The 222,236-nt window shown below is 43.0% G+C and overlaps 1 protein-coding gene across 1 annotated transcript; it reads right to left on the bottom strand.

Annotated features, from left to right (window-relative positions):
• Window positions 1–9,152: 9,152 nt before the first annotated feature.
• On the bottom strand, window positions 9,153–167,268 carry CPXM1 (carboxypeptidase X, M14 family member 1). The gene is made up of 14 exons (XM_030190934.1): window positions 166,832–167,268; window positions 135,578–135,688; window positions 112,715–112,824; window positions 111,672–111,811; window positions 94,574–94,658; window positions 62,081–62,231; window positions 57,371–57,456; window positions 52,301–52,424; window positions 50,168–50,364; window positions 41,413–41,592; window positions 37,742–38,039; window positions 36,139–36,278; window positions 19,546–19,648; window positions 9,153–10,247 (listed from the first exon to the last, which is right to left on the bottom strand). Exons 1-14 carry the CDS (start codon window positions 167,154–167,156, stop codon window positions 9,982–9,984), a joined length of 2,316 nt encoding a protein of 771 aa, XP_030046794.1. The 5' UTR covers window positions 167,157–167,268; the 3' UTR covers window positions 9,153–9,981.
• Window positions 167,269–222,236: the final 54,968 nt, after the last annotated feature.

Genomic DNA, 222,236 nt, shown 5'->3' with positions numbered 1-222,236 from the left:
GGCATGTTTTTTTTTTTTTGCTATTTTTGTTATATAATCTTTCCTAGCTGTGTGTTTGTATATAGATGAGTCCTGTTACATTTATTCCCATGTTTAATTGCCTTTTTGATGTGCTGACATCACAAAATTTGAAATGTCAAGGTTCCGGGGCTCCATTACAAGCAGCAAACATAGCTGATAGGAAGCCCATGTTACAACCTGTACAGTCTATGAAGGAGTCAGACATGGCAAGGCTATGGTAGACAATTTGTAAAACTGGATTTCAGGGGTTTATAGTTTGCATTGATAGTTTGCTGATGATCTATGACTTCCAGATTGGTAAACCTGAATATCAAGTGAGATTCCCGTGTGCCTTTAAAATAAGGCAAGATCATCTGTAGTTATTTTTTGGCAAAATTTGGCATCTTGGGTGCTGTAAAAGCAACCCATCAGCCGAGTTTGCTTGGGATAATGTGGGATATAAAGGTCAGATAAATAAGACAATAAATAATAAAATCCCTTATCCTTCACATTTTAAGGCACTGCCTATCCAAGTGGAACACCTTTAGACTTTTTACAGATGGATCATGCATAGGCACCCACAACCTACAATACAGACAACACCACTCCCACAACTCACAAACCATTCACACGCCCCATACACAGCATGACTATCCAAAACATTAAACAATGGCACAAACAACCTACTAACCACAGTCACTACCAACAGAAAGAAAAGAAAGGACACAACAAACCCATACATCAAGAAGACAGCTGATAAAAATCATCACCACCTCAAACCCAACTGAACACCACCAAAAAATACAAATAGGATACATTAATGCCAGATCGGCAGTCAATAAAACCGCTACACTAATGGACTGGATTACAGCTGACCATCTCGACTTCCTACTTATCAGCGAAACCTGGATTCATGACCCCAAAGATCCAATAATCTCAGAGCTCTGTCCTCCAGGATACAAAATCACCCACTGGACAAGAATAGGAAAAAGAGGAGGAGGCATAGCAATAATCTACAAATCTCAATTCACAGTCACAACAACAGCAGAATCTATTCTTCCACAACTCGAAATAGCCTCTGTTAGAATCAACCACCCCAACCTATGTGATCAACTAAACCTAATTCTATTCTACAGACCCCCGGGCAAATGGCAAGACTCACAAACACACTTTCTGGATTTCATATCAAACACCTGTGTTTCCACCCAAAATCTTCTCATAGTAGGAGACATCAATCTCCATCTTGAAGACACTAACTCAAGCAATGTACGAGAATGCAAAGACTTCCTCCAACTATGGGAGCGCCACTGGCCAATCACACAACCCACTCATAAAAAAGGACATACATTAGACATCATCACTCACAAACTCTCATCAGAACCAAATATTTCACTAATAGACACAAAATGGACAGCCAAGCCATGGTCCGACCATTACAGTGCAAACATGTCCCTCCACTGGAGAACAAAAAAGACACAACAAAAACAGAAACAACAAACATATTACGAGAGGCAAAATAGACCCACTAACATTCTGGCAACAATTCTATACTGACGAATGGACAACACCTACAGACTCACCCCAATTTCTTCAAGAATGGGAGAACAGATGCAGAACAACACTAGACAATATAGCACCACTTCAAACCAGAACCTCACACAGGAAAAACTCATAAAACTCACTACCATGGTTTAATGAAGAACTGAAAGAACTAAAAACACAGGTCAGAAGACTAGAAAGAGCATGGAGCAAGAAAAAAGATGAAAACACACTTAAAAACTGGAAACAACTACAAAGAAAATACAAATACTCTATCAGACAAACTAAAAGAATGTATTACAAAACCAAAATAGGACCAAATTACAAGGATACACACAAACTCTTCACGCTCGTAAATAATATCCTAAACACCACCACGGTTACATCCAACAACACAGATACCCCAGCAGCAACCAACCTTGCAAATTACTTCAAAGAAAAAATCATAAAGCTCCGACTCATGATACCTACTAATGCAACGGACTACCAAATATCCTTGAATGTCTAGACCCAAAATCCGAGGAATACCCAGCAGATCTCATCAAATGAACTCTCACATTGGCTCAGGAAGTACGCCAAATCGCAATGCAAACTAGACATCTGCCCTAATAATCTAATCAGATCCGCAACCAAACATTTCAAAACAGACCTCACGAACCACGTAAACTACAGACTTCAGAATGGGCTCTTCCCCACGGATAAGGGAAGCATCCTACTTACTCCGTTACCAAAAGATGCTAAGAAAAGCACAATGGACCTAACCAACTACCGCCCAGTAGCATCTATCCCACTTACAACTAAACTCATGGAAGGCATAGTGACGAAACAACTCACTGAATACCTAAATAAACACTCAATCAGGATTTCGATCAAATCACAGCACCAAAACTGTTTTAGTATCCGCAATGAACTCATTTAAACAAACAATTGCAACTGGTAACAACATACTCCTCCTACAATTCGACATGTCCAGTGCCTTTGACATGGTCAATCATGAAATACTATTACATATACTAGAATACTTCAGAATAGGCGGCACAGTTCTCAAATGGTTCAAAGGATTCCTGACCACAAGATCATACCAAGTAACAACGAACGCAGATAGATCACCCCCATGGACACCTGAATGTGGAGTTCCGCAAGGATCCCCCCTCTCGCCAACCTTATTCAACCTGATGATGATACCTTTAGCCAAACTTCTAGCCAATCAAAACCTCCACCCCCACATATATGCAGATGACGTCACAATCTACATCTCGTTCAAACATGATCTAAGTGAAATCACCAACGAGATCAACCAAAGCCTCCAAATAATGCACACCTGGGCAGATGCATTCCAACTAAAACTAAATGCAGAAAAAACACAATGCCTTGTACTCACATCACAACATAACACAAAACACTTCTCTACCATAACAACACCATACTGTTCTCTCCTGGTCTCAAAAAACTTAAAAATTCTTGGAGTCACCATTGATCGAAACCTCACTCTCGATGACCACGTGAAAAACAGGACGAAAAAGATGTTCTACTCCATGTGGAAACTTAAAAGAGTAAAACCTTTCTTCCCGAGATACATCTTCCAGACCCTGGTACAGTCAATGGTAATAAGTCATCTGGACTACTGCAACGCACTATACGCAGGCTGCAAAGAACAGACTATCAAAAAACTACAAACTGCCCAGAATACAGCCGCCAGACTCATATTTGGAAAAACTAAATATGAAAGAGCAAAACCCTTGAGAGAGAAGCTTCACTGGCTCCCACTTATAGAAAAGCATTATGTTCAAGATCTGCACGATTGTACACAAAATCATTCACACAGACGCCCCAATCTACATGCTAAACCTTGTAGACTTGCCTCCAAGAAACGCCACAAGATCATCCCGCAAATTTCTCGACCTGCACTTCCCCAGTTGTAAAGGACTAAAGTACAAGCAGATGCATGCGACCACATTCTTGTACTTGGGCACGCAAGTGTGGAATGCACTGCCTACAGACCTAAGAACAATCGGCGAAACAACTATCTTTCGCAAATCTCTTAAGACATATCTCTTCAGCAAGGCATACAATGAGAACTAATAGCCACAATAATCCACCCGTCAATCCACTCAGTTAAGATAACTCATCTACTATAGCTACCTAAATCACTCCTCTCCTTCTTCTTTTACCCTCATTTAACCTCTACACAACATTAAATGTATATGTCACCTTGCAATGACAATGTTAACAAAACTATGTAAGCCACATTGAGCCTGCAAATAGGTGGGATAATGTGGGATACAAATGCAATAAATAAATAAAATAAAATAAATAATAAGTGCTTGCTATTGTTTTAATGGGCATTTGGTATGTTTTGGGTGACTCAATATAGCTCACACTACTCAAAAAAAGGGGAAGGAAGTGAAATTCAAAATAAACAAACAAACAAGAAATCCTCACACTTATCTGAAAAACAACATTTTAAGCTGATATACATAAGGGTGGCTCAATATAACTGCAAGATTTAGCAGTTGTATATGATACTTTGAGAGAATACGGAACTATTAATCCATTGTCTTTCAATCAGATCTGCAACAAATCCAGATCCCTCGACGAAGCTCAGGTGAAACAGGAACCTGTCGGGGTCCGGTGAAGATAGAAAAATATTCAGATAAGTGTTTGATTGCCCTTCAGTATAAGAGTGATGCAAATAACAGGACTGCGTTCCTAACCGTTGAAAATTTGAAAAAGTATTGAAAAAAGAAAAAATCGATATAATGTTACAAAACAAAGTAAAACGTTTTACTGTACCACCCTATTTGGACATTGAGGTGGTTGGGGGTTTAAGTCAGTGATTACATACAGTCACGGATGCTTTAAAGGTCCCGAGAAAACCCTAGTTCATAAGCACGTTGACATTATGAGACTTTGCCTCTCTCACTGAATGTGCAGTCCGCAGTGGCATATATAACTGTGGTTTGATTGTTTGTGTTCAAGTTAGTTACTTATTTGAAGTAGAAGCCAAACATTTTTTGAAGTAATTGCAATTAACCATTGGCCAGTTCAGCATCACACTATTAGCAGCCAAGTTCATACAAAGTTAATTATGTTCAGTGGAAAATGCATCTGTTGGCTCAGGCTGCTTGCTATGTGAATATTCACTCACTGTTTCATTATTGCTACCAAGTATTACATATTAAGGGGATTTGTTTTAATTCATTTTAACAGTCCTTACATGCACATGGTTTTGCTTTCTAAACACAAAGGCTTCCTATGATAGCAGTGTGCATATTTGAATTAGTTTTTCTGTACAAGTTTGCTTGATTTGTCTTTATTTGAAATAAAAATATGTTTAAAACACATCTTGTCAACAAGGGGCGGGGCTAGATGGGACCAGGGGGGTAGGGCCCATCAAACTGGTCTGCACAGGCCCCCCGCAATTGCTAAGACTGGCCCTGCCACCCCACTCCAGCTCCACCCCACTTTAGCCTCTTCAAAAATCGGAATCACCAATCACTTATGCCTAGGCAAGATTTTAATTCTCCCCTATCTCTCGGCCCTTCAGCCTTACACTGACGACATCAAAACCTGGTTATGCCTCTGAAGCAGTTAACATAGTAACATAGTAAATGACGACAGATAAAGACCTGTACGGTCCATCCAGTCTGCCCAAGAAGATAAACTCATTTTACATAGTATCTGATACTTTATATGTATACCCGAGTTTGTTTTGTCCTTGCCTTTCTCAGGACACAGACCTTAGAAGTCTGCCCAGTACTGTTCTTGTACTAAGTTCTGAAGCTAACTTTAAAGCCCTTAAAATTTACACTCCAGCCCATCCCTATCTATTCAGTCACGATCAGGGCGTAGACCGTAGAAGTCTGCCTAGCTCCCGTTTTGTTTCCAATTACCGGCGTCGCCACCCAGTCTCCGCTAAGATTCCACAGAACCATTCCTTCTAAACAGGATTCCTTTGTGCTTATCCCACACATGTTTGAATTCCATTACCGTTTTCATCCCCACCACCTCCCGCGGGAGGGCATTCCACATATTCACCACCCTCTCCATGAAAAAATACTTCTTGACATTAGTCCTGAGTCTGCCCCCCATCAACCTCAATTCATGACCTCTAGGTCTACCGCCTTCCCGTCTCCGGAAAAGGTTCGTTTGTGGATTAATACCTTTCAAATATTTGAACATCTGTATCATATCACCCCTGTTTCTCCTTTCCTCCAAGGTATACATGTTCAGGTCAGCAAGACTCTCCTCGTACGGTTTGCAACGCAAATCCCATACCATTTTCGTAGCTTTTCTTTGCACCGCTTCCAGTCTTTTTACATCTTTACCCTAGATGTGTCAGGATTCAGACCCTTTTTGAGGTAGCCACATGTTCTTTCAGCTACTTACCTACAGTATATTGTGTGTCTGGAAAGCAGGTGATGGAGCAAAGTCAGTGCAGTACTTTATTCTGGGGGTTGTAAAATGGGAACTTATAGTGTGCACAGGAGAGAGAAAACCTCAGAGTAAAAGATTCCTCAACAGTGTCGCAGAGGATTGAAAGCCTTTCGAAGGCAACAGCATAAAGAAAAAGTCCACCTTAAATCAGGGGAACTAGAAGGCCCATGCAATCAAATAATGTGTGCACAAAATGAAACACAGTATTCACAAGGTAAAATTCCAAAGGTTTATTATTACTGTTTGATTACATCGATGTCACTTGACTAGCAAGGACAGAAGAATGCCAGCATTTTTTAGGTTGTATTTTGGGGCTGAGTCACTAAACATCACACTAAAATCAGCATTCACAACTGGTTCACTTATCTAATAATAGTGATAACGTGCCCACAGTAAATGGCCTATACTAAATAAAGGTTTGCAGGTCTGGCATTTTCACTTTGTTTAGCTTCCCTGTATAATTTATGGGATTTCTCATTTTGTTCTATTTTTTCTTTGTCATTTCGAGGCAATATCAGAATAGTGTATACTGTTGAAGAATAGGGTGCACTATCTGAACAGTAGTGTGTTCTATTGAAGAATAATGTGTATTGACAACACAGGAAAAAACACACTGAAATGTCATTGTTTTTCTTGTCATTTCAGGTTAAAAATAATACGAAACAAGGGAGAAGTTGTTGACATTACCTATGTAGTTTCAAACAAATGCACACCCTTAATGCTAAAAGGGAACCTTTTGCTGCAAACATGCTGTACAATTAAACTCCCCTGCATTGATCAGGTCAGAGAACAAGGGCAGACCCGATTAGCACAGAAAATTCCTCCATTGCTTACCCTGACAGAAAAAAACACACACTCCCTGATTGTTGTAAGTCTGATCATCTTGCTTCCCCCATCTCCCCATGTCAGCCAAGACACCCCTGGATTCCTTTTATCTTGGAGTGCCCTGGTCTTTGATGACAGGAAGGATTGTCAATGCCAATCCTTTATGGCCCCACCAGTGCTGCACTCCAAACAGTGCTGCTCAGTGATATTTCCCAGTGCATTAAAGTGTGGAAATTTGTTTCTGAGAACCATCCATGATAAATGATAGCAGCTGTTAGTGACTCAGCCCCTTTAAGGACTCTGCATGAAAAAGTAACTCATTACTGTATGTTGAGTCCAGAGGTTTTAATCCCTTAGAGATAAGTGATTAGCACAATGCAGGTTCTAACCAGTTCCAGACTGCAAGAACAAATAGTATCCACCAGTTACTATGTTTAGAATACAAAATGGCCAAAGACAGTGTCTCATCAATAAAGGGGGAACTTTTCAATAAATATAGCAGTAGCAAGCTCTCTTTAAGTTATTCCTGTGCTTTCTGATGAATACACAGTGGAGCAGACATCAGATCACGGGAGTTAGCCAGGCTGCCTGCTGCAATTGGTGTTGAGCCCGGATATTCAATGCTGGGCTGTTTCCGGTGACCGGCATTGAATATCCAGGACTGGATATCCAAAAACTGAGCTCCTAAATTTATGCTTCTAAGTTAGCCTCCTAAATCTGTTTGCCTACATTTATGAGCTTGATAATATGAGCCTAGTACTGAAAATCAGTGCTGTGCTCCTAACTTCTTTTTCCCAAGCTTAAATCCACCCCTGTTGCCACCCACTTTTTATTAAAGAGAAGTAAAATTTATACTGCAGCTAAATAAAAAGACCCCTTTGAGAGTTGTGCTCATAAAATGGCCTCTTTGAAAATGTACTAGGGTTGAGTGCATTACATTTTACTCAAAATTTCACTAAACTCTTTAAATTTAAAGTTTAGTGAAATTTTGAGTAAAATGTAATGCACTCAACCCTAGTACATTTTCAAAGAGGCCAATTTATGAGCACAACTCTCAAAGGGGTCTTTTTATTTAGCTGCAGTATAAAGTGGTCATAGTGTGCCCTTATGCAGGTCTTTCCGGTGTGCTAAGGCCATTTGTACCACAGCAGTAAAATGGCTGGTCTTCTTCAGAATTAATGGCCATGCACTAATATTGCCATTAGTGTGCAGCCATTTATAGAAATTAGTGCATGAGCATTAGTGTGCAGCCATTAATAGAAATTAGTGCATGAGCACTTACCACCAGCCATTTTGTGAGCAGTAAGGGCTCGTGCAGTAATCCTGTGCTAATCAGTTAGTGCATGGTCAGACCCTTGTGCAAAAAAAACAAAAAAATTAGCGCACGGGTGGTGTGAACAGATTAGGACAGTGGTTCCCAAACCTGATCCTGGAGACACCCTACCTAGTCAGTTATTTGAGATATCCACAATGAATATTCATGAGAGAGATTTGCATGCAGTGAAGGCCACTTTCACTACAGTCACAGCGTTTTTATGAGACACTGATACCAGAATCTAGCTTGTTATGTTTTAACAGTTACACCAGCCAGGCTATTTTTGGAATTTTATATCAGCTGGTGACCCACTGCCCCTGACGCAGCCATTTTATACTGGTGAAACATGGCCATGTTGGGCATTTTATGTTAAATTTCTGGGTGCTTTTAATCTATTAATAAAGGCAGTTTTTTTTTTTTACAAGGTCTGCCTTGGAAACAGAGACATAGAAACAGATTGCTAATGTACAGAGTACTCTGATTAATGCATCCAGGTTTGGAGGCTGCAGCTATGGCAAGATATAGGCAAAATGAGGCAGTTCAGAGGGATGGCTTTTAAAAAGGTGCAGAATCTGCACCCTGAGCCCTCTGAGCAGTATACTCTGGTAGAGAGGCACAATCCGAAAGACAATTGTCTCAACAGTTTAAATAATACACAAGTGCCAAGCATTTTATGGTGGAGATGAAGGGGTCATAATGTGAGTAAAGGCAGGTAGACTGTAGAAGAATGGACAATATTTCTACATTAACATAGATGATGGATGCATGCAGTGGCGTAGGAAGGGGGGCGGGAGGGGCGGTCTGCTCCGGGTGCATGCCGTTGGGGGGTGTTGGCTCCGCTGGTTCCCCGCTCCCTCTGCCCCGGAACAGGTTACTTCCTGTTTTGAGGCAGAGAGAGCAGGGAACCAACGACGCCGACGCAGGTCCCAGCGACGTACACTCGGGGCGGACCGCGCGCGACTGGTAAGAATGCACTCCGGGGGGGGGGGATCCGCACCGAGGTGGGGGGGGGTGCGCCATGCTGCACCCGGGGGGGGGGGGGGGGTGTGCAGCGGTGAACCGCCCCGGATGGCAGCCGCCCTCGCTACGGCACTGGATGCATGGAACACCTTTCCAGTGGTAGTGCTGGAACCAAAGCAATAAAAGAATTCAAGAAAACCTGAAATAAGCACCGAGAACCTTTAAAACTGGAAGAGCAGAAGAAACTTAGCAATTGTGTAGGATCTTTGTCAATGGGTAACCTAGATGGATCTGAAAGTCTCTATTTGCTGTCAATTTCTAAGGTTCTAAGCATAACTATACAGCATGCGGGCCATTCTAAAATGGGGAACTGGATAGGAATCTATTCTAAAAAGGAAAATATGTGCATATTTTCTTTTATATTGGCATAACTGGGTATATATGTACATATGCGGATGGGCATGCGCATTTGACCAGCCATAGAGCTGGTGTAAATGCTTGCGCCTAAATGCCAGAGATATGCAACTAACTTATAGTATTCTATAAGTTATGTATGTAAGTGTGAATTCCGCCCAGACTCTGCCTGTGTGTACACGCGCCTGCCATACATGCATTATATATTTATTGCATTTGTATCTCACATTTTCCCACCTCTTTGCAGGCTCATATAAGATATGCACATATTTACAGAATAGCGTTTAGGAGGATTTTTGGAATTTACATGTGTATTGTGCAGATACGTGGGTATATGCTGGTAATCTAATCATTTATGTTCATCCTTGGCATCCATTTTGTAGAATTGCACCCAGTCCCTCCTAATGTGTTTTTCACTAGAACTAAACACCTGCATATATTAACAATAGCTCAACTCTGAGAAGTCTGTTTCTCTCATGGCATCTGCCCTTCTATTGCTCAGATTGACTTTTGGATCTCAGTTTCCGATTCCTGAGGTGTCGTAGGCGCAGAATCAGGTCTTTGGGGATCTTGCCACCTTTTGACAGTATTTCCCGCAGGCGCTGTTTTGGTGTTTTGGTGATGTAAAAGTCACAGATTGTGGCATGGTTTTCATAGGTGACATAACAGAACTTGGTGGCTGGATGGTAGCCTTCAGCTTTGACAGTGACTTCATATTCTCCTGGATTCAAGAGGCGCCAGTAATCTCCGTCAAATGCTGTGAGAAAAATGAACACAGACAGGGTTTGAAAGCATTCACTCAACAGTGTTAAAAAGCTTAGCACTTTAATTAACCCAGCTTCTCCAAATGGCATTCTTAAAAGAAGTTGATATAAAATATAACCTGGTTTAGCATCTGTACTAGATTCTTCTATGGGAGTAATTAAACTACTTTATAAAGCTTATTCCAGCTTCCATCTCCCAGGCATTTGATGAGTGAGGAGTAAATAAACTATCCACAGTAAGGCAACCCCTATGGGTACTTTTAACATCTAGGATCTGCTGGAATAATCACAGCAAAACTATTTAGCTTATTTTCAAAACAGATCGCCGCCCATCTTCCAACACAAATCGGGAGATGGGTGTCGATCTCCTGAATCTGGCCAAATCGTCGCGGGGCCGGTGAAAGTTCAAAGGGGGCGTGTCAGCATGGTAGCGAAGGCGGGACGGGGACGTGCGTTGAGATGGCCGGCTTCGCCCAATAATGGAAAAAAGAAAGCTGGACATCACGAGAATTAGGTCCGCTTTATTTGGACCCTTTTTTTTCAGGTCCAAGTCCCTAAAAAGGGCCCCAACTGACCAGATGACCACCGGAGGGAATCGGGGATGACCTCCCCTGACTCCCCCAGTGGTCACTAACCCCCTCCCACCCTCAAAACAACAACTTTAAAAACTTTTTTTGCCAGCCTGTATGCCAGCCTCAAATGTCATACCCAGCTCCCAGACAGCAATATGCAGGTCCCTGGAGCAGTTTGTAGTGGGTGCAGTGCACTTCAGGCAGGAGGACCCAGGCCCCCCCCCCACCTGTTCCACTTGTGGTGGTAAATGGGAGCCCTCCAACCCCCCCCCCCCAAACCCACTGTACCCACATGTAGGTGCCCCCCTTCAGCCCTTAGGGTTATGGTAATGCTGTAGAGTTGTGGCCAGTGGGTTTTGGGGGGCTCAGCACTCAAGGGAAGGGTGCTATGCACCTGGAAGCTAATTGTTTTATTTTTTAAAAGTGCCCCCTAGGGTGCCCGGTTGGTGTCCTGGCATGTCAGGGGGGCCAGTGCACTAGAAATGCTGGCTCCTCCCACGCCCAAATGCCTTACATTTCGCCTGGAAACTGGAGCCGGCCATCTCAAACCCGGCGAGCGATTTGGCCGGCACCAAGCATATTTCGAAAATATGCTTGGTTCCGCCCCTTCGCGGAGCCGGCCCTGAACATGGCCGGCCATTGATTTGGCTGGCGCCGTTCGATTATGCCCCTCTATATGACTAGGCAAAGAGTAAACAGCTTTTATTCATTTTTGACAAAAGAAAAATATCTTTACAAATCTGCTTTTTGTATGGTTACTTTTAAAAGGAAACATGTTTACATACTTGCCTTCCTTTACCCAATCCCACCCTGGAACTTTTACCCATAAAGGTGGTGGGTGGTAACCAAAGAGTCCATTTCTGTGGGGAAAAAGTGAGGATACTAACCTGTAGTATAGCTTCTCTTTAGACAGCAGGATAAATCTACCATACACAATTGATGTCATGGTGATGGAACCAGGTTGGATTGTTCTCCTAAAGCCCAGAATAGTATAGATAAGCTCTCTGAGCATGTGCAAGTGATCTGTCCTGTGTGACTGTAGCTCCTCCTTTCAATCTATTTCAAAGCTTAGGCTTAGTGGGAGGACTGTATGGCCGATTTATCCTGCTTTCCAAGGAGAACCTATGTTACAGGTAAATAACCTCATTTCTCCCTAGACAAGCTAGTTAGAATCCATGGGTGGCTCCCAGGCTGAGGGTGCCATGGAAGATGGTGCTTTTAATGGAGATGAATAACCCTCGCTACCCAGGAATACCTACTGTGATAGGTTGAAGCAACTTAAATAAACAGGTCTTGGGCAATGATTCAAGGAAGAGACAGATGGCTCTGAGTTATTAGATTCAATAAGTGGACTCTGGATCACCACAGCTGCAACCCTTATTTTTTGGATTGTGAAAAGCCAAGTAGAAGATTCTTCTGTTTTCAAAGTGGCATTTACGGAGTTTGTCCATTTGCGTTTTCCATTATATATTCTTGGAAGCATACTTATGACATTCAGCATGCTCTAATTGAATGACATTTACAGGCTTTGCTGAGAGCAGATAAGTGTGATGATTGAATAGTAATAGCTCATCCACTTGTTGGCTTTGCTTCACACCTCTGAGCAATTAAAATTATTTTTAAATTATATTTAATATTAATTAGTCTCTTTTTTTGTTCTTTTGCTAAAAGTTCTTAAGGTAACATGCTCAGGCAATATCTACTATCGATTGATAGCCCTCAAATATACACATAGTTTTAAAGTATTTCTCTACAGTCCTGTTTTGAAGTAAGGGACTTCCTAAAAGAAGTCATGGGTGGTTTTGACAATAGGCAACCCAATTATAGAAAACCAGGTACGATGGCAGTGCAGAATAACTGTTACAATGGAACCAGTTCTACTGAAGATGGTATCATTAGTTTATTGTATACTCTGAGTGTGGGGATTAATATGGAGGTCCCATTAGATGGAATAAGCTTTAGAAAGTTGCTACTGATGATGCTTTGTAGGACTTCTTAACTTCTATCAAGTCAACTATCATACTTGCATGAATACTCAAAAGTTATTTCCTAGAAAGAAAACATAACAGTGGTGCAAAGCAGAATAGAGCAAGAGGATTGCAAAGAAGTCCGGGATGTGAATAGTAGCATAGGAACATACTAAAATATGGCAGATAAAAAAACCCCCTATGGTCCATCTAGTCTGCTCAGTAAGGTGATTAGTTGAATCTTCTGTTCCATGCAGGTTACACCCAGGTCTGGTCTATGGGATGACCCAGTGAGGCACTGGCCGGGGGCGCCCAAGCTTATGAGAATCAAAAGGCTGGCTATGTGTTTGTTTCTGCCAAAGGCAAAAACATGCACTTACTGTCTCTCGTTACTGGACGATCACAGCCATTGGCTCCTATGTTTTGGGGATTTGAAACTGCAAGACCAACTCAAGCTTACAAAGCTGAATTGCAGTGCAGATGTGGGAGATATGCTATTTCAGAGGCAGGTTTACATACAGTAAGGCAAGATGAATAGGTACCAGAATCCCAATAGAGTTGCCAGCTGGCTGGTTTTCAGCCAGCCTGGCCAGATTTTGAATGACCTGGCTAGCTGCTCGAGCTTTCCCTCTGCTGCATCCTGCCTCTTCTGATGCAACTTCCTGTGAGCAGGATGCAGCAGAGAAAAGGCTCCAAAGCCAGTGGAAGCAGTGTGTCTTCCTTGCTGCCAGCAATTTACCATGTTTGAAGGACCGTGGATCAGAGGAGATAAGGGAGAGATGTCAGATGTGGGAGGTGGGGGAGATGCCAAACACATGGGGCGGGAGGAGAGAGGGAGATGCCAGATATTTGGAGTGGGAGAGAGAGATGGCAATGTTATGGAATACGGATGAGAGATAGAGATGCCAGACCTATGGAGTGGGAGGGGGGAGATGGCAGACCCATAGAATGGGGATGGGGGGGGGGGGAGAGATGCCAGCCTTGGGGGGGGGGGGGGGGGGGTAGAGAAAACAAGTTCTCCTATTACTAACATCTAAAAAAAATTCTTGGTCTCACATTTTACTATATTGACTATTTTTTCTTTCATTTGCATCTTTGCTTTCCAGACTTCTTTACCAGCTTTTCTTTGTTTTTCCAGATATTGTTGCCTGTTTTCCTCTTTCTGCGATCTCTTATTATTTATGAATGCTAATCTCTTTTTCCTTTCCTATTCAGCCACTACTTTTGAGAATCAAAGTGGCCTTCTTTTTCTCTTACTTTTATAAGTACATAAGTAATGCCACACTGGGAAAGACCAAGGGTCCATCGAGCCCAGCATCCTGTCCACGACAGCGGCCAATCCAGGCCAAGGGCGCCTGGCAAGCTTCCCAAACGTACAAACATTCTATACATGTTATTCCTGGAATTGTGGATTTTTCCCAAGTCCATTTAGTAGTGGTTTATGGACTTGTCCTTTAGGAAACCGTCTAACCCCTTTTTAAACTCTGCTAAGCTAACCACCTTTACCACGTTCTCCGGCAACGAATTTCAGAGTTTAATTATGCGTTGGGTGAAGAAACTTTTTCTCCGATTTGTTTTAAATTTACTACACTGTAGTTTCATCACATGCCCCCTAGTCCTAGTATTTTTGGAAAGCGTGAACAGACGCTTCACATCCACCTGTTCCATTCCACTCATTATTTTATGTACCTCTATCATGTCTCTCCTCAGCCGTCTCTTCTCCAAGCTGAAAAGCCCTAGCCTCCTTAGTCTTTCTTCATAGGGAAGTTGTCCCATCCCCGCTATCATTTTAGTCGCCCTTCGCTGCACCTTTTCCAATTCTACTGTATCTTTCTTGAGGTGCGGCGACCAGAATTGAACACAATACTCAAGGTGCGGTCGCACCATGGAGCGAAAAAATGGCATTATAACATCCTCACACCTGTTTTCCATACTTTTCCTAATAATACCCAACATTCTATTCACTTTCCTAGCTGCAGCAGCAAACTGAGAAGAAGGTTTCAGTGTATTATCGACGATGACATCCAGATCCCTTTCTTGGTCCGTAACTCCTAGCGTGGAACCTTGCATGACATAGCTATAATTCGGGTTCTTTTTTCCCACATGCATCACCTTGCACTTGCTCACATTAAACGTCATCTGCCATTTAGCCACCCAGTCTCCCAGTCTCGTAAGGTCCTCTTGTAATTTTTCACAATCCTGTCGCGAGTTAATGACGTTGAATAACTTTGTGTCATCAGCAAATTTAATTACCTCGCTAGTTACTCCCATCTCTAAATCATTTATAAATATATTAAAAAGCAGCAGTCCTAGCACAGACCCCTGAGGAACCCCACTAACTACCCTTCTCCATTTTATTTATTTTCCTTACAAAAAGGTTTGTTGCTCTTAAAATAGGAACCAGTTCCTTGCTATGGATCACGGGATATGCAGAGTTGAACATTTCTATATGAAATATATATGAAATCTTTTTATTTTTGGCTGTGCACTGGTAGGTGAACACTAGCTGCTACAATAAGATATCACATCATCTTTCTATATTGACTATTTGGCGATGTTTCTATCTGCCATACTCAAATACTAAGACAGGATATAGCCATCTTGTTGGTCCATTTGAAAGTGGTTAATTATTATTAAACACAAACAACCCTCCCCCCCAACAACAACAAATAAAAACAAACCCATACATTTGGAATCAGAGGCTAGACTTTAAACTTTGACTATCCTCTTCCAGGAAGTCTGTGATTGGAAAGACTAGACTAATGCTGAAAGCGGCAGGGCTGTAAGCCAAAAGTAGGATACTAAAAATAGAAACTGATTAGGTCCCTGGAGCAAGGTGAGATCACCATTTCCTGCTGCTGGTTCTGTGCTATAAGACTTCTGGAGGAGTGGCCTAGTGGTTAGGGTGGTGGACTTTGGTCCTGGGGAACTGAGTTCAATTCCCAGCACAGGCAGCTCCTTGTGACTCTGGGCAAGTCACTTAACCCTCCATTGCCTGCCACACTGAGCCTGCCATGAGTGGGAAAAGCATGGGGTACAAATGTAACAAAAAAAAAAAAATGCTAAGTGCTTTCTTTGCAGGCTATAATGTCTGTTGTTGTTGCCTCTTCTTTATCTTGACTATTAGAAGCATTAATAGCCACAATGAACCTGTTTGATTAATAATCAACATTTATTACTAAGTTTCTTTTATTGTCAGCATAAATTCACCGGGGCTTTTTTAATAGTTTTAGAAAGAGCAGGGAGGATAGTGGTTGATAAGTTTGGGCAGGAATATGTGGCTGTAACCCAGGACCATGCATCTTCTGTGGGATCATGATACAAAATATCTGCTTGCTGGAGCCATAGCTACTCAAAAAAGTGCTTGTTTTGGCACCACTGAGTAAGGCTACTCCAAAAGAAATTTAGCATGGTAACCAGTAATGCAGTGGTTTGAAGTGTCTGCTGGCCTTCTTGCATAATCGTAATTGGGAGTTCCTGGTGCCTGAGTCATTATCATTAGGCAATGGAATTGATGAACATGGAGCTATTTCACTGTTTGAGGCTATTTCAGTGCCTGAAACTTGAAAAGGCAAACACAGGCATAAAATAAGGAAGACTGTAATGCCTGAGCTAAGCCCAGAGGGTCCTTGTTGCTGACACCTTTTACAGTCTGTTCAATGTGGCCCTTTGGGAGGAGAGAGGCAGGCTTCATTGCAGTTCTTTGGGTTCCATGGGTGTCAGAGAGTGATCCGTTAGCCGATTCTATCATGTATGTCAAAGAAGGACAGCATTTTACCATTTCACTTTTGTTCTCACAGTGATATGACACTGGGATAAGGTTTTTCAAGTCTCAGATTTAGAAGATTTAATGGGACTAGCATGAGGTTACAGGGATTTTCACCTCAAATCCTGGATATGGCTGCTAAAATGATATTCAAATCAGTATTCAAAGGGACTTGTGTGTTTAGTGGATCTAATTAAAGCAAATTTTAGAGGACCTCATAAGTGGAACCTGTGCAGAGTGCTAGATTCAACTCTGGCCACCTTGTTTGGCAGACTGGATGGCCATACAGATCTTTATCTGCCAACATTTACTATGTTACTAAGAGGGGCATTTTCGAAAGAAACGTCCAAGTTGCGATTTGGACGTCCTTGCAAAATGGCAAAATCCAGGGGTGGGGAAACCCATATTTTCGAAACAAGATGGACGTCCATCTTTCATTTCGAAAATACCATCAGAGACGTCCAAATCCTTAAATTTGAACGTCCTTAGACATGGACGTTTCTGACTTTCGGCGATTTTCGAAACCAAAGACGTCCATGTCAAAAATGTCCAAATGCAAGCCATTTGGGCATGGGAGGAGTCAGCATTTGTAGTGCACTGGTCCCCCTGACATGCCAGGACACCAACTGGGCACCCTAGGGGGCACTGCAGTGGACTTCATAAAATGCTCCCAGGAACATAACTCCCTTACCTTGTGTGCTGAGCCCCCCAAACCCCACTACCCACAACTGTACACCACTACCATAGCCCTTACGGGTGAAGGGGGGCACCTATATATGGGTACAGTGGGTTTGTGGTGGGTTTTGGAGCGCTCGCTGTTTCCTCCACAAGTGTAACAGGTAGGGGGGGTATGGGCCTGGGTCCGCCTGTCTGAAGTGCACTTTAGTACCCACTAAAACTGCTCCTGGGACCTGCATGCACTGTCATGGACCCGAGTATGACATCTGAGGCTGGCACAACATATTTTTAAAGATGTTTTTTGAGGGGGGGGGGTTAGTGACCACTGGGGGAGTAACGGGAGGTCATGTGGTCATTTCAGGCACCTTTTTGTGCCTTATTCAAAAACACGTCCGGGTGAAAACGTCCAAGTGTTCATCAGGGACGTCCTTGTTTATTTCGATTATGGGTCAAAGACGTCCAAGTGTTAGGCACGCCCAAGTCCCACCTTCGCTATGCCTCCAACACGCCCCCTTGAACTTTGGACGTCCTTGCGATGGACTGCAGTTGAAGACATCCAAAATCGGGTTTCGATTATACCGATTTGGACATCCCTGGGAGAAGGACGTCCATCTTCTGACTTATGTCAAAAGATGGACGTTCTCTTTCGAAAATGAGCCCATAAGTGTTATATCCATTGATTTTCAGCAGCACTATCTCTCTAACTGCTGAGGTACTATAAGGATACTGCCAGGGTGAAGTTAGGTTGGAGCAACTAGCTATAACTATATGGCAATATTCAGCTGCTATCTGTATAGCTAATTTAGGAAGAAAAAAGGCTGTCCTAAATTAAATCACTTGGCAATATATATGGGGATAATTTTTGAAAGAGTTTTTTGTATGCAAAAGATTTTTTATATATGTAAAATTTACAAGTGTAAAGGTGTACCCGATGCAAAGAAGGTGTGAACTTTATGCAACCTGTGTGTAGGCATATTCAAGTCAATAGGGAACAAATGCTGCTATCACCCAAAGACTGTTTGCTGGTCTACATTTATCTTATTGCTGCTTCCTAATACAGTGTAAAGTGCTGCATGTAGAAGGTAATGAAAGCCATTAGGCTATGGAGAAGAAGCTGGTTTTGAAATGTTTCTAAAAGACTGATTGTGAAGATAAAGCATCAAGGGTGAGGAAAGTTGGTTTCATATGTAGGTGACTAGGAGGGAAAAGGAGGGGTAGAAAGGGAAGCAGCACACAGAGGGCTAGATTTAGTAAATGGCGCCGAAAAAAATGATGTTCAATGCTGTTCTATAATGGGCGCTCAAACATAAGCACCCATTATGGAATTTATTTATTTGGATTTTGCTCACACCTTTTTCAGTAGTAGCTCAAGGTGAGTTACATTCAGGTACACTGGATATTTCTCTATTGCAGGAGGGCTCACAATCTAAGATTGTACCTGAGGCAATGGAGGGTTAAGTGACTTGCCCAAGGTCACAAGGAGCAGCAGTGGGGATTTGAACTGGCCACTTGATGTCAAGACTGGTGCTCTAACCACTAGGCCACTTCTCCACTCCAAACAAGTGCTGATTTCAGTGCCCAAATTTGGGTGCCAGGTCTTATGCCTCCTGAAATCAGATGTAATCTTGGCGCACATCCCTATAATTCTGTAACACTGCATGCAAATTTTAGGAGTGCCCCTGACCCGCCCATACACCTTGTATGGCCACACCCCCTTTTGAGTTGCTCACTATGGGATTTCAGCGCACAATGTTATAGAATAGCGACTAGCAAGATGTGTGTGCAAAACCAAATTGGTGCCTGTTAGCACCCAATTATTAACACCAATTGGACCATTAGCCAGTTCAGTTGGGCACACATCTTGGATCAGTGCTCAAATATTGGCGCCCAATTTTGGCCGCCATATATGTGGAGGAGTGGCCTGGTGGTTGGGGTGGTGGACTCTGGTCCTGGGGAACTGAGTTCGATTCCCACTTCAGGCACAGGCAGCTTCTTGTGACTCTGGGCAAGTCAATTAACCCTCTGTTGCCCCAGGTACAAATAAGTACCTGTATATGTAAGCCGCATTGAGCCTGCCATGAGTGGGAAAGTGCGGGGTACAAATGTAACCGAGGGACAATTCATATAGGTAAGGTCCCATACCCCACAACCTACCACAAAAGCTGGCACCCACTCAACCCCAAAAACTCATGAGTATGAAGACTACGTTTCTCTTCTCACTGCTGCCAGTTCCATGTCTTCTGGTGGTACTTGGTTCACTATTTAAAGTAAAATATGACTTATTATCGTCCCTTTTAACTTGAGGTACCTGTTCTGATATCGTGGTTGATGTCCTCCACTGATATGATGGCATCAGCAATTCCTTGATTAGTATCTTTGTCTCGGACCACTCCTTTAATGCCACGGTGAACCTGTAGGACAAATAATATGAATGCTCTTACATATGCAGTATTGGATGTTGCATGAAATAGAAGAGAAATCAGAAAGCATGAACAATGAAGCAGGAAGTCATAGCCTCTGCTAGAAAATGCCAGTGATTCAGTTTGTGCTCTGGTTCTTCTGGCCCAAGACATAGACAAAATAGAAATGACAAGTCAGCAAGCCATAGAGCTTCACCTTGCTTTTGAGGCCATGGAAGGATACTAACCAGCTTATTTTTGAAAGAGATCGCCAGCCATCTTCCGACACAAATCGGGAGATGGACGGCCATCTCCTGAACCCGACCAAATCGGTATAATAGAAAGCCGATTGTGGCCGGCGCCAACTGCTTTCCGTCACAGAGCCGGCGAAACTTCAAGGAGGCGTTTCGGCAGGGTACAGAAGGCAGGACGGGGGCATGGTTACGAGATGGCTGGCTTCGCCTGATAATGGAAAAAATATGGCTGGCTCTGATGAATATTTCACCAGCTTCACTTGGTCCATTTATTTTTACGACCAAGCCTCAAAAAAGTGCCGCAATTGACCAGATGAACACCGGAGGGAATCGGGGATCACCTCCCCTTACTCCCCCAGTGGTCACCAACCCCTTCCCACCCCCCAAAAAGATTTTTTACACATTTTTTTTACCAGCCTCTATGCCAGCCTCAAATGTCATACCCAGCTCCCTGACAGCAGTATGCAGGTACCTGGAGCAGTTTTTTGTGGGTGCAGTGCACTTCAGGCAGGTGGACCCAGGCCCATACCCCCCACCTGTTACACTTGTGGTGATATATGTGAACCCTCTAACCCCCCCCAAAACCCACTGTACCCACATGTAGGTGCCCCCCTTCACCCCTTAGGGCTATGGTAGTGGTCTAGAGTTGTGGGGAGTGGGATTTGGGGAGCTCAGCACCCAAGGGAAGGGAGCTATGCACCCGGGAGCAATTTTTTTTTTTTTTTAATTTTTAGAAGTGCCCCCTAGGGTGCCCGGTTGGTGTCCTGGCATGTCAAGGGGACCAGTGCACTACAAATGCTGGCTCCTCCCATGACCAAATACCTTGCATTTTGCCGGGTTCGAGATGGCCGGGCCCGGTTTCCATTATGGCCGAAAACCGAAGCCGGCCATCTCTAAACCCGGCGATCTCAACATTTGACCTAAATGTTGAGATTTAGCCGGCCCCAACCGTATTATCGAAAGAAAAGATGGCCGGCCATCTTTTTCGATAATATGGTTTGCTCCGCCCCTTTGCGGAGCCGGCCCCGAGGATGGCCAGCCATCTATTTGGCCGGCGCCGTTCAAATATACTACTACTACTACTTAACATTTTTAGAGCGCTACTAGGGTTACGCAGCACTGTACAGTTTAACAAAGAAGGACAGTCCCTGCTCGAAGGAAATGACAGGGTGTCTGGAGGAAGCTAAGAGTAGGCAACTCTTAATCTGGTTCTAGGGACCCTAATCTGGGTTAACAAGAACATTTTATTCACAATTATCATTGTATTCCACAAACATTTTGGGATTCAGTGAAAATTTGTTGAGGCCTGAATAAAATGGTCGTCAAAGTCTGAAAATACCTCGCAGATACATGAATCAAGTGAGTTCGACTTCCAATTTAATGTAAAAGTTAAAGGCCTTGACATTTCTCTGCCAATTTTAAACCTTTCTACTTGAGGAGAAAATTGTTCATGCCTCCAGGTGGGACCAATGAGAATGAACTCTGCAATTCTGTTTTTCAAAAGAAAATGATGTCATATTTGGCCCTCATTGTTGCTGTTTAAGTCTGTTCTGTGATTATAAGTGCCCATCACTGAACATGTGCAATGCCATTGACTGGTGTAAAAGGAGCACTGATGAGCTGCTCACTTTGTGACACTAATAACAATTAATTGGTTGGAAAGGGGGGGGGGGGGGGGGGGGGGGGGGGGGATATATTCTGCTACCAGAAAAGTGCTAGAAATCTCTAAAACAAAGACCTCAACATTGTACTTCAGTAGGATGTGTCTTGGAAAATCAGGGGCAAAGTTATTAATATGGGCTACCATTAAAAATGTGTTATTTTACTCCTAACTCATGCTATTTTAGCACAGATCCCATTTTATGCAATGAGGCCTAGTTACTAATAACGAGGGTTAACAGCAAAATGGCATATGTTAACGGTAGCCCACATTTAACTTCTCACCTTGTTTGAAAGATTGTTTAGCTCGCTCTGCACTGCCTCCACTAGCCACTCTGCACGGATCCCTTAGTATTACCTCCTCCAGAGCAGGCAGGGACTAGGCAAAACTTGCCACAAGTGTATCAAGTTAGTGCAGTACAAAAGGAACTACCTACAACTTGTTTGTTGACCTTTATTTCTTTGTATTGCAGTAGATTAATACAGTGACTGCACTACTGTATTCAAGTTGGATGTCTCTAAAACTGAGGAAATGTGAATTGGGGGAAGGGTCCCCCATAGAATATAAATATTTGGTTGGATAATATTCCATGGCTGCACAGGTAAAGGATACCGGAGTGTGACTTGGGCTCTTCTTTAAATTTTGTGTTGCCAGGGCTCTGCTATGAATCAGTTGTTTTCGTACTTCTTCACATATTACGACAACGGCAGCCTTGCCAGTGCAATTCTCCAGCAGGATGCCTGGTAGGAGCTATTCTGTAAAGGAATGGTGCTTATGTTCCTTTATTGAACACTGGCACAACTGGGTATATACCGTGTTTCCCTGAAAATAGGACCTACCCCGAAAATAAGACCTACCGGGGTTTTCCTGCAAATTTAAAATATAAGACATCCCCCCAAAAGTAAGACCTACCAAACCTTTTTTTAAGCAGGGCCGCCGAGAGCCACCCGAGGTCGCCCCCCCACCCAAGGTCGATGGGCCCCCCCCCCTCCTTCGCTCCCGGAACTAACCTGAAGCTCCTTTCACCTTCGCAAGTTCGGATTCGAAGCAGCAGCGCAGCAGGGCAGACCTCTCCTTCCTTCTATGTCCCGCCCTCGCCTGACGTTACGTTACATCAGGCGAGGGCGGGACACGGAAGGAAGGAGAGGTCTGCCCTGCTGCGCTGCTGCTTCGAATCCGAATCCGAACTTGCGAAGGTGAAAGGAGCTTCAGGTTAGTTCCGGGAGCGACGGAGGGGGGGCCCAGCGACCTCGGGTGGGGGGGGGGGGGGGGGGCGACCGATGTTTCCCAGAAAATAAGACATCCCCCCAAAAATAAGACCTAGCGCGTTTTGGGGAGGAAAAATAAATATAAGACAGTGTCTTATTTTCGGGGAAACACGGTACGTGCCTAAAAGTTAAGCATGAGCACTTATGCCAACCATAGAGCTGGTATAAATGCTCAAATGTCATTATTTTGTAACATACGTGGAGGGGCATAATCGAACACGAACGCCCATCTCCATGGGCGTCTATGTCCAAGAACGGGTACGTGAAGGGGTGGGACAGACCGTGTTTTAGAAAAAAATGGGCGTCTATCTTCCGCTTCAAAAATACCGTTTGTACGGACCAAAATGCCATGGATTTAGTCGTTTCCGAGCTGGGCGTTTGCTTTTTTTAGCGATAATGGAAACTAAAAACGCCCAGCTCGGAAACGTCCCAGTCCAAGCCATTTGGTTGTGGGAGGGGCCAGGATTCGTAGTACACTTGCCCCCCTGACATGCCAGGACACCAACTGGACACCCTAGAGGTCAGGGCGGTGGATTTCAGAAACAGCTCCCACATGCATAGGTCCCTTGCCATGGGTGCTGAGCCCCCAACCCCCCTCCCCCAAAACCCACTACCCACAAATGTACAACACTACCATAGCTCTTAGGGTTGAAGGGGGCACCTACATGTGGGTACAGTGGGTTTTGGAGGCCTCCCATTTACCAGCACAAGTGTTACAGGTAGGGGGGATGGGCCTGGGTCCGCCTGCCTGAAGTGCACTGCGGTACCCACTAAAAGTGCTCCAGGGACCTGCATACATGCAGGCCTCTAGGACTTGTTGCTGCTGTATAACATTGGCACAGCAATTGACACCTGAAGACTAATGTCTCCGAAAACGTCCTTTATTGGAATAAGCACGTTTACTCACAGTTAACTGCAGACCAGAGGTTGTGCCCCACTGGCAACGAGTCTCCCTGGTACTGAGATGAGCAGTAGGTCAGAGCTGGCAGAATGGTGTACAATGCCCTCTTTCAGCAACATTCAAGGTAAGAACTAAGTTCTGTAACGTGGCTAACACATGAACGGGATCTAAAACTGTCTTACAAAAATGGCCACTACCTCATGGACTACCGGAAACAAAACAGGGCACACTCTGACCCAGTAAGCAGAGGGAAAAGCACCATGGGAGTAGAGCCTACCAACTACCAACATCGTGAGCATGTAACACAAGCTAGTGGAATCACGGAGCCCAATACCCTACACCCACCACAATGCATTGCTGATGTGACTCTGCAGTGCCCTTAACAGAAAAGGTGTCACACTCACCTGAGACCCACATCAGAACCAGGGAAAGGCTGTCAGAGGATAGAACACATTCTGCTGTCATGGAGGTGGGTATGGCATTTGAGGCTGGCATACAGGCTGGGAAAAAAAGTTTGTAAAGTGGTTTTTTTTTGGTGGGAGAGGGTTAGTGAAAAAAGGGTCCAAATAAAGCGGTCCAAATTCTCGTTAATAACGCCCTTCTTGTTTCGATTATCAGCTAAAGATGCCCATCTCTCCTCGGCCGATAACCACGCCCCAGTCCTGCCTTTGCCACGCCTCCAACACTCCCCCATCAACTTTGTTCGTTCCTGCGACGGAGTGCAGTTGAAGACGACCAAAATTGGCTTTTGATTATACCGATTTGTTCGCCCACGGGAGAAAGACGCCCATCTCCCGATTTGGGTCGAAATATGGGCGTCTTTCTCTTTTGAAAATAAGCTGGATAGTAACATAGTAGATGACGGCAGAGAACGACCCGCACGGTCCATCCAGTCTGCCCAAGAAGATAAACTCATATGTGCTACTTTATGTGTATACCTGACCTTGATTTGTATCTGACATTTTCAGGGCACAGATCGTAGAAGTCTGCCCCGCCTCCCACCACCGGCTCTGCCACCCAATCTCCGCTAAGCTTTGTGTGTAACTTACGAGAATTCTGAAAGTTATATATGCAATTTTGAGCCCCACATATGTAATTTTGAGCCCCACTCATGCTTTGTGCATGTGTACACCTCTTTGCGAATACAGACTATTGCATTTAGTTGCTTTTTATAGTATAGCACTTAGGTAAGTCAGGGGTGGGGGGAGTGGGATAGGTCAGAGGAGCCTCTGGAACAGGCAGTGTATAGACGTTGCTGTGCTGCCACTGCTCTCTAAGGAACTTTGAAGGTACAGGGGGAGGGGCAGGGGAGCGATGTTGGGACCTGGGGGGGGGGGGGGGTGGAAGTGCAGAGAGAGAGAGAACAAAATTGGAACCCGGGGAGGGATGGGATGGAGGAGCAGAGAGACAGCAATGATGGAACCTGGGGGGGGGGGGAGCAGAGAGAGAGATGTTAGACGAGGGGGGGAAGAGGTTGGATTTGAGGAGATGAGGGGGGGGCAGGGGGGCAAAGAGTGTGCAATGTTGTGATGGGGGAGTTGGTTGAGGAGAGGGACAGATATTGAACCTGGGGGCAGAAGGGAGGGATGTAAGAGGGTGCGATGTTGGACCTGGGGGGGAGCAGAGTGAAAAAACAATGTTGGGACTTGGGGGTGGTGGTAAGGGAGGAGAAATAGAGAGCGATGTTGGATCTTTGGGAGGAGAGAGGGAGAGATGTTGGACCAGGGGGGCAGAGGGAAGGGAGGGAAAGAGGTTGGACAAGGGTTTGGGGGGGCGGGAGAGATGTTGAACCCAGGGGGGCAGAGGGGAGGGAGGTATAAGGGTGAGATGTTGGACCCGGGGGGGTGGGGGTGGGGGAGGAGGAGAGATGTCAGACTAGGGGCCAGAGGAGAGGGAGGGAGAGATGTTGGACTCGAAATGGGGAAGAGGGGAGGGAGGAAAGGTGGACACAGGGCAGAGATAAGATGCTGGCAGGAATCTTTTAATCTTGTGATTAATCATGGTTAAAAATTTTAATTGAAATGCAGCCCTAATTTATTTATGTAGCACAAGTGGAAAAGACCATCAGGGAGTGCTGGGAAGAATGTTCGTGGTTGGGCTGGCAGAACTTGGTTCAGTTTCCCTCTCTGCTGCACAGGTCCCCAGATATTACCTAAGGTAAAGGGTAAAGGGCCATGGATGTGATATACTGCTTCTCTGTGGTACAATCAAAGTGGTTTACATATATGCAGACACTTTCTCTTTCCCTAGTGGGCTCACAATCTAAGTTTTGTACCTGGGGCAATGGAGGGTTAAGTGACTTGCCCAGGATCACAACGATCCACAGAGAGAACTGAATCCACTGCATTAACCATTAGGCTACTGTGTCCAGAGGGGTCTTGACACAATGCTGCTCAGTGTCAACTGCACCATATCTCATAATGTAACGGTATCAGTTTATTACTGAAATATGTAGCATGATATAAGTTTAATTCTCAGAGTTATTGGTTTTGCTGGATCAGATCCAAATCATATAAAATATACAGCTGCAAAGACTTTACTTCCCCCCTCTCCACTGGAAAACTACTAGCCTGGGTGGTTACCTAAGCCCATCAACACCTATCCAAAGAATCAATCACAGAGGCTACAGCAACAAAAGACAGTGAAACTCCACCTATTACTCAGACTCAGAAGCCCATCTATCAGACAAAAGAAGCTCAATCATCTATCAGACAAATGGACGCCAGGACATCTGCAGAAAGAAGGACTTATAATGTGGTCATGTGAACAGACTACATTAACCATAATGCCTTGCAAAATATCCAAGACATGCACACACCATGCTTCTCTGCTAACATTATAAAAGGCCTGGAAACAGCCCAGCTTGCCCTCTTGGAACCTCCTCCTCTTGGGACCTGCTGCTCTCTTGGGATCTGCTGATGCCTCCTGTCCTCAACATGTGCTCATCAATCAGCCGGACCACAGCATGCTTGTAACAAGGACTTGTAAGTTGATCTAGCTGCTACTTTGTTCTATTTTTATGCACAGATTACCTGTAAAGATTCCTCTTAATACCTACCTCTCGTGTGCAATTGTATATTAAATCAATCTTTTTGAAGCTAAAAATATGGTCTCTTTGTGTTCTGAATATATATATACTTAATATATTTAATTTATTGCAATTATCACCTTTGGTGATTGGTGGAGAAATTAATATCCTAAACTTATAAATACAGCGCTTGCTCTTAAATTATAAACAGTAGCGAGTTGCTCTCGAGCTATTTTCCCCAAAATAACTCATTTCTTCCAACATATTAATTGCTGGAGAAGTGGGTAGAATTTCTTGTAACATATTAATTTGTGGAGAATACGGGCAGGTATTCTGTGCAAATAGAATGAGATAGCACTGTTCTTAAATTATATTTTTGTATTTTGCTGCTTTATAGAGAACTGAGTATCAGGTTTCATTAATTAAATTTCCGATTGATAAATTGATAAGGTTTTCAGGGCACTACTTGAGATGTTGCGCGTAATGGACATTTGGTCCCTGCCAGCGTGCCAATACTTAAGTACTTACGCAATTATGTACCTTATGTACTGTATAACAAAAATTTTAGGCATGCTCTGGCATAAAATAAAAACTAATTTTGCGGATAATTCTGAGGAAGACATACACACAGAGAAACACACTATTCTAGGTGTACATAACCCCACTGTGCTTAAGCGATGCATAGAATCCTCGGGCCCCAATCCATGGACCCCTAGCGTAGTGGAGGACATTAGTAGCATCTCTGATATGGAGAGCAAATTCGAAAAATATTGCAATTTATATTCAATTAAGGAAGGGAGCAAGAGAATTTCTGCATGCACTTGGTTAATGTGGGCCATGTGTGAGAAAGCCTTAAAAGAGCATGCAGAATTGAACGATAAATTACTAGCTAAAGAGAAAGAATGCAAGCAGGTAGGCACAGAAAAGGATTTCCTGATCACAATGAATAGGTGCTTAAATTATCAATTGGACTCTTCTAGGCAGCAGATAGAACATCAGCAAGCTCAGGAAAATCAAATGAAAAACCATATTTTAGCTTTAGAAATGCAAGCAAATCAGGTCCCAGGCCTAAAACAACTAACCAGAGAGATAATACTGCAGACGTCCCCTATAGGTGAGAATAACACTGAAAAAATACAGGATTCTCATGTGCAGATATCAGCTATCTCAGGCCTTCCATGTGCCCCTCCAAATACAGCCACAGCCATGCCTGTTTCAGCCGTGTTAAAAGTATCTGAGGCTAGACAGCTACCGGGTGGACTCATCCAGACGATCAGTTCCCAGCCCCTCTCACAGACAGATATAGAAGTGATAGCCAGACAAATAGGCAAGATAGACCCTGACAAGTTCCCCCAAGCTTGCGTGGCATTATGGAAATTAGAACAGGAAGGGAGGATTGATACAGAGGAATTAATTAAAGTGATCCGTCTCTGTATCAAACCTGAATTTGCAGAACAGATGGAGGGAGCTATTCAATTGGCAAGACAAAGGGGTTTCTCTTTGCTAAATTTGGCAATCGCTGCGAGTGTGTCCTTTGGCATGAGAACGTTCAAGATCTTAAATACATATGTCCAGCAGGGCAAAAATGAGGGTATTGAAGATTATGTAAGGAGGGCAATTATTTTACTAATTATGACAGGGGAAGTGGAAGGAAGAGATTCCAGAAGGCAGATCCCAGGAGATCTACTAGATGTAAAAGTAGATGATGAGAGGTTGAGAGAGATTTGTCAGGGCATGCATCCTACTATTGCAAGAGCTCTCTGTTCTTGGGCCCCAGGTGAGCCTGCCTCTGCTAGGGATTTGTGCTTGAAGGCCAAAAATGTACAAAGGTATCAGCCTTATGCAGTACATCCAGTGGCGGCAGCTGTACCCACTTTATACCCTGATCTAGCTCCATACCAAGAGCAGGCCTCCCAGGCCCCCTCACGGCATCCAGCTCCCCAACCCAAGAATGCACCACCTGGGCTGCATTCTGACCGAAGCTCCCATAAAGGTAAACCTTTAAGAAAAAAATCCGCTCCTCTATATGTAGATAATGAAACTCGCAGGCAAGCGGTTAGCATTTTAAAAACTCATGGTGAGAACATGGCATACTGGGACCAACAACCCCTTGATGTTCTTACCGCGCGGGTGCTGCAGGTTCTCTCAGGAAACAGGGAAGAGCCCCCCTCTGAAAAGGAAGAAGCCATAGCCGCCTGTCTGTCACTAACACACATGGTAGCCCCATCAGCCCCTCCATTAGAAGCCTAGGATAAGGGGTCCGGCCTGAATCGGAGGGATGCGCAGTGGACCCCACTCTGCAAACTGCAGTGAGACCCAGGGGGCAGACCTCTGATGTGGGTTGGACAAGGACACAGGAAAGTTTTGGCATTAGTGGACACTGGTGCCGCCGTAACACTCACTAGCTTTATACCTGCAGGATCACATCCCATAGGGCCAATAAATCTGTCCACCTTTGCAGGAGACACGAAAAGGGGGTACCAATATGGAGATGTACAGTTTAAAATAGGAGATGATACATTTCATACCACAGTAGTGCAGTGCCCTGACACATCCACTGAAGTGATAGTAGGCTCTGATTTTCTACACAAAAACAACATGGTAGTGGATCTATGTAATCAGATACTATGGAAATGCCCTCACTATGAGTGGCAGAAACAAATTGATCCGTATTATAAACCAAAGTGGCAGAAAATAGCAGGGATAATGCCAGAAGCAGAGCAGAGCAGGTGGAAAGAACTTTTCCCAGACCTCTGGACCACTAGTGCCACTGATTGTGGGAAAATAAAATCCTCTGTGAAAGTTAAGGGAGAATCTGTACCACCACAGAAACAGTATCCCTATCCTAGGGAAGCAATCCCTGCACTTCAGGGTGTTATATCAGATCTCATGAAACAGGGAGTAATTAGAGAAACCCAATCTCCTTTCAACTCAGCTCTTTGGCCTGTAAAGAAGGCTGATGGCATAAACTGGCGCCTCACAGTGGACTACCGAAAGATTAACAAAGGTACACAAACTATAGCCCCTATTGTTGCCTCTGCACTAGATATCTTAAGCTCCATCACCCCAGAGAGTAAGTGGTTTTCTGTAATAGACTTGGCAAACTGCTTCTTTGCTATTCAGCTTCATCCAGAAAGCCAAGACAGATTCGCATTTACATTTCAGGACAAGCAATACACATTCACCCGCCTTCCTCAAGGGTTTCATAATTCCCCTACCCTGTGCCACCTCCATGTTACACAGATGCTAGAAAAGTTGGGGGTCCAGGATAGAAAATATGTTCATTCATATGTAGATGACATTTTGATTGTGGGTTCCGACAGAGAGGAAGTTCAGGGTCGCACAGAAAGAGTCCTTGCTTTAATTCAGGAAACAGGTTTCAAGGTGAATCTGGGTAAAGCTCAATTGGTCCAACAGTCAGTTCAGTATCTAGGGACCATAGTGGGAAATGATGGGAGGCAAGCTGATACCCGTAAGGTACGTGCCTTGCTGGAAGCACCAGCTCCCCACGATGTCCATTCCTTGCGAGTCCTGTTAGGGGGGTTCAACTTCCTCCGCTCCTATATTTATCAATACTCTGATATTGCAAGCCCCCTGTATAGGCTCCTGAAAAAGAAAAGTCACTGGGAATGGACTGAAGAGCATGAGAGAGCACTGTCTAGATTGAAAACTGCTGCAGCACAGGCTCCAGCACTAATATATCCAGACCCTGCTAAAAGCTTCACCATCAAGTTAGCCACAACTGAGACTGCTTTAGCTGCGGTCCTTCTCCAGCGTAATCAACAGGGAAAACTTTGCCCTGTGGCATATGAATCACGTAAACTGACTGATGTGGAGAGCAGGTACACTGAATGTGAAAGAGAATGTCTAGCTGCTGTTTGGGCAGTTCAGACATTCCAGCATCTCTGTGGAGAGGCCCAAATCTCTATTTGCTCAGGTCACACTCCCCTCAAGTATATAATTTCAGGTGCCCTTACTGGCTCACACATTTCAAACACAAGACTAGCACAATGGACCCTAGTTTTAATGAACAAAAGGGTTCAATTTGAAATCCAGAAAAGTCCAAGCCTTTTAGCCCATGCACTGATTGAAACTGGGTCCAATCACTCTTGCCCTTATCAAGAGAATCTGCAATCTCCCCTGCAATGTCCCTCAGCGCCCCCTGTAGAGGAGGCTAAGACTTTAGTACCACCTAGAAGCATTTGGTTTACGGATGGGTCCTCCTTTTGGGACAAAGGTATACGATATACTCAGTACGCAGCCCTCAGCATAGACCAGGAAGTCCTAAAAGGTAAATCTGATAGTCATTCCTCAGCTCAGAACGCAGAAGTATTAGCTGTCCAGGCTGTATTGACTCACACATGTCCACATATAGACACTAATGTATCTCACGAGTGCCTCATAACGCACCCTTTAATGATATACAGCGATAGTGATTATGTAGTACAAGCCTGTTTAGGGTGGCTGAGTCAGTGGTCTCGTAATGATTTCTGCACTGCTGATGGCAAGCCCTTGCAGCAAGGACAATTGTGGAAATGGATTGGGAATTGGTTACAGTGTCATCCAGGTAAATTAATGATACGTCATGTTAAATCACACCAGGACCCCCACCATTCCCTTGAAGCTTCTTTTAACCATCAGGTAGACATGTTGGCTTCTCAGATTTCTGCTGTCACTAGATCTGGTAAAGATACTTCTGAGCATATACCAGATCAAATATTTAGACAAGAGCTGATTTGTTTAGCCCACTCATATTTGCATGAGGGAGTAGAAGGAACTCTCAGTCGCCTTAAAGCCATGGCATCATGGCCAGGAATGAGAAAGGAAGTGGAGGATTGGGTAGGCGGCTGCCTACAATGTGCACAAGTTAAAGCAGGACAGACTAAACCAACACCACTTTTACATCAGAGAAGGGTAGGACCCTGGCACCGGTTACAAATTGATTTCATAGACAATTTACCAGTGACCAGAGAGGGATACAAATACCTTCTAGTTATTGTTGATGCTTTTAGTGGCTGGGTGGAAGCATTTCCTTGTAAAAATCATACTGCACAGACTGCTGCTAATAAACTGTTCTCTGAGGTAATTTGCAGGTTTGGCACTCCTCAAATCATCGACTCAGATCGTGGACCAGCATTTGTGGGTGAGATTTTCACAGTCCTGTTACAAGCCCTAAATATAAAACACAAGCTTCATGTTCCATATCACCCACAGAGTTCTGGGCAGGTAGAGAGAATGAACAGGACCATAAAAGAGGCCCTCAGAAAGGTTGTAAATTCAACAGGCAAAGATTGGGCTCAGAAATTGCCTTTGATACTAGCATCCATACGCAGTACATCCCGCCTGAATTCACATGTAACCCCTTATCAGATACTGTTCGGACACACTATGCCACTCCTAATTTCTAGTGACTATATCAATCAGGACCCAAATGATGATGAGACAGACCCTACTTTTGTACAATATATCAAACAACTAGTAGAGGATAAAACCACTCTGCAAGCCAGAGTCACTCAAGCCCTGGAGAAAGCAGCTCAATCTAAAAGTCTACATTCCGCTATCAGCCCCCTCTTTGAAGTAGGTTCTCAGGTAATGTACCGTAAGCTCTTCAAGGGAAAACGGGACCATGCCCTCTCTGCAGGTTGGAATGGCCCTTATACAGTATCCAACCGTATATCCCCAGTGGTATATCAGATCAGCTTTCCACAGGGAAAGACAAAATGGGTACACATATCTCAGCTAAAGAAGTACACCTGATTGTTTTTCCAAATAACACTAGGTGTCCCGAGCACTCATGTGGGCTTCTGCGGTGACAGGAATATAGAAAAAGTTTTTGCAATGGCCCTTTGTAACACTGATAAGAATTAAAGATGTAGCTTCTATTGTTCTTTTAATTTTAAATGTAGCTTTATTGTTCTCTTGATTTAAAATGTAGCTTCTATTGTTCTTTTAATTAAAAAATATAGCTTCTATTGTTCTTTTGAACATTTAAGATTTAGTAATGTCTCTTTGCAATAAGTCAGATTTAAAATGTCTCTCTGTGATAGCTTCTGTTGTAATTTGTTTTTGATATAATATTGTATAAAGTTTAGAAATGTCTTTTTTCTGATGAGTGACTCCCACTGGAGTTGAAACTAAAATACTGGGTAAGAAGTTTTAAAAATGCCTCCTTATAATAGGTAACTCCCGCTGGAGCTGAAACTTAATATTGTGCTTTAATGTGAATTAACAAGATATGCTTACCTTTATAGAGAAGAAACTAAAGCCTAAGCTATATTCAGCTTGTATGCCGTGATCTAAGACCCTGAGAAGGAACTGTGAACCAAGAGAGGGAACCCCTACCAGAACCGGAGAGCCATGTGACCTGCTAAATTAATGTATAATGTGTTTTTCTGTCTTTTTCAGAGTTCGAGTGTAAATCTAAGATTAAATCTAAGATTTTATGGTGCTAGGAATTAATGCATACATGGCTATCTCGATGCCTGTTCTACTTATGAGATAGTGCGCCTTTCTAATTACTATTAATATTTGCTAATTTTTGCTTATTGTATGCATAAGAAATAATTCTAAAAGAATGAAACTGCTTTGGCAATCCAAGATGGATGCCGCGTACGTTGCTTTTGTGTTCTACTTGCAGGTTAAGCTCAATCCTGGATCTGGAAGGGACGATCGGAGACCTAAAGGCCTAATAGAGTTCTTTGTTTGTTTGTCATGTGGTCTCCATGTTTATATGTTTGTTTTATGTTATGGGGTACACAAGAAACTATAAGCAGACATTAGTAGACCCTCCCTACTAACAGTCCCTCCATTAGTTCACATTGTCTAAGAAAGAAAAAAAAAAAAGAGACCATTTTCACTGGCAGACGAGCTATAGGAAAGAAAACCATGTTCACTATTATTGATATATTCACATGTGTATATTTGAAATTATGAACAAAGGTTTCTCTTTACATGATCTATCAGGTACAATCAGTACAGGGAATGTTTCTGACCTTTTTAGTTTATTCTACATTACAGCCAGGACGCACACAATGTTTCTCCCTGGAATGAAATATTGGCTGTGTGCAAAGCAAAATTAACATATCTTTTCTAAAATCTTCACAACATTAAACACATGAGTATTGTCTATTAAAGTGCAACATTAAACACTGCTAAAGCAGATAAATATGGTAACCTTTTACCACACTCATTACCCATAAAAGGTTTCTCTCTGAAAAATAAAAAGTTTCTCTCTGAAAGGTAGTTCATGGCACTATACCATGACTCTGTTTTTTTTTAATTTGGTCAATGATTAAGTAAATATTATTGCATAGGATTGATAGGAATAATTGTTTTGTGTGTAATAGTAGCCTAGGAAATTATTATAATTGCATACATATGTCTTTCTTGTTTCTAATGAAACAGTAGTATAATAGCTCCACATTTACACTCTTGCTTATCACTGCTGTGAATACCTCAGTTAGCCTCTGAAATAGAGAATATAGGGAAACATTCACAGTGTTAGGAAACATTCATAGAATATTTTTCCTTGGAATGTCAAACGCTGAAAATATGACTGAATAGATTGTTCCACCCCATTGCGGTGGTAAATTGGTCAATTGCGCACTCTCATGCTATTGATTTGGCTAGCATACTGGGTAAGATATCCTGTGGCATAAACTTGGGAGCAGCCTATGCCCCTGAGCAGGTGACACAAAAAGAGGTGGTCTCTGGAAATAGAGCAAAATGACGCTTGTGTGGCTGAAGTCATATAAAGTGTACTTGCAATCCTATTTTAAACCAGAGCAAAGCCATACTCTGCCACCTGACTGAATGGAAGTCTAATGAAACTGACCACAGAAAACTTAACCCTAGCTACCTAAATGTAAGTCATGAGCAAACAAAGTAATAATGATGAGTCTTTTTGCTTATAACAGTCATATCCCAGCTAAGGACATATTCCAAGATTCATAGTGATGTGACATAGTAGATGACGGCAGGAAAAATACCTGCACGGTCCAGTCTGTTCAATGTCCATTATTAAAAGATTCACCTCTCCCAATACACATGCCCATGTAAACAGTTCAGTACCTTTGCTATTGTTCTTTTGAAATTATGCTACTGTACTAAGTTAGAGTTGTTTTTTTTTAATTTTAGCTTTTATAGTTCATTTTATGGCTCCTCATTCCAATATATTAAAAATTTATTTTCACTCGGAGCCAAGAGAGGGAATGTAACGGTATCAGTTTATTACTGAAATATGTAGCATGATATAAGTTTAATTCTCAGAGTTATTGGTTTTGCTGGATCAGATCCAAATCATATAAAATATACAGCTGCAAAGACTTTACTTCCCCCCTCTCCACTGGAAAACTACTAGCCTGGGTGGTTACCTAAGCCCATCAACACCTATCCAAAGAATCAATCACAGAGGCTACAGCAACAAAAGACAGTGAAACTCCACCTAGTACTCAGACTCAGAAGCCCATCTATCAGACAAAAGAAGCTCAATCATCTATCAGACAAATGGACGCCAGGACATCTGCAGAAAGAAGGACTTATAATGTGGTCATGTGAACAGACTACATTAACCATAATGCCTTGCAAAATATCCAAGACATGCACACACCATGCTTCTCTGCTAACATTATAAAAGGCCTGGAAACAGCCCAGCTTGCCCTCTTGGAACCTCCTCCTCTTGGGACCTGCTGCTCTCTTGGGATCTGCTGATGCCTCCTGTCCTCAACATGTGCTCATCAATCAGCCGGACCACAGCATGCTTGTAACAAGGACTTGTAAGTTGATCTAGCTGCTACTTTGTTCTATTTTTATGCACAGATTACCTGTAAAGATTCCTCTTAATACCTACCTCTCGTGTGCAATTGTATATTAAATCAATCTTTTTGAAGCTAAAAATATGGTCTCTTTGTGTTCTGAATATATATATACTTAATATATTTAATTTATTGCAATTATCACCTTTGGTGATTGGTGGAGAAATTAATATCCTAAACTTATAAATACAGCGCTTGCTCTTAAATTATAAACAGTAGCGAGTTGCTCTCGAGCTATTTTCCCCAAAATAACTCATTTCTTCCAACATATTAATTGCTGGAGAAGTGGGTAGAATTTCTTGTAACAATATGGCTAATGCGGCCTGGCCTTTCCACTAGCCACTCTGCACAGGTCCCTTAGAATTACCCCCTTTATAACAGGCAAGGACCAGGCTTCCCACATGCTGTGCTGATCACTCACTCTAGTGCCCTTGCTGTTTGTTGTCTGCAGCCTGCATACAATGCTACACATGGGCCACACGTGCAGATTGTTCCACAGATAGATTTGGTCCAGCTGAAATTTTATATGATGTCGATTGAGTCAGAAGAGATGGCGGAGAAAAGCATGCATGATTTACCTGTTCCATGTAGACCAGAAGCGATTCCTTGTTGTTATCCCACTCCATGGGGAGTTCTATCTCATGGGGAAATTTATCACATGAGAGCTCCACAGTTATCTCAAAGCAGTTAGTGTGCAGGTAACTAAAGTCATTCATACCTATATTAAAACGAAAAGGAGAGAAGAAGTGAGTTTATTTTCTTCCGTTATCTTTTCCATTCATAATTGTCTTCATTAAGTGTCATTGTCAGTGTGAAGGATGGCAACTACAGTGCACACGTTTTCTATGTAAAGGGTCATGGATCTGATATCGCTTTTCTATGGTACAACCAAAGCAGTTTACATATTATATACAGGTACTTACTCTGTCTTTAGTGGGTTCACAATCTAAGATTTTGTACCTGGAGCAATGGAGGGTTAAGTGACTTAGCCAAGGGTCACAAGGAGCCACAGTGGGAATTAATTCCAGTTCCTCAGGTTCTCAGCCCACTACGCTATTAGGCTACTCCTCCACTTAATTTTCCTCTTTGTTTCACTTATCTATTTTTTTTCAAATCTAGCCCAGAACTAGGAGATTTTTAACTTTGTTTTCCCCTTTCTTTTCCATTCATCCTCTCCTTTGAGGTCTCTTTTTTACTCTTCATTCTTCTCCCATCAGAAATTTATCTTGTGTAGTCTTCAGTAAGGAGAATTTAGGCCTTACCTGCTAATTTGCTTTCCTTTAGTCCCTCTGGGCTGGTTCAGACTGATGGGTTATGCCCACCTACCAGCAGGTGGAGACTGAGAACTTCTGGGTTCTGAGAGAATCTATATATAGCCTGTGCAGGTGCTTGAGAGCCAGAAGTTTTATAACAAAGCAGAAATACTAAACTCCAAACTGTCCACCTCAATGCTTTGCTTCCTATAAGTAACCCCCAGCCACCACAGGTGACCTACTGGAACATGCAGTCTGCTCAAGAAAGTAGGATAAACAATGTTCTTGTTGTTCCATTTGTTTTTCCTTTTTTGGAATAAATTCAACCCAGCAACACAGCATAACTAATGATCGTACTGGACAATATACAATCTACATTCACTTCGACCCTCATGGTGCCTGATACACACCTACCTCATTAAACCACAATATAACCTGTATTTGCTATCAACTGAATTGGCGAACGCCATTACGGTACTATGTAAGCCACATTGAGCCTGCAAATAGGTGGGAAAATGTGGGGTACAAATGTAACAAATAAATAAATAAAACATGAATTTAGTCGATCCAAAGAAAAAGGTATCACCATATATTCTTTTTAAAATTTGTATTTCTTTACCTTTACAGTGGACAAATGCAGGAACCACAATACTTTAGCCACTGTTCTCAGCTGTGCAACCTGCTCTGCTACTAACTTTGTGAAGACAATGTAGCGCCTTGTACCTAAGTTTACTTAATGGTCTGTAACTGGAGGATACTAATAAATGTCTCTCCTTTTGTCTTCTCTGTAGATTCCGTTCTGAGATAGGCAGATAGAAATACATACCTCTCTACCCCAGCATTGATTGCATATCTGTTTCTAAAAAGCTTGCAGTCCTGTTGGATGAATGCTACTATAATGAATCAAACTGGTGTCTTTTTAACTTACTGCCAGCCACTGTGTGCCAGTCTGCACCATTGATGATGTTGCCCCCTTTCATGAAGTTTTCGGTGTGGCACACTCGGCGCTCATCATCTACCATGGCCCTGTTGGTAGACGCATATGCCGTGGCCAGCCAGCGGAAGACAGCATCATCGGCTGTTGGCGTCAACTCTTTCGCTTTCCAGTAAGAGCGGGTCATGTCGAAAGGATACGTAACCACCAGTTCCCCTCCGTGCAGGTTGGCGCTCAGGACAAAGGGAATCTTTTGCATCCAGTCTATCACAGCCCGAGTCTCAGGGGCGACCTGAAGCAGAAAAGGAGAGAGTGTGGGTCAGATCGCAGTGGAGGGCAATTGTACCCATCAGATCAACATGACCTTTAACTCTGTAACTTCAGGGCATAATCTGTCAAAAGAGCCCTGTGGAGGAAAAAAACATGTTCAGACATTACTCTAGTGATGTGAATTGATAGAACAAGTAGGTCTCATGTAGTTATGATGTTTTTAATTCTTCAGTGGTAGATTTCGGTATAGTTTTGCCAGTGCATTAGATAATAAATAGAAATAAAACAAAAATATATATCTTTTTTATTGGACTAATACATTTTTTGATTAGCTTTCAAAGGGCAATACCTTCTTCTTCAGATCAGAAAGTCATATGAGTTGGAGTTAACCACGGTAGAATTCAGTGCACTTTATGGAAATAACAATTTACATGCACTGCGTTACAGCATATGCTTAGCAAGTTCTGTGTGTAAATCGTAACTAATGCCAATTAGTGCTGATAATTGCTTGTTAACATCTGATTAACTGTACTAATTAGCTAGTTAACCAATTAAGTTATGTGCACTGTTATAGAATACGCTTCGGTTTCTGTGCGGAATTTCAGGCTCCATATATAGAATCTGAGGGTTAGTTATCAGCATACTGCTTCTTGTGCCTAATTTTGGCAACCTTTATAGAATTATCCTCTTACCCCCAGTTTCTAAATATAGTGCTCAAGATTGTCTGCGCAAGTCTGGACATACGTCCAATGCGTGCGTGCAGTTTAATTGAGTAACAAGCCAATTTGCACTAACTGGGCACTAACAATCAGTTATTGGCGTTAATTGGCAACAATTTCATTTTACACGTGCATCTTGCTAAGCACTAATCAGTAAAGATGCATGGTAAATCTTTTAGTGCACAATCGAAAAAGGGGCGTGGCCATGGGAGGAGCATGGGCGGGTCAGAGGCATCCACTTAAGATGCGCGCAGTATTATAGAATTCAGGGGATCTGTGCCTAATTTACACACAAGGATTTACACCAGGTTTCAGCTAGTGTAAATTCTTCACACTAAAATTTGGGCATAGACCCTGACACAATGCGTTATTCTATAAATCCTTGTGACTCTGGACAAGTCACTTAACCCTCCATTGCCCCTGGTACAAAATAAGTACCTGAATATATGTAAACCGCTTTGAATGTAGTTGCAAAAACCTCAGAAAGGCTGTATATCAAGTCCCATTTCCCTTTCCCTATTTGAGATTCTACATGGAATGTTGCTACTATTGGAGATTCTAGATGGAATGTTGCTACTATTGAGATTCTGTTGCTACTATTTGAGATTCTACATGGCAGGGGCGTAGCTACGGGTGGGCCTGGATGGGCCCAGGCCCACCCAGTTTAGCTTCAGGCCTGCCCACCCAGAGGCAGAGTCCGTGTCTACCCTCTCCCACCGCTGCCGCAGCCCGCAGCACTTCATTTAATGCTGTCGGTGCTGCTGTTGCACCTCACAATCTCCCACCCCCGCGGCGGCGCTTACACTTCACTATGGCGCTGCCTGACAGAAACTCTACAGATGCGGCACTGACGGACGTCCTGCTCCGGGGCCTTCCCTCTGCTGCGATGATGTAACTTCCTGCTTACGGAGGCGGGACGCGGAAGGCCCCGGAGCAAGACGTCCGTCAGTGCCGCATCTGTAGAGTTGCTGTCAGGCAGCACCATAGTGAAGTGTAAGCGCCGCCGCGGGGGTGGGAGATTGTGAGGTGCAACAGCAGCGCGGACAGCATGATTAAACCTGGAAGGGTTTCCTCTCACTTACAAAACATGACAAAACCGGCAGTTGAATTTAAAAGAGTGACAGGAAATCCTCTCAACAAAACCTTCTATGCCACCCTGGACTGGATGCCTTCGGGGGCAGGAAACTTTCTCTGCAGTGCCCAGGTAAAATTATATATATTATAAAATGGTAGTGGGCTTCTGGGTGGGGGTGGGCTCTGCAGTGCTCAGGCAAAAAAAAAAAAACCTTTTTTTGGGCACCTGGGTGGGGATGGGGGATTGTGAAGGGCAAGGCTGATGCCATGCTAAAAGGAGGGATATGGGAGTTAGGATTGGGCAGAGCTGATCCCGGGCTAGAGGGAAGGATGTGGAGGTAAGGAAGGGCTGATGCCAGACTAGAGGGAGAGATGGAGGGTGGAGGGAAGGGCAGGGCTGATGCTGGGCTAGAGGGAGGTTATTATTTAGTATTATCCCAAGAAATACTACTCATACCTATATACATAGTGCCCACCCATATTAGCTCTGGGCCCACCCAAAATGTCAGGTCTGGCTACGCTACTGCTACATGGAATGTTGCTACTATTTGAGATTCTGTTGCTACTGTTTGAGATTCTACATGGAATGTTGCTATTCCACTAGCAACATTCCATGTAGAAGCCTGCCCTTGCAGATCAGCAATGCGGCTGTGCAGGCTTCTGTTTCTGTGAGTCTGACCCACAGAAACAGAAGCCTGCGCTGCTGCATTGCTGATCTGCAAGGGCAGGCTTCTGCATGGAATGTTTCTAGTGTAGGAGTAGCCTAGTGGTTAGTGCAGTGGCCTTTGATCCTGGGGAACTGAGTTCAATTCCCACTGCAGCTCCTTGTGACTCTGGCCAAGTTACTTAACCCTCCATTGCCCCAGGTACAAAATAAGTACCTGAATATATGTAAACCACTTTGAATGTAGGTGCAAAAACCTCAGAAAGGCGGTATATCAAGTCCCATTTCCCCCTAAATGGTGCCCAACTTGCAGCACCATTTATAGAATAGCACTCAGCACACATTTTTTTTGCTGCTCAAATTTCAGCGCCATTTACAGAATCAACGGTGTCTTCTACTAAGCTGCAGTAGCGTTCTTAGCTCGCGGTAGAAATCAATTGGCGATAAACGCCAAGACGTCTTAGCATTTACTGCCAGCTGATTTCTACCACGAGCTAAAAACGCTACCTCTGCATAGTAAAAGCCCCCCCCCCCAGTCATTACTATGCAATCTGTCATCTTTACTATGTAATCATGTATCATGAATGCATTTGTGGTCATATACAGATTTTCATACTTATGTTATGATTAGCCCTTTAACAGGTGTCCTTGAAGAGTGTTGTGATACAGCTGTGAATTCAGTGGATTATCCCCAATCAGTCCTTGTGTAACATTCTTGCATTTGAAAAATGAGTAGGACAAAGAGGGCACCTTTTTCTGTTTGTTAACTTATAAGTGAATTCTAATACTGCCGTAAGCTGCCTTAAGTATTATTTGGAAAGGACACTGAAGATGCTGTTTTTCCTAATCCTCCAAGTGCAGCCCAAGTATGCAGGGTAAGGACAACCAACACATATGCAAGTTTACATTTTATGAATGAGAATTCAATTCTGACTGACCGTTGCGTTGGGGTGGGTGTAATATTCTGGGATGGGAATGTAGTGGTTGGGGAATTTGTCCGGGATCAATTCATTATCTTCAGCGTCCCACAGCGGGGTGTTCAGATCTGCAAAGTTGTGATTCAGATCAAGGCCAAAGTAGGTCCAGCGGCCAATAGCCCATCCTGACAGCTCTGAACCCTGGAGGGAGAAAAAAAAATGCAAAGAGAAAGAAGATGTCTCTGTTTTCTTCCTATTGTCTTAGGGGCCCTTTTACTAAGCTGCGGTAAAACGTGACCTGCGCTAGTGTGGGCACGTGAAATTGGCACGCACTGGGCCATTTTTTTTACTGCAGCGGGTAAAAAGACCTTTTTTAAATAGGGCAGTAAGGCGTGAAGAGTTTTTTTTTGTCCAGATGTCTCAGAAGGACGATGCTGCTACATCCTGTGGGTTTTTTATTTCAGGATGGGATACAATTGCAGGTGGAGTCAGACGCACGGCTATTTTTGGCAAAGTTGCTACTTTTGGCTAGAAAGGTCATTCTTGTCCAATGGCGACTGTGCAGAGTACCTTAATTAACAATGTGGCGGTTACTGTTGTTTGATATGGCACTCTTTGAGCGTAAGTTAGTGGGCAACAGACCTGAATCTCAATGGAACCGCTTCCAGGATGTTTGGGAACCGTATTGGGCTATGCTTTCACACAAGGAGCGTAGCCTGCTCTTGAATGCATAAGGGAGTAGGGTCATTGGGTTATCTAAAATAGTAAGTGGTAATTGTGTGTGCTGACGTTTATGGGCTTAAAAAGTACCCTGTGTACACATAAAGCCCACACCCACGGTTCAATAATGCTTCAATACAGCCACTCTGAATTCTCATCCCCTGTAATCTCACCACACTCATACTTCTACTCACAGAAAATGTATACCATATGCTTTCTTGTTGATATGTACTGCCCCTTTTAGTTTCCCGTTGTTCCCCCAATGTTTCACTGCTCTTTTCCATTGTTATATTCCTTAATGATACTCTGAGTTTGTCTCGCATAACTCCTCACAATGTAATCCATAACCGAGTAGTAACAAATTGTATTTCTATCACTCACAACTTACTGTAAGCCACACTGAGCCCGCAAAAAGGTGGGAAAATGTGGGATACAAATGCAATAAAATAGTGTGTTTGACCTGATGCGTTTAGCTTCTTTCTATGTTTAATATGCCTTCCTCTTGTGGTTGGGGGAGGGGGAGGGACAGTGGGGGATATACATGAAAAATGTGATGGAGGTCTGATATGTTTAGGCTAAATGCTGGATATTGGCATCTGTTAGGTATAAATAATGGTTATGTGGTATGAGAGATACAATGACTAACGATTTTTGCTGGTTTGTCTATTGATATGGACAGTGTTTTCTTTTTCTTTGTAATGATGACAACTCCAAATAAAGATGATGTTAAAAAATAGGGCAGTAAATGGCCATGCAGTAAAATTAAAAGTAGTGCGTGGCTATTTACTGCCTGAGCCCTTAACACCACCTATCCGAGCGTTTGCCCTATCGTTGCTTAGTAAAAGGACCGTTAATTTTTCTCTTACCGCATACTGAAATCTTCTCATATTTCTGCTTGTCTCTCTTTTTCTCACTGTCTTTTTCTGAACTGACTGTTGCCCTTTTACATCACTCCACTATCTTTTTTTCCTTTCCTTGTCTATCCAGTTCTCTCCCTTTCTTCTCATTTACCTGCGACATATTCAATATGGCCTTGTATTCTTTTTTATTTTCCACATATTTTATATATATGAATATGTACTCATCACAATATGCTTTCCATCTCTGAAAATGGGTCTTACAAGCTCAGGTACACAGGGCCCTTTTACTAAAAAGCGCTAAGGGCCAAATTCTATATATGGTGCCTGAAAAAGCGTCGCTGGAAAAACCACATGATTAGCGCTATTCTATAAAGTATGCCTAAAGTTAGGCGTACTTTGTGGAATATGCGCATGCGCCGTTCTTGTGCCTAAAATTTAGGCACACCCATTTAGGCCACCTGAAACCAGGCCAGCATCTAAGTTAGGCGCAGATTGGGTGTATTCCATAATAGTGTGCATAGTTTTTAGGAACGCCCACAACCCACCCACAACCACACCTCCTTTTCATCTGTGCATATTAGAATTTACGTGCACCGCGTTATAGAATATGCCTATAAGGTTGTGCGCATACATTCTAATTAAAGCCAATTAGTGCTGCTAATTGATTGTTAAGTACCAATTATTGGCATTGATTGGCTTGTTAATCAATTAAGTTGTGCGTGCAATTTGACTGCATGGCCAAATTAGTGCGCACAACTTAACGCACCATATATAGAATTTGGGGGTAAGTCCTTAACGTGAGGTTAGTAAGCAAGAACAGTCCAATTGGCTTTGTGCTAGTTTGGATCTTAGTGCGCAGTAATCCATGTTTTATTTAGTTTTAAAAATCGAATCAAGTAATTTAAGGGTACATCACACAGAAGCTCCTTTAATATATCATTAGAGCATAGCCTGAGGATCTGTGATTTGTGGTATTATTTAATTTGCAGAAGAAACGGCGAGGGAATACATCCGCTTTGCTTGAACTGAAGGAGCAGTGCTTTATTTTTCTGTGGGACACAGTTTCACCTAAAGGATTGAATAAAGATGTTGATTGGGGTGGATCCAGTGAGATATAGTTTAAAACCGCATGCCGGGGCGCTTCAATACGCATGCATCGACGTTTTCAGCTGGCTGATGCCATGCTGAATGAAGCACTTGCTGTTGAATCCTTAGCCCATTGTGAGCTGTTACAATATTGAAGAATTTTGTTTACAAGGTATTGTTGGAGTTTTGTTAATATTTTATAGAAGGGGGAGGGATTTATAGTGAGTATTATGCATGTATGATGGTTTGTTTAATTTTATAGTCTCAACCCCTGATGACCCTTAGTGAAACATGGCACCGTGTCAGGTTTAGAGCAATGAAGATGTTATAAATGATGGACTGTTCATTAACTTGGCTGGCTGCAAGTGAACATCAGACATTTTGTATCTGTCCGTTGGGAGATAATATTTTCACGAGTGAGGACTTGCATATAGTTATACGTGGGTGGAGTATGCAGAAACAGTGATATACTGTATGACTATATATGGAACTATTCTATTGCAAGATAAATGATTCTGCCTCTCAACAGAACATATTGGTAGTAAATGTAGAAAAAAAGGTCAATCAATAGAACGAGACTGGTATGTTAGGCAGGATATTTCTGTTCCTTACTTTTTTTATTGTACAAGTAGAAATAGGGAAGCTGAACATTGTCCAAACAGAGAGGGCTATCCATGGTATCCACAGCCGGTGAAGCATACGGATTTTCGGAAAAACGTTTAAAAACGGCATCAATTTTGGAATCAGAAGAGGTCTTCCTGCCCATACCATCGGTCAACTGCAGAACCCTCGAAGAACCTCACCTAGTCTTAATCAACAATTTGCCACTTTTGCTGCTAAGTAATAAAATTGGTATTTATAATAGGCTAATCACTTAACAGCCTTTCAATGCAGGAAAATATTAAGAACCATTTGAGAGGCTAAAAGTGCTATTTTAGTAGCAATGGACTTCCGAATGCCCAATGCAATCCTACCCTTGTCACCTGCTTCTGCAGACGCAAAATTTCCTTGTCCTTTATTTTCTTCTGATGAGCAGCATATGCTATGATCTCTCCCCTGAGCACCATCTTAGCCATGTCCCAGAAGAGAAGGGGTTGTGTCGCATGGGCTATATTGTTCACTGTGTATTCATTCTGTTTTTCTACCAAAAAAGAATGAAATGAATGGTCCCAACAAAGCTCAATGGGGAATTACCATCTAAACTCCCTGCTGTCAAAAGTAGCAAGGTCCAAGGACACTCAAACCAACACATGGTCAGAAATGCCATATGGGCCAATCTCTGATGTAAAAAGAGATTTGAAAACCAGGATGTAATCGATTCTTGACTGAGTAGAATGAGCTTGAGAAAGGTGGGTATAGTCCCTTTCTCCCATGTGAAATAAACGCCAAGAATCAGAGACAGCCCCCTGGACGGGTGAATCCCTAAATCCCTTTAAGGTAAGAATGATCCAGAGTGGGGTCATGGATTGTATTGAAATCCCCTCCCCCAATAATAATAATATCATGGTGGACCTGAGGTAAGAGAGCATTGATTAGACTAGGAAAAAATACCTTATCATACGAATTGGTGTATAAACATTACATAAAATCACAGGGTGTTTGTCAAGAGTTACTCTGGCCAATACAAAGCTGCCCTCCAGACCCCGAATTACAGAGTGGATTTGTACATCCAGGGACTGCCTAAACAAAATTAGAACCGCCATGGAGCCTACACACCACCGCTGAAACTTTTGATGTTCTTCGGAAGAGAGATGGGTTTCTTGTAACATTGTTATATCAATTTTATGTCTATTAAGAAACTGTAATATCTTTTGCCTCTTAATGGGGGATGTCACCCCCCCTACATTCCAAGAGGACAGTTTAAGAGGGCTCATTTATCCAAGTTCCTCATATAAATGAGAAGAGAATAAAACGAATGTAGTAGGAGCGGTCTCCCAGCTCTCGACTGCCCCACACAAGACCAAACATGTGCCTGACAAAAAATTGGCCTCGTCCTCGTCCTGTAAGAAAGAAAAAAAACCTCATAAACAACAAGGGAGACAGTGATGAAAACCAAGAAAATAAAGCAGTTTCGAAGAGCTCCACCCGGCAAAAGAAATCTGAAGATGACAAAATCCGCAGAGCACTGGCTCAAAGATCAAAGTAGAAAATGCAGACGACACAAGCTGTTGCCGGCAACAGAGCTGCTGGCCTGCAGTATGAAGACCAAATGACGCACATAGCAGGGTCTGATCGCCACACTTCAGCAGGGTGATGAGGGCGACAGGTGGGCCACCAACTTAGCCCCCTCTGAATCAGAGTCAAAAATCTTTAAAGTAACATTGTGGGAAATCCGGAGCTTCACAGGATGAGCCAAAGTAAACTGGATCTGCTGCTGAATGAGTTTTTTACAGATAGGTGCAAAAGCCTTCTGTACTGTCGAAACAGCAGCTGAGTAATATTGGAAATGGAGAACAGTCGAACCCTCGTTCTCCAGTATTTTACCTCCTCTAAGCGCCTGAAGAATGTCCATTTTATGGTTTAAGGTTAACCATATGTGGCTTTAACCAAACGTTGTCCCAAACCCATTGTCCCAAACGTTGGGCCCTCTCAATCTGCAGGGGGTGTGTGTTCTGCACGAGTTGAAGTGAGTCTGCAAGCCATTTTCCCAGGAAGATCTGCAAATTCTTATCAGGTAACGTTTCTGCAAAACCCACCTGAAGCCTCTGACCCTCCAAGACTCGCACCGTGTCCTCCACATCACTGACCCTCTGCTGCATCACCTGGACATCTTTAGTAAGACTAGTAAAGTTATTTTCCATCTGATTTAGCTTATCCATTACGCATTGGAATTGTTTCCACATGGCAGATTCCATCGCTGTGCTCACCTCCGCTAAAATTTCCGCTGCCCACTCAGAGCTGGGAGACAGAGAAGATGACACACTCTTATCTGCCTTTTTGGTGTCTGTTGTGCGGACCTTCTCCCATTCATTTTTGGCAGGTTTCAAAGCCATCAAGCTGCCAGAACGATTTTCGGTGTGTGGAGATGGGTTAGGGACTCGTCTAGAAGTCAATAAGAGACTGATGCTGCTGGTTAAGTGCAGATTAGACTGGGGAGAGCAGGAGCCTTCAGACTTCTACCCTCACGCCACCATTCCCAAATCAGAAGTCCCTCTAAGTATGTTTTTTTTTACCATTCTCCTCATTTTATCATAGTCTCCTTTTTGAAAGTTAAATGCTAACGTATTTGATTTGCTCTGTGTAATTACTCCAGAGATTATATAAAATCTGATCATGTTATTATCACTGTTATCCAGTAGCCCCAGCACCATTACTTCCTGTAGCAGACCATGTGCTCCACTAAGGACTAGATCTAGAATTGTTCCCCCTCATGTTGGTTCCTGAACCAGCTGCTCTGTAAAGCAGTCCTTGATTTCATCAAGGAATTTTACCCCCCTAGCATGCCCTGATGTTACATTTACCCAGTCAATATTGGGCTAATTAAAATCACAGTAATCCAAAAATAATTCTACAATTAATTATGAGTGTTCAAGGGTAGATGGAAATCAATTGAAAAAAGGTGGAGAAAAAAAAGACCTCAGTGAAAACCGGATACACCTCTTAGTAAAGGACACACCTTTTAATTAGAGAGGGAACCTCTTAATCATTAGTCTTTTTAAAAAAAACTCCACGTTATTAACTTTCATATTTATCATACCATCTCACCCTTATAAACATTCATGTAGGGCGGACACGCAATGCTTCATATCAAAAAAAGTCCAATTGTATAAAAATTACTTATCTTGGACGGTGGTTGTTTCCGTCTATACACCTTCACGAAGTATTTTCTTCTATTTCTCTTTAACTTATATTATCCTTTAATGAATCCCGACAGGAAAACCCTGTTTCGCCACTGTCCGGCTGCCTCAGGGGAAAATATGTTAGTTCAACACCTCCAAGATCAATTGACTCGCCAGCATACTGTCCTCTGGCCTCTATATAGAATGGCGGTCGGCGTTTTTGTTAGACCTTCCAGATTAAATACACAGCGTGTGACGTCATTCCGTTCTTCTGACGTATATTCATAAGAACGCTTTCCATTCGATGGATATATTTAAACCTCTCGGTATGACAGTTTGTAATGTGAAAATCCATCTCTGCTCCTTTCTTCGCAGCACATTTCTGATATCCCCCTTTCTCTCCGTAACTTGAATCTGCTCTAATACCATGCATTTCAACTCTGAAAAGTCATGCTGTTTATCTACACAATGAGTCACCATAGGTTCATGCATTTTATGTGACTGTATACAATGTCTGTGTTCAATAAGTCGAGTCTTCAGAGCCCGTGAAGTCTGCCCCACATAATTTAATCCGCACGGGCAAGTGATAACATATATCACATTTCTAGTCGTGCAGTTAGTGATAGCATGGCAAGCATATACCTTTCCGGTATTCTGATCAATAAATTCTTTCGTTGTCTTCATGTTCACACAAACCGAACATTTCCCACAGCTACTGTGCATACCTTCATAAGTGTGACTAAGACTCACCCATTATTATTGTGTTACCCAGTTTGTTAGCCCCCCTAATTTCTGATAACATTTCTACATCTGTCTGTTTATCCTGGCCAGGTGGACAGTAGCCTATCAGTATCCTTTCCCCCTTTATACATGGAATCTCTATCCATAGGGATTCCAAGTTGTATTTTGTGTCCTACAGAATTTTTAGTCTATTCGATTCAAGGCCCTCCTTAACATATAATGCTACCCCTCGACCAATTCAATCCACCCTATCACTGCAATATAATTTGTACCCTAGTATGACAGTGTCCCATTGGTTATCTTCCTTCCACCAGGTCTCAAAGATGCCTATTATATCCATATTTTCATTCTAACTCTCATGTTATTTCTTAGGCTTCTGGTATTTGCATACAGACATTTCAAACAATCCCCCCTGTTTACTAAGCCATATGGCAACACCGACACAGCCCATTCAAAGCGAATGGGCTGTGTTGACATTAGCACACCACCAGCTGCTAGAGCGACTTAGTAAACAGGGGGGAATGTTTGTGGTTCCTATTTACAACTTTCTCAGCAGTTGATAGGGATAATTTGCAATTTTTTTAAATCTGTGTGCTCTGTATTTAAAGACACCTGATCTACTATGGTCTCTATTGCAACCTTGCTCTTGAGATGCCCTATCTTCCCTGTTTTGGTGATATCTTTTAAAGATACCTTGTTCCGAACCATGACCTTTTGAGCGATTGTCAGCCTTCTCCCATTTTCTAGTTTAAAGTTCCTTTATCTCCTTTTAAATGTTGATGCCAGCAGCCTGGAAAGAACCAATGAACGGATGTAGGCAATCACAACAAAGGCAACCATTTCAATTCATCATTCAATCCCCTTGGGTGTAAAGTTTCTTTTTTTGTTTTTAAATTTTTTTTTACAATATGTTACAAATGAACAAAATACAATGCATACATAATAGGAAATCAAAATAACACACAAATGTCACAATAGTCCACTTCAAGGAGAGAACAGCTAGAGAAAACCGAGAGTAACATAGCTTAAACAAAAAAAGTAGAGATTACAGGCTTCCATTACTTAGAACCCTTTCTTTTAATTAATCCCTCCCACAATTTAGCTCATATTCTATTCATACTAGGTATTAGGATTGTCAGAAAGAAAATTTTCTAGATGTGAAGGGTCAGGGAAAACATAATAATTACTATTATAGGTAACTAAACATTTACAAGGGAACTTGCGGGAAAGAGTTGCCCCTACAGCTAACACCTTAGGTTTCAACTGCAGAAAAGCCTTTACTTTTAACTGAGTTGGTTTAGCTACATTGGGAAACATGGGTGTAAAGTTTTTAATGTAAAAATCCAAAAGTGGTCCATAAAGTAGCCAGGAAGAGCTCATCCCTCTTAGAACAATTCATGGCCATAAAGACCTCAATTTGATCATCCCCCTGCCCTTCACCACTGGGTGACCTTGACCAAAGTCACTTGTTCCCATCCAAATTTAGATTTATAAATTCTGTACAGAAAGGACATTGATTTATCTACAACGGAACAGACAGTACTGAATCAACAACATATTTAGAAAATCCAGGAAAGACATTGTGCCTACCAGTTTGTAGGCCTGCTCATATCCATCCGGGTTCATGGAAGGCAGCAGGTGTATGCGGGTCTCTGTTACCAGCCGCACAATACGTGGGTTTCCTTTATTGTATTCCTGGCACATATACTGCATCAGGTTGAGTAGCAGCTCCCGGCCCACCACCTCATTCCCGTGCATCCCTGCCACGTACCGGAACTCTGGCTCACCTGCAACACGGGACCAGAAACAGTTAAAGAGGGGAGGCAACGAAGCAAGAACCTGGAAGAAGGCTTAACAAAAATTCTGTCTTCTCAGTAGGATGAAACATTTCAAAAGAACCCATAGCAAATAGCAACGATCGCTGCTGAAACTTTTACTATTAAGACACTGGTACACACGGCTATTTTAGAGCACAAATCTTGGAGAATGACATTAACCCCCAAATACTATAAAGGTAGCTCAAATTAGGGCACCCAAATTTGCATGCGATCCTGGGATGCACACACAGCCTAACTGATTAACGAGCCAATTAACATCAATAATTTATTTATTTGTTGCATTTGTATCTCACATTTTCCCACCTCTTTGCAGGCTCAATGTGGCTTACATTATGCCGTAATGGCGATCGCCATTTCCGGAATGAGAAATACAAAGTAGTATTACATTGATGTCCCATTTTCATTACCTTTCAAAATAAGTCTTTTTTCTACTTTACTAACATCACTATTGACACAATACAATCACTATCATATTTCTTGTCATAGTGCTTTTTAAGTTGGATATGTCCTCTTATCTTTTTAATTTACTTTTATAATTACATATATATTTCTTCAAGTTATTGATACACTGGTGACACTATGGTGTATGCACATCTTAGAAATGGTCATTATGCATGTTTACAGTATATATGTATTGGTTCCTTTATACGTTTTTAATGCTTTCTATTGTTATTTGTTTTAATACATGATTTATAATTATATTTATGTTTTAATATAGACCCCTGACGAAAAAACACGGCCCGTGTCGGGTCAATGATATATGACGTACAATTAAAGATATTGCCCCACTTGTGAAGTCACTGATGCTGGACCTATTGCTTCTCTTTTCTCCATGGCACCAGTAAGTGTGTTTAAAATTTTTTCCCCTGTTTATTTACAGAAAATAAGGGAAAAACTTATACCTGAGTCACTCACGGCAAATTCTTCACCTTGTTCTCTTCTCTAACTCTACAAGCTCTGTTTTGTTCTACCTCTCCTTCTTTCTGAATCCTTCCTTTTATCGCTCCCTGCTCTGGCTTGCTTAACTAATGAGATCTTTATGGGCCTAGGGGGCCCTGCCCTCCCTTCTCTAAGAGACTCCTCCTCCAGAACCCCTATGCCTCTTGGGAGTTGTAGTTTCTCCTTAGATCCATCTTTCCCTTGTTCTGGAAGTATTTTCTTCTTCCTTTCTTCTCCCATTTCCAAGGGGTTCTTATGTGTCTTTGAAGGATGGAATGTGAATTTCATCCCAGTGCCTATTATAAATACTTCCTATGAAGACAATTTTCTACCCACTTTGCTGGAAAGTCCATGAGTCTTTTTTTACTCACTTCTCTTACTGAGAATTCTCATGACCCTGGGCAAATCACTTCATCCTCCATTGTCTCAGGTGCTATACTCAGGACTATACTTAATTAGCCTGTGATAATGTTTTAACACATGTTATTACACCTTAAAATGTGTTACTACAATTTAATTGTGTTATTTCATGCAAAACCCATTATTGTCAAAATTGGACTGATTCACTATTAACTCACATTAACTGTAAAGTACTGTGCTTTAATGCATTAACGGGTCAGTAAATTAATCCTTCGATTGTAAGCCTTTTAGGAATGAGAAATATCTACTGTAATTCACCTTGATCTCAGGGTTCAAAGGTGAGTCATTTAAATATGAAACTCAAAGCCAGAAAGTCAGTTGTACCATTGGAGAGACAATTGTACCAATGAAAGGGCTATACAATTAGGAGAATTACCAGCACAGAGAATGATGAATCAGCTATGACCAAGGTTTTTGACAAAATCAGAGAAAACCAGAAGAATGAAGTCAGTAGTGATAAAGCCATGATGTTGTTAGCTAGTGGACCCACTTGATATAATCTTCAGAGTGTGGGAAACAAGCTCACCTAATTCATGCTGTCCTGGATTGTCAGAGATCTCCATGACATACATTTTCAGACCTAGGTAGCTCTTGCCAATGTTGTACACTCGTGTAATGTTGGGACATTCCTCATTCACCACCTTCATCAGCTGTAGAATGGAAGACAGAAAGCTTAGGGAGCTGAAAGTTACAATATCACATCCTAGGAGGAAATTGGGTACAATTTAGGAATGCCCAATTAACAAAATAGGAATAAGAACTGATTATAATCCCAGCATTTTTGCTTCTGTTAGTAAATGTTTAGTTGTGTGCTAGTCCAAAGCATCAGCAGATGTTCTCCTCTTCATCCTACAATTGACACAACTTATGCTGTGCATTTTTACTGTTGCATTGCATACTACTGTCCCAGTGGCTTTTGGATGTACTATACCTGACCCCTGGTCATTGTAATAGTTTTGGGTCAGTCTGCTTTTTTTTTTTTAATGCCTATCTATATGCATTCCAGGAGGTCCTTGGTTATGTTCTGCAAGTGTCTAATTCCAAATGCAATACAGTGCTGTCCAACTAGAACAGGAGTTCTGAATCTAGTCCTCGGGACACACTCAGGTTTCTAGGATTTCCACAATGAATATGCATGAGATAGGTTCGTATAAAATGGAGGTAGTGCATGCAAATTTATCTCATGCATATTCATTGTGGGTGTCCTGAAAATCTGACTGGCTAGGTGTGTCCCGAGGACTGGATTCAGAACCCCTGTTCTAGTGGATAGCACTGTATTGCCTCTGGAATTAAAATTGAGAACCCCTGCAGTAGGATCATATGGGCAACTTTGGTCATGGACAGCTGCAGGGAGCTTCAGTTTTGTAAACTGAATTACCCACATCACAAAATGTTTTGTGTTGAGACTATTTAGTATATAATTAGTCTTCTACCCAGTTCCTCTAATGGTGCTGGACAAATTATGTCATGGTAACAAAGTAGATGACAGCAGATAAAGACATGTATGGTCCATCCTGTCTGCCCAACAAGATAAATTTATAGTATAAGGTATGATATGATGCTACATATGCATGCTTGATCTTGATTTGTCCTTGCCATTTTCAGGGCACAGACCATAGAAGTCTGCCTGGCACTGTCCTTGTTCTCTAGTTACTGAAGCTGAATCTGTCCAGCCATGATCAGGGCACAGACCGTAGAAGTCTTCCCAGCACTAGCTTTGCTTCCCAATTATTGGTGTTGCCATCTCATCACCGTTAAGCTTATTTGGTTCCACGACTTCTATACATGATTCCGTTGTGCTTTTATCCCATGCATTTTTGAATTCCGTTACTGTTTTCATCTCCACTACTGACTATAACGACATTGCTTTGTTAAATTCTATAATCACAGACATGAGTGTATAAGAGAAATCAAGGTATGCATGCTAGTGTGTAAGGGAGACTAGGCGATCACCGAAGGTGGCATCTTCTGGAGGGCAGAAAATAACAGCTGCAATCAAGACAAAAGCAATAGATCCTGAAAGCCGCACAAAGTCAAAGAACCATCAGCAAGTACTTTTTACCTGCAGAGGGAGTGGACAGTTTTCAAAATAGCCCATTTACCTGGATAAATGGCTTCTGGAAATTGTCCTCATTATGCATACATATATGAGTACAAAACAAAAGGGGTCCTGTAAATGCAGAAAATTACCATTTGGTAAGTGCAAGGAGGACTGTTGGAATCATTCCCCAGCATGCTCTCATACAACTGCTACACAGAAATGTACTTAAATGCATGGTAAGGGACATTGCAGACAGCACAGAGCCAGTTACCACTCGCTACTAGGAGGCGATAAGTGCTTCCATGTTATCTGCAAGGGTGGTTGTTAGTGTTTGGTCAGATACTTGCACTAACTCAATGACCAGTCCATGCCCATTTCCCATCCCATAACAGGAAATGCAGTTTAGTGTGTGAATTAGTGTGTACTATCATTCCAGCACAGTAATGGTTAATGTGGCCATGCGCTAACAGTTACTGTGCCCCAAATCACACACGAAAGAGGTAAATGCACACCTATTAAGTAAGGTTATTTTATGAGTGTAAAGACAAGTAGCGTAAGTGGCAGGCACGGACATTTACACTAGAGATATAAGCACTGTTCCCTCTAAGCTGAGTGGGAGTCCTCCACCTACAGTCCTGCCAGAGGGGGGGCGCTGTTTCACTATCCCATTTTCAATAGTGAGAGACATAAGTACATAAGTAATGCCACACTGGGAAAGACCAAGGGTCCATCGAGCCCAGCATCCTGTCCATGACAGCGGCCAATCCAGGCCAAGGGCACCTGGCGAGCTTCCCAAACGTACAAACATTCTATACATGTTATTTCCTGGAACTGTGGATTTTTCCCAAGTCCATTTAGTAGTGGTTTATGGACTTGTCCTTTAGGAAACCGTCTAACCCCTTTTTAAACTCTGCTAAGCTAACCGCCTTCACCACGTTCTCCGGCAACGAATTCCAGAGTTTAATTATGCAGGACTCCAGAGAACCTGCCTGTTCCTAGCGATTGAAAACATGATATTGAAGCACCACTTCCCACACTGGTAGCAATGCAGCTGAAGGACTCCTGCTCAGCTTAGAGCAGGGGTGCTCAACCCAGCCCTCGGGACACACCCAGCCAGTCGGTTTTCAGGATACCCACAATGAATATGCATGAGATAGATTTGCATATAATATAGGATGGGCATGCAATTTTATCTCATGCATATTCATTGTGGATATACTGAAAACCTGACTGGCTAGGACAGGGTTGAGAACCCCTGGCTTAAAGAGAGCAGTGGGTATAAACATCTAAACCATTATTTTTCAAGTACGTGCATAAATGATAGGATTTTATAATCTACCTATTTACTTGCACATTCTGCCCACATTCTGCCCAAAGTCCACTCCTCTGTATGCCCACTGGAACAGTACACACCATTTATGTGCATATGTAGCCACAGCCATGTGTAAATGACTAAAATACACCACACACCACCTTACAAAACTACCCTCTAACTGCTTAACACACGTTAGTAAAAAGCCCCAAAGATTAATAGTAAGTATATGCAAGGCCAAAAAAGTTTGTTTCAGTTTGGTTTTGGAATATTTAGACATTTTCTTGATTTTTGGGTATGGTTTTCACTTCCTTTTATACATTTGAGCCCTCATTTTAGAAACATCCCCACATAACAGTTTATATGTAGGCAATCGTAGAAAGCTACTGTTTACACACGGGGATCCTACCATGTCTAGGGAGTAAGGGGGCATGGTTAGGGTGGGCTGAAAACACTGATGTTTATTCCCCCTAACCTTAAGTAACCCACAGAATTTGCTTTGTTTGCTCAGACAAATACTGGGTGTTAACCCTAAGCATGTTAACAGAGCCAGGCTGAACTCCTCTCATCTCACATATCCAAAACAGAGCAAAAATTCCAAGAGAAGAAAGCAGGAAACAGAAGATGGAAATTAGAATTGGACCACAGCAGAATGGTAATAATCCCTTTATTGAAGAAACCTGATGCGGCCATATTTTGGCCTATGCCTGCATCAGGGATATAAGCAGACATCCAAAAAAGCGATCATTTCAAACCTTTCCAATTTCTGTGAGATGCATTTTGTCAATACATTTTGGTGCATCTCACAGTTAGCTTTATTGTTTTTTTCTGTGGTTGTAAATGTCATAAGAAATCGAGGCGCCTTTTTACCAAGCTGTGGGAAAAAGGGCCCTGCGCTTGCGGTGGGGGCCGTCTTTCCTGCACACCAGGGCCCTTTTTTACCGCAGCAGGTAAAAAAGCCACCAGCACACATGGCTAAGCGGTAAGAGAACTCTTACTGCATGTCCATGTGATGGGGAGCCCTTACCGCTACCCATTCAGGTGGCGATAAGGGCTCCCGTGCTAATCCAGCAGTAAACGGGCAGAGTGCAGCGATGCCCAATTACCGCCGGTAATCAATAGAAATCAAACAAAATAAAACATGGAAAAGAAAATAAGATGATACCTTTTTTTATTGGACATAACTTAATACATTTCTTGATTAGCTTTCGAAGGTTGCCCTTCTTTCCGATCTGACGAAGAAGGGCAACCTTCGAAAGCTAACCAAGAAATGTATTAAGTTATGTCCAATAAAAAAAGGTATCATCTTATTTTCTTTTCCATATTTTCTTTTTCCTCCGGAAACGGTACATGCTCAGGGCGGGACTACCACTGGCAGCTGCGTTGGCCTGGTGGCAGCCCCAAAAGAGCGAGTGGTAAGCCCGTGTTGGACTTGCTGACGCTCTATAAAAGGGCCCTTGAATGAACACACACAAACTGGAACTTTTTGAAATTAACTAAGGGATCCTTTTTCTAAGCTGCACTAAAAAGTGACCTGTACTATTACTAACATGTGAGTTTCCCATGCTCTGAGACCACTTTTAGCGCAGCAGTAAAATGACTGAATTTTCTATTTCCCCTATTAATTTCCATGTGCTAATTTCCCAATTTACTAGGTGATAGGGACTCCCACACTAACCATATGCTAACTGGTTAGTGCATGGCGATGCAGCTGCACCGGTTAGTGCTGGGCATGCCTACTCTTGGCCCCAAACATGCCCCCAGCACTAAAAAATCTTTTTTACAACATGGGTACTGCACACCGAACACAAAACTACCACTGGATGCCTGAGTGTGCCCGTGGTAGTGGATTTTACCACGCAGGAAGTATGCCTACCGCTGCTTAGTAAAAGGGCCCCTGAGTTTTTTTTGGATGCTCATTAATACGCTCAATGGAAGCGTAAGCCAAAATATGGTCACATCAGGTTTCTTCAATAAAGGGTTTGTTACCATACTGTTGAGGTCCGAGTCTACGTTCCAATTTTTGTGTTTCCTCCTTTCTCATCTCTGCGTGTGGTCATTGTAGAGCTGGGCTGAGGCATATGGAAAGAACCACGCGAGGAGGCTTAGACTGCTACTGCCTCTGCGGCATATATTTGATGGTTAAATGGGGTGCTTTAGGGTGCTGGAAATCCAGTCCAGAATTTTACACCAGTACCAGTATCTCAAAAACTGTACCAAAACGACCCGATCTGGTCAGTTACCTTTCTCATCTCCTTGTAGTCGTGATGCTTGAACTCCAGTTTATCAGTTGGCTGTTGCTCATGTTCCAAAAAGATATTATTGGGGTCTGTATGGGAAGAGAGACGCAGGATGAGGCATTTCAGGATAACAAATAGAAAGAGAAATGCAGAGAATAAGCAAAAAACAGCATCAGCCTGAAAGCAAGGGAGAATCTGGGGAAAGTGGAGGAACACAAATGTTTGTTCAGAGTGGTGGTTCGCAGTTATACTCTTCCGATGTTATCAACCTTCTTAAAAATACACCCACTGATATTTAAAGCTATTTATCCAGTTGGACATGGCCGCATATCAGCGCCTAACTGGTAATATTCAGTGGGAGATAACCAGTTATGAGCCCTGAATGTTAACGGTTAACGCCTAGAGCATAACTGGCCATATCGCGTGACTTATCCAGTTAGGTGTCGATATTAGGCACCTAACCGGATAAGTTTAGTGGTAAAATAGGACCACATAAATAGCTATCCTATCTTTGGGACCCTTTTACAGAGCGGCAGTAAGCCCAACCTGGACTTACTGCTCGCTATTCCAGGACTACTGCTGACTAATTGGGTATCACCATATGCTGCCTGGCTACCGTGGGAGCCCTTATTGCCACCTCAGTGGGTGGCGGTAAGGGTTCCCTGCCGCATGGCCACGTGGTAAGAGTTTTCTTATTGCATGGCCATTTTGTTTTTGGGGCTTTTTACCCGCTGAGGTAAAAAGGGTCTTGGGACACGGGAAAAATGGCCCCTGCTGCTACCGCAGGGCTCTTTTTCCTGCAGCTTGGTAGAAGAACCCCTTTGACTGCTAAAAAATTAACTGGTTAACGCTGAACATCGACATAACTGGTTTTTAGTAGGGTAATCATATTTTGTCCCCCAAAAAGGAGGACACATGCCCCGCCCCACCACACACCCGCCCCCTTTCACACATGCCCTGCCCCTTTTATGCCCTCGCTCCGCCCCCTGTCACATTTCCCCTCCCCCCTGTCACACACCCCGTCACCCCCCTTCCCCGTCACCCCCTACCTTACTACTGCCCTGGTGGTCTAGTGACCTCTTCGGGGCAGGAAAGAGCCCCCTCTTTCCTGCCCGGAGCGCTGCCCTGCATGCATCCTTCCTGTTGGCGATCTCGGCGACGATTCAAAATGGCTGCCGAGAGTTGAAGTGACCGACTTCAACTCTCGGCAGCCATTTTGAATCGGCGCCGAGATCGCCAACAGGAAGGATGCATGCAGGGCAGCGCTCCGGGCAGGAAAGAGGGGGCTCTTTCCTGCCCCGAAGGCAGAAGAGCTCACTAGACCACCAAGGCAGTAGTAACTAAGGGGAGGGGAGGCTAGCAATCTGCCCGTTTGTCCGGATTTCTGGACAAACGGGCAGGCTGGTGGGCAGGCCGTCCTGGACGGCCTGCCCACCAGCCTGCCTGTTTGTCCAGAAATCCGGACAAACGGGCAGATTGGCAAAATCTGCCCGGTTGCCCGGACATGTCCTCAAAAAGAGGACATGTCCGGGTAAATCCGGACATATGGTAACCCTAGTTTTTAGTGGTTAAAACCCTCCTAGATAGTCAATGTCGGTCCCTGGAAACAGCATTGAATATCCGGGTTTAATATTGGTGGTGCACAGCAAAAGCACTGCCTGTTGAATATAGGGCCCACAGAGGTTTATTTTCAGTCCTGTTTAGCTAGACCTGTAGTGTCACTAGCAATCTATAAGTAATATTATAGCGCCATCTTCTGGATGGGACAGGAACAGCCAATTTAGCAAAGTGCCAATTTAAGCAAATTGATGGATCAGCTGCTAAAATAACGCAGATGCGAATTGTTTCTGATTCTCTGTGCTGCTTCCTAACAAATTATTAAAATGTCTCAGTGCTATATTTTCTTGTACATGCTATGTTTTACTGTGTGTGCACATCTTCACGATCTGCGCGCGCATGCGCTTGAACGCAACTTAAAAGGAACACTACTGTGGATACTTGCACCCTGAACCTGGAAGCAAATTTTGCAAGGAAAACAGCGGACAGAAAAACAACTGTCAGACATACTGTGAAGAGGCTTTTCTGCACATACTGTGCAGTTGGAAAGTGTGCAGAGGAAAAGCAGGAAGAGCCAGGCACAGTGATTTCAGAATGAAATCCCTGGAAACACTTCTTCCAAGAAGAAACAAAACAGCGAAGATGACTAACAAAAAAAATATATATATATTAAAAACATCAAAATTTAAAATTAGTCATAAAATATGTATTTAAAAGATAAATCCATCAAAATCAAAAATTACATAAAAAAGACGACACTTTGGATGTAAAAATGAAGAATCAACTTTATTAGCCAAACTGTAGCAGAGAGAAAGGGACTCGACACAACTGTTTTTCGGCCGTACTGGCCTGCGTCAGGAGTCTTCTCTGCCGTATGTTGATTATTAATTCTATCCAAATGTAAAAACAATATATGTGTCTTACCAATAAATTGAAGCTATAGCGCTCAATTGTACTCGAAACGAAGTTGAGCGGAGAAGATCGGAGCAGCGTCTTTTTTATGTAATTTTTGATTTTGATGGATTTATCTTTTAAATACATATTTTATGACTAATTTTAAATTTTGACGTTTTTAATATATATTTTTTATTTTTATTTTTATATTTTTTTTGTTTTTTGTTTTTTGTTTTGTTAGTCATCTTCGCTGTTTTGTTTCTTGTTGATTTCCTTTCGAAGACTGGTTTCTTCTGTTTTTTGTACTACTGTATAACACTTCTTCCAACCCATTCCCCCTCACCCCCCAAGTGATGTCCACTTTTTCCATGGGAAAAATTACACATTCTGTCAGTAATGTGCACAGTTTTACCTGTGGAGGGCCAAAGTCATTTCTTAAACTTGGGCTTTCTGTGATTGAACCTCTGTTTACCTGCAGAAATTCCTTTGAAAATATTCAAAGAAAGCTGAGCCCCTAAATTTTTGTCCCTAAGTTAGGCTCCTAAATTTATGCCCAATTTTCAGATGAAAAGTCATTTTAATTTTGGAGCTTAAAAGTTATGCTCATAAATGTAGGCCTGCCATTCATTTGCCTAGATTTATGAGCTTAATTTATAAGCCTGGTTCTGCACCACCCAGACTCCATCTATGTGTATGTCTACCTGTAAAATGTGTGATACTCTATAAGATATTTGCATAGCTACAGAAACATGCTTACACAAAATTTGGGCATTTATGCATGCATGAAACATAGAAATACAGGGCCTGAGATTCAAAACTATTTATGTTGCCAGGAACATCTCCTGGTTTTAGCACCTAACTGCAGATATTCAGCGGGAGATAACCAGTTTTCTTCACCCAACACATAATTAAACTCTGGAATTCGTTGCCGGAGAATGTGGTGAAGGCGGTTAGCTTAGCAGAGTTTAAAAAGGGGTTAGACAGTTTCCTAAAGGACAAGTCCATAAACCACTACTAAATGGACTTGGGAAAAATCCACAATTCCAGGAATAACATGTATAGAATGTTTGTATGTTTGGGAAGCTTGCCAGGTGCCCTTGGCCTGGATTGGCCGCTGTTGTGGACAGGATGCTGGGCTCGATGGACCCTTGGTCTTTTCCTAGTGTGGCATTACTTATGTACTTAGTTATCTATAGAATAGCGCTTAAACTGTTTTTTTTCCAGCACATATTTTTTAGGCATGATTTATAGAATTCACCCCTAACTGTGCATTATTGTTTGGGGGGGGGGGGGGGAAGGTGTGGCACGGGTGGTGAATAGGCGTGGAGCGTTATCCAGCTAACATGCACTGATTAGCGTTCGCTAACTGGATAATGCAGACTTAACATGGGAGCACTTACCGCCTACTAAGTGGAGGTGGTAAGTGATCCAGCGTTAATTCTTTTTAGGCCCCACGTGCTAATGGAAAAATTAGTGCAGGACCAAAAAACCCCCTAATAATCCACCGAGTTAAATCTGGGCTTAGCGCGCAGGAAAGCCCAGAGTTAAAACGCTTTAACCTTAGATTTTAACGTGTTTTAGTAAAATGGCCCCAATATTTGTCTTTTATTCTTCAGATTGGTGCGTCACAAGATCTGCTAAAGAATATAAGAATCTGGAGAGATCTCTTAAATGGATGGGGTAATACAATTATACATACCCCATCAAAGAATTGATTCGTTATCATTTGAGATGCTGCACATATAATAAAGTTTAATTTATGAATTTATGAGTACAGTTTTTTGACTATGGGCCCTGTTTACTAAGCTGCACTAGAGACGCGCTAGCGTTTTTAGTGCACGTTAACTATGTAGTAGTCCATAATATTCCTATGGACACCTAAAAGGTTAGCGTGTGCTAAAAACGCTGGGACACCTTAGTAAACAGGGCCCTATATGTGAAAAATTCATCCATACCTATATTTTGTGAGACGTTTTCAAGAATTGGTATGTTGTAATTTTGCAAAATGTACTGATTTATACTTAACTAATCGTCTGGCAGTATGATATTTGATGAATTGTTGCTTATTTGTTTTGTAGTTTATGTGCCCCTGATGTAGACTTATGGCAAAACACAGCCATTTATTTTAATATTCTTACTTTTATTTATTTATATAATAAACTATTTATCAGTATATTTGGATTTTATCCTTTTTCATTTTTTGTTCTACTTATCAGTTTTCAGTGAGTCACAACACAAGGCAGTGCAATAAACTTGTTTTACCTGGTAGCGGGCATCCCAGGATCTCTGCCCTCAGGCAAATAGTCCCATTATCAAACCAGGTCTGTGGATTGATTCGGATGTATCGTGCAATCATTGGCGTGGGCAAGGCATTAAACACAGGAGTCTCAGGGTCTGTGTTTCCATTAAATATCTGAAGGAAAGAAATGCAATAGTGTTAACAGCAACTAACCATCCAAAAATGGAATGGAAAAAAAAAAAGGCACTGTGGGTCTCATCTATTCAGATCGGGGGTTCTCAACCCAGTTTTCAGGACATACCCTACCAGTCAGGTTTTCAGGATACCCACAATAAATATGCATGAGGTAAATTTGCATGCACTACCTCCATTGTATGCAAATCTATCTTATGCATATTCATTGTGGATATCTTGAAAATTTGACAGGCTGAGTGTCTTTTCAAGGACTTTGTTGAGAACCCCTGGTCTCGATCCAGCATACTATAATAAAAATGAGGTGGATATTCAAACTGGTATATCAAGTTAACTTTAACCAGGACACTCAAAAATTTGGGGGGGGGGGGGGGGGGGGGGGGGGGGAAAGGAGGAGGTTATCAAGGTGCCCTACAAGGTGAGCTTTTACCACAGGATTCAGCAACCTGTGGTATCTCACTACTGCAGGCAGCATAACATTGACATTCGCACCTCAGTCAGTCCATTTATCACACAACTCCTTATATATCTAAATAACACAATAACACTTTCTTTGGAATAAAATTTGGCTGCAGCTTTATTCACCATAAATCAATATTTAAACAACTCAACTCCACTTAACCTCTTCTTAGTAACATATAAATCTTTTAGCACCAGGTTAACGTCCCAGAGCGGTTTACTAGTGATAAGCCATTCGGTAATGAAACTGGCTCTCACTTTCCCCACATTACCCCCTTCTACCCCTGTGACTTACGGTGCCATCAAGCCACATCTTACTTGTGGCGGTTCCGCCCCCCCCCCCCGAGTTCTTTTTCATTCCAATATATTTCACAATATTCATTTAATTGCCTCTGGTGACTCTTTAACCCCTCCAACAGGCACCCTCTTAAAAGCTGCTACCAATCCCCCTAACTAATTTCCACCCTGTCCCCCTCTCTCTTTCTAACTACCCCCAACCTCTTCCCCACAGCACCCACCTCACCAAAGACGTCGGGCGGGGTGGGAAGGGTTATTAAAACTCACCCCTATCCACCCTCACCCTCTCCTACCTACCTACCAGTGTTGCCAGGTGGAAAATTTTTTTCCCACCCAATCCAGTGTAAAAACAGCCCAAAACCCGCCCAAACTTAAACCCCGCCCATGACACCCCCACCCCCGCGTCATCACCCCCGCCCCCGCCGTCATCAACCCCACCCCTGCCGTCACCGGCCCCGCCTCCCCTGTCATCGGCCCCGCCTCCCACATCATCGGCCCGCCTCCCCCGTCATCGGCCCCGCCCAAAACGTCACTAACCCCGCCCCCTGCGGCCGAAAAAACCGCCCGAAAAACCGCGGAAAAGAAAAAAAAGAAGCCCAAAAAACTGCGACCCGCCGCGGGCAAAAATTTCCCGCAGCGGGTCGCGGAAAACCGCCCAATTGGGCGGGAAAACCGTCCACCTGGCAACACTGCTACCTACCCAATACCTTTTTAAGCGCCAAAACTCTCTATCCTATCCTTCTCCCACTTCAACCAATCCTCATCCTTTTCTTTTAACCAATCCCTTTCCTTAATTTCTGTTGCTATCCTACTTGTCCTTATCCTGCAAATGCCCATAACCTTTCCTCCTCCCATCCTTCCCTTACTACAACCCCCTCCCATCTTATACTTCACTGACTTTCAGCCTCAGTCAATGTTATTACCCCCACACAGCTTAAACTGTGAGGGTTTCCTTATTCTAGTAGCGGCCCAAAAGCATTGGACTACCAAGCCATGGCACAATACTCCCTCCTGTGAATTCCAGACTATATCCCTCCACAATCTGGTCCCCTGATCCAAATCCTGCCCCCTTTTCAAGATACCTCCCCCCCCCCTCCATGGAAATGGGTTTTTGAATATTGTCCACCCTTACACACAGATAAAAAGTATATGTATATGCCAACAAGACACATACTTTACCCCCAGGGTTTTGGTGTGTTCCTGGGCTGGATTATGTCAGAAATGCAAGTACTCACGTAGACTTTAATAGTCTTGCATAAAGTAAACTCAACTTTAAAAGTAGTAAAATAAAACAGAAAAACAAGAAAATAAAATGATACCTTTTTTGTTAGAGTAACGGGTGCTTTTACTAAGCTGCTGCATAAAATGGCCATAGCACACTCTTGCACAGGTTTTTCCCACATGCTAAGGCTATGAGGCGGGTGGTGGTGGCGGCGGGGCAGCGTGTGGGAATTGCTGCAGTTGCCAGGTTTGGAACGTCACCGTGACAAGGTAAAACACCTGGGGGGGGGGGGGGGGTGGCATGCAAGCTCTGCCTCAGGCAGCATCTTGCCTTGGGCCAACCCTGCCTAGAATACACACCAACTAGTGGAGGAGTAGCCTAGTGGTTAGAGCACCAGTCTTGATATCCAGAGAGGTGGTTGGTTCTTCAAATCCCACTGCTGCTCTTTGTGATCTTGGGCAAGTCACTTAACCCTCTATTGCCTCAGGTACAAAATTAGATTGTGAGCCCTCCAGGGACAGAGACATACCTAGTGTACCTGAATGTAACTCACCTTGAGCCATTACTGAAAAAGGTGTGAGCAAATCCAAATAAATAAAAATATACTTTTTTTGTGAAAATAGCTGCTTCATAGCATTTAATAAGAATTGGTAAAGGTTTTTGTGAACCAAATAAAATTTGAAGTTAGCATTGAGATTGGTAATATATTTAAAAATTTTTTACAAAGAAGAATAAATTTTCTAAAATCTTTTTGGAAATAAATTAAAAGTTGAAGTAATTGTTTCAAGCAAGGTTTTTATGACCAGTGATGAACACCACGCCCCCAGTTAAAGCTGCTGAAAATTGAAAGTAAGCGGTCGGGCGTTTTGAGGTCTTTTCCTTGCCTTTTAGAAATATTTTATAAAAATTAAACATTATATTTCCATATAAGTTTTACTGGATTCCTCTTCATCTGTTTGGTGACCTTATGCTTTGGAGTCCTTTATGGTGTGATCCTCCTAACATTGTCTACTTACAAGTACTAATATTGACATATACGTGCAGCCATTAAAAAAATTAATTAGTGTGTGTGCACTTACCGACACCTATTTTGTAGGTGGTAAGGGCTCACACGCTAATCCTGTGCTAACCAGGGTGCGTGCGGTAATATAACTACACTGCATAGTGCAGGGATGCCCATTTTCTGCCCCAGACACACCCCCTCCAACAAAAACAGAGAAATATTTTTTAGTGCACAGTTTGTGGAACTTCCCATAGGATGCCTGAGCGCGTCCTGCGGGATGCCAATTTAAGCTACGGTAAGAACGTGCTAACACTTATCGCAGTATAGTAAAAGGGCTCCTTAGTACATTTTTTTTTACAGGTTTCGAAGGCCAGAACCTTTTTTTCTTACAGCACAGGAAGAATATTTTGTCTTTTGAAAGCTAGTAAAAAAAAAAAAATGTATTCAGTTGGTCCAGTGAAAAAAGATATATCATAATCTTTGAAAAATGTTATTTCTATTTGCTATCTTTAATCATCAGACTTTTGTGCATATTTTTACCTTGAAAAAATGCTCACAATAATAGCCAGTGCAAATCTGTGCAGGTATTGCTTTACTGTGGGACAATAATCAAAGCAAATCTACCCCCACAGTACTGCTTTTGATTATGATAGACCACCCTGCGGGTAGAAACCAGCCAGGGAGTTCGCAGAAATGTGGCCCGTTGAATTAATGAACTGTTTATGAACAAAGCCATACATGTGCAGTGTAGGGGACCTGAATGTAGAATCCGCATAGGTTACAGGAATCACTTGTTCAGACAGTATCACTTATTTTAAAAGGTGGGGGAGGGGGGGGGGCTGAGTACTTCACACCCTCTACCAGTGACTTAGTCTGTTTTCCAGCAGGATGTCTGAAACAGTTCAGTCTCACATATGGCAGTGCACCATACCACTGTTATTGCTAATACTTCTGGCTCAAGCAACAGATGCTTGTGGGGAAGAAGCAACCACGCTGACTAAGCCTTAACATGATACAGCTCAGACAGAGAACTGACATGAGAACAGTAAATGTTGCATAAAAGGGACAAGCTTTCCTTTGTTTTCCTGTCATTTTCCAGTGTAGAAATTTTACATTCATTTTCAAATGTTTTAAATTACTGACATCATTATTTCAAAGCAAGAAACTGACACTCGTCTCTCTTCCTAGGAAGTAGGCACACATGAAATCACTTTCCAGACACAGTCCTCGTTTGGTTCACAAGTTTAAAAGGGATCTTGTTGGCTACAGGAATTTTCTTTCTTTTTCTTTTTCACCATCAGCTAGAATTTCTGTAGCCCCCCTGAGTTAGAGGACTTTGCTAAAGCTCAGCGCATTAATGCACGTGTAAAAGAAAAAAAAAAGTCCTCCCTGATGCAGTAAGCAAATAAAATGCAAATGGGATGTGCACTAATGCAAATGCACCAATGTGGGAAAGCACAAGGGAAGCATGAGCACATGGGGTTGCTATATTATGGTGCACAAGACAACTGTATTGGCAATCGAGCTACATGCACATAGATCCAAACATATGCTAGGATGCTATTATGTTGAAACTCAATCATCTATATATATAAAACTCACCCTCAACGTTCTATTGTCTGCTGACGTCACTGAAGCCAGTTTGTATGTTCGAAGCTCTGAAGCCACGAAAATCACAGTCTGTGGGCCCCGCCCTCGCGTCAAACATTATGACGTTGAGGGCGGAGCAGATTCTCACCTCCAACGATCTACTCAGGTCACAAACTCTGGATTTCCACACTGTAGCTCTGCTCTTCCCTCGCGTCAAAACGCGATGACGTCGAGGGCGGGGCACGAAAACCGCCACCCACACAGAGCTACAACGGAAACAGCAGCGGTGCACGCCACGAACCAGGTAAAACCGCGACGAGCCATGCAGCCATGAAACCCTTGCTAGGGCCCGTTTCATTGCGCTCAGAAACGGGCCTTTGTTTACTAGCAGTTTCATAATAAATCATTCAAAAACCTTTCCCTCAGACTTCAGCAGTGCCACTTAGTGCTCAAACTTCTCATAGCAGTAAGCTTTATGCCCCAACTTCTTCATTGGTCTGGTAATAACGTGACTTACACATGCTTTAATAACTTTAAATTTTAAAATTTTAAGAAAATTTATCTTAATAAAATTTCTCATGGCTAGGGGGGAATATATGGCCAACAAGTTTCACCTACCAGCTTTCTCAAGGCACACACTCAGTGATGCCAAACACCTCTCTATACCCCAGCCACTTCCTGGAACAGACCAATGAAAAAGTTGGGGTGTAAAGCTTAGGGCTATGAGAAGTTGGAGCCCTAAGTAGCACCGCTGAGGTCTGTGGAAAAGCTATTTGAATGATTTATTATGAAATTTTGATTGAGTCTCAAGGTGATGACAGGGTTGGTGAATTGGACATCTTGAGAGTGAGATTGTTTGCCATAGGAGAAGATTGCAGAATGCTATTATGTGTATATTATATACAGAATGGGATTCCAAAACATGTACAGATGTATGCACATGCAAGTCGAAGTGCCAATACATAATTTTTGCAAATACCAATTTTGTCAACAGGGGCGGCCTGACCGTTGTATCGCTCCATGGTGCGACCGCACCTGGAGTATTGTGTTCAGTACTGGTCTCCGTATCTCAAAAAAGATATAGTAGAATTGGAAAAGGTACAGCGAAGGGCGACGAAAATGATAGTGGGGATGGGACGACTTTCCTATGAAGAGAGGCTGAGAAGGCTAGGGCTTTTTAGCTTGGAGAAGAGACGGCTGAGGGGAGATATGATAGAAGTGTATAAAATAATGAGTGGAATGGATCGGGTGGATGTGAAGCGACTGTTCACGCTATCCAAAAATACTAGGACTAGAGGGCATGAGTTGAAGCTACAGTGTGGTAAATTTAAAACGAATCGGAGAAAATTTTTCTTCACCCAACGTGTAATTAGACTCTGGAATTCGTTGCCGGAGAACGTGGTACGGGCGGTTAGCTTGACGGAGTTTAAAAAGGGGTTAGATAGATTCCTAAAGGACAAGTCCATAGACCGCTATTAAATGGACTTGGAAAAATTCCGCATTTTTAGGTATAACTTGTCTGGAATGTTTTTACGTTTGGGGAGCGTGCCAGGTGCCCTTGACCTGGATTGGCCACTGTCGGTGACAGGATGCTGGGCTAGATGGACCTTTGGTCTTTCCCAGTATGGCACTACTTATGTACTTATGTACTTATGAGGTGGGGGGCCTCAGGTGGCACTCTTTGGGGAGTGGCATCTCCCCTTTCCTTCCTCTTCCCCTTTTGCGGCATTTACCTGTTGTTTCATCATGTTCCAAAGCTGGCGACGGCAGCGATTCCCATTCGCTGCCTTGCTGACGGCACCCATCTCTTCCTTTTACTGCAGCCGCCTTTCTGATGTAAATTCCTGCTGTCGCCACCGGCTTTTGGAACGTGACGAAACGAAAAGGTAAATACCACAAACGGGGCGGAGGAAGGAACAGGGGCAGCATCTTGCCCCTGGAGGGGGCGGCATCTTATCTCTGCCTCAGGCAGCATCTTGCCTTGGGCTGCACCTGTTTGTCAACAGTCAAGCATCTCTTTGTTCCAGCACTGCACACCTCCCCGCTCTTCAAGGAAGCCAGAAAAAGTTGTGGCATAAAGGGAGAGATTCTATACATGGTACCTCAAAAATATCGGTGTGGAAATCAGTGCTAAGTGTATTTTATCAGCGGCACCTAGATTTAGGTGTGGTATATAGAATATGCTTAGTTGATATCTCAGTGCCTAAAACTATGCACCTCTATTTACACTAACGAAAGCATGGCGTAAATCCCAGCACATAGATTTAGGCGCAGTAGGCCATGTTCTCTAACTATGCATGTAAATTTTGGAACGTCCATGAAACACACCCTTTTCCCTGCCTATAACCACGCCCCTTTTTGCCTGCACGCATTAGAAGTTAGGTGCACTGCATTACAGAATGCGCTTAGCGAGTTGTGCACGCAAAATTCTAATTATTGCCAATTGGTTCTCATTATTGCTGGCTGTTATCAATGCTGATTAGCTTGTTACGTCAATTAAATTGTGTGCGTTGTTATAGAATATGCTTGGATTTTGGCGCGGATATCTAGGCATGCTATATAGAATCCAGGGGAAAATCCTCCCCGGCACTGACTGCAGAAGAATGAGCTAACCCTTTACTCCTCCTCAGAGCTTGTGTTAAAACCCCCCAGCATTACGGAATTGTGTGCTCAGCCTTGGGTCTTCTGTACACTTCTCTCATCTACACTGAATATCTAATATCTTCATTATTAGCAGGAATTTGAATGTACTATGTGCTGATGTCTACCTGAGACTTTGCACACAGTTTAAGCTTATGCTCAAAAATCCATTATTCATTTTGTCCCACAAAAAAGTGCACTTAAGCCAAACTAACCTGTATGCAAAGCCTAACGCAGTTTATTGCATTAGCTCCCCTGTCTCTCTGAATGTCTAACCAGGGCTGGCTTAACCACTAGGCAGACTAGGTAGTCACCCAGGACCTTTCCTAGATTAAATTTGGTTCCTCTATCAAGATGACCCTATGGTGAATGAAGTTTGTCTAGCAGGTTATAAAATACTACACATGCATCGTTCTAATCATAGAGGGGGTGGGCTGGCAGTGATCTATAAAGAATTTTTATCTGTTTCTCTATGTAATTCCTTTCATTCCTCCAAGTTAGAGATTTTTTCCTTTATGGTGGAAGATTCGTCTTTATGTGAAACATTGAAATGTATTCTATTTTATCACCCTCCATGTAATCGGTCTAATGTGGAGTCTGGTTTTTTATGAGTTTGTGACAAATGAAGTTTTAAATACTAAATTTTGTCTTTTAATAGGTGATATTAATTTACATCTGGATCAAGCGAAGGATAGTGCCAATTTTTCACTATTTTTGTCAAACCCGATTGCTGTACCATGCACGAGAAAGGTAATCAATTAGACCTAATCTCTTTTTTAAAAGTTCCATCGATGTTTTGGCAAATCAAAAATTTGGAATTGGAGCCCCGTAATCTGGTCCGACCATTCAAAATTAGAATTTATGTTATATTGGAAACTTCTGTCTCAGAAAGTTAAAACTAAGGAGTTCAAGCAAGTTTGTTATTCCAGACGAAAGACTGATGGTGCAACCTTTTGGAAAAATTTAGATGGCTCCTTGTATCAAGATAATAGTGATCCTGCTATTCTGTGGGATCATTGAAATAGGAGTGTGGTGTGGTGTTACACACTGTTGCCCCTTTGAAAAAAAAAAAAAGAATTAAAGAAAAGAGAACTATTTATTGGTGTAATGAGAAACTACTTTTATTAAAAAGATCCTGCAGACAATTGAAACATATTTGGTTCAATGGTAATTTACTTAAGGATTTTTTCTGATCTTTTAAAGCGTAATATCTTCTTAAAGGGAAATGGGACTTGATATACTGCCTTTCTGAGGTTTTTGCAACTACATTCAAAGCGGTTTACATATATTCAGGTACTTATTTTGTACCAGGGGCAATGGAGGGTTAAGTGACTTGCCCAGAGTCACAAGGAGCTGCAGTGGGAATTGAACTCAGTTCCCCAGGATCAAAGTCCACTGCACTAACCACTAGGCTACTCCTCTACATAAACTCAAATAATTAGATAGTATAACTTGGCAAGGCAGTAAACACCAGAAGTCTCTTATCTTTTTCTGAAATTTACTTTTATTGAATAAATGTAGCTCATTTACTCACAGTTAATAGATTCTCAGGACTGGAGTTACTGCCCCAAGGCAAGAGACTTTGCAGTTCTGAGAGCAGTATCGGAGGGTGGAGATGGAAATTTGCAGAAAAGGAAGCTTTATGGTGGTGAGAGAGCTGTCAAGTGAATGAAGGTGGTTCAGAGATGGGATGCTGATCTGTGCAATATCTTGAGAGAAAGAATGAACAAGGCAAAAAGACAAGTTCTCTGCAGGCGAAGAGAAACATGTGCATCCAGAGACAAGACACAGACTGTCTGGGCTCGTGGAGATAGAGAGACCAAGAAGAGCCCACAAGACCAGAAGAGTGAGATAAAGGGACCAATATGGAGAGAGCCTGAGACCAAGTAGCAGAGGTGGTCATAGAAAGCAGTCCTTGATTAGAGGGACAGGTCATACCTTTACTGACCCACCAGGACAAAGACAGTACAGATGATCAGGGAATGACTCCAGGTAGACAAAAGAATCAAGCTCAGCTCAGAAAGGGAGGAGGCCTTTGCAGGAGAGCAGATCACTAGTAACGAACTTTATACAAACAAGCAAGGGTGGCTGTAGTACATGTGAGATTACATTATACACAGTGCATTGCTTATATATCATTGCAGGAAGTGACGGTAGCAGTAAAAATCCTTAGACGTCAGAATAACATTAAAGGCATTAAACACATTTTAGGGCTACACTATAAAAAACAGTATAAGGCTGCCAGGGGCAGAAAAAAGATAAGCAGATTTGGAGAGAACAAATTAACATCTATAAAAAATTGCTGAAATCTTCTAAAAACAATACTATTCTAATTTCCCTGCTTCACTTGTCTTCTAGATTGTAAGCTCTTTGAGCAGGGACTGTCCCTCTATGTAAATTGTACAGCGCTGCGTAACCCTAGTAGCGCTGTAGAAATGTTAAGTAGTAGTAGTAGTAGTACTAAGCCATGCGGCAATGCCAACACAGTCCAAAGTGAATGGGCTGTGTTGGCAATAGCGCAGAGCAGCTGCTAGTGCGGATTAGTAAACAGGGGGGTAAATTAGTAGATTCAGAAGGCATGAATAGAAGGATGTTTTTTAATATAGTTGATAAGTTGTTAGATATAGAGAAAGTCTCAAAAGGAAATTAAACCATCAGCTCAGGAATCAGCAGAATTTTTTGAATCTAAGATAGTCAAAATATATTCGACTTTACCTATGGATAAGGTTATGGATTATTCTATCTCTTTGATGTCAGCAAATTCGAGTGTTCCTGGTGATAGTACATGGACATTTTTTAGGGGGATGGACTTAGAAGAAACTAGAAGGCTACTGTTGTAATATTCATTTTCTCAATGTTCCCTAGACATTTGTCCTTCATATCTTTTTAAATCTTCCTCAGAAACGTTTCTAACATGGTTGATGACCTGGCTTAATTTTTGTTGTGCACAGGGGCACTATCCCAGCTATCTAGGTCACATTATCTTAACTCCAATCTTGAAAAATTCTTCTGGGCCAAAATCCCAGGTCTGCAATTATAGACCAGTAACGTTGATTCCTCTGTTTGCTAAAATCCTGTAGGGTTTGGTTACACAGCAATTTGTGGAATATTTAAATCAGCATAAAATACTTTCATCTTCTCAATCAGGATTTAGGAAGGATTTCAGTATGAAAACAGCTTTATGTGCCCTGGTATCTGAAACAAAATATTGGATCAGTAGGGGTATCCAAGTGCTGCTGATTCAATTTGATCTGTCAGCAGCGTTTGATGTAATTGACTATGAACTGATTATATGGTTACTAGATGTACTAGGTCTATCAGGCTCAGTGTTAAAGTGGTTCAAGGGGGTTTTAACTTTAGATTCTATCAGGTTAAAATGAACAATGAGCTGTCAGCTCCGTGGGCTCCAAGATGTGTTGTCCCCCAGGGATTTCCGTTATCACTCATTATTTTCAATATAGTGATGTCATCTCTTGGTAAAATCTTGAATATTAATCCAGTGAAAATGTCTCAGTGGTAAAAATGTCTCTGACGAGGAGCCCAACATGTAAGAGAGCCTAGTGGAGTGCGGGAAAAGTAAAAAAACTTAAAAGCCACGCATGAAAATATAAATGGAAGAGGAGAGATATTGGCCCCATACGAGGAACTTACACAGTGTAAGCAAGTCACAACAAACTGTAATTGTGATGAAAAAAAAAATGTCAAAAATGCAAGCTGTGGGGAAAAATTAAACGTATTTACTCTGCTCTGTGGCAAAAAAAAAAATGTACTGAGCAGTTCTGGTGTGATAATGGTAGGTGGGAAGAGGAACACCTGTGCGATAGACTGCTTTCAAAAGCTTCTAGAAGAACATTGGGGAGTGCTTGCCGCACCAGGCTCCATCAGACGACATGTCTCATCAGTTTGCATATTATATTCTGCTTATCCTTGGAGAATCATTGACCCTAGCTTTCCTCCTCCTTACTTCAGCATCCGTCCCTGTGCCTACCTTTCCTGCATATGTCCTCCTCTCTCTTCTCACTCTCCAACAGTTACCTCTTTTCCCCAATCTCCCTTCAACATCTGCCAGTGCTGGCCCCTTTGTCTCAGCCCCAGCATCAGCATCCTTCTAATCTCAACATTAATTCTATTCCAGTCCCAGCCCCCGCTCCCCAGCTCAGCATCAGCCCCGTCCCATCAGTCCCCTTCCAGGGACAGTTCCCCAAGCTTCAGCCCCATTCCAGCCCAATCTCAATCTTTCCCCTGTCCCTGCCCCATTCATTATTCCTTTATACTGCAGCAGGATCTTTTTCCTTCACTTTTGCCACTGTGTTCCTCTTCTGCCAACTTTGCTGCTAGCACCGAGGTGTGCCTGTTCTCATTTTTATAATCTGCTGTGGTGCTGGCACCAAGACTGGCAGAAGAAGGGTATAGTGGCAGGAGTGATATAAGAAACTCCTACCTCTGGGAAGGAAAAGCCAGTGAGGCAGGCTTTGGACACTTTAGACTTCCATAACCTGAGCCAATGCTCACAATGAACGTTAAAAATGAATATTAATGCACCATCGTAATCCAGCTTAGTAAATAGGCCTCTTTGTAAGCTTGCATGCTTTCTGATTTTTTTCCTCTTACCTCTTGTTTGAATGGTTCTTGCCCTGTTTTATATTGTAGTTTCTAATTTCATTTTAGCCTGTTCACCTCTTTGGCTTGCTTGCCAGAAAAAGCAGTACAGAAAGTTCAATTAAACTAGACTAAATTTACTTGAAATCTCTTAAATCTGACCCTTAATATCAAATGCTACACCTGATAAATTGTGTGTCCCGAAAAAGCTGTGGAGGAAACAGGCTTCAGGTTTAGCACCTAACAGGTCACCAAAATTATCAGTCCCTCAAGAGCAGTCTTGATTTTCTTGAGAACTAAAACTAATAGCGGAATGACTCAACTTCCTTCTCATGTTCTTGGCTTGGTCTCAAAAGATAATAAGAAACAGTCCCTTTCTGATTGCTACAGAATCATAAATTCACAAACTGGAGAAACAAATAAACATAATGTCAGTGCAACCTGAAAAATCCATACAAAGGGAAAAAGGGTGCCAGGCTTTCCCCCTGCCTTGACAGTGTGGCAGGACATTTTCATGGCTGTCGCAGCAACAGGGATTTTCAAGGAATACAGTTCAGTGGTTAAGAGTATATTAATTTACAGTTGTAAGTTGGAAAAAGTAGATCATGCCAAAGAAACCTAAAGGGAGGCACACTGGCAAAACATTTTGCTTTTCGGCGACATTGGCTCATGCTGAAGTGAGCAAGTCCTAGTGGTTTTAACCAGGTCCTATGCAGCCATGCTCCCAGGTTGCCTTACCTGCCCATTCAGGGAGAAATTCAATAAATGCCACCCAAAATTAAGTGCTGGGATGATCTGCGCTAAGCTAGTATTCTGCAGTGGCGTACCAAGGGTGAGGCAGTGTGTGTGGGGGGTGGGGGGTGGGGCGGTCCACCCTGGGTGCACGTTGCAAGTGGGTGCAGGGAACAGCTGCACAGCTGTCGGCTCTGCTGGGTCCCTGCTACCAACAGTCACACCCCCAAGAGGTAAGAGCGATGCATTTGGAGGGGTAGAGGTGATGTGCTGGGGGGTGTTGTGATTTGCGGGGTGGTGGGTGATTTGCTGGGGGGGGGGGGGGGTTGATACTCTGGAAGGGTGATGCGCCGGGGGAGGGGGTGCAGCGGCGATCCGGCCCAGATGTCAGTTGACCTAGGAACACCACTGGCATTCTATTAAGGGTGCACGGAATGATCTTTACAAGCTTAGTGCACATTTTGCTCCTAACTTTGGGAGTGAGCATTTCTGCCTGCTCCACTATGCTGGGACCTTCATAAGAGCTGGTGGCCTGACTATCTGGTCAGATGGCAATATTCAATGACAGTGCCTGGACATGGGCCGGAATTGAATTTTGGTGGTCAGCATTTAAAAAGCCACTGACTGCCGCCAGCTGAATATTGATCAGATTATGTTTTCTTTGACTCTGAACAGTTAAAAGTTTTTCTACAAGAGAAAAGAGTAATTGATGCAGTGGTTTCTGATGATGATTTTGGAGCAGTGAAATGTAGTAGCCATGCTGTGTTAAGCCTTTCTTCAGTAATCTTGTTTCTTTCTTTATTTTAAGATTATCTGTCTATTATAGAGATCCTTTTACTGAGGTGCACTAACAGATTTAGGTCACACTAAATGATAAGACACCCTTTAAGGGGTAGATTCTATATATGGCACCTAAAAAATTTGTGCAGAAAAATAATACACCTAGGCGTATTCTGTAAAGTATGCCTAAATTTTGTAGCATAGGCTTAAATTTGCACGTGGGATATAGAATAATACCGAGCACCTCTCCATGTGACCAAATGTAGTCACAGCCATTTACACCATATTTTACTTGGCGTAAAGCCGAGCATCTCTCCACATCACCAAATGTATTTGCGGCCATTTACTTTTATTTGACGTAAATCCCGATGCCTAATACCCACAAGTGAGCCTTCTCTGGAGTAGCCCCCACACTCTGGAATGCATTGGCTGAAAGGCTCCGCTTAACACAAAACTACCTCTACTTCAGGAAGCAGGTGAAAGCTTGGCTCTTCAACCAAATCTTTAACGGAAGAAGTAAGTAACTTGTTAGTCTCACACACACACACACACACACACACGCACGCACGCACGCACGCACGCACGCACGCACGCACGCACGCACACACACACACACACACACACACACACACACACACACACACACACACACACACACACACTGACGCGGGCGGGACATGTTTATCTACTCCTACCCTAGCTGAGATAATATTTAACCATCTCTCTGACCTCACGTGCAACTTTCTTCAGATCAATCACCTTACTTTCTAATTCTTTCTACTTTCTTACTCATCTATATGTTACAACTTTGCCTTACCCTTCACTGCCAATTATAATGTTCAAGTACATATTGTGTTGTCATTGCAAGTAGTATACCATGCCATACTTTGTATTGTTGTTCGAATATTTTTACTACTTTAATTGCTTCCTGTTCATGTTTGATCTATTCTTACTGTACACCGCCTTGAGTGAATTCCTTTAAAAAGGTGGTAAATAAATCCTAATAAATAAATAAATATGTGCAGATCAGGTGTATTCTAGAAGAACGTGCATAGATTTTAGAAATGCCCGTGGCCCTCCTATGGCCACACCCCCTTTTCAACTATGTGACTTAGAATTTACTCGTACCATGTTACAGAATACATTAGTGAGTTCTGCACATAAATCTTTATTAATGCCAACTAATGATGATAATTGCTTGTTAACATCCAAAACAGCACTGATTAGCTAGCATGTGCTAATCGTTAGTGCATGCTAAATCTGTTAGCATGCCTTAGTAAAAGGACCCCATAATCTTTATTTCTCATTCTGCCCCATTAAATGTTGTGATTTAAGAAGGTATTAATATTCTAGATTTAAATTTTTGTCTTTGTGTTTTAATTTTTCCTGTTAAAAATATTTATTGGAGAGTATCTTTATACTGTATTTCTATAATAAAGGCTGTCCTTATGTTTGCAGTTTAAAGTTTCAATAAAGAAATTAAAAAAAAATAGATAATGGGACCGTATATTAAGTGGGTCTATGTTAAAAGATATTAAGGCCATATATTTAGTGATTCTATGTAAATGGATAAGGGGGCTATGTTTTCAGTTGTTCTATGTAAATAGATAATAGGTCTGTATATTCAGTTGTTGTGTGTAAGTGGATAGGGCCACTGAATATCAGGCATAAAAATAAGCAGTTAAATCATCTACTTACCAAGGGGGCAGACCCACTCAGCAGGAGATAAAGGGCCCACCCCCAGCCCACTCCACTCTGCCCCCAGCCCCACCCACCCCACCCATTTTTCTGCCCCACCTTGCCCTTTGCTCTGCCCACAACTCCACCCATCTCAACCCACTGGTCCACCCCAGCACAGCTGATTTGTGGCCAGAGCCCAGCACCCAGTGGGAAAAGGAGTGGTCTCTCCATCCAGAGGCAGCAGGAAAGACCTTCATAAAAAGTCATCTCCAACTGCCGTGGGATCAGCAGCAGCATGATATGGTGCATTATGAAGGCGTTTCCTGCTGCCAGTGGACGAGGAGGCCACTCAGTGGGAGATCCCAGCTTCTCAGCAGGAGATGACCTGTAAAAGTGGGAGATGACTTGTAAAAGTGGGTGCCAAATCTTTGAATATTGACTCCCCTAAGTTTGGGCTGGCTCAGTGGCAGTGTTGCATGCTGCCACATAGAAAATACCCAGTCTGATCCCTGAGTTGTATCTTCCACTCCCCGTGTTGGCCAGGGCTAGGGATGTGATGGTACCACTAGCAGTCAGGTGGTGCCAATTTAGAAGAGGCAGCCATGGAGGCAGGAGTGAGTAGAGATTACTCCTGCCCCCATTACCCTCCTGGACCCCTTAGATAAGCAGGAGGAGGGAGGGAATGGAGGTGGGTCTGGCTCTCAGATTTTTTTTGTTATGTTTTAAAGAGCAGGGCTTCAGTGGGGAGAGTTTTAAAAAATCATATGTGTCCCATTTCAGACTGGGAAAACTGTGGCACTATTTTATTTATTTGTTAAAATTTATCATCTTTTTGAAGAAATTTAGAAAGGAAGCATAGAGCAAGAAAAAAAAATCAAACATAGGTAATAGACAATTACAGCTGTAAAAGTATTCAAATAACAGTACATAGTGTAGTATAGTATACTTCTTAAATTGTCAACACAATACACAATAAAACATTTGAACAGACAAAATAGAAGCTGATATCCAGCTGGTGGGAGGCAGCCCACGTAAGTGCCATAGTTGGCACTGATCCTGGATATTCAATGCTGGGCCATTTCTGGCGACTGGCATTGAATATCTGTTTTTTTCTTGGCCGGCACTAACTTAACTGGCTAAGCAAATATTCATCGCTGGCCGGTTAATTAATAGTGGGCAAAGATAGGACTGCTATTTACGCAGTCCAATTTGCCCAATAAACTTAGCCGGTCAATGCTGAATATTGCCGGTTATCACGCGATATAGTCCGTTAACTTTTCAGTGCTAACCACGAATATTCAGAGGAGATACCCAGCTATCTCCCACTGAATAGTAATGGTTAGCCGTCTAAATGCTATTTAACCAGTCAGGAGCTGTTCCTAACCGGTTATATAACACTGAATATCGGGGGGGGGGGGGGGGGGGGGGGGGGGGGGGAATAGAGTGTAACCAAAGGTGGAACACGTAAACAGGTAAGACAGAGTGACGGGGTAGAAAATAAGGGGACTAATTTAAAGAGACTTCCATGTGGTCAGAAAGGTACATGAATATAATGTTAGCTACGGTAGGAGTGGATAAGTAAGTCCTGTGCAGTTAGCGTTAGTTCTTGCATTTGTGCGACCAGCAAGTTAATTGCTTCTTCAATTAAAGGGTTAGGAGAAGAGCCAAAGCTTTCACTTGCTTCCTGAAGTAGAGATAGTCTTGTGTTGAGCAAAGACTTTCAGGGAATAAATTCCAGAGTGTGGGGGCTACTCCGGAGAAGGCTCGCTGGTGAGTATCACATTGTATGTTGTCCTTTGGCAGTGTGTGATTAGAGATACTCCTTGGGAGGACTTTAGCAACCTTGGAGGTGTATAGAAAGAGAGATCCTGTTCTTCAAGTACCCTGGCCCATTTCATGTAAAGAAGATTAAGCATAGAGTTTTAAATTTAGCCCTGTATTATACTGGTGGCCAGTGAAACTTTTGCAGAAATGGTCTGATGTGGTCACATTGCTTACAACCTTCTATCAGTCTTGCTGCAGCATTTTGAATTCACTGGAGCTGGTGCAAACCCTATGTAGTCAGACTTGCGTACAGTGCAATACAGTAATCAAGTCTTGATGTTATTATGGCATGAACCACTGTTGACAAACTTGCTTTCTCAATGTATGGAGAGAGGCAACATAGTTGTTGCAAATGATATTATAAACAGCTCTTGAAGGTTGCTTGGATTTGGCATAAGATCATCATGAATCCTTTTAGTAACTACTGATGGCCTGCACTGGGGCTGAAGAATGTGAATTGCCAGACCAGTTGCTCACTAGAATTGAAAGCTCCTGGGGAGTCCAGGGGGGCTCTCAAATGGATGATCAGGGCCTTTCACACTGTAATTCTGCCATGCAAAAGGGTTTTCTGGATCACTGGGGAAAATAACTAGTATTTTTTTCTTTGCAAAAAAGTGCCCATGAAGTTTTTTTTGTGTGCTGGTTTTTGCAGAACCCTGAATTAATGAGCTGCTTTGCATGATTTTGCATGACAGCAGCTCATTAATGAGAACTTTCAATAAACTTTCATGTGAAATGGGCTTTGTGCAAAAGTTTACTCCTGGGAAGGATAGTTTTGTAAAGTGACTTGGGAACTCTGATTCAGAGCATGACATTTTTGGTTTAAATTTTTAAGCTTTAAGATATGCCTTATACTTCCTTGCATTTTATAAGAACATTTCCTTGTTTTGTTAGAATGATGCAGATTTTGCAAGATGTTGTTTATCTTCAAGAGAATTGTGAAATAATGCTGAATATACCAAGTTTGTACAACAGAATGTTGTTTTTCACTCCCTTCCTAAACTGTGAGTGTAATCATTTGTTCACATATGAAGACAGTTTTATTTTCTCTTGTGAAATATATTTCATTTTACGCAGTATAGGATCACTTGACCCTTATCGTCAGCTAATTAAAAACACATGTTTGAATAAGAATTGAAAAAACAAATCCAGAATAATTGCCTTATATATATCTAATCTATTAAATGCGGCTTTTTAATTACAACAGTATAATACTGTTTCTTTTTCACTGTTTTCTCTATCCGGCTTCTCACCTTCCTAAAGGTTTCTTTCTCTGGTAGTTCTAGAAATTGATTCTACAAAAAGCTACACTTTCCCCCTAATTCTACGGAAGTTGCTAAAACTTGCGTGTGCAATTTAATTGAATAATGTGCTTTAGTGCCAATATTTGGCTTTTTAACAAGCAATTATTGGCACTAATTAGATTTAATTGGGATATATGCAACTAAATTTAGACTCAGGATCCGTGCGCAAATTTTACATGTGGCTTCAAAAAGGGGGCATGAAGATGGGAGGGTCATGGGCGGAATGGGGCATTACTAAAATGAACACATACACCGTGATTCAGTTGGTGCAAATGACTGTGGCTAAAGTTAAGCCTGATTCCCAGGCATAAGCGCTATTCTACAAACCACGCCTAATATAAGCATAGCTTCTAGAACAGCGCTTTTGTGGCACTCATTTTTTTCAGTGCCATGTATAGGATTCACCTCTGAGTGTCAATTTGCTAATGGCGCTTCGGCGCACTTCAAGTGTTCTAGAAAACAAGTGTGCGGCAGCATTGGAGCATCAAAATATAGGCGTGACCACTAGTGCCACCTCAATGACAGGTGTAAGTGGGTGTGTCTAAGCATGCCTTGCCAGGCATGCAACTTATAATATTCTAGAAGTCGTGTGTGTCGCTAGGCAAAATGACCATGACATGACCATGTTCTGCCTATAGTAATGCCCCTTCCATGAAGTGAGTGCTAAGGAACTTAAGAGCACATTTTATAGAATGGCAACTAGTGCTTATGAGTCTAGCTAGGAGTGGCCTAGTGGTTAGGGTGGTGGACTTTGGTCCTGAGGAACTGAGTTCAATTCCCACTTCAGACACAGGCAACTCCTTGTGACTCTGGGCAAGTCACTTCACCCTTTATTGCCCCATGTAAGCAGCATTGAGCCTGCCATGAGTGGGAAAGTGCAGGGTACAAATGTAACAAAAAACAATTATGGGCACCAATCACATGGTTAAATGCTATTATTCTCTTTATATGTCTGCATTATTGGTGACTAACCTTACAGAATTGTCCTTTATGTGTTCTTCAAACTCTGGTTTATGTTTCTCTCCAAGGAGATAATTTATAAAGGAAAGGGAAATGGGACTTGATATACCGCCTTTCTGAGGTTTTTGCAACTACATTCAAAGCGGTTTACATATATTCAGGTACTTATTTTGTACCAGGGGCAATGGAGGGTTGAGTGACTTGCCCAGAGTCACAAGGAGCTGCAGTGGGAATCAAACTCAGTTCCCCAGGATCAAAGTCCACTGCACTAACCACTAGGCTACTCCTCCACTTAACTTAATGAAACTTAATGAAAGAAGGCTCATGTTCACAATGGGTACAGGTGCTCTAAATGAGCACTTCTATAACCTAGGTGCTCATACTTAAGCATGCATTAGGCATGTAAATGTTTAGATTACTAGCATTTAGTATGTATGTGCACACTTAAGTGTGTAAATGCTAATATGGTATCTACGTGCTGTTCTGCATGTAAGGGTAAAACAGTTGACACTGATCCCCTACTGGACAATGTACAGTATAGATGTATAAATAATGGCACTAAGGAGATGCTTAGAACTCCGGTGCTGAAGGGAACACCCCCGGAAAACACCAGCTGGAACACCGAGTCGGAATTACTGACCAATGCTCAACGCTAACAGCATGCAAATTATATATACGCTGTTAGTGTTGAGCGTTAGTCGATAAAGGCATCGGAATATTCCTGGCGCATGCCTATAAGAGCTGTGTTTTAGGCGCAACTCTTGTGAGCATACCCAGTGAATGGGCACTGCAAATGCTGGCCTCAAGCGGGAAGGGGAGGAGGATCGAAGTGAACAGAAGTGTGATCTCTGGATTGCAGAGTTTTATTTTTACAACCGCCTCAGGGTGAGGTGTGCTGTCCTCTCAGATATCTTACTGGCTGGTGGGATAGAGAGGGCTGTAAAAGTCACCCTGCCAAACTTATCGACTTACCAACTAGAAACTTCATCGAATCATCAAGAACGTTTCTAAACCTACATTACCCAAACTGTAAAGGACTAAAATACAAATCAACATATGCATCCAGCTTTTCCTACATTTGCACCCAGCTCTGGAACGCCTTACCTAGAAACATTAGAACTGCGAACACCCATCTAAAATTTCAAAAAGACTTCAAGACTCACCTGTTCCAGAAAGCCTACCCAGCAGACCCGAACTAATTCATGAACAATGCATCACATCTTTTGATCTAAGAAATGAACAATACCCCTTCCACATAATCCTATTACTTCAAATTGTATGAATGTAACCACTCCAGTTATAATTAAGTGTACTTCTACCCTTATCCTACTCTGTATTGCTCACTAGAAGCTGTAGTCCCATCCCCGGAGACTTATCAGCCTCATTGGGATTACTTCTCTATATGCTACTATATATTCGTCCCAGAGTTGTATTCTCTTTTCCGGAACCTTATCAGCTTTCTTGCACCTACTGTTACTCTATTTTCCACTCTGTATATATTCCCAGAGTTGGTACTCTCCTCTCCGGAACCTGTAAGCCACATTGAGCCTACTGCTATGCGGGAAAATGTGGGATACAAATGTAATAAATAAATAAATAAAAATTAAAACCTACCAACAGCTGTTGGTAGGTTTTAGTCAGTATGGCAGGGGTTTTCCCATGCGCTGCTTCTCTGAGCATTACACAGAATTGCTAATGAGCCCATTTTAATATTAGCAAACTCATTAGCATAGGACTTTTGGTCACTGTTTCCATGCACAGTAAAGCAGTGCCTGAAAACCTCTGTGCATTAGCCACACAACAACATTTCATTCTCACTGGCTAAAACTAGTCTAAATGAAATATTACAAGCCTAATTTGTTTTGAGCATCTGTCCCTCAATCTAAGAGGCGACACATCTAATAGCAAGGTTCCAGAATTCAGAATTCCCACTATTATTCACTGATAAGCCACAAGGACCACACATAGCAAATAGAAAAAAGGTTTACTATTTACAAAAGAAGTACAAAACAAAGTGTAAACAGTTTAGAATTTAAAAGTCCAGGATACAAATAGGTAGAATGATAAAACGAACAGAAGGCAAATGGAATAACACACACTCTTTATGGCAAAAACAACCTAAAGTACCAAGACTGATCACATCCCTTAGAATAAAAGGTATACAACCTCAGTCTGTTGAAATCAGGTTGGCTGTTCAAGTAGGCAGCTGGCATGAAGGCACACTGTGATAATCTTCTTCTTCTCATATGATGTAGTGTTCATATTCTTGCTGTTCCGGATGGGTGCTCTCTTGTGACTTTTACAGATGAATCTTTTATGCAAGTCCTTATCAGAAGTGGCCTTCAAGTCCTGATATTATCATGATAGGTGATTGGTCCATGCACTGTTACTGTAGTTATGGAAGACCACATGTAAGTCTTTGAGGTCATTTCGGACATTTCCCCAGTTCCGGGTTCCAAGCAATCTAGAGCTGACTAAGCAATTGTCCTTGCCCAAGGTTACTGCATGCCTCTGGATTGAGCCAGATGTGTCATAGGATAGACAGTGCCAAGGTCACAGTCCAGAGTCTTTCTTATATGCAAAGTAAGTATTTTAGCACAGAGCACAATGCAGTCTGATGACATCACAAGCCTGCATAGCAGATTGGAAATAAACTAAAGTTCGTGATACACTGAAGATATCATGGTGGTGGAGTGGCAGCGGGGGTTGTCCCCCATATGCAAATAGTGTGTATTTGCAAGGGGATGTATAGAAGGGCAGAGTATGGGTGGGACATAGGTGAGGATCCCAGTTAAGCGTGTAGCATACAGAATACTGTAAATAATGTGTGTTCCTGCTGCACTTAGCTGCTCGCACTTATACCATGAGAGTGCCTAAATGTTTGGCATATTAATACCCAGTTACATGAGTATTTTATATTGGAAAGTGGGTCTTTATTTTCCATTATACAATAGACTCATACCACGCACCCTCTGGGTGCTTAGTTTATAAGATTTCTCCCTTAATGTCTTGGAAAGATCAATACACCACACCAGCATTTGATTCTCATCTTCAACATAAGAATAGACAAACTGGGTCAGACCAATGGTCCATCTAGCTCAGTATCCTGCTTCCAACAAAGGCCAATCCAGGTCACAACATTCCTCCCTAAAACAGTTGAGCTGTTTTTATAATCCTGTGGTACCATTTGGGCAGAGCTCACGGTTGCTTGAGTAGGCAGAGCTTGGCATGCACACCCCTGACCCTTTAGGCCATGCTGAACAGGGAGAACGACTAACCTTCAAGGTATTATTGTTTGGATGATTTTCTTCATACTCATGCGCCCCCTCCTATCAAGCAGCAGGCAAGCACATTCACACTTCAAAAAGGTAACTGTCCGTCTGAATGGCTGTTCAAACAAAAAGGGACCTCTACTGAACACTTCCTTTAAAGCAAGTACAAAGGGAATATAGATGAAAGCACAGTCCTTGCTTCTCTTCCATTTCCTCTGTAGCTCCAACTCTCCACACCACAGAAGGTAAGATGCCTCATCTTCTCAGGTCCAGGTTATTTCTGGTGACCAGCACTGAATATCCAGTTTATTTTTGGCTGGTTAAAAGATAACCAGCTAAATCAATATTCAGACTTAGCTAGCTATCTTTAAACTGGCCAAAGATATCCCACCTTTTCACGCAGCCAAATATGACCGCTAAACCAGCTTTAAAAATAGGCCAATAGCTGGTTTATCAGGCGATATAACCGGCTATCTGCTAGCCGCTAAGAGGAATTTCTCATGATTTCCACCACTTTTGGACTGTCACGAAATGCCTAGCCACCCGCCTAGGGTTACCCCGCAGCCACTTAGAGGGTCTATCCCCAGCACAGCTCAGGTCTGCCTGCACCTGCCACTTGTGCTCTACACTAGCACCCTCCTCCCACCGACTGAGTCACAACCGCCTCTGGGCGAGTCTCCCGCTCTCCAATTATCCCCAGTGATTTCCAGGTTACTGGAGCCACACTCCTAGTGGCCCCACAGTTCCCAGAAAGCACTCACTCACCCAATACACAAACCACCAGGATTCTTTATCAGCTCAGACAGAGAGGCAATAAACTAAATATTGTTTATTGTCTTTTAAAAAGAAATCGAACAGTGGAACAAAATAGTGCAATTAGCAAACAATAAGAGGTAACTGAAATATGGATCAATTATAACACTAACTAAACATTTGCATACTTCCGAGAAAGTACCTGGGAGATAAGGACATATATAGCTGTTCACAAGTTATCAAATATAACTGTTTTTTTTTTTTTTTACAGGGCTTTAGCAAAGATCTCTTTCTCTCTCTCTTCTCCCGGGTTGAAACTGAAGCAACAGCCAGTACTACTAGGTAATTTCAAACTCCAGGCCAATCAGAGCCCAGTCAACAAGTTTTAAAAGTATACTGCTCACAGTACTGTAGATTCACTTCTTCACTAAACTAAAAGAGGGTGTGCACTTTTCTATAACAGCTTTAACATAAAACATGCACCACCTGCTGGCTGAACTAGAGAAATGCACTTCAAGGTTTAATAAAGGCAGTTTTACAGGTTTAAAACAAACTGGGGTCCTTTTACTAAGCTGTGGTAAAAAGTGGCCTGCTGTAGTGCAGGTGCAGGTTTTGGGCGCGCGCAGAATTATTTTTCAGTGTGCCTGTAAAAAAGGCCTCTTTTTTTCCCCCCGAAAATGGACATGTAGCAAAATCAAAATTGCCATGCGTCCATTTTGGGTCTCAGACCTTACCGCCAGCCATAGATCTAGCGGTAAAGAATTTGGGTGGTAATGATCTGCGCGTGTCCGCTATGCACGCCAGAAAATAAAAAAATATTTTCCAGACACGTGCCAAAAATGAAATTACCGCAAGAGCCATGTGGTAGTAAAGCAGTAAGTCCATTTTGGCGCACGTTGGGCACGCGTAGAGGCTTACATGGCTTAGTAAAAGAGGCCTACAGTTTCTTCACATGGACCAAGAATTATTTGTTTTATATTTTGAATATATCAAACATCACTTTATCCCTAGGGCGCTGAGAATTCAAAAAGCTCCCGGCATGTTTACTGACCGGGAACCTTTTCTATATACATGTGGGTGCCAATATTGAACAAGTGTTCCTTAGACATTATGATGCTTATAGTAGAGACTATTCAGGATGTTACTAATGAGGTCATATTGCAGGCTGAACAACTATATACGGGTTTTATATGTTTTAAAACACATTTTGTATGCATGACATCAGAACGCATATAAGTTAGGATGTCACACCATGCTTATTTTCACTGAATACACAAGAGACTGATCCTAGAGCATGTAAGTACTTAAGATTATTTTATGGTTGACACCCTATTTTAAGACTCCTTTTAGTTTTGAATGGCTTTTTAATGTTGATGGATTTTTTTTATCTCTATATTTTTAGTGTTTGCTACGTTGTAACTGCAGCACCAGCCAGGCTGATTTTGAAGTTTAACATTAGCTGGGTAAGCCTCTCAGTATGTTTAACTTTTTGTATAATGGTTTAGTCATTCAGATATTTAGTTTTAATATGGAATTATATGTTGAAGGTTTTATCCTGAGAGTTCCTCCTTTTTGTTTGTTTTCAGTTATTTACTCATTTTTATGAAACAATACAGAATGATTTTAAATTTTGTATTTGCAGTCACTTACTGTCCCCGATGCAGCCAGTCATTTTGGCAAAACATGGTCATGTCTGGCTTTTTATGTTGAACATCTGGGAGCTTTTATTTATCAACTAGTAAAAAAGGCCCGTTTCTGTATGAAAGGAAACGGGAGCTAGCAAGGTTTTCCTCCCCCCCTCGCTCTCGCCCTCGCTCTTTCCCTGTGTCCCATCCAAGTCCCACGGCCCCCTGTCCTCCCTCCGAGGTCCAGTCCCCCCTCCCTCCCCCCATCCCAGAGTGCTCCTCCTCCGTCCTGTGTCATTGGCAATGTAAGGTTCCTCAGCATGACACAGTATGCGTGTGTGTGTGTGTATTTCCATGACTCCCTCCCTCCCTCCCTCCCTTGTGGGCGGGACCAGAGTCACAGCTCACAGCGAACAGAAGGGAAGGCAGCAGCCTCGCTGAGCCTGCTCGCTCTTCAATGCTTCCAGGCCAGTGACGTCAGTGTTATCTACTGCATGAAGCAGACCACCTCCGGCGGAAGCCACGGTCCCAGGCAGCTTCAGAACATTGGGGGAGAGAATTATTATATAGGAGAAAGACTGTTTTTTTTATAAGGTCTGCCTTTTCGTTTTATCTTTACTTATGATATCTACACTTAATTTTTTCCACATAAGCCTGCAAAAAGGTGGGAAAATGTGGGATACAAATGCAACAAATAATAATAATAATAATAATAATAATAATAATAATAATAATAAATAAAGGCCTTTTCTTTGTGTTATATCAGGTCATATATAAGTAGTCAGTATTAGATAGTAGAAAGGTAATATACTTTCATATCACACATCTGAGTGTTTTTCATATCATATTATATATGCTTGTTGGTAGCAACACTTGTTTCAGCATTTATATCAATGCTTTTAAATAATTACACACTAACCCTGGGATTCCATATATCACGCCTTAATTTCCGTGCGGAAATTGAAGCTTATTCTATAAAAGTGCACATAACTTAATTGGTTAACTCAGGGGCGTAGCTATGTGGGGCCACGGGGGCATGGGCCCCCACAGATTACGCCCTGGCCCCCTCTACATTTGACCCCCCCACTGCCGCCACCGCCGCATCAGGTACCTTGTTTGCTGGCAGGGGTCCCCAATCCCCGCCAGCCAAAGAGTTTTCTTCAGCGCCGGTCGATTCCGGCGCCTTCGTTGTGGGATCATCTGTTTCTGACGCCTTACGTCCTGCACCGTGCATGTAGCCCCGTGCAGGACACAAGGCATCAGAAACAGATGATACTACAACGAAGGCACGAGAGTCAACCGGCGCTGAAGAAGACTCTTTGGCTGGCGGGGATAGGGGACCCCTGCCAGCAAACAAGGTACCTGATGTGGCGGCGGGGTGGTGGGGTTTTTTTTTTGCGGATGCAGCAGGGGGGTCCAAAGTGGTGGTGGCAGGGGGGGGGGGGTTGGCGGCAGCGAGCGGGGGTTGTCGGCTAAACAGTGCCCCCCCACCTCGGGCTCTGGCCTCCCTCCCTTTGAGGTCTGGCTACGCCCCTGGGTTAACTAGCTAATCAGCGCTGTCAGTTGGATGTTAACAAGCAATTATCAGCACTAATTGACATTAATTAGGATTTACGCACACATCTCGCTAAGTGTATTCTGTAATGTGGTGCACTTAAATTCTAAGTTGCATAGTTGAAAAGGCAGTGTGGCCATGGGCATTTCTAAAATCTATGCACTTTGTTACAGAATACACCTGCTCTGCGCCTAATTTAGGTGTCAGGATTTACGCAAGTAAAACATGGCGTAAATGGCTATAACAAAATTTGGTCGCATGGAGAGGCGCTCAGTGTATTCTATAAACTGTGCAGAAATCTAAGCCTATTCTATAAAACATAGGTGTGCTTCAGAGAATAAGCTTAGGCGTATTTTTTCCCCATGTGGAATTTTCATATATAGAATCTAGCCCTAATTGCTTCATTGCAATGTGTTATTTTATAGACAATGTTATATGTTCTAAGTGATGCATTCATCTTAAGTTTTATACTTATCTAGTATAGTGTTCTTATTTGATATGATAAAAGATAAGGTTTTCTCCATTTTTATGGTTCTACTTACACTACATATACACCTAGTATAGAGCAGTTTATCGATATCTTAAAGGTTAGACCACATACTACTATTTTTTGTGTCACTTTCATTTTGTTTGCATTGTCATAATACATATAAGGTTAAGTTACTTAGATTGTAAGCTCCTTCGAGCAGGGACTGTCCTCTGTGTTAAATTGTACAGCGCTGCGTAACCCTGGTAGCGCTTTATAAATGTTAAGTAGTAGTAGTAGTAGTTACTACATTTCAATGACATTTACTGTCATACTAGTGCAAATAAACTTCGTAGGTTATTTTTCCATAAATAGGTTTTTCCTACACATAACTTAGTATTGTTAATAGTTTCACTTCCAATACTTACACTATTGATATTTTATTGCACCTGTACTGCTATATGAAGACATTACACATTTCCTTTGTTGCTAGTGTTTACTGCAATGTTATTTCATATAGAGGGGCATAATCGAAAGAGGCGCCCAAGTTTTCCTCAGGACGTCCTTGCAGGATGCCCCGGCAAAGGGGCGGGGAAACCTGTATTATCGAAACAAGATGGGCGTCCATATTTTGTTTCGATAATATGGTCAGGGACGCCCAAATCTTGACATTTAGGTCATCCCTAGAGATGGTCGTCCTTAGACTTGGTCGTTTCTGATTTTCGGCGATAATGAAAACTAAGGATGCCCATCTCAGAAATGACCAAATGCAAGCCCTTTGGTCGTCGGAGGAGCCAGCATTCGTAGTGCACTGGTCCCCCTGACATGCCAGGACACCAATCAGGCACCCTAGGGGGCACTGCAGTGGACTAACTGATGCACTAACTGAACGGAAAAAGCCCTTCCCTTACTGATCCCTTAGCGATTCAGAAAGGAACGGGCAAGCATGAAGGAAATCGCATGCAAATGAGCTGCTCACTGTTAGCTCATTTGCACACGATTTGCTTCCTAAGGAGGGGAAGCCAGTGCAGAGCAGCCAAGCATTATGTGTGGCTACTCTGCGCATGCCAAAGATGGCTTCATACATGCAGACAAGCTACGTGTATAATAGCCGTCTACAACCTTAGAAAAATACAAGTCCAGGTGAAGTCGTCCAAAGGTCTTTTTTTTTGAGTATGGGTGAAGGACGTCCTTTGCTATGCCTCCGTCCCTGCAATGACAGCAGTTGAGGACGTCCAAAATGTGGATGTTTCTGTGAGAAGGATGTCCATGCCTTTGCTATGCCCCTGACAACCCTTTTATTTATTTGGATTTTGGATCACAGGTAACAGCAGTGGGATTTGAACTGGCCATCTCTGGATTGCAAGACCAGTGCTCTAACCACTAGGTCACTCCTCCACTCCACTCCACTCCATTCCACTCCACTCCCTTGAAATTTGGCCATCCCTGTGGGGAGGGGCAGTTCAGGACATCCAAAATGTTTGAAAGAAGGACGTCCACGCCTTCGCTATGCCTCCACTGACACACATATACCTCCCCCCCCCCCCCAGGGACCTGCATACTGCTGTGATGGACCTGAGTATGACATTTCAGGCTCGCAAAAAAAGTTTTTAAAGTTGTTTTTTTGGGTGGGAGGTGGTTAGTGACCACTGGGGGAGTCAAGGGAGGTCATCCCTGATTCCCTCTGGTGGTCATCTGGTCAGTTTGGGCACCTTTTTGAGGCTTGGTTGTAAGAACAAATGGACCAAGTTCAGTCGCCCAAGTGCTCCTCAGGTACACCCTTCTTTTTTCCATTATCGCTCGAGGACACCCATCTGTTAGGCACGCCCCAGTCCAGCCTTCGGTATGCCTCCGACACGCCCCCGGGAACTTTGGTCGTCCCCGCAACGGGAAGCATTTGGGGACACCCAAAATTGGCTTTCGATTATGCCGATTTGGGCGACCCTGAGAGAAGGACGCCCATCTCCCGATTTGTGTTGAAAGATGGACGCCCTTCTCTTTTGAAAATAAGCCTGATTATTCCATTGTTTCATCATTGTACACGGAGAGATACCTGCCTATATGATAAATATTATTTGCTTATCAGCTAGAAATGCTGGCCCAGGATCTAAATGCTTTTAACTCTTTATTATCCAGATCCATCCAGGGCAGTGTATAAGAAATTTTTATCAAACTCATTTGCATATCAAGTGGCCAGTAATTGGAATAAGCTACCTATAGAAATTAGAGCTCAAAATAACTATGTTTTTCGTAAGTTGTTGAAGAGCTTTTTATTTAGAAAATATCTGGGTGTAAATCAGTAATTTAATATGTCATTGCTATATCTCTTACTCTGGCTTGTAATGTTCCTGAGGTTTGCCCAGTTTTTTTTTTTCAATTATGTAAGCCACAGCCACACTGAATTTTGATGATATGTGAGGGATATAAATATAATGTAATAATAATATCCTCAAAAAGCATAAAATATGCAGTTTGCTAACAAAATGGCTAACAAAGACTGGGGGGGGGGGGGGGGGGGCTACAAACACTCAAAATTTAAATAAACAAGGCCTCAAAGCTCAGAAAACATCAGTCTGACCAAATGTGTCAGTTTTCCCAAAGGAATTTCCATATATTATCACTAGCCTCAATAAATCATGAAACTCCAGAAAAAAAAGAAAAGGAGAAAAATAGCTAAACCAACACAGTCTGTTTTAGTCATCAAAAAGCAAAAATTTCCACATCAAATCCCCATTAGTCCTAATAAATACCACTGATAATTCACCAAGGGTGATAGTGCTCTGGGCCCCCAGGGCAGTGAGGGTCATTGGGCCCCCTGGGGCACCGCTGCCTCCCCCCGCACCCCACACACTACCTTGAAGGACCCTGGTGCCCTGCTGCTCTACCCAGTGCCGCTACATTTTCAAAATGGCTGCTGAGACTTCTTGCGGTAGCCTCAAGGGTCTCAGCAGTCTCATGAAACTGCCGCAGGGAAGTCTCAGCAGCCATTTTGAAAATGTAGCGGCACTGGGTAGAGTAGTGGCAGCAGGCAGGAAAGAGTGGGGATTCCTGCTCCTGAAGAGGCCACTAGATCACCATGACCCTTTAAAGTGGGAACGGGGGGGGGGGGGTTTAGTTTGACAGGGGGAGAGCCTCTGCACCCTCAGGCACTGCCCAGTTGCCCGTATGGCCAGTCCGCCCCCATAATTCATGAATTATATCAAAATACAGTTCCACAGATACTTAGCTTGACTGAAGAGGCATCCTGACCCCATACTGGATCATCAAAACTACTACTGCTCCGGTGCATAAGATTACTCTCCTCCAGTGCTGTAATGCATAAACATGTTCCAGCTATCCAAAACCTTGACAAAGGCCACTTGTTTTGTGAACCCGCTGTTTCAGGAGGTGGAACCAGGATTCAAAAAAATTGTCCAAAATGGCCACCGGCTTTTATAACAAACACTCACAGGAACAACCAATCACAGACTGGCCAATTCTTACAGGTGTAGTATTCAATAAAAGGCTTGCCACTCCACAGCCATATTCAAACCCATAGGTTCAACAGTGTTAAGAGAAAAGATCCAGCATTGCTCTTGCAGTAGGGCTGATTTGGTGCACACTACCCATGCGGTAGCCCTACCATGCCTTTGTAAAAGGACCCCTTAGTATCTTTTAGAGCTTTGTTACTGCTTGCCTCAGAGCAAGCTGGGAGGAGCAGAATTCCCCCTCCCTCTGATTGCTCTCTGTGAGAGAATTGGAAAGAGGTGGTAGCTATGCTAAGGTCTTAGATCCAACATGTAGAGGACTTGAACTCTCCATGTTGAGGTAGTAAACTACTGCTTGTTTTTTCCTCTCAGAGTAGTAAGCCATAGAGATTTTTTACCTATGCGGCTGCTGTAAGGCTGTGGGATTATCAGTGCTGCTGCTCAGAGCCGTGCCTAGGGTCTTTGGTGCCCCCCTGCAGACTATCAGTTGGCGCCCCCCCCCCCCCCCGTGTGGCACAAGATGCAAAGGAAATAGGAGCTGAAAGATGGAGTGCATCTTTGTGGGATTGCTCCATCCATGCCCAGCATTTCTTCTCTCTCCCTTCCCCTCCATCCATGTGCATCTCCTTCCCTTCCCTCCCCTCCATCCATGTCCAACAATTCTCCTCTCTCCCCTCCATGTCCACCAATTTCTCCTCTCTCCCTGGGCCCTGTCCTCCCATCCATGTCCATCCTTGTCCCTCTCTGCCCTTCCCTCCTCCATCCATATCCAGCAATTCTCCCCTCTCCCCTCCCCTCTATTTCCAGCAATTTCTCCTCTCCCTGGGTCCTCCCCTCCCATCCATGTCCCTCTCTACCCTTCCCTTACCTCAGCTCTGCACCGCCCTGGGGGCTTTAAATCTTTTACCTCCGATGGTCGTAGCAGCTGAGCAGCGTCAGTGAAAGCGCTGCTGACGTCTCCAGCCTTCCCTTCGCGCTCGCTTGTTCGTTCCCTCAGTGTCCCGCCTTCTTCTGATGCCATTTCCTTGCGAGGGCGGGACACTGGGGGAACCAACGAGCGCGAAGGGAAGGCTGGAGATGTCGGCAGCGCTTTCACTGACGCTGCTCAGCTGCTGTGACCATCGGAGGTAAAAGATTTAAAGCCCCCTGGGCGGCATGGAGCTGAGGTAAGCGGCGAGGGTAAGAACTGCGGCGGTGCCCCCCAGAGGTCGGCGCCCCCTGCGGTGCTTACCCCGCTTACTGTGTTGGCACAAACCTGCTGCTGCTGCTGCCTTTTCTTTAGTCCTGTGTTTTAGTATTCAAACTGCCAGGCACTGACAGTTTCTCCTCTCAAAGAGAGGGGCTAATCACAGACACAGAGTCACTCTATATGTATAGAATCCCTAATCCATTGCAACACAACTGTAAGTAATTTGTTTTATCTTGGCATCAACTGGATTAAATAAAGAATGGGATTAAAGGTTGGAGTCAATTCTTGGTAACTAGCAGCCCCAGGTTTAAGTCTATTGAATAGTATACGCCAAGCTCCATCTCTGGCCGTCTTCAAATCTAAGCTAAAAGCCCACCTTTTTGATGCAGCTTTTAACTCCTGACCTTATTCACTTGCTCAGAACCCTTATTTTATCATCCTCACTTTAATACTCCCTTATCTTTTGTTTGTCCTGTTTGTCTGTCCGAATTAGATTGTAAGCTCTGTCGAGCAGGGACTGTCTCTTCATGTTCAAGTGTACAGCGCTGCGTACATCTAGAAATGATAAGTAGTAGTAGTAGTAGTAGTAGTAGTATACAACTCTGAATTTAGGAACATACTCAGTACATAACACTGAGTTGAGTTCAGAAGATAAATTATGATCAATATCTCCCTTGGGCAGGCAAATCTTAAGAAAGCATTGCTGAATTCAGTTGTGCCAATGAATTATCAGCCTATTCCAAAGTGTCACGTGTTGGTAAGCTATTTGAGCAGACTCTCCTCTCTCAATTGTTTGATTTCCTTGACAAAGACCATATTCCTGCATCCCTCTCAGTATGGCTAGATTTCATTTTCTCTCGATATTATAATATTGTGTGATGCACTAGAGATTCCTATTTGAACTTACCGCCTGCTCAGTTCCATTCATGCTTTCTCGCCAGGTATGAGTGTCATTGCTGACCTGGATTTTGAAAGATGTTACCCAGTCATCTCTGTGGAAAAAATAGAAGCATGAAGGATCTGTCATTAGTGCCACTCAAAAGATCCAGGTGTTCATGTCAGCAGTCAGATCACAGTATTTTTACCACAGTGCACTGCTAATAAATCTCCTGCTTTCTCTCTTCCATTACATTAAAACACTTTCAGTTGAGGAGGTGTTCCAAAAATGAATTCATTTACTGAAGTGTAATTTCACTTACAGCTCCTTGTAGAGTAATAATAATTTTGTTTTTTAAAAACAGATCTAAAGACATAAAAGAATGTTTTGACAGCGCATGTACAAATTGTTATGCCAATAAGGTTTCTTGAATATGAATCAAAGTATTTAAAAAAAATCCAAGAAAAGGAAAAACATGCTACATATCCATTTCATGTGCAAACAAGTAGATATGAGAAATAGATAAAGGAGAAAATTTGTGGACAGTTTTCAAAATGAACTTTTGTGGGCACAAGCCTTTCACCCATGCACATTCGCTGTCTTAAAATTGCCCACCTTATTTCGACTAAAACCTGCACATTATTTCACAGTGAATATGTGTTCAGCCTCATTGAGAAGAGGCAGTTCTGGAAGCTTATTTAGGATGTGGGCTGAAAAGTAAATGTGTAGATTTCATCTATGTGCATACTTTTCAAGTAAAGTTCTGCAGATGTCAAGGGTTGTGTGCATGTTGTATTCATGCCAAGTTTCACTCTTGATCATGAGCTAGTCTTATTTTAGTTATTTAAAAAATCCTATATGACATACTATTTCCAAATCAAGGTGGCTAGATTATAGTAATTATGACTTATGGGCCTGGGTGGACATGTCCTTAAACGGGCCGATTCATTCTTGATGAACAGGACACATTGAGGGGCATAATCGAACGCCCCGCCCATGTTTTCCTGAGGATGTCCTCGCAGGACGTCCCGGCGAAGGGGTGGGGAAACCCGTATTATCAAAAAAAGATGGGTGCCCACTTTTCATTTCGATAATCTGGTCGGGGACGCCCAAATCTCAACATTTAGGTGGACCTTAGAGATGGTCATCCCCGGTTTTCGGTGATAATGGAAACTGAGGACGCCCATCTCAGAAACGACCAAATGCAAGCCCTTTGGTCATGGGAGGAGCCAGCATTTATAGTGCACTAGTCCCACTTACATGCCAGGACACCAACCGGGCACCCTAGGGGGCACTGCAGTGGACTTCAGAAATTGCTCCCTGGTGCATAGCTCCCTTACCTTGGTGCTGAGCCCCCCAAACTGCCCCCCAAAACCCACTCCCCACAACTGTACAACACTACCATAGCCCTAAGGGATGAAGGTACAGTGGGTTTTTGGTGGGTTTTGAAGGACTCACATTTACCACCTTAAGTGTAACAGGTAGGGGAGATTGGCCTGGGTCCGTCTGCCTGAAGTGCACTGCACCCTCTAAAACTGCTTCAGGAACCTGCATACTGCTGGGTATGACATTTGAGGCTGGCATAGAGGCTGGCAAAAATATTTAAATTTTTTTTATGGTGGGAGGGGGTTAGTGACCACTGGGGGAGTAAGAGGAGGTCATCCCCGATTCCCTCTGGTGGTCATCTGGTCAGTTCGGGCACCTTTTGAGGCTTGGTCGCAAGAAAAAATGGACCAAGTTAGGTCGGCCAAGTGCTCGTCGGGGACGCCCTTCTTTTTTCCATTATCGGCCAAGGACACCCATGTGTTAAGCATGCCCCAGTCCCGCTTTTGCTATGCTTCTGACACACCCCCAGGAACTTTGGTCATCCCCGTGACGGAAAGCAGTTGGGGATGCTCAAAATCGGCTTTCGATTATGCCGATTTGGGCGACCCTGGGAGAAGGACGCCCATCTCCCGATTTGTGTCAAAAGATGGGTGCCCTTCTGTTTCGAAAATAAGCCTGCTTTCTCTCTTCCATTACATTAAAACACTTTCAGTTGAGGAGGTGTTCCAAAAATGAATTCATTTACTGAAGTGCTTTCACTGCTTATCACCCTCTCCTCCCCTCCCCTCCCCTCCCCACAAAGATCCTGCTAGACTATGGAATGCTTTGAAGTCCCCATACACATCTCCTACCCACCCTGCTAGACCATCTATGAGGGACTGATATATACACTGTCAGCTAACACATTTGCTTATTTCTGATCTGATGAAGAAGGGCAACCTTCAAAAGCTAATCAAGAAATGTATTAAGTTATGTCCAATAAAAAAGGTATAATCTTATTTTCTTTTTCATGTTTTAATTTTGTTTGATTTCTATTGATTACCTTTAAGAGTGGACTAACACAGCTAACACACCTCTTTATAGAAAATAAGCCTGATAGTGTTTCTTGGAACTGTCAGTGCTCCAATTCCCATCCTTTGCAGCCAGATCCCCAATCTTAACATCTTATTTAGCCAATTTAGCATACTTTATCCAGCTCTTTAGACTGGTTTTTCATCCTTTTGCTGATGATCATGGCTTATTTGGATAAAATCATTGGCTGGAAGTGCATAATCTGAATTTATGCCTGTCATCAGGAACTGATTGGTTATTCAGCACAAACAGCACTTGAATCCAGCTATGTCTGAAGCAGCGTGGGGTGAACATCTCCTTAAAAGATTCAGTCACTGGTATAGGGGTAAATTCTGTTTCCCAAATTTGTGTGGCTGCCCAGATATTTGCAGTAATAAGGGGGTCTATTTTATACTTTACACAAACCCTCCCCCCCCAGCCTTGGTGGCTTTTGGTGAAAACTCTTGTTATAGTTACTAAAAACCAATTGACTGGATTACTAGAATTCCCTGCATTAGGGGCTTCCAAATTGAAAGCTTAGGAGACCAGATTTTATTGTGCCAAGACTGACAGTAGGCAAGACAAAGTAGACCAGTCCTAGTCAAAATGTATTGGCTTTCAGTTTGCTGCAGAGTTACACTTCTCAGCTTGTTCCATAAATGCCTGAATTTCACTGGACTGAAATACCTGGTTGATTTGCTGAAGAGATATGAGCCATGAAGGATATTGAGATAATCTCAGCAGACATTATTCACAACCCCATCGTTGGTGGCTATGGAGCTGGGTTTCCATGTGGCATTCAGCCTTTTCTTGTGCAGTTCCAGAAATGTGGAACTCTGTTCCTTTGAGTCTCCATATAAATAGAAACTACTTAAGTTTTCATTTAAAAATAAAGTAAAACAAAACATAAAACCCTACAATCTTGGCTTTTTGAGTAAGAATTCAACTAATTTTCCACACTTTAATTTCATTCTTAATTATGATTGGACTGTCCTTCTGAAGACCAGATTAGACTGGGGATTTATTTATTATGACATTGGTATTCCGAATTCAGGTTCAATGTGGCTTACAATCAGTGGTGTGCTGGAGCAGGCTCTCACAGGCTCTCGAGAGCTGTTTGTTAAGTTTTTAAGAATTTTGGCAGCCGGTTCTCCATGGCTACTTTAACAAATGGATCCCAAAATGTGGGCTTGGGCCCCTCCTGAATTCTCTTTTACTTTGCTGGCGAGAGAGAGCCCCCTGTTAACAATTTACCAGCATACCCCTGCATTCAACTATAAGCAGGTACTACCTCTGTCCCTAGAGGGCTCAGAATCTTGGTTTTTGTACCTGAGACAATGGAGGGTTAAGTGACTTGGTCAGGGTCACAGAGAGCTGCAGTGGGAATTGAACCCAGGGTACTGGGATCAAAGTCTGTTGCACTAACCATTAAGCCACTCCTCCTACATGTTTTTTTTTTGTTACATTTGTATCCTGCACTTTCCCACTCATGGCAGGCTCAATGCGGCTTACATGGGGCAATGGAGGGTTAAGTGACTTGCCCAGTGTCACAAGGAGCTGCCTGTGCCTGAAGTGGGAATTGAACTCAGTTCCTCAGGTACCTAGGACCAAAGTCCACCACCCTAACCACTAGGCCACTCCTCCACTCATTTTAATGACTTTAAAGAAGGATGTGTAGTTGCTTTGTGTGTGTGTGTGTGTGTGTGTGTGGGGGGGGGGGGGTGGGAGTGGATGAGAATGTAAACAGAAGTGCCAACTTTTTTGAATGATTGGGGGTGCCAAACACTTCACAAATTAGTCCTTTGTGGAACAGTGAAGGAGCTCGCTCAACACTGGGGTGCTCAGCACCCACAGAGCTCCTCTGTAAAACATTTGATATTTTTTTTGACCTGTGTATTTTTATATTGAATGCTTTGTGTTAGTTTTAAATTGTTGCCTGCTTTGAGACTTCTGGCTTAATGCGAGTTGTCAAAACTAATGAAATTAAATAAATGAATACATTTTTAAAAAGTGTTGTTTTCACTATGAAAATCGGTGCAAAGATCAGGGGTAAAAAGTATATATGGACTTTGCTCTAATATGGGCAGTTTGAAAATTGATCCCTCAAAGTGAATGCAGACAGATGAAACTACATCTGGTATCATACGGAGTCTACAGAGTAGAAACTCAAATCAGGTTATTACACAGACAGTACTTCTGCCACAAAGGATGTGAGATTTCTAACTCTGGATAAGTACTGCCAAAAAAATGAAGACTGATCCAAAGTAGTGTGAAATTGAACTATGGGTCCTGTTTACTAAGGTGCACTAGTGTTTTTAGTGCATGCTAAAAATTAGTGTGTGCTAATGCTAGAGACATAGGAATATATGGGTGTCTCTAGCGTTAGCGTGTGCTAATTTTTAGCGCTCACTAAAAATGCTAGCGTGTCTACAGCATGCCTTAGTAACCAGGGCCCTTGTAATTCAGGCTGCTGAAAACCACCAGACATCCCTTTCAATATATTTAGTCCTAATTTTGTTTTTAGGTATGAATAGATAGACAATAAAAACAAAAAATTCCTACAGCTTTGAAAGAGGTTTCTGCAAGCCAGATGCAAGATCAGCGGGATCCTGAGAGGAGGGACACACACTCCTTTATTGTTAAACATGAAATAGCTCTTTGATTTTATGACTGACCAAACTGCATTTTAGAATTTAACATGACAGCTGGCATTCATTGAATTTCATCGGATAATTCTTGCAGCTGTGACCTAAAATATTCTCATAGGGGCTCAACTAAACTTGAACATACTACTAGGATTTCAATACAGCTAAATATCTTGTAGGCTATGACTTTTGTCACTGGTGTTTTGGAAGCTTTAGTGATCTATACTTCTATTTTATTCATAATATTTTCACCCTGCTATAGTAGCTGCCAAGAAAAAAAGAACATTTTTAGTCTTTTTCTAATGACATTTGTGCCTGTTGAAATAATACTGAGAGCATATTATAGGAATAGATGCACAAATGATTGCTGTGTTGAAATGAATGGAGTGCAGTATCGGCAGATTATGTCAAGAGTACAGCACTCCTAGTGCTTATGGAAACTGAACATTTAGGGAGAAAAGTCCACATCCAGGAGGCGCCTCCAAAAAAGAAATTTTTACAAACAGTCGAAATCCTTAGTCTCTTTCGATCTCTTTCTCGACAGCCATAGAATTCTCACTGTTTCATTGCTTCTTCAGGAGAGGATATGCATAAAACACCAATAGCTTCCGCATAAAAATTTGTAAAAATTTCTTTTTTGGAGGTGCCTCCCAGATGTGGACTTTTCTCCCGGGTTTGAACCTAAGTGCTCCAGTTTTTTTGTTAGAATTATTTTTACATCTAGTCCCCTTGCTCTCACTTTTGGTATTCTTCCATATTTACCACTACATTTATGAGCTGCATTGATGTTAAGTGTGTATACAGTCCTTTTGAATACTGATTTTTTACTGCACTATCCTCTGTTCTTTACTACAGATTGTTTAAGTTATTTCACTCTGTAGGTTTTTCGGAGGGAGTGCTTTGTCCATGATAAAAGTCTTATTAGGTGTGTCCACTGAGTTGGTACCCTTGGCTATTGAGGCCTCTTTTTTAAATCAATATAGATTTATTGACTTAACACAGTTAACCCATACAGCTAATTAGAGCAATTTTGATTAGTTTCTTATATGTAAACACAATACACAATAAAACATTTTAATAGACATCATAAGATGTAAACAAAGATGGAACATATAGATAAGACAGAGTAACAGGAATAAGAAAATAAGGGACTAATTTAAAGAAAGTTGCAAATGAGGTCTGAAAGGTGCTTGAACATTATCTTAGCTAGGGTAGGAGTGGATAAACATGTTCTGCTATAGTATGTGCAGCTGGTGTCATTCCTTGTGTGTGTGTGGCAAGTTAGTTACTTCTCCTATTAAAGGCCTGGTTGAAGAGCCAAGCTTTCACCTGCTTCCTGAAGTAGAGATAGTGTTTGGAATGCACTCCCTGAAAGGTTTTGCTTAACAGGACTATGGGGGTACTCCAGAGAAGGTCGTTTGTGGGTATCACATTGAGTGATGTCCAGTGCATTTTATCTAGCAAAAAAGGTGCTTGTACTCAAATGCAGGGCCACCCTTCAGGGGTGGGGTGAACTCTGAGGGACCCCCCCCCCACAATAGCCAGGCCCCCTGCAACCAGTCACAGAATCTATGACAAGGCAGAATTGTTGTGTAGAGCCTGAGCTCTTTCATTAAAACTTGGGGATCATGGGTCAATTTTAGCAGACAATAGAAAAGGTGCCGGTACTCAGTACCCCCAAGTACCCCCTTAAAAAAGCCCTGGTGATGTCCTTTGGAGAGGGTGTGGTTAGGGATTCTCCTTGGGAGGATCTTAGTGACCTTGGAAGTGTGTAGAAGGAGATCCTGTTCTTCAGGTACTCTGGGCCATTTCCTTTAAGTGCCTTGAAGATCAAGCAGAGATTTTTTAATATGGCCCTGTATTGTACTGGTTGCCAGTGACGTTTTTGCAAAAATGGTGTGATGTGGTCACATCACTTGTAACCTTCTAGTAGTCTTGCTGCAGCATTCTGAATCAACTGGAACTGCTGCAGACCCTTTGTAGTCAGACCAGTGTAGAGTGCATTATAATAATCAGTCTTGATGTTATCATGGTATGTACAACTGAGACAAGATTTACCTTTTCAATGTAAGGAGAGAGGCAGCAAAGTTTTTGCAAGTGATAGGAGCTGCTCTTGAAGGTTGCTTGGATTTGGGGGATCAGAGTAAGTGTTGAATCGAGCTGTATTCCAAGGTTCCTGAATTGTGATTTGAAGGGAAGTTCGTATTTCCCAAAAGAGATTTTCATATCAGATATACGCCCACTTATGTTAGGGGCCCATAGAAGCTTGGTCTTACTTGGGTTCAGTCAAAGTTTGTTGTTTTAAGCCCATTCTTGAATTGATGTGAGACAGGCAGTCAGTTTATTCAGGGATGTGGATACGTCAGGTTCAGTGGGTATGAGTAGCTGCACATCATCTGCGTAAATGTAGAACTGAGTGTCAATTGACCGAATCAGCCCGGCTAGTGGCTTGAGGCAGATATTGAACAGAATAGGTGACAGTATTGATCCCTGTGGTACCCCACAGTTCAGTGCTCATGGTGGTGATGAGGTGCTGTTGAACACTATGGACTGTTGTCTGTCTGATAGGTTCTGTCTGTCTGTCTGATAATTCCATCCATTTAGTGGTTTTGTTGTTAGTATCTTCTTCTCATCTCTCCCTATCATATTAGATTGTACGCTGTTCTGACATTCATTTGATGAGTGGGACAGAAAGTGCTGAATAAACTTGAATTTGACCTTGAGAGAGTGAGCACTCTGCACTGGGTGTTGAGAGCAGAAGTACACAGTTGCTCACTCCTTGTGGGATCAGTGCTTGCCTGAAGTTGGGTAGAGCAGTGTTTCTAGAGGACATGTTAGTCTCTTGGAACCTGGGACTGTGTCCAATATAGGGCAAACAGAAAGGCAACAAGGGGGTAAACACCTGAGAATGAAACATTTTGTATTGAACTGTGGTCAAAGAACATAGGTTGGATAGGTATAAAAAGGTGTGATACATGGCCATCTTTTACGTTGATTTCAAATGCACATTAGGATATGTGAATATGTTACTTGATTTAGTAACACATGGGTCAATATTCAGAGCTGGCAGGCATGGCATTTAAAAACATAGTCAGAGTTGCTGAATACTGGGCCAGCAGAGTTTTAGTAGCCATGTTAGACCAAACTGAAAACTATCAAAAGATTATACGTGATTTGTTGAGAACATGCAGGCCCCTTCTGTGTTACATCTACCACAAGAACTGACAGTATGTGGTTTTGAAAACTATGTGCATCATCATCTTTGGATAATTTCCATGCTGAGCACACAAAGAGTTCAATCAATTTAATCAGATTGAGTCAGTTTTACTATGGCGTAAGGCTGATTAAAAATTACAAAACAAAATAACTGAGGTAGATTTGGATTTCAGCAGATATTCATAGAAATCAAACAAAATAAAACATGGAAAAGAAAATAAGGTGATACCTTTTTTATTGGACATAACTTAATACATTTCTTGATTAGCTTTCGAAGGTTGCCCTTCTTCGTCAGATCGGAAATAAGCAAATGTGCTAGCTGACAGTGTATATAAGTGAAAACATTCAAGCATTACTATGACAGTCTGACAGGGTGGGAGGATGGGGGTGGGTCGGAGGTATGCATGGGGACATCAAAGCATATCATTGATATTCTAACAGGATGGGTGTGGATAGGTGAGGGGTGGGGTGATCAACAGAGACATACAGCTTTATGGTTTATAATGGGCTAGGAACCCCAGATCCTTGTTAAGTCCTTTCTGTTGGGTGTTAAAATATTCAATCATTCTGACTTCAAAGGTCTTACGTTCTTGTATGGTTTTAAAGTTACCTTTCAGGATTCTCACTGTGAAGTCACTGGTACAGATATTCACAGATGCTAATTGTTCAAAACATTTCAAGATTTTAATGCTCAAAGAATCAAATACGATAACACTGTTTTAATATATGTGCAAATTTGTGAAGATCAGAATACGAGAAATATGGACGTTTTCCTAGATGAGCTATGATTGGCTTTAAGTTATCCGGGATTTATAGTACTTGAAATAATCCGGTTTGATTGCGAAGATTTAAAACCCCCTTCCCTCCTTACCTCAAGATTCAAAATAAGCTTGGTTTGTATCTAAACCACCTTTCCCATTCAAAGGTAAAGAGGAAGAGTGGCCAGACCAAAAACTAAAATTCAGTAATGCGCACAAAGGTGTGGGCATTAGGTGGCCCCAGTAAAAGGAAGAACTCGTAGGAATATCTTAAGCATCCATAATATGGGTGCCAACTGTTTCCAGAAGGAAATATACAGTGGGGGAAATAAGTATTTGATCCCTTGCTGATTTTGTAAGTTTGCCCACTGACAAAGACATGAGCAGCCCATAATTGAAGGGTAGGTTATTGGTAACAGTGAGAGATAGCACATCACAAATTAAATCCGGAAAATCACATTGTGGAAAGTATATGAATTTATTTGCATTCTGCAGAGGGAAATAAGTATTTGATCCCCCACCAACCAGTAAGAGATCTGGCCCCTACAGACCAGGTAGATGCTCCAAATCAACTCGTTACCTGCATGACAGACAGCTGTCGGCAATGGTCACCTGTATGAAAGACACCTGTCCACAGACTCAGTGAATCAGTCAGACTCTAACCTCTACAAAATGGCCAAGAGCAAGGAGCTGTCTAAGGATGTCAGGGACAAGATCATACACCTGCACAAGGCTGGAATGGGCTACAAAACCATCAGTAAGACGCTGGGCGAGAAGGAGACAACTGTTGGTGCCATAGTAAGAAAATGGAAGAAGTACAAAATGACTGTCAATCGACAAAGATCTGGGGCTCCACGCAAAATCTCACCTCGTGGGGTATCCTTGATCATGAGGAAGGTTAGAAATCAGCCTACAACTACAAGGGGGGAACTTGTCAATGATCTCAAGGCAGCTGGGACCACTGTCACCACGAAAACCATTGGTAACACATTACGACATAACGGATTGCAATCCTGCAGTGCCCGCAAGGTCCCCCTGCTCCGGAAGGCACATGTGATGGCCCGTCTGAAGTTTGCCAGTGAACACCTGGATGATGCCGAGAGTGATTGGGAGAAGGTGCTGTGGTCAGATGAGACAAAAATTGAGCTCTTTGGCATGAACTCAACTCGCCGTGTTTGGAGGAAGAGAAATGCTGCCTATGACCCAAAGAACACCGTCCCCACTGTCAAGCATGGAGGTGGAAATGTTATGTTTTGGGGGTGTTTCTCTGCTAAGGGCACAGGACTACTTCACCGCATCAATGGGAGAATGGATGGGGCCATGTACCGTACAATTCTGAGTGACAACCTCCTTCCCTCCGCCAGGGCCTTAAAAATGGGTCGTGGCTGGGTCTTCCAGCACGACAATGACCCAAAACATACAGCCAAGGCAACAAAGGAGTGGCTCAGGAAGAAGCACATTAGGGTCATGGAGTGGCCTAGCCAGTCACCAGACCTTAATCCCATTGAAAACTTATGGAGGGAGCTGAAGCTGCGAGTTGCCAAGCGACAGCCCAGAACTCTTAATGATTTAGAGATGATCTGCAAAGAGGAGTGGACCAAAATTCCTCCTGACATGTGTGCAAACCTCATCATCAACTACAGAAGACGTCTGACCGCTGTGCTTGCCAACAAGGGTTTTGCCACCAAGTATTAGGTCTTGTTTGCCAGAGGGATTAAATACTTATTTCCCTCTGCAGAATGCAAATAAATTCATATACTTTCCACAATGTGATTTTCCGGATTTAATTTGTGATGTGCTATCTCTCACTGTTACCAATAACCTACCCTTCAATTATGGGCTGCTCATGTCTTTGTCAGTGGGCAAACTTACAAAATCAGCAAGGGATCAAATACTTATTTCCCCCACTGTATACAGTAGCTGCCTAAGAAAGATATAGGAGGTGAAAAAAGGTGACTAATAATGATGGTAGCAGATCAAGTGATACCTCCTTTTGGTAGGAGTCCCAATTTGTATCTATGGTTAAAGGGTCTTTTCATAATTATGTACGCTGTGTTATCTTCGGCCATATGTGAAACAGGAAATTTGTCACACTAGTTCACACTTTTATATTACTATAAATTATGTAATTGCAATCTGCCAAGAAAGTCAATTAGGAGGGGAAGTTACCAAGAATTTCTTATTAATTTAGTAAGAAATTACATAATTTATATTAATATAGTATTACTATAGTAATACTAATCAATCTGCCAAGAAAGTCAATTAAGAGGGGAAGTTACCAAGCTGTGGTGAAATATGGCATTTTACTGAAGCCTAGTTTACAGTGTGAGTCACTGCCCTGTGATAACTCAGTACTGCAGGTTAGTAATTCCCACAGTAAATGAATAATGCAATTTGTGATCAACTTCACATGCTGTGTTATTCTGATCCCACAGATCATTAGGCTGATAATGTGCGACTCTTCTCCTGAGGAGTGTTTTTTAAAGGTACTGTATAAATAGCAGCATTCCTCCACAAACAGACACCCTCCCCCCCCAACATCCCACCGGCACCTTTCCAAATATTACTCCAAGGACACATGACCCTCCACTCCCCCTTCGCCCCCCTTCCCAGGCCTACCTGAAGCAATCCCTGGTGGTCCAGTGGAATGGGGTAGGAATGAACTACAGTCGCTGCTACCCCATGTCGATCTAGGATCCAATTAGCACCTGTGAACCCTAGCAGTAATCTCATGCTACTACGGTTAGGGGATTAAGCTGCTGTATAAGGGCAAAAGACTTTGAGCTCGATATTCAACCGATGGCGATCAGCGTTTTGCTGACTGCTGGTGACGTTTAACCCAGAAATTCAATGGTGGGCCATGTCTGCGCACTGGCATTGAATTTCTGGTTTCCTGAGCTGGCTAACACTTAACTGGTTAAGTGCGATAACCGGTTATGTGGTAGCCAGCTCAGGAAACTGGTTAAGTGCCAGTCAGGTTTTCAGGATATCCACATTGAATATTCATGAGAGAGATTTGCATACCAAGGAGGCAGTACATGTAAAACTCTCTCTCATAAATATTCATTGTGGATATCCAGAAAACCTGACTGACTGGGGTGCCTCCAGGACCAGGTTTGGGAACCAGTGGTTTAGCGTGTGCTAAAAATGCTAGCGTGCCTTTATAAAAGGACCGCAAAGATAGCACTGATTTATATGTGGTCCAATTTATGCAGTTAACCTGGCTGCTTAAATGCTGAATATCAGCACTTAACCGGTGTGATAGTCACATCCAGGATAGTTGGGTTAAGGCAGTTTCAGTTTGAAATACAAGTCCCAGAAGGCATTGCAGGCAAGGAGCCAGGGGGTGAGATGAAGAACACGGACTGGACTCCTAGCTGCAATCGGGGAAGACATGTGTGTAAGCTGGCAGGATGTGTAGAGTGGCTGCCACTAGGGGGAAAGAGAGAAAGGAAACCCTGTGTGCAGGAGCTCCTCATTAGTCTAATGCTTAACTCAGCTGGTATGGGTGTGGGGGAAGCTAGTGGAAGGAGAATGATTGGTTGTGAGAGCAGAAGCCAGGGATTGATTAGACAGGTGGGAAGGAGTCCCAGAGGAGTTCAGTTCAGGAGGAGAGAAGAAGTGAGAGAGAAGCAGTTGCAGGGAAAATCCCTTGGGTGTGAGAAGTCCCTAAAGTATTGAAACTCCTGAAGGTAAAGGCTGCTTTGTGATTTAACTGGGATGATGAACTGAATGAACTGTTTGCCTTGGGAATTGAACTACTGTTTACTGTGCACTGGATAAAGAGCCCAGACTGAAGCTGACTGTGAGCCTGTACTGAATCCTGGTAGGAGCTGGCAGCCTACTGCTTAAAGGGGACTATTTGCCACACACTTTCAGGTGGCTTACATGTGCTTTAAGATTGAAGGTGAATGCTGCTGTTGGAACCGTGTATCAGGTCTACTAGAAACCTGCATGGAATAAAAGCCTTAAGATTGAAGTTGCTGGTGGACATTTGTTTCTTGATTGTACCGGGAGCGCTCTCCCTGGTGACACCGGCCAATTACTGACTCCACCCTCAGAATTAAAATTAGCAGTTAGCCACAAACAGGCGATTTAACCAGTCAGGAGCTGTTTCTGGCCGATTAAATCACTTTGAATATCAACCCCTTTGTATCTTATTATTATGAAGTCTGTGGTGACTTACATTACTGTGTGTTACAGTAAAATAATGTACAATTTAGAATGTGCAGTTCCAGATTAAGAGCCTTGTTTACTAAGGTGCGTTAGCGTTTTTAACGTGCCTTCAATTAGTGCGTGCTAACTATGTAGGCGCATATAGGGATATTGTAGGTGCATACATGGTTAACACGGGTACATGGTTAATACACGTTAAAAATGCTAATGTGCCTATAACACGGCTTAGTAAACAGGGCCCTAAATGCGCAACTGGATTATTGATCCCATGGGACCCTGGGATTTTCTAGTTTAATAGAGAGATTCCAGGCTATCGCAAATCACAGATTTTCCCGGTTGAACATTTTTTAAACGTGGTCAAACTGACTCTGGCGTCAGCCTGGAAGAAACCGGGTGTCCCATCTATGACTCAATGGCATGATGGAGAAATTAACAGCTGAACACTGCCACAATGGTAGAGGTGGAAAAGGTTTGGGGATCTTTACAAAATGCTAACTTTCTTTAAGAGCTGGATGTCTTGTTTTTGCTTGACGTCCTCTTTTTTTTATTTTATAAAGTTTATTCCCTCCCTCCATTTTCTCTTTTTTTCTTTCTGTTTTGTCTTTCAGTTTGTTAGTATTGTTGCTGGGGATTTTTCTTCCTTCTTAAAGCTTTGCAAATATGGGGTTACTGTAGCTTTGTAACGAGTACTTGCCTGACTTGTAGATATTTTTATTAAGATGTCTTTCTTGCTATTTGTTGTTACTCATGGTTCTATTAATAAACCCTTTTTAAATACAAAAATGCACTATTTTGCTGTATAACACATGTTAACAAGCAAATTTTGTGCATTATTCCCTTAATGCAAGTTAGTAATTTAACTACTCCCCTAAATGTCTAAAACAATTTTATTTAAACATATTTATTAGTAGCCCACTTTTCAGAGAGAATACAACATGACATACAATATAGCTCGTAGAAACTTATAAATAAACAAAGGAGAGAACTTAATAAAAGGTGATCTGTTACCATACCTTGATACACCACAGGATTCAACAACGTGCAGCATAAGTTGCTGAATCCTGTGGTAAAATGATAATGCTGTTTACAAGACTACTGCTAGGGGCACCATTTTGATGACAGTAACAGACTAAGCAGGAGTGACTGGGAATTGCTCCTGCCCGAAGACCCTGGACCACCAATGTTTTAAATGGTAGCCCATTCAGGGGGCTCTGGAGCCTTTTGAGGGGGTAGGGGGTTCTGGACGGGGTGAGGGGCTTGAACCAAGGGAGGGGTCTGGAGCCAGTTTGGAGGCTTGAGCTGGGGGGGATGGGGGTGTGGGGAGGGCTTGAGCCAGAGGGGTTGCTCTGCTGACCTGGGAACATTGGGTCACAGCTTTACAGCCCAATGCTCCCAGGTGGTATAATAGCTGGAGTTATTTTACTGTGATTTATGGGCCATAACACAATATGTGGTGTGCACCCAGTGTAAACTGGAAGTTGCATTAGGGTTTTTACATAGCAATGAATTGCTTTACATGCATTTGCATGTTTTGCATCCCTTTACTATGTAACTAGTGGCAACATACAGTATATATTGCCATTGTAAAATACGTTGTTGCGTTCGGGCCATTTAAGTCACGTTCGGGACCTTTTAATCACGTTAAGGGGAACATAATGTGACTTAAAGCCCTAAAGTAGCTTGATAACTTTTCCCCTAAATAGAACAATACGACACACAAAGAATATGGCAGTGAGACTCTTGAATGGTTTTAGTTCACTACATTGGCTGCCAAATGAGGCCTGTCTGAAATATAAGATTCTTTGATGGTTGTTTAAGGTGTGAATGAATAGGCCCCTAGACTACCTGTGTTCCCTATTTGCCAGGGCTGGACCATGGTGCCCTGAGCCAACTTTTGGTTTGGCACCCTCCCATTGGCATGCCCTCAATCAGGCAATCCTCCCCCCCAGCTTACCATTAAAGTCAATTTCCCTTTCCTGAATATTGATAGCATTTCACCTAATACTACCTGCATCAACCCCTGTATCTTCCCTCTGCCACGCTCCTTTAGAAACAGGAAGTTATGTCAAAGGAGAGGCTGGGGTACAGCAGAAGGAAGACGCTGGGGCTGATGCAGGTAGTGTTAGATGAAACACTGTGTTTGGGAGGGGAAACTGCTTTTAAAACTAGATGGGGGAAGGTGGCCTGAGACAGAAAGAGGAAGGGGGTTGCTGGCTCTTCTTTTTCATCTGCACACACAACACTGCCATGTAAGCTCTGGGTAACATCATAGGCCTAGGTAGTTGGTGCCCTTTATCTCTGGCGCTCTGGGCCAATGCATCACCTGGTCCATAGGTTAAGTAGGCCCATTTGGAGGTTATATTGAAAATCCCCCTCCATGTCTCAGAATTAAAGTGAATTGCAACCCCTACAAACTGACATTCATCACAACTCCCTCATTCTATCATTATCATATTCAGTCCACAGTTGTTTCCTGAGCTCCGTCCCTTTCAAAGATAGTGGGTCTGACGTCGGGCCTCTTACTTTTGCATTGCTGCAGACAGGAACATTCATTATTCCCAGCTGAAGCAATGCAAATTTAAATTTGTCACACCATTCACTAACATACAATATTAAGTGACAGCATGTTAGTGAGCGATGTGGTAAAATAGTGCATTTTACCACAACTTAATAACTAGAGTCTAAAGTTGAAAATTGTTGGGTCAATATTCAGCCGCTGTGGTCAGTGTTCTTTTTAAATATTGGCCATAGCAGTAAAGAAATATCCAGATTTTCAGCATCACTATCCGGAGCGCAAGTGGTGCTAAATATCTGGATAGAGCAGATGTACTATCAATTATGGAAGGTCAGACCAGATAAAGTGTAAAAATGTCATTGCCTATAGGAAATGTACCCTAGGTGAAGTTGTAAAAGAGTGTTTGTTGGCAAGGAAAGTCACTGAGCAGGACCCACAGTGAATTACATCAAGCAGTTAAAGTGCAAGGATTTTAGCCTTCCTAGGCACACTTCAGCCTTGTACTCCCCACCTCTGAATTAACCATCCCTCTCAGAACAGTCTGGGAACCTCTCTATAACAGAAATTTCACCAAGCACAAGTCTCAGCCTCTTGTCTGACATTGCGGCCTGGATGTCCCACCAACATCTGAAACTGAACACGGCCAAGACTGAGCTTCTTATCTTCCCCCTAAACCCACCTTTCCTCTTCTCCCATTCTCCGTATCTCCTTGGCTTGTAAACCTTGGAGTCATCTTTGACTCGTCTCTCTCTTTCTTTGCACATTTCCAACAAACTGCTACACCCTGTTCTTTCTTTCTCTATAACATCAAAATTTGTTCCTTCCTTTCCGAACACACTACTAAAGCCCTTATCCATCCCCTCCTGTTTAGACTTGCGCTTCACAGGGCTCCCCTTAAACCATCTCTCTCCCCTTCAATCTGTTCAAAGTTCTGCTGCAAGACTTCTCTTCTGCCAGTGTCACTACACTCATATAATCTCCCTTTTCAAGTCATTCCATTGGCTCCCTGTCTATTTCCGAATACAGTTCAAACTTCTCTTACTGACGTACAAATGCAATTGATCTGCAGCTCCTCAGTATCTCTCCTCTCTTATCTCTCCCTATACCTCTTCCCAGGAACTTCATCCATCATGTATGTCACTTTCATCTATATCCTTCTCTTCCACCAAAAAAAGAGCTGAGGTGGCTGAGAAGAAGGCAGGACAACCTAGAGATATCACTAATCAAAACTTTATTGAAGAACTGACCCAACTTGGCTCGGTTTCAGCAATGACACCTGCAGCTCTTGTAAAATCGCCTGACTATTGCTGCACACTAGTCTTTCATTCTTCCACAATGGTGTTGTGTGCAACGATATTCGGGCGATTTTATAAGATCAGTGCTTCAAAGGAATCAAAATATGTCTGTCTCCTCTCTGCAAAATTTATAGCAGCGGAACTTACGTCCATATTGAATTCTTGCCCTGCAAGATAACCCCTGTGAATTTGGTAAGTCTTTTCGCATCGATTTCAAGCCACTGGTTTTTGTCTTCCTCTCCAGCACACCAGCCACCATCAAAGAAATCGTCATCATAGATTCCAGACTAGCAAAAAGAATAAACCAAGTGTTAGTCTTCAGAAAATCAAATGGTTTTCAGATGCAGTTTTAGTGGGTGAGAACTGAGAACCCAGTAACAAATCTGCCTCCTATTTGGCTCTTTTCAGTAACATCAAAGGCCAAAGCCACTATGGCTTGTCTCAGTTCTCAGTCTGTGGAATAAGGTCCAAAGATGGAAGGTCTGTTAAAACTGAGAGGGGCTACAATGATGTTAAACATCTTAGCTCCTTTAGGTAACCTTAAAAAAAAAAGAAAGAAAGAAAGGGAAAAAAAAACCTTTTTGAGTGAATTGCAGGCACAGAGAAGCAGATACAGCAGGAAGGATAGTCCTATAGCTTAAGAAATTGTCCAATGTCCTGCTTTTCAATCTGGCAATAAATGGTAAAAGAAATTCAGATGAATTTAATGCAAGACACAAATGCAGAGTTCTAGGTTTTTAAAAAGGGGTTGCAGGTGAAGTAATGAGTCATCGTGCCCCTATTTCTCCCCCTCCCATCACTTGTTTTGGTCTTTTTTCTCCTCCCAGGTTTTTCTCTCTCTCTCTCCTACCCCTGACTTCTCTCCATCTGCCCCACTTTTCTCCATATCTTTGTCCTCAGGTTTTTATGCATCTTCCCCATCCCTCACATTTTCCACCTGCTCTCTCTCATTACTCTCTAACTATGTCCCTCAGGATTTTCTCCTTTTTCCCCACTTCTCCTTCAGCTACCCCTTTCTCTTCTATCCTCCTATAACTCATCTCCATATTTGCGCCCCTCCCCCAAACTTTCTGTTCATATCCTCTTCCCCTGCCAGGGTCCCCTTCATGTCTCCCACTCTCATGAACTCCTATGAGTTCCCCCCCTCCACCCCATTTGAACAGATTCCTCTATGCACATGGCTTTTATACCTGTATGTTGAGACGTCCCCGGTGGGCACCCAATCCATAGCGTTTAGTGCTGGAAGCTCGTAACTGGTAATCTGTCACTCTCAGAGACTCCAAACCAAGTGGAGGGCATTCTTTTAAAAAAGAAAGAGAAACGGAAAAATGGTCTTAGTTGATATCTTTCCTGCATTGCTTTTGCAGTCCTCCATAAGCGCAACTACCTCTCATCGGGAGGTCATCATGCATAGCCTCCACTGTTTTTCCTGCGCTCCTTCTCTACATTGGCCAAGTATTGACACTGTGGTGACCTCCTCTGGCAGAGTGCATGATGCAGCTGTGTTTATCTCCCTTCCCAATGTCTTCATCTGATCTTGGTTGTTACTGTACGAGCTGTACTTGGCTGTCATACTTGGAATCCTGCCAGCAGCTGCAAATGCAGTTTCAGCAGTAATTCTAGCCCAGAATGCAGGAGTTGGAAACTAAATCCAAGTACCTTGCTTAGATTTAGCAGCTCTGAACAAAAACCACTGAAGAGCTGGACTGAAGAAAAGGTAAACTTTTTTATGTTGCACATCGTCCTGCTGCTAAAAAAAAAAAAAAAAAATGCCCACGTGCAGCAGAAACTTCTCTGATTGCTCTGTAGCTCTTCCCTATTTTTCTAAGGGAAAAGTGACTTTGGTGAACTCTGCCAAACAGAACCAAAGTGGACAAAGAGAAATGTGCAGGCCAGTTTTCAAGAGGAGCTGTAGGTTTACAGGTGGCCAGGAAATGTGTAAATGGAATATTCATGGATTTTCAGCTGCTGTGGGCTGAAAATCCATTTAACTGCTTCACCACCCAAAGTTAGGGGCCTACTGTATAGAATGCAAAGAGAAAGAGAGTTTCATAAAAAAGATGCAATCACTGTAAATGAAGATCATGGTGAATTCTATGAGGAGATAGAACACTTTGCAGGGTGTAGATCTCACTTGTAAGTACTGTAGTGGCTTGCTGATATTGCTATTTACACACATATATAACAAATGTATGTAAATGCCCCTATTGACAAGCGGATATGTTTCTAAAATAATGACCTTACTGGCACTGATTCATTTAAACACCACAGCTGGCATATAAATATTGATCCCTATATTTTCCAGAGTGCTCTGTTTCAAAACACCAGGGCTTTTCCCAGCTGGTATACACTGGCATGCAGTACTGCCAGCCAAAAATGACCCACACCATAGAAGCAGCAAAGCTCATGGCTGGAAGATTCAAAGGAGTGAAGGCAGAGGAGCAGCACTGTAAGGAGGCCTGTGGTAAGAGAATCAGCAGGACAATCCCCAGCATTTACCTAATTCAGTCTGAGCTGCACTCCTTTGCTGGGTTGAAGCAGCCCACAGCAGTTCTTTGGCTTTTATTTCCGGTGTGCCCCAGTGCACAAAAAGTGAAAGCAGACGTGTCACAGGCTGCTGACATGCGGGGGAAGGAGGCAGCTCAGATTGAATTAGGTAAAAATGCTAGGCCTTTACACTCTCACTTTTTCTGCCATGCTGGATAGGGGTGGTGCTTGACTGTTGGGGAAATGAGGGAAGGAGAGATGTTTGACTGTTGGAGGGGAAGAGGAGAGAGGAGATGCTTGACTGTTGTGAGGGATAGAGGTGGGGGAAGGATAGGGTTACCATATGGCTCCAGAAAAAGGAGGACGGATTGAGCCAGCCGGGTTTTACTTCCATTGCTTTCAATGGAAATAATTGAGCCAGCCGGGTTTTACTTCCATTGCTTTCAAAGCAATGGAAGTAAAACCCGGCTGGCTCAATCCGTCCTCCTTTTTCTGGAGCCATATGGTAACCCTAGGGAGGGAGAATGGGAGGACACTAGACCATTGGGGGGGAAAGAAGAGATAGGGATTTGATTGATTTGATTTATTAATAATTAATCGCCTTTCGTCACAAGGATAACAAGATGATATAAAGACAGTGACAGGGAGAAATGGGAGGGGAAGCTGGAGACACAAGGCTATTGGATTCGGTGGGAACCATCTGAATCAGGGTAAGTGGAAAAAGCCAACTTGAATAAGTGAGTATTCAAAAGAGCCTTAAATTTAGAGTAGGAGCATTCTAAGCAAATTGGGGCTGGTAGAGAGTTCCAAAAGGAAGGAGCTAGGTGGAAGAAGGCATGAGAACGAGTGGAGTCAAGGTGAGCCTCTTTTAGAGATGGAATTTGGGGGTAATTGTCATGAAGCGAACGAAGGAGTCTGGGCGGAGTGTATGAGATCAAAGCAGAATAGAGGCAGGATGGGAGACCTGAAAAGAAAACGTTGTGAGACAACATTAGAATTCTGTAATGGATATGGGAAGTGATAGGTAACCAGAGCTCAGTTAAAAGCAGTCAGATCTGGATCAGAGGTAGAAGTTTCAAAAAGAGATGGATGTCATCCACATAACAAAAAGTGTGAATACTCAGAGTTTGAACCAGCAGTGTAAGCAGACTAAGGAAGATATTAAAAAGGAGAAGGGCCAAGAGAACAGTTAGTGAGACATGAGGAGAACCAAGAAAAAACGGTGCCAGAAATACCAGAGGCATGAAGTCTAGATAGGAGGAGATGCTGAACTTTTAGAGAAGAGATGCTGAACTGTAGTGCAGTGGTGAGAGTGAGAGAGATAGAAAGGATTGATGCTGGGCAGGGTGGAAATGTGGGAGAAGCCATGGGGGAGAGGAGTGGGGAGGGAGAGAGAGGAATGGTTAGGCAGAAAAGAAAGAAGTGGCAGAAAGAGATGAAAGGGAAAGATCAATGCCAAAGACATGAAAGGAAGGAATGGACAAAGAAGTTTTTTGGGGTTTCTGAGGAAGCTGAAATGAATTTGTACTTTCTTAGAATTTGATCAGTTTAAATTAATGTTTCAGGCACTTGTACTCTCACAGTTAGCTTATTGTAATATGCAGTATTTATTTCTTTATTTTAAAATTTTCTAGCCTACACTATTGACCAGTTCTAGGCAGATTACAAGAGAAAACATACATAGTAAAAACAAACATATAAACAAGAAAAAAATATATAATACCAACAACTTCCTCAGAGAACAAAAGAGCATACTACAGGATATGCAGCTAATAGCATTCATCATAGCACCACAGGGAAGAGCGTATCAGTTAAAAGTTTACTAAACAAATAAGCTTTTAATTGTTTTCTAAAGTGTACATAGTTTTTAATACAGCAAATTTCATAATGAAGTGAGTTCCACACAGGGATGGGCCAGCTACATAAAATACTGAGGCACAATATTCTTCCCATATGATGGAATAAAGGGACATCGAATAGGAGTTTCTTTGCACAAGTAAGTAGGCAAACTGGGCCTACTGAAATCTGAAATCTGATTTCAGCGCCAATTTTTTAGACGCCATATATAGAATCTCCTCCTATGCGTTTAATTGCCAGCCTTTGACATGGCATAAATGCTTGTGCATCAACTTAGGAATGAAACTGCGGATATACGCTAATATTCCACAATAGCACTTCCAAACGGAACTGCTGTTACAAAATTTGTGCTTAGCATGCATCATCCCGGTGCCTAAAGTTTGACACTCTTTCTTGATTCTACGCCCATATGTGTAATTTGGTAGCCTTATCTGGTAGAAGCAGGGTTTGTCCACTTAGGCCTCTATGACGCTTCATTTTCCAAACCCCAAGGAGGCGAAATACAAAACAATGTTAACTGCAACTTTTTCACATCAAGCATCTATGGGTTGCCGGTGAAAATTCACCTTGTAACTAATTATACACTATTTTGTAAACCGCTCAAAACATTCTTGTTTTAAAACTAGGTATTCCTGGAATCGTGAGGTTCAGGTTTTGATTGTGAGAGAATGTTAATTCCTGGGTAGGCTTAGTTATCTTATTTGTTAAAATGCATTAAACAATTACAGGTATATTTTATTTATTTATGTGTTTATTTATTGGGATTTATTAGCCGCCTTTATGAAGAGATTCACCCAAGGTGGTGTACAGCAAGTACAGTTTAACATAAAACGTACAATTTTGTTAACGGCATAACAATAGTAAAATAACCAAGAATAAACAAATACATTAAATGAGGTAAACTTGAAAACAGCAAATTGAAACATAATAATAGAACTATATAAGCATTTAGGGCTGGATTCAGTAAATGGTGCCCAACGTTAGGCACTAGAAAGATTTGCGCTAAAGTCATGTTCCAAAAAGGCTGTTCTGTGCAAAGCGTTTTTTTAAATAGAGTATCGCTTAGAGCGGATTCCTGTGCCCATCTTTGGGTATGAGGACCTAAGCCTGCTGAAACCTGGTGTAAATCATGGTGCCCAACTAATGGCATACAAATATTTTATAACATTGCACCTAATTTATGGAAATATCCTGACCCGCCCATGCCTCTCCCATGGCCACACCCTCTTTTGAGTTCTGCACAATGAAATTTAGGTATGGATGTTATAGAATAGCAACTAGATGCCAATTAACTCCAATTATTGATTGTTGACACCTCATTAATTTGCATGTGCATCTGGCCTGCGTGCCCAAAATTTGGCACCCAACTTTGGGTGATCTTTTTAGAATCTGGGGGTCAATGTAATGTAATGAACATAGGAGGAGAGAGGAGACATGGCAAATGGACAGCAGACCTTGGCAAGAATTAGGTGAAGACAGAAAGGAAACCAGAAATGAGAGACTGTGATCAACAAGAGTGTGAAAAAAAAATGCCCAGTGAATAAAGATAGAAAGAATTTTATTTTTAAACTTTGGGAAATGTGCATCTCTGATTTTATATTTTGCGCAATGTGAGAGGAAATGCAGTTCTGTTTCCATTTCTCTAGTATTGCACTGCTTGCAGCGCGACTTATTGGGGGTTTCAGTTAAATGTTTTTCTGTGCCTTGTTCTGTGATGAGGGCCTGGCTTGTTTTGCTTGTGTGACTGAGGTATGACATTCTGCTACTGTTACTTGCTCTAGAGTCTGGTTTCATGGGGTTTCCAGTTCAGTTTTTTGTAACGCATTTTGATTTGCATTTGCATCACCTATTTTGTACGTGGTGACTGGTGAGGCTGTATCCATGTTCTGCCAATGTGTAGTTTCTATGTAGAGAATCCAGTTTGTTCTCTTCTCAGAATAAGAAGTGTGTTGGTGTTCTAGGGACTGGTGTAATATTTACAGTGCTGCCTCTTTTAATATGCTCTGTGGCAGGTAACAGGTTTGTGGCTGCTATGAGGATGTGGCTACTATGATGGCGGAGCTATGGGTTGTCATCCTGCCCCCTAAGGTTGGCCTTGTAAGAGTACTGGCATCTTTTTTCCTAGAACAAAAGCACTGCAAAATGTTATTCTGTTGGAGTACAGTACACAGATATTTGTGGCATTGTAAATTGATTACACTTCTGCCCTGAGTTACATCCTGAAGTGTTTTAGGGTTTTTGCCTGGCACTTTCTTCCTGTTCTTTCAGGTTTCCAGCTCAATTGAAACTCGTATCTTCTGGGGCTTCAGTGCAAAGAACCTTCATTTGTAGCTTCTCATGGTTTTTTCCTTTCTTAACTCTCTCCCAGTCTACTTCATCCATCCACAGCTTTCTCTGTCTCAAGAGTGGTGGTACCCTTACATCCTGTGTCTGACCCTGCTGGATGACAGATACTTCCTCCCCACAGGGGCTTTGCTTGCTGTCTCCAGCCACAACAAAGCTCAAGGAGCAGAAGCTAGACTTAGGAATCAAAACCAGATTTCCTGCATGACAATGGGCAGTACTGTCACTGAGCCATGGGTTTTCTCATATTCTTCCTGTTTCTCTCATTATTGGTCCTTTTCTGATCCAGGCCACTCAGTCTGTCTCATTTTCTTCTACTGTGGGGTATGGTGCAATTGAAACAGATGTTCTTAGATTACCCTTCATCCAGCTTTAGTGCAGCTGTAAATTCAGGGTATTGTTGAGGGCAAAAGTCCTACAGTGCCTGCCTTTTGCATCCTAACAGGCATTTGTCTTCTACAGCTCATATAAATACAAGAAAGACGGAATAATAATAAACTTCCTTTATTGTTTTTGAAAACAGTCCACAAAGTCCTACTTCAACAACAACACGTCCTGCCGAATTGTTTGTGACTGTTCAGCATCCCTTGCATTTTTCTCGCATAGGCACATTAGATCCTATACCTCAGCACAGGAGTTTGCAAATTATTTTCAATCTAAAGTATCATCTGAATAAGTACAAACTTTTCGTATATGAATCTCAGGATCCTGATATTGACCAAGTAAGAATCTGGAATCAATTTAACGTGGTTGAAGTCAGTGACATTAAGAAAGTCATTATGAGACTGAATGCAACTTTTGTCCTTTAGATCTTATCTCAGTTGCTTCTTTCAATTAGAGACACTGTCAGGCTCATTTTCAAAAGAGACAGAGATTCAAAAAGTGACATAAGTCAGCATTTGGATGTTTAGCTCACAGAAATGTGTACAGCACTGCATATGTCTAGTAGCGCTATAGAAATGATAAGTAGTAAATCAGTAATATTGAAACCTCTTTTTGGACATCTTTCTCTGAAGTCCATCAGAAGGATGTCCAAATCTCAAGGGGGCATGCCAGGGGCATGTTCAAGGCGGGACTTGGGAGTTCCTAAGACATGGATGTCTTTCAGCAATAATGGAACAAAACAAAGATGTGCAAGATGTTTTGAGCTAGACCAGTTTGTATAGCAAATAGCTGCAGTGGGAATTGAACCCACTTCCCTAAGTTCAAAGTCTGCTGTACTAGCCATTAAGCTACTCATCTACTCCACACAAGAGGTGCCCTAAATGACCAGATGACCACTGGAGGAACTCAGGGATCACCTCCCCTTACACCCCCAGTGGTCACTATCCTCTTCCCACCCCCAAAAATGTGATTAAAAATAATATTTGCCAGCCTCTATGTCAGCCTCAGATGTTATACTCAGGTCAATTAGAATTGCATGCAGGTCCCTGGAGTAGTCTAGTAATGGTGCAGTGCACTGCAGATAAGTGGACCCAGGCTTCTACCTCCCCCTACCTGTTACACTTGTGGAGAAAACTGTGAGCCCTCCAAAACCCACCAGAAACCCACTGTACCCACATATTGGTGCTCCCTTCAACTGTAAGGGCTATGGTAGTGGTGTACAGTTGGGAGCAGTGGGTTTTGGGGGGCTCAGCAGACAAGGTAAGGGAGCAATGGTGAGATGTGTACCTGGGAGCATTTTATAAAGTCCACTGCAGTGCCCCCAAGGAGACCCTATTGCTTTCCTGGGATGTCACTTTTCCACTATTCTACCTGATGCCAAGCTTTCTATTTTTTTTTTATAACATCTGAGCCTTGTGTCTATTGTTTATCATTAGATTTGGGCTTTGAATTCACGTCTATAGATGAAAAGGAGGTCTTATTACATGTATCTAAATACCAGAGTGTTATTTTTCCATATTTCATAGCAAGAGTGTACATTCCCTAATTACCTGTCCCAATGCAACTGAAGCTTTTACCTCCTCAATGCATGTAAATGGTTTCATCCCTGTGTGGATTCTCTGATGCTGTGTGAGGCTTTCTTTCCAACCAAAGCTTTTACCACACTCAGGACATGTAAATGGTTTCAGTCCTGTGTGTATTCTCTGGTGCATTGTGAGGGTTACCTTCTGACCAAAGCTTTTACCAGACTCTATACCTGCAAATGGTTTCTCTCCCATGTGGACTTTCTGATGCACTTTGAGATTTACATTACAACCAAAGCTTTTACCACACTTAGAACATGTGAATGGTTTCACTTTATTGTGGATTTTCTTGTGTATTTTGTACGTTTTGCATTTGGATGTATTTGTTTGAAAATGGACCAAAAAATAAAACATCCAAATCACAAAACATTTTTCCGAACAGCATTTTCAAAAGGAAAAGATAAGACTTTTTATTGTAGAAAATGACCTAAAAACGTCCAAATTCAGACTTAGATGTCATATCCAAAGATACCCCTTGTGCATTTGACTTGCCCAAAGTCACAAGGAACAGCAGTGGGAATTGGACCCATGTTGCCAGGATCAAAGCCCGCTGCATTAACCATTAAGCCACTCCTCCTCTGTTTTGGACGCCTTGCATTTGGATGTCATTTGTTTGAAAATGAACCCAAAAAAAGGATGTCCAAATCACAAAGCGTCCAAATCACAGGACGTCCATAGTATTTTCAAACACAAAAGATAGACGTCCATCTTTTTTGAAAATGACCTTCTTTCCTGTTCGGAATTTGGACGTCTTTGTAAAACGTCCAAATTCTGATTTAGATGTTTCTTTCAAAAATGCCCCTCCATGTAACTTTTGGTTGCCCAGTGAGCATCAAGGCAGGTTATTAAAAGGATATTAGAGCTAGTGGTTAAAGGTCAGGACTCGGACTAGTAAAAGAAAGAAGGTTGGCTAGCTCTTTAATCCACACTTTGGGTAACAATTCCAAACTATGTAGAGTTTACTCAGCTTGGACTTCAGATAACTGGTGTTGCTTCACAGTAACTATTTCCAGGAAAGTTTATACCAGCAAATATATGTAAGTAAAACAGATATAAATGTAGAGGGGCATTTTTGAATCAATGTCCATGTCAGAATTGAGACATCCCACTCATAATGTCTATCTCAAGGCCATTTTCAAACAGGAAAAATGTTGGGGGTTTCCTGTTCGATAATACATGAAAATATCCTAAATGAACAGTCATTTTCCAAAATAAAATGTCCAAGTTATGAATGCCAAAAAAACAGGGAGAAGGACGACTGTCTGGCAGCATTTGTACACAGATGTCCCTGCAGAGCAGAGGGGCAGCCTAGTGGTCAGTGCAGTGGACTTTAATCAAGGGCAGTCAGGTTCATATTCCACTGAAACTCTTATTTTAAATAGTGAGCCCTCCAGAGACAGGGAAATATCTATCGTTCTTGAATGTGAACCACCTCAGGCTTACAGGTCTTTAATATTTTGATTGAGTAGGTATATCTCTGGTTCTGGAGGGCTCACAATTTAAAGGTACAAAAAGAGAGTTGAAGCAGAATTTGAACCTGGGTTCTTTGGTTTACAGTCCACTACACTGACCACTAGGCTGCCCTTGAGACCTGCTTGCTGCCGTGTTCAGAACGCTCACAATATCTGATGTTGTCAGGGAGCCTAGTTTTCCCTTTCAGGGATGAGGGAGGGGACAGTAACTACTGGGAGATTGAGGAGGGGTCATGCCTTAATCCCTCCAGGTGTCAGCTACTTAATCAGGGCACTTTTTATATCCTGGATGTGATTGAAACAGGTCTAACTTAGGACATCTTTTCTTTTTAAACTTGAATGTGTGTGTAGTTGGACATCCTAAACTTGGGCCCTCCCTAGTCCTCCCTAAACACATTTCCTTTCTGTTTGGATGAACTGCAGTGTAGGACATCCAGATTCAGCCTTTGTAACTGAGCCCCTGTAATTAGGCACCCAGGTAGGAGTTTATTCTATAAAAGAAAAGTGTCTACACTCCTTTATAAACTACGAGCCTAACTGGGAATACAACACTGTTTTTGAGCATAAATTAGTTTTGATCCATAAGTGAACATAAGAACATAAGAATAGCCATATGGGTCAGACCAATGGTCCATCTAGCCCAATACAGGTCACAAGTACCTGGCAGAATCCCAAATAGCAGCAACATTCCATGCTACCAATCTCAGGGCAAATAGTGGTATGGGGCAAGGTTGATTTGGTTTTTAGATTTTAGATATACTAACCTACCTGGATTGTTTAAATGCTGTAGGTTGAATGATTGAGTAAATAATATGTGTACAGACTGATCCATAATCTTAATGGGATTTTCACTTGTGGGTTAGTTCTATAAGCTTTCTGGTAAATCATTATTTCACAGGTCAAAATCTAGACTTTGTGGTCAGTGTTCCTTTTATTCGCTGTGGCATTTAAAGATAACACCTTAATGTTTATCGCCACCTAGTGTCCAGATGTTGGTGTGGAGTATCTGGTTATAGCAATGGTTGCCAGCACCATCCGGATACTGCCAGTATTCTGCACTGGGATCTGATAAGCTATCCGGGTACAAAAGGCTGTCCGGATACTGATGCTGAACATTGCCAGTATCCCAATTAATTTTGCATCCACCCTCAGGCCGACCTGGTGCTATGCAGATGGGTCAGGAGAGGACTATGGGGATCCCAATAACTGAGCTGAAAATCCAGGTATGTCTTTGATCACTGTGACTCATCTGATTAGCAGGAGCTGCTACCCGGAGAAGTAACTTTGAATATCGAGACCTCAGATTCTAATTTTTATACAGATATACCTGTCTTCCAAATTTGTTTGCTATAAATTGAATGGTTCAGCAAATAATGTGTACTCAGACAGATTATGCAAACCCATACGTGATCTTTAGGAAAAAATGCTGAAAAGAATCACTGTTTCATACAGATTTGCTGTAACACTAGCCATACTGTTGCCTGTGTTCTCAGTTCAGTCAATGCCTAGAAACAGTTTTCTGAGACATATTATGAGATTAGAGGTGACACCTGGAATTTGGTCAATGAAAAACTCAAGTTTTCCCCATCAGGCTCAGCTGACCTAAACCCTTAAGAAAAAAAAAAGCAGAAATACTGGATTCATTAAAGGGTGCTATGCTGGTGTACAATGCATCATTGTGCTCTATGCTCATTTCACAGCTTGAAGTCTTGCAAATTAAGGTTTGTCAGCATTTTACTACCTCATGAACCTCTGTTAATGGCTCTTTATATTTCATGTTACCAATGGGACCTTTCTCTGTCCAGTACTGATTCAAATCAAAGGTTAAAAGCAGTTCCTTCCATGCTAGAGCAGTGCTTCCCCTCGGGAAGAATCAGAGTTCTTCCTTCTCTTTCTGTTTATCTTTATTTAGGTTAGGGTGGTATGAGGAAATGAAGAGGAACACAGGGAATTGTAGGAAAGATTTTAAAGTGTGGTAAAACTTACAATGTTGTGAAGCATGATTTTTGCATAGGTCATACAGGTAGGGAAAGGACATGTGCAAGGGATGGAACTGTTTATAAAATACGTATTTGGACACAAAGGAATGCATGTGTATTGTGCAGCCCATCCAGTGGGAACAACCCTTTCCAAAAATGCACGTTTGGAAAAAAGTACAGCATGATTCAGGGTCCACATGTGTAAATGTCACCATTTACACATGAAATGGTGGATTTTGCAATTTATATGTCACACCCCTCACCTTTTCTCTGTGGTCTCCAGCAGCATTCCATGCCAAGAAGAATCTATTTATTTTCGGGAAACCTAGCACTTCCTTTATAGCCCTGCAAGAGGGCGCTGGCTGATGACATCACTTTCTGTCTTGTTACATGTAAGGAAGTTCCTGACTCCCTGCCTGTGCCTTTGAAACAGGTCTCCTGGAGTTGTCTAATGTGTGTTATAGCCTTATTCCAGTTTGTCTCCTGTTCTTGCCTGTGTTTTGTTCTAGTCCTGCTCCTGCTACATGTTCCAGCCTTGTTCCTACCCTGCTTCCTGCCTTGCTCCAGCCCTGTCTACAAGTTCCAGTCCTGTCTTCAAGCTCTAATCTTGTTCTCAATCCAGCCTTTCTTGGGTGTCTTGCCTGCTGCCAGTTATGGCCTAGCTAGCCCTCAGGTTGGCTAGATAGTGTCAACTCAGCTGCGATAAGCACCCCAGGAAGTTGACGCCGATTGTCCCTTGACAAAGCGATTAAGCGAAACAGGTCCTGTCAGGACATTAAAGGCTCCTGGATGCTCTATAATATACATGCAGATACGTGTTGAAGTTTTGGACTATATAATATATTTTTGGCGACATATAGAAATCGTCCACTGAATATACAGGGGTTACCCAATTACTTACAAATTGAAAGAATCACTTATAAATTGAAAAAGTTTTATATCAGCAGAAAAAATATATAAAAATCAACAAGGATGGTACGGGGTTGTCAATGATTAAAAGTCGTCACTGAAATTAGGCACAAGAAATATGCTCATAAACGCAGCCTAATGTGACTGTATGAGACTTCCCCGATATCCATAATAAAGTACTTGGGTGCACTCCTTACTACTTTAAGCATTTTTTGGTTGTATCCCAGAAATAAGCAGTGGATTTTCCCCAAGTCAATTTAATAATGGTCTATGGTCTTTTCCTTTAGGAAGCCATCCAGACCCTTTTTAAACTCCGCTAAGCGAACCGCCTTTACCACATTCTCTGGCAACGAATTCCAGAGTTTAATTACACATTGAGTGAAGAAAAAGTTTCTCCAATTCGTATTAAATTTACTACTTTGTAGCTTCATCGCATGCCCCCTAGTCCTAGTATTTTTGGAAACAGTAAACAAACGATTCACATCTACCTGTTCCACTCCATTCATTATTTTATAGATATTAAAGTTATAAAACTAAATAGATGTTTCTATATTTTACAGACAGGAGATCCTGACAAATCAGAGCAGGACGTCTTAGCTTATCATGGCTCCCACAAATTCTGCAGATAACTTTCAGTCCACACACAATTATCAGTGCTGTTTCCCTTCAATAATTACTGCTGACCTGTAGCATTTCAGAAGACTCTGCTTCACTTTTTTTCAGTGAAGTACAGAGTTTTACAGGCCAGGGAGGGTAGGAAAAGGACTATCCTTCTGCAATTTGAGGAAAACGGGAAGCTCCCACCACAGAGTACTCAAGCATTCCACCAGATGTTTCATTTCAGACACAGTATTGTGCTGATTTAAGCTATTGTCTCTGAACACACAGTCTAAATGCAACTTCTTTCCCAACCTTTTCTTTATTTCCCCTAGTTATCATTTATATAATGTTCACTTAAATAAACCTAAACTTCCTAGTCCTAATCTTACCCAATGTTGTCTTTTAATCCATTTAAGTTTACATAATAATGGCCTGGCTGATTTTCAGCCAGTGGCAGTCAGCACATTTTTTAAACACTGACTGCCATGGGCAGATTTAGCCTCGGATATTCAGTGCTGGGCCATGTCCAGGCACCCGGCATTGAATAACTGGGGCTAAATGAATGTAAGGAAGTGTGCTGCCGCGGCTAAGAAAGCGTACAGAATGTTGAGTATTATTAGGAAAGGGATGGAAAACAAACACGAGGATGTTATAATGCCGTTGTATCGCTCCATGATGCGACCGCACCTCGAGTATTGTGTCCAATTCTGGTCTTTATATCTCAAAAAAGATATAAAGGAATTAGAAAAGGTGCAGAGAAGGGTGACGAAAATGATAAAGGGGCTGGAACGACTTCCCTATGAGGAAAGGCTGAGAAGGTTAGGGCTCTTCAGCTTGGAGAAAAGGCGGCTGAGGGGTGATATGATAGAAGTCTACAAGATAATGAGAGGAGTAGAGCGGACAGAGATGTGAAGCGTTTGTTTACACTTTCAAACAACAACAAAACCAGGGGACACAAGATGAAGCTAGAATATGGTAGATTTAAAACAAATAGGAGAAAGTTTTTCTTTACTCAGCGTGTAGTTAGACTCTGGAACTCGTTGCCGGAGAATGTAGTGACAGCAGCTGGTCTTACGGAATTTAAAGGGGGTTTGGACAGAGGGAAAAGTCCATTGAACATTATTAATTTTTTTTTTTTTGGGGGGGGGGGGGTTGCCGGGTTCTTGAGGCCTAGATTGGCCGCTGTCGGAGACGGGATGCTGGGCTTGATGGACCCTTGGTCTTTTCCCAGTGTGGCGGTGCTTATGTACTTATGTACTTTTGCAAATCCTAGCCGACATTCAGCCAGAACCCACATAAGACACTTAGGTTGACACAGCTGAATATTGACCACAGCTGAATATTGACCAGGACCGACATAAGGTGCTCTTTGCTCCTGAGAATTACCTCTCACTCCCCCGTGACCCTGATCCTCCCCTCTCACCCTGCTGATATTTAAAGATCGACTGAAGCCCCCCTGCTCACCCTGCTGTTACTTAAGGGCTGATTGAGGCCCCCTGCCCACCTCCATGGGCGTCCCTGGGCCTACTGGTGGTCCAGTAGGGTCCGACAGGAGCCCTTCATGGTAGCCAGTATAAAATGGCTGCCACTACCTCTAGAAGAAGCCTTGTGGTTCTCGAGGCACAAGACTTACGCCTGCTGAAACCTGGTATAAATCCTGGTGTGCAAGTTGGGCACTTAAGCCTGGTATTAGAACACTGTGCCAAAATGCGTCTCAATGCATGGTTGTGACGATGGTGCAGTGATGAGGGATTTAGATTTGTTAGGAACTGGGCAAAATTCTGGGGTACAGGGAGCCTGTTCCGAAAGGATGGGCCCCACCTTAACCAGGAGGGAACCAGGCTGCTGGAATCAACATTTTAAAAGGAGACAGAGCAGCTTTTAAACTAGAAATTGTGGGAAGGCTGACAGTGACTCAAAAGTGCATGAATCGGAACAAGGTACTTTTAAAAGATACCACCAAAACAAGGAAGGTAGGGCATCCTAATAGCAAGGTTGCAATTGAAACCATTGTAGACAAGGTGTTTTTAAATAAAAAGCAGACAGATTTTCAAGATTGCAAATTAACTCTGTCAACTGCTGAGCAAGTTGTGAACAGGAACAACAAACATTGTTTGAAATGTTTATATGCAAATGCCAGAAGCCTAAGAAATAAGATGGGAGAGTTAGAATATATTGCACTAAATGAAAAGATAGATATAATGGGCAATTCAGAGACCTGGTGAAAGGAAGATAACTAGTGGAACACTGTCATACCAGGGTGGATTGAATTGGTGGAGGGGTAGCATTATATGTTAAGGAAGGCCTTGAATCAAATAGACTAAAAATTCTGCAGGACATGAAACACATCTTAGAATCCCTATGGATAGAAGTTCCATGTGTAAAGGGGAAAAGGATAGTGATAGGAGTGTACTATTGTCCACCTGGCCAGGATAATAAACAGATGTAGAAATGTTATCAGAAATTAGGGAGGTTAACAAACTGAGGAACACAATAATAATGGGTGATTTCAGTTACCCTGATATTGACTGGGTAAATGTAACATCAATGCATGCTAGGCAGGTAAAATTCCTTTATGGAGCAGCCGATTCAGGAACCAACAAGAGGGGGAAAAATTCTAGACCTAGTCTAGTGGAGTGCATGATGTGGTACAGTACGTAATGGTGCTGGGGCCGCTTGATAACAGTGATCATAATATGATCAAATTTGATATCAGCTCTGGAGTAAGTACACACAGGAAATCCAATATGTTAGCATTTAGCTTTCTAAAAGAAGACCATGATAAAATGAGAAGAACAGTCAACCCCCCCACCCCCCGAAAAAAAAAAAACGTAGAGAAGCAGCTGCAAAGGTCAAAAATTTACATCAGGCATGAATGTTGTTCAAAAATACCATCCTGGAAGCACAAACCAGACATATGCCATGTATTAAAAAAGAAGGAAGGAAGGAAGGAAGGGCAAACGACAGCCGGCATGGTTAAAAAGTGAGGTGAAGGAAGCTATTAGAGCTAAAAGAAAATCCTTCAGAAAATGGAAGAAGGATCTGACTGAAATTAATAGGAAACAGCATAAGGAATAGCAGGTCAAAACAAAAAGAGACTTTGAAAAGAAGATTGTGTTGGGGCAAAAACATAGAATAACTTTTTTAGGTATATTAGAAGCAAGAAGCCAACAAAAGAATCAGTTGGACTGCTAAATGACTGAGGGATAAAAGAGGTAATCAGAGAAGACAAAACCATACTGGAGAGATTAAATGAATTCTTTGTTTTGGTGCCAGAAATTGTATTCAATGTTGACAAGTCAGAGAAACTGAAACAAATCTCGGTAAACATGGAAGATGTAATGGAGCAATGTGACAAAATGAAGAGTAGCAAATCACCTAGACCAGATGGTACACATCCCAGAGTACTGACAGAATTAAAAAATGAACTTGCAGAGCTATTGTTAGTAATATGTAATTTATCTTTAAAATCAAGCATGGTACCAGAAGATTGGAGAGTGACCAATGTAATGCCGATTTTTAAAAGGGTTCCAGAGATGATCTAGGAAATTATAGACAGTTGAGCCTGACGTCGGTGCCAGGCAAAATGGTAAAGATTATTATAAAGAACAAAATTACAGAGCACATACATAAGCACAGATTAATGAGACAAAGCCAACATGGATTTAGTCAAGGAAAATCTTGCCTCACCAACCTACTACATTTCTTTGAAGAGCTGAATAAGCATGTGGATAAAGGTGAGTTGGTTGATATTGTTTATCTGGATTTTCAAAAGGCATTTGACAAAGTACCTCATGAAGGACTCCTGAGGAAATTAGAAAGTCATGGGATAGGAAGCAATGTCCTATTGTGGATTAAAAAGTGGTTAAAAGATAGAAAACAGAGAGTAGGTTAAATGGTCAGTTTTCTCAATAGAGAAGGGTAGATAGCAGGGGTCCCCAGAGGTCTGTGCTGAAACCACTGTTTTTTAACATATTTATAAATAATCTAGAGATGGGAATAACTAGTGAGGTAATTAAATTTGCTGATGACACAAAGTTATTCAAAGTTGTTAAATTGCAAAAGGATTGTGAAAAATTGCAAGAGAACCTTACGAGACTGGAAGACTGGGCATCCAAATGGCAGATGACTTTTAATGTGAGCAAATGCAAAGTGATGTATGTGGGAAAGAGGAACCTAAACCATAGTTACGTGATGTAAGGATCCACATTAGGAGTCACTGCCCAGGAAAAGGATCTAGGTTTCATCGTTCATGATACGTTGAAACCCTCTGCTCAATGTGCAGCAGCAGCTAAGAAAGCAAATAGAATGTTAGGATTTAGGAAAGGAATGAAAAACAAAACTGAGAATGTAATAATGCCCTTGTATCACTCCATGGTGTGACTGCACTTTGAATACTGTGTGCAGTTCTGATCACTGCATCCAGTGGTGTGCTGCAGCAGGCTCTCATAGGCTCGCAAGAGCCGGTTGTTAAGTTTTTAAGAATTTTGGGAGCTGGTTGTTAAAGTAGGGCCCTCCATGGCTACTTTAACAACTGGCTCCCAAAATGTGGGCTTGGGCCCCCTGCTGAATTATCTTTTACTTTGCTGGTGGGGATGCTGATCCCTGCCAGCCAAGTAAATAGACTACTGCTGCTCTCCACTCCTTGTTTACAGCATGCTGCTCAGAGCAAGACGTTGGGAGTGGTGGCAGTCCATTTATTGGCTGCCAGCAAAGGTATGCCTAGCATGCCCGCACGAAGGGAGGGAGGAGAGAGAGGCAAGTGTTGCTCCCCCACCCCACCCCACCCCACCCGGCCACCCCTGGCCCTTCCAACTTCAGAGCTGGCTACTTCCGGAGAAAGAGCCTGTTGTTAAAAATTTACCAGCACACCCCTGACTGCATCTCAAAAAAGATGCAGGCACTCCAGCCAGTCAGGTTTTCAGGATATCCACAATGAATATTCATGACAGAGATTTGCATGCAATAGAGGCAGTGCATGCAAATCTCTCTCATGAATATTCATTGTGGATGTCCTAAAAACCTGACTGACTGTGGTGTCTCCAGGACCAGGTTTGGGAACCACTGTGTTAGTGCATCTACATTAGCGTGTGCTAACTGGTTAGAGCAGGAATTCCATGTGAGCCCCTACCGCCTACAAAATGAGTGGCAATAAGTGCTCATTTTTAATGGCTGTGTGCTAATTGCCAAACTAGCAGTTCCGTAGTGTCTATATTGAATAGGGGGAAAAGTCTCAACTACTGCGGCAACACATCTCAATCATTGATTGCACGCTGAAAAAAGTAATCATAGACTGAAAACCCCCTGTAGATTAGTATCTTCTTTATTATTTAAGTCCTTTCTTGGAGTGGAGGAGTGGCCTAGTGGTTAGAGTGGTGGACTTTGGTCCTGGGGAACTGGGTTTAATTCCCACTGCAGGCACAGGCAGCTCCTTGTGACTCTGGGTAAGTCACTTAACCCTCCATTGCCCCAGGTACAAATAAGTACCTGTATATAATATGTAAGCCACATTGTAAGAAAAATAAAATAAAATCTGTTCATGCAACACATCCTCATATATCGAACTCTTTTATAGAGTCAAAGGGTTGAGTAAACAAGTAAACTTATCTTTCTATAGTAAACTCCAGCTTGCGTGTTGATTCCAACGTTCCCGTTTCGCTGTTCTTCTTCAGGGAGCCATACCGCAAGACATCTGTTAATTGCTAGTGACGCTGGAGAACTCATTCACACACTGCGTGCAATCAATGATTGAGATGTATTGCCGCAGTAGTTGAGACTTTTCCCCCGATTCAATATAGACACTAAGTAACTGCTAGTTTGGTTTTTTGAGGATATCAATGTTAGCAAGCAGTATTTTTGATCTGTGTGTGGTGTGTGCTAATTGCAACATTTGCACAAGGCCATTAATACAAAAAAATAGAAAATCAGTCATTTTATAGCTGTGGTAAAAATGGCCTTAGCACATGGGAAAGACCAGCATAAATGCAACCTAAAGCCACTTTTTGCTGTAGCTTAGTAAGAGGACCACATAGACACCTATGTAGCCTTCATAAAATAGGTGAGGATTCTGAAATTTTTTTAGATGGTCTACTATGAAATTACCCCCACGTGTCTCTTTTGTGGTTCTTTTACCATGCTAAACTTGGTCCCCTTCTGTTCAGTTTTTGGAGAATTGTTTTGCTCCCAGAGAGATGGAGATATTTTGAGCCTCAGCATATAGTTTCTTTCCAGGATTCCATTAGGTTGGGAAGGACACACAAGATCATATGGAAAATTCAACTTTTTCCCTGACTCTGAAAAAAATGTTGACTTGCACCCAAGGAATACAGTTTAATTGTTACATGTTAAAATCAATCCTCTTGATATTCAATCTGCGGCAGTCAACGTTTTTTCAAATACTGGCCACTGTGGGTTTTTTATGCTCGTATATTCAGCGCCAGGCTGTACCTAGATACTAGCACTGAACAGATGTTTGTGGTATTCTGTCCAAAATCTGTGATAACTACCCGGATAACATTAGCAAAGCGTTTTTGCTGTCCTAACTGAATCTGGATTGTTACCCCGTTAACAGACTGAATATTGCTGCTTACTGTATAATTCCCGTCTCTGCCCTTGCACCATCCTGATACTATCCAGATAGTACTGAGGTGGTCAGTTGCACTTTTCAGTGGTGTTATTTAGATAATGGTGCTGAAAGTCAGTGGCTGGTCCTGGTAAGCAGTCCTTATCCGGGTAGAAGCCACTTCTTCCTGGATAAATGCCACTGAATATCAACCTCCAGTAATTTGTTTCTTTGAAACAAAAAGTTCTCATTTGGAGCAAAGAAATTTCTAAATATTCTTTCTGGGCAATATTCAGCAATGGCAATTGGTGTTTTGTCAAATGCTGGCCATGTTGGGCATTTTATACCTGAATATTTAGCTCCAGGCTGTCCCCAGTTACTGGCTCTGAATATTTGGAGATTTATGTAGGTACTAGCGATATTCAAACCGGCACCTGGATAACTACGTAGATAAAAGGACAACCTTCATCCAGACTTTGCCCTCCAGACCACCCTGGGACCAAATGGATAGTGCAGAGGCAGTCTGATATTCAGCTGCATTTGACTAGCCAGGCTTGACACCTGGCAGGTTAAATGCGGGATAACCGGCTATCAGACGATATTCAATGGTACATGGCCGGTCATGTACCACTGAATATTGCCAGCTAGCGGATAGTTGGTTGTATCAGGTGATATAACTGGCTATCCGCCAATTTTAAAAGTCAGACCTTTAGAAATGCTAGTTAGTAGTAGTAGTAGTAGAAGACTGGTCAAGTTTGGCGGCCATATTTGGCTATGTGAAACCCTGGAATAGCTTTGGCTGGTCTGACTTTAACTGGCTAGCGCTGAATATCGGCTTGGCTGGTTAAAGTCTGACCGGCCAAAGTTAAACTGGATATTCAATGCCGGTCACCGTAAACGGTCCAGCACTGAGTATCAGTTGTCAGCGTCAACCGCGGGACTTAGCCGGTCTAACTCCTGCTGTCTGAAAATTGGCCTCTACCTGGTTAAATGCTGCTGGATATCTGTGCAGGACCCATTTAGCATGAATTAACCTGGTAGGAGCTGTACCTACTTGGTTAACTCACACTGAATATCAACTCCTTTGTTTTTATCGCCCATTTTTCTTCTTTCATAGATCTCTCCCCTCTACAAAGCAGACTGATGAGTGCCACACATGTCCCCAGAATACAGGAGGGAGGCTTATAGTGAAGCTCCTGAGACTTACCCTAAGTGTTATTCCTTTGCTCAGCAGGCTTCATTGTGGTAGCGACACCAGTCTCCTCTCTTTGTCCATGGCTGACTTCAGTGTCCCCATTGCACACCTTACCCTAGTTAGCCCTGATGTACAGAAGACTCAAACTCAAGTCTCCTAGGCCTTAGAATGTAGCTATAAGAACCAGTCCATGAGAATATCCCTGTACATAACTATGGGGCCCTTTTACTAATGGGCTCTAAGGCCTTAACGCGGGGCTAGCACACGAGAACAGACTACTGCAAAATGCTTTAACGTCCTGGCTGTCTGGACGCTCAGGACTCAGACGCTCAGACAGCGAGGATGCGGGTCTCCAATGATAAGTCTATTTCTATTTTTGATTTTGTAACTTTAGTGAAGTGGCAGCTGGCCATCATTACATAAGTACATAAGTACATAAGTAGTGCCATACTGGGAAAGACCAAAGGTCCATCTAGCCCAGCATCCTGTCACCGACAGTGGCCAATCCAGGTCAAGGGCACCTGGCACGCTCCCTAAACGTAAAAACATTCCAGACAAGTTATACCTAAAAATGCGGAATTTTTCTAAGTCCATTTAATAGCGGTCTATGGACTTGTCCTTTAGGAATCTATCTAACCCCTTTTTAAACTCCGTCAAGCTAACCGCCCGTACCACGTTCTCCGGCAACGAATTCCAGAGTCTAATTACACGTTGGGTGAAGAAAAATTTTCTCCGATTCGTTTTAAATTTACCACACTGTAGCTTCAACTCATGCCCTCTAGTCCTAGTATTTTTGGATAGCGTGAACAGTCGCTTCACATCCACCCGATCCATTCCACTCATTATTTTATACACTTCTATCATATCTCCCCTCAGCCGTCTCTTCTCCAAGCTGAAAAGCCCTAGCCTTCTCAGCCTCTCTTCATAGGAAAGTCGTCCCATCCCCACTATCATTTTCGTCGCCCTTCGCTGTACCTTTTCCAATTCTACTATATCTTTTTTGAGATACGGAGACCAGTATTGAACACAATACTCCAGGTGCGGTCGCACCATGGAGCGATACAACGGCATTATAACATCCGCACACCTGGACTCCATACCCTTCCTAATAACACCCAACATTCTATTCGCTTTCCTAGCCGCAGCAGCACACTGAGCAGAAGGTTTCAGCGTATCATCGACGACGACACCCAGATCCCTTTCTTGATCCGTAACTCCTAACGTGGAACCTTGCAAGACGTAGCTATAATTCGGGTTCCTCTTACCCACATGCATCACTTTGCACTTGTCAACATTGAACTTCATCTGCCACTTGCACGCCCATTCTCCCAGTCTCGCAAGGTCCTCCTGTAATCGTTCACATTCCTCCTGCGACTTGACGACCCTGAATAATTTTGTGTCATCGGCGAATTTAATTGGTGAAGGTTTATCAAGTTCTTTATGTCTGATCACATAAACACAAGTGACACAAATCGCATAAAGTATGGTGTTAAATGAAGAGCAGCCCGATGAATGAAGTGCTATACCACCTGGCAGAGGTTATCATAAACTGCTAAAAGAAAGTGGATATCCCTGAGGGCACTCTTAAAAATATTTCGTAAAAAATATTTTGGAGCATTTATCCTGGTTTTTTTCTGAGAGTATTATTTGAATAATAACCAGTGATTTGGGGATTTTTTTGGTTTTGTTATTATGGGTGTAGAGTAGGCATTCCCATATAATCCAGCTAGTGCATTATGATTAGTGCGCACTTAACTGGAAAGTGCAGAGTTAACACAGAAATGCCTAGCGCCACCTAAATAGGAGGTGGTAAGTGCTCCTGTGTAAACTGTATGCAGGTGGCTCACGCTAATGATATTAGCGTACAGCTTGCTTTAAAATTTTTTTTTTTAATTTCCCCATAAGTGCCCCATTAAATCTGGGGTTAGCACATGGGAAACTCCTGCGTTAAAACATGTTAAGCCCAGATTTCACCACACTTTAGTTTTCAAATTCTGCCAAAGAGATGTTTGCCAGGTCTGCATATCCCCTGATTAAATCATTTTGTGACAATTGCTATTCCACATCTCTTGAACACCCCGCTGTTTACCATATGAAGGCTAAAAATGTAGAGGTTGCCTTGTTTCTTAAATACAGTACATTATTGGTATTATTCTTGGTCAGAATAGAACAAAGTTGATTTGCCAAACTGTAAGCGTGCTATACAGGGGCGTAGCCAGACTACAGATTTTGGGTGGGCCTAGGCAAGAAGTGGGTGGGCACCAAGTGCTCTCCCCCCCCCAACCACCACCAACAAAAATATCTCAGCTGGTGGGGAAATGCTTCTTTCTACCATGGCAGTCTGCAGTACGCATGCGCTGAAAACTGGTATCGTGGAGAGTAGTGTTTTGGTTACCATTAGGAGGAAGTTTTCAGCTGTCTGAACTTGGGATCCCCACCAGCTACCACTAAACATGTGGTACTGTTGGGTGGGCCTGAGCACTGGCCCACCCAGGCTCACCTGTGGCTACGCCACTGGTGCTATACATAGGATAGCAACTCAAACTTTAATCAAATCCTTCCCAACCTCCCCAACCCCACCCATAATTTCACTTGACATAAATAGAATGACTACAGATAGTACCCAATCACTGAGAAAAGGTAAAGCGCAAAAAACAATAGCATTCAAAAGTCTGCACATACGTTCCTCCAGTATGCCTTTCATCTCGTCGGCAGATGACTTGGATTTTGTCTTCTTTGAGGTCTTTTTCACCGTCTTTACAATCTTAATCTTCTTTTTCACCAACACTTTAACTGGAAAAGATACAAACCAGATCTATGGTGATCATCCCCTTCTTACTAAAGAGGGAAAAGAGAAGAAAGATTTTTGAAAAAGAGAGATATAAGTAAAGAAGGAGAGGTGGTATGACAGCCTTGGGCACAAGGCAATAGTGGCCAGTGCTAGAGTACAGACTGGTGAACTCAGAAGCAACTGGTGCACAGGGGAAGGCATGACTGTTATTAAACAGTAATTTGGTAATCAGTTCTTATCACCCTGCAATACCACTGGCTGGCACTGTCTTGCTTTTCTAACTCTACTTTAAAGAACATAACAATAGCCATACTGGGTCAGATCGATGGTCCGTCCAGCTCAGCATCCTGATTCCAGCAGTGGCCAATCCAGATCACAAGTACCTGGCAGAATCCCAAATAGTAGCAAGATTCCATGCTACTGATCTCAGAGCAGTATTGACTTTCCCTATGGCTACATTAATAGCAGTTTATGGGTTTTTCTTCCAGGAACGTGTCCAAACCTTTTTTTCTAAATTCAGATACACTAACCGCTGTGACCACATCCTCTGGTAACGAGTTCCAGAGCTTAACTATTTGTTGAGTGAAAAAAAATATTAACTTCTATTTATTTGAAAAGTATTAACCTGTAACTTCATGGAGTGTCCCCTAGTGTTTGTACTTTTTGAAAAAAGTAAACCAGCCATTCTCAACCCAGTCCTCGGGGTACACTGACTGGGGTACACTTAGTCCTACTGGGTTTTCAGGATATCTGCAATGAATATTCATGAGTTAGATTTGCATACAATTGAAGCAGTGCATGCAAATCTTTCTCAAGCATATTCATTGTGGATATCCTGAAAACCTGATGGGACTAGGTATACCCCAAGGACTAGGTTGGGAATGGCTGGAGTAAACAATCAATTCACATTTACCCATTCTACTCTACTCAGGATTGTGTAGACCTCTATCATATTCCCCCTCAGCTATCTGTTTTCCAAACTGAAGAGCCCTAACCTCTTAAGCCTTTCCTCATCTGAAAGGAATTCCATACACGAGATTTAATTTCAAGTCGTTTAAATCCAAACCAAAAGAACATTTTCTTCATTTAGGTAGTTCAGGAGTGCTGTGTTACGGGATATTGCAAATTATGCTACTTCCTGCAATGCATGATAACTAGCTCATATGAGTCCAGGATGCTACTGCTATTTTATCCACCACTAACCATATGCAAACAGTTTGAAGTCCAATTTGAAGCAGGCCATTTTCAGAAAATTTGAACTTTCCTTAGTTCCACTGGGGGAGATCACTTTTGTTAAATAGATCTGGATGAAATCTGAAGTGACTTTGCTGATTGCTTACACATCTGAATTAGATTTTGTTGCCAATGAGGATTTGGTTGGTTTTCCAAATTTCTAATTCATAGGATCAATGGCTCCAGAAGGCCTATGAGTCCAGCATTGTAACTGGTCAACAGGTTTACTCTTTCTGCTCCTCAGTGAAGGTTTTGTGAGTGTTGCCGGATTCTACGAGCACTTTGGAGCCTCAGGTTTATAAGGTGATACAAAAATCATTCTTATGTGAAAACTACATTGTATTTGCAAATTTTTTCATATTTATCAGTTTTGGCTACTGGTTCAAGCTTTGTTATTGAATTCTTTGGATTACTGTCATGTTATTTATCTAGGCTGTTCTCAAGTTCTTATACTTTGTTAAGGTTGATCTTTTCTTTAAAACGTTCTGATCATTTATCAGAATATTATTCTAAAGTTCATTGGTTACCAGTAGCCACAGGATCATGTTCAAATTAGCCTGTTTGATGTACAAGGTTACTTATGATCTAGCTTCTGTTTATTTATATTTAACTCGATGTTTTGCTTTGTCAAATACTACTCATGTTTCCAGATCTATCAATTTATTCTCCTTTCCATCAATGACGGGTAAAGTAAGAAAGAAATGCATAGACTTTCTGCTATCTTATCAGGAAGCTAAATTAAGCAAAGATGTTTCTCCTTTGATAATTAAGGAGTCGAAGTATGCACTTTTTAGATGATTACTTAAAACTTATTTATTTAGGATTCATGGAAGAAGGGGGAATGTATTAAGCTTGCTGATTAATTCTGTTGTATTTCTTGGAATGTCCATTTCTCTTAGTATGTAATCCACATTGAACTGTAAGGTATTGTGGGCTATAAGAACAAAGGGATCCTTTTACCATGCTGCAGGAAAAAGGGCCCTGCGCTAGCAATAGGGGTTGTTGTTCCCATGCGCCAGGGCCCTTTTTACTGCAGCAGGTAAAAAAGCTCCCAGCACACATGGCCATGTGGTAAGAGAAATCTTACCGCAGGGCCATGTGGCAGGGAGCCCGTACCGCCACCTATTGAGGTGGCAATAAGGGCTCCTGAGCTAACCCAGCGTGTGGCGATGCCTGATTACCACTGGGTTATCACTGTGAAAGACATTTCTGGGGGGGGGTTTCTTTTTCTCCTGGAAATGGTGCGCACTCGGGGCAGGATGACCACTGGCGGCTGCGTTGGGCCAGCGGTAATCCCGGAAGAGTGAGCGGTAAGCCCACGTTAGGCTTGCTGCCACTTTGTAAAAGGGCCCCAAAATGTTATGTTATGTTAGGCAATATAAAGTGAAGAAAAACATGGAATTATCTCATTCAGGATGCCATCTTGTGGTGTGCCTCGGGGCTCATCAATCTACCCTACATTATTTAAAATTTTTATGAGCTCTTTAGGTCAAGTAAAATTAGAGGATGGTGACATTTTACTCTCTTATGCTGATGAAAGTTTTGTCTTGGTTCCTACTCTTTCCAATTTGAATTGGACTTTTCAGAAAAATATAAATTGTATTAACAAAATAGAACTTTGGTCAAAATCATACTTACTAAAATTGAATACTACCAAAACTAAAGTCCCCTGGTTCAATAACCATCAAGACACAATACTGGATAAAATTTTAATTGGGCCATATCAATGTCTCTTAATTGATTGTACTACCAAAATTTTAGGTATTATTTTAGATTCATCATTAACAATGAAACCGCAAGTGAATAAAGTTTTTTATAGACTTAGCTTAGATTTGTTTGACAATGATTTAAGGAAGATTATTTTTGTCTTTTAGTTCAGAGTTTGATTTTAACACAATTAGATTTCACAGAAGTTGCTAAGGAAAATTCAACTCCTTTAAAACACGGCAGTCAAATTAATTTTTAGACTAAAAAATTTGATCAGGTTTTTCCAGTGGTTAAGAACTTATATTGGTTACTGGTATCCGCTGAAATTATATTTTAAATATCATATTTTATCTTTACAATTATTAATGGAGAGGTCCCTCTTCAGTTGCTTGACTTAGTCTCCATATCTTTCATATATGAAGACTTCTTGATCTAAGCATCGTTTCATATTCGGTTTTCCTTCATGCAAGAAAGTGAAGATACTTAACTGTAGCGGGCATTCTCCAAGGACAGCAGGCCATATATTCTCACATGTGGATATCTTGCTCAAGGCAATAGTGAGATGTGAATGTGTGGTTTGAAGACCATGGTGCAGTCTTGCAAATTTCTTGTATTGAGGCCGACTTCAAGTGACATTATGAGCCGTGACATGACCCTCAAGAGTCAGCCCTATCTCAGCATAAGTGAAAGAAATGTAACCTTCCAGCCAATTGGAAATTATGTGTTTCCTGATAGTGACCCCCATCCTGTTGTGATCAAAAGACACAAAAAGCTGGGTGGACTGTCTGTAGGGCCGAGTTCACTCCCAGTAAAAGGCCATTGCTCGCTTGCAGCCCAAAGTGTGCAGTGTGCTTTAGCTAGGATGGGCATGAGGCTTGAGAAAGAATGTTGGAATAATGATAGACTGATTCAGATGGAATTCTTACACAACTTTGGCAGGAACTTAGGGTACATATGAAGAACTATATTGTTGTGATGAAATTTAGTATAAGATGGATCTGCTACCAAAGCCTGAAGCTCACTGACCCTGCAAGCTGAAGTAACAGCCACCAAAAGCAAGACCTTCCAGGTCAAGTACTTCAGATGACAGGAATCTAGTGGCTCAAAAGGAGATTTCATCAGCTGGGTGAGGATGGCATTGAGGTCCCATGACACAGGCAGAGGTTTGACAAGGGGCTTTGTCAAAAGCAAATCTCTCATGAAGCGAATAAGTAGAGGCTGTCCAGAGATGGGCTTACCCTCTACATGGTGATGATAAGTACTGATAGCACTGAGGTGAACCCTTACAGTACTGGTCTTGAGACCAGATGTGGAGGGTGTAGAAAGTATTCAAGTATTCAGTACAGGACTTAGGAATTTGGAATGGAAGTCTCAGGTTCAAATTGGGTCGAATCGTCTACCAGAGGAGGGATTGAACAAGCTCTGGAGTAACTTAGATGACATCCATGAGGTTCCATGAGGACTGAGACCACTGGGAAGCTAGGGTCCACTGGGCAGTTCGCATGTGCAGACATGCCAAGGGCGTGACATGCACAGTGGAGGTCATGTGGCCTAGCAACCTCAACATTTGCCAAGCTGTGACCTGCTGGTTGGCTCGGAATTGAGTGGTGAGTGTAACTAGAGCATACATCCTCGGCAGGGGCGTATCTGCGTGGGGCCTCAGGGGCCTGGGCCCCCGCAGATTTTGCCCTGGCCCCCCCTACCGCCATCAACCCTCCCCCGTGCCCGTTCTTACTTTTGCTGGCGGGGGACCCCAACCCCCGCCAGCCGAGGTCTGCTTCCACCTGCCGCTGCCTTCAAAACTTCTTCTTCAGCCGGCGGGGGACCCCAAACCCCCGCCAGCCGCCCCGCGCTGTTTAAAATTCATCTTCGGCCTCCGTGGCCGTGCTGCTGGGATAGGCGGCGCTGTTGAAATCCACTTCGGAGTCTGACGTCGCAGCACGCGCTGCGACGTCAGACTCCGAAGTGGATTTCAACAGCGCCGCCTATCCCAGCAGCACGGCCACGGAGGCCGAAGATGAATTTTAAACAGCGCGGGGCGGCTGGCGGGGGTTTGGGGTCCCCCGCCGGCTGAAGAAGAAGTTTTGAAGGCAGCGGCAGGTGGAAGCAGACCTCGGCTGGCGGGGGTTGGGGTCCCCCGCCAGCAAAAGTAAGAACGGCAGCGGGGGAGGGTTGGCGGCGGGAGGGGGGTGGAGAGACTAAGTCATTGGTGGCGGTGGGGGCTCGGCGGCGGCGGCGGCGGCGGCGGCGGCGGCGGCGGCGGCGGCGGGGGGGGGGGGGGCGCTAAAATGTGCCCCCTCCCTCTGGCTCTGGCCCCCCCTACCGCCGGAGTCCAGATACGCCCCTGATCCTCGGCACTGGGAAAAGACCCGCACCTTCTGTGTATCTAGCAGGGCTCCAATGACTTCCAATTGTTGAACCGTGAGCAGATGGGGATTGGGTAGTTTCAAACAAAGCCTTGAAGCTCCAGCACCCAAATAGTTCTTCACATGGACTCCTGAGCACCATCCTTTCACCAGTCAATCATCCAGGTAGGGAAACACATGGAGGGGCATAATGGAACAGAAACGCCTATCTCCATGGGCGTTAATCTCCGAGAACGGGTCCGTGAAGGGGCGGGGCGGATCGTATTTTTTAAAAGAAAAAGACGCCCATGTTTTATTCGTCAAGGTGTGAGCTGGGCGATTTTGCTTTTCAGCGATAATGGAAAATGAAATCGCCCAGCTCAAAAACGAATAAATCCAAGGCATTTGTTCGTGGGAGGGGCCAGGATTCATAGTGCACTGGTCCCCCTCACATGGCAGGACACCAACCGGGCACCCTAGGGGGCACTTTTACAAAAAACAAATAAAAGGTAAAAGAGCTCCCAGGTGCATAGCACCCTTCCCTTGGGTGTTGAGCCCCCCAAATCCCCCTCAAAACCCACTGCCCACAAGTCTACATCATTACTATAGCCCTAAGAGGTGAAGGGGGGCACCTACATGTGGGTACAGTGGGTTTGGGGGGGGTTGGACGACTAATAGCATTAAGCAGCACAATTGTAACAGGTAGGGGGGGGGATGGGCCTGGGTCCACCTGCCTGACGTCCACTGCACCCCCTAACAACTGCTCCAGGGACCTGCATACTGCTGCTTGGGAGGAGGGTATGACATTTGAGGGTGAAAGTAAAAAGTTGTGAAACATCATTTGTTGTGGTGGGAGGGGGTTAGTGACCACTGGGGGAGTCAGGGGAGGTCATCCCCGACTCCCTCTGGGGGTCATCTGGTAATTTAGGGCACTTTTGGGGGCCTTATTCGTAAAAAAACAGGGTCCAGGAAAAGTGTCCTAAATTCTAGCTCAAAACTGTTCCATTATCGGCGAAGGGCGCCCATCTCTGTTCGCCCGATAACCACGCCCCAGTTCCTCCTTCGACACGCCTTCGACACGCCCCCGTCCACTTTGTCCGCATCCGCGACGGAGTGCAGTTGAAAGCGACCCAAATTCGGCTTTTGATTATACCGCGTTATTCGTTTTTGTGAGATAAACGCCCATCTCCCGATTTAGGTCGGAACTTGGGCGTTATTCTCGTTCGATTATAAGCAGGATGGACTCCTAGTCTCCATAGTGATGCTGCAACTACTGCAATACACTTTGTGAACACTCTGGGAGCCAATGTGAGGCCAAAAGGCAACACATAGTACTGGAAGTGGAGTCCCCAGCTGAAACTGGAGATACTTCCTGCATTCTTTAAGTCCAGAGAGCATAGCCAATCTTGAGCCTGAATCATCAGGAGAAGGGTGACTAGGGAAACCATCCTGAACTTTTCTTTGAGCAGGAATATGTTCTGGGCCCTTAGATCTAGGATGGGATGCATCCTCCCTGTCTTCTTTGGCAAAATGAGCATGCTTCTTAGCAAGCAGGAAGCAACCAGGAAGCATGCTCATATTGTGAACCTTTATGGTTACTCATGCCTTGACACAGCGTTACTAGCGAAACCTTGGCTGAAGTTGGTGTGTTTGACCGATGACCCACTTGTTGCTTTGTATCTGAACTTGAAAGCTAAGTTACTCTTTGACTTTCACATGCTATATGGATCCCGAGCTGATTCTGTTGAGCTTTTAGCATCTTTTCATTCATTTTGGAACTAAAAGGGTTTTTGCCTATGATGATGCAACTCCTAGCAGAAGCTTTCTCAACCCTTGTTATTACTAAATGACTACTTCCCTTAATTCCCTTTAAAACAGATGCACTCCACAGAATCTTTAGTCTATTGTTGAAATTACTATTTTTTTTGCCATTACATGAGAGAGTTTTGTATTGTTGTATACTTATACATAATACCCTCTCACCCTCGGGTTGTGACATATAACCAGGCTCTGTGGATGACATCACCCACATGTGAGAATTATTGACCTGCTTGTCCTTGGAGAAAGTTAATTTTAAGAGAATGTTTGAATGTTCTTTTTCTTATTAGGCAGTCTATTATCAGAATATGATTCTGTTATATGTTAAACAACTGTCTACATATGCTCTGTTTCATAAACATCTAAAATCTTTTCTTTTTCAGAAATACCTAAAATACGCTATTAGCGAGGCCTTATTATTTGTATTGTATGTATTTGAATTTTATTTTCTTCTTATGGCTTTTGTTTATTATTATTTGTTTGAATTTTAAATTTTGATCTTTTATTTTTATTTACAGCTTTGAACCAGTTTTTGGGATTAGGTGGTTTATAAGGGTATACATTGAACTTTTTATTATTCTGTTCAAAGTTCTCACATAATACTCTTGTTGATCATCTTACTTGGCACCCACTGATTTGCTCAGATATGTTAGATTTTTATTTACATTTACCTAGATCGGCCAATCCATTGGCACAGCCCTACTCCTAAACACTTGGCTAGAAAAGGATAAATGATATAGAATTCTGAAGTGGAAAATGATCTGAATTTAATGGCGTCAAATTCCACAATGATGCTTGATGATTGGAATGTGAATATTAGGAATACTATAGACAAATTGGCTCTTTTAGAGAAAAAAAAGAAAAAGAAAAGTCAGTTGTCCCCATGGTATTCTCAAGAACTAAAGGCGTTAAGAGGGAGAATAGGAAATTAGAAACAATTTGCAAGAAACATAGAGATTCTCAATCTTTTCTGAATGTTTAATGGAAAAAACATATTAAGAAGCTCAAATTTGCTTTTGAGCAAGATAAAAAAATCTTATTATGACCAGCAGATCTTTAAAATCACTCTTCCTGCTAGCTTTAATCATTTTAAATATCACCTAGAATACGGAAACCCTATTAGTTTCAGTGGCTGACACTATCAGATTCACGTTTGACCAAGGGTTGAATTACTTCATGGTCACATTAGACATATTGGCTGCATTTAATAGGGTCAATCATGCGATTTTAATAGATTGATTAGCCAGCTTAGGAATATGAAATGGTGTGTTCTTTTATTAGTTGTCATTAGTTCCAAATTAGACATGAAACTGATATTTTTCTTGATGCATGACTAGTTCTGGAGTACCTCTGAGATTTGCTTTTTCATCTGTACATGACACCTATTTGTAAACTAGTTGATTGCTTAAATATGAATTATAGGCTTTATACCGATGACCAACAATTCTTTTGTGCTATTGAAATCTTGATCAGTACAGATATTGTTTGTTTTATGTGTTCATCTCATCAAACAATGGTTGACAGCTAACGAATTACAGTTAAATGTGAACAAAACTTAAGTCTTGTTTTTAATACGATCCAAAATCGTATCATGTCTGCTTAATTTCTCATTATATAGCTGTACCATCCTAATACTTACAGAAATTTGCTACCTAGGTGCGTTACTGGACTCTTCTTTTATCATTCAGATCTCAAGTAAGATCTGTTGTTAAAGTTATCTTTTTAAGTTACATCTTGCGAGAAGATTGCGGGACTTACTAACCCCTGAGAATTTAGGCTGGAGATTCAAAATACTATCATGCTGCATTTTGGTTATTACAATGCTCTGTACTTCAGACTAATAATCTATGTCCTACATGCATTTCACAGAGTACAAAATGCAGTGGTCAGGCTATTTAAAGATGTCTGAAGTGTAGCATATTACCCATTCTGTCTTCCCTTCGCTGGCTTCCTATAAATTAGAGTTCAATTAAAACTTTATTGTTAATTTTTAAGACTTTGAATATGGATGTTCCTTCCATTATTGCCACAACCTTAAGAATCTATTGTCCATCTCGACCTCTAAGTTCAGCAGGAAGAATGTTGCTACAGGTATTTTCCTTTCATGCAACCAGTTTACAGGATCTTTGAACTAGCACCTTCCAGGTGGCAGGCCCAAAATTATAGAACTCTTTAGAGATGGAATTATAGAAGCTAGAACAGATGATCCCATTTTCATAAACAGCTCAAGACATAATTATTTAAACAGGCTTTTCACTGATTTATAGAATAATAAATGTCCATAAACAAAACAATGCACAATGAAATGAGGCTTAGTTTTGTAGAATTATATAGAAACAGAGAAAAATGTAGGCAGATAAAGACCATCCCCCCCCCAATATTTTAACTAATTTGACCAGCCAGGAACAACTCTTTTTTTCCTTACCTTTTCAGCTACTACTTTTGAGAACCAAAGTGACCTTCTTTTCCTTTTATTTACTTTCCTTACAAAAGATTTGTTGCCCTTACAAAAGCTCCTTTCAGTTTTGCCCCACTACTTTCCAACTTCTTCCAGATGTTCCCATCCAGACAAGTCTAGAACCTTCACTTTGAATGAACCCACAGCTATCTTAATATTAAACCACACCATCTGGTGATCACTGGACACCAGATGATCACTTACTATAACATCAGTAACACTCTCCCCATTAGTACGCACTAAGTCCAGTATGGTCCCATCCCACACGGGTTCCATTACCAACTGCTGGAATAATTTCCCCTATAGAGAATCTAGGATCTCCCTGCTTCTAAAAGACCCCACAATAGGGAAACCCCAATCAACATCTGGCATATTAAAATCACCTATTAAGAGTACTTCCCCTTTCACAACTATATTTTGAATGTCTTCAATTAAATCTCTGTCCGTTTCGTCTGCTTGTGAAGGAGGCCTGTATATCACACCTATGTCAATACATCTGCCATTTCCTTTTTTCAGATTGATCCACAGTGCCACTTTCTTATTCTGTAGGTTCTGCAATTGTGTGACTTTAATATTGTCTTTGATGTAACAAAAGAGAGGGAACAAAGTACAAACTAAAGTCCAAACAAAAAAAACAGCACCACGGGCCTTTAAAAATGGAACACAGTTCTTTAATGAATGAGCCTTGACAAAAAGACCCGACGCAGGTGCTAGTCACCGAAACACGGCCCGTGTCGGGTCTTTAATATTGTCTTTAACATATAATGCCATTCCCCTCCTCTTCCTCCTACCCTCTTTTTCTTGAACAGATTATGGCCCTGTATAACTATATCCCAGTCATAGGCGCCGACTCCATGGGTGCTGTGGGTGCTCAAGCACCCCCAATATTTCGCCAGCCCAGAATTTTAAAAGTCCCTCCCTCCCTCCCTCCCTTCGAGTTCCAGGCCCCCTCCCTCCGAATTTTAAAAGTCATCTTACCTCGTCGGGGTTACGGCGGCAGCAGAAGTGAAAAGTGTGCGCCTTCCCTTCTCTCAGGTCTGGTCCCGCCCTTGCGGAAACAGGAAATGAGGGCGGAACCAAAGCTGAGAGAATTACCTTTACTATATCAAATTGCCGAAACACTACCATGTTTTTCACTATCATGATACCCAAGACCCTGTAACTACTACTAAATGTATACTTTCTTATACAAGTCTTATATATTTCTTAGATACTTCTTAATATGTTAGTTCCTGAAACAATATCATGTTTTATCATTATCATACTACCCAAAATCCTGCAGTTATCACTACATGTATACTTTCTCATGTATTTCTGTTACTCATGATGTATTGTAAGCCACATTGAGCCTGCAAAGAGGTGGGAAAACGTAGGATAAAAATAAAACAAATAAATAAATAAAATGAAGCGCCGAGCCTGCACGCTTTTCATTGCTGCTGCTGCTGTAACCCCGACGAGGTAAGATGACTTTTAAAATTCAGAGGGAGGAGGCCTGGAACTCGGATGGAGGGAAGGAGGGGGCCATGGAACTCGGAGGGAGGGAGGGAGGGAGGGAGGGAGGGAGGGAGGAAGGGGGGCCATGGAACTTGAAGGGAGGGAGCCCTGGAAATCGGAGGGAGGGAGGCCCTGGAACTCGGAGGGAGGGAGGGGGCCCTGGAGCTCAGAGGGAGGAAGGGGGCCCCTGGAACTCAGAGGGAGGGAGGACGGGCGGGCCTGGAACTCAGAGGGAGGGAAGGAGGGGGCCCTGGAACTTGGAGGGAGGGAGGGAGGGGGGCCACGGAACTCGAAGGGAGGGAGCCCTGGAAATCCCCTCCGATTTCCAGGGCTCCCTCCCTTCGAGTTCCATGGCCCCCCTCCCTCCCTCCCTCCGAGTTCCAGGGCCCCCTCCTTCCCTCCCTCTGAGTTCCAGGCCCGCCCGTCCTCCCTCCCTCTGAGTTCCAGGGGCCCCCTTCCTCCCTCTGAGTTCCAGGCCCGCCCGTCCTCCCTCCCTCTGAGTTCCAGGGGCCCCCTTCCTCCCTCTGAGCTCCAGGGCCCCCTCCCTCCCTCCGAGTTCCAGGGCCTCCCTCCCTCCGATTTCCAGGGCTCCCTCCCTTCAAGTTCCATGGCCCCCCTTCCTCCCTCCCTCCCTCCCTCCCTCCGAGTTCCATGGCCCCCTCCTTCCCTCCATCCGAGTTCCAGGCCTCCTCCCTCTGAGGGAGGGAGGTCCTGGAACTCGAAGGGATGGAGGGGGCCCTGGAACTCAGAGGGAGGAAGGGGGCCCCTGGAAAGAGGGAGGGAGGACGGGCGGGCCTGGAACTCAGAGGGATGGGCCTGGAACTCAAAGGGAGGAAGAGGGGGGGAGGTCTGGAACAGGGAGGGAGGGAGGGGAGGGGAGGCCTGGAACAAGGAGGGGGGAGGGAGGGGGGCCTGGAGGGGTGGAAGGGGGCCTGGAGGGGGGAGGGAGGGGGGCCTGGAGGGAGGGAGGGGGCCTGGAACTGGGAGGGAAGAAGGGAGAAAGGGAGGAAGGGAGGAAGGGAGGAGGGCCTGGAACTCAGATGGAGGGAGGGAGGGAAGGGGACCTGGAATTGGATGGAGGGAGGGGGCCTGGAACTCAGAGGGAGGATGGCCTGGAACTCGGAGGGAGGAGGAAGGGGAGGGGATGGGGAGAGGGAGGGGGCGGGGGAGGAGAGGGAGGGGATGCACCACCTGTAAAAAAATTTCAGCACCCCCAATTATTTTGAAAAGTTGGCTCCTATGATCCTAGTCATGCTTCTCTGTGAACCGTGTCCCCGTGATTGTCACTAAATTCAAATCAGCCTCTTCCATCACAGTCTCAAATCTAAAACATTATTTCCCATACTTTGGGCATTAGTATATGTGGAGGGGCATAATCGAACGCGAACGCCTATCTCCATGGGCGTCTATGTCTGAAAACGGGTACGTGAAGAGGCGGGACAGACCGTATTATTGAAAAAATGGACGTTTTTCAGCTGGGCGTTTGTTTTTTTTAGAGATAATGGAAACTAAAAACGACCAACTCAAAAACGTCCTAATCCGAGCCATTTGGTCATGGGAGGGGTCAGGATTCGTAGTACACTGGCCCCCCTGATATGCCAGGACACCAACTGGGCACCCTAGAGGTCAGTGCGGTGGACTTCAGAAAAAGCTCCCACATGCATAGCTCCCTTACCACGGGTGCTGAGCACCCAACCCCCCTCCCCCAAAACCCACTACCCACAAATGTACAACACTACCATAGCTCTTAGGGGTTAAGGGGGCACCTACATGTGGGTACAGTGGGTTTTGGAGACCTCCCATTTACCAGCACAAGTGTTACAGGTAGGGGGGGATGGGCTTGGGGCCACCTGGCTGAAGTGCACTGCGGTACCCACTAAAAGTGCTCCAGGGACCTGCATACATGCAGGCCTTTAGGACTTGTTGCTGCTATATAACATTGGCACACCAGTTGACACCTAAAGACTAATCTCTTCGAAAACATCCTTTATTGGAATAAGCACGCTTACTCACAGTTAACTGCAGATCAGAGGTTGTGCCCCACTGGCAACGAGTCTCCCTGGTACTGAGATGAGCAGTAGGTCTGAGCTGGCAGAATGGTGTACAATGCCCTTTTCAGCCACATTCAAGGTAAGAAATAAGTTCTGTAACGTAGCTAACACGTGAAAGGGATCTAAAACTGGCTTACAAAAATAGCCACTACCTCATGGACTACTGGAAACAAAACAGGGCACACTCTGTGGAATGGAGTGGATCGGGTGGATGTGAAGCGACTGTTCACGCTATCCAAAAATACTAGGACTAGAGGGCATGAGTTGAAGCTACAGTGTGGTAAATTTAAAACGAATCGGAGAAAATTTTTCTTCACCCAACGTGTAATTAGACTCTGGAATTCGTTGCCGGAGAACGTGGTACGGGCGGTTAGCTTGACGGAGTTTCAAAAGGGGTTAGATAGATTCCTAAAGGACAAGTCCATAGACCGCTATTAAATGGACTTGGAAAAATTCCGCATTTTTAGGTATAACTTGTCTGGAATGTTTTTACGTTTGGGGAGCGTGCCAGGTGCCCTTGACCTGGATTGGCCACTGTCGGTGACAGGATGCTGGGCTAGATGGACCTTTGGTCTTTCCCAGTATGGCACTACTTATGTACTTATGTACTTATGACCCAGTAAGCAGGGGGAAAAGCACCATGGGAGTAGAGCCTACCAACTGCCAACATCGTGAGCATTTGCCACAAGCTAGTGGAATCACGGAGCCCAATACCATACACCCACATAACAGAAAAGGTGTCACACTCACCCGAGAGCCACATCAGAACCAGGGAAAGGCAGTCAGAGGATAGAACACATTATGCTGTCATGGAGGTGGGTACGGCATTTGAGGCTGGCATAAAGGCTGGAAAAAAAGTTTTTAAAGTGTTTTTTTTTGGTGGGAGGGGGTTAGTGACCACTGGGGGAGTCCAGGGAGGTCATCCCCGATTCCCTCCAGTGGTCATCTCCGATTCCCTCCAGTGGTCATCTGGGCAGTTGGGGCACTTTTTTGGGACATGTTCGTGAAAAAAAAGGGTCCAAAAAAAGTGACCCTAAATCGCAGTCAAAACGCCTTTTTTTTTTCCGATTATCAGCTAAAGACGCCCATCTTTCCTCGGCCGATAACCAGGCCCCAGTTCCGCCTTCACCACGCCTCCGACACGCCCCCATCAACTTTACCCGTTTCCGCAATGGATTGCAGTTGGAAACGCCCAAAATCGGCTTTTGATTATACTGATTTGGGCGCCCACGGGAGAAAGACGCCCATCTCCCGATTTGGGTCGCAATATAGGCGTTTTTCTCTTTCGATTATAAGCAGGATGGTGTACCTGATTATGTAATTTGTAATTGATTTATGATGCCCTGTATTAGTTTTGTTATTAATATTAATCAAAAATACATAACATGTTACACATACAAAAAAAAATTTAAAATTAAATAAATTAAAAACCAATGAAATATATGCTGCGTTTATGTTTAAATAAATTTGGCACATACCTAATAATTATCTGTATGATCATATAGTATCCACTTGAGTATCTAGAGAATATTAAATACATAATAAATAGTAGAAAAAGATGTGAAAAAATAAAAAATAAAATTAAAATTAAAAAGTTGTAAAAATTATTATTAAAACAAAAATGAAGAAAATTATAGACAAGCATCCAAATTAAAATCATTATGTTTTAATCATACTCTACCTAGAATTTTACAATTGTTTAAATAACCCTTTTGTGCCCATAATATTTTGGTGTTCATAAATGCTTAACATATTTTAGTTGCCACATGTCAACAAGGTACATAAAAGGGATAAAATAAAATGAATAGAATACTAGCACTAATGTACATTAGAGGTGCAACTAATGGGCATTTATGTGCATAAGTGCTAGATACTATTTGATAAAGTATGCACCAAAGAGCATGGGTGAGCCCTGGTGCACTTAGGTGGTACAACTCACTCCACCCATTGATCTGTCTTAAATTGGCATGCCAACGTGACTTTGTGTAAGTATTCTAGAATGGCTCAGGTACACCTAAGTGCTGCTATAGAATTGGCACTAAGCACATTTCAATGTGGTGCCTATATCTTGGGACCAAATTATAAAATTGCCCCTTATATAGCACTTATCTGTAGGAGTGGCATCCACAGGGGAAGAGCACAGGTGGACCATGGGTGTGTGGCTACTTTTATGAGGGCAGTGTAGCTATCCTCCCACAAGTTTGGGCATTTTGCATTGCTGATGGATGAATCTCGTATATTGTGGCAGTTAATCACTGTCAACATAGCTGCAGCCAGGGCCGGCTTAACCACTGGACCAGGTGAGACTCTGGCCCAGGGCACCGATGATTAAGGGTGCCAAAATACCCAGCACCTGACCTCACCTGGTCTACAGATTAAGCCAGTCTGGTCTCTCCCTTTCTCTCTCTCACACCCACCCTTCCCACGGGGCCGGCACTGCTCCCTCACTCCCTGGGTTTTCCCACAGCCATGTCCTACCTTCTCTGAGAGGGAAAACCCAAGGACTGGTTGGCAGCCTGTCATGCTGCTGTTGCTGTGCTGGGTGACTGATGTAAACTTTACAGGCCACAGAGGAGTGAGGGAGATGAGGGAGTTGTGCCGGACCCACCGGGGGAGAGGGGGAAAGATGCCAAACTCTTGGAGGGGGAGGGAAGGGATGCCAGAAGCGTTGCAATGAAGGGGGCAGCGCCAAAGCAAGTTGGCTCAGGGTGCCACTATGCCTTGAGTTAGCCATGGCTGCAGCATCAGTAGAATCATTGAGGCAACCCAGAGTCTCACTCAATGATTGCCATGGTTGCCATACACTTTCTCTCTCTACCCCACTGACACTTACTCTATGTTGGCTGCATAACTTCCATGGCTTTCCATATATTGAAATAGGAGTACCCAGTAAAAATGTATTAACCTGTATAGAAACCACTAACATTTACACTAACCACTAACTTCACTGGCTACCAGTACAATACAGGGCTAAATTTAAAACTCTATTTCTGATATTCAAGGCTCTTAAAGGAAATGGACCTGAGTACCTGAAGAACAGGATCACCCTCTACACACCTCCAAGGACACTAAGATCCTCTCAAGAAGTATCCCTAAAAAAACCCTCTCCAAAAGACATTACACGATGTGATACCCGCAAGCGAGCCTTCTCTGGAGTAGCCCCCACATTCTGGAGTGCATTGCCTGAAAGGCTCTGCTTAACACAATACTATCTCTACTTCAGGAAGCAGGTGAAAGCTTGGCTCTTCAACCAAGCCTTTAATGGAAGAAGTAACTAACTTGTTAGTCTCACTCACACACACGAGTGACTCGGGCTGCACATACTGCAGCAGGACATGTTTTTCCACTCCTCCATGTGCAACTTTCTTCAAATCAGTCACCTTACTTTCTAATTCTTCCTACTTTCTTACCCATCTATATGTTACAACTTTGCCTTACCCATCACTACCAATTATAATGTTCTATTACGTATTGTGTTGACATTGCTAGTATACCATGCCATACTTTGTATTGTTTTCGAATATTTTTACTGCTGTAATTGCCTGTTGCTCATGTTTGATCTATTCTTACTGTACACCTCCTTGAGTGAACGCCTTCAAAAAGGCGGTAAATAAATCCTAATAAATAAATAAATAAATAAATTTATTTCTGTCCATCTTGCATTCACATCTAGAATGGTGATGGAATAAATGTGTTTCTTAACAAAAACAGGCCAATTAACCCAATCGTGTAAGTAACCAACATACAAAATCAACAATATTCCAAGTGACAAGAGAGAAAATCATATGGAAGAAGACAAAAAGATAGTAGGGAATAAAAAATATCTGTGAGTAACGCTTTGGGAGAGACTGGGGCACAAAATCCATGCAAACAGGCCATGTTTTCTGGAGCCTAGAAAAATAAGTGAGAGCCAAAGCCAGGATGTTTGGCATCTGGTCTAAAGCTGGAGGAAGAAACTCCAGTGGGAGGCCTGGAACGAATCCATGAGATGAATTTTCCTGGAAAACAGCCACAGGGAGACTGAGCATGAGACCTGGCGCTCAGAAATTGCCAACTGGTAACTGAAAGGCAGAGAAGGTTTTTTGCTTTAATCTTCAGCTTCTGGACTTACATAGTACAGTTAGGTCCCTCTGCTGAGAAGTTGATGTGTGCTTCAAGGATGGTTTTTTTTTTCCTGCTTTACTGATCCTGTCTGAGAGAGAAGGAGTTAGACCTCAATACAAATAAGCACTGAGGAAGAGCGTGCGTTGGACAACTGCATTTTGCTTGTTCGTTGACTTCAACACCTGTCTAGGTCATGGAAACGTAAAGACTGATCTCCACTCCTGTGTCTTGCCTATTGAAAGTGACAGTTCTTGGCTCAGAGCCCAAAATGTTCCTGTCAGAATACAGGTGGAATCCAAAGACAGGGGATAATAAAAATCAGTTTCTAAAAGAAACCTTAAATATATGGTGATAGGCTGCAAAATATTATTTAGAGTATCATACCTCACGGGTTTATGCCATTTTACCACAAAAAAAACCTTCAAATCTGTAATTATATATACATTTTTCTATTGAAAAGAAAAAAACACCCAGTGGGTAATTTTAATAAAGTTTGAGCAAGTCAAACAATACCAGGCAAAACTGCACCTGTATCTTATGGGGGTGCATGCCTTAAAGTTGTTGTTGGGTTTTTTGTTTTATTTCAATTGTTGTTTCTGGAATTCCTAATTTCTTTTTCAATTTGGGCACGGCCAATGCCATCAATAGTTCTCACTATTGCTCAGTTGAGTGCATTATCCTTCAATAGTGTGCCTACTGATAAATAGTGCACATTAGTGAGCAACAGTGTGCACTGTTGAAAAATAGTGTGTGCAATATTGACGATACTAGGAAATATACAATTTTTTTAGGGGTTCCTGTCATTTCAGGTTAAAAATGACATGCAACAACATGCAAAATGTCATTAATATTTCTAATGTCAGCTGAAATGAATGTACATCCCTAGTATGTTATAAAATGATGAAACCAGAGCAACACCGTTTAGAAAATACAATTATTTCTGCACCCTAAAATATGCATGTGTTGAAAAAATGTGTGTACCTAGGAAGTATGTATATATATCTATGGCATAGGTTTCTGCATGACACGTGCAGTAGCATGGATGCACACCAAAAGCTCAATTTTACTGATTAAAATGCCTTCCTCCTCACTAAGCAGCTAGTTGGGAGTAGCCACTACCCCCCCCCCCCCCCCCCACACACACACCCAAAAGCCCACCAGCACTACACAGAATTAAAAGCTTTGTTATTTTACCTGGGCTTGAGTATGCACAGCATGTAATGACTCCTGTGCCTGTTTGTGGCCAAGGGGGACTCGGGGGCAGTGCTGAGGCCTACTGTGCATCCCGTCTCTGAGGAAACAAGAAGTTATGTCAAGAGGCGGGCCGCAGTAAGGTGAAGAGGCCGGTGCCGGCAGCAGGGCAGCCTACGTGAATCGCTACCACTGCCACTGCCGCCTTTTGGAAAAGAAAGAAATAAGATAAATGTGGGGAAGAGGGTTGAGGAGGGAAGGGGAGAGTGCCGCACTCAGACCCCCCTCTCCCGGCAAGAGCGGCCACCTATAGGGATAGAAAACCTTCCACTCTATAAATATGCAGGTTGTGCATGATGTGCAGGGGGAGATTGTGGACATGTGTGCCCAATACCCAGGTTCCACACATGATGCCTACATACTACAGCATTCTCAAATCTACCACAGGTTCGACCGAAGGGAGATCACCGGTGGCTGGCTCATAGGTAAGTGCAACAGGGATCCCCAAACCCCCTCCTCCCACAAACTTTCAACAGTCTCTCCCTCCCTCCAGGTGTCTCCATATCCCACAATCCCCACCCCACCTCCACAAGGTAATCAGACCAGCCAATACACACCCATATTTATCATTCTGCTTCCCCCCACAGGTGACAGAGGATACTCACAGTGGACCTGGCTCATGACCCCTCTAGTGCACCCCAAACTGTGGTGGAGGAGGACTACAACAACAGACATTGGACCACACGCGGCATCATAGAGTGCACCTTTGGCCAGCTAAAGAGTAGGTACTGATGTCTCAATCGGTCCAGATGGGAGCTCCTCTATAGCTCTTCCACTAACACAAGACTCCAGCACATTTCTATATATCAAAATGCTTTTATTGCATTGTCTGTGCCTTTAAACAGCACTCGACATCATTAAACTAATCAACCAATCACTCTTCCACATTCATTCACCAATCACCCTCTGTACCTTATAATTGAAATACAACTTAAATCATATAATACAGCAAAAAACACACTTGGCAATATCATTTACATACAGACAAAATCCGTGTGAATTATATGTGTCCAGTTAACCAACATTAAGCCATATCATACGGTCCACTATTGAATTCACAACCAAATGTTGTGCAAACCGTTTGAAGCAGCGACTTGGTGCTTGTCCCGTCTTATTCAAACTGCTAATGGAGCCACTGAACCGTTAGCTTGATGATGTGTAATTAATATTCAACTGCAACGCTGCTCCACAAATGCGCCACCACGTTATCCTGTGGCGTTCATAATAACCAACTTATAGGTACTGGGTGAGCGGTGTTTCACATCAAGTCCATCTCAAAACCACGGTTCCCCAATGCTGGACCGCATTTCGTCTTCCTTCTTCAGGAGGAACCACCCGTTAGTCTAAAAACCACAATAGCACTATCACTATCGAATTACATATCACTTTAAAGCGTGTCAACAATCACTAAATACTTGTTTATAGAGAGGAGCAATTACATGTACTGCAACCAGAAAGGGACCTCAGTGCATGTGACCCTGCCTATGTCTGATGCTTTTATACGAATGGTGCTAAGATACGGGGAGGGGTAGGGATGCTGGACACTTACCTTGTCACAGTGGCTCTGATGAGTCTCTAAGCTCTTACTGAGACATTAATTGGAGACAGGTGCTGGTGTCTCTTGAATAGATGTCTTCTGTGCCAGTTGGGTCTCCTCAGGGGAGTAAGTAGGTTCACATCTTAAAGACATCCTTGCAGAGTGATGGATGTTCCTCCACATTCAGAGCCATATATGGACGTATTACATATGGAGGGAATGACCTGCCATTGCTGCGTACAGCTTCTGAGATATGCAGTGACAATAGATGTTTTGCACAATATATTTTCAAATGCTGGAGATGTTTTTTGCTGCTGTTTGGAGACGTGGAGAGGCATAATCAAACGGGGACGACCATCTCTAAGGGCGACCATCTCTAAGGACGTCCCGGCAAAGGGGCGGGGAAACCCGTATTATCGAAACAAGATGGGCGTCCATCTTTCGTTTCGATAATACGGTCAGGGACACCCAATGTTGAGATGGTCGACCTTAGAGATGGTCATCCCCGGTTTTCAGCAATAATGGAAACCGAGGACGCCTATCTCAAAAACGACCAAATCCAAGGCATTTGGTCGTGGAAGGAGCCAGCATTCATAGTGCACTGGTCCCCCTCACATGCCAGGATACCAACTGGGCACCCTAGGGGGCACTGCAGTGGACTTCACAAATTGCTCCCAGCTGCATAGCTCCCTTACCTTCGGTGCTGAGCCCCCCCAACCCCCCCCCCCCCCCACAAACCCACTCCCCACAACTGTACACCACTAGCCCTAAGGAGTGAAGGGGGGCACCTACACTTGGGTACAGTGGGTTTCGGGTGGGTTTTGAAGGGCTCGCATTTACCAGCACAAGTGTAACAGGTGGGGGGGGGGATGGGCCTGGGTCCGCCTGCCTGAAGTGCACTGCACCCACTAAAACTGCTCCAGGGACCTACATACTGCTGTCATGGAGCTGGATATGACATTTGAGGCTGGCATAGAGGCTGGCAAAATTTTTGTTTAGGGTGAGAGGGGGTTGGAGACCACTGGGGGAGTAAGGGGAGGTCATCCCTGATTCCCTCCGGTGGTCATCTGGTCAGTTTGGGCACCTTTTTGAGGCTTGGTCTGAAAAAAATGGACCAAGTAAAGTCAACCAAATGCTCGTCAGGGACGCCCTTCTTTTTTCATTATCAGCTGAGGACGCCTATCTCTTAAGCATGCCCCAGTCCCGCCTTCGCTATGCCTCCGACATACCCCCATGAACTTTGGTTGTCCCCGCGACGGAAAGCAGTTGAGGACGCCCAAAATCGGCTTTCAATTATGCCGATTTGGGCGACCCTGTGAGAAGGACGCCCATCTTGCAATTTGTGTCGAAAGATGGGCGTCCTTCTCTTTCAAAAATGCCCCGCTATTATTTCAAGTTGCATATTTCACCTATTTTCAAATTTCTGGAAACAGTTATCTTTTTTTTTCGATTATGACTGTCTGATTTTGGATGTTTTGCCACACTAACCAACGCCAACATGAACATTAACAAACTCCTTCTAATAATCTATTTTCACCCCCTAATCTACTATGCAGGGACAACCCCCATAAAACAATAATCTACCCACAGCACACAAACCCGACAGACAACCCAATGACAGCACACCAGGCCAAAAGAACAATAACTAATTAAAAGGAAAAACAACTATACATGGAAACAACCAACAGAAAGGGAAGAAAGGACACAACAAAACCAGACACCAAAAGAGCAGACAACTCATAAAAATCAACACATCCTCGTCCCAAAACGACCACCACCAACCAATCCATCTGGGCTATGTAAATGCTAGATCAGTAGTCAATAAAACAGCAACAATAACAGACTGGACCACAACAGACAATCTTGATCTCTTATTCATTACTGAAACCTGGATTCATGACCTCAAAGATCCCATAATTTTAGGCCTATGCCCACTAGGCTACAAAATTATTCACTGGACAAGGAATGGAAAAAGGGGAGGAATAGCCATAATCTACAGATCCCAGTTCACCATTACAACCTTTGCCGAATCCATGCTGCCCCAACTTGAAATTGCCTCAGTTAGAATCAATCACCCAAACCTGCAGAAACACCTTACCGCTATCCTACTCTACAGACCGCCAAGTAACTGGCAAGACTGCCAAACACACTTTATGGACTTTATATTGAACACATGTGTCTCTACCTCAAATCTTCTTATAATTGGAGATATCAACCTGCACCTTGAAGAAATCACCTCAATAAACACCCAAGAATGCAAAGATTTCCTCCAACTATGGGATCTTCACAGACCAAATACGCAGCCAACCCACACTAAAGGACATACACTAGACATCATTACACATAAATTCGCCCCCGATTCAAACTTAGTACTAACAGACACAAAGTGGACACCCATACCAATGTCCGACCACTATAAAGCAAACCTCTCCCTCCAATGGCGAATGAAAGACTCACCCCACAAACAAGAACGAAAAACATATACCACGAGAGGAAAAATAGATCCGATAATATTCTGGCAACAAATCTACCATAATGGATGGACTTTAAAAACAGATACAAACCAATTTCTCCAAGAATGGGACAATACTGTAGATGCAGAAACATATTAGACAACATAGCACCACTCCAAACTAGAACCTCACACAGAAAGAACTCAATACCATGGTTCAACGAAGAACTGAAAAAACTAAAAACACAAGTTAGAAGGTTAGAACAAGTATGGAATAAAAAGAAAGACGACTGCACACTCAGCGCTTGGAAAAAACTACAAAGAAAATACAAATACACCATAAGACAAACTAAAAGATCATACTACAAAACTAAAATTGGACCAGACTACAAGGACACACATAAACTCTTCCAACTCGTGAGCAAACTACTAGATACTACAACGGTGACTTTAAACAGTACAGACACACCAGCAGCAGACAGTCTTGTGAAATACTTCAATGAGAAAATCATAAAACTACGACTCATGATACCTGTCAATACCATTGACTACGCAAAACTCCTTGATTGTCTAGACCCAATCCCTGGTGAATACCCAACGGACAGAACCTGGACCAATTTTGAAACACTATCAGATGATATCATCTCCCAAACGCTCAAAAGGTTTGCCAAATCTCACTGCAAATTAGACATATGCCCTAACAACCTTGTAAAATTTGCCCCTCAACAATTTATATCAGACCTCACGGAACACCTGAACTAAATGCTACAAAACGGACTCTTCCCAAAAGACAAAGGAATTATTCTACTTACCCCTATACCCAAAGACGCAAAGAAAAGCACACGTGACTTAACCAACTACCGACCAGTGGCATCTATTCCCCTGATAACCAAATTAACGGAAGGCATATTGACCAAACAGCTCACTAACTACTTAAACAAATTCTCTATACTTCATGACTCCCAATCTGGATTCCGATCTAACCACAGTACTGAAACAGTAATAGTCACTCTCCTAACTAAATTTAAACAAGCGATCGCAACTGGCAACACCATACTACTTCTACAATTTGACATGTCCAGTGCTTTCGACATGGTCGATCACGGAATATTGCTACACATCCTTGAGTACTTTGGAATTGGAGGCAACGTTCTCAATTGGTTCAAGGGCTTCCTAACTACACGATCATACCAAGTGGTATCTAACTCGACTACCTCAACCACATGGTTACCTGAATGTGGAGTTCCTCAAGGATCCCCCCTCTCACCGACTCTCTTCAACCTAATGATGATACCCTTGGCCAAACTATTATCTAATCAAAACCTCAATCCATACATATACGCAGATGACGTAACAATTTATATCCCGTTTAAACAAGACATAAAGGAAATTGCCGATGACATCAACCAAAGTTTCCACATCATGCATTCATGGGCGGATGCATTCCAGCTGAAACTTAATGCAGAAAAAAACACAATGTCTTATACTCACCTTGCAACACAACACGAGTAAATTCACCACCATAAACACACCAAGCCTGTCCCTTCCCGTCTTGGACACCCTGAAAATTCTTGGAGTTACCATTAATCTACACCTTACACTTGAAAATCACGCAAAAACTACAACCAAGAAGATGTTCCACTCAATGTGGAAATTAAAAAGAGTAAGACCTTTCTTCTCAAGGACTATTTTTCGCAACCTGGTACAGTTAATGGTGCTTAGTCACCTAGATTACTGCAATGCACTATACGCTGGCTGTAGAGAACAAATCATCAAGAAACTCCAAACCGCCCAGAACACCGCAGCCAGACTTATATTCGGAAAATCAAAATATGAAAGTGCTAAACCCCTAAGGGAAAAACTACACTGGCTTCCGATTAAAGAGCGTATCATATTCAAGATATGTTCACTAGTTCATAAAATCATTCACGGAGATGCCCCAGCCTACTTGTCAGACCTGGTAGACTTACCACCCAGAAAAACTAAAAGATCATCCCGCACGTTCCTTAATCTTCATTTCCCCAGTTGCAAAGGTCTAAAATACAAACTAACGCATGTGTCGAACTTCTACCTGGGCACACAGTTATGGAATGCATTGCCAAGCAACTTAAAAACGATTTATGAACTAACGAACTTTCGTAAATCTCTGAAGACCCACCTCTTCGAAAAGGCATACCACAAAGATCAACACATGTAAATGTGACACATCTCCACCTTTACCTAATAGCAGGACAGTTTTTTTCATATATCTGCTTGTTCTATATACTATTATGTCATTCATGGTCTTTATGTAACACTATGATATAATTTCTACTGTTCTCCACCAAGAACGATACATTGTAAGCCAGATTGAGCCTGCAAAAAGGTGGGAAAATATGGGATACAAATGCAATAAATAATAATAATAATAATAAACATCTCTGGTGTCATTTAGACGTCATATCAAAAATGCCCCTCTATGTGTCATTAGCATACTAGTTATTCTTATCTCTATATCATCCTATATAATAATACTCATCTCCAACGTTCTAACCTGCCTGGGACCATGGATCCCTCGAAGGTGGTCTGCTAGGCAGCTTAGAACACATTGACATCAGTAACGTCACTGACAGCTGATTCCAAGGCAAGGGGAATCAGCTGTCAGTGTGCCGCTCCCTGCCAGTTCTGAGCAAGTGAAAGGGAGCGGGGCAACACAGAACCCCCCCCCAGCGCATCACCAAAGCACCCCCCCACACTCGAAGAACATCAACACCCCCGCCCCCCCCCCCACACACGTCACTCCCTCCCTCCCATCCCGTTCAAGGCCCCCTCACGCCCCTCCCACCGAGTTCAAGACTCCCCCTCCCTCCAATTTCAACACCCCCTCCGCGTAACTGACCCCTGGACTCCCCTGCCACGACCATCTTGACCCCCCCTTTCTGCCGAAAACCCTCCCCCGCCACCGTTGCGTTCCTGTGCTGACGACAACCAAACTGCTGTTCTCCGGGGCGTTGCTTGATGAATGATCATCTGTTCAAGTTTCTGTGCATGCGTCTGACATCAGACGCACGCACAGAAACTTCAACAGATGATCATTTAACAAGCATCGCCGGTGCAGACGAGAAGAGAAATTTGGCTGTCTTCAGCACAGGTAGGCGATGGCGGCAGAGGAGGGTTTTCTGCGGGAAGGGGGGGTCGAGAGGGTCGCGGCACGGGGGTCCAGGGGTCAGTAACACGGGGGGGTGTTGAAATCGGAGGGAGGGGGGAGTCTGGAACTCGGTGGGAGGGGCGTGAGGGGGCCTTGAAGTGGGAAGGAGGGAGGGAGGTAGGGGCGTGAGGGGACCTTGAACTGGGAGGGTCTGGAACTCGGGAGGGAGGGAGGGAGGTCTGGAACTCAGACGGAAGGAAAGGAAGGAAGGGAGGGAGGGAGGGGTCTGGGGAGGGGGGTCTGGAACTTGGGAGGGATGGAGGGAGGGGAGGGGGGTCTGGAACTCGGGAGGGAGGGAGGGGGGTCTGGAACTCGGAAGGGAGGGAGGGAGGGGGGTCTGGTACTTGGGAGGGAGGGAGGGATGGAGGGGGGTCTGGAGGGAGGGAGGGGGGATTACCTTGCTAGCGCCCATTTCATTGCCTACCGAAATGGGCCTTTTATACTAGTTTATAAATATGTTAAAAAGCAGCAGTCCCAGTATAGACCCCTGGGGCACCCCACTATCTACCCTTTTCCATAAAGAATACTGACCATTTAATCCTACTCTCTGTTTTCTCTCTTTTATCCAGTTCTTAATCCAAAATAGGATGCTACCTCCTATCCTATGACTTTCTAATTTCCTCAGGAGTCATTGATGAGGTACCTTGTCAAATGCCTTTGAAAATCTAGTTACACAATATTGACTGGTTCATCTTTATCCACATGTGTATTTATTCCTTCAAAGAAATGTAGTAGATTGGTGAGGGAAGATTCCCCTTCACTAAATCAATGTTGGCTTTGTCTCATTAATCCATGCCTATGTATATGCTCACTAATTTCTACCATTTTGGCTGGTGCTGACATCAGGCTTATTGATCAACAAATTCCTGGATCACCTCTGGAATCTTTTCTAAATAGCTGCTACATTGGCCAGCCTTTTATTAGAGCAGTAACAGGCTGTTGTTGTGGTCAAATCCTGGTCTGCTGCTCACAGGGTTTGTACAAGAAATTTTTATGTGTGACACTCACCTATACCTCTGTTTCCTACCTATAATGAAGAGAGGACTGGGACAAGGCTGGCTCTACCATTATGCAACTGTATTTTTTGAAAATAGCCTGCTTTTTGGCCCTATGAGCTAATACAAATGAAACCCTGTGATGACTCTCTGTATATGGCCCTGAATCCCTTTGAATTTCCTTTCCCCATAGACCGCCCTGGGCTGAACCAGAGAAGATCATATTTCTTGTGAGATGTTGAAAAGCTCACAGAGCAGAATGAAGTGCTAATAGAGGAGATTTTGGGCTTGCGGGCTGACCTTAGTTTCACAGATTTTGGGCTTGAGGGTTGACCTTAGTTTCACAACCATTGTGGAATGCTTATTGGTTAAGATACTGGATCGGTAAACTGCATCTGTCACCTACTCCTTCAATCACCTATGAGCCTTGCAACCCCCAGAGTACCTCTACTTGCAGTGTTTCCATTCCTAGCACCAGCTACAAGCCTTGCTTCTGAAATGGCAGATAAGGTAGGAACCATTTCAGAGACCTGAAATGGCCTGAGATATAAAAACAATACACTGCAATGCTCATGTGAAAAGGCTGCAGCAGCAGCAGCAGCTGTACAAGGCCTTGGGTACCCCTGCAAACACTGATTTTTGTAAAAGGTCAGTATAAATAAAAATACATTGACTAATAACAAATGCTTCTGAATTAAAGTATTCCTTGCTGCCACTCTCCGCTCATGTCCTTGGTGGTGCTGGGGTTCCATGTCTCAGGTATTCTCCTCCTCCTCTTCATCCTCTGGGGACTGTGGCTAAATCCAGTCTGGGGAAGGCTGCCTACATGTCAAGGCCAACTCTGGAGCATGGAAACTGTTAAATTCCCCAGGGGCTAGTTTAGAAACTCTCTCCTAGTTGTGTCCAGACACCTGAAATTAATTTTGTAAAAGTCCACGCTAGGAAATGTGACCAAGTAACCCCACTGCTCTGCACTGAACATCGGCTGCTGATTGCATCTAGAATCCATTTGAAGATTCTTATGTTGGTTCTTAAGATCCATTACTCATGGCTACCTAATACCATATTCACCTTCAAGGACACTTTGATCAGCAAAACACAACCTACTTATCTTCTCTTTTAGGCATCTTAGGCCTTTCGTCATGCCATATTCTGTGTGACGGGTCCCACGCCTGTCTTTACTGTAGGCTCAGTACCTCTTTCACCTGATTCAAGAGTAGTCTAAAAACACAATTGTTTGAGGAGGTGTCTGAGGATTGACCGCCAAATACATGGGCCGGAAAAAGGGGGCCTTGGGATTGATTTCAGTCCTGGACCCTCCTGCATACTTAATTCCTAACTCTTATTTGTGTAACTACTTTTTCTTATTCCTTCCTTCCTTCTTCTCACACTTTTTATTACTGCCTACCTGCTGAGACAGTATTCCAATTAATGGAATGTCAAATTATAATAAACCCAAAACCTGATGTTCATGATCTGGAAATGGCTGGATCCCTGACATTGTACAGAATATGAACTGTGAATTGCTTTGGTGGATCATTTCACATTCTCTGAGATGAACAAAATCCTTCCCTGGCAGCCAGGAAATAATATTTTGGCCAGAGAAGTTTGCAGTGTTTTCTTCTGCTGTGGCATAAGTGTATTCCCTCCTCCTCTTTCCAGGCCAATGTATATTCACAGCAAGGACGGAAAGAAAGGATCATGCCAGTCCTGTTCATACTGTGTATATGAACATGGCAATCCCTTAGCTGAAAAGTTTACTGATCTGCAAATCACAAACAGTGCAACTTTTGGTGGCAATATACCAGCCTAGTAAATGACCAATTAGGCCATGAATCATAAGCCACAGACCACAAACCCTGTATCAATTCACCTCTAAAAATACCAAAACATTTTGTAATGAATCTCCTTCTAAAAAAAAAAATGGATGGAACTCTGCTGTTTATTTTAAGGTGTCATCTTTGCCAGAATATGAACTCTGTGATGGATAGAGATCAATGTCATAGAAATCACCTCACACATACTATGGGCCCTGTTTACTAAGGCGTGCTAGCATTTTTGGTGCATGCACAAAATTATCATGCGCTAAGTGTGTAGGCGCCCATAGCAATATTGTGGGTGCCTACATAGTGCGTGCTAATGGTTAGCGTGCAGTAAAAATGCTAACCCGCCTCTAGTGTGGCTTAGTAAACAGGGCCCTATGACTCTAAAGGTACAGTTTTGGTACAGAGGGCAGGCAGAAGGCGAGGGAGTAGGCGTGGGTACTGATAAGGAAGCAAAAGAAAGTGAATATTGCCTGCTTTTCTGGATAGCATGTGCTAGTTAAATTTCATGCAGCTGAAATCAAATACATTCAATAGCCCTATTTGACAGGAAGTTGTTGATAAATTCTTAATAAGCCAAGCTCTACCCACAGGCTTTTAGCCGAGCCAGCCAAGGTAAATATCAGCTCAAGACCTCCAACTTGTTGGTTGCTGCCTGGAAAATATATCTTGCATGCAAAAATGTCCCAACCCCCTAACATCTTGGAATATAAGCAGTGCCTTTTAGCTAGTTGAAACTTCAGTTAGGAATTCACAATAGCTTTTTAAGGGATAGTCCTATTTGAGTACATCTAGATGCGGGGTGGGGGGAGGGGATGAAATGATTCCTTTTATCATACTAAGAAACAGGAAGGAAATAATTGCATATAATGAAGGATAGTTATTCTCATTATTAAATAATGGTAATTTATAACCCCAGTGCGTTCCTTCAAAACTGAATCAGCTATCAAAGCGCTAAGGAGGGAGGACTTCATAACATCTCTTGAACCCAGATTCCTTTCAATATAAGACTGTGTCTGGGCCACTGTTTGCAAGGCAGAAGTGTGCAGAATTAATTGTGCCTGAGATAAAGTGTGACCTGCCCTCAGTTATCAGGTTTGAAATTTCTTTATGAATTATGTGTATATGTAAATGATGTGGAGGGGCATAATCGAACGAGGACGCCCATCTCTAAGGACGTCCCGGCGAAGGGGCGGGGAAACTCGTATTATCAAAACAAGATGGGCGTCCATCATTCGTTTCGATAATACGGTCGGGACGCCCAAATCTCAACATTTAGGCCGACCATAGAGATGGGCGACCTAAATGTTGAGATGGTCAACCTTAGAGATGGTCATCCCCGGTTTTCGGCCATAATGGAAACCGAGGACGCCCATCTCAAAAATGACCAAATCCAAGCCCTTTGGTCATGGGAGGAGCCAGCATTCGTAGTGCACTGGTTCCCCTCACATGCCAGGACACCAACTGGGCACCCTAGGGGGCACTGCAGTGGACTTCAGAAATTGCTCCCAGGTACATAGTTCCCTTACCTTGGGTGCTGAGCCCCCCAAGCCCCCAAAACCCACTCCCCACAACTGTACACCACTACTATAGCCCTAAGGGGTGATCGGGGGATACCTACATGTGGGTGCAGTGGGTTTCAGGTGGGTTTTGAAGGGCTCCCATTTACCACCAGAAGTGTAACAGGTAGGGGGGGATGGGCCTGGGTCCGCCTGCCTGAAGTGCACTGTAACCACTAAAAAACTGCTCCAGGGACCTGCATACTGCTGTGATGGAGCTGGGTATGACATTTGAGGCTGGCATAAAGGCTGGCAAAAAATGTTAAAACATTTTTTTTGGGGGTGGGAGGGGGTTGGTGACCACTGGGGGAGTAAGGGGAGGTCATTCCCGATTCCCTCTGGTGGTCATCTGGTCAGTTCAGGCACCTTTTTGAGGCTTGGTCATGAAAATAAATGGACCAAGTAAAGTCAGCCAAATGCTCGTCTCTTTACCATTATCAGCTGAGGACGGCCATCTCTTAATCACGCCCCAGTCCCACCTTCAGTACAGTGCTGACACACCCCCGTGAACTTTGGTCATCCCCGTGACAGAAAGCAGCTGAGTGCAACCAAAATTGGCTTTCGATTATGCCGATTCGGGCGACCCTGAGAGAAGGACGCCCATCTCCCAATTTGTGTCAGAAGATAGGTGCCCTTCTCTTTTGAGAATTCCCCTGAAAGGGTACAAAAAATTACAGTCTCAGGGATGGTTTTTGCCCCCCCTGGATTTTTTCTTATTAGTATACTACACACTAAAATAATGGCACAGTCCTCATACAACTTAACAAATTATATTAAAATGCACACACTTAGCATTACAAAGACTTTAACTCAAAGGAAGTGCAGTTTATACTTACTTGAGGGAATGTTAATTAGATGAGAAAACTCTTTCTTGAGCTCAGACAGACCTTCTGTTTCTAATACTTCATTCTTACTTTGTGTGTTTTTCTCAAAACCTCTTTGAGAATAAAATAAGGGCAACTGAAAATATAAGACAGGACTGCAAAGCCATGCAGTGAGTGCATAAGTTCTCAGAGCTATCATTCTGTGCCAGGCCAGAACAAAGCGACCAAAGTGAACAAAGGTTCCAAAACACAGAAAAATTAGACAAGATAAGAATGGGTGGCAGAAAGTAAGATCAAACCTGGTTACCTCTCTTGGCTGTTTCTTTCTCCTCAGTGAAATTCAGTCTCCTGTCCTTTTGGATAGGTTCATGTGGGTCTTGAGTACTGGAGATGATGGGCTGTTCTGTCCCATTAGGCCTCTCAGTGCTTGAGGGCTGCATGTCGTCCCCTGCCCGGGTCTGATTGCTTTGGGGTCTCTCAGTGCCTGTTAGCTGCATGTCCGCTGCCTCGGTCTGATTGCTTGGAGAAGTATTAGTTATGGTGATATCTGTGGTGTTGTAGGGGAATCCTTCCATCAGAGATATCCATACTGTGCTGAAAAGCATGGACACGATCACCGAAACCCACTGCATATCCTGAGATGCCAAGGTGCAAGTGTGGATATGTATGTGTGTGTGTCTGCTGTGTAAAAAGATGCAGCTACACTGCCGAGTGAAAAGTTCGAAACTCCTTTTTCTGCTCTCTCTCTTTCCCACTACTCTCTTAGGAACTGCTGCAGCCTGTACATATATCCCTTTCAAATCCCACCCCTTTTTTTGTTTCAGGGAATTCCATAGAAATTCAAGTACCATATTTTCAGGAGTGGTGGGGCTCACAAATTGTCCTAGGCTTTCATTCTGCTTCTGAACTTTTCAGTTCAAGATCTTGTGTTTCTTTTGCAGAAAATTGTTTCTGCTGTGAATGACATTTAGTACTTTACTGGGTACAATGAACTATGATGTGCAGGGAAGTTTTGTTACTGTAAAATCCCTGACACCTAATGCTACAATGGCTAGAAATTCAGAATATATATGTAGCCTCCCTCCCCTTCAATTATCAAGCCTGGAAGAGGGGGCAAATCAGGGAGCTGCAGGGCCGTTCTGCAACCTATAGGGCTTCTGAGGTGACTCCAGCAGTGGCATTTTCTTTTAAGATCTTTAGGGCCAGAGACCCTCTTCTGGGAGTGTAGAAGCAAAAGCATATCCATTACTAGTATTCTTTGAACATTAATAGACTTTACTGAAAAACTTGTTAAATGGTGATCAATCAACAAAAACATATTTCCATCAAACAAACCCAGCATCTAAACAGTTCACAAGCATGATGGGGCTTTCTCAGACTCCACAACACCTCCAGTCTACTCTCAAGGGTCCTCGTGTGCTTGGCGAATCTCTTGGCTGATATATGAGTATACCAGTGACTCTTCCATTGATGTATTTCTCTGGTGCCTTGGACAAGAATGACATCCTTCCAACTCTTGATTTGATTTGATTTATTAATTTTATATACCACTTAAAGCCAGGGTTTTAAAATGGTTTATTCAATAAATAATACCATAAAGGGTAAAGGGTCATGGATTTGATATACCGCCCTTCTGTGGTACAACCAAAGCAGTTTACACGCATTATATGCAGGTACAATACAATGCTACTACATTTTACAGTAATAAGCCATGTACATCTTATGACTCTCCACTTAATTTCCACTGGTGATTCAATCCTATGAAGTTATCATGGCTACAGAGCTCTTGGTACAGCACTTGCACAGGACTTTTTCAGTTGAAAATACACGCAATATAGAACTTGCCCTGAGCTAGTATGTTTCTCAAGTAAACCTTTGATTTCAAGTATACAGCTCTCCAGTCTTTGGCATCCGTGCTCAACCTCCCACTTTTTTTTGTCTAACTCTCAACTTCTAAGAAATATAAAAAGTACAAAGACTAGGGGATACTCCATTAAGTTACTACGTAGAACTTTTGAAACAAATCAGAGAAAATATTTTTTCACTTAATGCACAGAGAAGCTCTGGAATTCTTTGCTGGAGGATACAATAAAAGCTGTTATCATAGCTGGGTTTAAAAAAGGGTTGGACAAGTTATTGGAGGAAAAGTCCCTAAACGGTTTTTAAGGTAGACGTGTGAAAAGCTACTGCTTTTCTCTAGTGCTAAACAGAATAGAATCTATCTGATCTTTGGAATCCTGCCAGGTATATGTGACCTGAACTGGACACTCTAACAAACAGAAAAAGTGATGTGAGAACAGTTCCAGAGAAGAAGAGAGATCTTCGTTGGTAAGAATTTGCTGGGAAATTGTTTTTAAACTTGGAGAAAGGTAGACTTAAAATGAAATAGGTAACCTCATGGACCTTATTTTTGAGTTACTCTGGTCACAGAGGGGTCTTTTTACAAAGCCATGTTAAAAAGTGACCAGTGGTAGTGTGAGCGCGTCTTTTGGGCACATGCCGGGATACTTTTTATCATAGCTGGGATAAAGGCCATTTTTCAATGGGCCAGGAAATGGGTGTGCACAAAAATGAAAACTAGAGCGTGCCTGTTTACGGCCTGAGCCCTTATCAGCAGCCATTGACTTGGCGGTAAGGACTCATGCGCTACTCATGCGGTAACCATAAGCATACGCCAACATGGCCGTGCTGTTGATTACTGCCAGGAATGCCCCCCGTATTTTCTACCATGGGATTCAGCGCACGCCAAACTCGAAATTACCACAGGGTGCATGCGCTACCCCAGCGGTAGTGCTGATTTGACACATGCTACCTGCGCGATAGCCCTCCCGTGGGTTTGTAGGAGGGCCTCTTAGTAAAGAAGTTTAAGGAATAGTTTGTCTTAACATATAAAGTCTCTGTTACAGTTCCATAGGTTAGCATTTACGGGTTTTTTTTATAGTTACTATAATGTCAGTATAAAACACAGCTAATTGGCACAGGAAGCGTCAGTTTAGACTTTTAACTTTAGTCATTTTAAAAAGACATCTCTATCAATACAAACAAAAAGCAAGGTAGACCCATACTTGTGATTATGTTGTTAAAATTCTATACTAGAGAGAGAAATCTTTACAGAGAACCTTTGCAAGAGTTTTCTTTTTAGGCACCAAGATAAACTGTGGTCAGTTATCTGTCAATCAAACCACACTGACTGATTAAAGAAACAAGTTGAAAGGGCCCTGAGTGCAGTGTGAGAATAGTTACAGAGAAGAAGAAGAGATACAAGGGTGTGAACACTTTTGTAAAGCCCTGTATGTAAAAGGGAAAATATGTCATTCCCTATTTAACTGTTCCACTGCAGTCATGAATTTGTTAACCTCTATTACATCCATCTCTTCACCAAGCTGAAGAATCTGCCACACACTACCCCATGCATTTTGTTGCCATTTTCTGTACTTTTTCTAGTTCTTTTTTGGGATAAGGAGAGCAAAATTGTACATAGCATTCAAGGAGCATGCACACCATGGGTCCATACAGAGGCATTATAATATTCTCAGTTCTGTTCTTTTCTGAAAAATACTGCACACTTAGCTTATTGTCTAGATGCAGAAACTGGATAAATAAAATTTAAAAAATGAAATATAAGAAAATGGTGGTGACCCAGACGACAGAAAAAGGAGCAAGTGAAAAGTTAGATTCTTTTGTGGGAGTGAAGTCATTTTTGTGCAGTAGCTAGGCAGGCATGGAAACCGTTCTCATTGTTTGTGGCACACATTTAATGTTTTGGTGCTTTTTGCAGAGCTGTCAGAATGAGCAACTTGCTGAGAAAGGTGAGCCTGGAAATCATCTCACAGCATTCAACTGGTAAATGCCCTGCAACTACCTTGGAATATCTGTCTAGAAGCTGGACATTCACTTCTGGGTATAAATTCAAATGAGGTTCCAGTTGTTCGGAAAAAAAAAAAAGAGAAATACAAACATACTTTCAGGTTCAGTGAACTGAGTTCTTTGTGCCGGTTTTGGCCTTGATCCAGTTCAAGCAATCATGGTTTGCGCGCTGTCGAGGTTTGCAGTAATTTTTGCAGTGTGCAATAAGTCACTTGTGGTGAGATGGGGACACCGCAGCTACAGAAAGGCAACAAAGCTCAATGCTTGACTAGTGGCTACAGCCTGGGTCTTTGGTGAACCAGGTGAAATTCGTCAATCATATTGTGACTGTCAAATTGTCAAATGCTTTGAAATCTTTCTTGGGTTAGAGATTCAATAATGCCAAAATTATTATCATGTCATTTTTTTGTAAATGATTGATGAGGGGGTGATATTTCGATGTCATACAGTAATATTCTGAGTTTTAATCTGATAAATGCAACCTGTGATGTCCAGATGGTTAAACAACTTTCCAGAATAATTCTGCTTAGAAATGTAACCCTTGTTGCCCAGTGAGTATCAGGGAGGACAGGGCTGGGACCAGCTTGAGCTGGGAGTCTGGTTGGCACCACAATCTACTTATTCAGCACTCTCCTCTCTCTCTCAATAAGGGGCCATTTTACTAAGCCATGTAGGTGCGTATAAACGTCCTATGCACGTCAATTTTGAACTGCAGCTCGGCTACCATGTGGCCCGGGTGGTAATTTCATTTTTTATGTGTGTCCATTAAGCGTGCCAGAAATTTTCTGGTGTGCAGTGCTAACCGTGCGGTAATCGGCATTGTACGTGTATAGACCATTACTGCCCGGTTAATGCATGAGACTTTACTGCTAGGTCAATGAGTGGTGGTAAGGTCTCGGGCCCAAAATGGACGTGCGCCAATTTTAATTTTGCTGTACATCCATCTTTGGCCAAAAAAAGAGATCCTTTTTGCAGGTGCGCTGAAAAATGGATCTGCGCACGTCCAATACACAGGTCTACACCAGCGCAGGCCATTTTTCGGCGCACCTTAGTAAAAGGACCCCTAAGGTAGTCTAGGCTAGCATATAAGTTCTAAACTAAAACTTTTACTGGTATTCTGACAAACTTGAGACAACATTCAGTAGCAACTGTATGAACAAATGAAAGTTCCATAGAGAAATAGTTTCAACACTTAACAATTTTTAATTGGTTTCAGTATAGAGCTCCTCTTGGATTTAGGCTTCTGATACAGTTTTATTTTAATTGTACACTGTCTGAGATCCTGCTCCTCAGATAGCCAGCTTGCTATACTTCCTTTAAGTGTAGTAGGGCTCAGTGAGCCTTCAAGCACAAAGTCCTTTTTATATGGGATCTTCCCCAGATGTTGTGGGTATATTTATCCTTGTAGATGTTGCTGGAACCCTCCTCAATCCCCTCTGGCTCCTTCAGGCAGATCTCTTTACTGCTCCTCTCTATTTTCTCTTATGAAGGCAGTGCCGGTGGTTTGGCTCCTGTTCCAGTCTCTACTGATCTGTGGTGGGTGGGTGAAGTGTACTATTCTTCCTCTGGGGGTAAACATGGTGGGGTTGCTGTCCTCATACGTAGATCTCTTCAGTGTTCGGCAGTAGTCCTGGCTAAATCTAGCACTGGTAGATACCTCTTTTTAAAGCTAACATTGCCGAACCAACCTGATCCTCAGCTATTAGCACACCTGACTCAGCTGTGCACCCCTTACCTCGGTCAACCTTTTGGGGGATTTTAACTTGGTCATGGATCCTTCGTTGGAGAGTTCTGCCATCCCTGTGGCTCCTTCCCGCAGTCGAGTAAGTCCCCTACCATCTTTTTGCAAATCTTTAGTTTTAGAGGATCCATGGTGTCTTTTACATCCTCATTTATTGGATTATCCTTTCTTATTGTGAGCTCATGGCTCTTTTCCTAGGTTGGACTACATCCTGATGTCTGCCCAATATTTTTCTGATATGCTGACAGTGGAGATCGGTCCGATGGAAATATCGGAATATTCCATGATTTGGGTGGACTTCCAGATGGAGTCCTTTTATCAATAAGCTAGGCTATGGCGGTTTCCATCCTCTCTCTACCAATAGACTGATTTCCAGACATATTGTCAAACTAATGGCCAGCATGCTATGGATCCTATTCTCTTTTGGGAGATCGCTAAAACTGTCCTATGTGGGGACAGTTTGGTCTATACAAGCATCTGAAACAAATGTATCAATCAGGGCATTATTACCTTAGAGCGAGCCCTGTGTAAGGCTAAGGGAGCATATATTCATGCACTCACATCTGTCAATAAGGTGCACTTCCTGGCTACCCAAGTGGCTTTGAATTCTGTTTTACAAGAGAAGGTTCAGAGGTCTTTGCTCTATTGAAAATACAAATTTCATCATTTCGGGGACAAACCTGGGAAGCTGTTAGTTCAGGTCACCAAGGTCTGGCAAAAGCGACATCAAATTTTGAAAATTAAATCCAGGGACGGGGTCACCTACATCTGTGTTGAGGAGATAGTGGGGGGTCTTAAGGGATTATATTCAAGACATTTATCAGAAATGGGTAGATTTGTCAGATTATTTGTTATCATTAGAAATCAAACAAAATAAAACATGGAAAAGAAAATAAGATGATACCTTTTTTATTGGACATAACTTAATACATTTCTTGATTAGCTTTGGAAGGTTGCCCTTCTTCGTCAGATCGGAAATAAGCAAATGTATTAGCTGATAGAATATATAAGTGAAACATCCAAGCATTTCAATGACAGTCTAGCAGGGTGGGGGTGGGTAGGAGGTATGCATGGGGACATCAAAGCATTTCATTTCATTGATAGTCTAACAGGATGGGTGTGGATAGGTGAGAGGAGGGTGATAAACAGAGAAATACAACTTTATGGTTTATAATGGGCTAGAAAACCCAGGTCCTTGTTAAGTCCTGTCTGTTGGGTGTCAAAATATTCAATCATTCTGACTTCAAAGGTCTTGCGTTCCTGTATTGTTTTAAAGTTTCCTTTCAGGATTCTTACTGTGAAATCACTGGGGATGTAAGAAGAAATGGTAGGTGGTTGGAGAAAAGGGAAGAATGTCTCGGTTCAATACTATTGGGAAAATGATGTTGAGTTACTAACTTGTGCTTAAACAAAAGTTATTATGGTTTGAAAATTTGTGTTGAATAAATGTCTACTCTTTGATCACCAAGGGATAAAAGAAAACATCATGGGCTGGTAATAAAGTGTGGACATGATAAAATATGTTCCCTGGAGTGCAGAAAAATATGTAAAGTGCTGAGCAGGTTACCACCTTTGTTAGTTCCAAGGTGTCCTGACTCATGCAAAGTAAAATAAATGAAGGGTATGAAGTATAAAGTTTAAGCAGGTTGCCACCCCTGACTTAACTGGTAAGATGGAATTGGAAATTTAAAGAGTGGTAAATAATAACTTTTGTTGGGAAAAGAAAGGAGGAACACAAATTGATTGGTGAAATATGGGAGTGTATAATGTATAGACATGTTGATATGGTAAAGAACATTTAGATAAGTGGTTGAAAGTAACAAGGATGCAAAGAGGGAGCGAGACAGAGAGAGGAGGGAGATGCTGGATGGAAGGGGGAGAGGATAGAGTTACTGAAAGACTAGGGAATAAGAGGAAGGGAATAGGAGACCCAGGCTAAGGGAAAAGACAGAAAATGTTAGTTAGACAGTAAAAAGAAGAAAGTGAAGACTGGTTAGTCAAATTGAATGAAATCTGGGTGGAGAGGCAGAAAAAGAAGTGGAAGTGTCACGGTTGTGGCTGTGCCCTTATGTTCAGACCTACTGTTTCTCCTTATCTAGCTCTGTGACCTCTCCAGTCTGCTTGTGTTACCTATTTAGATCATATCCATGCTTGGCTTTGTTCCTAAGTGTTTTGCTCCTGAAGGTCTATGCTGTGTTTCAATGCTTTCCTTTGTTTCTGTATGCTTTTTTTTGTTTCTGTGAATTTGCTTTTGAACCATGTGTCCTGTAAGCCTGGCTGTAGAGCCACACCCTGCCCTTGGTGTCTGTATCTGTGTGACTTCCCTTGGCTCCTGCTTTTAGTCTAGCCCTGCTTTTGACTCTTGCTATAGTTAAGCTCCGTGTTTAAAGCCAATCTCTGTGTTTAGCCAAGCTCTGTTTCTGTTTTCAGTTTTCCCTATTCTGTTTCCTGTTTGTGTAGTTCTTGTCTGTTAATTCTGAGAGTCTGTAGAAGCCAGCATTGTCCCTAATTATCTCACTGCTATGCAGGTGTGTCTGCTGCCTCTCAATCTGCCTGGCCTTTCTCTTCCAGCTGTGGATGTTGGTAAGCACATTGCTTCTTTGTTTGTTTGTCCTCCCTTAGTCTGCTTAATCTTTTGCCTACTATGTTTGCTTCCTGGCTCTTGAGCTCTGTTTCTGCTAAGTTTTTTTCCTGTTGTGTGTTTGAGCCAGGTTCTGCTCCTGCTCTATGTTTGAGCTAGTTCTGTCCCAGTTCCCTGCCAAGCCAAGTCCCTTTCAGTATCCTGCTCCGGTCAAGCCAAGCCAAGTCCCTTTCAGTATCCTGTTCCAGCCAAGCCAAGCCCATTCCAGAATCCGGTTCCAGCCAAGCCTTCTTGAGAATCCTGAATCCTGTTTGAGAATCCTGAATCCTGTTCCATCCAATCCTGAATCCTGTTTCAGCCAAGCCTGAATCCTGTTCTAGCCAAGCCTATTCGAGAATTCTGTTCCTGCCTTGTGTATTGTCTTGCGTCTGTTATTCTGTTGCCGAGCTCCTGCCCTGTCTTGCCTGTCTAGTTGTGCTTTGTCTTATCTTTCGGTCTAGTTCTGTCTGGATCCAGTTCTTACCTTGTCCTTGTCTTGCCCTTTTCTGGACCCAGTTTTAATCTACTTCTGTGTGTTGCCTTCTCTTGCATTTCTGGGTCCCAGTCCCAGTTTTAATCCAGTTCTGAGTTTTGCCTTGTCCTTCTGGGTTCCAGTTCTGGCCCCTTTGCCTTCCTTTCCTTGCCTCGTCTGGATCCGGTGCTTGTTTTGTCCATTGTGTTTAGTTACCTTTGTCCTGCCTTATTGAGTCTGTTCTGATTCCTGCCTGTCAAATCCAAGACAACAGGAAAAGCCTCCACGAAGAATCAAGACAAAACAGCAAGAGTAGAGGCTGACAAATGGACAAACCAGTTGGGATAAGGTATCAAAAAATGTTTTATTGTCAAGGACCCAACATGGTCCGTGTTTCGGCGCCAAGCACTGCTTCAGGGGTCACAAACAACTTTCTCTAAAAAAGCTGATTGACTCGGATAAATCCTCTATGTATGCACGTGGTTATAAAACATATTAAACCACGATTCATCAAAACCACTACTGCTCCGGTGCATAAGAGAGCTCTTTTCCAGAGCTATGATATAGAAATATATTCCAGCTGTCCAAAACCTCAACAAGAGCCTCTTGTTTAGTGAACCCGCTGCTTCAGGAGGTAGAACCAAGATTCAAAAAAGTGAAGAAGACAGGAGGAGAAAGAAGAATGACAAATGAACAGGAAACCCTAGTGAGAGAGTTAAGAGAAGACAGGAAAGCAGTGACCAGAGACTGGGACTTCCATGATTAGAAAAATTAAAGGATCAGACAACAAAGGTAGAAAAAAATAATTTTATTATTAATTTAAGACAAGATATGGTGGTAGCTGTGCTAATCTACTCTAAAGATTAATAAATAAAAATAAAAAATGGAAAATAAAGTTGTTTTTTAAAAATTGGAGTAACAATATATTTTTTGACTAGCTTTCGGAGGCTAAAACCTCATTCCTCATGTCAAAATAGCATACCATAAAAGCAGCATAGTATCCTGACCTAAGGAAGGTGATTTGGATTTCTGAAAGCTAGTCAAAAAGGCCTAGACTCAGTAAATAGTACTAAAAATTAATTGCCAAAAATAAAATTGACACTCGAGCGAGAGTAGAGGGTGGGCCTATGAATAACTCAGCCAGACAAAGGAATATAAATGAAAACATGTGTTTATTTAATTGAACCCTGAAGCCTGTTGCGTCACAGGACCAGGAACACAAGGTAAAATGCTTCTGTAGTTCAAGAAGCACAGTCTTAAGGAGGCCTCTGGCTAACAGGCCCAAAACACAGTCTTTGGCTGCTGGGGCTGCCACGTTCCAAACACAGTCTGTAATTCCTTCTCAATTCTTCTCTGAGTTCCAGCCAGACCTCAGAGCAAGGCTCTCAAGTACCAAACAGGAACAAAAGTGACTTACCTCAGCCAGGTCACAATCATTAAACAACGCCTGTTGTTGTGGAGTATGCTGGAGCTCCGTTTCTTCCTTTCCTGGGCCTCCGTAACCTCAGTTTTGCCCTTTCCTTTATACTTCTTGGTTCTGACTTCACCCATCCTGGCCCACTTCCTCCCAGGGTGGGACTAGTGTTCTTAAGATGACTCAAGCTATCTGTGACACTATTATTAAGGTTGAGGGGCAGTGTTCTATAAACCCCCTCATATACCCTCCCCCCTCAGCTAAACTGTGTCCGGTTGAGTGCCTGCCATATCAGGGTCTACCTCCTGGGACAAAAAGTTTGCATTAGTATGCTCTCAGCCCGCTTGATGATTCACATGATAGCTAAATGGCTGGAGGCTAAAGAACCAGCATATTACATGTACATTTGAATCTTTATGTTGAGCCATCCACTGGGTTGATGGTCCATGACTAATGGGAAGCGTCACCCCAACAAATAGTATTGGAAGGTTTCCAGGGCCCATTTGACAGCTAGAGCTTCCTTCTCAATTACTGCATAATTTTTCTGTCCCAGGAACAGCTAATGTAAACCACCAGGTGGTCTTCTCCGTCTATCTCCTGGGACAGCCTATAAGTCCTTCTTGGTTCTTCTCCGAGTTTTAGGGCGTATGCTGGGGCTCCGATTCTTCCTTCCCTGGGCCTCCCTAACCTCAGTCTGGCCCTGTCCTTTATAATTCCTGGTTTTGACTCCACCCTTCCTCCCGGGGCGGTTCTACTGTTCTTAAGGTGGCTCAGGCTATCTGAGGGACTATTCTTAAGGGTGAGGGGCAGTGTTCTATAAACCCTCTCACAGCCCATTACTGAATAGCATTGTGCTGATTTTGGTGCCCAAATTTAGGTGCCAAATCTTACACCTGCTGAAACCAGGTGTTATTGCCAGTACCTAATTTGGATGCACATCTCTGGTGTTCAGTAACACTTTGTATAAATTTTAGGATCGCACCTGATCTGCCCATATACCTTCCATGGCCACACCCATTTTGAGATGCATGCCATGGGATTTGGGTGCACATTGTTTTACAATAGCGCATAGCAAGATGTGCGTGCAAATCCAAATTGATGCCAATTTGTGTGGACTGACATCCAATTGTTTGCACTAATTGGCCTGTGAGCCAGTTTGGTTGGGCGCACATCTTGGATCGGCACCCAAATATCGGAGGCAATGTATTAGGTTAGTCCAATAAAAAGGTACCACTTTATTTTCATGTTTTAAATTATTTGTTAATTTGTCATCTGGATCAGTTTATTCCTGATTTGAAGGGTTTTTGAAATTTAGAACTTACAGACTAAAATTCAATAATTATGAGTCAATAAGTTTGGTGTCCCCCTTGTGGTATGCCACCAGGGTCACCACTGACTCCAGTTATTTTCAATGTTCTTATGAGCACTCTGGGAAATATTCAATTTCCAGTTAAACTGAAATTAAAGAGAAAACCAAATGTATGTTATGTTGAAATTGAACAACATTAGATCACTCACAATTAATCTCGATAATTTATCCCTTATCTTCATTGAAAATTCTTGATGTGATTCTTGATCTTAGACTAACATGGGAGAACAAAATTAATTCATTGGTAAAGAAAACATTTTTAAAGATGAGGATGTTATCCTGGGTGCGGAAGTATGTTTTTCGTGACCAGTTTAAAATAGTAACACAGTCATTTATTAAGTCACAGCTACATTATTGCAATCTTGTACATGTGAGAAGCTCTAAAATCTATGGACGTCTTTCATTATGCTACGGTAAACGCTAGCGCATCCTGCCATAATTTTGCGATGTGTACATGCAAACCACACTCTAAAAATATATTATTTTTTAACGCAGAGGGGGTATGTCTGGGGTGGAGAATGGATGTTTGCATTAATCAGTTAGCGCAACTACATTACCAGGCACTAACTGAATAGTGCTGGATTAGCATGTGAGCCCTTGCCACCCAGGGGCGTAGCCACGGGTGGGCCTGGATGGGCCCAGGCCCACCCATTTTCCCTCCAGGCCCGCCCATCCGCATTGCTGTCTCTATCCCTTTTGTCCCACGGAGGCAGCGCTTCCTTCCTGCCCTGTCTTCTCCCGAAGCTCCGCTGCATCGGTCCCTCCCTGCAAGTAGAATCCTCCTTCGCCGGTCGCTTGCTGCGCTGCCATGCAATTGCACACGCAGCTATGCTCCTCCCCCAGCCGCGTCTATCTGGCCCTCTGTGATGCACTTCCTGTTTAGGGCCGGATGAACGCGGCAGGGGGAGGAGCGAAGCTGCGTGTGCAATTGCATGGCAGTGCAGCGCGACCAGCGAAGGAGGATTCCACTTGCAGGGAGGGACCGATGCAGTGGAGCTTGGGGAGAAGACAGGGCAGGAAGGAAGCGCTGCCTCCTTGAGACAAAAGGGATAGAGACAGCGCGCGAAGGATGCGGATGGGCGGACCTGGAGGAAAAATGGCTGAGCTGCTGGGACATGGGAGGGAGAGGAGGAAGGGGCTGGAGGGAAGGGAGAGAGTTGCTGGGACATGGGAGGGAGAGGAAGAAGGGACTGGAAGGAAGGGAGAGAGCTACTGGATATGGGACGGAGAGGAAGAAGGGACTGGAGGGAAGGGAGAGAGCTACTGGATATGGGAGGGAGAGGAAGAAGGGACTGGAGGGAAGGGAGACAGCTGCTGGGACATGGGAGGGAGAGGAAGAAGGGACTGGAGGGAAGGAAGAGAGCCGCTGGGACATGGGAGGGAGAGGAAGTAGGGACTGGAGGCAGGGCTGTGCCGACATGGTAAGTGAGGTAAGCATGGCAGGAGGGCGCCATCCTCTGGGGGGCGCCCCGCCGCACCATGCTTACCTTGCCCTCTTCTCCCCAGATCCTTGTCCTTTTTTTTTGTTTAAATTTACCTCTCCGGCGCGTGGCAGCGTAGCGTTAGTGAGGAGGCAGTGCTCCCCCGCCCCGACGTGTCAGTCTCCTCCCTTCGCTCGGTTCCGCCTTCTTCTTACATCAGAAATGACGTCAGAAGAAGGCGGGACACTGAGCGAAAGGAAGAAGACACGTCGGGGCGGGGGAGCGCCGCCTCCTTCTCACTAACGCTATGCTACCGTGCGCCGGAGAGGTAAATTTAAACAAAAAGGAAAAGGATCTGGGGAGAAGAGGGCGGGTAGTGTAGCGATCGTTTTTGGGGGGAGGGGGCGCCGGCGGGGCCAACTGCAGGGGGGCGCCGGAGACCCTAGGCACGGCCCTGACTGGAGGGAAGGGAGAGAGCCGCTGGGACATGGGAGGGAGAGGAAGAAGGGACTGGAGGGAAGGGAGAGAGCCGCTGGACATGGGAGGATAGGGAGAGAAAGAGGTGAGATGGATGGAAGGATGCAGAGAGAAAGGGGAGAGACTGGAAGGATGTGGAGAGAGAGAGGGGAGACTGAACAGAAAAGGGTAGAGAGATAGAGACACTAGATGGAAGGATCAGGAGAGAGGGTAGATGGGTGGAAGGATGAGGAGAGAAAGAGGGAAGACACTGGATGGAAGGGTAGGGAGAAAAAGGAGACGCTGGATGCAAAAGAAAGAGGGGAGCTGCTGGATGGAAAGAGGGAGAGGACAGAGTAGGGAAAGACTAGAGAATAAGAGGAAGGGGCATGTGGAGAACAAGGGTGAGGAAAAGATGAAAAGCCATAGGTGGTGAATGGACAGGAAACCCTGGCAAGAGAAAGACGAAGGAAAGCAGAATCTAGAGACTGGGAGCAACACAATGAGAAAAAGTAAATGGCCATACAACAAAGGTAAAGAAAATAATTTTATTTTAATTTAGGATAAAGTAATACGGTACCTGTGTTAATAAAGTTTCAGAGACCAATACTTCCTTCCTTAGGCCAGGAGAGGATACCATAACAGCGTTATACTGACCTAAGGCAGGAGGTTTTGGCCTCTGAAAGCTCATTGAAAAGGGTGTTAGGCTATTAAATAAATTTTGTGAAAAGCAGCACTTTACCCCTATGTGACAAATGCATCTGATTAGTGTGACTACATTTTGCTGGGGAAGGGGGATAGAAAGAAAATTTTGTGCCCACCCACTTTAGGTTCAGGCCCATCCAAAATTGGCAGTCTGGCTATGCCACTGTTGCCACCTACAAAATAGGTGTTGGTAAGTGCTCCTGCTTCAGTTTTTGTTAATGGCCATGTGCTAATGGCAACATTAGTGCATGTATTTCTCAAAGCAGAAGACACATATGTAGTTATAATCCTACTTAAAAATATTTACGAGGGGGGAAAAAGACCTCAAATGTCCTGATGTAGCAGCAAGCAATAAAATCTTAGTGCCTACGTTCAGCAGACCCCATTCCTCTCATCGGTCTCAAAAAACTTCCTTTAAAATATTTATTTAACATTTTATATAACTTTTTTTGTAGTGTGCGCTCAAACTTCTTCACTTTGTAAATGGCCTTAGCTCACAGGAAAGACCCATGTAAGGGCACGTTAAAGCCACTTTTTCCGAAGTTGCCTTAGTGGAGATTCCAAGATGGCGCTTTGATTACACGCACCTGAATAAGCTCCTTGGGGACGCTGTGAATTGTTGCCTCTTGTGGGTCCCTCGTCTCGTCATTCGCGATGGGAAAACGGAGGGGGAAGGTGGGGGAGCTTCCCTCGGCTCCTGGGCCCTCGTCAGCATTGAAGCAATTGATTTTACAGTTCCCCAAGATGCTATCGGGACCTCTCTGCACGTCGACTCCTTCTGCAACTGTCGACGTGTTGACGTCGATGGGAAGCGGAGACGGGGCTTCTCTGAGTCCCGGAGATCGCAGGGATCCACCATAGCCAGGAAGTGAACTATTCGCTGCAGCCCAGCCAGTATCCGACACCGAAGGGGTAAATTCGGAGCTGACAGAGGGGAGGACAGCGGTGAATGTGAGTGGGACCTCAGATTCTGTGTTTTCGACTGAATTGGCCATAAAGGTACTGCCACAAGGTATTGTTACCAAGCTCTCTCATACTGAGACCCCACCACACCTCCTTTTACCATCTGGTGGAATAAGCAAGCCCTCTATTGTGACACTTGAGTCACTGTGGGATATGGTATATAACACTCACTCCTCTATGCAAAGTATGTTAAAAGAAAATACTAATGATATTAAAACTCTTTCAGAAGCAGTTCTGATACAGGCACAGGTGACAGCACAGCAGTCCTCTAAGATTGAAAAAGTGGATACTAAAATTCAAGAAATGGGGTCCTTGGAATCCGCTTTGGTTAAGGATAACAACTTTTTGCACAAACGTTTGGAATACCTTGAAAACCAGTCTCGGAGACTTAACCTTCGGTTCCTTAATTTCCCCAAGTCTCCTTTAATTTCTCCAACTGAGATGGTGAAAAAATATATGATTGACATTTTGGGAATGGACAAAGATTCATTGCCTCCCATAACTCGGGCCCATTACATCTGGAACATTAGGGGGACATTGGGAGACTCCCTTAGACGAGAAATGGGTGAAGAAATGAACCTTACTTCCTTCCTGGAAAGTTTGCTGGAAGTGATTACCCATAGGACTACAATGTTAGTCACTTTTGTGCTGGAGCCAGATCAGAACGCTGTATTAAGACTTTCCCTGAGGCATTTAGATGAACTGTTTATGGGCTCCAAGGTTAGGATTTTTCCTGTCTTTCCAGGCCGACACAAGCGAGACGTAGGGCCTTTTTGGAACTGCGTCCCAGAATAGAAGCCTTGAAAGCAAATTTTGTATTACGTTTTCCTTGTTTATGCACTGTATTGCTTGAGGGCAAACAATTTCAATTTGTAGACCCTAAACAGCTTAAAGATTTCCTAGAAGCTAGAGTTGAAGTGACTGTTACATGCCCTCCTACATAGCAGGCTGAACTTAGAGGTAGCAATTGTGTAATAATCTACTATAATAAAACTCACCCTCAATGTTCTGGGGACACTGATGTCAGTGAAGCCAAGCCTTGACTTCCTTCAAAAAGGTTCGAAGGTTCGTGGTGGTGAAGCCACCAAAATTGCTCCGGGTCCCACCCTCGAGGGCAGAGCTATGACAGAACAACGAAGGGGTTGGCAGGGAGGGAGGCAGGGAGGCGGGGGTGGGGATGGAAATCGCTCCGGGCCCCGCCCTCGCGTCAAACGTCAGGACGTTGGGGGCGGAGCAATGGCAGAACAACGAAGGGGTTGGCCAGGGAGGGAGGGAAGGGGGGTGTTGGTGACGAAAACCTTGCTAGCGCCCGTTTCATTTGCTCAGAAACGGGCCTCTTTTACTAGTAATTTAATATTCTCGCTTTTTTTTTCTTCCTTTTCCTTGGAATCGCTTTTCTTTTTATAGTGGACGGAAAATAGTTCTTATTGTTTCCTCATACTTCTATGTAAAGAGACTTTCTTGTTATTTGAATGTGAATTGCATAATCACATTGTTGTGTGAATTGTTAAATGATTAATAAAGGATTTAAAAAAAAGCCACTTTTTCCCACCGCTTAGTAAAAGGAGCCCTTTAGTTAAAAAAAAAACCTGCAAAGGTTGCAGAATACTGCCGCACTTTTGATTTTTCGTGCCTAAGATATGATGGGGTTACTCCCCTTTTGAAGAAACTACATTGGCTGCCAAATAAAATAAATCTAAAATAAATATATGAGCTTGCCTACAATTTAAGGGGCCCTTTTACTAAAGCTTAGCACGCACTAACAGAATTAGTGCATGCTAAATGCTAAGAAGCCTATAGGTATACAATTTGCTTGTTAGAATTTAGTACGCGCTAAGCTTTAGTGAAAGGGCCCATAAATTACTAATATTTGTTTTTAGAATTATTCATGATCTGTTTATATGCTATCACTAATTTATTGATTGGTTGCGAGTAAAATTTGACGTCAACAGAATTGCTTAATGTTGTTTTCCCATTATCTCCTGGGTTAAAATTAAACCATGTGTTCTTTGATTCCCCCCTATCAGGTTGCATTGAAGTGGAATTTCCATTAGATGTAAGACAAGAATTGGATTATCTGAAGTTTTGATATAAAATTGAAAATGTTTCTCTTTTGTAAATGTTTCTGTTAATGATTTGTGATATTTTATTTTGTAATTCCTAGTGTTGTACTAAGCTATTGGGTAATGGTGGTATATAAGACTCTGTATGTTACTTTACATTATGTTATGTTATATAATGTAGTGACTGGACTTTGTCACTTTTATGTCTGCTATCTTCATATTTTGCACAGTACAGGGGACCCTGCAACACTTTTTCTTTCTCTGGTGGTCACTATATGCAGAGTCTGGCTTCTTGGAGGGTCAATTTATATTTTGTTCAAAACTCAGCTGCACGCCTTTTATATGGATTGAATAGGTGTGGCATGTTTCTTGGTGTTTTCAGGAATTGCGTTAGTTATCGGTGGCTTTTCATGTTAATTACAAATTGCTGTTGTTGACGTACTTATCATTGCACCAGAATTCATCTCGCTTCTATGTTCCCTTCCGCACTTTGTATTCTGCAAATACAGGTGAACTTGTTATACCTATTTACAGACAAGTATGATTGGACTATACCAGGCAATGGGTCATATCAGTTGCTGGCCCAGTTGAATAAACTCCCGTTGGACAATGTGAGAATTTTTAAAACTTGATTACGTATGTATTTATTGCCATGAATGGGAAAGCACAGGGTACAAATGTAACAAAAAAAAATCAGCCCTAAAACATTTACTTTTTCTTCACCTACCTGGACTGCTGGATTGTCTATGTCTATGTAGATATTAATGTTGTTTGATTTTTAATTATTTATATGTATTGTTCTTATCCCATTGCACACATAAATGTCTAGAATACTAGCACTTCCATGTATTGGGCCTTATTCTATAAAGGATATGCTTCTAAATTTATGCTCCTAACGTACGAGCATACTCTGTGCTCCAAAATAGATTATGCTCAAATTTAGGAGCGTAAATTATGCTCATAAATTTTAGGAGCATAAGTTTAGCAGCATAACCTTTATAGAATAAAGCCCATTAAGGGCAATTCCATAAATGTCGCACAAAATTGTGTGTTATCCTGAGAAGCGTATGCAACTAAATTGGCTAACAAGCCAATTAGCACCAATAATGGGGTGCTAACAATCAATTACTGGCATTAATCAGCAACAATTTGGATTTGCTCGCGCAGCTTGCTAGGTGCTATTCTTTAAAGATCCAAACACAAATCTTATAGCGTGCAACTTCAAAGTGGGCGTGGGCATGGGAGGGGCATGGGCGGGCCAGGGGCATTCACTAAAGATGCGCGTAGTGTTCCCGAATACCAGGGATCTGTGCCTAACTTACGTGCCAGGATTTACACCTGGTTTCATTTGGTGGAAATCCTTGTGCCCAAAGCTGGTGCCAATCCCGGCGCTGCACACTATTCAATAAAGAGCGCCCATCCTGGAGTGCCCTTTATAGCATATCGTTCAGTGCCATGGGTGTTCCTAAAATTTACGTGCACTGTTTTAGAATACACCCGATCCACACCTAAGTTGGCGTGGGCATTTATACTAGGTTTTGGTTGGTGTAAATAACCACACCTGAATTTTAGTCACGAGGATAGGCACTGAAGTATTCTACAAACCTCATCTAACTTAGGCACGGATTGGATGTATTCTATAATAGTGCTCCGATTTTTTAGGCACCATTTATAGAATTTACCCCTAAGTGTACACTTCTTTGTGAAATTACCATCAGGGTGCCTAAGAGCTATTCTGTGACTCCTAACTTACAGTGCTTAAATGCAAGGGGAGCCTACACCTGGACGGAATACAGGCAGGGCTCCCAGTTACCTTCATAACAGAGAGAATATGTTAAGTTACGCACTTCCCTGCCACATTTACGCACATCTATGGCTGGGGTAACTGTGGGTGCATGAATGATAGGCATGAGCTAATATTCTATAACAGAACCCAAGTGCCCAGGGGCCATTATAGAACATATTCCTACTGTGCATTCTCGGATTCACCATGTTTTGTTTTTTTTGTTACATTTGTACCCCGTGCTTTCCCACTCATGGCAGGCTCAATGCGGCTTACATGGGGCAATGGAGGGTTAAGTGACTTGCCCAGAGTCACAAGGAGCTGCCTGTGCCTGAAGTGGGAATCAAACTCAGTTCCTCAGTTCCCCAGGACCAAAGTCCACCACCCTAACCACTAAGCCACTCCCCCTTAGGTTCTGATACATGAGAGCTTTCTATTATAATTCTGTTCCTACAGGAACAGACCTTGAGGATTCAGGCCCATCGTTTCATGGAGCTCTTTATCCCTCACACACATACTCTGTAACAGTAACATAGATCTCCCCTTTCCTCTGGGTTTACTGGAAGGAGATAAATACAAGGAATCTGGAAATGATTTCCTTCTGCTTTTCCTGCGTTTTATTTCTCATCCTGCTTTCTCTTGTGAAATCAGTGATGCTTTTATCTTTGCATGTGTTCCAAGACCAGGAATGTGCAATGTTTTATCAGAGGTGGTCTCTTGGTTTAAGGCAGCATCTCTTTAAAATTCTAACCTACATTTCAGATGCTTAAAATTGCTCTGGTTATTCTTGGCAGAGTGATGCACTGAGACTGAGATCATTCGCTTTTCTAATGAGCCCTTCAATGCTTGATTCAAAACCATATTTCTATAGGAGGTAAACAAACTTTAAAAAAATGCAAATATATCAGTTATACATAAATATCAGACCTTCAGAGCTATTCAAGTATTAAAGTGCAGAACAGCCTAGAGTATACTCCACAACAGGGTACTGGATCTATATAGTGATTTTCACCCTTGGACTATACTGCAGGGGATGTCAAAGCTCTGTGAAATCTGGATAGCCTTTTGGAGTGGAGGAATAGCCTTATGGATAGTGCAGTGGGCTGAGATCCTGGGGAACCCTGGGCGAGTCACTTAACCTTCTTATGAGACCCTGGGCGAGGGTTATGGGGTTGGCCCTGGGAATAACTCAGCCACACAAGGTATACAAACGTGAAAATAAATGTTTTATTCACTTGAGCCCTGGGACCTGGGACCTCACAGGCCAGGAACCTCAGATGCAACAGTTTCTCTGGTTTAGTAACAGTCTTTGAGTAGGTCTCTGGTTAGCAGGTCAAGCAGTGTGGGGCTGCCTGCCCCAAACACAGCACGCTAGTTGTCAGACCTTCTGAGAATTTGGGTCTGGCTCCAGCCAGACCTCAGCATGGCTTGTAATTCTTAACAAGAAGCAAAAGTTGGCTTACCTCAGCCAGGTTACAGTGGCTAAACGTACTCTGTACAGGCATAGACTTCTGCTTCAGGTCTTTCATCTCTGGGCCTTCTTAACCTCAGCCTAGCCCTGACTTTTAAACTCCCAGGTACTGGCTCCGCCCCCTCATGGCTCACTTCCTCCTGGGGTGTGATCACTGCTCTTAAGGTGGCCCAGGCTAGTTAGAGAGGGACTTTTCTTAAGGGTGAGGGGCAGTGTTCTATAAACCCTGTCACACCTCTATTGTCCCACCAGGGACAGAAAAAGTACCTGCGTAGTTACTGAAATTCTACAAATGGTGCTTAAAATTGTACATGCAAATTTGGGCACATATGATTTAATTGAAAAATGAGCCAATTAGCACTGATAATTGAGTACTAATCATCAATTATCAGCACTAATTGGCATGGAATTAATTGAAATTTACATGCATATTTTTAGTTGTGTAGATCTGCATGTAAATTTTACACTTGGCTCCAAAAAGGGGGTGCGGCCTTTGGAGGATCATAGATGGATCAGGGGCGTTCCCACAATTTATCCATGCTGTTATAGAATAAGAGAGATCTGAGCTTAATTTAGACATGAGGATTTACACCAGGGTTTACTTGATATAAATCCTCACGTCTAAAGTTAGGCGTTAACCCTTGGATTCTACATAGTGCGACTGGAGTTGTGCACGCAAATCAGGTTGTATTCTGATTTGCTCATGCAACTTAATTATCTTAACAAGCCAATCAGTGCGAATAATTGCCACTTCACAGGCAGTTATTGACACTATTGGCATTAATTAGAATTTACGTGAATGACCGCATTCTGTAAAGTTCTGCATGTAAATTCTAAGTCACAGAATCAAAAAGGGGTGTGGACATAGGTGTGGAATGGGTGGATCATGGGCATCAGGGCCGTGCCTAGGGTCTCTGGCGCCCCCCTGCAGACTATCAGTTGGCACCCCCCACCCCGCCCCCGGACCTGCCTTCTATCCAGCGTCTGCTCTTGCCTTGCGCCGACTGCATCTACATGTCCCCGGCCAGCGGCTCCATGACCAGCACCCCTCCTGATTGCTACCTGAACCCAGCCGACGAGCCGCACAAGCCCATCTACTCCTACTTCTCTCTTCCCCGCTCTTTCAAGCACATCCACCGCCAGAAGGACGAGAGCTCGCTACGTCCCTCAGCCGCCCTCTCCAGCCGCGTGCTCTGCGCTGAGGTTAAATTCAAGAAATGGCACTGCCCAATTACCGCCGGGTAAACGCTGAGGGTGGGAACTGCTGTCAGGCTGCTCTGCTAGTTCCAGATTAGCGAGCGGTAAGTCCGCGTTACTACCTTACCTAGCCAGTTATTGAACTGAATATTGCTGCTAACTGGCTGAGCGCTGGCTCCACCCAAGCTCTGCCCCAGACCGACCCTAACCTAGCTGGTTAGGCACTGGCTGGTTAGCAGAGAAATGCAGCAGTTTAGTTCCACTGCATATATGTGGCTGGCTAGCTTAGCAGGGTTTAACCTCCTCTATATATGTTAACTATAATGTCCAGTGTGTTTTTTCTAGAAAAAAGTGTGCCGGTACTCAAAAGCTAGGCCACCCTTCAGGGGTGGAGAGATCACGGAGGGACCCAACCCACAATGGCCAGGCCCCCTGCAACCAGTCACAGAATCTATGACAAGGCAGAATTGGTGTGTAGAGCCTGAACTCTCATTAAAACTTGGGTTCCATTGGTCAATTTAAATAGACAATGGAAAAGGAGTCGATACTTGGTACCTCCAAGCACCCCCTCAAAAAAAAGCCCTGATAATGCCAATTACTGGATCATGTATGAGGAAGGAATTCATCTGATCTCAAAGCATTGTACCAGACCTGGCTTCTGTGTGGATCTTCCTTTAATCCAGTGTTCTTCAATACAAGGCCCAGGGGCCAGTGGTGGCCCCCATCATCATTCTGCTTTGATTTGCATAACTTTATGCCTTTCTACCCAAACTTGTGACAGAGTGGATGAGGGGAAGAGCCGAATGTTTGAAGGATCCTCAATGAAAAATTCTGAAGTCATACAAAGCATACAGACAAAGAAAGGGATGGATTTCATTGACACACGCTAATGAGTAGTGTCGTGGCTGTGACCCTGCTGCATGGGAGCTTAAAAGGTAGTCAAGATAAGCTGCTTAAAGTCTGAGCCATCGAGAAAGCCCTTCTTGGCTTTTTGGTTCAGACTGAAAACCTGCAGAGCGATTGGAAGGGGAAGATTAATTCCTTGAAACCAGTTTATCCTCCTAAAAATAATCTGTAACTCATCAGTCCTGGAGTTGTGTTCATCCGATAAAAGGCGTCAGAATTGCAAAGAATTCAGTTCTCAGGGACCAGTCCAGCTCCTAATGTGCAGGCAGCTGTTTACCTTTATGGCAATAAAGAGAAATAAAACAAATGAAAAGAAAGGAAAATAAGGGGGCTGTCTCTACGGCTCAGACTTGTCAAAAATGTACTAAGCTAATCCTATTAAAAAAAAAAAGATATCACCTTGTGTTCCTCTCTTTTTGGTTTATTTCTAAGTATAGAAATACTCAAGTCCCCAACACATATGCACACAAACGAGTAGCTCTGCTAGTTATAAACGACACAGGGGTTCAGGAATGACCCCCCCCCCCTTCCCGAATAAACTGTTAGGTTTCCTGATGATTACACGTAAAGGGTACAAAGAAGGAGGTCAAACATAGACTTGCAAACTGCAGTCTGCATCTGAGACTGGATGCTGCTGGCACGGTTTGCATACGGTAGACAATAAAACCCTGTCATAAAATCAGTTCCCCATCAGTTACACTTTCCACATAACTTTCAAATGGATCTTTAAGAGCAAAATTAAGCTGATAAGAATTTATAATGGCCTTATAAGAGCTTTTTCTTTACTTAAACACAAAAATCTTGTGATCTTACCAAAGAAATCCGGGGAAGGGGAAAACATGGCCAAGAGTCCCTCAGTTTGCCACATTAAGTACATGTGAACTACACAACCGTGGCAAGCTCTGCCTTCTGGCTTCAGCTCTTCCAGTGGACTAGATAGGCTTACTTCGTCTTCTCCAGTTTTATCCTCCTCCTTGGGCCAGCTCACCTCTGACGCAGCTTCCTGTTTCCGGCAAGGCGGGATGTGTCAGACTAAGAGGGAGGACGGACCTTGCAGAGGGAGAGGAGGCGACTCGCAGTGTGCTCCGCATCCGCAAGCGAGGCACCAGCGCATGCGCATAGGCGCCGATGCGGTAAAGTTTTTTTAAAAAAATACAACTGGATGGCAGCGCCCTTAAAGGCAGGCGCCCCCCTGCAGTGCTTACCCCGCTTACCGGGTTGGCACGGCCCTGATGGGCATTTCTAAAATCTATGCGCACTGATATAGAATACACCTGCTCAGTACCTAACTTAGTTGCCTACATTTACACTAAGTTTTACTTGGCGCAAATACCTGCAACTAAATTTAATCATGTAGACAGGTGCTAGGCATATTCTATAAACCGTGCCTAACTGTAGGCAAAGTTTATAGAATACTCCTAGGTGGGGGGTTTTCAGAGCTGATTTTTACGGCGTCATATATAGAATCTGGTGCTAAGTGTATTCTATAAATGGCATCTTTCAGTGCCATTTATAGAATAGCGCTTGGTGTGTTTTTTTCCGCACTGACTTTTTGGCACAATGTATAGAATTTAGTCCATAATCCAGCTTATTTTTGAAAGAGAAAGACGCCCATATTTCGAGCCAAATCGGGAGATGGGCGTCTTTCTCCCGTGGACGAACAAATCGGTATAATCGAAAGCCGATTTTGTTCGTCTTCAATTGCACTTCGTCGCACGAATGAACAAAGTTGAGGGGGGTGTGTTGGAGGCGTGGTGAAGGCAGGACTGGGGCGTGGTTATCGGCCGAGGAAAGATGGGCGTCTTTAGCTGATAATCGAAACAAGAAGGGCGTTTTGGACGAGAATTTGGTCCGCTTTATTTGGACCCTCTTTTTTCAGGTCCAAGTCCCAAAAAAGGGCCCAAACTGACCAGATGACCACTGGAGGGAATCGGGGATCACCTCCCCTGACTCCCCCAGTGGTCACTAACCCCCTCCCACCAAAAAAAAAACCCACTTTAAAAACTTTTTTTTGCAGCCTGTATGCCAGCCTCAATTGCTGTACCCACCTCCATGACAGCAGAATGTGTTCTATCCTGTGACAGCCTTTCCCTGGTTCTGATGTGGCTCTCGGGTGAGTGTGACACCTTTTCTGTGATGTGCACTGCAGAGTCACATCAGCAATGCATTGTGGTGGGTGTAGGGTATTGAGCTCTGTGATTCCACTAGCTTGTGTTAAATGCTCACGATGTTGGTAGTTGGTAGGCTCTACTCCCATGGTGCTTTTCCCCCTGCTTACTGGGTCAGAGTGTGCCCTGTTTTGTTTCCGGTAGTCCATGAGGTAGTAGTGGCCATTTTTGTAAGGCAGTTTTAGATCCCTTTCATGTGGTAGCCACGTTACAGAACTTAGCTCTTACCTTGAATGTGGCTGAAAGAGGGCATTGTACAGCATTCTGCCAGCTCAGACCTACTGCTAATCTCAGTACCAGGGAGACTCGTTGCCAGTGGGGCACAACCTCTGATCTGCAGTTAACTGTGAGTAAATGTGCTTATTCCAATAAAGGACGTTTTCGGAGAGATTAGTCTTCAGATGTCAACTGGTGTGCCAAGGTTATACTGCAGCAACAAGTCCTAGAGGCCTGCGTGTATGCAGGTCCCTGGAGCACTTTTAGTGGGTACCGTAGTGCACTTCAGGCAGGTGGACCCAGGCCCATCCCCCCTACCTGTAACCCTTGTGCTGGTAAATGGGAGGCCTCCAAAACCCACTGTACCCACATGTAGGTGCCCCCTTCACCCCTAAGAGCTATGGTAGTGTTGTACATTTGTGGGTAGTGGGTTTTGGGGGAGGGGGTTGGGGGCTCAGCACCCGTGGTAAGGGAGCTATGCATGTGGGAGCGTTTTCTGAAGTCCACCGCACTGACCTCTAGGGTGTCCAGTTGGTGTCCTGGCATGTCAGGGGGCAAGTGTACTATGAATCCTGGCCCCTCCCACGACCAAATGGCTTGGATTATGACATTTCTGAGCCGGGCATTTTTAGTTTCCATTATCGCTAAAAAAACCAAACGCCCGGCTCAGAAACGACTAAATCCATGGCATTTTGGTCCGTACAAACCATATTTTCGAAACAAAAGATGGACGCCCATTTTTTTCGAAAATACGGTCTGTCCCACCTGTTCACATACCCATTTTCGGACATAGACGCCTATGGAGATGGGCGTTCGCATTTGATTATGCCCCTCAATGTGTACAACACTGTGGACATATAGTGCGCTATAGAAATGATGACTAGTAGTAGTTTTGGTGTGTGATTGTGGATATATGATAACAGAGGAGAAAAAACTTGGGGGAAGGGTGAATCATGAACAAAGTGGAGGGGATTTGGACCCTCCTCTTTGGGTTCAGCCCACTCCCAAATTGTGGCACCATCTGCTACTATCAGGGGCATTTTCGAAAGAGAAAGGCGCCCATCTTCCGACACAAATCGGGAGATGGGCGTCCTCTCAGGGTCGCCCAAATCGGCATAATCGAAAGCTGATTTTGGGCATCCTTAACTGCAGTCCGTCGCGGGGACGACAAAAGTTCACGGGGTGTCTCGGCAGCGTAGCGATGGCGGAACTGGGACATGCTTAACAGATGGGCGTCCTCGGCCAATAATGGAAAAAAGAAGGGAGTCCCTGACGAGCATTTGGTCGACTTTACTTGGTCCATTTATTTTCACAACCAAGCCTCAAAAAGGTGCCCAAACTGACCAGATGACCACTGAAGGGAATCGGGGATGACCAACCCCCTCCCACCCTAAAAAAAACTTTTAAAATATTTTTTGCTAGCCTCTATGCCAGCCTCAAATGTCATACCCAGCTCCATGACAGCAGTATGCAGGTCCCTGGAGCAGTTTTGGTGGGTGCAGTACACTTCAGGCAGGCGGACCCAGGCCCCCCCCCCCCCCCCCCTACCTGTTACACTTGTGGTGGTAAATGTGAGCCCTTCAAAACCCACCCGAAACCCACTGTACCCAAGTGTAGGTGCCCCTTTTCACCCCTTAGGGCTATGGTAGTGGTGTACAGTTGTGGGGAGTGGGTTTTGGGGGTCAGTTGGGGGGTTCAGCACCGAACGTAAGGGAGCTATGCACCTGGGAGCAATTTGTGAAGTCCATTGCAATGCCCCCTAGGGTGCCCGGTTCGTGTCCTGGCATATGAGGAGGACCAGTGCACTACGAATGCTAGCTCCTTTCACGACCAAAGGGCTTGGATTTGGTTGTTTTTGAGATGGGCGTCCTCGGTTTCCTTTATCGCCAAAAACCGGGGACGACCATCTCTAAAGTCGACCTAAATGTGGAGATTTGGGCATCCCCGACCCTATTATCGAAACGAAAAAATGGACATCCACCTTGTTTCGATAATGCGGGTTTCCCCGCCCCTCCACCGGGACGCTTTGCGAGGACATCCTCAGCAAAACTTGGGCATCCTTTTCGATTATGCCCCTCCACATCTTGCAGGTATCCTCAAGCTCTGCCATTGGCGACCTGACAGACAGCGGCACTTTTCATGAGCTGCTGTCGATATGCCAGGTTCTTCCCCCCCCCCCCCCCCCCAACATACTTGGTTTTCACCAACTCAGGTACTTGGAGGTTGTGGGTATGGTCATGGTGAACAGGATGGATGTGGGAGGACCTCACACACACTTTGGGTTCAGGTTTACCAAAAATTGAAGATCCGGCTATGTAACTGCTGAGTACTTTGTACCTCAATGCCTTTTCTAATCTTCTTTCTATAACGATTACCACTAAAGTCTAAAGGTCATAAAGGGTCTGACATGGCAGGTCTCGGAAACTCATGGTGGCTCCAATGTTTATGAATCCTCCAATAAGTGTCTTGCAGCTTCTGTTAAAGGAGCACAGGATATTTAAACATTACATACTGTATCTATAGGACACTGAAAACATTCCTAGGATGCGGTGGGCAATGCACATACAATTGAATTTATTTAGAGCTAATTTACAAATATGCCCCATGTTATTGTCTACTAATAATGTGTCTTAATGGCTTAGCATGTGCTAATACTGTAGCACACTTTAATAAATCTAGAAATAGAAGAAGTGACCTGTACTGAGCCCATGTAGAATAGGAACACTGCTCTCTGTATAATTTCTAGTTTCACCTAAGGACTCTCCCTGTCATCAAGCTTCTCCATCAGCAGTATATTTATTGGGAGGATTTTTTTTTCTTTTCTTGATTTAGTCCTCTTAGCTGAGAACTTGAATTGACTAGAGAAGAAAAACAGAGCATTCTTTGGCTCTGGTCAGTGGAATAAGTATTTTTGCAAAAATCCCTGAGGCAATACTTTATAGCATTCTGTGGAAGAATTATTCATACATCAGAGCTGGTGTACTCTAGGCAAACCTTCAACTCAATTAACCTGATTAACTAGGCTACTCCTCAATTAGTGGAGGAGTAGCCTAGTGGTTAGTGCAGTGGACTTTGATCCTGGGGAACTGAGTTCCACTGCAGCAAGTCTGGGCAAGTCACTTAACCCTCCATTGCCCCTGGTACAAAAAAAAAATAAGTACCTGAATATATGTAAACCGCTTTGAATGTAGTTGCAAAAACCTCAGAAAGGCGGTATATAAAGTCCCATTTCCCTTTCCCTTTCCTAATTGATTCTCCTGCAAGACATCATGCTTTTAAATATTAAACTCTGGTCCCCTCAATATTCAAAACCATTAAACCGGCACTTGGCCGGTTAATTGGCACTTAGCCGGCTATCCAATGATATTCAGCCGGGGATAGTCAGCTATCTCCTGCTGAATATTGCTGGCTAGTGCTTAGCAGATAACCAGTTATATAGCATGATATAGCTGCTATCTGCTGATTTTCAGTGCACAGTCAGCTAAGTTTGGCAGCCAAAGTTGGCTGTGTCAATAGCAGCTCTAGCGTATTTAGGGTGGGGTGGTGGGGGCAATCCACCCTGGGTGCATGCAGAAGGGGGTGCATGGAGCAATAATGCAGCTTTTGGCTCTGCCGGTTCCCTGCTCCCTCTGATGTTACTTCCTGCTCCAGGTAGGGGACCAGCGGAGCCGACAGCCGTGCGACTGCTCTGAGCACCCCCAGGTGGTGAGAATGATATGCTTTGGGGGAGGGGTGGGTGATGTGCTTCAGTGGGAGGGGGAGTGATGCACTGGTAGGGGGGTGATGTGCTGGGGAGTATAGTGGTGACCCGCCCCGGGTAGCAGTTAACCTAGTTATGCCACTGAATAGCAGGTCTATCTTTGGCCGGATTCAAATTAACTGGCCAGCACTGAATATCAACTTGGCTGGTTGTTGGAACCATCCAAAAATAAACCAGATATTCAATGCTGGTCACCAGAAATGGCCCAGCATTGAATATCCCGGCTCAGCATTGACCGCGGAAGGCAGCCTGGCTACCTCCGGCAGTCTGAATATCGCCCCCTGGTTTGTGAATAAGTTATCCAGGTAAAAAGGCTATTTGAAAGTTGCTCACCATTCCTGCAGGTGAAAAAAAATGCATTGATGGTTCTTTGAATTTGTGTGACTGTCAGAATCTATTGTTTTGCTTAGACCAGAGCTGAGTCCCTTCCCCAGAACTGCTGCCATAGTCTTGCCTAATGGCTAGGTCAGCCTTCTATACAATGATTGCAGTGCAAGGAAACCTCTGTTTGCTGGGGAAACTTATTTGAGAAGCAATGTCCATTCAGTTCTGGGGAGAATTGGAGTTAGAGATCAGAAGGGAAAAGAGATAAAGAGATATTTGTTTCTGAATAAAAGGAAATGCAACCTTTTTTGCCGAGATAAGCCTTAGGTAGGCTACTTTATTTAAATCTTATCAGTTTGTGTTGCTGGGTCAGTTCGGGACAGGTGTTCACTGGGGGACTGTTGGCAAAAGTTAGCCACACACTGTACACTCCCTTAGCATACAATAATTCAGTCCAGGACAAAATTTATATTCTAAACCAAAATGGCTTACTTAAAATTAGAGTCTTTAAGCTAAAAGGGACAATTCTTCACAATGTTAATGAAACTACAGGCAGAACTAGAGAGCAAAAATAGTATCATAACACAGTCTTTTTTATCTGTGGCAACAGGGCTGTCCACTCCTTAGAGACCCCTGTGCTTCTCTGTGAGCTTCTTTATCTCTACAGATACCTGCTTCTCAGGACTGGATTTTCTGTCATTTCTCCAGTTTCTCTTACTGCTTCCTTCTTAATCTTCCTCTTTGTAGTGGCAGTGGGCTGGTTCCCAATTCCAGCTGACATCTGATGGTTAGTGCAGAAGCTTCAGCAAGTCTTTCACTGCTAGCCTCTGCTCCTTTTCCCTCCAACTACAATGGCTACACTAGCCAAGGACCTTCTTCCCCTCACTGCATGGTACTGTTATGCTATGTTACAGGATTCTTCTATTTTGCAAATGCCAAAATTGGTTCAATGCGGATCACAAAGCCAAGATATTCGGAAAGCAATCCAGGAACTACAGAGAGACCACACCTACAACCCAGTAATTAAATCATAGATATTCACAGAAAAGGTGAATTTTGAGTGCCTTTCGGAAGATTAAATAATTTATCAAAACACGAATCTGCAGAGGTAACAAATGCCATATGGAGGCAGCTTGATGTTAAAGTGAAGAGTCAAACATTCATGGACTTGTGTTCTGCCTAGCTGAAGTAAAACATAATAACATTTGGTTATGGGTTCTACTCATAGGTCCTTTGGAAAGAAATATAACCCAGTCAGCTAAATATGATGAAGTATCACCATACGTGACCATAAAGATTAGGGTTCAAAGCTTAAACTGTGACCTAGCATAAACAAGAAGCCAATGCAATTTAGTGAGTAGCAAAGAGACAGATTCATATCTTCCAGCAGAGTTAATCAGCCGGGCAGCCATGTTTTGAATGAGCTGTAAGCGTTTAAGTAAGTTTTAGAGCAACAAATATGAAAATGTGGGATACAAATGCTACAAATAAATAAATAAATAATATCAAATCTTGGACTAACAATCTAAATTTTCCTAACTGAAAATATTTATGATTTCCTTTCAGCTTTTTTTAACATGTAAAAAGATAGTAAATCTTGATAAAAAAAAATCAAGAGGCTGTCCACCTCTACTCCCCAAATCTTTGAACATGTTTCAAAGGTGAAAGTGTTGGCACTGATGGAGAAATGCTGATAACTCAAATGAATCGAGTGGACCTAACCATAGAAATTTGGTCTTCTCAGGATTCAATTTCAACCGGTTACGTTTAATCCAATTTTCAATCAGTTGAGCCAGTGCACACAGAAACAACGCCTCATTTCCTCTTATGGCTGTCATCAGCATTCACACCCTGCATCTATCACCAGCACCCTGCACCCACATCCAGATCCAGTGATGACAAAAGGAGACCCACCCACCCACACATACATGCTCACACACACAGAGAAATGCACTGACATGAAGAGAGAGAGCTTTGAAGTGAAAGGGAGGAGGGGCAGTGATGGGGGTTCTAAAGAGCGAGCTGTGAGGGTAGGTGGTTTTAGTGGTAGGGAGGGCAGGAAGGGAGCAGCAAGGGTGGGAATGGGGCAGTAGAAGAACAAGTTTAGTGAAAATAGAAAAAAGATTGGGTTGAAGATGTATGAAGATCATGCACTGAGAGGCCAGGCAACAGCAGCAAGCATCATCCAACATTCCAGGTCAAACCTTTTCTTTCTATTCTGGTTGGCACATATAGCAGGTTTAGATATGGGTACAGATTTTTGGTGATGCTTATGGAATATGTAAAATGTGCACACTTTCTGGTCCCGCCCAATGCACCCCCATTTTCTTCCCCAAACACATCCCTTTTGCTAATGTGTATTTGTGGGCACCATTGACTATATGTGCACTCATTTTCCTCCTGTACAGTATTGTTCTTACTGCAATCTTTGCTGTCTGGGTGCCTATCTGCAAAATCTCATTGTAAAAGTATGTGCCCAGCATTTGCACACTATTGTAGAGGAGTAGCCTAGTGGTTAGAGCATTGCAAGCTCAGTTTGAATCCCACTCATGCTCCTTGTGATTTTGGGCATATCACTTAACCATTCATTACTTCAGATTCAAAGTTAGATTGTGAACCCTCCAGGGACAGGAAAATCCTACTGTACCTGAATGTAACTCACTGTGCGGGAGTGAATGACATAGTGGCAGGTGTCCCTAGAAACACTCCCTCAATGAGGTTATAGTTCAGCCTTTCAGCAGGTGGCGCTAAACCTGCCATGTCAGAGGGGTGGGGCTTAGGCAAGGAGGAGGTTAAATTCCTTGAGACAGAACAGTTCAGGGAGGCCCCGAGGCTGTGAGAGAAGGAATCCCCCTAAGGAGTTGGCTGGGCTAGAGTACCTAGGGTAGGCTCAGGGAAGCAGAGTGGCCTTTAAGTTAATATCTCCAGAGTCTATGTGGAAAGATAATCAAGGTAGGAACTTCTGCAATTACTTTGAAGACTCAGATGTTGTGTGTCCAGGCTGAAGGGCAAGCCTGTATTGAACTGTGTTTGGAACAGTTCAAACTAAAGCAGGAAAGTACTTCCACAGTAATCAAAACTGAAGACAAGAGTGGAAGAAGTAGTTTCAAGGGAAACCAGAAGTCCAATGTCTTCAAACAAAAGTTTATTCTCCAATAAAAGTATCATACACCGTCAAGACCCTACATGAAGTTATTAGTCTGTTGGACAGAATTTTGTACTGTAGTTGCCGATTTACTGTACTTTTTGCTGACATTGTGTTGTGACCCCCTGAAGAAGGTACACAGTTGAAACACAGTCCGTGTAGGATCTTGACAGTGTATGTTACTTTTATTGGAGAATAAACTTTTGTTTGAAGACAATTGGACTTCTAGTTTTCCTTGGAAATACTTCTTCCACTCTTGTCTTTTGGTTGGAACAGTAAATAAAATTGTATTTAGGGTTTGACAAAAGCACTGTGATTCAACAGGTTTTTTTTGTACATTAGAACACAGTAATAAAGAAATCTTCTGTTTACTCTTACCCCTTTGTCTGCCAGTGTCTATGAAATTCTGTAGCCAACTGCCAGTCACACTTAAATTCACCTTGAGTACTACTGTAAAGGTTGTGAGCTAAATCCAATCCAATAACTGCTGGGGCAGGTTCTAGGAGACTATTTTTATAAAGGCACGATAGCTGCCTACATTGCCTTTATAAAAAGATAAACAAAAAAACAGCACCACGGGCCTTTAAAGAGAAAGTGAAAGTGCCTTGTTGCTTTGTAGTTTTTACTATACGAGACATGGGGTAAGGAATAATATATTGTAGAGGAATATATTCGAGTTATTCCCCAAGTTTTCCACGTCATCACTGTGACCCCTGATGCAGGTGCTAGTCACCGAAACACGGCCCGTGTCGGGTCTTTTTGTCAAGGCTCATGCATTAAAGAACTGTGTTCCATTTTTAAAGGCCCGTGGTGCTGTTTTTTTTGTTTGGACTTTAGTTTGTACTTCGTTCCCTCTCTTTCTTTATAAAAAGATAGCCACTTTTTTGGACTTCTCATATATGTGCCTTGTTATAAAACCCAGCCCAGAGTTTGAAGCTATGCAGGTTATATGAAAATTGTCCCCATTATATTTTGCTCTGCATTGCCAAACATTAATGTAGATATACATATACTGTGAGATGCAGTTGTTTGAAAGTGAAAAGCATATGTATGGCCAACTGTTATTTAATATGATTCTCTAATTAATCAATAGCTTTTTTGTAAACTCCTATTATGTTTTATATTTGTGTGACAGAAAATCTGGGATTCGAAGCATGGAAGGCATCAGAAAATTATTCAGATTGTGTATCAGAGTTTCTGGGGAACACAGGGCCTGACTTGTTTTGCATTTTCCCTTTCTATGTGTAATGGAAGTGAATTTTATGTTTAAATTTGTTTATTAATTTTAAACAATACAACAAGAATATACTTGTTATTGAAATACAGTCATATTTTGTTCCAGAAAATTAAAATCATAATTAAGGAAATAAGCATACAATATCATTACAAGTCTTATTCTGTCCCCATTCCTTTAACATAAATTTTTTGCTTCCTTAGACCACGATAAATAGGAGGGGGGACAGTGGAATTTAGATAGGATTATCACAAATAATCATAGAAAAATAACTTGATGGCGTAGCATTCCCACTTTATACTATATTATTACTGCTGTTTTGAGTCAAGAAATGATTTTAGATGTTCAGGTGAATAAAAGGTATATTTAACCTGTCCCAATTTAACAATGCATTTACATGGAAATGCTAAAAAGAAAGACCCTCCTATATCAGATGTTTTTGATTTCAGTGTCAGGAAGGCTTTCCTTCTATGTTGGGTTGATTTCGTTACATCAGGGAAAATCTGAACCTTAATTCCACCAAAACAGGTTTTTAAATTCTTAAAGTAAAGTCTCATTATATTATTCAAATCCTGTTCAAAAATTAATGAAACAATCAAAGTGGGTCTTTCGGTACTTTCATCCAATGTTTGTTCTAATATAGCTGAGATATTGTTTAAGTCCAGATTGACTTCTCGGGGTTCTTGTTTTTCCCCTCCTCTCCCTTAGGATTAGGAATATAGTATAGCTTGTTTATAAGCGGAATTGCATCTAGAGGAATTTTTAATACTTCGTTTAAATATCTTTTAAACATATCGTAGGAAGAAATCCCAGAAAGATTGGGGAAATTTAACAAACGCAAATTCAATCTTCTATTAATGTTCTCAGTCTGTTCAATCTTTTTCCGAATGTCAATATTGTCTTTAACCACAGATAATTTAAATTCCTGTAAAGAGTCAACATTCTTTTGAATATTTTGGATTTTTTCAGCTGCTTCTTCTTTTATCAAATCCACTTTAGAATTTAATTCTTGAAATTTATTATTAAAGGCTCTAACTTCACCTAATGTCTGATGTAAAGTAACGTCCATTTCATTCAGCTTCCTCCAAATCATCTCGAGATTTATCTCCGGTTCTTTTTCTGAGGCTTCTGCCTCTGCGCTCGGCGGGAAATGAATTTTAAAAGATTGTTTTTCAACTCTGTCTTTGACCAAAAGTAACTTTTCTTGTAAATATATAAAAAACAAGTTGGAATGAGGAAGATAAGACACAGCTCTAACTAATTTGGTATGCAAAGAGGAGGATGGCACTTATTTCCTGGGCCCAGCTTGGCCACCTGGACTTGGGAAAGCATGTGACCACGTTCCCATAGATCTAAGCATTCTGTAATTTTCCATAGAAGCTGTCTGTAATTTTCCTTAGCTCTGAACATAAGCTCAGCCTAATAAAAAGGGAGGGCTTGTCACAGTGAGGTTGGGGTTCATCTGTGAGTAACGTACGGACTGTGCAGAAGGTTTGTTCCTGGTCCAAAGCTCCTAGCTCTCGCTGTGTGAACTGGGCCCCCCCCAGCTGTTGATAAGAGCCTGGATGATGGAGACCAGTGATGATTGTATGTATAGTGTAATTAGTGTTTCTTTCCTGGTCTAAGAACTCTTTGCATTGCTTAGATGTAGAGACCAGTGATGTAATGAATGTTTATACAGCTAACCATTGTATATATGCTAACCTTTGTATATATATATATATCTTAATCATTGTAGAATTTAGCTTCCCTAATAAAGGTTTCATTTACTTGTCACGAATCCAAAAGAATCCACGGTAATTATTGAGCAGTCTGTGTTAGTGAGACAGGCTGTAAATCCATAGCAGTTCACTATGTTATTCACTTTCAACCTCTGGTCTATGTGATGAATTCATTTTGATTTTCAGAGTGCACATTCGTGCACACATCTGGCAAAAAAAGTTGAATATGATTTTAGATGTGTCAGCATTATGCACTTCCTAAAGCAATGCAGCAGCTCCATCTAGTGAGGACATAATGGCACAGGAAAGACAAGGCACAGATGTTGAGAACTGCAATCTGACATTCTTTCATACCCTTCAAGTCTCTGGCATTTTCAGCACGTCCCTGCATTTCTCTGGAGTGTCCAGTAGGGATGGGCTATCAATTGTTAATGACATATGTCTTTGCATGTCATTAAGAAATAAAAACAAGCAGAAAAGTGCATCCTCTTTGCAAATAGTCTTTGCACGTTCAAGCCATGGTGTATGTGTGAATTAGTGAATTAGTATATGCATGGGCACACTATCTTTGTGATGTGGAGGGGTATTTTCGAAAAGATGTCCAAGTCATAATAGAGACATCCAGCTCATAATGTCCAAAACCAAACGTCCATCTCACAGGATTTCCTGTTCAAAAATATGTGAGATGGACATCTGTGTGCTGAGGACATCCAGAATGAACAGCCATTTTATAAACTGGAACATCTAACATATGAATGGCCTAAAAGCAGGGACAAGGATGTGTGTCTGTCTGGCAGAAGAACAGCCACATAGATATTCCTGCAGAGCAGAGGGGAAGCCTAGTGGTTAATACAGTGGACTTTAAACCACAGGACCCAGGTTCAAATCCCACATTAACTCTTTTATTTTGGAACTGTGAGCCCCCCAGATATAGAAAAGTACATACTACACCTGAATGTATACCACCTCAATAGCCTTCAGGCTTGCAGGTGGCTTATATATTTAGGTATAGTGTTTCTGAAGGGCTTACAATAAAAAAAAAGTGGGATTAAAATCTAGGTTCCTTGATTTAAAATCCACTGCACTAACCACTAGGCTACTCCTCAGACTTGTTTCCTGCTTTGCTAGTGTAATCCCCTTTTAGGTTGGGGATTACCAGTGCATTTTATTCTAGCAAAAAAGTTGCTGGTACTCAAATGCCAAGCCACTCTGCAGGGGTGGGGTGATCACTGAGGGACCTACCCCACAATAGCCAGGCCCCCTGCAATCAGTCACAGAATATCTAAGACAAGGCAGAATTGATATGCATCAATACACTCTTTTCTGAATTCTCTTCCCCATACTTTCACCACACTTAAAAATCTACCCACAGATAAAATTGTTATACCCTAATGCTCTCTTGCTATTGTTCTATCGCCCTATCATTTCCCCATTGTTACTTTCCATTGTTCTATTCCCAAATGATATCTTGACTTTGACTTTGTCTTCCCATAACTCTTCACAATGTAACCCATAACCGTACTGCGACAAATTGTATTTCCATCATTCACAATGTATTGTAAGCTACACTGAGCCCGCAAATAGGTGGGAAAATGTGGGATACAAATGCAATAAAATAAATAAATGTAAAGCCTGAGCTCTTTCATTAAAACTTGGGAACCATGGGTCAATTTTAGCAGACAATAGAAAAGGTGCCGGTACTCAGTACCCCCAAGTACCTCCTCAAAAAAAAAAAAGCACTGGGGATTACTAGCAGAGTAAGTCCCTGTAGAGAGTCACTGGGGGGAGTGACTGGGAGGTCCTTGGGTGGGAGGAGGCCCAGTCCAAGGGGAGTGTCTTAGGAATAAAATGCAGAGAGAAAGTGCACTAAAAGGAAGAGCAACAGGGGAGGTGGATTTAGCTGTTAATAAAAGAGTTAATTGCCCTTTTAGGTTGTTTTTTTTCCTGGGAGTTCATTTTTCTTGTTGCTGTGGGTCTTTTGGCAGAGCTGCCAAGAGGTCCCAATTTTGAGAGGGAGATTTTAATATATGCCCCAGCCCTGCCCACTCTGCCTTGGCTCCACCCACTCTTTCTCATGTCATCTTTTCTTTTGAAGTAGGCATAGAAAAAAATGCTCCTAGGTTTTAACCCAATTCATGTTTAATGTGGGATATAAATGATATAAATAAGTAAATAAATAAACAGATAGAAACTGAATGTTGAGCACCTGATTCTCATAACATGATGTCTGTTTTAGAGGCCCTTTACCTGTTCCAGCGCTTTTTTAGAGCACTGTTTGGAACAGTGTGGGGCCTTTGATCATCTGCACCTGAGAGAGGACTGTATTTTTTATTCCACCATAAGAGATCAACTGTGATTTTACCCAAGTCTAACACTGTAAGTTTTTTCTTTTTTTCTCTTTCTGTGAAACCTACATAAGTACATAAGTATTGCCATACTGGGAAAGACCAATGCTCCATCAAGCCCAGCATCCTGTTTCCAACAGTGGCCAATCCAGATCACAAATACCTGGCAAGATCCCCCAAAAGTACAAAACATTTTATACTGCTTATCCCAGAAATAGTGCATTTTCCCAAGTCCATTTAATAATGGTCTATGGACTTTTCTTTTAGGAAGCCATCCAAACCCTTTTAAAACTCCGCTAAGCTAACCTCCTTTACCACATTCTCTGGCAACGAATTCCAGAGTTTAATTACACGTTGAGTGAAGAAATATTTTCTCCGATTCGTTTTCAATTTACTACATTGTAGCTTCATCGCATGCCCCCTAGTCCTAGTATTTTTGGAAAGCGTGAACAGACGCTTCACATCTACCCGTTCAACTCCACTCATTATTTTATAGACCTCTATCATATCTCCCCTCAGCTGCCTTTTCTCCAAGCTGAAGAGCCCTAGCCGCTTTAGCCTTTCCTCATAGGAAAGTCGTCCCATCCCCTTTATCATTTTTGTCGCCCTTCTCTGCACCTCTTCTAATTCCACTATATCTTTTTTGAGATACGGCAACCAGAATTGAACACAATATTCGAAGTGCGGTCGCACCATGAAGCAATACAAAGGCATTATAAGATCCTCATTTTTGTTTTCCATTCCTTTCCTAATAATACCTAACATTCTATTTGCTTTCTTAGCCGCAGCAGCACACTGAGAAACCTAAGGGTTGAACTGTGTAAAGATTACTCAGTAGTAGCCTCCACGTAGCAGACAGTGGCTGACAAATGCATAATTTGCTTATCTATATATCTTCAAAACTTGTACAGATCGTATTGGATTATTTAAATTGCCAAACTGCCACATATCATCCATATAATTGTGGGCTGGGTTAGGGGTGGTGCAGCTGTGTCCCTAAAATGATCGTTTTAGCAGCAATATTCATCCGCTATATCGATAAGTTATCCGTTTAACTTACATCTAAATATTTTATAATAATAATAATAATAATAATATTTTAGCAGACCTCTCATATTGGTGAGCCTGAGGTAAACCTTAGAGTCTGATACACAAACAATTTAAATAGGGGCTCTGGCCCAAACAGTCTCTCTCCTAAAATTCCTCTCCCAACGCCCTCAGACTATCAAACGGGCTTAAATATTGTTAGTTAGTATTAGATAGGCACAGTGAAATCACAAGAAAAATAGTAGCAGAGAGGCAGGTTTGAATTGTAATAAAATTCACATTTATTAGGCTCTCCACATATGTACAAATATATAGAAAATAAGGGACAGAAAAGCATTAAGGCAAATAGTCCATAAGAACAATGTAAAAGAGTTGCAGAAAGTTTCAATGGATTTGTAACTCTTGGTCTCCTCAGAGAAGTGCTTTCTACTTTAAGCTCAAACATCTTTCACCCCTCTTTGCACACTGAATTTTTTACTCTTCTGTAATATGACTTTAGTCTTCTTTAAGTTGGTCAGTAGCCTCTCTACTGTTTTAGTCTTTCACTGATGCGCTTTAGCTTCTGTCTCAGAGACAGCTCCTCTCAGGGGAGGGAACCAAGGGTGGAGGGGGACAACGACTTCCCTGAAACCCAGTGGGGGTTCCCAGGACTCAGCATCTTCCTGTAGGATCAAAGAACAGCACTTTAATCTGACGCCAGCTCGGAGATGGCGTTAGGGTTAAAAACTTTCCTCTTTGTTCCCCCAACCCCGGCCAAGCCAGGCAGTTCAAGCTGTCACTGTCAGCCTGGGCTGCCCACCTGCCCTGGTGGTCTATCACCCCCCTGAACCTCCCTGTACCTCAAGATAATGGAGGAGGGAGTAGCACACCCTCCTCCTTCCAGCACCACCTTCAAAATGGCTGTGCCATGTCCTACCCAGTGCATCCTGGGTAATATTACAGAGAAATTCCCTTATATGATAGGGAAGCCCCGCCCACTGCATCCTAAGATGCACAAACTTCACTGGCTACCAGTATAATACAGAGCCAAATTTAAAACTTTCTGTTTGATCTTCAAGGCCCTTAAAGGAAAAGACCCAGTACTTGAATAACAGGATCTCCCTCTAAACACCTTCAAGGTCACTAAGGTCCTCCCAAGGAGTTTCCCTAATCACAGCCTCTCCAAAGAACATCACACGTGATACCCGCAAGTGAGCCTTCTCCAGAGTAGCCCTCACGCTCTGGAATGCACTCTCTGAAAGGCTTCGCTTAGCACAAGACTATCTCTACTTCAGGAAGCAGATGAAAGCTTGACTCTTCAACCAGGCCTTTAACGGAAGGAGTAAATGACACTGGCTGCACATATTTTAGCAAGACATGTTTATCCACTCCTACCCTAGCCAAGATAATGTTCAAGCACCTTTCTGACCTCATTTGCAACTCTGTTTAACTAGTCCCTTATTTTCTTATTCCTGTTGCTCTATCTTATCTATCTATATGTTCCATCTTGATTACATCCTATGTTGTCTATTAAAATGTTTTATTGTGTATTGTGTTGGCATTGTAACGAAGCATACTATGCCATCTTTGTATTGTTGCTTGAATATTTTTACTGCTGCAATTGTCTATTGCTTATGTTTGACTTATTCTTACTGTACACTGCCTTGAGTGAACTCCTTCAAAAAGGCGGTAAACAAATCCTAATAAATAGATAAATAAATAAAATAAATAAATTACCTAAACTGCTTTTGTTAATAAGCAGAGTAACTTAAAACGAGGAAACTGAAATTATCTATTTAACTCTAAGTCTGCCTGTTTCCAATTTTAAAAGCAATTTCCCAACAGGTAAAAATACTCACTGATAGAGTTTTCTTCCTCCCTGGAAGTCCTCTCCCATCACCTGTTCTAGCATTCACTGACCATCAGGAAACTGTACCCTGGCAAGGCGGGCAGGAAAAGGGATTTCACTGAGCTGGAATTCAGGAGGTCTCTATGAGAGGGGCTTTTAGCTTTGCAATAGTGCTTAGGGTCTACTTTGGAGGTGTGTGACCCTGAGGCTTTACTGGACATCATGGAAAAGAGAGTGTCACTGCCCTCCTCCTCACCCCTGATCCCTTCCACTTCATGTCTACAGTCTGCAGTCAATCACATCTTGTTTCTACTTTTCCAGGCAGCGATGGGAACAGAACTTTACATATGTTGCACATTACAGGAGGTGCATGCATGAAGAAGGTGTGCAGATGTCTGCATCTAGCTGCTTTGTTGAGGAAATCACTGCTGCCACTGAAGGAAGAAAAGTGCTCAGATTGCATTGCAATGGAGCTGCTGCTAGAGGTGGGAGACTCTAATGTTATGCTGATCTGTAGCAGACTTCAGGGGTGTAGCCAGACACCCAATTTTGGGTGGGCCTGGGTCCAAGATGGGTGGGCAGAAGAACCCCACCCCATCCCATAAGTGATTTGGTCTCTCCTCTCGCCTGCATGCCATATGGTCTCTCAAATATCCCTCCTCTCCTGCACACCTTTTAAATTTCAGATTTTCAGTGAGGAGCAACTAATACACACTACTCGTAGACCCCACATCCTTCCCACTGATGCACCTTCCTGTTTCTGCATAGGCGGGAATACGTCAGAGGGAAGGCTGTGGGGCCAGTGTAAGCAGTATGTATCAGTCGCTGCTTCCTGCAGGCGAAGATCTGCTATTTATAAAGTATGCAGGAGGGACAGTTGTTGGGAGTTTTCAGCTTGGGAATCTCTGCCGGCCATATCAAAGGTGTGCCTGCTACTGGTGGGCCTGAGCTCAAAGTGGGTGGGCCTGGGCCCACCCAAGCCCACCCTTGGCTACGCCACTGGTAGCAGTTAGCAGGAAGAAAGCTTCCTTTCTTCTGTGATTGTGGGTGGAGGATCAGCTTACTAGGACAGGGAGGGGAGATGGAGGAGGAGGTGAAAGTGGGGGAAATAAGAGGATGTTGGGGAGGATGAATAGAGTGGCCAGAGAACAAAGAGGGTTAAGAGTAGACTGTTGCTGAGGAGGGGATGGAGAAGGAAGAAAGGAGGGAAGGGAGAGAAAACTAGAAAGATAACAATGCTAGGTAGAGGGCAGCGAGGAGAATGAGGGTTCCAGGGACTTTGCTAGGGCAATTTTTGCTACCAAAGGAAGAGGAAGGGGCAGGCGAGACTTTCACCCTTTGCACAGGGCACTAGCCCATATCTAGTCCTGATAGTGTTTATGCATATGTTTAAACAGGCTAAGTTCTGAATGATATGAAAACATTGTGGTTCTTACTACTCTCAAGAGGGAGACCCTGAATATCAAGACTAAGATGCACAGTGCCAGGTGGTCAATTTTTGTTTTAATTCCTCACCACTAAGTGGCAGCAAAGCACTGTCAATTTCTTTGGCAATTGATTATTCTAGGTAATAGCTACCTTTATTTGAACAAAACTGTGGATAGACAATATCAGAATATCTGAGGTGGCCACCAAATCATATGAAAATGTATTGAGGAGGGGATAGAGCAAAAGCAAGTAGAAGAAAATAAGGAACAAGTGTAGCCACCTTTCTCTTGTGAGTATCTTGGACGTTGCTGGCGTGATTGGTCCGTTGTCAAGATCAGCTGTTGGCGACCTGACAGACTTCCCAGTGTGCATGTGTGGGCATCTAGTATATTACTGCCGCCATTGTTTGCTTATTTTGTGCACTTGATTATCAACGGATGCATGTTCTGTCCAGGTCGGTTACTATTGCCGCTTTTTTTTTTCTTCTTCTTCTGGTTGGTATGGTGGGCACCATGCGAGAGGTTGAGGGGACATTATATGCAATTTTTTTGTACCCCTGCAGCGCCTCTGTGGGGGTTTGGATGCCATTCGTGACTACCAGATGCACAGTCAGTTAAATCAAGTTGAATTTGGATTTGACCATATTAACTACCGTTGGACAGTGAGAGCGCTGGTTACTTTACCATAACCTTTTGATTTGTTTTTCTGGACACTTGTGAATTGCATAAAGAAAAAAATATAAAAAGATAAATTATTTTTTGCACAACCTTTTTGGTTGGCTGGGGGTTTTTTTTGACCAATGATTATACAGTAATGCACTGTGACCAGGACACAGTACTGAGTCTTGGAGTGGCAGGTTATTACTTTCTGAGGTCTTTTCCCCTCGTTTTGATTTTTTACCTTTCAATGGCATGGTGTTGATGCATATCAAGATATACGCTCACTTTTGGTGACATTACTGTATCTTGGTTGAAAATACTCAGAGATACCATCCAAAATATCTTCACTGTGATCAATAGTAAGAAAAGGCCCCTAGCTTTTTGGCTGCATGTCCATCAGGGGTAAAGCAATGAAACTGCAGGGGGATCTTCATATCTTGGTATCCCACTCTGAGTCATGTCTTGCTGTTTGGGCATGCTGGAAGACGAGTGGCCTTTTAGAAAGGACATGGAGAGGAAAAGTCACGCACACACAAATCAGGATGTGTGGCATTCTCACACTATTTTACAAGAGGCTCTGCCAAATGTAGACCCTTTAGGAGCAGAGATGCATGTCCCAGCTACTCCATATCCAGGGGGAGCAGCAATTTGACACAGACAAAACAGCAGGTTTGAAAAATCACTGCTCCTTTGGAAAACTGTCCCCTGTAGCATTACCCCCCACCACACACACATACACCATTCTACCCCCTCCTCCAGCATCCTACCCCCTTTGGCATCATCCCCTATTATCACCCCTCGTAGTTCACCCCCTGTGGCATACTACCCTCCCATGGCATCCCCTCTGAAAGCAAACCTCCCAACAGGAGATCCCACTGCGGAACCCCCCTGATACAACCTGCCATGTGGTATGCATACCTCCTCAAGGCCCAAAGCCCCCCTGATGGCAGAAAAGTTGAAGACGATTTCCCCTGAAGCCCAAATATACCCCACCCCAACTTCCTCCCCAGGCAGTGTGTGTGTATGTGTGTTTGTTGGGGAGGGGTCCCTGGAGTCTAGTGGGGATGAGAGATGCCTTCTTGATGCTGGCTGTCAAAATACCCACTGAGACCTCTAGTGGTAATATCACAATATTACTGCTACTGTTCTTGGTGGCCATTTTGGGGATCAGCATTGTTGAGGCATGAATGAGTAGGCATTGCTCCTGCTCCACTAGACTCCAGGGGTTAGAGGTGGTGGGACTGCAAGGAAGAGCTTTTTTGGCACTTCTGTTGTTGGTGGGGGGGTTTGGATTTCGGAGGGTAGGGGTGGGTAAGATATGGTGGATGCTTGCTCACCAGATGAGGAGATCAAGGGGAGTCCCATGGGAGGATGGGGGAGAGTTGCTGCCAGGGTGATGCTGTAGGGGTATAGGGTTAATGCTGAGGGGTAGTAGGATGTTGTTTGGGAGAGGTGATGCTACAGGGGGTAGGATGTCATGGGGGGATGATGCTGCAGGAGGAGGGTAATGCTGGAGGGGGGGAGGCTGATGCCATAGTAGTGAGGTAAGATGCTGGGAGGATCATATATCTGAGAGGGGACTGTGGGGAGAGCAGACATTGGGGGTTGCTCGGAGGGAAGGTGTGGAGGTCAAATGCCAGTATTTACATCTGCCACTTACAGCAGGCAGTTAGATGTGCCTCGGGTAGAGTTGCTAACTAGATTCAGATTTGCCCGACAAGGTTGATCCACTCTTGGGCTTACCCCATTGCATGCAAGGACTTGTGGTTCTGATTTCCCTATTGGATTCCCTATGAAAAGCAAGCAAGGCTACAAGTCCCTGCATGCATTGGGGAAAGCCCAGGGCTGAATCAACCCTGTCGGGCAAATCTGGATCTAGTTGGCACCCTAGTCTTGGGGCAGATGTGAATACTGACATGTTTCTTTTTCATTACAGAAATGGATTCCCTGTGTGAAATGGGTAATTCATTCCTGATTTCTAGGCCCACCCAGGACACTGTTACTCCCCACCCTACTCACATCCCCTTGACATCTAGACATAGGAAACATTCCCATATGTGAATGGTCCCTGTGCTGCCATTTATACATGGTGATGTTTCTAAAATATTGGCCTTAATTTATTCCACGTGTACTTGGCATCAATCATGTTGTGCAGTCTTAATTCTCATTCCAGTGACCCCCCCCCCATACATATGGAGGAGTAGCCTAGTGGTTAGAGCACCAGTCTTGACATCCAGAAGTGCCCAGTTCAAATCCCACTGCTGTTCTTTGTGATCTTGGGCAAATCACTTAACTCTCCATTGCCTCAGGTACAAGCTTAGATTGTGAGCCCTCCTGGGACAGGGAAGTACCCAGTGTACCTAAATGTAACTCACCTTGAGCTACTACTGAAAAGGTGTGAGCAAAATACAAATAAATAATAAACAAAATTTTATAACTCATCTCTAAATCCCTTATGGAAATCTCTCTGTATGATGCAGTACCATACTACTCTTTGCTTGAACATGGGTGACTTTCAGGGTCATAATTCAGTTAACTGAGAATCCTGTCCAGACAACTTGAATTGATATTAGGCACTGTGGGGAGGGAGGTAGGGAGGGGGCTAGGTGAAAGAATTGTTGGATTATTTGTAGTAAATAATTAGCAGATTTTAGTACACACAGCTTCAGCTTTAGAAATGTTAATTTCTTTCTTCATCTCTCTCTCATTCACCCCTGAATAATTCACTGCTGAGTCACTTTAAAGTTGAAGTAACAAAACATCTGTTTACTCACAGTTTGTAGTTAGATTATAATCAGACAGGCTTATATATACATATTACTATACATTTGTATTATCAGCTCCTTCCATGTGCTTAGATGGTAATGGATGCTCACACCACCATAGATCCTCTCAGGTTAGGAGAGATCATGAGCTCCATGTGCTCCATGTGCTGCATGTGCTGTATCTGCCCCCACAGGAAGTTGCATAGCTGTGTGACCTCTCTAAGTAATTCACATCAGAGGTCACAGAGTAATCACAGAGAAATAATAGGTGACAGGCAATGCATGTAAAATACAATTACATTCCAACAAACCCCTTCTCATGCATAACTGTCATGCAATTATTTATTCATACAAAGTCCAAGCTTTATACGCAGATTCACAAAATGTTCTCTGGGTAACGGTTTGGTCATGATGTCAGCTGTCATCTCACTGGTGTGACAATAGTGTAGACTGATGACCCCTTCTTTCGCCAACTCTCGCACGTTGTGGTATTTCGTTGCGATGTGCTTGGTGCGTGACTGAACCTTGTCATTCTGTGACAGTCGGATGCAGCTCTGATTATCTTCCATTAACTGGATTGGTCTCTGTTCAGCTATTCCGAAATCCAGCAAAAGTTTTTCAATCCATATCAGTTCTCTGCACGCTTCCGATACGGCCACATATTCAGCTTCTGTAGAAGACAGACTCACAATACTTTGTTTATGACTGGCCCATGAAATTTGTACATTTCCATACATAAACACATATCCACTTGTGGATTTATAATCAGAATGATCCCCTGCCCAATCTGAATCACAGTAACATATTAGTTTTGGATTACTATTGGCTGAAATCTTTAATTTACAATCAATGGTACCCTTTAAATACCTTACCATCCTTTTAACTGCAGTCCAATCTGATTTGGTAGGTGAGCTGACCCTTCTGCTCAAAATTCCTACTGCATTTGCTATATCAGCCCTGTATGTGGTAGCTAGATATAAAAGCTTACCTATGGCTGATCTATATTGGATGTTATCTGGTAAAGGTTCTCTTACTGTTTCATCCTTCAGAAAATCAGTGATCATGGGAGTGCTTACAACTTGGGCATCTTGCATACCTAAACTTTCAATAAGCTCATTTATTTTCTGCTTCTGGCTTAGAAGATAAGAACCATCATTTTGTTTCTCAATTTCTATACCAAGATAGTATGACACATTACCCAGTTCTTTTATCTCAACATTGAGGTTTAAACACTTTACAATGTCCTTGTACTCTTGCTCACTTTTGCTTGCAATGAGCAGATCATCAACAAAAGCTAAAATGTATGCATATTGTCCATTTCTGCACCTAGTGTACAAGCATTTATCTGCTTCACCTTGCTTAAATCCTAAATTTGTCAATATTTCATGCAATTTTTCATTCCAACATTTTGCACTTTGCTTTAATCCATAAAGACCTTTGTTTAATTTACACACTAGCTGTCTTTGTTTTGTATTTATGAAACCTGTTGGTTGTTCCATGTACAAGTCTTCAGTTATATCTCCATGAAGAAACGCTGTTTTCACATCAATGTGGTTGACTTGCATGCCTTTTGAGACTGCAATGCTCAGAAGTGTTCTGATTGTCGTGTGTTTCACTACAGGTGCAAACACTTCATCAAAATCTTCTCCATATTTTTGAAGATATCCCTTTGCGACTAATCTGGCTTTATACCTTTCCACTTTTCCTTGTGCATTCCTTTTTAACTTGAATACCCATTTGCATCCTATAGCTTTCTTGCCAGGAGGTAATTCTGTAAGAATCCAAGTATTATTTTTATCCAATGCATCAATTTCTTCTTGTGCAGCTTTATGCCATTCAGCAGCTTCTTCTGCTGGCATTTTCTCAATCTCATCCCATGTTAAGGGCTCTTGAGCTTCTGCTGACTTTGTTAGGTAAGACAGTCTTGGGGGTGGAACACCTTTGTTTTCCCTGGATGAGCGTCTGACAACAGGTTGGTCTGACCTTTCCGCATCCTCAAAATCTGAGAGTTCTTCTCCAATTGATTCCCCTTCTCCAACTGTACTGTCTTCTTCAATGATCCTTTCTGTGTCTGTTTCCTCTGCCTGTTCCTCGTTAGATACAGATGAGTTGCTTTCAGACATCTGCCTTGGTATGGCATTTATATACACTGGCATGTCTATTATGGTTCTAGTTTCATATTCTGGATGATAAGGCTCATCTGGGATAATCCAGCCTTTATCAACCCTTTTGTTTTCATCAAAATATGTAACATGTCTTATGCCAACAATGCCAGTTTTCAGATTCAAAATTCTATATCCTTTGTGTCCTGGAGCATAGCCAACTAAAATGCCCCTTTCTGTTGTGGAATCCAGCTTATGCCTTCTTTGCTTTGGTATATGAGCATATGCTGTACTTCCAAATGTTCTTATGTGTGACAGGTTTGGCTTCCTACCATGCCATGTCTCATGTGGTGTGCGCTGAGCGCCTTTAGTTGGCATTCTGTTTTGTAGGTACACTGCTGTGAGAATGGCTTCCCCCCATAGTCTTTTAGGGAGATTGCTATCTGACAGCATACATCTGGTCATTTCCACAAGTGACCTAAATTTTCTCTCTGCAACAGAATTTTGCTCTGGTGTATAAGCTACTGTTGTGATATGCTGAATGCCTTCTTGTTCTAGAAATGTGCGCATGCTTTGTGAAGTGAACTCACCACCATTGTCGGTCTGAAGAACCTTTGGTTTTCTTTCAAATTTATTGCTCACCATGGCTACGTATTTCTTCAGCATGTCTGTGACTTGACTTTTCTCTTTCAGCAAATAGGCCACACAATATCTAGAGAAATCATCCAAGAATATTAGCACAAATCTGTTATTTCCCAATGATGGGATATTAAACGGTCCACATAAGTCACTGTGTATTAAGTCCAGTACTTTATTACTCCTATTTCCTGTGTATGCAGGAAATGAGGGTCTTACACCTTTTTGAGTAACACAGTCTATGCATTTCTCCATTTTACCAGCATCTGCACTTATCTGAATGCCAGTGGCCAGTTGCTTACTGTAAAGATCCTGGATCACCTTAAAATCACGATGTCCCAGGCGGCGATGCCAGATTTCCAGACTACATTTACCATCATTCTTCCTTACTTGCGCCAGATGTGAGGCTTCACCTGAAATGCTCAGTTTATAAACATCATTATGCATAAAAGCTTCAGCATACACTTCATCATTTTTAGAGATTGTGCACTTACTGTTTTCAAAATGAATCGCAAATCCCTTCTTATCTAATGTAGATACACTAAGCATATTGCAAACTGCTTGGGGAATATACAAGACATCACTTACAGGAATTTCTTTAACTTCATTAGACACTTTGCATTTTAAGAATCCAATACCTTTTGCTTGGATCTTAGCAGTCCCTGCGTTTGCAGTTTTAAGAATACCTTCCTCTGGACACATTTCCTGAAAGAAATCCTTACAATTGGTTAAATGGCATGTGCTCCCTGAATCCAAAATCCAAGTACTTTCATTTGAATTATTATTTACCATAGTCAAAGATTTTTCTGCCATTAGAAAGCCCTTGTGTTTATTATTGTCCTTCATACATTTCCTGGTTTGAAAATTCTTTAGTTCCATTGGCTTAGGTGAGCTAGAGGGAGTGTTTTGTGTTTCCTTACACCATTTAGATACATGTCCCTCCTTTCCACATGAGTAGCAAATCAGCTTGCCCTTGGGTGGAGTTTTCCCATAGCTCCGCCTTCCTCTGTTCTTTGCCAAGAAATTTGTTTCATTTCTCTCTGACTTGCTTTGAGAACACATCTCCTCAGAATCATTTATTATGCATTCCTGCCTTAGTTTTGATGTTGCCTGTTCAAAAGATTGCCCTTCAATGGCCTCATTTACAGACCTAAAAACATCAAACTTCTTTGATAGTGAGGTAAAAAGAAATGCTCTTTTCAATGCATCACACATGGGAATTCCAGAAAGTTCTAACTTTTGAAATGAAGACATAAGATACATAATGTGATCATTACATTTACTTTTATCCCTTAATTTGGTTTCATTCAACTCTGCCAACCAAATTGGTTGCTGCTTTGCATATGTAGTTGCATACATAGTTCTCAGCTTACATAAAATGTCCTTTGGTGTATCTTTTCCCTCCACTAATATGGCTTGTTTCTCTGAGAGAGCTTCCAAAAGCATGCACTTCACATAATAGTTTGCATTGTCCCATTCAGCCATATTTTCAGCTGTTCTGTCTTGGTCTAAGCATATATTTAATCTTTTTGCTCGAAGGAGACATATGAATCTTAGTTCCCACTGCTGATAATTAAACTCAGTTAATTTAGGCACCTTGAGAGAATAGAAAAATGGTGAATTTCTTCCCTCAGCCATTTTCTTAGCCTTCTGTCTGCTGTGTGGGGGGAGAGAGAGACAGACTGAATCTTTCCTTTAAAACTTAAGAGAAAAAATGTGGCTTTTTACTGCCTGGTAATATTTCTCTTCTTTTTCAATTCCTGGACCCTGGGCCCATAACCCTTTTGTTGGATTATTTGTAGTAAATAATTAGCAGATTTTAGTACACACAGCTTCAGCTTTAGAAATGTTAATTTCTTTCTTCATCTCTCTCTCATTCACCCCTGAATAATTCACTGCTGAGTCACTTTAAAGTTGAAGTAACAAAACATCTGTTTACTCACAGTTTGTAGTTAGATTATAATCAGACAGGCTTATATATACATATTACTATACATTTGTATTATCAGCTCCTTCCATGTGCTTAGATGGTAATGGATGCTCACACCACCATAGATCCTCTCAGGTTAGGAGAGATCATGAGCTCCATGTGCTCCATGTGCTGCATGTGCTGTATCTGCCCCCACAGGAAGTTGCATAGCTGTGTGACCTCTCTAAGTAATTCACATCAGAGGTCACAGAGTAATCACAGAGAAATAATAGGTGACAGGCAATGCATGTAAAATACAATTACATTCCAACAAGAATAAATTTTCTCATGATGTTGCCTGATTGCCATTTAGAACCCCGGGAGCTTTGGTTAGTTGTCCTCTTTCAGGATCATTGTGACTAATGCAGCATGTATTGGAAACACCAGAGTGCATCATGTGGACATGGTGAAGTGAATCGCATCCTAACTACAAGTCATTGTAAGATTCTATCTCAGGCATTTGATGAAGTAAACTCTTGCACTCCAAAGCTCATGCCTCAAAAAATTGATTAGGCAATGTCACCAGTCTCTGTCATGTTTGCCCCTCTGGAAGTATGTCATTTCTGCTTTTCATTTTTTTTCTATATCCAGGGTTAGCATTTCCATTAAGCAAACTAGGCAATCACTGTGATTCAAGGGGTGGCAAATGGCAGGAGGCAGCCCAAACATTCCTTCCTCTTAATCAGTGGTAAGTAAACAGCCAGAATTAGCAGGCAGGCTGGTAGTGAACATGAATGTGTGGGACCTCAGCACATGTGCCCTGAAGGCCTGCCACATCCTTGACCCTGCCTACTCTGATGCAGACTTCATGTTATGGAGCGGGAGGGGACGTGGCAGTTTTGAGCACATATATTTGCTGAGGCTCTGCACTTTCTTACTGTATAGCTGCTGGCCTGCCTCCTGAGCTCTGGCTGTTCCATGTGGCTGCCACAGCAAGGGAGGTGGGGGGAGAAGATAGGTCTAGGTAGGAGGGACAAGATGTACTGGACTGTTGAGGGGAAGGTAAATGAGAAAAGAGAGGGGGAGATTGCTCAAACACAGAGGGGTGGGAGAGACAGGAAGGTGGTGGATCATATGTGGAAGAGAGCGAGCAGCTAGATGCTGGACCGTTGGGGGTGGAAGGAGAAAGTGTTCAGGAGAACACAAGATTGAAGAATTACCTAGAGTGCCTATTAGCCTTACCCTGTGTCATGTTCCCTACCTAAACGCAAGCGGCATCCTCGGGCTGTGCAGGGTCCTGTTGACATGCACACTTGACTGGCACAGCCCTGAGCCATGTGTGTGTAGTTCTTCTCTGGCTTCCAGGCTCCTTGATTGCTTTGCTTCCACGCACCTGAGTCTGCTCTCTCTCTGCCTGGCTTCCCTTGCTTCTCTCCTATTGGTCTTCCAGTTCCTCCTTCCCCTACTCTTGTCCTATGGCTGTGCTCCTTCTCCCTGCTGGTCCCTGCTGATGTCAGACACCAGCACTTTATCAGCTGTGCTCTTCCTGGACTCCATGCTTCGGCTTCTACTTTGGTAGGTGTTACTTGCTCAGTAGTGTGCTTCTTCTGTACTTTGTCCCTCGTTGCTGAATTTGCCTGTGTCTGGATTACTCTCTTGCCTGCTGCCTGCCTACTGACTTTGCCCATACCTGGATTACTCTCTTGACCTGCTGCCTGCCTACTGACTTTGCCTGTACCTGGACTACTCTCTTGATCTGGTGCCTGCCTACTGACTTTGCCTGTACCTGGATTACTCTCTTGACCTGCTGCCTGCCTATTGACTTTACCTGTGCCTGGATTACTCTCTTGCCTGTTGTTTGCTTATTGATATTGCCTATACCTGGATCACTCCCCTGCCTGCTGCCTGCCTGTTGACATTGCCTGTTCCTGGATTACTCCATTGCCTGCTGCCTACCTATTGACTTTGCCTGTACCTGGATCACTCTCTTGCCTGCTGCCTGTCTGGCCGTTACGTTCACCACTCTGCTCCTTCTCGTAAGTCCTGCAGGCCGCGCGCACCTAGGGGCTCAACCTCTGGGGAACGGCGGTCAGTGCAGGTGAAACCTGGGGTTGTCCGGCCGTCAAGCGGAACCTGGTCCGGATACCTGTTTCAGCAGCGCTCTACTTGGTACAAGAACTCACAAGTCTGACACCTTGGCCCTGTTTAAACTCTATTTCTTCAGCTACCCTAGTTTTTATAGATATATTGCATAGGAGAGTGGTACTTCAAAGAACATTAGTGATGTAAATAAAATTGTAGAGACCCATAAGGTTCTGTCTGTTGAGCAATACAGGAACCTTTAGCCACTCTACCAGAATAAAGGAGTTTGACTGACAGGCTAGGAAGAAACAACCATTGTAGGGAAACTATACAGTGTACAAATTCCCAGGCCAAGAGAGTATCTTGGTCTTTGGCTCCAGACAGTAGCGTACCAAGGGGGGGGGGGGGCGGTCTGCCCCGGGTGCACACCGCTGGGGGGGTGCCGCGCGCCTGTTGGCTCTTCGTTTTCATGCTCCCTTTGCCCCGGAACAGGTTACTTCCTGTTCCGGGGCAGAGGGAACATGAAAACGAAGAGCCGGCAGGCGCGCGACACCCCCCTCAGCGGCATGCACCTGGGGGGGGGGTTCTTTTGCCGGGGGATCGGGGGTTTTTCACCGGGGGGGGGGGGGGGCGTCGTGCTGTTCCAGGGGGTGGGCGCTGCACCCGGGAGGCGAGGCCCATCGGCGATCTGCCCCGGGTGTCAGCCCCCCTAGGAACGCCACTGGCTCCAGATCTTCTACCACTGCACCTCTTAGCAAAGGCATCAGGGTTTTGATTCTGAGTCACAGCCAATGCCTTACCATCTATGCAAGTGGACAGTATCTAGCTATTAACCTCCTGTCTGCTGTATTTTCTGAAAGCTCTCTGACTAGCACAGTCTCTGACCCTAAAGTACTGAGAGTGAGAACCAGCCACAGAGCCTGGAAAGACGCTGAACTGTGTTAAGTGAGCATAGAAGCAGGAAACCAGTCCTCCGCAATATCCTATGGAGAGGAGTAAAGGGATAAAGGAGAAGAGGTGATTATGTTTATGTTTAGTAAAAATTTGATATATTGCCGGGCTGAATAGGATCTAGTCAGTTTACAAAATTAAAATACATAAAAATCAGTATAGAAAAGGAACTCCATTTAAATAATAGAAAATACCTACTGTATTTATAATTTTTTTTTATAATTATAGCAGCATTTGTACCCCACATTCTCCAAACATATTTGGCTCGATGTGGCTTACAAAGTTAGTAGAGGTAGTGAATTACAATTTGATAGGAAAAATGGGGGAGTGGAAAATAAGACAGGAGAGTGAATGTTGTGAGAAGAGAGGTTATTGCATTCATACAAGAGCACAATCATACTAAACATAAGAAAAATACAATAAAATGTACATTTAAATATAATATCCTAAAATCCTAATTATAGTTCATCTAAATTGCTAGATTGATGTTTACTGAACTGCTAATATAGCTTTCCTTCGCTGTCCATTATGATATCAAAGGCTAAGCAAAAATAGAAGTTTTTTAACAGCACTTTAAATTTTAAAATTTTCTTCTGATCTAATAAATTTTAGCAGCCCATTCCACAGGAAGAGAGCTAACCAGAAAAATTCTCCTCTTGTGTTACTTCCCAATATGCTTTTACTACATGAGAAACTACCATTCTGAAATCCTGCATCGATCTTAACATTCTTTTGGGAACATAGGAAACAGCTAAGGAACTTGAATTCATCAGGATCTTGAAACTAATTCTATATCTAACTGGTAACCAATGATAATGTTTGAAAAGTGGAGTAATGTGATCAAATTTGTGTATATTCCCTACACAATCCAGCCTGAAAAGGAGGAAGCAAGCATAGGCGGTCGGTGGCCCAACTGTTTGGGGAGGCTAAAAGGGGGCGGGGTTAGGGGTGGAGCCAGGGGTGGAGCTTAAATCCATAATTGTCTGATAACACACAGAAAAAATAAATAAATAAAAATAAAAGTCACAATTAATACCTTTTATTAAATATAGATATTAGATATGTATTATATGTCAAAGAATAAAGTGGTTGCTCAAAGCATATACTAACCACAATCGCTCAACTGCAAAACACTATGCACAATTTTGTGCAAAAACACACTCAGAACCTTACTGTACCATAAATGTTACACTGGGCAGAACCTAATACACCAATATACCACCCATACGGAAAATGCAGACCGTCAACAATATGAAACAAGGGATCATAATATCACAATTCTCATATAGAGCCACAAAACACCCTAATTCATGTTTAATGTGGGATAAAATGCCATAAATAAGTAAATAAATATAAACTTTTAATGTTGAGCACCTGATTCTCAAAGTGGACATATTCCAAACACTATAATGAAAATAAAATGATTTTTTTCTACCTTTGTTGTCTGGTGACTGTTTTTCTGATCATGCTGGCCCAGTATCCGATTCTGCTGCTATCTGTCCTCTTAACTCCGTTTCCAGGGCTTCCTTTCCATTTCTTTCTTTCCTTTCCTCCTTCATTTCTGGTCCTCAGCTTCTGCCTATTTTCTTCATCCATGTGCAGTTTTTCTCCTCTCTTTCTTTTCCCTCATCTCATCTCCTTCCTCACTCTTCCCTCCCCTCCACCCATGTCCAGCATTTTTTCTCTCTCCCCTCCTCTCCCCTGCCCTCCATCCACCCACCCATGTCCAGCGACCCTTCTCTCCCCCTGCCCTGCAAGCACCCATACATAGCAACCCTCCTCTCCCCTGCCCTCCATACACCCATGTCCAGTAGTGATCCTCCTCTCCCCTGCCCTGCATGCACCCATACCCAGTGACCCTCCTTCCCCTGCCCTCCATCCACCCATGTCCAGCAGTGATCCTCCTCTCCCCTGCCCTGCATGCACCCATTATACCCAGCAACCCTTCTCTCCCCTCCTTCCACAAATGCCCAGCGACTCCCTTCTCTCCCCTGCCACCCCCTCCCGAGTTGTTTGGCGAATTTCTCCCCCTCCCTCCTCCCTCTGGATCTGGTCTACTCACGTCACCGACCTGACTCATCTGAGCTGTCAGCGCTAACTGTACCCTGCTGCGCTGGCGCTGCCGGCGTTTGCGCTTCAAAATGGCCGCCGAGACTTACAGGGCGGCCTCCAAGACTTCAGCAGAAGTCTCGCGAGGCCGCCTCTGGAAGTCTGGGTGGCCATTTTTAAAGCACGAACGCCGGCAGCGCAAGCGCAGCGGGGGACAGTTAGCGCTGACAGCTCCGAATACGAAGAGTCAGGTCGGTAACGTGAGGGACCGGATCCGGAGGGAGGGGGAGGAGCTGGCTCGCTGCGGCTGGGGAGGCTTAGCCTCCCCAAGCCTTCGATACCGGGCACCTATGGAAGCAAGGACTAGTGAAAGTCCAAGAAGATCAACCAAGTTACTTGCATCACCAGACACCCCTTTGTGGAAAACCTGTGCCTTAAACTTGGTAACCAAGAATAGAGAACCAGAGAGGAGAATCTAAATGACTGTATCTGTTACAGCGGTAATTCAGATACGTTGACTGCTGTAGTAACAGCAGTTAATGTATCCTGGTTTAAAAAAGGTTTGGACAAGTTCCTAGAGGAACAGTCCATAGTCTGCTATTGAGATAGACATGGGGAAGCCACTGGTGACATAGAATCTTGCTACTATTTGGTTTTCTGCCAGGTATTTGTGACCAAGATTGGCCACTGCTGGAAGCAGGATACTGGGCTAGATGGACCATTGATCTGACCCAGTATGGCTATTCTTATGCTCTTATATTACTACTTAATTTGCTTATACCGGTCTGATGGATACAATTCATATAAATAGTTGTTCTGAATCATTGCCCTAGTTATTTGACTACTCCAAGTTTGAGAAAACCCTTTATATAAGAACTTTATTGGGATAACAGGG

This window comes from Microcaecilia unicolor, chromosome 2, assembly GCF_901765095.1.
Source record: "Microcaecilia unicolor chromosome 2, aMicUni1.1, whole genome shotgun sequence".
NCBI classification, from domain to species: domain Eukaryota; kingdom Metazoa; phylum Chordata; class Amphibia; order Gymnophiona; family Siphonopidae; genus Microcaecilia; species Microcaecilia unicolor.
Note: the sequence above shows the minus strand (reverse complement) of the source record. Positions and strands in the feature narration are given on the sequence as shown.

Coding starts and splice junctions, on each gene's coding strand:
- CPXM1 (XM_030190934.1), bottom strand. CDS start 167,156: ATGCAGTGGGTTTCGGTGATCGTGTCCATGCTTTTCAGCACAGTATGG. Junction 111,812..112,714: donor GGGGACGTCTCAACATACAG/GTATAAAAGCCA, acceptor TCTTTTTGCTAG/TCTGGAATCTATGATGACGA. Junction 36,279..37,741: donor CTGGCACACAGTGGCTGGCA/GTAAGTTAAAAA, acceptor GTTTTAATATAG/GTATGAATGACTTTAGTTAC.